The sequence below is a fragment of the Muscardinus avellanarius genome (assembly GCF_963383645.1).
Source record: "Muscardinus avellanarius genome assembly, chromosome: 15".
NCBI lineage: Eukaryota > Metazoa > Chordata > Mammalia > Rodentia > Gliridae > Muscardinus > Muscardinus avellanarius.
The window spans coordinates 30,078,504-30,366,861 of record NC_137801.1 but is presented as its reverse complement, the minus strand read 5'-3'; the positions used below and the strand labels follow the sequence as shown (position 1 = coordinate 30,366,861).

The following is a 288,358-nucleotide window of genomic DNA, read 5'->3' as shown; positions in this document are numbered from 1 at the left end:
CTAAACACATGGGTGATTTGTAATTGTTTTCTCTCATAAATCATTCCATGTGTCTAAGTCAGATTTGGCTAGTCTATGTTGTTAAAACAAACACCCCTAGATCCCCGTGGTTTAAAGTGACAGGTTTGTTTTTCACTTACGTGTGGGTTAGCAGGAGACCTCTGCTTATCATAGTCACATTGGAACAAAGTCCAGCAGAACAGCTGCCGTCTCGGATGTCACCGTTCACTGTGCCAGCATAGCCCTGAAGACCGCTCTGAAGAGAGTCACACTGGCAATTAAATAAATCCTGAAAGTGACGCATGTCATTTCTGAACTCATTGGTCGGATCTAGTCCCAAGGCCCCATCCAGCCATAAGAGCTCCAGGGAAGGAAAGAGGACTAGTTACGTCAAATGTTACCAAGGAGTACATCATTACAAACATCCTTGGACATAAATCTGTTTTGCTGAAATTTTCCTTAAAAATTTTCGTGGAAGCTGGGCGTGGTGGCGCACGATTGTAATCCCAATGCTTGGGAGGCTGCGACAGGAGGATCGCACAGATTCGAAGCCAGCCTCAGCTACTGTGTGTGTGTGTGTGTGTTGCTGAGGCTCTCAGCAACTTAGTGAGACCCTATTTCCAAATAAAGTATAAAATAGGTCTGGGAGTATGGCTTGGAGGTAGTAAAGCCCCTGAGTTCCACCCCTAGTACCTAAAAAAATTTTTTATGGAAGATCCAGGTGTGGTGGCGCACACCTGTAATCTCAGTACTTGGGAGGCTGACACAAAAGAACCAGAGGTTCATGGCCAGCCTTAGCAGGTTAGGGAGACCCTCAGAAAACTAAAGAGACCCTATTTCAAAATAAAAAAAAATAGGGCTGGGGGTGTATCTCAGAGGAAGAATGCCCCTGGGTTTATTTCCTGGGATTTAATTCCTAAATTCCAAAAACATTTTTAGGAAATTTGTTCTAATAAATAGTATAGATATCTTAATGCTACTGATGCATACAATGAAATTTTATATTTTAACTTTCAGACCCTACCCTCCTGTATGTACAAATTGTGGCCCCCTTAACTTTGGAGTTCCCAGCCTCCAGAAATGTAAGAAATAAATCCCTGTTATTTGTAAATTGTCTAGTAGTAAAAAATGGACTGAGACATTCAAGAAGATGAACCTCTTTTTAGAAATAGCTGATCTCAGTCAGGGGTGGTGGCCCACGCTTGTAATCACAGTACTTGGTTGGCTGAGACAGGAGGATCACAGGTTTGAGGCCAGCCTCAGTGACTTAATGAGACCCTGTTTCAAAATAAAAAATAAATGGATAGGGAAGGGGGTAGGTTGCCCCTAGGTTTAATCCCTTAGTGACACACAAACGCATGCGTGCGTGAGCACACACGTGCGTGCACGCACACACACACACACACACACACACACACACACACACCCCTGATCTCTAGTAGCAATGTTTTAGGAGTGGGAGGAGTACAATATATTCTGGAACAAAAAGCTGAAGGAGGGATTTCTTGCTACCTCCCCACAGATCACTTTGTTTTAGAAGCTGGTGGACATCCATGCATCAGTGGATGTACTGAGCGAGGGGTCACGGTTCTCCAGGGAAGCAGCAGGGGCTTGGCAGAGGCAAGCCTCAGTAGCAGACCAGGAAATGGTCCAGAGCATGCACGGTGCCACACACCCGTGGGCCCAGAGCATGCACGGTGCTCACTCCTGGCTCTGGTGCACAGCCGTGACATTTGTGTCCTGCGGATGTGCTATTGATGTTCAGTGAAAGCTAAAGACCTTGGAAGGAGAAGCTCAGTGGACTTGATTGTAAGCACATGTGAGACATTCCCCTGACTGGAGATGAGGGCAGCCATGGTATAGACTTAAGGCCTGCATAAGCCAATAGGGAAATACACCAAAACATGGGGTATTACTATTATGATGACTATTATTATTAGTGTGTGTGTGGGGGGGGGTACTGGAGATTTAACTCAGAAGTATTCTACCTCTGAGCTATATCCCCTGCTTTATTTTATTTTATTTTGAAACAGGGTCTCATTAATTTTCTGAGGCTGGCCTCAAGCCTGTAATCCTTCTGTCATAGTCTCCAAAGAAATCAGATTACAGGTGTATGCCACTATGCCTGGCGAACATGAGTTATATTAATATAATTTGACTCAGGGATGGGGAACCTAGGAAGAATCAGAGTTGACAGGGAATGCAGACACCCTCTAGGCCCATTTCTCTCCCAAGGCAGGAATCCTTTCTCTAGCATCACTGGAAGACCCTCTCAATACAAGTACAGTCATAAAGGGAAATTAGCGGTCTTTAAAAGTCAATTACACTGATGGATAGGTCTGTTTCTTTAGAAATTTTCATTTCTATTAAGAACTATTCAAATCTCAGCTATGCTAAGTAATACTATAGATTATTATTTTAGTAATGTAAGTGGGATCTGCAAGAGAGAAAATTTGACTTTAAACCTATTTGTTTTTAAAAACACACGAGAGTTGGAGGTGCAGCTCAGAGGTAGAATGCCCCTGGGTTCAATTCCCGGTACCACAAAAAGAAAAAGAAAATGGTGAATGTCACATGCATTATAAAATCTGGCAAAATGACACATTTTAACATAACCTCTTAAAATGATTAACATTTAATGCTTTTCTACAGTACTTTCTCCCTCTTTTTTTCCCTGTCCCCTTTCCTTGATAGTGAATATTGTTTTTCATAGATAATAGAAACTCTCGTGGAGGGATCCAGGGAGGAGTCTAGGAGAAGGGAGAGGAGTGGGAAAATCAATGAGGGAAGACCTTCCTCCGACATTATGTAAGTGCGTGAGAACCAATGTCAATATGAACGTCCTGTATGGGGTAGGGGGGTGAGGGAGCTGGGGAAAGCCCACCAAGTGCTGTGTGCATGGATGCCACTATTACTAGGAACTACATTATTATGTGAGACTATAGTGTACCAATAAAAGTATATAAAACAAAAGAATACAGTCTTTCCTCCAATGCAGTTTAAAAAATATTTTTCTTTTTTAACATTTTTTATTTTTATGTGGATCATATTGAAAATGGCATACATTCACATTGTGCTTTGTGCCCTCTCCCCCCACTTCCCTTTCCCCCTTCCCAACAATGAGTGTCCAGGTTGACCATGCTACATTCACACTTATACACATATTCGAATGTAGCTTCTCCAGTTAATCAACCTCAGCCTTCTTCCTCTCCTACCTTTCCATTCTAGCTTTGCTGAGGTTTCCCCTCCATTATCTGGAGTTCCTCTGGTATCCCTAATATTCTCTAGTTTGGGCATATTAGAGAAAACATTTGTCCCTTCTCTTTCTGTGCTTGGCTGATCTCACTTAACATAATGTTCTCCAGGTCTTTCCGTCTTCTTGAGAATGACATGATTTTGTTCTTTATTGTTGAGTAGAATTCCATTGTGTGTATTTCCCATACTTTTGCAATCCATTCATCTGTATATGTTACTGTAGTTCTCTGATTTCAACCCCTTTGGAAAGGTATCCAGGAGTGGTATAGCTGAATCATATGGTGGATCCATTCCCAGTTTTCTAAGGAATCTCCACACTGATCTCCATAGCAGCTGAACTAGTTTGCACTCCCCCCAAGTTTTTTTCATTGATGGTTCTTTAGAAAAATTTCAGATTGATGACTTGTAGACAATCTCATCTGGTAAATGTGTAAGACTGTGGGGAGCCATTAAGGCTTTCCCCTAGATTAATGTTTCTGATTCAGCTGACTGTCCTTTGCCCAGAGTCAACAAGGTTTGGGGTTATGGAAAGTTCAAAAAGGTCTGAGAGAAGATCAGGTGGTGATGACATGAGGGTATTGATTGATCTACCTATAATATGTGTGCTTTGGATTTGGTCTTTATTGTATTCCAGTGGTGATAGCACGAGAATGTTGATTGACCTGTAGCTGTGTATAAATACCTCTGGAAAAACAAACCCGGCGTCGGTGCAATAAAGATGAGATTGACCCAGAAGTAGGCGTTGGCCAAGAGTGTCGGCGCAATAGAGAATACTGACCCAGGCATAGTCATCGACCAGTAGGTAATATTGACCCAAGAACAGGGATCGGCCAGTAGAGATAGTAGGCTGGTGGCTCCCCCACGTTAGAATTAAAAATTCTTCATCCTCACTCCTCTCTTCAGAACCTGTACTCTTGCCGGCTGGCTCTGGCATAAGACTGTTACCAAATTTGGAAAAACTCTTTAGTTTCTCATATGAGTGCTGAGATTGTAGGGCAGTGCAAATGCTTTGCTCAGTGATCATTATTCTGTGAACTGATGGCACTACTTAACTGCATTGTTGCACTCCTTATAATACATGGCATTGTCTCTCCCCGGGTCTCAATGAAAGGTCTTATGCCAGTGAGGGTCCCTTTAGCTTAAGCTTCCTCAGTTTCTGGGGAAATCCACCTCTATATCGGATCCTGTATGTATCAAATCCAAGTCTCCAGTCCAGACCCAGCGAGATCCAGCTACTTGCCAGAGACTACTCAAAAAACCTTTTTCTGCCTGTCTGAATCACTGGGTATTGCTTTCCTTAACTGTGAGGACAAAGTCTTACGAACCTGACACTGGATGCTGTAAAGGCCATCACTGTTATCTGAATATATTGTTCTAGTAAGGACTTGGATGCAGCCTCAACATCTGCAATGTTGGTATCTCCTGGCCCCCACCGCCCAAGTTGATGCAAAGCCAGGCAGCAGCAGGTCTGGTTGCAGGCCCTCCACTTCCCCAGTGTGCCTATCTGGACAGAGTTGCCTAAGGAGGCTTGATCCAGCCTGGTCACCAGGCAGGACCGGCAGGGGAAGGCAGGGTGCCTTAGGTGGACAGGCGCCTTAAGACAAGGCTTGCGGGAGAATCTCAGGAAGGGTCTTTGTGAACAACAATGCAAATATTGGAGCAACTGGGTAAAACAACAACAACAACAATACATGGTTGACGTTATGAGTAAGACTTGTAGAAAAAGTCATTTGGGAGCAAGCAAGGAGAATAAAAGAATATAAAAACAGATTCCAAAGTAAAAAAGCAAAATAATTGTAGGAAAAAAATAATTGTAGGCAAGGAAAGAAACAACATGAGTAAGAAAATTTGAAGGTCAGTGAATAAACTAAGGTACATATGTAGAGAGTTTGGGGAAAATATTTGAAGGATAATTGGACCAAATGAGTGAATGCATAGATTTTAAAATCATACAACAACATCCTTACCCACTATTTATTTTAAGGCAGGTATTTTCAAATGGTCAGAACAACTAATATAAAATGCAATTACCAAGCAAGAAAAAGAATATTCTGTGATTCAAAGAAGCCAGATGCTAATTAAAATTTCCAAGGGTATACGCGAAAATACCACTTTTTATGAAAGCAATAACAAGTAAATTTAATTTTCTCAAAAAATTTGATGTCTGTATAACCACCATAATTTACTAATAAAATAAGTACAGGCTGGAAATTTGGTAATCTTTCTTTGCTCTTCTGACATTTTCGAAAGATATAATAAAATGCCATATTTCCTTAATAGCAGATCTTCGATTAGAGAATTTAATTTCAAAGAAATAAATATTGTTTATTTTATTAGACACTGGAGATGAGTCTCTGCTTCCAGGGTCATTTAACATTTATTATTAAGCACATATAAAAATCAATGCCTGCTTTGTGGAGTATTAAAAGCACAGTCTAGCTTATGTCACTTTGCCTATGGGAGACCATTTAAATATCACCTTTAGATATAGAACAAACTTAGAAACAAATTGATCTTTAAAACAATTCACAGAGGCAAACAAATTCTACTTTATAAATCATTCATAGGCAGCACACAGAGCATGACAATAGAAGCTTAGGACAGTTTCTCCTAAGTTCCAATCTAAGAGACTAGCCATCTGCTTTGGTTTCTCACAAATTTTGCTAGAAGAATTGGACAGATGTTTTCTGTTCTCTGTACATACCACTTCTCAGGTGCTAATGACAGAGGAAATGACCTCTGCTGCTTCTTAAAATTTCGCCGTTTTGTCAGGTGTGGTGACCCACGCTTGTAATCCCAGAGCTTGGGAGGCTGAGACAGGAGGATTGCGTAGGGTTGAAGCCAGCCTCAGCTACATAGTGAGGCTCTCAGCAACTTAGTGAGACTCTGTTTCCAAATAAAATATAAAACAGGTTGGGGTTAGAGCCCAAAGGTAGAAGGCCCTTGGGTTCCATCCCCAGTACCACAAAAAAAAAAGAAAAAGAAAAAAAAATTGGCTGTTTTTATTTCATTTAGTGGAAGATTTTTAAACAAAGGAGTGACGTTGCACTGGAAGTGAGAGATTCCAGAATCTTCTGAACCAGTGTTTGTTTCTTCCTACCAACATTTGCCACGAATGTCCACCACAGCCATCTCTACTGAGAGTGCTGAGAAGCTGAGGTTTGTGAGGAAGACATCTTGAGTAAGAAGAGGAGCGTCAATGAATGATTTTTAAACTTTTGTGTGTGGTACTGTGGGCTGAACCCAGGGGTGTCCTCTGAGCTACACCTCCAGTCCTATTTCATTTTTCATTTTGAAATAGGGTCTCCCTAAGTTGCTGAGGTATTCTTTAAGTTCCTGAGGCTGGCTTTGAACCTGTGATTCTCCTAACTTGTCTTCCAAGTACTGGGATTATAGGCATGTGCCACCATACCTGGCAACAATTTTGACAGATAAAAGTGATGATAAAGAAGCTGGGTGTGGTGGTGCACATCTGAAATCCCAGTACTTGAGAGGATGAGACAGGAGGATCCCAGGTTTGAGGACGGCCTCAGCAGGTAGTGAGACTCTCATCAACCAAGCGAGATCCAGTTTAAAAATAAAAATAAAATAGGGCTGGGAGTGTAGCTAAGAGGTAGAATACCTCTGGGTTCAATCACCAGTAAAACACACACACACACACACACACACACACACACACACACACACACGACATATTAGCATTAAATCAAATGTCTAGCAAAGGATATGAAGCCTGATTTGTCAAATATCATAGCACTAAACTTAGAGGTGAAGATGAGAGACGTATGAGCAGATCCAAATCAAAGCATCTCACAGCAGAAGGCAGCATGTCACCTCCACCTTCTGAACTGTACTTTCTCTGAAACTGCCTTTATTCCACAGAACTGGTGGCTTTAGTCCCCTGTGATTTCCAGAGTTCAGACCCTCTATCCCTCACTCTTTAATGATGGGACCAGAGAGCTGGTGGACTTTCCCCTCAATCTTTGACCTACTTAAGCAATTCTATCGCACCCCATTGAGGCTGGAATTTGTGAGGACTTGTACTTAGATGGTCTGTATATACTCTGACCCACTGCTAGCTATTCCCACCAGATATTTATCTTTACTGGTGGCTTAAGTGCGGATTGGTCACACCACAGTGGGGCTAAATGATCTCTGTGAAGGTTGGGCTTGACTGTATTGTGACAGCAAACTCTGTAAGCATTGGTCTTGGCATGAATTGGTATCGATAGGACATCATCTTAGTTTTTGAAAGAAACTAAGAGAGAGCATTGTGCATTGGCCGGGCAGAGGCTAGAAACCATCTAGTAGAGAAGATAACAGAGGGGGCTGGCACGGTACCTGTCCAAGGTGGCTAGAGGTAATTGTTGTTGAGTATCAGGAAACAGGCTGGAAGGATCCGAATTACTAGACTACATTAAGGAAAAGGTTCAGCTTTATTTTTAGGTATTTACACGTCTAGTCCAATGTACAAACCAACTTCCATCTCTGACTCCTGCTCCCTCCATGCCCCAGCTGAGAGCCGACCTGGGAGCCAGTGGCAGGGCGGATATTTGGTTCTCCTTCTTGTCCCCTCCTGCCTCATTCTCTATTCCTCCTCCGTTGAGCTGGTCTCTTCAGTCCTGGTAACTTTTTTGGTGAGACACTTTCATAGATGACTCAAGTCTAGCTGCCCCTTGGGGCGTCTCCTTGGGGGACTCATACAGCCTTATGCACCAAATGGTGGGAAGTGGAGTCGCTCCCTCCACGGGCCTCCCTCTGGGCGTGTTCACCATGGAAGCTCCAAGTCCTGCCTTTGGGATCCTCTGGGCACAGCTAGGCCCAGTTCCTAACTTCTCACAGCTCCCCAACACCAGAGAACGTGGTGCCCCACTCAGGGCTCACGGGGACACCAGAGTGCAGGGCCCTCATCTGAGTACCATCCAGCTGGAGAAAAAGACACTGCTGTCCCTCTGGCTGACTCTGCCTGCTCTCTGGTTCTTGGGAAGCCCTCTCATTGCTGGTTGTATGAGGAGTGCAGTGACCCTCGCCTGCCTTCTTCATAATTTTAGTCTTCTCTCCTGCAGGTCGATCATAGGGTAGAGGAAAGATCTGGTTCTGCTTCTTCTTTGGGGGGTGCTGGAGTTTGAATTCAGAGCCTCATGGATACTAGGCAAGTGCTCTACCACTGAGCTACCACCCCAGCCATCACTCTACTGCTCCCCGCCCCGCCCCAAGGCTGCCAAAAGTCAAAAGAAGGGTAGAATTATCTCTGTTCTGAGCTCAAGTGAGTCGCTGTGGAGGCTTCTAGAAACCCTTGGGGTAACTGTGGAAGGCATAGCATTGCTATTACTCTGCTAGGGCCGCCACAACAGAAATACCACCTACTGGGTGGTTTAAACAATGGAAATGTATTTCCTCGCAGGTCTAATACCTTAGTGACTGGCCTCTGGGGAGGCCTCTCTCCCTGGCCATCTTACTGTGTCCTCCATCACACTGTGTGGGAGCCGCCCTGGTGTTGCTTTGGGTATCTAAACTCCAATCAGATTGGATCAAGGCCTACCTGAATAGCCTCATTGGAATTTAATTATCTTCTTAAGGACTTTATCCCCAGATGCAACAACATTCTGAAGTCCTGGGCTTAGAGTTCCCATATGGGAATTTTTTTAAGGATTCAGTTCCTTCAACAAAGACGAGAAGCTCAGTACTTGGGAGGCTGAGGCAGGAGGATCACAGGTTCATTGACAGCCTCAGTTACGTAGTGAGACCCTGTCTCAAAATAAAGAATAAAAAAAATAGGGCTGGGGATGTAGCTCGGAGGTAGAATGTCCCTTGGTTCAACCCCCAGTTCTGCAAAACATAAACAAAAACACCCCCCAAAACAGGAAGATGAGGAGAAGGCCCAATCTTGCCAGTGTCTAGTCACCCTCTGATGTGAGCTCAAGGAAAGCACAATCCAGATGGTGGGGTGATGAGTAAGCTAGTGAGATCCATCCAGGCCATTTGAAGGGGTGATTCAGGGCACACAATAATCCAATTTTCCAAAGAGCAGATCAATCCCTTAGAGGTACAATGTCATTCTCTACAACTGGCAATAAAACCAACATTTTTATCTTTAAACAAAGCAACAAGGAATTCACAAATTGCCCAGACTTAACTCTGTATATTGGATAAAAAAAAAAATTAGCCACTTCTGGGTCTATCCTACTCAAATCAAGCAGAAAATTGAACAATTACTTGCGTGTATGTGTGTCTATTTGCTTAAATTATGTAAACAATTACCTTTGTAAGCCACTTTGTTTTGCTGTTGTAGATTCAACCCTTGTCTGATTTAAGTGGCATATTTATTTAGGAACAAAACATTTTGGTGGGGATATTTTGGTGCAAAAATACTGCAAATATGTTGCTACCAAGACATTTTGGACACAATAAAAAAGAAGCACTATTGACTTATAGCTATTGTTTTTTTGGTACTGAGCTACACCCCAGCTTTGTTTTATTTTATTTTGTGTTTTGAAATAGGGTTTCACTAAATTGCCATGGGCCTTTCTAAGTTGCTGAGGCTGTCCTCGAATCTGTAATCCTTCTGTTTTAGTCTCCCATGTATTGGGATTATAGGTGTGAGCCACCATGACCAGAAAATTTATAGCTTTTCTTTTTATTTTTTCTGATACTGGGGATGGGAACCCAGGGGCATTCTACCTTCGGGTTATACTCCCAGCCCTATTTTTTATCCTTTATTTGGAAACAGGGTCTCACTGAGTTGCAAAGTGCCTCACTTAGTAGCTGAGGCTGGCCGCAAACCGCAATCCTCCTGTCTCAGCCTCCTAAATGCTGGGATTACAAGTGTGCACTACCATACCCGACTAATATGACTTCCTTGTTCTGATACTCTTGTGATTATAAAATATTGGGGGGCATTCTTACAATAAATTTGTGGTAATAAACATACCAGAAAATAGAACAAATGCATAACATGATGATGCAAGGTACAATCATTCACAGAATCCATTTATGTCATTAAAAAAAAAATCATCCCAGTCTCCTGGGTTCTCTCAAAAACCTGTTGGGCCAGACATGGTGGGGCACACCTGTAATTCCAGCGTTTGAAAGTCTGAGACAGGAGGAGCACAGGGTCCAGGCCAGCCTCAGCAACTTAGCAAGACTCTTAACAACTTAGCAAGACCGTGTTTCAAAATAAAAACTAAAAAGGGCTGGGAGAGTAGTTTGGAGGTAGAATTCCCCAGTATCAAAACTCAAACAGAAGAGAGGTCAGAAAACTCCTTTTGTTTTGTTTTTTTGGAGGCTTGACACATTTAATTTTTTCTGTATAGATTTATTTATTTATTTATTTTTATTTTATTTTATTAAGATGTGGAACATATTGAAAATGGTATACATTTAGACTGTGCTTGGTCCCTTCTCTTCCCAACCCGGGTCCCCTTTCCCCCTTCCCAATAATGAGCGTCCAGATTAATCATGCTACATGAATACTTTTATACATATTCAGATGTACTCCTCTCCTTCCATTCTAGCTTTGCTTGGTATCTCTTTTGATCTCACCTAGTCTTTAAATGTGCCCTGTTACTCTACTACAATGTCACCTATGAATAGTTCATTATTGTGCTCAACAATTTTTTACCCCCTCCCACCATCATTGTCCACCCCCTGCCCAGTGTGGGCTAGAGAGATTTCCCCACCTCTACTGAATTTCTTCTCAGAATTAGTGCCTCTGATGCCTCTCTGAAAACTCAAGTCCTCTAAAGATAAGAGTCTATTAATTTTGGATTATTTTCCAATGAAGTTAATTTATCTAATTACAGTATGAAATACAGATTTAATCAAGAGGTAAAATAGAGATACAGTAATTAGCAAATTTTAATATTAGATAAATAATTACTTTTTTGAGGGAGTACTAGAGATTGAACCCAGAGGGAATTTACCCCTGAGATACTCCCTCAGCCCATTTTTAAATTTATTTATTTATTTATTTATTTATTTATTTATTTATTTATTTATCTAGAAACAGGGTCTCCTTGAATTGTTGAGGTTGGCTTTGCACCTTTGATCCTCCTGTCTCAGTCTCCCAAGTACTGGGATTACAGGTGTGCACCACCACACATGGCTAATTAACTACTGTTAATGCTTGTTTGCATTTATTTTTCAGAGTCCAGCATGATTCCTCAGAACACCAGACATGTGCTTGAGAGTGGCTTCCCTGCCCAGTGCTCTGGGTGTTGGTCAGGCTGCAGCTGGGGGCGTTCCCCTGGCTCCTTCTCTTGGTGGCCAAGTGCTGCTTCTGCTCAGAGTGGTTCTGTCTGATAAAGATTGCAATTTAATTATCAAATTGTAGGCACAGCTGTTCACTACAACTCACATAATTGGAATGAAGTATTCTTTATTAATGAAAGCTAAACTGTGCTTGGTCCTTTTGTTTGTAATTGACACAAAATTATACATATTTATGAGGTACAGTGTGATAATTTGATATATTTATACAACATGGAATGATCAAATCAGGGTAATTAGCATTTCCATCTCCTTAAACATTATCATTTCTTTAGGTGTGGTCTCTGATTACTCAAAAGTTTCTTGATTTCTTTTTTTAGCGGAGAAAAAAATGGAAGGAAATTATTCTTTCCTTTTTGACAAGCAAGGAAACTTTCCTTAAAATTCTTGTGTCAACATACAGATTTCTAAATTCTTTTTAATTTCTTTAGCTTTTTTCCTTCTAGTTTTCTCGAGAAATTTTCATTTTTATGCCTTCTTGTTATCTGTCACTTTATAATGCCCTCAGCACTTGCTAAATATGATACTTTGACAACCAGCTATTTTCTAGTCTTATACTCAGTAATTTATTTGCTTCTTTTATACTTCTGATCTTTTCTGATTAATTATACTTTTGGGTGGATTATATGATAAATAACTTGATTTTCCATTTTTTGATTATTTAAATTTCTACTGTAAATCAGGCATGGCATGCCTGTAATCTCAGTGCTTGGGAGGCTGAGACAGGAGGATTGAAGGTTCAAGGCCAGTCACAGCAACTTAGACCCTTAAATACTTAGCAAGACCCTGTTTCAAATAAAAAATAAAATAAAAAGTGCTGGGGGGTATAGCTCAGAGATAGAACACTCCTGGGTTCAAGCCATTGAACAAATTCTACTGTCCATTGAACAAATTCCACAAAATTCTACTGTGATGTGATTTATGCAAATTTTAAATACAGCACCAAACCAGAGAAGTGTCATTTTCATCTTAAATGATTCATATGAACATAAAAATCAAGTGTTATGAAGCTCTCTTTAAGTCATTTTGTATATTTTTTCCTAGATTTGAATTAAGTGTTAACTATTTTTTAAGAACAACTTTTCTTAATTTATCAAGTGAGCAAACATGTTTGTACATGTTGATTTTCATTTGGCCTGTGGGGGCTAGTAGGAAACAATAGGTCCAAAATAATTAGGTTTGAATGAATAAATTAGCAGAATTAGACTACGTGAGATGAAGAAGCAGGAGACTCTTTTTGTCATTGGAAGCACTGGGTGTGGATGGACTGATCTGAGCAGGCAAGGCTGCAAAGATGCTTCTGCTTTTTCTAATCTATGCAGTGCAGGAGGCTAGAATTTGGCTCATGGTGAGGAGAGTTGTTGGAAGGTGAGCTAAAGTTGCTGTCACAAAATATTAAGTGAAGTGGTTTAGGGAAAAGGAACTTGTTGCTGGAGGAAGCAGAATGAGGAGAACGGAGGGGGGAAGGAGTTATCAAGTACCAAAACAGCGAAAGGAAAGGGTTTGCAGAAGGGAATGGGTGCTAGCACGACAGGACTGATGTCCTGTTGGATGGTCTGTGGAGCAGCGTGAGCACCCAGGTCCCACCAGGGAAAAGAGGTGTGTGGAAGACACTGAAAATACTACTACTTTATGTTTACCTGAATAAAAAACACAAACATTCCATCATTTATTTTATTTTTTTATTTTTAAGGTTTTTTATTTTTATTTTTATTGGTGCATTATAATCATACATCACATTGGAATACAAGACTTGAGAGGATATACAAGCACACATCTTCCACTTAGACCTCATCCAGCCCCCATCCCATTCCCTCCCCCTCCCTCGATCCCATGCTTGATTGGTGATTATCTTTGATACATTTGTTTACATACCTCCTGAATTTTAAAGAGGTTCCATCCTCCCCCATCCCATCCCCTCTGGTTGGTCACCTTAATTGCTTTTCTATAGGGCCCTTTCTACAACTCAACCTCCTCCTGTTACCCCTTTCCTCCTAGTTTTTGCTAATTAGGGGAAGCATCTGCTTTTTATTTTCTGTGATATTTCTCTGTGCATACTGCATTGCAAGTTCTGATCCCACTCTTGACAGCCCCAGTAGTAGCCTGGCCACCCAGAGGACTCTGATTCTGACCTCGCTGGCTCCAGCATTGGCCTTGCCTCATTGGAGGGCCTGATCCTAGCCTCGCTGGCCCCCGCACTGGACTAACCCCTTGGGTGGCTCCTATTCCGGCCCCGGAGGCCCCAGCACTGGCCTTGCCTCACAGCAGGCTCTGGTCCCGGCCTCACTGGCCTCGACACTGGCCTAACCCCTCAGCAGGCTCCCATCCCGGCCTTGGAGGCTCCAGCACTGGCCATGCCTCACAGCAGGCTCCAATCCTGGCCTCTCTGGTCCCTGCACCGGCCTAACCCCTTGGCAGACTCCGATCCAGGCCTTGGAGGTCTCAGTAGTGGCCTTGCCTCACGGCAGGCTCCGATCTCAGCCTCGCTGGCCCTGGTACCAGCCTAACCCCTTGGCAGGCTCTGATCCTGGCCTCGGAGGACTCAGTAGTGGCCAACATTCCATCATTTAAACTTTTTATTTATTTATTTTGTGGTGGTACAGGGGATGACACCCAGGGACCTTCTATCTCTGGACTATATCCCCACCCCTATTTTATTTGGGAACAGGGTCTTGCTAAGAGGCTGAGAGTCCTGCTAAATTGCTGAGACTGGTTTTGAACCTGTGAGCCTCCTGTCTCAGTCTCTCAAGTATTGGGGTTACAGGAGTGTACCACCATGCCCAGATAAACTGTTTTCTACTGTTATTTTTCATGATTACAATAACTACTTAAAATTTACAAAAGCAGTAATTATCATCTTATTCCATACTATAGATTTTTTTCTCTCTAATTTCATTGCTCTATTCCCACGAAATGGCAGAACCACAGACAAATATAGTTTCTCGCAGAAATATTCCCAGGTAGCACTTTAATAGACTATGTTGAATACCTAAGGTTACTTAGGGGTATGCAAACATAAATCGACTAGGCAAAATGATTCAAACCTTGTATTTGAAGTGGAGTATTCCAAATGTCTAGGATGATACCAAGGAATTTGCAGTTAATTAAAAATAAAAAGTAGCCGGGTGTGGTGGCACACGCTTGTTATCCCCACACTTGGGAGGCGGAGACAGGAGGATCACGCAGGTTCGAAGCCAGCCGTGCTGGCTTAAGAGACCCTGTTTCCAAATAAATATATTTTAAAAAAAGGGTCTGAGAGTGTAGTCCAGAGGTAGGAGGGCTTCCAGAAACCACAGTACCACACAAAAAAAAAAAAAAAAGGAAAAAGTATCCTGTGTAGCCAGCATGGTGGCACACACTTGTAATCCTAGCATTTGAGAGGCTGAGACTGGAGGATCGCGTTTTTTGTGGATAGCCTCAGCTACTTAGTGAGGCCTTCTGCAACTCAGTGAGACACTGTTTCAAAATAAAGAAAAAAAAAATAGGGCAAGGGGTGTAGCTCTTGCTTGGAGTTAGAATGCCTCGGAGTTTCATCCCCAGTACTGAAAAAAAAAGAAAGAAAAGAAAAGAAAGAAAGAATTCTGTGTGAAAATTTTGACTAAAATAAAATTCTGATACCACTGCAGTTAACCTACTAGAGCAACATTAGAAATTTTTAAAAATATTTTATTTTTGGTGCATTATATTTATACATCATATTGGGGTAAAGAACTTGTGTGTACATACATGTACACATCACTAATTTAACCCCCACCCAAGTCCCCCACCCGGAAGGGCCTGGAGGTCCAGGCCTCATGGCCCCAACCCTGGGCATGGCACCCTTAGGCAACCCCCCCTCCCGGAAGGGCCTGGAAGTCCAGGCCACATGGATCCCACCCTGGGGGGGGGGGCAGGCGCAGGTGGGGCACCCTTAGGCAACCTTTCCTCACCCAGAAAGGCCTGGAGGTCCAGGCAGCATGGACCCGACCCTGGGGGGGTGGCGGGTGTGGGCGGAGCACCCTTAGGTGACCCCTTTCACCCGGAAGGGCCTGGAGGTCCAGGCCTCATGGCCCCAACCCTGGGGGGGTGGGCAGGCCCGGGCGGGGTACCCTTAGGTGACCCCCCCCTCACCGAAGGCCACATGGCCCGACCCTGGGCTGGGGTGGGTGCGGGTGGGGCACCCTTAGGCAACCCCTCCCCACCCAGAAGGGCCTGGAGGTCATGGCCTTGACCCTGGGTGGGTGGGCGGGCATGGGCGGGGCACCCTTAGGCGAACCCCCCCCCCACACCCGGAAGGACTCAGAGGGCCAGGCCACAAGGCTCTGACCCTGGGAGGGTGGGCAGGAGCAGGCGAGGCACCCTTAGGTGACCCCCCTCCCACCCGGAAAGAATAAAAAATTTTCATTGCTATGGAGTGCCTGATCCCACATCCTCCCCAAACCACACATGCTCTCTTCTCTTATCAAAAAAAAAAAAAAAAAAAAAAAAGGGAGAAGAAAAAAGGAAAATATTCGAGAGGGGTTAAGATGGCCGCGGCAGCAGCTAGAATATTGGAGATGCAGACAAAACATATCCATCTGAACTGGGACTTTTGGAAAAATTCCCCGCGAAGGAGAACTGCTGCTTCTCTACATCGTTAAGAATCCTGGACATCACCTGTAAGGAGAGAGTCTAGGGGAGACCTAGGAGGAAGGCGGTGGTGGCAGCAGTGGCCGAGATGGCGGTGGAGACTTGTATTTGGGAGAGGCAGACATCTGATCCAACCCACCCTGATCCTCTGAAGAAATTACCCCAAAGGTCGAATGCTACTGTCACGCATGCTTAGGAACACCGGACATTATGCGGTATGGGAAAAGAGCTTGGGAAAGATTTGAAATGGTGGAGGCAATCACATTGGCAGTGGCAAGTATTCAGGAGAGGCAGAGATCTGACGTAATACACCTGGAACTTTTGAAGAAATTACCTCAGAGGCAGAGTACTACCACCACGCACCCTTGGGAACGTGGGACAACCTGCTGGGTGAAGAGGGTGCTCAGATTGGAGCCTGCCGAGGGGTGAGGCTGGTGCCGGGGCCAGCGAGGCCAGGATTGGAGCCTGCTGTGAGGCAAGGCCACTACTGAGACCTCCAAGGCCTGGATCGGAGCCTGCCAAGGGGTTAGGCTGGTGCAGGGACCAGCAAGGCCGGGATTGGAGCCTGCCGTGAGGCAAGGCCAGTGCTGGAGCCTCTGAGGCCGGGATGGGAGCCTACTGAGGGATTAGGCTGGTGCCAGGGCCAGAGAGGCCGGGATCGGAGCCTGCTGTGAGGCAAGGCTGGTGCTGGGACCTCCGAGACAGGGATCAGAGCCTGCCGAGGGTTTAGGCTGGTGCCATGGCCAGTGAGGCCAGGATTGAAGCCTGCCGTGAGACAAGGCCAGTGCTGGCCCTCTGAGGCCAGGATTGGAGCCTACCGAGGGGTGAGGCCAGTGCCAGGACCAGCAAAGCTGGGATCGGAGCCCGCCGTGAGGCAAGGCCAGCGCTGGGGCCTCTGAGGCTGGAATCGGAGCCTGCTGAGGGGTTAGGATAGTGCCAGCAAGAACGGGATCGGAGCCAGCCGTGAGGCAAGGCCAGTGCTGGGGCCTCCGAGGTTGGGATTGGAGCCAGCTGATGTGTTAGGCCAGTACTGGAGCCAGCGAGGCTGGGATCGGAGCCTGCCACGAGGCAAGGCTGGTGCTGAGGCCTCTGAGGCTGGGATGGGAGCATGCCGAGGAGTTAGGCCAGTGCTGAGGCCATCGAGGCCAGGATCGGAGCCTGCTGTGAGGCAAGGCCGGTGCTGGGGCCTCTGAGGCCTGGAAAAGAGCCTGCTGAGGGGTTAGGCCGGTGCCGGGACCGGTGAGGCCGGGTTTGGAGCCTGCCTTGAGGTATGGATGGTGCTGGGGCCTCCGAGGCTGGGATTGGAGCCTGCTGAGGGGTGAGATCAGTGCCGGGACCAATGAGGCTGGGACCGGAGTCTGCGGTGAGGCAAGGCCACTACCAAGGCCTCCAAGGCACGGATCGCCACCATCCAAGGGGTTAGGCCAGTGCCAGGGCCAGTGAGGCTGGGATCAGAAACTGCCGTGAGGCAAGACCAGTGCTGGGACCTACGAGGCCGGGATCGGACTCTGCTGAGGGGTAAGGCTGGTGCCAGGGCCAGCGAGGCCGGGATCGGAAACTGGTTTGAGGCAAAGACGGAGCTGGGACTTGCGAGACCAGGATAGGAGCCTGCTGAGGAGTAACGCCAGTGCCATTCCAATTATTCTTAGGTTAACTCTCTTAAAATGGGCCCATATTTCTTCAGTGTCAGATTCCTGCTGTCGGACGTTTTTTTCTAAATTAGAGACTGTGTGTTCATTTTTGGAGTGATAATCTTCAAGGAGCGAGATTCTATTCTCTGTGGTCTAATCGATTTTTTATACTTTGAATTGAGGCCTTTACTTCAATGATTGCATCCTTTATTTCTTTTAGACTCTCTCTGAATTCTTTTAGAAGGTCCTCTATTATTTCTACAGTTATTTTCCTGATTTCATCTTCTAGAGATCTCTGAATTTCTGTGTTATCAGGTGCTGATGTTGTGGGGTTGTGGGCATTCATTGCTCCATTGTTATCCCTCTTTCCCATGATTTTGGAAGTTTGTGCCTTCTCTGGGTTCTTCCCTGGGTCACTATGACTTCACTTAAGGTGCTCTGGATCTTGAGTCCGTGGTATCTCAGTCACCAGTACTCCTTTACTGGGTTGTATCGCAAAGTCTCAGACCCAGGGAGTCAATAGAGGCTGCTTGAGACCATGGGAGGTGCCTGGCTGGGTGTTCTCCCATGGGGAACTGCGACTATGGTGTGATATCTCTGCCACCACCACTTCCCCACTGGGTTGGACTTCAAAAATCTTCGACCTAGGGAGACTATCAAAGCTGCAGAAGTCCCTGGGTGTGCAGTACTGGGATTTCTCCTTTAGGGGCCGCAGTTTGACTTACGGTTGTTGAGTGCACTAATGTGTAGCTGTTGCAGACTCGGTGAACTTGCTGCTGTCGCCGCTGGCAATATGGCGCCATTGCCACACCCTTGGCCATGAGGCTGGTGTATTTCTTCTTTGGTTTTGAGCTCTGCTTTGAGTCGTTGCAGGGTGTGCTGAGCCCAGACCCTGGGAGCTTTAGATGCTCCTTAAGCCGAAAAAAACTGCTGAATTACACCTGGCTGTTCCGCAGCTGCTCACCTCAGCTCGCTGTCCACCCCTCCTCTCTGGAGCCTGGTAGGTTGTTGAGTGCACTGATCTGGAGCTGTCTGGTGAACTCGCTGCTGCCGCTGTCAGTATGATGCTGTTGCTGCGTCCTCGGCTGTGAGGCCAGCGTATCTCCTCTCTGGTTTTGAGCTCCGTTCTGAGTCCCCCTCCTCTCTGGAGCCTGGTGCTGCGAGGGAAGATGGCGCCGGCATGGCTCCGCGCTGTGGCTCCGGCCGCAGCACTGTGGGCTGGTTTCTTTCTGGTGTCTGGTTGTTCTTCCAGCCCTCTTTTTCTCTGTCCCTTGTATTTACATTTTTTTTTATTTCTCTGCTGATGGTGTTTTCTAGCTATGAAAGGCGCCGATTTTGTGGTACTAGAGATTGATTGTTAGCGGTACTCATAAACGCCTCTTTTCTCTGTTGCCATATTCCTGGAAGTCTAACATTAGAAATTCGACAGTGCTACATTAGGATTCTATGGGTATTTTTTAATTTCCACTCATATATACACACACCATCTAGGTAAACGGAGATATGAGGCAAAGGAAAAGAAAATAATTTTGCCTTAGCTATGTACATATTTGGAGAGTCTGAGACAACTTGATAGTTTTCTTAGGACTTTTTGCATATTTTCAAAAATATAGAGAAAAATCATCCTTTGGTACTTTTAGATCATCACTTAAGTAATGTTTAGGTAGGTGAGTATCAGTTGAACTGGAATGTTTTCTCATCAATCCCAAAGCTATTAATTGTTGACAACTAGTTTCAGCTCTTGGCAAGGTAGAACTCAACATCTGCCCCCTTTATGGCTCCAAAGGACATAGGGTAACAATAATGCTTTTAAATAATTATTAACACTTTCTTAGGTTCAATCATAGAAGTTTTTTTTTCTTCTTTTCTTTTCCTTGGTCCTGAGGATTGCATTTGTGACATTCTTTCTACAAGTTACACACCCAGCCCTTTTTATTTCTTATTTTGAAACAGCATCTTGATAAGTTACTGAGGGCCTCACTCAGTTGAGGAGGTTGGCCTCCAACTTATGGTCCTGACTCAGCTTCCCAAGTACTGAGATTAAAGGTGTTCAATATGGGCTAAATCACTGAAACAGATCATAACACTCATTAAAATAGCAAATTATAAAACTTTGCTGTTAACATGTATTTTTGAAAATGAGTTTCTACACTGTCATGAGGTGGACAAAGTAGTACTGGGAAAAACCTTCATTATGATGTTCAGATTTGTTATTCAAAATAAGAATACATTACTTATGTTTCTCCCGTAAATGAAGCATGTGGTTGTTCCAGTTGAGATACTGCTCCTATCAACTCCTCAGCAGTTAATGCTTCTTCAGATTCACATTTTCTTACAAGAATACTTCTCCCAGTTTTCTTTTATTGTGATAAAATACATGTAACATAAAATTACCATTAACCATTTTAAGTAGTAGAGTTTAGTGGCATAGAGTAAATTCATATTGTGCAGCCATCACGCCTTTTTCACCTTGAGAAAACAGAAACACTGTAGTCATGAAACAATAACTTCCTACACCCCAATAATATTTTTACGAGGTATAAATGATTTTCCTTTATCACCTTAACTACATTGTAAACCCCCCTGTAGGGAGTGCCCATGTATCGGTTTTATAACATACGGGTAGGGTACTTACTGTCAGGCATTTTTCTAAGTGCTATGAAAATATTAACTCACATAATTATTCATCTTTGTTCCGCGAGATTTACCACGTGCACGTGGGAGCCAAAAAAATATGCGTGGAATGAACCTCTTCAACCTTTCCCCAGAACGCTGGCTGTTCTATGGGTTGTAAAGTTCGCCTGGGGAAATGACCTGCCACCAGGTCACGGGTTTAAAGAAGGCCTTCATTTTAGCCACATGGAGGCCAGGGAACTAGTAAGGGACGCTAAGAGGGAAGCTTCTCTCAAATGACAGCGAGTGCAGGAAGTGACTCAACACAGTTAAAGTCTTCCTCTCTTGGGAAACTAGCGGTCAACTCCAGAAGACTCAGGAAAAGGGAAGACCAGAGCAGGCCGACCCCGACTGGTCCCGGGAGTGCGCGTGCTCTAGAGGGCGTGGCCAGAGAGCGGGGCGTGACCAACCACAGCAGTGCCCGCAGGGGCGTGACCGGCGGCGGGCGGGGCGCAAAGCGAGGGCGTGGCCTACGGCTGGGCGTGGCCTGTCGAGGGCGTGGCCGGCGGCCGGGGCGGGGCGCGCGGCTGCACCGGGCGGCGATGGCGGCGGACGGGGACTGGCAGGATTTCTATGAGTTCCAGGAGCCGGCCCGGAGCCTCCTGCACCAAGAGAACTGTAACCCGAACCCCGAGGCGGACGCCGGCGGCGGCGACGGCTTCCCGGCGCTGGCCTGCAGCCTGCAGGAGAAGCTGAGCCTGTGCTTCCGCCCCGCGGGTCCCGGCGCCGAGCCCCCGCGCGCGGCCGTGCGGCCCATCACCGAGCGCAGCCTGCTGCAGGGCGACGAGTGAGTGCGGCCCCGGCCCGAGCCTCCCTGCCCTGCCCTGCCCTGCCCTGCTGGCCCGGCCCGCGGGACTCCCGCCCCGCCCCGCCCCGCGCCCCTTCCGCCTCCGCGGACGCCCGGCCCGCCCCGCTGCCGCCCCCGGGGGTGCGACTTAAACCCCCGCTCCACCCCCGCCACGCCGCCGAGACCGCCACCCCTCCGGGTCCTCGGAACTGGAAACCGAGCCCTGGTTTGGTTTTAGGGGGGCCTCCTTCCCCTAGCGTGTGGTGGTTGGAGACCGTGCCTCCTGGGGCACCTGTGACCCATTCATTCATTCAACGCGTGTTTTTTTTTTTTTTTTTTTAAGCAGCGGGACTCTGCTTCGCCCTGGGAACATCAAAATGACTGGACATTGTCCCTCTCTAGGGCACTGCGTAGGATGGGACGTAGATGTGTAAACGTGTGTGTGTGTGTGTGTGTGTGTGTGTGTGTGTGTGATGTGCTCGACTAGATATTTGTATCGAACATGAGAGATTTATAAAGGTGTGTTTGGGAAAGTCTTCATAGAGAAAGCTACCTGCAAATCGAATCCTGAACCACGAGTGAGAGTTCGCCTGGCAGGTGAAGAAAAGTCTAGCGGGTTAGGTCAGGGGTGCAGCATGTTAACAGGTACCAAGGACGAGGCAGCATGTACGCCGCAGGAGCCTACTGGACCCAGCTGAGAGCCCAGGTGGAGTGCAGGCTGCCACAGAGGCAAAAGGGGAGTAGTTATTAATGGCAAGGATCTCTTAGTGGGGCAGGGAGACTCGTGCCTAAAAGAGCAATACTTAGAGGATCACCGAAGTTGGAAATTCAGGGATTTATGAGCGCTGGGGAAGGAAGGGGTAAAGTTCCTGAGAGTGATTCAGCCACTCTGAGCCCCAATATTTGTTTGTTTGTTTATTTATTTATTTATTTATTTATTTATTTATTTTTGGTGGTACTAGGGATGGAACCCTTCTACCTCCGGGCTACACTCCCAGACCTATTTTATATTTTTTATTTGGAAACAGGGTCTCTTAAGCCAGCGAGGCTAGCCTCGAACCTGGGTGATCTTCCTGTAATCCCCAAGTGCAGGGGGTTACAAGCATGAGCCACCACACCCGGCTATTATTTATTTTTTTGGTGGTACTGGGGGTGGAATTCAGGGGCTTTTTTCTACCTCCGGGCTATACTTCCAGACCTAATTTATACTTTATTTGGAAACAGGGTCTCACTAAGTTGCTGGGAGCCTCACTAAGTAGCTGAGGCTGGCTTCGAATCTGTGCAATCCTCCCGTCTCAGCCTTCCAAGCTCGGGGATTACAAGCATGTTCCACCACACCCGGCCAAGTTATAATTTATTTGGTTAGATAAAGGTTGTAATAATGTATCAGCATGTTACCTCAAAAGATGGTAAAAGGAATGGCAAGAGGGAGGGAGCTTGAGTTTATTGCATTTGAGGAAGAGAGGCACCCTGGAGAGGTGGAAAGATGAATGAAGAATACCTGGGGCCTGGGTAGGCTGAGTTTCCATAGCATTAATGGGATGGTGAGTCTAGAGGTCAGGGTGTGTCATTCCTATGAGAGAGAGAAGGATCCATAGGCAGAGAAAGGAGGCTCGCAGCCCGGTGATCTCCTCCTCTCTGTGAATGTAGAGATTTGTGATTTAGATCAAGGATGTAGCATGTGGAAAGGCACTAACAGGAAGTGTTTATGCTGTAGGAAACTATTGCCGCCCGCCCCCAGCCCAGGGGGAGTGCAGGCTGTCACAGAGGCAAAAGGAAGGGCTCTGGTTATCAATGGTAAGGATCACATAGCGGGCCAGCATAAAGGAGCAATAATTTCAGAATCGCAGCTCATAAAGAGGGGTGGATAATGAGGAGCTCTGTAAAATGGCTGAGCAGTTGTTTGGAGATGCTATCTTTTTACTGGTTCTTTTCTACAATGTCCTGCTGAGGTGTAGAGGAGGGAAACTTTATGATTGGCTACATATACACAGATAAGCATGCAGGCAGTAATTGAAGATGACATTTTTGTAAGTCATTTCCCAAAGAGAAGATAGTTGCATATATATGAAGATTTATAGACTCAGAATTACTAAGACTTAGGATATATTCTGAATTTTTTTTTTTTCGTGGTACTGGGGTTCCTGGAAACCCTTCTACCTCCGGGCTACACTCCCAGACCTATTTTTAAAATATTTTTATTTGGAAAAAGGTTCTCCTAAGCTAGCAAGGCTGGCTTCGAACCTGCGCGATCCTCCTGTCTCTGCCTCCCAAGCATGGGGATTACAAGTGTGCGCCACCACGCCCAGCTCATTCTGAATTTTAAAAGTTATATTTGTAAGAATAACTTAAAACAGGTGAGTGGTTTGTACCTAGATAACCAAAGGTTTCTGTTTTTGCTTTGCCTTGATTTTCTGGAATGTAGTTTAACTTAGCTTTTGCTTAAGACCTGTGTTGTAAAAATCTAAGATATTTTGTTATTCTTGATAGTGGTTTTTAGTAGGCGCTAAGTTGATGGAAACCCTTGTCTCTCGATTTGGGGACTTAGGCTGGTCACTACTGTCATTGCCCCTCTTTGTTACATAAATTTGCTCCCTGTTGCTTGGTGAGGCCAGTGCAGCTCCTTTCAGTAGTTGGAGTTGAGAATCCTTTTGCTCAGATGTGGCCTTGCCCCAGTGCCTTTTATTTAATTTCTCTGAGACCCAGTTGTAGTTTTCTTATTACAGATTTTACTAACCTCCTACATTTCACTTTGCAAGGGTATTACACAGGATTCAGTGTCAGCAGGGTGTGTGTGTGTGTGTGTGTGTGTGTGTGTGTGTGTGTAGTTGGGGATAGAGCCCAGAGTGTGTAGTTGGGGATGGAGCCCAGAGGCATTCTACTTCTGAGCTACACCCCCTTTATTTTGAAATGGGGTGTTACTAGGTTGCAGAGGGCCTCACCAAGTTGCTGAAGTTGGCCATGAACCTGCAATCCTCCTGTCTCAGCCTCCCAAGTACTAGGATTACAAGCATGCGCCACCACACCCAGTCAGCAGAACTCTGACCTCCTGAGAAGGGAGACGTCCTACCAGTTGCTATGACTGGTTGTAAGACTTCCTGATAAGGACAAAGGCAGTTTATGTGCCATGGCTAGAGAATTCTAGAAATTTGTCACTGAAGTTGGCCTGTGTCTTTCCCATCTGCAATTGTTCTGACCCTGGTGGAGTTTGAAAGACTTCCCTGTCCTTCGCTTTCTTGGAAGAGCAAGCTCACCCACAGTCACTTCTTCAAGTATTGAAGTCCATACTTTGGAGTATCCTCACCTATAGGAATGTACTATTCTAACCCCTGACCAGAGTTAGGTATGTAGTCACTTATTTGAAGTTTTTCTTACTCAGGAAAGTAGAAGCCAGAAACCCAGCAAGCAGCCATCCAAAGGCATTGTGCCTAATTCTAGCTCTGACACTAGAGCAGATTGAATTCTAAGAGAGAAGAGAATAAGAAGGGATCGTGCATATGAGAGGTTTGCTGAGTAAACCACCTAGTTTTCTAGAGCTCTTTGGGTACACATTTTCATAGAGGCTAGCTTGCAAGAAGTCAAATAACAATAAATGTTGGCGGCAATGTGGGGAAATATAAACTCTTCCATACTATTGATAGGATGCAAACTAGTTGAGCCACAATGGAGATCAGTGTGGAGATTCCTTAGAAAACTGGGAATGGGCCGGGCGTGATGGCGCGCACTTGTAATCGCAGCATTAAGGAGGCTGAGACCTGGAGGATCGCGTTTCGCGGTCAGCCTCAGCTACTTAGTGAGGCCCTCTGCAACTCAGTGAGACCCGGTTTCAAAATAAAGAATAAAAAATAGGGCAGGGGGTGTATCTTGGAGGTCAAATGCCCCTGGGTTCCATCCCTAGACCTGCAAAAAAAAAAAAAAAAAAAAAAAAGAAAACTGGGAATGGATCTCCCTTATGATCTGGCTGTACCACTCCTGCGTATCTTTCCAAAGAGGTTGAAACCACAGAACTGCAGTAACATATGCATACCTATGTTCATAGCAGCACAGTTCACAATAGTCAAATTATGGAACCAACCTAGGTGTCCATCAACAGATGAATGGATTACAAAGTTACAGGAAATACATACAATGGAATTTTACTCAGTAATAAAAAAATTATGTCATTTGTTGAAAAATAGAAGGACCTGTAGAACATTATGTTGATTAGCTAGTCACATAAAGTGAAGGGTCATGTGTTTCCTCTAATATGCATAAGCCAGGGAGTTAATTGGAATATGAGAGAGACTCCAGATAATGGAGGAGAAAACTCAGTGGAGCCAGGGAGGAGGCCTAAGGGAAAGAGAGGAGGAAGACTGAGGTTGACTGATGGGACTACTACCATCAACTATGTGTACATATGTGAATATACCAACGTTAATCTCAGTACTCTCTCTGTACTGGGAAGGGTGGAAAATGGGGAGGCAGATAAAGGGCCCCCACCAAGTGCCGTGTGCAGGTATGTCATTGTCAATATGAGTTACATTATGACAGGAGGCTATAATGCACCAGTAAAGCACATTAAAAATAAAAATAAAAAACCAAACATAATTGTATAATACACATTCTTCTTACGGTCTGTGCGACCATGGACACTCTAAGTAACCTTCTTGTGCTTTGGTCTCCTTATCTGTAAAAGGGAGTTGATGATGGTTTCCACTTCCAGGGCTATTTTTAGGGATTGAATGAGTGACTCTTTGTGAACTGCCTCTAACTGTGCCTGGCACATATTATGAGGGAAGTGTTACCAGCCACCAACTTTGGGAGCATTTGCTATACCGCTTCACGTTCTTCAGGATTTCTTGTTGGCCTGGTCAGATCATTTTCACTTAGTCTTGTTTAGGAGATTCTACTTTGTCGGTGCTCTTCTGAGAAACAGCGTTCTGCCTAGCTTTGATATTTGTCCTTTCACCGTCATACTGGATGTTTGTGTCACGAAGTATATATAGACTGTTAACTTCCATTTCCTCTGGTTTTCTTCTTTTTAAGGATTTGGAATGCCTTGACAGATAATTACGGGAACGTCATGCCTGTTGACTGGAAGTCGTCTCATACTCGGACCTTGCACTTGCTCACTCTGAACCTCTCAGAAAAAGGGGTAAGTGAGGAGCTGAGCGGTCGTTTCTGCATAACTCATGCTGGTAGCGGAACTCAAGCAGCGGCCATTGTTTCTGTTCAGCACAGATTCATTGAGTTACTACTGAGCTAGACGCCCGGCCTGTTGCCTCTCATTTCCAAGCGTATGGCAATTGGCCCTCTTGCTGTGGCTCCTTGCTAGCGCAGTCCTCCAGTTCTTCCTTAGTGTACACTCACTTTTGTACATTTAGCTAAATTTTTAATTTTATCTTATTTGTGGTATGGAGATTGGACCCAGAGGCATTCGACCTCTCAACAATACCCCTGTTCTATTTTATTTTTTATTTTGAAATAGGGTCTCACTAAGTTGTGGAGAGCCTTTCACGAAATAGCTGAGGCTGGCCAAGAACCTGTGATGCTCCTGTCTCAGCCTCCCAAGTACTGGAATTATAGGCATGCACCATCATGCCTGGCTGTTAAATTTCCATCAGGATGGAAAATGGCAAATGCTGATGATCGCTATTTCTTTCTGCTTATATGACATAATTTCTGTGTGTCCAGAACCACACAGTGAGAATTTTAGCCTTTGATATGCTATGGAATATCCACATGGAATTAACTTTTTGATGAATTTTGTGACTTGCTGGGCATGATATATCAGAAGATTGTGAGTGTACTCTGGTAAGTATTGGAGATCCAGTAAAAGACAGTTTAGTTGTTGGCTTTTTTTTTTGTGTGTGTATGTGTGTAAGTGTAGTACTAGGGATGGAACCAGGAGCATTCTACCTCTGAGCTACTCTCCAGCCTTCTTTTATTTTTACTTGGAAACAGAGTCTACTGAGTTTTGAAGGGCCTCACTAAGTAGCTGAGGCTGGCGGCAAATCTGCAATCCTCTGGTCTCAGCCTCCCAGGTACTGGGATTAGGGTTGTGGGCCACCACGCCCGGCTTAGTTGTTGGCTTTTTAATGTGCTCTTGGGTGACTTAGCCAGCTCGGTATTGTCAGATGAATATTTCTCCCTAAGTATGAGCACAAGTGTTGGCATGGCTGGGGCAGCAGAGGAGGGGAGAGGATTACTTCAAGTGGAACATCACAGTGTTAAATATGTTTAAAGTTGATGAGGAACATAACCAAATTATGTGCATTTCAGGGCCAGGCTAAGTCCCTTATCAGATACCAATGTAAGTCCGTGTCAGATCTCTGTGTGCGCTGTGTCTCAATAAGTGTAGTTGTATGATTATTTGGGGGCATAGCACAGAAGACCTGTCAGTATTTTAAAATTACTGCTAATGTCTTCTGAAAACGATTTTCTTAAATATGTGACTCAGGAAAACCTGCTGCTTTCATTTACTAGTGAATTATAGAATTCTGACCTTTATTTCCCATTATCCTGTAGATACGTAGCCTATTTATTCCAATTACTAACCCTGTTGAGTTTTGCAGATTGACCTGGAACATGTTTAGTGAGAAAGAACAAAGACCAAAATGCATTATGCTTAGTCTTCTGTCTCTTTAGACCCCTCCCTCTGAAGCTTCTTATGGCTGTTTTAGCCTTTGCTGACCTTGTGGAATTTCACCATTTCACAGCTGGAAAGGAATTGAAAGGACTCTTAATCCAGCCTCTAACTTGGGGACATGTCCGTCTACGGCATCTCTGATGGACGGTCGCTGAGGCACGGCCTTGGTCCTCCTCAGGGTGGGAATTGACGCCTGGGGGCTGTGAATTTTTAAAGGACTTGTTACCTGTCCCGGAGCCCCACTGTCTCCTGGGTGCTGGTCACCTCTTCACTTTGTCCCCGTCTTTGTAAAATCATTACTGCATTCTCTTATTAACCTTGTATTTCTTAGCCTGTTGTTAGAGATTGTATCTTCTTGGCAGGCATCCTTTTGTTTGTCTTTTTAGTAGCTACCACTGTACCCGGCACATGGTGAGAATTAAGGCACATGTTTGTTGAGCGAATGAGTGAACAAATAACCTTGTCAAGTGAGATTGTAAAGTAGAGATCATAATGGAAGGTTTTTTTAAAAAAATATTTCCTCCATTACTTAAAATACTGCTGAATACACAGTTGCCCACCCACGAGTATTTTTTTGTTTGACATGTTAGAAAAACAGCACGGAAGAGTTCCTTTCATAGTTTCAAGGGGAAGCACATATAAGGCACTCTACTCCAGCTTTGTTGGACGCAGTGTAGATCTTGTATTGTTCTTAGATTGTATCTTGGGAAGTCCCTCCCTCCTGCTGCCCTTTGTATATTTGTTTTCCAATGCCCGAGTAATGTTGTAGACAAGGTAGTGATTAGTAAAGACGTGATATTTAGTGTTAGTACTGATTGTAAAAGCTTTACCCGGAATAACTTAGCAGATTCAAGTAAGCAAGCGATCTTTTATCACTTGTCAATCAATCATCATCTGTTTATTGTGACAACTCTTCTGGTGACAAATAGAACTGAAATTAGAACTCTGTTCCTCAGGAAGGGTTAGAATATGCATTGAGTTTCTGAAGAACAAATGGGTAACAAGGGTTATGTAAGGAGCAACCGAGTGTCACTCCATGTGATGGTATATAATTCAAAAAACTTTTTTAAACTGGGAAAGTTATATATCATTGTTAAGGTGGGGGCTCCATTTCTGTGACTGGGCAGTATAAAAAAATTTTCCTTTCAGAAGCATTCCTTAGGGTATTGTAGTTGTAAAATAGAATCTACAGGAATTTTTTTCTTGATAATGAGAGAAGGATTTTTTCTGTTTCTTAAACTAAGATGGGAAAAACACTCAAGAAAAACACGGTCTGCTAGATTTCATTGTTTTATTTTCTCTTATCAAAGGGTAAGACATATATTTCTAAATTTGATTTTTTTTCCCCCTAGAGTAAAGCAACTGGGATATTCCAAATTCCTACAGGAGCACATTTTTTCCACTTGACATATCTGCAGTTTCATACGGGGAAACAGTACCACTACTTGTGTGTCTTACTCTGGCATAGGAAGGAGTGATGGGAATGTTTGGCACAAAGAAGTCACATTTATGCCTAGTGGGAGAGTAAATATGATCCCCGTGACAGCCAAGGTTGGTTTCAAAGCCTGAAGCAGATCGCAGCAGATGCTGTCTCTGTGGGGGGTGGCCTTGGCTTCCTCCATGGAAAGATGATCTGGGATCATTGTTTCTACTGTCATGGAAATTTATTCTTAAGGTTTACTAGTATTACTTCTGAATCTTGAATGTACCAGTATTGGGAACGGCCTAGGAAGATTTGAGAAGGCTCTGATTATTAATATATTTCAACAATTGGGTGAAGGGCAAATCTGTGCAAGGACATGGTTTCTGCCTAAAAGCAGGCAACTATTCCAATATAAATTAACCTAGCTAAAAGCAATTAACCAGTCAATAGGAGAGGAAAACTAGGCCTTTCTCTAAAGATAGATCTTAGTTGAGGAGAACTAGGCCTTTATCTAAAGACAGATCTATGTGATTGGATAAGCTAGCTAAGATGGTAGGAGGGGTCGACCTTCATGAAAGGAGACAACGTGCCACACCTTGCTGGGGGAGGTACCTTACAGGGACGTTCACTACCTCAGGATTGTGTGAACAAGATGGAGGTCATGGGTATAAAAAGTCCAGTCCACGTGTGATCCCTTTGGTGTATTCATTTCGAGTCACCCCCCCCCCCATGCCATTTTGGCATGGGGCTGTATTTCTATTTTCTGTATTTCTGTCTTTCTAATAAACTTCTTTAAATCTTCAGCAACTGTCCAAGCTATGCATATTTATTTTTAGCTTAGGACAAGAACCCGCGGTAATTTTCTGTTTTTGGTCATTTTGGGTTTTGTTATGGGTTGGGGGAAAGTGTGTCCAGGACCCTAGCGGGGTCCCCAGGGAACAGTTTCCCCACAGCCATACTCCCTCAATCTGTAACATTGAATATGCTTGTATGATCAGTGCTTCTACTTCATTTTGCCAAGGAACGCCCATCTCCTGGTCATCTTCCTCCTTCCATGCTCATTTCTTCTAGGAGAGAAGCATTTTTAAAAAACGTGTCTTTATATCTCTAAGAAGAGAAATAAGGAGCCAGGTGTGGTGGCGCACAGTTGTAATCCCAGCATTCGGGAGGCTGAGACAGGAGGATCAAGGTGTGCGGCCAGCCTCAGCTACTTAGCGAGGCCCTTTGCAACTCAGTGAGACCCTGTTTCAAAATAAAGAATAAAAAATAAATAGAGCTGGGGGTGTAGCTTGGAGGTAGAATGCCCCTGGGTTTCTTTCCCAGTACTGGAAAAAAAAAATAAGAGGAAGATAATGACCTTCCTTAGGAGTAATTTTAAATTTAATACTTTATGAACCAAAAGGGGAAAAAATAAAACTATGGTGCTCAAGCTAGACACAGAAGAGTGATGGGCTGCCGGGCGTGGTGGCGCACACTTATAATCCTTGCGCTTGGGAGGCTGAGACAGGAGGATCGCACAGGTTAAAATCCAGCTGCAGCTACTGAGTGAGGCTCTCAGCAACTTAGTGAGACCCTGTTTCCAAATAAATATTAAATTGGTCTGGGAGTATAGCCCGGAGGTAGAAAAGCCCCAGGGTTCCACCTCCAGTACCACAAAAAAAAAAAAAAAAAAAAAAAAGAGAAAGAAGAATGATGGGCCAGATGAGTTGAGGCAGGAGGACCAGTGGTGATAATTGTGAGGCCCCCTCCACCCTCCACATCCACCCACGCCTGCAGTCCTGTTGTGGACCTTTTCAATTTCACTTCTCTAACCTTGAACTCATCTGTTCATGAAGAGCCCCTTGATCTTTCTCTTTTCTCAATAAAATTAAGCTATTAAAGGAATAACTGTGACCAGTTAAGAAGTAAACTAGAACTGTAGGACTTAGATGAAGCGTAACCTCTGTCCCACTCCCTTCAGCCTTGATTTCTAGTCACCAGAGACAGCCATTTCAACTGCTTCAGCAGCTGCTGCAAGTAAGTGACCTGCCCGTTTTACTTGATTTTATTTTTCAGTTTTAGAGGTCGTCCATGGACCTACCCAGAGGATGAAGAGCTAGCTTTCTTGGTCCTCCAGCTCCTCATTTCAGTCTTTTCAGTGTAATCCTAGAAAATCCTCTGGCTGCTGCTTATTAGTTTGATCTTTGAGGATGTAGCTTAGTAGGAGCTCGGCAGGTGCAAGGCCCTGGGTTTCATCCCCAGTGCTGCATAAACCAAAACCAAAACCCCGAAGAACGACAAACAGGAAAGCTGATTCCCACCATTTGTATTGACTATTTCAGTGTTCACAGTTGATCCATTTTGACCTATGATGATTAAACTACTGCTCATACAATTTTTTTTCCTTAGGGTAATAATAATTGCCTTTTGGTGGCTTATTTAGTTTATAATTAGCTCACCAATTCAGCCTCAAAAGAGCCATAAAACTCAATTTACTAAGTGGAATACACAAGGTAATCTATCAATTTCTCTGTTCTCTCTCTCTTCTCTCTCTCTCTCTCTCTCCCTCCCTCCCTCCCTCCCTCCCTCTCCTCTCCTCTCCTCTCCTCTCCTCTCCTCTTCTCTTCTCTTCTCTTCTCTTCTCTTCTCTTCTCTCTCTCTCTCTCTCTCTCCCTTTCTATTCTCTCTCTCTCTCTCTCTCTCTCTCTCTCTCTCTCTCTCTCTCTTTCGGTGTGTGTGTGTGTGTGTGTTTTGAACCCAGGGGCATTCTATATCCCCAGCCTATTTTATTTTTTGTTTTGAAACAGGATCTAAGTTTGGAGGGCCTCCCTAAGTTGCTGAGGCTGGCCAAGAATCTGCCATCTTCCTGTCTCAGCCTCCCAAGGACTAGGATTACAGGTGGGCACCACCACACCCAGCTCTTAGGCTTTTCCTGACACATTGGTTGTGTAGTAACTCTTCTAATCCAGTTAATCTCTAGTTGAACTCCATAGCTGCCATTCGCCATTCAGCCATTCAGTGATTTTCTACATCCTCTGTCATTACAAGAATTCCTTTTACCTTTTCCTTGTATTAGAGCCTAAGTCTTTTTCCTTTTTCCTTTTTCCTGCTGGTATCTTTGTGAGAAAGAATGCATGAGACGTAAATTGTTTGAGACTTAGATATGTGCAAATGTCTTTCTTTATTCTTAGCTCCCACCTAATTGTTAGGTTAGCTGGACATTAGATTCTAGGGTGGAATTTATTGGAACATTACAGTGATTTTTTTTTTCTAGCATCTATCATCTATTGCTGGTATTGAGAATTCAATTTTGATTCCTGATCCCTCTAGTGTAATGTTGTTTCAGATTTTGGAACACTTTGAATTTTAGAGCTTCTTGGATTTACTCAAGTAAATTACAAGTTTACTCAACTTGTAATATAGTAATATAATATGATATATTATTTTAATTATATACTATGTAATAGAATGACATGGTTTTTTTTTTTTAATACTTAGGCCTTGTTGCCCATTTGTTCTTTGGGAACTCAGGGTGTGCTAATTCTCCGTGAGGAATTCTAATTTCAGTTCTGTTTATTGTGAGTATAGACATGTCATGATAGAGACATGATAGAAAGATCATCACTTGTCCCCTGCAGTCTGCTTAGTTTTTCCAGGAAAGGCCTTAGAGTTAGCGCTAGCACTTAACGCTAAGGGGCTGTTTATATCAGTGTGGGTGGGGTTTTCTAGGCATGATATAATACCTTGGGGATGGCAATAGCCAGTGGCACTTAGCAGCCTCAGGCATGCAAAGCTAAGGAGAGCCTGCACAGATTGAGAGGGAGAAGTTTCCAGAGCTTGCACAGATTAGCTGTGGAGAAGAGGTCTGCCTGAAAGAGCTGTGGCCTTTGGTACAGAGCCAGTGGTGACAAATGGCAGTCTGGCAGTGGGGAGGACAGCAGAACAAGTACCCAACCCTCGGCTTCTCACCTCGCAGTCTTCAAGTGTCTTCTGGTGCTTGGAACCCAGCTGGGAGCCAGAAGTCAAGGGCATCCTTTGAAGTGGCCCATGTGGTCACTCTCCTGGGGCACAGAGCATGGTAGAAAACCTTGGTGGGGATTCTCCAGCATCGTTCGGTTTAAAGGTGTCTTTTGAACCTTATTTTGGAAGAAGAGGTCTTCAGCCAGGAGGGCTGAGTACAGCCCTCATGAACAGACAGATCCTGTCTGCCAGGAAGTTGGTTGTCTTTTCCTCTGAATATCAGAAGTTATTTTGCAAGTAACTTATTTATATTTTCTGTAGAATTTTAACACCTACCAGTCTTGCTGTTAGATTAACTAAATAACACTCTGCCATACATTCCCATTTTTCTTTCTTCTGTTTGCTATAATTCCTTACAATTTGCTAATAAATACTGTGTTTTTTTTTTCTTTCGGTATAACTGTCAGCTTTTGTGAGTGTTCTTACAGCTGTTTCTTCTGGGGAAAAAGCAAAATGTGGGTCTGTATCAGACCATAGGGATATTTGCAGCCCCTTAGCCGTTTTATCTTGTTGTACACAGCTCTCATCTGACTGGGATGAATGTGTACAGCACGGCACAGATGGCCTGGTCTAGAGTGACCCAGCGTCATTCCCGTCCAGGGAGAGCTCTTGGCACATGCGTTCTTTCCTCTGCTGCCTGTTTTACCTGGAGATGTTGACTTTGTTGCGGTCAGAATGTCTTCCCTTTAACTGTGGATATTTTTGCTTTTAGATAAGTGACAGTTTGCTTTTTGACACATCAGATGATGAGGAGCTGAGAGAACAGTTGGATATGCACTCGATCATCGTCTCTTGCGTCAACGAGGAGCCCCTCTTCACTGCAGACCAGGTATTCAGGAGATACCTATCTACATAGGAAGATGGATTCTGGAGCTGAAGCCCACTTCCTACTGTGCCAGTAAATGCTGGCTCTCAGGATTTACTTATTTGTCTTACATTGTGTGTTTAAAAGTTAACTGCTCTGCTGAGAAAAAAAAAAAAAAGCAAGAATGTGTTATCTGGGGAAGGTGAGATTTGTTAATTGGAAAGGTTTCCAATCTAGGCATCATTAAGTGGTACAAGTTGCTAAGGGAGGTTTATTGTAAACCAAAAAAAAATATATATATATATATATATTGTATATTGTGAATTTCCAACTTTCTTTTGAGTCACCCAGATGTGGGCAAACAAAAATATATTTGTGTAGAAATTATTTAGCTTTAAAAAAAATTCTGTAGGAATCCCTAATGTGATTAGAAGTACCTATTATGTACCCCAGAAAGAAGTGAGCATTATTCCTGTGGAATGCTCTAATAATGTCAGCCCTGTGTTCATTTGAAGCCAGCTGAATCAGCTTTCTCATTTTCCGAATACTCCTCCCACCTCTGTTGCATTGTCCAAATGTGATGCCAGAACTTCCTCCTGAAGTACAGTGCTCCACGGCTTCTCGGACTGTGAATTCTACCACATTCCATTTTAGGCTGGAAAGACGAGGTCCAGAGATAGACTACGGCAAGGTTGGGAGGAGTACATTTAAAATGTGTCACTTTGATGCTTCTTAGTCCTGTCTGTGGTTGGATTGTTCTAGGTTAGGAAAGCGTGTGGTGCGTACAAGGCAGGGCAGTGATATTTTAGAGGGCTGTTTTGATGTAGAACGTGATCTTCCAGGGGAAGATGTGGCCCTGAGCATTCACTGTCCCTTAGATATTCACCTGGATATTCTGAGCTATCCTTGTTTTTAAGACTTAGAGAAACAGATCCTGTTGCCTTTTGGAATGTGACGTTGTACTATTTACAGTGTCTGCTTTGGGAAGTTTTCTTACCAATTAACATAATCTCACCGCTTTCAGATTTACTTTTGTTTGTCCTCCTAGAAGTGCAGCCAGTGTAGCTTGCTGATTCGTAAAGCCTGTTAAATGCGCTCCTGATAAGGCCTTCCATTAATTGTATTTTCCTTAAGAGTTTTTTCTTAATCCTTAAATCCTTTCTTTGAAGTATCGAATAACTTTCCTCTAAAGTTTTGTTAAGTTCTATTTCCTTCTCAGCTTTTACAATCTAGAACAGACTAAAGTACGGTTGTAAGGCTTGAGCTGCACTCTGTAAGACAGTAGATCATTGTTTGAAAGGCAGATATATTTCTGAAGCTTACCTGCCCCTTGCACCTTTATTCCTTTCCATGACTCTCCGTTTTAAGTAATTCTTAAAAGTAAATATCCCTTTATCTTTTGCTGAGTTAATATATGAAATTCTTTTTCTACAGTTAAAATTTAGCTGCCAGAGAGATAATTTCTTGCTTTCTGTATGCATTTTTAGACCATTGTATAAGTTATATATCAATTTTTAAACTATTAAATAACTTTAGATCCAGAGCTTGCATGCAGTCTAAGGCAGATTTTCTTTGATTTGCCTTCTTTTAACTACAACTTTATGATCCGGTCTGGCATATCTGGAGTCAATGATGTAAGTGTAGCACCATTTCTCAGACTTCACAAGACCTGGTAGGGTCCACTGAAACCAGGCAGACACATTAAATCATATTCTATTTAATTTTTTTTGCTTAGTGCATAGTAAATTCTTTTTGAGCTATGTTCACTCTAAAAGTCAAAACTATATATTTAGAACATCCACTCCTGCACATTGTTGGTTAGTGAGAATTTAATAACATTTCTACTCTTGTAGTCTTAGGCGAGTACTGTGTTACAGATTGGTCACGTTCCCCTTATATATTTGATTAACAGACACATGTCTATTTTGGAAGGTTATTGAAGAAATCGAAGAAATGATGCAAGAATCGCCGGACCCAGAAGACGATGAAACCCCTACACAGTCGGATCGGCTTTCAATGCTCTCCCAGGAAATCCAAACGCTTAAGAGGTCTAGCACAAGCAGTTATGAAGAGAGTAAGGTTTTCCTCACAGCGGTGGTCTCTGTGCTTTGTGTCCATGTCAAATGTTCAGTGTAATCATCTCCAGGAAGCTTTGATTCCAGGCTGAGTTGCCATCCTTTCTAAGTCCTCTGATAACACAGTTCTTGGGACATATTGTTACTATTGCTTGGGCACCTTATTGTATGCTGGTGCTTATGTAACAAAGTACTATAGACTCTGTGGCTTAAACACCTGAAATTTATTTTCTTACACTCTGAAGGCCAGATATCCAAGAGGAAGTTGTCCACAGGGTTGGTCTCTTCAAGGTCTCTACACTTGGCTTGTAGATGCATGGGTTTTTTTTCCTTTGTCTTCCCATGGTCTTCCCTCTATAGCTGTGGGTGTCCAAATTTCTTCTTATGAAACCCATTATATTGGATTAGAGGCCAGCCTAATATCTCACTTTAATTCAGTTTCTTTTGTAAACATCCTTTCTCTATATTAAACATTCCGAGGTACTGACTTAAACATGAATTTTGAGGGAGTCATAGTTTAGCCTAAAACAAATTCAGTAAGTCTGACTTTACAGATAGTTGTCTTTGGTATAGCTGTGAATAATTTTGAGAATCAAAATTGTGTTTGTACTGGATCTCTTTGATATACATGAGCATAATTAACTATAAAAACAGTATAATTAATTTTCACGAAAAGTTCCCAAATAACTATAACCAGCCTATGACTGTTCTGAGAGCAGAGTGTGTGTCTAGTCATTGCCACGTGACTGGTCCCCTCCTTGAGTAGACAATGAGTAGTTATTTGCCTAACTCATATAGTCACCTAGTTTTATATTTGTGGCATGACCAGAGGTCTGAAAGTTGGTTGCCTAAATCATTTGGGGCTGTGCATCTTCCTTTCAACATGGAAGTTCTAGGGTGAGAGTGGGACAGCCCAGTGGTAGAGCTCTTGCCTACCATGTTCAAGACCTTGGGTTCAGTTCCCAGCACTGCAAACAACAACAATAGCAACAATAACAACAACAAGTCAACATATGGAAGGTATGACAGGCTGAATTCTTTCTGGTGGTCTGATTTGACCATGCTACTGTCTTATGTGGGCTTAGTATTGTTGGGAGTCCTGATTTCAGAATATAACCCTGGTACCTAATAAGATGCAAAAAAAAAAAACAAAAACAAAAAAACAACACCCTCCTTTTGTTTGCCAGGGCTGTCATAACAAAGTACCACAGACTAGGCAGTTTAAATGGAAATGGAAATTTATGTTCTTACATTGCTGGACGTCAGGAATCCAAGATCCAGGTGTTGGCAGATTTGGTCTCTGGCAAGGCCTTCTCCTAGGCTGCGGGTGGCTCTTTTTCCCTGTGTCTTCTTCACAAGATCTTCCTTCTCTGTGTCTTCTGTCCTGATCTCATTTTGCAGGGACAGTAGTCACCTTGGACTAGGGCCCACCCTGATGACCTTGTTTAACTTAATTACCTCTGTAATGGCAGTTGTCTCCAAGCTTTAGTCTCCTTGTGAGGTATGGGAGTTCAGGGCTCACACAAGGGAAAATGTTGAGGAGAACTGAGGCGGAGTTTCAGGGAATGGTGTTCCCTTTCTTCTTCCCAGCCTTCAACAAAATTCACAAGATTGGGGCATATGTGATTAAATATGCATTTAGGATTTTTTTTTTTTTTTTTTGTACTGGAGAGTAAAGCCAGAGGCATTCTACCTTTGTCTTATACCTTCAGCCCTTTTTATTTTTTATTTTGAAATAGGGTCTCATTAAGTTGCTGAGGCTGGCCACGAACCTGGGATCCACCTGTCTCAGCTCCCAAATACTGGGGTTCAGGCGTGTACCACTGTGCCTGGTTTTTATTTAGTTTAATTCTTTCAAATTGACCCCTTCTCTCTTCAGCAGTATCCCAGAACCCGGCTGTCAGCCTGCATTTCTTGCCAGCAGGTGGTTTCTGTACTCTCCCTCTGCTTTTCTGTTTGTTCTTTTCTTTTTACAAGCTCTTTGTACAATCTCAACCCAAGTACTATTTATGGGGTAGTTGGTTTATACAAGAAAAAAATCTTGTTAAGGTAGGTGTGGTGGCACAAGCTTGTAATCCCAGTACTTGGGAGGCTGAAACAGGAGGATCAATCACAGGTTTATAGCCAGCTTCAACAACTTTGTGAGGCCCTCTGCAACTTACTGAGACCCTGTTTCAAAAATAAATAAATAAATAAATAAATAAATAAATAAATAAATAAATAAATAAATAAGGCTGGGGTGTAGCTCAGAGGTAGAAAGCTCCTGGGTTCAGTTCCCAATATCACACAAAAAAATCTTGTTATCCTTTTCATCATAGCCAGCTGAGAAGCGACTTTGCCCGCTTACTTCCACCCAGACCTGCCCTCTGGAACTTTTAGGATTCTAAGCAGATCACTGGGCAGGCCTGTGGCACACAAGTGTAATCCTAGTACTTGGGAGGCTGAGACAGGAGCATCACAGTTTTGCAGCCAGCCTCAGCAACTTAGTGAGGCTCTCAGTAGCTTAGCAAGATTCTGTTTCAAAATAAAAATTCAAAAGGTCTGGGTGTGTAGGTCAGAGGAAGGATGCCCCTGGGTTCAGCATGGACACTTTAATTGCTTAGAATCTGACTTTGGCTCTGTGGCATGAGACAGCGTGTTGCGCTGCCTCAGAACACCTTTGTCAGTTCCTGCTGTGCTTTGTCTTTGGTCACAGGAGTAAAAAGGCTCCCAGTGTCTGAATTAAACGAACTCCTGGAAGAAATCGAGTCTGCCATCAAGGAGTACTCTGAGGAGCTGGTGCAGCAGTTGGCCCTGCGAGACGAACTGGAGTTTGAAAAGGAAGTGAAAAATAGCTTCATTTCTGTTCTTATCGAAGTGCAGAACAAGCAGAAAGAGCACAAAGAAACCGCCAAAAAGAAAAAGAAAGTAAAAAACAGCAGCTCTCGGAATGGGAAGAACGAGCGGAGTCATATGCCGGGCACAGTAAGTGATGTTCCGCAGGAGGCGGACACTGGACACGGGTTGGCCAACACGCCTGGCCGGCGCAGGAGAGGTGGGCCGTACCTCTGCGAGTGTTGGGCCTCTAAGCATAGCACAGCGGGGCTCCTCCAGAATGTGCTGTGCTCAGTTTCTTCAGAAAGGTGTTTTCTGGTGATGGTCACAGTGACTGTCTGGATAATTAATTTAGAGAAGTAGTGGACGGAAGAGGGGGGAAAAGAGACTATTTTAAAGAAAAGGAGCTTTAGCAAGTGACCTTTTATTTTTTAATACATCATAATGTTAATGGTGGTTATTTCTGTTTAGCTGGTGGGCTTATACATGCTTTTTTTTTTTTTTTTTGGTGGTACTGGGGTTCCTGGAAGCCCTCCTTCCTCCGGGCTACACTCCCAGACCTATTTTATATTTTTGAAACAGGGTCTCTTACTCCAGCACGGCTGGCTTCGAACCTGCGCGATCCTCCTGTCTCCACCTCCCAAGCGCGGGGATTACAAGCGTGCGCCACCACGCCCGGCTTCATGCTTTTAATTGCTTGTTTTTGCTTAATTTTTATGAATAATGTAATAAGAAATTAAAAGGCGGTCCATTTAAAGGTAGCAGAGCTGTGCTGAGCCTGCAGCACAGATTCATTTGTTAACAGGTTCCTCCTGATTTATCAGGACGGTCGCTGTGTGAGAATGTTAGTGGCAGTTGTGTGACATCAGCCATTTGGCCAAGAATTTGGCCAGCAGGTACTGACTGGTGAAAGCAAGTCAGGATATTTGAAACAATGACTTTTTATAGGGTGTTTTGTCCCTGTTCTGTCACCTTTAAGTGGTCCTATTAATGCCACGTGGTTAAACTTCATCATCTGAGATGCATTCCCTTATTGATCTTTTTTTTTTTTTTTTTGCGGTACTGGAGATGTAACCCAGGTACATTCCACCTCCAAGCTACACTTCCAGCCCTAATTTTTATTCTTTATTTTGAAACCGGGTCTCACTGACTTGCAAAAGGCCTCACTAAGTAGCTGCGGTGGTCCATGAACAGCGATCCTCCCGTCTCAGCCTCCCAAATGCTGGGATTACAAGTGTGTGCCACCACACCGGCTCCTTATTGATCTTATAACTTTCTTTCTTTCTTTCTTTCTCTCTCTCTCCTTCCTTCCTTCCTTCCTTCCTTCCTTCCTTCCTTCCTTCCTTCTTCCTTTCTCTCTTTCTCTCTCTTTCTTTCTTTCTTGTACTGGAGATGAAACTCAGGGGTTTCTACCTCTGAGCTACACTCTCAGACCTATTTTATCCTTTTATTTTGAAATGATCTCATTAGTTACAGGCGGCCTCATTAAGTAGCTGAGGCTGGCTGCGAACCTTCGATCCTCCTGTCTCAGCTTCCAAGTACTGGGATTACAAGCGTGTGTCACCATGCCGGGCATTGGTGCTTTCATTTTTCTGTGGCCAGCTGAGGCCTTGTATATGTCCACCTTGGTCTGGTGTGTATAAAAAATGTTGCTTTTGTTTTAGAGCATGGTGGTTGGGCAAACGGCTTCATTTTTCCAGGCGTGGTGGTGCTCACTTGTAATCCCAGTACTTGGGAGGTTGTGATAGGGGATTACTCAGCTTCAAAGCCAGCCTCAGCTACTTAGTGAGGCTCTCAGCAAATTAGTGAGACCTTGTTTCCAAATAAAATATAAAATAGGTCTGGGAGTATAGCCCGGAGGTAGAAGGCCCCTGGGTTCCATCCTCAGTACCACACACACAAAAAAAGCATTTCATATATATTTTTTAAAGGGAATGCATTTTAAAATTTGTCATGTGGATAACATAATACATATCACAAACTGGTTATTATGGCTTAAAATGATGAACATTTTTTCTTTAAGTTTTTTTTTTTTTTTTTTTTTTGCGGTACTAGAGCTGGAACCCAGGGGCATTCTACCTCTGAGCTATACCCCAGCCCTATTTTTTATTCTTTATTTTGAAACAGGGTCTCACAGAGTTGCAAGGGGCCTCACTAAGTACTTGAGGCTGTCCGTGAACCACGATCTTCTGGTTTCAGCCTCCCAAATGCTGGGATTACAAGTGTGTGCCACCATGCCTGCCTTTCTTTAAGTTTTGAATTATTTTTTCTAAAGAATACTTAACCAGAGAAATAGATCTCACTGATCAGATGCTGATGGAATCCTAGGAAGAGAATATAGTTTTGGGTTGGTGGGCCACCAGGGAACAGCTAATACAAATAGAATGAATTTTACCCTGTAGCCCATTCATGACACTTATTAATCTACAAATAAATTCATGTTTTCTTAATGTACTATTCATTTGTACTTAAAAAAAAAGACAAGAGCTTATAAGTTGAATTTGAAAAAGTACTCAGATAAATTTATTTTTGAGAAATGGCAACAGTAATTGAAAAGGTATTTATTCATTTCTTGTGACTACTCTGAAAATAGTAAAAACCACCTTATATTTGCTTGAATGTACAATTCTGGAAAGCTTGATTTAAAATACTAAGGATAATATTTTACATTTGCATCTCATGTTTTTAAAATGACACTCTTTATTGCCCTATTAGACTAGTGGGATTAAATAAAACGCTTAGTGAAGAAGTCATAGCATGGTTGGTAATTTCTGCCTATCTGCTTTTAGGGATTACATGTAAATCCTCCATTTATTGGTGTTAACATTTGGCTGAGAGAAATAAATTTATCCCTAGAGGGGTTTAAAGGCTTCTTTTTGTAATTCCCATATAAAGAGGGTTAGAGTGGATCCATTGTGTAATTTTACATGGTGTTTACATTGAGAAATGGATTTGGCAAGGCAGTGGCTAGGTTATATTTGAACCTTTGTAAGTCTTTAGAAATAGATTTATAGCACAGTAATTTTTTTTTCACAATATTTGAACTTGCAAGGTTGCTTCTTGAGTCCTGATCTACTATGTGTGTCAGAAACTTTCATCAGAGCAGTAAAGGCATGGCTTGGCTTTTGGTATTTGTCTCCTGAACCTTTTTTTTTTATCCCCAAATGCCAGAGAAAGACCATTCCATTTGTGACACAAACAGCTTGAAACCTGTGATTTTGGATATAGTGGTGGGTGTCTCAAAAGAACTCTGAAGTGAAATGGCCAGTTTGAGAAGCACATTCCAGGAGGTCTGGCCTTCCCAAACATTTTATATATAACATACAGTTTTGATGGGACCTGATCTTTATGAATTAGCTATTACCAGTGATAATAATTAAAAATTATTTATAAAAGTCATGTGTATGTTTTCGTAGTAATATCAGTCACTATTTTCCTGGTGTGGAGATATTTTGAGATAGCAAAACATGAACTTTTTCTTTTTTAATTTTTTTTTTATTGGTGCATTGTAGTCATAAATGGGATAAAAGATGGTGGAGACATACATGCAGACCTCACCCAATTAGCCCTTACCCAAATCCCCACCCCATTCTCTCCCCATCCCTCCTTCCCATACTTGGCTTAGGAATTGACTTTGATATGTTTAAGTACATCATGTGCTTTAGAGAGTTCTTTCCCGTCCCATCCCCTCAGTTAGGTCGCCTTATTTGCTCCTCTATAGAATCTTCTTCTTCATCTAGAGTTCCTCCTATGACCCATTTTTTCCCTAGCTTTCACATATTAGGGAAAGCATCCAATTTCTTATTTTTTGTGCCTGACTAGTCTCGCGTAACAATGTCCTTCAGTTCCATCCATTTCTCTGTAAATGATGTAATTGTGTTTTTCTTTATGGCTGAGTAAAATTCCATTGCGTACATATCCCCTAGTTTTGTAATCCATTCATCTGTTGGTGGACATCTTGGCTGGTTCCATAGTTGGCAATGGTGAATTGTGCAGCTATTAACATAGATATGCATGCATTAGTTTGGTAGTTTGGTTTTCTTTCTTTGGGGTAGATACCCAGAAGTGGTATTGCTGGATCAAATGCTAAGTTTGTTCTTATTCTTCTGAGGATCCTCCATACTGTTTCCCAAAGTGGTTGCACTAATTTGCAATCCCATCAACAATGTTTTAGAGTTCCCACTTCTCCACATCCTCACCAGCATTTGTTGTTGTTTGTGTTTTGAATGATTGCCATTCTAGTTGAAGTTAGGTGAAATCTCAGGGTAGTTTTGATTTGCATCTGAACTTTTTCTTTTAAGCATGGACTAGCTTGCTTCCATTTTTCTTTAATCATGTTTCATTGCAATAATATATCAATCTGTAGTCAGTATAAAATTTTATTCATAATTGTTAGTATGTTCTCTTTGGTTCAGATATACTCTTATGAAATACATGGGTGGGAAGGAAGCAGAGATAAATCTTTTTAAAAAAATTTTTTTGGAGCATTGTAGTCATATATCTTAATGGGCAGAGATAAAATCTTTAGGTATTAATTTTAGAGACATATTTTCTACTTTTTTTTGTTTTGGTGGTACTGGGGATTGAACCCAGGGATATTGTGCCTCTGAGCTACAATCTCAGTCTTATTTTGTTTTCTATTTTGAAACTGGGTCTCACTAAGTTGCAGAGGGCCTTGCTAAGTTGCTGAGGCTGGTCGTGAACCTCGATCCTCTTCTCAGCCTCCCAAGTACCAGGATTACAAGTATACCATGCCTGGCTACATGTTTTCTTTGTAAACATTTGCTGCAATGAAGAAAAAAAAAAAACAAGAGGTTTAGGGATGCTATTTAGAGTATTAGAAAATTTCATCAGAACATAAACATTAAATATTAAAAATATATTGAGTATCTTATAAAAGTACAATGTTATCTTGATTTGAGTTTTAATTTTTTTTTTTTTTCGGGTCTGGGGATGGAACCCAGAGGCATTTGACCTTCGAGGTACACCCCCTGCCCAATTTTTTATTCTTTATTTTGAAACAGGGTCTCACTGAGTTGTGGAGGGCCTCACTAAGTAGCTGAGGCTGTCCGCAAACCATGGTCCTCTGGTCTCAGCCTCCCATGTGCCACCACGCCTGGCTTAGTTTTAATTTTTAAAATAATGATAATGTTATATATTGGGTAAGATAGATTGGTATTGATCATTCAGGAGATGTTTGTGGAGTGCCTTCCTTATGCCAGGCACTATTTAAGGAACAGGGGTGAATAAAACAGATAAGATTAGTGCCTTCCTGGAGTTTAGATTCTGCGAGAGAGAGGGCCAGTAACTGTGGAAAAAAATGAATAGATCATGCAACGTCAGCTAGTAAAAAATGCCACAAAGAAAACCAAAGGCAGGTAAGGTGGCCGGAAGCGATGCTGCTAGCGGCTGGTTAGGTAGGTGGTCCCTGTCCATCTCCTGCTTGGCAAGGGATGCTTTCGGGTCCCTTTCCAACTCTCAGTTTGGAGAGGAGGTTGGAGGAGTAATCTCTTTGGGACGTGTGATGCAGGAGAGCAGAAGATTTGATGTCTCCTCTGTTTTGCAGCATTTGGAGCGGCACAGGTGGAATGCAGGCATGGGGATGGTTGAGAGCACTGTCTGTTTATCAGTTTGGTCACCTAGCTGCATGTCTTTGAACTGGCTGTGCTTTTGTTAGTCTTGATGTTTTTTTATATTGTGCTCCTCCTCTCCTGTGTTGTTGGAGTGGACCTCCTTACCTGCTTCCTTGGAACTTTCCTCGGTGACTCTTCCTGCAGATGCAGAATTGACTACTTTGTCCTTTTAGGGTTAGTATTTTTTCTTAGCCATTTCTGTTAGTATTGTCATGCTATATTGCATTTTTTTTCATCCCTGTATCTATTATGGATCTTTGGGGACAGGAAATTTAACTTTGCTTTCTTGGTTTCTTTAGGTCCAAAGTGTAGTACCAGTAAATTTCTGCTGAATAAATGAGGAAATGAAAGATAAGTTGGCAAATCTCTATTTCTACTATGGACCTTTCTGCCAGGTGCCAAACTCACAGAGACTGAATAGGATATTGTTTTAGAACTTTGGGTTAAGTGTTTGTATCCTAGTCTGCCAAAGGACACACACACCTTGGGTTTCTGAGAGATTCAGTGAACTAATGTATGTAAGGCTACCATACACCCTAAGTAAAAGTTATGCTGTATGTCCAACTGCCTATGAGACATACATTTCCCCTTGGATATCTTGTAGGAACCTGAATGTATATTGTCAAATCAAAGTTACCATTTTCCTAAAATTGAACTTAGAAAAAAATTTTGAATTTTAAAACTAGTTTGAAATTGAAACTAGTTCATCGAAGCCAGTAGTTTTTTTTCTTTTTTTCTTTTTGGTGGTGCTGGGTTTCCTGGAAACCCTTCTACCTCCGGGCTACACTCCCAGATCTACTTTTTTTTTTCTTTCTATTTTTATTTGGAAACAGGGTCTCTTAAGCCAGCGGGGCTGGCTTTGAACCAGCGCGATCATCGTATCCTCCTGTCTCCACCTCCCAAGCACGGGGATTACAAGTGTGCGCCACTACGCCCGGCACAAAAACAGTAGTTTTTAGGTAAAAGAATATGCAGTTTTACATGACCAGTTTTTCAAATTGTTCTGCAGAAATGTAACCCGGTGACAGTGCAAGAGTGAGCATTTCCCACACTGTCCACCAACAATGGGCATTATTAGCCTTTTCATCTACACTGATCTGATAGGCGAGCAGTGGCTTCATCTGTTGACCATCTGCTCTGTGTCATATTTGAGATGTGTTCCGTGTTTACTGGTGAGGGTGCTCATACTTCTGATACTCCAATTATAACTGAGTTGTCGGCTTCGGCTCAACCTCTCCTCCCACGTGGCAGCGGCTCCTTCTCCTTCGCATCATCTCTTCAGCATCTCACTTCATTTCTAGTACATGGAGGTTGAAGCCCAGAAGGTTTGGATTTGTGGCATTTGAAGTATTGTATTAGAATTTTCTTTCTTTTTTTTTTTTTCCTATGTTTATGTTAGTAGCAGTTCCCTTGAGTACAAGGTGATATATACCAGGTTACGTTTTGGTTTAGTAGTTGCCATTCGTCTGGGCTTATCTGCAGTCGAAGACGTATTGCTTACCTGCTTAGCATCAGACAACGGATGTACTATTTGAGAATCCAGAAGCGTCTTTAAATTACAGGACCTGCATAAGGTGGTTTATTCTAAGGCTGTGGTTGAGAAGATAGGAATAAGGAACATCTTTTCTGTTTGCTGTAATCACATTGGATTTTCACCCAAATCCTACTTTCCTATATTCACTACCATCAGAAATACATAGCTGCTTCAGTCTAACCTGAAAAAATTTATCCTGAAAAATATGAGGATGCTAGCAATTGGTGACTAACAGGTACTAGAGAAAACAAGAAACCCTGTTGTAAAAAGAGTTACAATACCTTCATTTTTTGTTTTTGGGGGCTGGAGAGATGGCCGCTGAAAGGAGGGGGAGCTGGGGCTTCCATGATGGATTTGCTGCTGTGTGTGTTTTCCCTTACAGATGCTTAGCTCTGCCTTTGTGACTCACCTAGCTCCTATGATGACTAATGGCCAATCTGTTTCCTTTTTACATGTAAAATTGCCCCCAGAAATAGTTTTTCATTTAATCTTGACCAAAGCTGACTTTAAGGTAAGAGAAATTTATTTTTATTTAGACAGCCAGTATTAGTTCATCCTGAAGTTATTCTCATTTATCTTAGATCTAAGCCTAGAAGGAACTGTTCTGACACATTTGAATCTAGAGCTTCTGTTTAAAAAAACAGGAACCTGGCTTTTTCCTTTTTTGAAAATGTTAAATATTTTAGTGGCACATATGCTAAGATGATTTAAAACAGGAATTGGCAAGACAAATTACTGCCCACGGGCCAAATCCACCCTTGCCTGTTTATTATTATTATTAATTATTATTAATAATAATTTTGTGCACTGATAATTGAACCCATGGGTGTGCTACCTCTGAGCTGTACTTCTGGCCATATTTAATTTTTTAATTTTGAAACAGGGTCTCACTAAGTTGCTGAGGGCCCAACTTGCCAGGCTGGCCTGGAGCCTCCCAAGTACTGGGATGAAGGTCTATGCCAACATGCCCAGCTCATCTGTGTTTTTTTTTTTTTTGTGTGTGTGTGTGTGTGTGTGGGTCTGGGGATGGAACCCAGGGGCATCTGACCTCTGAGCTACACCTCTTGCCCTATTTTTTTATTCTTTATTTTGAAACAGAGTCTCACTGAGTTGCAAAGGGCCTCACTAAGTAGCTGAGGATGTCTGCGAACCATGATCCTCTGGTCTCAGCCTCCCAAATACTGGTATTACAAGCATGCATCACCATGCCTGACTTTTATCTGTTTTATTAAATAATTTTTTGGGGGAACACAGCCACATCCATTCATCTACATATCATCTATGGCTGCTTTGATCAGAAAAGGACAGAGTCAAATAGTTGCAAAAGAAACTATATGTCCTACAAAGCCTAATTACTGTCTGGCCCTTTACAGAAAAATGTTTGCTATCTCTCAAAGTAGATATAGTGAATTTAAAAATCAGAGGAAAAAGGATATATAAACTCCATTGAATCATTATATTGTGTCTAAAACTTACTATACAGTGTCACCTTGTTGTATCATAAGGGTTTGTTGAGTTGTTCCTTTTCTGAAGACCCCAGAAGCAGCATTGTGGTTGAGCCCTCTGATGGCAACCTGGTGGCTGATCGTCTCCAGACCACCTGCTGCAGGCTCCCTGCCTAACAACAGGCTTTCGTGGGGTGTGTGTCTTTAGTCCTGGTAGCTGAGTGAAGAGAGCTGGCAGGTGGACCAGTTGTCTCTGGATTGAGGAGGAATAAAATTGTTGGCAGTCCCTTGGGTACACCATATTTATGCATAGTGATAAAAGGTGATTTCAAAGAACATAGAGCAGTAGAAAAATATTCAATTTTCTTATTTTTCCTCTTTCCTTTTTTATTTTTTTCAGTGCTAGGGATTGAACTCAGAGGCATTACACTGAGCCTTTTTATTTTTATTTTCAAACAAGGTCTCACTAAGTTGCTGAGGGTTAAGTTGCTGAAGCTGGCCTTGAACCTGTGATCCTCCCATCTTGTTCTTCCAAGTACTGGGATTGCATGGTGTGTGCTACCATGCCTGGCTAATTTTTCCACCTTTTCTAAGCAGTAGTGCTTGAGAAGATAAATTTTGCAATATACATACACTTGAATGTATAAATATTAACATGTTTCAAGAACAATTTAATGATTGATTATATTCCTCTGCATTTTTCTTTATTGAACAGTATTTCCTGAAAATAAATAAGTATTAGGGCTATGGAAGGTAATTGTAGGGTAGAGTAAAATTTGGGTGTTTACTGGTTATTATTTTCATTAGTCAAAAATATGAATTATGAATTATTTTAGATATGGAACAAATTCATTTTGTGAAAAATAGTATTGCTTAGAAAAATGTACCACCACAATTTTTGATAAAATATTATTGTCTACTATTTGTTTTCAGCAGTGTGTGTTAGGATGGTAATAGTGATCTTTCATGACCCAGTAGGTAATGTTGTAAAAATCAGGAGTCTAATCTTGACCTTTTTATATCTTTAAGAGATCATTGTTAATATTACACAAAAGAAAAGCCATTATTCTAGGACATCGAGTTCTTATCATATACTTGATTTAGAGTAGTCATAGAATTAGAAAAGAATTTATAGAATTGTCAAGACTGTATTACTCTAGTTTGAAACTCTTTGGCTTTGGCAATAATTTGATTTCCATAGAAATTTCAAAAAGATCTTCAAATAAAAAGTAGTAAGTTGTTTGGTATGATTCCACTTAATTCCTAACTTTGAAAATCTTTGTGTCACATCTTTTCGCTTTAAGAGTGAACTTATAAACCTGGAGTTTAATCTGCCTTGGAATAATTTATGTTTTCTACTTTACTTAGATCTGATTTTCTGGGAAAATTTACTTTTATAAATGTCACATAATTCACATCATAATTATTTGACTAAAGAAGTTTCAAAATAGAATACCGCTTTTATATCTTAAGTAATATATTTTATCATAACTATTTGAATATTTTTACTTTGTAACTTTTTTACACTTGACTGTTGCTTTTGTTTCTGTATTTTTCTCATGTTTTGTCTTTTGATTATTTTGAGAATTTCAATTCATTAAAAATTAAAACAATTGCTTAGTAAATTAATAATTGTGAGTCCTGGCATTCAAACATTTGAATGTGATATGACTTGTAAGGAACAATAATTATGTTTTTATTTCATGTTCTTTTGAAGTCCTTGAGTGTAAGGAATGTTGATGGAGAAAGAGGAGACGAGAATAAGTCAGAATAGATGACACGCATCCCTCGATTGCTTTTCCTCACCTTTTTTTTGGACACTGAGCTTTGATACTGAGATTCTTGAGAGCTTCCCTGGCTGGGGAGAGGTCTGTGTCAGTGGGTTCACATGAGGCTGAGAGCAGGAGGTGGTGGAGGCCTTGTCTGCATTTCCTGGCCTCTTTCTTAGTTTGGCTGATCCCTGTCTTGGATCTCGAAGTCTGTGAAATTAGTTGAATTGGTGAATGTGTTATGCATAGAATGAACTGAGAAGTTTAGAATTCTAGAAAAGAATGAACAAGCTACCGCACTGTGTCCAATTCTTGTTACTTTTTAGTGTGCAGAGTTGGTTTTTTTTTTTTTTTTTAGATCTTCTTATTGTTCAGAAAGACCTTGAGTTACTTAAAACTGTTACTTAGTTTTTGTTTAAGCGGTTTGCCTGATTTCCGTATTCAGTTATAGATAGTAGGGCCTATAATCAGGAATTTAGTATTTCTGAAGTGGCAATTTTATTTATATTTAGGAAACTCGACATATTGTTTTTGCTGTTATAGAGAAAAGTAGGAAGGTGTGATAAATTTTCTCTGGGGGAGATGTCTAAAACATTTTTATAGCCCCTTTATAGAAGAATATAGCAAAGATTTTTGGTTTGTGTTTTGGTACTGGGGAGTGAACCCAGGGGCATTCTACCTCTGAGCTACATCCCTAGTCCTATTTTTTATTTTGAAATAAGATCTCACTAAGTTGCAGAGGCTGCTGTGAACCTGCAGTCCTCCTGTCTCAGTCTTTCAAGTCCTGAGATTACAAGTGTGTACCACCACACCCAGCGTGCATATATTTTTTTGAATATTGATACTTGCTGAACACTTTGCTGAGTGCTTCCCGTGGACTGGTTAATTTCATCCTCACAATAACCCTAGACAGTAGATACTATTACTGCCATTTCATTGAAGTAGATGGAAGCCGAGCGCAGGCCATGCCTCATGAGCAGTGCACACAGAGGCGTGCAGTCAGACGGAGCTCCGTGCAAGGAACTGGGCTGGGGGTTCCTCTGCTGAGCCCCACAGGCCAGTTGTGGATGGGCTTGGAGATCTTGGCCCATTTCTTTGTCTTTCAGGTTTTTATGGTTTTTTAATCTTCTGTATCTTGTTTACACTTTGTTCCTCCTGGCTTTGTCTGAGAAAAGTTTCCAGAGATTCCAAGGAAATGCTCAGGAGGCGGTTATGCATATTTTCAGTATAAATACCGTTCCCGGGGGCACGCTTAGTGACCTTTCCCTGCCCTCGCCACCTTACTGTGGCATTTTGTTGGTCTTGAGGACAACAATGAAGTCAATGCTTTCATGCTTAATCATTTTCCTACTTGTAGATGGGTGCGTATCAGAAATTCCTGCCCGGGAAGGACATTTTACCCTGCTATTAACTTCTTCCTAAAGATGTCCTGGGAAATAGATGGCTCGGGTACAGAGTAACTAGAGTGAGAATTTCAATATAATTTCGCTTGGAGTTTGGTCATTTGGATTCTTTACGTAATATATGAGAATCGTAGATTAAGTGGAGGAAGGATGACATATTTTGATTATTATTAATGCTTTATTTAATTGAACTGTTGCTAATCTTCAATGTCCTTCATTTATCTCAGCATTCATAATCCTGACGCCTGTCGGTGCTTTGGCATCTCTCTGGTGCTGTTACCTTGAGACATGTCCAACAAAGAAATGCTTCCTCCTCTCCCTCCTCCCTCCCTTCCCCACCCCCGATCTCTCTCCTTCTACTTGTAAAATTTAGGCACAGGGAAAAATCTTCCCTCTGGTCCAGTTAAGCAGCATAAGCACCTAATAATACTGCATCTGCTCTAAAGGTTGTAAATGTAGTGTTTCTAAATGAGGTGACGTTTACTAAAAAGTAAATTTAATCTGCCTCTGAGGTTTTATCTTTTTAAAGTTCATTTTGCCTTCCAGAGGGTGCATTATTTTTTGGAATTTATGGGGCAGCCGTGAAGGGAATCTGCCATGTGCTCCACGGAGTGCCCTTCCCTTCCTCTCCTGTTCGCCTGTCCTGTTTTTCCATCCCTTTATCTTTCTCCTCCATTTGTCTTCTCCTTGCTACTCCTTCCCACCCTAGGGGCTTTAGTTCTTGGTCACTCCACTGTTTTACAAACCATGCCAGTGATATTATTTTATCTTACTTTATTAATCTTGCGTTGATGTCTTAGACGCGATTCTGTGTGGAACTTTTACAACTCCACTGTTTGTTCTGAGGTCCGTTCACGTCACCATTGTCTGCTCACTCTTAGGTCTAATTTTATTTACATTGATTTCCAGTTATGATCCAGGCATGGGTGTTAATGATGCAGAGTACTTTTCCCATCTCCAGGGGCGTAATGCCTATGGAGTCAGGAGTGGGATGGCAGACCACCCGATGTACTTTATTTATTTTGTGTGTGGTACTGGGGATTGAACCCAGGGTCATTCTACCTCCCAACTACACCCCTAGCCCTATTTTAATTTTTTGCTTTGAAACAGGGTCTCACCAAGTTTCAGAGGGCTTCACTAAATTGCTGAGGCTGGCCACAAACCTACACTTCTTCCTTCTCAGCCTCTTAACTCCTGGGATTATAGGCAAGCACCACCATGCCTGGCTCCAAGGCTCCAAGTACCTTAGTGCAGTGATTCTTATCCAGGCCAGTTTTGCTCCACAAGGGACATTAGTCAATGTCTGAAAACATCAGGCGTCGTCACATTGTGTGGAGTAGGGAGGTGGGGGCAGTACCATAGACATCCTGGTGGGTCCCTCCCTTATAGAATCTCTGATGTTCTCCTGTAATTTTTCAGTGGAACAAGAGGCAGGAGAACCTTGGTGCCCACCACAGTATCATCCTGGTTCATTGGCAGGCCGCCGGGGCCGGGGGTGCAAAGATGGAGCCCACCAAGCAGGCTGGGCCTCCGCCTCCCTCCCTGGCATCAGCCATTAGCTTGATCATTCTCCAAGTCGCCCTGGCTCCCCCTGGTTGCGTCCCCACTTACTTCTACTCGGCCTAGAATTCTGGGTGCATGAAAATCGTCTCCCACAAGCAGTCAGGTTGCTGGCAGTTGAAATGTTCCGCAATGTCACACTTGCACATTTGATGAAGAAAACCTAAATCATATATGTAGCTTATGAATTAAAAATTTGCATCAGCTTTCCTTTTTTTTTAGCGACAGGAATTAGGCTTTTGAATGGGAAAGCAGAGCTACCATTTTTGGAATGTGCTATCCAAATATAAAAGTGTACCTTAGGTTTTTGGTATGTGAATTCTAAAATTTTCACCTTGCTGGAGATTTTTTGAATTTATATCTAGCTTTAACATGCCCATAGGTAATGGAACCAGCTAATATAATCTGAAAATAAGTATTTTTCTCTTTGTTGCTTTTCAAAGGAAATATATTTGATAGAATTTTTAAAAAATGTCTTGACTTAGCTGGGTGTGGTGGCGCATGCCTGTAATTCTAATACTTGGGACGCTGAGATAGGAGGATCGCAGGTTTGAGTCATCCTCAGCAACTTAGTGAGGTTCTCAGCAACTCAGACCCTATCTCAAAAAAAAAAAAAAATAGGGTAGGGTATAGCTCAGGGGTAGAATGCCTGTGGGTTCAATTCTTTGGACCACAATAAGAAGAAATGCTGACTTGTTTATTTGAAAGATTTTTCCGTTATTTTTATGGCAGAGACTCCAGAGCCTAGGATATTATTTCTTTGGATAATCTATTTTAAAAAAAAAGTGTGAATAAATTATATGATAACATGTGAAAAACCTACAAAAATAGTTATCTATAGTTTGTTTGTTTGTTTGTTTATTTATGGTACTGGGGGTGGAACCCAGGGGCTTTCTACTCTGAGCTATACTCCCAGACCTATTTTATACTTTATTTGGAAGCAGGGTCTCACTAAGTTGCTAAGAGCTTCACTAATTAGCTGAGGCTGGCTTCAGACCTGCACGATCCTCCTGTCTCTGCCTCCCAAGAGTGGAGATTACAAGTGTGCACCACCACGCCCGGCTTATATATAGGGTTTTAAAAAAATAAAACTAGCCGGGCGTGGTGGTGCATGCTTGTAATCCCCATACTTGGGAGGCTGAGACAGGAGGATCACGCAGGTTTGTAGCCAGCCTCAGCTGGCTTAAGAGACCCCGTTTCCAAATAAAAAACATAAAATAGGTCTGGGAGTGTAGCCCGGAGGTAGAAGGCCCCTGGGTTCCATCCCCAGTCCCACAAAACAAACAAACAAACAAACAAAAAACTAGCCTCTTCCATCAAAGGTAATAGTTAGTTATGCTCTCAGCAAAATGAAGAGTGGCCAGAATATCTTGAGTATATATTTGATTCGTGCTAAAACAAAACTGGTATACAGATCTGGCTCTGGGAGAGGCTGGGTGGGGAAGAAGGAAGATGCCGAGAGGCAAGGTGTGCAGCATGTTATCTTGATCAGTATATACTGTACTAGAAATTATAACTGATAAGACTTTAAAATGTAAATTCATTAAAAATACAGACTCATCCATTCTTATGTCAATAGCATATTTTTAATGAAAAATGACTGTATTTTTTGAAGTCCAGTGAGAAGAATGTCCTGGACATGCATTTCTGTCAATCTAATGTCTGGCTGAATTGAAGACAACTGGTTCCCTTAGATCTGCTTTTGCTTTTAGTCTGTTATTCGGATTAGTTATCTTTAAGTCACGAGAGAGGGAGAATAGAAGTGACAGCTTACACTGTAGTAGTAATAAGCAAATAACCTGGAGCTCATGGGCCCTGAGTGGAGTCAGGGACTCTCAGGTCCCTGGACCACGCTTGGAGAACCACCGCCCTGCACTACACTTTGAGGGTAGAGACCACTCACCACCTTGGTTTCCGTGGGGCCTGGTAAGATATTCTGTGTGTTGACTCAGCCTGTTTCCTGGTTCAACTCTTCCCTCTAAATTTCCAGGGAAAGGCACCGTCCAGTGAGTCAGGCTGAGACTTCCTTTTCAAGAAGCCTTTCCCCTAAATTAGTCATGCCGCAGCAATCCCTCTCGTGCCTCTGCCTACCTTGTAGACGGGTTGGGTTACAATTTGAGATAAGTATTGCAGGGAAAAAAAATAGTCCCTTTTCAGCACAATGAATTCCAGGAAGTCTTGGAGGTTGCTGGGAGAAAGACTAGAATCCTCTCCTAGTAAAGGAGTGGAAGGTCTCTGAAGTTTCAGGGGTTCAGGGGGAGGGCTCTGCCTGCAAATGGGAGCTGCTGTGCTCCCCAGGGACCAGGTGCCGTTCTCCAGTTCACGTTTTTTCTGTGCAGGGGGTGGCAGGTGCCTGGAGTGTGAGTGGGCAGCAGTAATCAGCTCTCCAAAGTAACAGCATTTCCATTTACCAAATGTTGGGTTAACGTGCTCCAAACTGATGCCAGAGATATGCAAACTTAGGCTGAAAGTATGCAGACGGCTAGTATTAAGTTTTCAGACTTTTGATAAAATGTAGGTCAACGATAGCAAAAGGGATCTGAAAAATATATGATAAATCTTGTATAAAGCAAGCGTGTGTACAACTGACAACCTTTGCATGGGAGCAGATTTATCAGCTACATCAGGAAAAATCTTCATAATATAGTAGCGTAAAAACAGCTGCTTCTGCTTTTTTTTTTTTTTTTTTTTGACTTGCAAAGGAATGGAAGCAAAGAGGCTTTTAAACACAGCCTGATTTTGTCTGAATGAGCAGTGGCGTTTTCTAACTGCTGGCCTCTTGGGCACATCGGCTGTCATGGTGCGTTCTTACTAATAGACTGTGCACTTCTTTCTCTGTCCTTCTCTTCCCGGCTTTCTGCTGCCGCCTTTAGCGCTTCAGCATGGAAGGGATCTCAAATGTCATTCAGAATGGCCTCCGCCACACCTTTGGGAATTCAGGTGGAGAGAAACAGGTGCTCCGTTATACTTATTTTCCTCGTTCTCTGCCTTTTCATTGTCTGTATAAGTGAAGCTTGTGAAAGTTGGCAGTGTTACTAATTTACTAAGACCACTGCTTAAAAGAGAAGTGGAAGTCCATTATGTGTACAGTCTTGATAATGAGCAAATTTCCTCTGAGGAAAAGCACTTCCCCAATTGGACTATAGACTACATGCATTTTTAAGATGTGTTTCAGAGTTCCATTTCTCACTCCTACGTCTAAAGGAATAGATATTAACCTAGTGACATCATGCATTGCATGTGTAGAAAATCATCTGCTTTTGAAAATAACTAAACTGGAATATGCTACTCTAGTTTTAAAAATCTAGGAAACAAGATCTTATTTTGTGGGAGTTGATATCTTTTGAGTCGAGTTTTAGATGAAAAATAAATAGAGGGCATATTTTACCTCCTTTCAATGAAATTCATGTGTTTTTAAAGTGTATTATATAGTCAGCCCATTCTTGTCTGCCAAGTGACACATGCCACATCATTTATACAAAATTATACATAGTAAACGATAGTCTAATGTGTAGCAATTTGCTTTTCATTTACATTTTCATATAATGATTTAAAGGACTGTCACAAACATGGGGAACACATTTACATTAATAAGTGTGCCTAAAATGACTTTTCACCATTTGGCATTTTTGCTTCAAAAAAGAAAACTTTTTAAGGTTAAGCTTTTAAGTGGAAATTAAGGTGTGCAGAGTGTAGCTTGTAGGCAGTTTATCAAAAGAATCAATGCCTAGGTTGTTTTTTTTTTAAACCAAAGGCTCTTATGTGTTCCTCAAAAAGGGAAATGATCGATATTGAAGAGGTCAGTTTCATGCTGGCATTGCGGTTCATAAAGGGTGTCCATTGAAAGGATGGTCACATTTTTTTTTCTCTCTATTTTGGTGTCCTCACCTCTCCCAACCCATGATTTGGAAAAATACTTTCTACACTGGCCCGATCCATGGGAGCAGGGCAGGCCCTGACAGTGTCGCCACCTGCATGCCCAGACCTGGGTTCCCGGGCTTCCCTGACACATGCTAGGAGTGGAGCCCGCCAGGCATGCTTCCGGCTTTTGGGGTGTTCTTTACAAACACAGGTATTTGGTTATACAGCCGGGCCTCACCTTGGAGAAGTCTGTCCCAGGAGATGGCGAGCACTAAGTCTCTTAGTGCTTAGATTCACTTTAGCTAAGTTCTGGACTCCAGGGTCCAGTTATTGTTAAGCAACTTTATCTTTTTCAGTCGTGGGTGGGATAAGGTAGATCCCTCACTGACCATGAGCAATAGAGCTGAGATTTAGAACACGGGCTGACTCATGAGTGAGGCCGGACAGACTGCAGGTGCCTTGCTATGTGACCCTGTGTTTTTCGGGTGGTCAGCACAGGAGGATAACGGTCATTTTTGGCTTATGCTCTCATGGGGTCTAGTTTTAGGGCATACTTTGATGCTTATAAACCTTTATAGGTAGTAAAATGGGTAGTTTGTCTCAATTTCAGAGTTTAACTTTTATCATTCATTTCCCTTTCACTTTTCTCACCATCTTTAATACCTAAAACATTTACAACTACTTACACAGTAACTTAAAACACTAATAATATACTTCTGAAATTATTTGGGTGTGTCTTTGTTGGCTTCTGGAAGAAGCTGGTTGTGATTTCCCCCCCCCCAAATTGACATGTAATTCATGTTGACCATTTTGCTCAACCAGAATCAGAATGGTCTGAAACATTATTTGGCTGTCCAAATTATTACTTTTTTGGTGCAGAGCTGTTAAAACTATGTTTTTAGTTTAATTAGTATTTTTCAAGTCTGTTGAAAATGTGCATGAGTATGTTAGCTAAGACTTCACTTTAAAAATAAACAGATCATCCTCAGACTAGTCTTGTGAAATTTTCAATAGCTGACATGCAGAAAACTCTTTGTGTTGACATAAGGCTTGTAAGAAATAGAGGTGGGGGAAAAATGAGCTCTAGATGAAAGAGTATCATACTGTTATTATAAGGTACACTATTCCTGTGTTTCTCATTCCAAAGTAGATGTTTCATGTTATAAAACAGACTTCTTGTAACTATATCAATTTTTTGTGCTAATTCAGATTTAAATGACACTTTTTTTAAACTTTGCAGTATTTGACAACAGTTATTCCCTATGAGAAAAAAAATGGACCACCATCTGTCGAAGATCTTCAAATATTAACAAAAAGTAAGCAAAGAAAAAATTAAAATGTTACCTGACTTACTTTTGCTGATTCTTAAACCCTTATTTTTAGTTGCTTGATTTTATTTTATTTTTTTCAAAGTAAGATAACAAATGATGGCTGTCATAGTTTATTCTTAGGAAAATGAAACCAGAAATGGCTATAATGTCAAACACAGTTCTGACTCTTGTGTCGATTTGTACTTGTTCTGTTTTTCTTCTTGAAATATTTATGAGCAAAATTTTGGGGAGAAAATGTAACTTGAATCTCCATCACCACTTCTTGAAAGAACATAACCATTTATCAATGAATAAAATGCTTTGTGGATCTTATGTAACTATGACCGTCAGTGACTGAATAGGAAGGATTTATGGTAAACACTCTCATTTCTTATGAATGTAGAACCCAAGGTAGTAGTTCTAGGCAGAACATAAATTGATAGTGATGTTTTAAGAGTATGCATTCACTCAGCAAATATTCGGTAAAGGCCTGTTCTGCGCCAGGCCATTTTCGTAGCACTTGTGATATACTTCTGTGAGGAGAGCAGACAAAGATACCCCGCCTTCAAGGAGCGTGCAGTTTCAAATAATTTGTTAGATTTAAATCTACATTATATTGAGTATATGTTAGGGTAGCCATAAATGAGCCTGGAATTCTGATTTCATCCAATTATTCTCAGGATATCCTTGGAGTCACTTACCCCCACTTGGGCACATTTTAAAGCCAGGATAAAATATTTGTTCATTTACCTCATAACAAATAAATTATGTGTGATTTAGGGTAATTGGCCCTATTTTCCTTGCCTTTAAAGTGAATGAAGGGATTGAATTTGCTAATCAATTAGGCTCTAATTGTAAGTATTTATGATAATTGCCAGTTAGGAAGGAGCCAAAGGAAAGAGCAGGACATGGATGGATATTAATGATGATATTTATTTTGGACATTGAGAGCACAGAAGAAGGGGGAGTGGAAGAAGGGGAGGAACAAGTCTTACTCAGTACCGCCTGCTTGCTAACCTACAGCTTTTTAGTTTTATTGCTGAACAGTACTTTAAAAAAGTGTATATCTAGATATGGATACAACGAATGATGCTGAATAGTCTCAGATAATCAAGATATGACCTGGGTGGCCAGCCCTTTAATTTTCAAGAAAAAAGTTTGCAAATTTATGAGTGTCCAAGACCTCATGGGGGATGGTCAATCACAAGGGCTGGGTCTCTTACTTCTCGGGCAATTCTACTTTGAATGCTGCTTGCTTTTGAAATGTGATTTTATATAGGAGTTAAAAATACTAAAACATGATTAGAAATGAAAATACTGAAATAGCCCTCTAAAGAAAGGAACATAAACATCGCTGAGAAGCCAGGAATTACTGAGAGGCCTCAGCTTCTCAGATCAAGGTCAAACCAGAGCCACTGAGGTTCTGTCCTCACAGAGCTGCCCCTGGGTTGACTCTTAGACACTATCTTCATGGGGTGACAGAGTTTGCAGTCTTAGGATTTTGTGGGTAAGGGAATGAATGTCCAGCCTGAGATAGTTATGATGTCAGAATTGTTATAAAGACGATAGTTGGAAGGGTGACCTTCACTTTAAAAGTGAAAAAAAAAAAAAAGGGTATCTCATGAAAAACCTTGGAGAGGACTAGTACCTCTGTCAGTCAAAGGGAGAGTCCCTCCAGGCATGGTGATGCACAACTATAATCCCAGTATTTGGGAGGCTGACCCTGGAGGATCTCAGATTCCTTCTTTGAGACCAGGCTTAGCAGATTATCAAGACTTTCAGCAACATAGTGAGACCCTGTTTTCAAAAAAAAAAAAAAAAAAAAAAAAGAAAAGAAAAGAAAAGAAAAAAGGGCTGGGGTGTAGCTTGGGGGTAAAATGCTTATGGGTTCAGCCTATAGTACCAAAGTCATTAAATGAATCAATGAAGGAAGGAAGGAAGGAAGGAAGGAAGGAAGGAAGGAGAGTCCTGTGGAGACAGTCACAGTGTTTATGAATATGTAGCTCTCTTGGAAAGAGCTGCCGGCAGGTGCAGTAATAGCAGTACTGAGAATTATCTAAGTGTGAGTCCTTCTTGTTCATCACGGCTCACACCAGGTACAATTTAAGTCCTTCGTGGCTGCATGAGTAACTTAGTCTTCCTACAAGCCTTGGATGGATCTGGTTACTCTTCTTGTTGGACGGATGAGGAACCTGGTATGCAGAGCAGTTAAGTAACTCACTCAGTCACCTAATTAAGGGAGTAGTAGAGCCAGGTTTTCACCCCAGGAAGGCTGACTTGACAATTATGCTATGTTGTCTTGCCATAAAACTCGGGACAAATAGTGGGGTGTTTTCATCAGACTCAGTGGAGGAAGCCTGAGTTGGCAATCACTGTTAAAGTACAATATTTGTGGGTTATATCTACCCAAATGCCCTAAGTTAGAAAACACAAAAAGCGAAACATTGTATACCGAGTGGCTCTTTGTGTCTGTTTGAACTTTACTGAGAAGATAAAAATTATTGGTCTGGGGACGTAGCTCAGTGGGACAGCATTTGCCTGGCTTGCTGAGGTTGTGGGTTTCGATCCCTAGTGCTCATTTAAAAGTCTCTAAGGAGTCCGACAGTGTGCTCCTTGGAGAGTAGAGCTCGATGTCCGTTTATTCGGGAGTTTCTCTTGTTCACGAGATTGGCAGCTCTGAGGCCCTCCCACCTCACAGAGCTCATCAAAGTGCATGTCACTGTAGCTCAGTCTCCAGTCTGTCTTAGGAAGAAACAGAGGCCTCCTATAAACAGCCTGGTTCCTCTTTGGTGCCTCTGGTGTTTGGGAATTTTAAGTCAGGGTAATAACTCTCAGGACTTAGCTAAAATTCTTGAGCTTTTATTTCCTTCTCCAGAAAATAATCTTTAATTTACAGTTCCAGTCATGTAATTAATAAATATTAGGGCTCCAGTATTTGAAATTAAGTATTAGTTTTGACCTAGTTTTTAAATCGTTGCCTTTCCCCCGTATTTTGCAGTTCTTCGTGCCATGAAAGAGGACAGTGAAAAAGTCCCAGGCTTGTTAACTGACTATATCCTGAAAGGTGAGTTTTATAATGGTGTCTGGTGCTGGGGTTGGCAGCTTTTTAGTCAGTGATGCATCTTCTTGCTAATAGATACCTTCCAAATGCACAATTTTATTAACCTTATTGTAGAGAGTGAAGACAGCTATGGGATTGGCATGTGCTTCTAACATTATGGTTGTACAGAACTTGTCTTTCATGCGAGGTCCTGGGCTGGAAATTGTTTCTGCGGCTGAATTGTAAACATTAGCGGAGGCAGTGGAGGGACATAGGAAGACCCGGCTGTAATTATGTGGTTATCAAGTGTGGACAAGCTGACTCTGGGAGGCTTAAAAAGGAAGGACAGATCATCAGTGAGGACAGACGAAGGAGGAGCCAGTTAACAGTGCCAAGGGGACCCCCAGGGATTGGTGTGAGGGGCAGGAAGGGGAAGGGGAAAATAAAAATAATGACTTCATAAACAGACGACAGTGAAAAATGAGCCATAAATCTCAGAAGCAAGATCAAGACGCAGAGGGGGATACTGATGAGGCAGAAGAAGATGGAGAAGTCAAAGGTACACTGGAGGGGAAAGAGCAAGAATGCAGATGATGAAAAGGGGACCGAAGAGCTTAGTTAGTTATGGGCAAAACTAATATTTCTCAATGAATTGTTTTTAAAAAGCTGCAGTTATTCATGGAACAGACTTTGAAAGGATCACAAAATGCATCTTGTGGTGTTCGATCAGACTTGGAGAGGAATCCTCTTCTCTGCTGGGTTCTTTATCACCCATCTCTTTCTGAGATGTTTGATATCTTAGATGGGCCTTTGCTTCAACCATAGTTTCATAAAAAAGGGAGGGGGCTTAAAGTGAATAATGCCTGAGTAACACTTGTGAGAGATTCAACATGGACGTAAACCCAGGACTCAGCCATTAGTGGGTTAAGGTAAAAAGACTAAGCTGACAGTTTTTAAATATGCCATTTTTCTGATGGATGGCTTTCTCTTCTGTTAAATTCTGATTTTATTTTATACCTGACTTGTTTGCTTTTGTGTATGCTAGCATTTGTGTGAAAGCTGGATTGTTCTGAGGTTTGTCCTAGACGTGAAACAGGAATGAGATGAACATCAAGAATGTCTCTTAATTATAGCGGGTGTCTGGCGTACTGCCACCAGGGCCGGCCAGGGGGTGCTTTGCAAGCATTCTGTCTTGTATCTTAGCCTTTGCCCATATGGATGGATGTCATGATCCAGAAAGCTGAATGCTCTGGGGGTGGGGGGGATGATTTGGTCCTTCCCTCTGAACACCTGGGCTGACCGTGGGCCTTCTTGCTTGCCTCAGGAGGTGGCACACTCCTGGCTCTGTTCTTCCTGCTTCGGCCGCCGGCTCCTGTCTGTAGCTTTGTCTGTGCAGACCATACCCACTTCTGATGAGCGGTCAGCCTGCATGTGTTGTGCTTAGGTCTTGTCTTTGTTGTGAGGACTGGGTGGAAAAGAAGCCAGGACTCAGACCCCAGCAGTGACCCTGTAGTCCAGAAACTGAAGAGGGGCGTGGCGCGAGAGGTCTTCAAGTGTGGGCCGAGGCGCCGAGTGGGCTAGTTCAGATGCTTTTCCACCTATTCTGGAAATTCATTGCCTAGCAAATGTCCCTCTTCCTTTGGGAATAATAATAGGAACTGCCTGGGAAGGAGATATTGCTCAAGGGGAGAGTGGCCCTGCCCTTGTTTGGCTTGACTTTGTCATCGTTTTTTACACAGATGAGTGTGGCTTGGCTGCTGAAACACACCATCTTAGTCTAACGCAAAAGTCTGGAGTGAAAGAAGGTGGAGAAGGACCTCTTTGGTCTGAGACAGAGGATGGGCACCATGTGGGTTAATTTAGTTGCTGCTTCTCACGCTTAATTATCCCACTGTAGCCCGCTCCTCTCCCCCACTGCCTTCAACAGTACCACGGGGCCGGTCATGGAGGTCTGGCTGCCGAGGTGCTGGTCCTAGATACCGGGGAAAATGTGTCCTGAATGTTGCATCCTCCGTTGACTTCACTAGGGAGCCTGTGTGCTGTTATAGGCATCAGGGTATTACAGGGCTGCTGAGTTATGGGCTGGCATTGCTTAGTGCTACCCTTAGAGACAGGGCCTTTGGTGTCTCATTTCTAGGAAATTCTTATTGTCTTTAGAGATCATTGCATTGTTAGGCTCTTAAAACCTTTAAAAATCTCTGCTATTATAGATCCTTGCATTTCCTCATTCAGACCTCATTACTTAATGGTGCTTTTTATATACATGTGTATATAAGATGTATGCATTTGGTGTAAATACATACAAACAGTACATCCCTATCTAAATTGTTTTTTCTTCTTCTTCCAGTCCTGTGTCCTACATAGAGCAGCGTTTACCTTTCGTGGACTATGAGCCTGACTTCCTGTAATGTCATTCTGAAAGCTGCCTACAACCTTCTTGCTGTTGGAAACCCAGCGCACTTGAACTTGGGTTTGTGACTCAGTGTTGATAGATCATGACTTCACTTATTATAGAACCAAGAGGACTATGGCACCCTGTAGAATTCTAGAGAGGGTTTTTGGCAAATGTAACAATTATGAACTGTCCTCTGAGCTTCATAAAGGAGAGTAATATCAATTGTGCATGTACAGTTACATTTTTCATTAACTGGCAGTATGCCCATCTGTGTTTTTATGGCTTTCTATATGTAAACTGCACTGAAGAACTAAGGCATTGGGAGATTTATAGCTCTTTATCAGTGACGGCAAGAACTGATTTTTTTAAAGAAGCGAATCATCAGTGTATTACCTACCAGTGTTTTGACGCAGCAGAACCAGCTTGCCATCGCTTTGGCTAATTTCATAGTGAACGTCGACCCCGCTGGAGGACTGGTTTCACAGCTTGCTATTCACCCTGCCATTTACCGCATTCAGTCTCAGGCTCACTCCAGATGTTGCAGTGTTTTGCTTCATGTCTGCGAAGAAGTGCACTTTCCAAGGAGCGTGTCCTCCAAGGTGCTCACGAAGCCACCGTGTGCCACGGCACTGTCCTTCCCACCACGGGGCTCCACTCGCGCCTGTCCTCTCCTCCAGCACTAATTCTAGAAACAGCTGCCTCTGGCTCCATCACTAATCATGAACGATCTTGCCACTTTCAATCAAGTTGATGGCATCTAATAAATGTAAAAATAATATATACCAAAGAGTTTGTGGTTTTGTTTTCTTCTTGAGGTGGTGATATTCTTTCGCTTAATTCCACACAGAGCCCTCCACTACGGTGTGTGACTGTGAGGCCCCGATTAGCCTGACCACAATGCTCAAGGCGGGAGAGGAGCTTTCCCAGATTGTGCTGCGCTGTGTGGGGTGACAGCCATGCTGCTCTCTTCCCGGGGCTCAGGCTGCCTCAACAGCTTAGGCTGGTCCCTCCCTGACCGTGGGACCTGCATCAGGGACCTGCATTTAAGTTCCCACTGAAGCATCCAGGGCATCCACATTCATTCAGCCCCCACGTAGTGAGGCACTGAGTGTGGATGCAGTAGCTCAGAGTCTGCTGCCAGCATGGCGTTGCACTTGTTATATAGGGGTTCATGGAACTTGAGATGGGTTCTTTGTTTTACTAATGTTTTTAGCTGATGGCAAGGGTGTGGAACTTGTCATTTCCTCCTGAACTGATGGAGATGCATACTTAGGCAAATTAGTAATTTAAACTAATAGCTGAATTGTAAAAAATTATGTCTGATACTAAATAAGGACAGCTGTAAAGGATGGATAATAAGTAAAGAGTCCTCTGAGATTCAGCAGTGATCTGTTCCCAGCTCATTCTAAAGCGGGTACTTCTGAAGTGTACAAAAACTTACTTTTTCCTATCGAAGTCCTTTTGTAAATAGGTTTCCCCTGGTTTGGGTAAATTCTTCTCTAAATGACTATCTTCTGTAGAGTTCCCCATCACAACCCTTTTCATGTGCATGATGAGGTCATTTTGGAATAGTTGGGCATCTTGAGTCTGAAATCCAAAGTACTTCAAAGTCTAAAACATTTGAGCACCAGCTGATACAAGTGGAGGATTCTACACCTGACCTCATGTGATGAGTCAGTCAGAAATGCAGGTGTGCTAATAGTATGTGCATATAAGGTATATTTAAACATGAGCATTTCATGTTTAGACCTGGGTCCCCTCCCTGATGATTTGCATGTACATGTAAATACTCCAGTATCTGAAGAAATTCTTTGTTTGAAGTATTTCTGGTGCCAACCATTTGAGGGATACTCGGCCTGCACTGACGATGAGCACATCTCACCCCTGGCTCATAGCGGGTCTCCTGCCTCTCGAAGGACAGTGCCCTGTGTGGTGTGCTGGGGCAGCTTTTCTGCCAAGGATTCGTTGGGAAGGGGCCACCTGTTGAGAGGGACACAGGGCTTCTTATGATCTGGAAAGCTTTAAAACAGAGGGACCTTTCGTCTTTCTGATCCCAGATAAGGAGTCTTTTTGAAAGTTACACCATGTGATTTCTTCTTTGCTGCCAAGAACCAAGTTGCAAATCATCCCCTTCCAGCCTTGCTTTTTGAAGAAAACAAAAACAAAACTGTAGAACTACGGTGCACTCCAAGTGCCATATATCTATTTTATTCTTCAGGAAATTATATTTGTTTTTCTTTTACAAGAGCACAACAGGAACCAAAGTAAGAGTAATAGATACAGCACTCAAGATAAATCATATCTTTAAAATAATAATAAAAAATTTACACCTTGTCCTATATCCTGTTAGTATTTTCATTATGGCCATGATTGAAAAAACAAAAAGCAAGCATTTACAATTTTTTTTTGATAAAGACTCTTTTATACCAGGAATGGATTAATTGTCAATAAAACTTTATACTAATCAGGCTGATGTAAATCTATTTTGGTAACATTACATCATTAACAAATTTATTTTGGAAATAGATAAAAATATTGCCCCTTGATAATAAATCTTTTTTCCTTTGATGCAAACAGCTAGAACACCCTTTTCTTTTTTCTTTTTGATATTCTAAGACAAAAAAATGGTTAATCTTCAGATTAATAAATTAGGTCATTATAATAATAAATTAATTTTTTTTAAAGTTCAGCAACCTCTGTCCAAGTATTTACAACAATACTTGAAAGTTCCTTTACAAAACAGAACACATTTTCTTTTCACATTAAGCATACTGGGTATCTGTGTCTTTCACAACAAGCATTTTTAAAGGAAAAAATCAATGCACAAATGGGTCATTAGTATAAAAGTGCTAAGAGCTGTTTGAAAAGTTAATACTATTGTATACAGTCAGTTAGATATTTGAGGCAAACTATAACAAACTTCCAGCTTATTGTGGACAATATTCCAGTAGTTGTTTCAAACAGTTGTTTGAAAAAAAAAAAAAATCCAGGAGCTGATTAGTGATGCAGATAAAAACTGCCATCAATGTCTCTGGCCAGTGAGCGGATTGAAAACCAACTGAAAGCAAATCCAAATCAGGAGGAAGATTTTAATAAAAGAATATCCTCTCCATATGGAGCAGGTGCGATGCTGGCTGCTCAAGGTGCGCGCGCGCATGCGCGCGCGCGCACACACACACACACACACACACACACACACACACACACACTCACACAAACATCCTTCCAACTGAACTACAGATAGAGTGAGACTCTTACTCAAAAAAATCCAAAAGTGATCAAAAGCATTGTATGGAATGCCTGTTTATCTGCCTTTGTTCTGGTTAAAATCTCATAAAAATACATTCAACAGGAAAACATAAATTGTATGTGTATAAATATATATGCATATATATATTATATACACATGCACACAAATACTTTTGTTTTTTTGAAGCATAAGATAGTTACATAAATATTCCTATAATCGCTAGTTTAAAGAGGCATAATTTTTCTGAGCTTCAACAAAGGTGCTTGAATAATATACAATTAAAATGAAGTAGTTTTTCTATTTTGTAGAATCAGTATATAATAAGGAAAAAAAAAATCCCCAGTCTTTTTTTTTTTTTTTAAAAGCTTCTTAAGATAGAGCTTCAACAAAAACTATGAACAACCAACAACATAACAGAACAAAGCAACAACAAAAAATGTAGAATAGCCCCTGGAAACGCCTGGTGTCCTTCACCCTCTCCCTCCTTCCTGCCACGCTGTTGCAAGAAAAGCTCCAGTGCTCACATCAGGAAGCGACTGAGATCTTGTTCATCTGCTGTCTCTGCTAGGAACTGGCTGATTGGCTTGGAAGAAAACGAAAGCAGCAAAAAGTGTAACTGTATATATCCTTAATAACCCGCTTTAGAGAAATGCCTCCATCACATTTCCCTGGCTTCCTCACCGCCTACTGCAGTTGTGACTGTATAGAAAAGAAACTCGTGGCTTTAGACCTGGGATGGCTATCGAAAGTTCTGACGTGCTCATTTGGCAGTTCTAAGGTGGTTACGGCAGCTGGATCGCAAGGCCTTGTTTCCTGCTCATTCAGGCCTGAGCTTCGCAGCAACCAGTGCAATCTTCAGAGCGACAGGGGAAAAAAATCCTCTGGGCCCCTGAACTGCTTTGATTTTTATTGGATTTCTCCCCGAGGCAAGCTGACCAATTTTTCTTCCCAATACCACCCTCCCCCCCCCATTTCCCCAACCAAACTCACTGCCCCCGCCCCCAGTTATCTCTACAGCTATATTACAAGCAGATATACCCCTTAGCAACTTTAAAAACTTTGGTTCTAAGAAAACACTTGGTCAGTTATCTTGAGGAAAGGTGGGAATGCTTGTTCTGCACATTGCTGTAGACAGAGCCCATCCCGGTAAGTTCTTAGCGCTGTACATCAAGTCACAATCCAATACAATCCACTAAGCAAGTGCACAAATTCTAGTTTTACTTTTAAGAGCAGAATGAGTCGTTTTCTGTTTTAAAACCTCATCCACATTGCCTGTCTTCACACTGTTTGGTAGAAATTGTCTGCCTGTAGGTGGTTCTGTTTTTGCATGCTGTAGAAGCCACTGAATCTTGCATCTGGTTCAGCAATTCTTAGCATTCTCTGGGAACTGTCCACCTGGACTCGGGTGCCCTTCTTGCAGTCCACAGATACCAGCTGATTATTCAAGGAAGAAGGCTATTTAGCAAGAGGAGGAGAAGAAAAAAACCCACAAAGAATTAGCTGCTTTCAATACTCAAATGAACAGAAATTTAGGATCTAATTCAGGTGAGACAATAACTTCACAATTTGTTGATGGTCAGATTCACGTGTGGCATTACATCTTACTCTAGTTGGCAAAGTGGCATGAGAACTATTTTCAAATTCTTGTGCATAAATGGTTAGAACATAAACAGAGGTTACCAGGTACGCAGATTTTAAAACAAAATGACTTCTACATCATGGAGGTTATATGACAGCCTTATAGCTTGGTCTCACTCCCATGAGTATCTTCTCATCTCATGAGCTTTGAGTGGGTCTCTTTTGGAGAATGGGTCACTTTGGAGAATGGCAATTCTGTCCTGCTCGGCAGTCTTTCCCAATCCAGCATTTGCCCAGGATAGAGGCTGCACCCCGTTCATGTTTGTTAAAATGACAATCATAGGATAACCATCTGACAAAGTTTTATAGGGGAAGGTTAGCTAGATGGTAAACTAGATTAAATATTCAGGTTGTTTCTAATTCTAAAGGCTGTGTGATTGAAAAAAAAAACTAAATGCAAGAGATAGAATAATTAGTTGGTAGGAATTATGATTCCTCAACCTTAATAAGGTCCTTTCTTTCCTTGTAAAACAGGCAGATTCAGAGCCCCATTGTATTTGTATGGAAGCAAACACCTATTTTTTTTCTCCCCTGGTAAAGGTCTCCTCTCAGCCTCGTTTGGAGTTATCTCACAGATCCTGCATCTTGTGCTGCCTCTCCTGTCTGTGCTTGCCTTTGACACACTGACCTGTCCTCTGAGCTTCTGTACATCCTCATCATCTCTCTGTTCTCTTCTTGCCCTCTCCTGAGTATTACCTCCCTTTCTTGGTGATTTATTTTCTCTCCCAATTCTAGGTTGACAGATGACTGAGAAATACCAGGTGATTAAGTTTTGATTTCTAATATAAACAGAAGTGACAATCCAGATGCTTGTTCATTTGAAAATTTTAGTTTAACTCCAGGAAGATGGGTCCATGAGTGCACAGTATCCACCAGCCAGTGGACGACTCACAGTTCACCCAGTGATCAACCCAGCCCCAGGCAAGTACTGCATTTGACTGCTATAGCCCAAGCTGAGCATTTACGGCGTTGAATAGCAAAGTAAAAATCTCACTGGGTAATGTAAAAGATATTACGCAGTTTTAAGAAAACACAAGAGTGCAAGCTTTCCTAGTTCAATCACTCAAGAGACTCTCCTAAGGATGCTACCTTGGTTGGTGTTCGATACCAGCAAAGCAGCGGGATCCACTGTTTCTTCTGATTGAGGAATAGGAATGCAATTAAAATGGACAGGCATATTATTATGGGAACCACAAACGAGACAATGGAGTCCAGTGAAGAATCTTCGCTTGGAGGTGGCCTATTATTATCTCTGTGATCTACCTGGAGGTGACCCATATCTAGGAGGAAAAAAAATACAAGCATTTATTATTTAAATAGGAATTTTTAAGGATTTTAATTACATTGCATATAGAGATCAGCAATTGGTTTTGTTGCTTTCTGGTACTTAGAGGCTAAAAACATGATTAAAGTCTAATGTTGATCCAAAGAGCTCCTTTTAAAGGGTAAAGTGCTTAGAGATGGATTAAAATCAAGATGAAGGAGAAAGAGGAAGAAAAAAAAAACAAAAACCACCACACAGGACAAGAATGTTAATATTTGGGCAAGATGGTATTGGCTGTAGCTACTCAGGAAACTACTAAAATTCTGGGTATTTAAAATGTGAGAAAATTAAGACTGTTTTTATAATATTTTTGACTATAGTTAACATATATGGTCTAAGATTTTGAAGCAGAAACAGCTCCCTACTTCACTGGCAAATAGCATACCAAAGAAAGTATCCTCTTCCAATTATTGGTGTGATAGCTAAGATAATTAAATCAAAACCTAAACCAGAATCAGGAGCTTGGTCTTTTGGTTGGTATTGTAGTTTGCTGAGTTGCAAGCAAAAATGCCTTACTTTTCAAATTTGTGGAAAAACTCACTAGATCTATATTTTTCTGCCTTAACTATATTGCACAGGGGAAATTTAATTTTGCTTTTACAGTCAAGATCTTTCTGTTCTTTTAAAATATTATTCTTATAATGAATGCTGTAGACAGATACCTTCTTAGAGAGCACTCCCTGAAACTTCCTTATTTTCCTTTTGTTTCAAATAAATCATTCTAGTCAAGTTCTCTAAATCAAAGACCAGTTTGGTAAAAGATATAGGATAAATGCAGTAAAGGCAGTAAAGAAGAATTACTCTTAAACTGTTTGTGAAACTCAGCTCACAAAATAACATAGCTGTTTGATATTAAGACTGTCTATGGTTTCAAACCAAGATTTTTACTGATGTGCTTCTGTGTGTGCTCTGCGGGTAGGAGAGGGAGGGTGTGGGAAGAAAACATTCCTCCTCATTTTAGCCAATGGGAATGACAATACTTGTATAGGAAGGGGAAAAAAGAACATATATTTATCAGCATCAAGAAACTGCCAAAGAAAGCTGGCCTGGTGGTGCATGCCTGTAAGCCCAGTACTTGGGAGGCTCGCAGAGTTGAGGCCAGCCTCAGCAGCTCAGTGAGAGCCCGTTTCAAAACGAAAATAAGTACAATGGCTGGAGGATGTAGCTTGGAGGTAGAATGCCCCGGGTTCTACTCCAGCACCCGAATCCCCAAACAAACAAACAAAATAATAGGAAAAGAAAAAGAAAACAAAATGCCCAAACAAAAGTGACATTTTATTGATGATTCAAATTTTAAATACAAAATGAATAAAGGGATGACTTTTACTTTCCTATATTCCAAGTAAGACAGGGAGTGCTTTTAGAATTATGTGACATATGAGGTGAACAGAAAGTAAATGAAGGAACCACTTGGGGAGAGGAAAACGCAGCTGCACCGAGTCTGTTTACAAGATTCAGTCCTTCACTGCTGTTCTGACGCAAGTCATAAAAGTTGGCTTTGCCCTTTCCAGTAGCCCAAGCAAAGACCAGAAACAAGTATCATCGAGATTCACAATGTCTTTCAGATTGAAAACACATCAGTGGCCTAGGAGAAGCATCGATTTTCTTGCCATTCTCATGTAAGGACATTTCTCTTCAGGACCTTAGCAGGGATGCTATGTAACTCAGGGGTCCTCAGTATACTACAGTAAGCGATGCCCCCATACGACTAAAGCTCACGCCGAGGACTATGCTGGGCACGCAGCTGGCAAGGTATTTACTGGCTGAGTGAATGTAAGCACAATGCTAAAGAACATTCAGTCAGAGCAAATAATAGACAAAGAGCCAAAACTCTGGGTCTAGGAATCGGGCTCTTTGGTCATCTGGCCCGATCCAAGAACAACATTTAGAATATCTAAAGTAACAGACCATTAATCTCTTAAGCAATGAAAAGTGCTTATCCAAAAGAAATATTGTAAAAATTCTATAGCAAAGATTTTGAAAATATGCTTGCAGTCAACAGGAGGCAGTATTGAATCAGGGCTTGTAGCAGTTTGAACTAGTCTCCTTCCAAGAGAAGGCAGTGTTGACAGGGACTCAGCCATGCTTTACCTCTTAGTTACTGAGAAACAAACTAACCTCTTTATCAAACAAACTGAAAGGACAGAAGGAGGGGGGAAAGGCATGGAATAAACCAGCTGACTGTAAAAATCAACAGAGTGAAAAACACCCGGAAAGAGAAGGTAAACCTACCGCACAATGCTTATACATAGGGACCGTGAATAAATTATTACTATTCAGCTTACAAAGTTCATTCACACACAGACGTTTGAGAGAGGGTATAACAATTTCCAATCAAGCTCTTAGGACCAGGAACATATTTCTTCTCATTATTACCACCTTTCTAAGCATGTAGGGTCAGGAAGGAAACATCTATCCAGCTACTTGACTTATTTTTATCAGTATTTGGTGCTTAATATGTTTTAGCCAAGCAGGTCTTTTCTGGGAAGATATTCAAACCAACTTGGGCAAGCTACCTTAAAATACTCATGAGAAGCCAGGCGTGGTGGTGTTCGCTTGTAATCCCTGCACTTGGGAGGCTGAGACAGGAGGATCGCGCAGGTTCGAAGCCAGCCTCAGCTTGCTTAAGAGATCCTGTTTCCAAATAAAATATGCCGGGCGTGGTGGCGCACGCTTGTAATCCCCGCGCTTGGGAGGCAAAGACAGGAGGATTGCGCTGGTTCGGAGCCAGCCTTGCTGCCTTAAGAGACCCTGTTTCCAAATAAAAAAATATAAAAAAATAGGTCTGGGAGTGTAGCCCAGAGGTAGAAGGGCTTCCAGGAACCCCAGTACCACCAAAAAAAAAAAAAAAAAAAAAAATATATATATATATATATATATATATATATATATATATGTATGTATGTGTCTGGGAATGTAGCTAGAGGTAGAAGGCCCCTGGATTCCCTCCCCAGTGCCACCAAAAAAAAAAAAAAAAAAAAAAAATACTCATGAGAAAATTGTAAAATTAGGAAAGAACAAAGGAGGCCAGGAGAAGGGTAGGGGCTCTCAAATGAGCCTGCTGCTTACCTCGAGGGAGGTGGATGATGTCATTTTCACTAGGTGTGGGCCACATGGGAACCTCTAGGTCAATCTCTCCATGATAATTTTTCTTCTCAATGGGAATATTGGTTGGTTCTGGAACATACATTTCTAAAAGAAAGAAGCATTTTATTTTTATTTATTTTTGTGTGTGTGTATGTGAGAGAGGATGGAGAAGCTGCCTTGCCATGGGCTCGGTCCAAATGGAGCATTGAATTCAATAATGTATTTCCTGGGACATGAAATATCCAGTTTCTGTATTTGCATTGTTAATACTTGAGAGTCATCACCTTTGCAGTGGTGGGAAATATTACTCATGATATTTAAAAGAACAAAGAGTTTTCTACCCCACCGGGTGTTTTCTTGGCGAATGGTGTTGGCTCTATAGTTCTGTGTAAACTAATGAAGACTGACTACAACGGAACTTTGCATCAGTTAAATACTGTACTTTAACCCATGAATGTTGAATGATAAAATGTCAGCACAATTAAAAGAAATTAAAGTATCTCCCACTCTTCATGCATTTCTTGGCCATTTCCCTTCCTCCCCGCCCTGCGGGGGAATGGATGTGGGCAGACCTCACGAGGCAAGGCCTGAGCCAAGTCTCAGATGTTACCAGTGGAACCATTTAGACTGGAAACTGATCATCAGTAACCATCTTGACAGTTATCTAGTTTGATCATCTAGGCACTTTGATCAACAAAATACTACAACATGAAGTGACACTAAGAAGATATGCTTTATCCCAAATATCAAGGGACCAAAGAGAGGATTCAGAGCTTCTCTTGGCAACTACAAATATACTTTTATATCTATACTTCAGCTGGCTGACAACTAGCCCAACATTTTAAAGAACACAGTAATTCTTAAGAACCTCTGCTTTCAAAAAGAATTAATTATTATCACGCAATTCCCTGGCCAGATCCTGCCACATTACTAATTGATTTTTATAAAGAGGTGACTCAATATTTATAATCCTAAATGCTCACTGTATCTTAAAGACCAAAATAAAATATGGAGAATATAAGTTAAAACAGGCTTAATAATCCTCTTTGTTTAAAGTCATTGTTTTCTATCTCAAAGTTACCCAGGCTTTCAAGAAGAGCCTTAAGATGAAAAAAAAAAAAAAGTTTTTTTTTTTTTTTTTTTTTTTTTTTTTTAGGACTAGAGATTGAACCTAGGAGTATTCTACCTCTGAGATACATCTTCAGTCCTGTTTTATTTTGAAACAGAGTCTTATCCCAAGACCAAGCTGTGGAAAGCTTCACTAAGATGCTGAGGCTGGCTGGAAACCTGCAATACTCCTGTTTCAGCCTCCAAAGCACTAGGATTACAGGTGAGCACCACCAAGCTCAGCCTTAAGATAATATTGATGGAGAGAGAATGGGACAGAAAAGAGTATTGCTAAGCTTCCCGCTGTGAGCCAACTAAGCGCTCAGGCAGGGACACTAACTGCGAGGGGCCTAGGGCTGTCCTCAAGCTGGCTGAGCTGGGATTCCAAAGCCCAGGTTCTCCTGCTCCCTCCAAGAATAAACTCATTTTGGCCTCAGTCTCCAAATCCTCTGCTTTCTTACTTATAAGGCCTTTGGGAAGTAGTATAGTTTCCAAAGGTTCAGTGGATCCTTGCAGACTCCAGAATTAAAAACCGAATTTACTGTAAACATTATCACTTGCAGGAAAAGGGAACTCGATACAAACAAGTGGTTCTCAAAATGTTGTTGTATCAGATCAGAATCATCCCAACAGCATACAGACTGTGCTGACTCTCAGATTCTGATTTGATAGGTCTGGATTAGGTGATTCCAGATGTGTGTTTGTAGGGGATGTTTATCCCACCCAATAAGGAAGCCTGATACAGGTAGTATGGATTTCCTGGATAAATTTGGGAAGAAAAACATTCCTGTGACATCTTTCAGTGCGCAGCACCTGTCAGTCCCTTCCTTGCCTGGTCCAGCTCAGCATGGCTCCGTCCGGTTACTACAGGAGCAACATGTCCAGTGGATGGCAAAGCCAAGACTCATTCCAACAAACCTGTGATGTCAACAGCTAAGTAGCGAAGCCTCCAGAGGCCCCAGCACGGGGACCAGGTGAGGCCCACCTCAGGTGTCTTCCTGGGTGAGTGCATGGAGAACGGCCCTGTTGTTCTTGGGCCTGGTGTGTACCTGCCTAGGAGATTTCAGGTGAGACCCCGCTAACCGCAAATCCTGGATTCTCTTCCCACAGATGCAGACAAAGGCTCTACTTGGCAACCGGAGGTTAAGTTGAAAGGATCCGCCTAGGGAGAGCAGATATCCTACAGCGTGTAATTATACCACCCTTTGTCCATAAGTGCATCCCACATAGCAGGCCCTGGTCCAAGTTCTAGGGAGACGCAGCGAGCGAGCGCAATCCTGGCCTCAGGCGTCTCTTGCATGATCACTGCCGGCAGTTGCTTCTCACCAGGGAACACACACGGCTGTCCTTTCTTTCAGCTCGCACCACCAAACTCAGTCCAGCTCTGATTAAAATCCACCCACAACTCCTTTCTCACGAAATTATAGCTCCAACTCAGGGCCCTCAAGTCCGAGGGCAGAGGGTCATTTCCCTTTAAATTGAACTTAAAAGGGGAGCTGCTTCTGAGCAGTTTTTCTGCCAAAAGAATAAATCCATCAGCCCAAGGCTGCCTGGAGAAACAAAAAGGAGTGGAAGTGCTATTTGTTCCCATGCCTGGACCGGGGCCTCCCACGGCCAAAGACTGCATTCAACCCAAGACTAGACTAACCCCTGGCATTCACCAGAAGAGCCCTTTCTAGCTGCTCATACTGCTGATGGACACAAATCTACCTCTAGACAGGCTAAAGAGGTCGTGGGTACAACGTCACAATTAAGAATTACACCGGCTGGGCGTGGTGGTGCACACTTGCAATTCCCGCGCTTGGGAGGCGAAGACAGGAGGATCGCGCAGGTTCAAAGCTAGCCTCGCTGGCTTAAGAGACCCTGTTTCCAAATAAAAATATGAAATAGGCCTGGGAGTGTAGCCCGGGGTTAGAAGGGTTTCCAGGAACCCTAGTACCACCAAAAAAAAAAAAAAAAAAAAAAAAAAAGAAAAAAAAAGAAAAAGAATTACACCATGGCCAGGTATGGTGGCACACACCTGTAATCAAAGTACTTGGGAGGCTGAGACAGGAGGATCACAGAGTTGCGCATAACCTTAGCAACTAGCAAGACCCTTAGCAACCAGAAAGACCCTTACCAACTTCTGTTTATAAAAAAAATAAGTAAAAAGGGCTGGAGGTGTAGGCTTGGAGGTAGAATGCTCCTGGGTTCAATCCCCAGGACCCCAAAGAATTACCAAGGACAAAGCAAGGTTGTGGAGAAGCCGGGCAGCACCTCCACATCCATCTCAGCCATCTTCACAGCTGGGAGGTGGCCCGTGCTATCCCGATGAGAAGCACAAGCCTGAAGCTTTGGTGAAGAGCCTCGAATAAGGTGACACTGAGTAATCGACAGAACGGGACTGGAATCTGACCTCCTCTCATCAAATCCATGGGGGTAAAGGCTTGACTGATGGCAGAATTTACTTAGAGATAAGATGGAGAAGTGGTTCATCAGTAATACACCAGAAAGGAGAGTTAATCATCAGAAATTAAATTTCAGTCCAAGGGTAAATCCTGAGAATGCCCTGGAAAGCTTGCTAGTGGTAAACAAGGATGTTAGCAATATCTGTGCTCACTATTAAATTCATAAAGGAGAAGAATGTCTCTTTACTTCTTTTCCTACGCCACCCTGTGAACTTGGGTCCTTATCATCCTGCTCTGGGACACCTGCAGTGCACTTCACAGCTGCCGTGGACGCTGGTCTCTGTGTGCTTTAGTTTCTCGGCATACCACTTAGTCAGTGTCTCCCGAACACACTCTGTCATGCATATCGCACAGCTGCTCAAAAAGGAGCCTCCCCACTCCTTCAAAGGACAAAGTTTAAACTCTCCATTTGGTAATCAAGGCCCTAAAAATCTTGGCCAGTTTTATCTTTTCCGTCCTAACACCTGCTGCCTAGAATTCAATGCTGCAGGGACATTGGCCTCGACCTCTCACATCTTGGAACCTTTGGTCAGTTTACTCTCTTCACTCCAATGAAGAGCGCTCAGAGGTTTTTCTCTACAAATGCCTTTAAGGCTACTTTCCAGTAAAATCTCACTTAGGAACTTGGCACTCCCGGTATGTATCATAGCTGTCTTAACTCCTGTCTCCAGTTTACCCACACATTCTCTTTGAAATACCGAAGGTTCTCTTGTCAAAATGATTAGGCTAAACCTGAGCTTTCGCTCTGACTTTTGGACCATGGGCGGGTGAAGAGGGGCCAGAGAAAAAAGCAGAAAGAGAAAGCCAACGGAGCTGGCGACCAGGAAGACACGTGGAGAAAGGGTTTCAGATAGGAAGGAGCTAAGAGTTGGATCAGGTGCCAGCTATTAGTCAAGTAAGGTGAGAAATGGGAATTGTGCATTTAATATTGTCCTTTTTAGGGGATAAACACATTTTCAAGTAGGGCTAGTCCATACAACACCTAAGCAAAGGCCAACATGTGCACAGCTCAATTAAACACTATGAGTTTACGTGACTGCCTACTTTACAATTGCAGAGCAGAGACGTGCTTCTCCGTTGGCACCTGTCCCAGCTTTCTGTACTGAATGGAGGAGTCTCTAACATAATACTGCGAGAGAAGGGGAGCTCGAGGTGAAAGTGGGAAGGTTCCTGGCCAGCTCGAGACCTCAATGAGATCTTACAGTGAGCCCTCCATTTGGTCTGTGTGGTCCATGCTGGCTGGGAGTGAGATTGGGAACATTGCCCAGAGTTTGTCCTGGTGGGCTCAGGTCCTTCATTCTGGGATTAGGGGCAGGGGACAAAGGGGCTATTTTGGCAGGAGACAGAGACATAGAAACGAGGAGAAGCCTGGGGGCAGATCTGGGCAGCTGTGGGGATATAGGTTTGAAACTAAGAGACTGAATGACGTGGCTGACATGAACAGTGAGATGCGGAGAAGACGCAGGCACGGCTGCAGAGCAGCTAGCCCAGGTGGCTTGGTGGCTGCGTTCCACGTGGGGAGAGGAAGAGTTCAGCTGAGGGCTGGGAGGAGGCTGTGTGAGGGCACGGACAATGGCGGGAAGCGATGAACTGCAAAAAGGAGGAACCAGAACTGCGCTGTTGAGATGCAGGGCTTTTGATTTGGTTCTGATGCACATTTCCGTCACAAAGGCTCCTAAGCATATTTCCCCCTGGCTGATCTTGGACCTTTTTCTCTAGCTGGACAAAATCTGCACTAAAAGTGTCTTCCTTTAACAGGGCAGGCATCATGAAAGGCTAAATGCAAAGCAAGAACCATGGCAAAGCTGGGTGCAGTGGAGCACGCCTGTAATCCTGGTATTTGGGAGGCTGAGATAGGAGGATCGCAGGTTCGAGGACAGCTGCACCAACTTGGCAAGACTCTGTTTTTTAAAAAATAATAAAAGGGGCTTGGGCATATCTTGGAGGCAGAGAGTCCCTGGGTTTAATCCCCAGTGCCAACAACAAAAACCCACAGCAATTCAGGCACAGGAACAGTATCAGCCCTCACGTGGATGGTCAGAGCTTTCCAGGTTACGCTGGGGTCTTTTTTTTTCTCCTAGTATTAGGGATGGAATCTAGGGGAATTCTTACCTCTGAGCTACACCTCCAGCCCTATTTTTTATTCTTTATTTTGAAACAGGGTCTCACTGAGTTGCAAAGGGCCTCACTAAGTAGCTGAGGCTATCCGCGAACCATGATTCTCCTTGCCTTAGCCTCCCAAATGCTGGCATTACAAGCGTGCTCCACCATGCTGGCTTACCCTGGGGTCTTTTTTGGAAGGATCGAAGCTGGGCTGATGCACTACTTGGGCCATGGGAGTGGAGGGTGGGTGAGCAGGTTGTGGACCTGCCCAAGTTTCCTCTGACATCAACATTACAGCGAGACAGCAGAAAGATGGCAACTTAGATACCTGGACACATTGGGCAGCAGCTTCCTTCCACGTTGATGGGCTCGACACAGGGCAGAGGGGGGCAGCTGACGGTCGAGCAGAGGGTCTGGCCCTGCAGGCAGTAACAGTGTGTGCAGCTGTCGATGTCCCACCGCTCCTCGTCCGCATACGCCTTCCCACTGAAGTGACACACCACCTTCTTTGGGATTGTGTCTTCTAGTGGAAAGAACAGCACATGGTGGAGTTGCTTGATGTGACAACACACGGGATCTCATTATACCCAGGATATCAAAGGGAACAGCACTGCATAATCACACGGTGTGGGAGCATTTCCAGAATCTGGTGAGCCAATTGCTTCCCAGTCCCTGGAGACCACTCCCCTAGGCCCTTCAGACCCTCATCTTGTGGTCTGCACTTGGTCAAGGGCCACACAGGCCAACATGGGGTGGTCACAGTAGCAAGCATCAGGGAATGATACCCACTGGCAGAGGTGCCATTAGACTGTCATTTAGAAAGAGGCAAAGTCCATTTGAGTGCATCTACAGAGACAGATTCAAGAAATCCTTACTTCCTGTTAGTCTTTCTAAAGGATAGTGACAATGTCATATGAACCAGAAGATTTCCCCTACAACCCTGCAGGGGAATCAGTACTGAGATAAATATTTCCTTCATTTTTCAGGGATGCTGCGTAAGTTTTTCTCTCCACAACATGGGTATTTCTGATTCAGACACAACCTTACTTCGTTTCATTCAATTTTTTTTCCCTAGTAAATTATGATTCTGAGAACAGAATATTTTTAAAGTTATTTTTAGGTATAGTTTAGGAATTGACAGGTTTTTCCCATCCTCACTTGCCATCCTGGTTCCTGCCCTTCAGAGTTTTCTTTTCTTATTATTAGCTGATTGGTGATCACATTTCACAACCAGTTCTTCTCTTCTGGAGCTTGAGGTCAGTGACTTTGAATGAGCCCAAGTGACCGGCAGCTCAGTAGCCCAGGTAGAGAGGGGCGAGTGGCCTGAGAAACTAGAGGCAGCATTCCCACCATGGGCAGGCCAGGAACTGGATTACTCCTACCAACCTGGAAAAACGTTATGCTTGGACGCTGAAGGCAGTTCAACCCACCGCTGGTCACTGGGTGGTCACTAGCAAATAAAAAAAACTACAGGAATATGGAAGGGAAATTCCCCAGCAGTGCGGTGGCCCCCAGGGCTCAGTGTTTTTACTGGAGAGCATCTGAGGTACTCTGGCAAAATCAGTGTTCACTGAACAGACACACAGGACAGAACCCAGAACGCCCAAGTACAGGAAGAATCTTACAGCAAAGTGTTAAAATGTATGATCTTTCTGTTTCTCAACATTTTTTCAACTTTTTTCCTTGTTACTGCCGCCTAGGATTCCACAAGGGACACTGAATAATTATAGGAAGTTCTGGTTGTAATGAGAATTCCACTTTTCAACATCTAAGAAGGGACCTCACTGTATTTGTAAACATTCCATGGAACACGTTTCGGTGCACTGACTGTTAGGTTTAAAAACTCTCTTGGAGACTTTCAAATCAAACTCATGACACGAGATTCTGCTAACAGGAAATCCTTAAAAGAGGTGACTTCATTAAGATCTCTAAAACTTGCATGTCTACTTGGCTGAGAGAGGTAGCCAGTGATCCTAATTCAAGTACTACTCTGACTGCCAGCCAGCATTTCATTAAACACACTAGTTTTGGCCATCACAGCTAGAGTTTATTATGCAGAAAATTCATTATGAAAGACACATTCCATTATAGAGCAGTATTACTGATTATATTTTACATAAACCCTTAACAGTTCACAGCATGAACCAACAACAATGAATACAATCTGAGTGACTACCCTACTGTGCGAGGGTACTGGAGTTAAGTGAAAGCCGGGCTCCTCACCCCCTCGTGTCCACTCTCCCTGCATTGCTCCTTCAAAGCATTTTTGCCAGTTCTCTTCTTGGAGAGGAAGAGGAAGACAATGAGTTAGAAGCAAAGAAATGCTGGGCACTTTGTACAAAGGTGTTTGACTCCAGGTCAAGCCCTGGTCTGTATTTTCTTACGATCTTGACAAAGATACTCAAAAGGACATTTAATCAATCAATGCTACTAGTATTTATGAGGTCAAAATTGTCTTTTAAAATTAGATCAAGATGCTGAGGAAAAAGTATGTGTTGAACATTAGAAAGGCATTTGCACATCTAGCCAGATTTTACCACCGATGCCGTGGAAGGCGCACCCTGACCCCGGGGGCTGCTTGACGGTGGTGGAGACCGCCCTCGGCCTCCTCACCAAAGCCTAATGTGAATTGAATACAGGGCTGAACAACATGGAAGACAAAACTGCTACCTCTGCTGGGAGGTGGAAGGCTAAACTGAGGATCTATGCTCGAGTTTCCCCTTGAGGAATGAAGACGAGAACAGGAAGCTGCTGGAGGGAGGGCATTCCAAGCAGAAGGTGGTGTGCCGAACAGCTTGGCACATTGGAGAGATAGGAGAGTCGGGGTGCACGGGGAGGGGGTGGTGGCTGGAGATGAGGTTGGAAATGAACTGTAAAGTGTCATGAAAACCGTAAACTGAGGTCCTATTCTATGGTGGGGAGGGGGGTCTTAGCAACTTTTTCAGAAGTGAACTCAGAAATGTGAGAGAATAGATGTTGTAATGCAGTAAGGCAGGTGGGGATCAGGTCCGAGGGGATGCGATATGAGCCTCGATCAAGGCAGAGGTGGTGAAGATGGAAAGGCGGGGTCAGATCTGAGAGCTATTTTTGAGAAGTAACTTTTGGGATATAGACAGGGAGGAGGAGAGGAGGGAGGGATGAAAGATGACTCTTTCAAGAGAGATTAGCTGGAGGTAATTCCAACATAGGAGTCATTTTCCTGCTTTAAGAAGTAAACAGTTGGTGATCTTGTCAGGGTCTGGCCAGTCCTTATCAAACCGTTCCAGACACTCTATGCCAACCAGGGATACAGTAGTTAACCTAGCAACTCTTAGCCTCTCCGCGTGAACATGGCAATGAAGTTGTCACTGGGACAGAACATGTTTGAGGCTCACCAAGGTAAAGGAGGACAAATTTCAGCCAGTGACTGGAAGTGACAGAAAAATACCAATGGCAATCGGTAACAGGAAAAACTGGTACGCATCCTTCGTGTGTCTTTAAAATATTTATACTATTGATACAATAATTCTATTTCTAGTAGTCTAGCCCAAGGAAATAATCATATAAGGCCTAAAGGCCGTTGTTTATGGCAGTGTTCAATACAATATATTTGTAATAGTAAGGAGTTAGGGGAAAAATTCTGTGCCCAACAATAAGGGGATATTTAAATGATTTCTTACATAGTAGTATGAAACAATGCTCTACTGCTATCAAAAGGCATCCTGGATTGTCTAAACATAACCGTGCAGAAAGGATAATTACATAATATCTAGAAAGAAAAAGATATTAAGTGATCTTTAGACTCAAGGGTGAATATTTTTCCTTAAAAAGTTATTCTTGATAACAAAATATATAGAATGGGAATTTCATACACATATCCATATCCCCCTACACATATACATATAAGAATATGGGAGGGAAAAGGGAAACACTCAGACTGAACTTGGTTCTAGAAACCTGTTCATGTAATGTGGTGCTTTCTGAAAGCTATTGACCTGCTTAGAATTCCAACATACTTAAAAAAAAAAAAAATAACCACAAATCAATACCAAAGACCAAGTGCCGAGCCACAGCATAATATGGCATGTATGTAAATGTAATAACTGTATGAGATCACTGCCTAAAGTATTTATACATGATTTAAGAGAAAGAGCAACCATTCTGAGTACCTTTGAGGCCATGAGATGAACCAAAAACTTCAGACCACCAATCAGGTGAAATTAAAGTTTCTCCATATTGCCAGAATAATTCCTAAGTTCCATGTGGACTCAGCACTCAAAGCAGCAAACTGTTGACACAAATGCTGTGGAACCCATTACTCTGGGAGCCGCACAGAGTCTCCTGGTGCACGATGCTCAGAGGCAGATAGGACCCGTAGGCAGCAGGGAGCTGGTGGCACAGCCTCAGTGAGGCTGTTTCCCTATGGGGCGTGGGTGACTGTCATGGGCCTAGCTTCCAGGCGTCTCTACCAGTTTATCTCTGTTCCATTCAAGCGCTACTCATCACTGACAACCTCAGAAGCTTTCAGCTTCGGGTCAGTTTCAAGTAAGTTAATTTAGATTTGAGATCAGGAAGTTACCTTACTGGGTTTAGAAAACTGGGGTGCCAGGTGGGCAGAGCATAGAGATCGATGCCAGACCACTGTTAGTGGGCAGCACTAGCAGGACCTTCACCCTGGCTCTAAGTTCCAGGGGCTCTCTAGAAAAGCCTTTTGACCATCTAAAACCTTTAGGACCCAGCAAAAGCTAATCTGGTGCCAATGCCTGGCTCTGGGTGAGCCGTGATGTTTTACATCAAGGCTGGCAAAGACCTCAAAGGCACTAGTCATTAAACCACGATGAGTCCCACTTCAAAGACAACAACAGAGAAAATCTCTCTGCTACTTCACGTAGGGGGTGGCTTTCTATAGTTTCTCTGCACTTAATCAGTTTGAATCACAATAACAGTACTTTTCAAAAGAGCAGTTTTTGTTTCTTCAAATATGGTTTAAAACCAAGCCACATGCATTGGTTACTACTCTACTGCATTTTTATTGTGAAGTAATGGCCGACTCTTGTTTAGGAAAAGCCCTAGTTAATCGTCACCAGGACAGCTGCCATCTGGCTGGGAGGAGATCAGAGTGTAGTTACTAAGGCTTCATAGAAATATTTTTGCTTTTGACTAAATTTTCCTTGAAAGTCCAATGTCCTGAACAGAAACCTGAAAGTACAGAACAAATTTCAGCAGATGGCTAGTAGGTGTAGGTGTCCCCATTCTTTACAAACACATGCCCTGAATAATGCCTCCTGCCATGAAGTGCTTGGGTAAATCTGAGCAAGCTCTGCTGGAAGGTTTTAGGAAACTTTCAAAACAGGGAAACATGGCAGCCAGTCTACATAATATGAAGTCCTAAATAATAAGTTAATAAAGTCACTGTAATCTTTTAAGGGAGCAGCATAGTTTAAATGAGAATACATATAAATGAATTTTAGGCACTCAGCTAGAAGAGGAATGTAGTAGAAAGAGGCTGGGAACATTCTAGTAAAAATAATGGTTTATACTTGACTATCAAATGCTGTGTAATTCTGACTCCTGCATTTATTGCTTCAACTGGTTTGCTTACGCTAACCGTGACATTTTATTCTTCCATACCTAGTAATGCTTATAACTTTTACTTTCTGAATGCCTGCTGTAGAGAAGTGCTAAGTATTTCTCTTAAATCAACTCCATTTGCTTTCCACTGCTCAAGAGATGGGGTATTGTCTTCAGTCCACAGAAAACGGAGGCACACAGCAGTTAAGTGCCCAAGAAGTGTGGCTAGGTAGTGTCAGGAGAGGACAGGAACCAGAGCGGGCCTGGTTCCACCTTCTGCCTGCCGCACAGCGGGACAGACTGAGGGAGGACCACTTTCTGGGCAGGGAGCAGTGCCACACAAACAAAAGCTGGTACAGCTGACTGACACCGAGAGGGGGTACTATGTTTTTCAGCTAACTGCACATATGTCTGGAGATGGAAAAGGGGTTATGAGGACTAATGGTCCTCCTTGCAAGTCTCCACTGAATATGTCTCCTTCCCTCACTTTCTCTCTCAAAGGAAGAGAATTAGAAGATTCCAAGGCAAACATATGACACAAATACAACAATGCTTGCTTATATATTTATTTACTGGTGCTGGGGATTGGAACCAGAGGTATTATAGCTCCAAGTTATACCCCAGCCTGATTTTATTTGGAAAGAGGGTCTCACTAGGTTGCGGAGGGTTGCCAAGTTGCCAAGGCTAGCTTTGAACCTGCAATCCTCCTGCCTCAGCCTTCCAAGTTTTGGGATTACAAGCGTGCACCATCACTCCTGGCTTAAAGCTTATTTTTAAAGCAAGCACATGAGGAGCTAAGTATCCAAATGAATGTGATCTCCTTCTAACAGTCTTTGCAGCAGGATACAAATGCATTCCAGTGACATTGCCCTTGCTTCATACAGCTCTGGGATCTCCATTTTGCAATAGCTTCTGGGGCCAATTTTTGAAATATGCAAGGAAGACAGTCAGGATTTCACGGTTACACCTTGGTTTAGATCAGCCTTGGTGTTTGGTTTCCTTAGCTCTGGCCTCTATCTTTTAGCTTCAGAGTCATCTTGAAATGACAAAGTCCCAGCTAAAGGATGCGTATATGCTTCTGCAACCATAATCATACTGCGTGGCAGAAGTCCAAAGCCCTATGCCACAGCGGCTCCATTGGTGGGACAGTTTAGCTTATGAAATCCTCAGATACACGTCCTCTCTGTCTTGGATTCAAATATGAACAACATTATCTTGTGTCTCTATGGCTGTGATAAAAATGCACAATGCTTTGTGTGGTGGAAATGAAGAATTCATGTTTTTTATTTCCCGTTTCCATCCGACTCCCTCCCCCTCCCCCTCCTGCCTTCCCTGCATGACACTGTGATCGACACTGATAAATCTGTGTGTGTGCATCATGTCCACTGAAGTGTTCCCATCTTCCAGTCTTCTTCTCCACTTCCACCTCCCTCAGGTCCCCTCCCTCACTCCACTAGGGTTTCTCCTCCTTTGTCTGGAGTCTCTCCTGTGTCCCAATTTCTCCCTAGCTTCTACATAAGGGAAAATGTCCGACCTTTGACTTTTTGTGACTAATCTCACTTAGCATAATATTCTCCATCCATTTCCCTGAAAAAGACATAATTTTGTTTTTTTTATGGCTGAGTATAATTCCGTTGTGAGTATATCCCATATTTTTTAAATCTATGCATCTGTTGATGGGCACACCTCAGCTGGTCCCATAGTTTGGCAACTATGAATTGTGCTGCTGTAAGCACAGACATGCACACATTACCATGGCAGTCCAGTTTCAACTCTTCAGGGTAGAAACCCAGGAGTAGTATAAATGGGTCACATGCATTGGTTACCACTCTAGGTAACCACTAGGTTCATTTCCATTCTTCTGAGATTTTCCACACTGTTTTCCAAGTGGCTGCATTAATCTGCAATCCCACCAACAATGTAGCAGTAGTTCCTACATCCTTGCCAGCATTTATTGTTCCCCCTACATTTCTCTAGGATTGATTGATGAGAAAGGGGAGGAAGAAGTAATGAGGCCTTGAAATGCTCATCCCTCCCAGCCTGACTTCTGTTTAAACTTTGCAGTCTCATGTCTCTTCAAGATAAGAAACAAAGCCTTAACAGGCTGGGAAGGTTGGGCTTTGTTTTTACTCCTGAGCTATTTTAATTATACCATGAAGCTAATTAACGACTGGAGAAATTTAGGAGTGTTGTCTTCTTCCTCTATTAAGATCCAATTCAGAATCTCAGGAGTCTCTGATACGGATGCTCAGCCATCACTGACTGACTAGGATGCGGGCTACACAGCAGCCCCTGAGAAGAAACAATCTCCAGATGGATGCCCTCTTTCCTCCTTGGAAGAATGGAGGCCTCACAATCAACTTCAACCTGTGCTATAGTTGGGGTTTCAATTTTTGCCTGGAGACAGTTTTCTGGGATGGATACTTGAGGTTCTAATTCTGTTCCGGTGGTCACCGTGTGGGAGTAACTTCCTGGGAGGAAGTAAGGCAGTTTTAGAAATTGCATCAGTGCTTTCAAATCTCCTGTGTACTATTCAGAGTCTGGAAAAGTAATTTACTCTGGGATCACACTGGTTGAGAGGCTAAATGTAGCTCTTGCTCTCAGAACAAGTCCTCTCGCAAGTCAGTCCAACACAGAACTGTAGTAGGGAGTTGTTTCCTTCCACACAGGAGAGCAGTGTCTGAGCCCTAGCGACGCAGCAGTGAATAGAGCACCCGAGACCCCTGCCCTGGAGGAGAGGCTTCTCAACCCAGAGGGTCTCCTCAGCTTTATGAGAGTCCACATCTAAATGCATGTGGCAAAGGCTTTGAAGATGTGCAAACAGCAGGCCCTGCTCGGAACATTCCATTTCAGTGGACATTGTTAGTTGGAGGGATTTAAAAAAGACTAGTGAAATCATCTAGGCAGGTGTAAAAAGGCATTATGCACACTGTGGGTAATATGAGATTCAGAGAGGGGAGTGGAGAGGGAAGCCAAACATCACCAATGGCACAGCTGATCTGAGTAAGCACTTCTGAGTGTACACTCTAACGATGCACCACAATATTCTTTCTTAAACCCAAAGGGGAATAAAGTGGCACTTATCATCTTATGTTTTACTCTCTCTTAACCGGTAAGACACCTAAGTCCCTGGCCCGTGACGCCATTTTCATTTCTGCATCGCCAGCTGGGTGCAGGCTGGGCACATGCTCCAAGCTAGGAGAACACACGAAATGTGAGCAGCCCGTTTGAAAAACTAGCTTCACCTTTTGTTTGGCTTCAACATAAAGATGAGCCTTAAATAGAAACTGCAGTGAAGCAGAAATCTGAGCAAACATCATACAGGCCACTAGAAGTGTGCAGAGAACCACAGGCCCAGACAGCAGTTTGAACACGCTGGTGCAGGGGACAGCAGGGATGGCGGGAGCGTGAAGATGGATATCAACTGAACTCTTGCACAGATTCGGGGCTCTGGACAATTTCAACGAAGCAGAGAGCTAATAAATGGTAATTCTCTCAGCAAACAATGAAGCTTTTTGGCTCAACATGAAAAAAATGGATTCATTAAAAACTTGGTTTTTTTATAACTTTTAATTTCTAATAAAGAAAATACTTGATTTTTATCTTTATATAAGGAAATTGAGACAAATATTATCACATAGGTTGACTCCTACCTCTATACAATGTCTTTTTCTTTCTTTTTGTGGTACTGAGGATTGAACCTAGAAGCATTCTATCTCTGCACCACACCCATTGCCCTTGAAACAAGGTCTTGCTAGGTCACTGAGAGGCTTGCTACACTGCTGGGGCTGGTACCGAACCTGCGGCCCTCCTGTTTCAGTCTCCCAAGTAAAGGGATTACAGGTGTGCACCACCGAGCCTGGCTGTATAATGTCTTCATTGCTGTGAAAGACAATCTAGCTTTAGAAGTCTTTTCTTTTGCTTTACTCTTTTCCTTCTACTTTTTGGGATGGGAAACCTAAACCTTCTTAGAAAGACCAAAAGAGCCTTTCATGTTGCTTTAACACACTGACTGTTCAAGGTCTCAAGTGAATAGAAGAATTATACACTTGAGTTCCATGAAGAGAAATCTTACCAAACTAGTGAACACATTTACTTCTGGTTGATTCCTACTGCAAAGAGAACACAAGTTCTAAGTAGTGGAGCTTAATCCTTGTGTTAAGCATTTGTTATGTGCAGAATAAGCACTTCACGGAGTGAAATTCAAAGAAACATTTCAAGTTTAAACACTGTCTCCTGTGACAGCAAGGCCTACAATCCAAGGCACGTCCATAGGTACGTGGAGATTACACACAGAAATCCTTCTGAAAAATAAAAGCAGCCTGAAAGGCAGGAACAGTGAAAGATCAAGATTTCTCAAACAAGAGGGAAAAATATAAATTTTTCTAGGATGTAAGCTATTTGTGGAAAAGTCAAAGAATAGAATCTCTGTGTGTGTGCATATGCATGCACGCACATTTGTGCTCATCACAGGGTTCTAAGAATTGGATTGGGGTGTTCTACCTCTTGAGCTACACCCCCAGCCATATCTTATTATTTTATTTTGAAACAGGATCTTGCTAAGTTATGGCATACTGGCCTCAAACCTACAAAACTCCTGTCTAAGCCTCCCAAGTACTGGGATGATGAGTATGTGTCACCACGCCCAGCAGGACAGCATCATTTTAGGAAAACCTTCAGGTGAAAGCCCCTAGATTCCAAGACTGGCCCATCCTTGCCCCTGTGGATATTTCATCCTGGCAGGCTACACCTGGTTAGCAATACTCTACCAGCAGCTTCCACAGGGTCCTCATCAGATGGGCCCTTCTGTGAAAGGCAATTACTTACCCACCCCTGACCATTAGAGGGTAGAAAATCAGATCAGGCCTCCTAGACAGAAATAAGAAGGGCACATGCTGGTAGACCTACATGGCTTCCTTTCTGTGTAGCAGAATCTTTAACACAAGGACTTGGAGCAGGAGCCCAGACACAGAGGATGCGGCTCAGAGGCTCCTGAAGTTAACTGGACAGCCTCAACTTTGATCTACACTGAAGGTGGCTTGAAGTGGGCACTGCAGGGATTAGAAAAAGCTGCTTATGGGAGATCTAGGGTGCAGGGTTAGATCTAAACAAGCCGGCATCAGACACGTCTATTTTTGTTGTGATAACATTAGGCTAATTCCCACTAAACACTACACAGAATGCATTCAGTTTCCCTTGCCATCCTGTTAGACTGAATCTTGTGCCCTTCATTTAACTCTTGTTAGCACTGACTGTAACAACCCAGGCAAAAGGGCAGGAGCCGCCCTCGGTGGTGGAGGAAGAAACGGGAGGTGCACAAGAGTTCCCCTGGAAGCGCTCGCCCTTAGGAGAAACCCCCGACTCCATTCCCACCGTGTTCTGCACACCAGGGGCTCAGGGACTCTTCAAGTGGGACTAGCTCCTCAAAGTAAACAAGAATAAGAGTGCCGCCCTCTCACCTGTGCCCTCTCACCTGTGAACACATGGAGGCATGACAGTGGGGTGCGGATTGCAGGTAAGGTACCGCCACCACACGGCTGCACCAGAGAGCACCTGTGTCACAAGAAGGGAACTGCAGAAGCCACAGACCTTACAGATGAGAGGGGCAGGAGGAAGTATACTACCAAAGGACTATCTCATATATTTTGGTCCTTGGAAAGCTCACCACTGAGATGTCGTATCCAGGCTTTCCGTCTGAGAAGCAGGGAGTACAGTTAGGAGGTACCAGACCCCACTGGAGGCACGCAACTCCTCTCTGCAGCCACCTCCTTACAGAAGCAGCAACTGTGCGGGGCCAAGATACCTTCACGTTCTGTTTACCATTCATAAAGTCCTCGCCCATACGTACATGATGTCCATTCCACAGCACTTCTGTGAGGCACTGGACAATATTATTCTTTTCATATTCATGAGACAACTAACCAGCATTATATCATAATCACCATGGAATACAGCTATCATGTGACAAAGTACGATCATTTTTTTATTTTGACTCTGAGGTAAGTTCTTTCCAATTGCAAAAAATTTTAATTTCAAGGAAATACTTTGGAGAAAGAGCTGTTAAAAATATTCCAATGAAGATCCCCAATATACAAAAAAATTATGGTTTGAAAATGGGTAACATAAAATCCCGTGAGTTGTATAAAGATGCTAAATTAAGTATTTACTATATTTGATTACTGGGATGACTTAAATACACAATAATCAAAATATGTTCCCAAAAGATTGTGTACACATACATGCAATCTAAGAGACTGTTTTGATAATAGCCTTTAACAAACAGAAATTTGAGCAAAAGGAATGCTGTGATTTGATTTAAACACAAACCTCTCCCCTGTTAGGGAGAAATTATATTTAATCATGTTCTTGTTAAAGGTCACTATAGAGAAGATCACTATACAGTTATAATATCACATCGAGAATACAGTTCCAACGTGAGCCAGGCTGGCAAGACTCCACGGGAATGCTCCACTTCAAATATTAATATATAATTTATAAAAATAGCTAAACTCTAATCAGATAGACATGAATCCACAAAAAATAATTTTTATGTACAATTTTTATAGAGCTTATGTTCAGATCATAAGATATGATAAAGACATTCCCAAAGTGACTTAAGTAATGTGATCAGAATCTCAACTTTGTTCATATTAAAGTTATAGACCATATGTTTCTATATGTAGAGTAAACACAAACCATATTATCTGAAAACAACTAACCTTTGACAAAGTTTTCTTAAGTGAGAAAGATACACCAACACTCAGAGATTTCCATCAAGTATGGCTCAAATATCTGACCTCAAGTCTCTTCCACAACAACTCAGTTACGAGTCAGCCTTTGCCAGTCATAATTCTCAAGATGAGCCTGCGTGCTGAGTGGCACTTCTGACGTAGCCAGCCTAGAGCTACTTACTCTAGACCAGCTTGACCAGGGTTTACCTGAGAATCGTGCTTTCCAGAGTTGACAGGTAAGCTCCAGAAACAAAAGGGGCCTGAAGATCCCATATTAGACCAAGAACGTTCTTTATGATCAAAATAGTGCTCTACGTAACTTCTGACCAGGAGTGACTGAGCCTGGGACATAGTGAGGTTCCAGGGGAACGCTCCCGCCCCCCCTGGGCAGAGCTGCTGCGGGCTGGGTGTGCATCTCCACAGGCACTCTGGTTTACTTGTTTGCCGCCCTCCAGAGAGTCATGGAATAAGGCTCTCATTCAGGCACTGAAATCATTTTTGCTCTGGAAAGGTTCAAGAGAGGCAGGTAGCATGAGGTCAGTGCTAGGCCAGGGGTTGCTTTAAACCAGCCCGGCTTGCATGGGGCAGCATGCAGTGAGGGAGGGCGCTGCTCCTTAGGAGGAATCTCGTGACACATTAGACTTCCCACTGGACCTTTCATCTCCATCTGATTCATACTCGAGTCGTCTTTTATGCCATCTTTACAGGCAAAAGACCTATGAAAATAAAACCTCAATTTGTGTATATTTGTGTGGGAAGCCAGCAGAGAAAAAGAAAAAAAAAATTAGAAAATCAGAGGATGCTCCATTAAAACGATTGGGTAATTACTACTTAGTTTCTTTCTAGCTGAAGGATGAATTCCCTAATGATGGGTATTATAAGTAATTAGACAAAGCTGTTCACTTTTCAAAATTAATCATCAATCCTATTAATTATGTCTGTATTACACATCCTATTAAATTAGCACACATAATATGAGGCCTTCACACATCAAAGGAAAAGCATTATCATTGCACATTAGTGACTTGATAATTTAGCTGAAAAGAACACAAATACTTGTAATTAGAAGACTACTTTTAGTAGGATCACCACTTTTCATTCCTCTTATGCTAAGGAAAAACGATACTTCACAAGGTGAAAGTAAGCAAATTTTCTAAGTTTTGACCACTCAGAAAAATAGGTCAGCTTCACAGTAGCTTTAAGGTTGTAGAGATCTGTAGCTCACTGACGAGGGAGAATATTCTGGCTAGAGCAGCACCATGGTGGGGCTGGGATGGTCTGTGAGGTGCACGTGGCCCTGAGACGAGGCAATTTGGATTGAAACTGAGGAAGCTGACACAAGAAACAAGGCGGCCCTGGCCTGGGCGCCCCTGAAACGGCAACAAGGCGCTTTGAGACATGCCAAGCGGTGGCTCCCCTTCCCCCCGCTAGGTGACCTTTGCATGGCGATGGAGGCTCATCCAGGAGAGGCAGCGAGCGCCTCCGAGGGGCCAGGCTGCCCGCGAGTCAGAGAAACAACAGGCACGAAACAAACCTACAGCCAGGAAACCCCTGAAGCACAGTCACGGACTGAACTGTCAGCGTGTGGACACGGAAGGGCGACATGAGAAAGAGGGAAGTCTAACAAGGCTATTGCAAAATAAACACAGGCAGATAAAAGGGCTTAATGACTATTTCAATAATACAAGACGTAAGAAGCATTAGGATGAATAGGTTAAGTTCAGCGCACAGTTACTACTTATCCAATGTTAAACCTTCCTAACATTATTTCCCGAAGATAATGCACAGGTTTAAAGAATACAATTACACATGAATCAATTGGGGGGGGGGTTGCCAAGGGAGATGGAAAGGGAAAAAAAATTCCACTATAAAATTACAAGTTTCTATAAACCACAGTTTACTGAAAGTGTTTGCAATCCAATTTAAAAACAAAACCACAAGTTTGGGCCAAATTTGGTCTTTCCTTCTTACACTAAAGGAGAGAGAGAGAGAAAAGAGAGAGGAGAGAGAGAGAGAAAAGAGAGAGAGAAAGAAGAGAGAGAGACAGAAGAAAGAAGAAAGAAGAAAGAAGAGCTCATGAGAGCGAGCACATATTTTTTTTTCTGCAGAACTGAAACTGAACCCAGGAGTATTCTACCTCTGAGCTATACCCCCCAGATCTATATTTTTATTCCTTATTCTGAAACACGGTCTCACTAAATTGCAGAGGCCTCACTAAGTAGCCGAGGCTGGCCTTGAATCTGCGATCCTCCTGTTTCAGCCTCCTGAGTACTGGGATTATAGTGCCACCATGCCTGGCAAAAGTGTATATTTTAAATAACCCAGGAATTGAAAGCATGAATGGAAAATAAATGACATTAAAGATGGACATAGAATACAATAATTTTCAGGTTCCTTTACACAAGTTTTGAATTACTGGTTTTGTGAGAAAGAGAATTTACTATTATCAAATGAAAACAAATTTAGTTGAATCACTCACTAATTACAAATTCCCCAATCAAGCAGCAAAACATAAGAAAATTTCACCTAAACAAACAAAAATCTCTGCATTTTGGACACAGGAGAGCTCTTTCCCTGGAGGTCTCCTTTGAAAATAACGAGATTCTCAGGCTTTCTGGCCCTGGCTTCCCAGGTGACTGTGGGTGACTTACAGAACCTCTCTGTTAGTACTGAACTTCTGATGTTGAAATAATTTGGGCTGTACTCTTCTCCCCCAAGCTATAGCTTTCATTTAAATCTCACCAAAAGAAGTACCATTTCTTGTGTGAATTTTGATCAGCTCTCAGAAAAAGTAAATAGCACTCAATTGGATGCATGCTTTGATATATCCTTGGCTCCATTTAGGAACTACAAAGCTTGTGGGCAGTACAGAGGGGCCCACACCCCAGACACAAAGCGCTAGCACACGTCCCAGTTGACCACGGACACTCCTGGCCTGTGGCTCATAGCCTCCACTTCACTCTCAAAAGCACCATAGTGCGAAAATAAATGATATAAATAGATGGTCACTCTGAAGAAGAGAATCTATCTTCCAAAACATAATTTTAATACACTCTGGTCATTACATGGAGAAAAAGCTAGCTCTGTAAGATTCCTGAGGAGAGGCAATACGTTTTTAACTGCCACAAAGCTTGGTGGCCTGAAGCGCTTTCTCTCCATGTATCACTCTAAATATCTGCAATGACTTGTGTCTAGAAAACATGCGAAATCTCCAACAACAAATGTAGGATACCTGCAATGAATACAATTGGCATAATATTTCATTTGCTACTTTGATTACGGGCTTGCTATCAAATTGGGATGTGTCTTATCTTTCATTTGACTTTATGAGCTGCGCTGGATGCAAAAGCAATAATAGAGAGTGATCCTGCCTTGGGAGCAGGATCTGTCCTTGATTAGAGGTGCCAGCTGTCTCAGCCTCGCCTTCTGGTCTCTGGAACAGCATCTGGCTTATGTCCACAGGACTAGTTTGGTATGAATGTTAGGGGCTAATAAATGTATGTCCTCGGCTCATAAGATGCGTCACGACAGGCCACGAGAAGGAGAGGAAGTTGTCAGTTACTCAGGACTAGCTTGGTGTGCCTAGGCTGTCCACAGAGACAGCCATGTGGCCTGAGAAGAATCAACCAAGTGCCGTACAAATGGAAAAACTGGGAGGTAAAATTAGTATTTCACATTTAGTATCTCTAGACAGAGGCAAGTTTTATACACTAAATATTCTCTAAAATAAGAATGGCAGAGAATAGACCATTGAAGATAATCAGGTAGAGAGAGTTCTGATATTGAAAATCCTAAACCAGCAACGGATCCCAATACAACACGACGGTGCATAGTACCATCTCAATCTGGGAGTGCATTTCTTCATTTTCAATGTGTTTTGGGAGCACATCTTCCACACCTTTTCCCTACTTGATGTTCTACATTGGGCCTGTGTGGCATGTCAACCAGAAAAAAAAAATTCAAAAATATTAACTGATCTAAGCAAATGGCAGTCAATGGTAGAGATGAAAGACTTTTTCTGGGTCTTACCTAGGCAGTAGGGACAACATTGGCCTTTTCTCAAAACAGGTCTTTCACAGGATACAGAAGGGCACGTCTCAGAGTAACAGCTAATTACGCTATTCATGCATACACAGCTGGTACAAACGTCAGGCTTCCAGGACTCGGCTGCCAGGAATATATCCCCTTCATCATTTTTGCAGTAACTAGGCACGCTCTCATTATGGGATGAGGAAGGCTGGAGAGGTTCATCTGGAAAAATGAACATACATGTCAGCAAAGAAGATGCTGTGGGCCACCAACCATGCAACGCAGTGAGCATCACTCAGATGTAGCAAAGCACACCTAGTCACTATGGCTGTGTGCCCCTTAATAATGCTCAGTCACAAATCCCAAAGTCGGATTCAGGCAGGGTCTTGCATTTTAAAATAACAAAGATGAGAACAGACTTGTTACCCACATTTGGTTAGCTGCTTAGACCAGAAGCACTCTGCCCTCTCTTAAGCTTAACAAAGTCTTAATTTACTAGGGGTGGACCCAGGCCTTGGAGCATAATGGGTAGAGGTCGACCAGGACAAAACTTTCAACTTCTTCAATGGGTGAATGTGTTGCTACCGCCATCCTTCTGTGCATTTTCTATGTAGAAAGCACGCAAAATCTCTTAACAATAAAGGCACACCATCTGCAATTAATACAATTGATGTTATTTTTTCATTTGCTACTCTGTTAGTTCACTATCCACTTCCAATCACCCTTACCACTCAAGGGTCTTACACAGAAGAGCTGGGGATATATGCAAGTGGTAGAATGCTGGCCTAGCATGCATGAGGCTCTGGGTTCAATGCCCCGTATCACATTAAAAAAATAACAAAAATCTAGTGAAATACATGACAGTAGTACCTAGCAAACCTCTAACAGAAATGTGTTTTCTCAGTGGATACACAGTTGAAAGTTATATGTTTCTCTCTGAATCACATGAACTCTGTTATTTTCGGCCATGAAACTGAAATAACTGAGACAGACATGTAGTTACTGCATGATGCGGAAACTCTAAATGTCACGTTTCCCTTCCATCTGCTTCCCACGCACCCTATGGCTAACAGTGCCATCTGATGAGAAGCGCCTCTCTGAGGACCAGGGACGAGGCTGGCACTGAACTGGCCCAGCCCCTCCCCTTCCAACGGTACCCATCACCAGCTCTGAAGGCAGAGGCACACTGGGAGCATGGCAACTGGTTCTGCTGCCCTGGTGCACTCTGGGTCCTTTTCTTTGGGTGTGGGTCCGGAGATCCCACACACATATAGGCAGATAAACACAGTGAGGTGGGATTATTTTCTCAGTGACCTTTTTGAGGTCATCTCTGCCTAGGGATAATGTTTTCTTTAAGAGACTGGCCATTGCTAACTTTTGCCTTGGCTGGAAATAAAGACAGCTCACCCTGAACTCACTCTGGATCCCACAAATCACAAGCCTTTCATGGGTTACATTAGCTTAGCTCTTTCAAGTAGTACCCAACACAAAGTTTGCCACAGCAGTGACAAAGCAGAAATGAATACCCTGCGACTGAGAGGCCTCTTACCAAGGCTCAGAAAGAACCCCAAAGAACAGAAGCATGCACTGGCAGAGATGGGGCCGAGAGAGGGGAGGAGCATGAAGCTCTCTTCCACTAGGCAGAGTGCTCCTAACCAAACCCTGATCGTTGATGCCACCTGCAAACATGCCCGTTATTTGTCAACTTATTTATCTAGTACTGGGGATTGAGCCCGGGTGCATTCTGCTTCTGAGGTACATCCCATCCCATCCCGATTTTATTTTTTTAAAATTTTCAAACAGGGCCTTACTAAGTAGCTGAGGTTGGCTGTGAACCTGCAATCCTCCTGTCTGACCCTCCCAAGTACTGGGATTGCAAGAGTACGCCACCACGCCAGGCTCCTCCTCATTATTCTCCTTCCTTGGAACACTTTCTCCGTCTCCAGAGACCCGTTCTTTTTACTTTCCCTTCCAAACATTTACTCCTGAATTTTAATCTGACCAGTGGTTTTCATTACTGGCGGTCATTTATTCTTTCTCTCTCTTTTCTACCTCACTATCTCTTCCGTATTATGCTTTTTTTTTCCAACCCTAGAAAATAATGAATGAAAAAAACTTAGAGGAAAGAAGTCAATGCCATTCTATTCTCTCATTTTTACTTTGGGGAAGCGGAGTGTCTGCTGGATGCGCAGTCTTTCTTCACAAACCCATTTCTGTTTAAGACCTTGCTTAAGAGAGGGCACCTCCAAGTTGGAAACCTGAAGGTACATAGCTTTCCTTGTGTGCACATACATCGTTCTCGGCTATTCTAAAATGCAAGTGTCCTCAGGCTTTGAATGACGTTTCTAGGTGTATAATATACCACTTTATCAATGCTGTTCTTGAAGTTTACTGTGATGTAAAAAAAATGTCTTGAGGTTTAAGGCCCTTTGCATTTTTATTGTTGCAATACGGCTGAGTGGAAAACTCAGAAAGATTATAGCATGGGTGGCATATTTTAAAATATAAATTATTCTAGATATGCTCTTACTTCCAGAGATAAGAGTAATCTTTAGAATGACATATAAAACAGAATGCTGTAAGGTTTAAGATGAGAGATATCATTAAGTATATCTCAAATTATATGAAAAGAGAAAAATTATCACCCATGACTAATGTTACAAATGAGAAGTCAAAGGCAGGCAGGTGAGGGGGTGCTTGCCCAGGTCCGCAGCGAGGACTGCAGGAATGCCCTGCCCTGCTGGGCTGGAGCCCGCAGGCTCTGCACCTGCCCTCTAGTTTGAAGCACCCTGGACTGGGAGACTGGAGGTGGCATTCTCTGGAGGCCCGTCTCTGCAGGGCTCTCCTCTTCACAGGTAGAGCCTGGAGTCTGGAGTCCCTTCAGTGGGTTTGTGCTAGTGATCCTCCCCTGACCCTCCAACATCAATCCTGTGTTCATGCAGATCCATTTGGAATGGCGCCAGGCCACTTCTTACTGAGGTCAAAGCTTCCTGAGCTGCACACACTGCTGAATCCCTCTTATAGGGCACTCCTCCTCCTTATCATTATTTACTTAATGTGTGGTACACTGGGTTATTTGGCTCTTCTTTAGGGCGATTGCTCCATAAGACCAGCGTTCTTTCTGTTTTTATTAAATCTTGTAATCTCACAGCTCAATTCAAGCACTCAATAAATAACTGGAAAATGAATACATGAATGGCTATCAGCTCATCGTCACGAGTAGCTCTCCTGACAGGGTGTGAAGAGTCATGGCTCTATTAACAGAAAAACATGAGCAGGATTCGGATCTGGGGAAAATAGTGATGAGAGAAATGTAGGAACAGGTCACACGTGTCCTGAAGACAACACATATGCACCATTTCTTATGCTAGAAAAGATGTCGCCCCAACTAGGCTTGTCCTATTTATGTGGCTGCTAATCACACCAAAAGTTTTGTGCTAAGATGACACTATCTTGTCTGCAACTCACAGTGACAACAGTAAATAATGTGACTCTCCCAACACACCAGGAGTGTGTTGAATATGGTGACGGGGAGACAGGAGGATCGAGGTTCGTGGACAACCTCAGCTACTTAGTGAGGCCCTTTGTAACTCAGTGAGACCCTATTGCAAAAATAAAGAATACAAAACATGGCTGGGGTGTAGCAAGGAGATAGAATGCTCCTGGGTTCCATCCCCAGTATCGAAAAAAAAAAAAAAATGACGACAGAACAACAAACGCTGAGCTGCCAAGGAGACGGTCTAACAGAAAGAAAGTAAAATATGAAGGATTGTGTTTTCCTGAAAAAAAAAATTTAAGGATATTATGTTCAGAAGGTAAGTGGCTACTGATATAACTGGAAAGGATGAGAAAATTAAGCAACACCAAAATAAAAGCAGTTTTGTCATTTTGGTAATTTTATATATAAAGTTAAATATCTCTTGAAAAAGCCATATATATATATATATATAGTCTAGTGTTAATTAGAAGTACTATTTTAGCTATAAATAGTAACTTGTATTTAAAATCCTGAAAAACTTTCATTATAACATATTTCTTTCATGACCGTAAATTACCTATCTATAGTCCGAGAAATAAAAAGAAAATAATAATATTCCTTACACATATGCAATGTCAGTCCCGTAATACTCTTGGGTGTTAACTTATTAACCACTGCAAGTTCTAGAGGGTGGCATTACACAGATTTAAAAGTATCTTCACCATCTTTTTAAGTTTTCAAAGAATTGTGTTTCTATTATTTATTATTACTCTTCATACTAGATACAAAACTTTTCACATTAGCAAAATCACGTGGAATAATTTGGTGTAGAGGGGACTATCAAGTTTTAGTCCTTGAGTCTGAGATACAGGGTTAAGAAAAAAAAAAGGCAGATGAAACAATCTCCTTTCAAAGTCACCTCAGGTGCAAGGTTTACTGACTGCATAAACATGTGGCTGACAGAAGGGAACGGATTCAGGAAGCAGGCTGCCAGATGTTCCTGCCTGCGTCCCAGGTTGGGCATGCTCCTAGGTGGGGCTCACCTTGACCTGCGGGCCCTGCAGATTGACAAACCCGAACCCGTCCTTGCATGCCAGCGCGGGCTGGGGCACCGCGTCAGTTACCTGTGCACTGTGGGCAGCAGGAGTCCTGGGTGCGAGAGGGGTTCTGGCAGAGCAGCGGTGGGCACACCTCCGTCTCACACAGCACCCGGCCGCTGTGGCAGGTGCACTGCGTACAGGAGTCGATGTTCCAGGTCTCTCCTTCCACGAAGTACTCCCCTCCGGGTGCGTGGCAGACGGAAGGAGTGCTGAGCTCTGGCTTCTGCACCACAAAATCGTCTGGAGGGTGACATGGAATCAAAACACAAGACGTTACTCAGCTGCACCCTTCTCAGCTCTTGAAGAACCTGGTGCTGTTGGCTTTAAGGGAGAGAAAAGAGGACGCGTCTGAAGATCTCATTCTATTCTTATCAAGAAAATGGTGAAGAGAAGAAACATATCCCATGCATACAAAGAGAAGACAACGGCAGGAGAGGCAATTTTAGGAAGTGAGGTTCAAGTGGCTTGAGTCTGCCGATATTCATGAGTGAGTTCAATACGAATTAAACTACAGGGAGAGGACTCCGCTCAGGCATCTCTAAGAACATGCAGTTGTGCAAAACAGTTCTCTCATTACTGAATGCCTGCTAGGGTCCAATTATTTCCACACTAAGCACTTTACATTTATTCATCGACTTTATTCCTTACATCGACCCTGTGAAGTGGGCCCTTTTATCCCGTTTTACACAAGAGGAAACTGTGAGCTCAGAGTATTAAAGAATACCAGGAGACTGAAGCCCAAGCCTGTCTTTAGTTGTTTGGATAGTGAATGTGCCAATAGTTAAACAAAACTTCCAAATGATGGATGCCCTCTCCATTTCATTATCTCTGGGACCCATAGCACTTTTCTTCTTGGAAATACGTCCTGCTGTCTGTCAGTGGGCCGCGCCTCATTTCAGCGGCTGCCAGCGCACTGAGCAGGAATGCTCCCGCGGAAGGGACGGTCCGAAAATCCTCACCTGAGACTAAACATTTGCTTGGCGATATCATCATCTGGAGAGGTAAATGCCTACAGGCTGATGAACCATGATTTCTTTCCCTGGAGGAGAGGTGTTTTGAGTCCCTTGGTGAGATGATAATGATAGAGAGGGAATTTAATGTTGGAATGTCTGGAGGGGTATTGGGAGTAGCCCTGAAGTTGTGCAGGGGAAATGAGAAGTATGAAGACATTAGCCATATTCCCATACTCATGTAGTCCAAAGACAACAAGCACTTCAAGGAGGTGTTGACAGTACTGAATCTTGCTGAGGAAGAGTTCGGAGATAGCTCGGGTAGCTCACGCCTGGAGCTCAGTGGACGTCGGGCCCTGTCTGCTGAGGGCTGAAATCTCCTATGAGAGCAGTGTGCGGGGCCATTACTTTAAAAGCAGTGGCCAGCTGGGTGTGGTGGTGCATGCTTGGGAGGCAGAGACAGGAGGATCGCACAGGTTCGAAGCCAGCCATGCTGGCTTAAGAGACCCTGTTTCCAAATAAAATATAAAATAGGTCTGGGAGTGTAGCCTGGAGGTAGAAGGGTTCCATCCCCAGTACCACCAAAAAAAAAAAAAAAAAAAAAAAAAAGCAGTGGCCATCGTGTGAGTCAGGGATACTGCCAAGACAGAGTGGTGTGTGGGTCAGCCGGCTTCCAGTTCAAGGAGGTAACTCTTAGTACAGCTTTGTCTCACGTGAGTGCTGACCAAATGGACACAGCGTAGAACACTGATGCTAGTCAATGTTTACATCCATAAGCAACTATACCAAACTTTCCAGTATTTAAACTGCAGAGATGAAAGTATTGAGAAGGAAACACTGAGCATGAAACAAGAGGATGAAAGTATTATTTCCTGAGGTTTGTAGGAAAAAACTTTTCAAAAGAGCATCAGTACACTAATGTTGGAAAAGGGCTAAGACACTCAAGAAGGGCTCAGGGAATCCTGACATCTGCCACCGTTTTAAATGCTGATATGTAGGAGGGTGGCCAGGATACAGACAGGTGTGTCTGTGGGTGTCTTAACACTCTAATTCTGTTGCAATATTATGTGCCTCAAGGCAAAACAAAAGAGGGGCTAGGGAGATGGAGAGAAAAGAAAAAGGTAGTGGATAAGAAAAAAGAAAAAAAATAGGGTGACTATACAATTGCAAGGGTTCAGGAGCAGCTCACTCAATCCAGAAAAAAAAAACAGGTGCCCCTGAATGGAACAATGGGAAAATACTCTCTAAAGAGTCAAGGAGGACAAATGGCTCCAGCATCTCACATCAGAAGAATCCATAGGTGGCAATCCATTAAAGATTTGGGAAAAGACATAATCGTATGCACCCATATTTAGGAGTGTATTTTATGCCTATCTATTCAGTCACACAGCTGTAATAATATTATATCAATAACAATGTGTCTGTATAAGAACTTTCCATATCTCTTAATGCAGGAAAAGACTTTCCTGGTTCCACTAACTTTTGGTTTTGAGTCCATCATCTGTTCTTAGCCCAATCATGTTTTTGTATTCCTGGAAGACTGATTCCTAGACTTGCGAACTGAGCACAAGTTTAACAGCCCGATGCAGGCCCACAGTCTCTATGCTCACACCTGTCATTAAAGCACAGGTCTTATGGAATGAATGATTTTTTCCTTCCCCAAAGAGCTGATACAGAATTCTATCTCCTTAAACCGCTAATTTACCTTCTAATTCAGTGGGCAAAGTGGTCTTTCACATTTAAGTAGCAACATATGTAAAAAAGGAAGAGTTTGGTGCAGCACACATTTAACTAAACTCTGGGGGGAAAAAACTTACTCTGCATTTTAACATGGTCCTCAATAAAGGCATGGAGCTGCCGGTCACAGTTTGATAGTAGTTACTGAGGTGTACAGAATGTACAGAATCTCAGAGCTGAAAGGGGCTTTGTGTGTTCCTTTTCCCTGTTCAGTGCCACTGAAGGCAGTGCAGGTGCAGCCTGGCCAGAATCGGTCCCCTTTGCTCTCAATGTTAGCCCTGCCTTGCTGCAAAAGGACCAAGCCTCGGGCTCCTGTCTATATCTTTTGTAGAGACAGACTCATCCACAGGGAGATGCAGGATCATTAGGGAAGAGAGGCAAAGTAATCATGACTCCAAAATATTCAAGTAATTTAAACTTCAAAAGAAATTTGATATGCGATTCAGGAGACTTCACTACCCACTGAATTTCCTGCCAACTGCTTTACTTCAGGAAAGAGAGTTAATCTTTCTGTGCCTGTTTTTTTTTTAATGAAAGAAAGCCTAAGTTATTCTCCTTTAACTCAACATGGACTAGTGGGGGAGAAATAACAGATACAGAACTGTGTTGAGCTCTTTAGATAGGAGGCATTAGATAATGTATGACAGTAATAATTACTGGTATTGACAACCACAATTCAGACCCCCATAAATTACAAATATGTTCTGTTCTTCTATTAACTTACCTTGATAACCATTACTATGACTTTAAATGTTTTGGAGGTGTGGTCACTCGATTTCTCCATGTGGCAAAAGTGTCACGTATCCATGAACTTAAAAAAAGAGCAATAGCAATAGACCTTCAATAGTTCCCTCCCTCTCAGCTATGACCTGGTAAGTGAGAAGTTCTTATGAAGTTAAATAGCACCAATCTCCTCAAATCAACTAAGCCAGTCAGTCCTAATACACTATCAGTAAAATCGAGAGCTGGGTTTAAGTACATAAGCCCCAATCCTTTATGAACACATAGTTCAAAGATCAGTACAGCTGAGTAAACCATTCAAGAACAAGAACAGTTTCTAGAGCTTTGGCATTTTCTGTGATCTTTGGCTGATCATTTTAGTACCCAGCCAATTCTGTGGTGGTTAAGAGAAGCCATGGAGAGCAGCAAAGCGTCCTAGGGGTCCATCCTGCATTTCCCTCAGACCTCAGGTATGTCTGAGGCCACGCAGGCAGAGGTCATCTGCAGGTGGAGCACACGAGAGGGCAGCCAGCTGTTACCTGCGCATGACGGGCAGCACTGTCCAGGATGAATGGTGGGGTTGCCACAGGCAGGCACTGGGCAGGTGATCAGGGCGCACATTTCCCGTCCATTGTGGCAGTAGCACTCCCGGCATCCATCATGCCAGCTTTCCTCATTTTTATGATGATGGCCATCCATGGACAGACATGTGCCTGACAGGACAGGTGGTCCAGCTGAAGCAGGGACCTCTGGACAGACAGAAGGCAGTCTGGTAAAGAAGCAGCTACAGGCAAGGCCTATGTTTTCTCTAATATGCTTGAGCTAGGGAGTATTTGGGATACCAGAGGGAGTCCAGGTAATGGAGGAGATTCTCAGTGAAGCCAGGGAGGAAGGGCAGGGGAGGAAGAAGACTGAATATATGTGAATATAACATTGAATATATGTGAATATCACATCGTGAATATAACATTGTTAACCTGGACACTCTTTTTGAGAAGGAGGGAAATGGAGAGGCATGGGGGACACCGACACCAAGTACTGTGTGAGTGTGTGCCATTGTCAACATGGTCTACATTATGATGTGAGACTCTAATGCACCAATAAAATAGAAAAAAAAAAGCCAGCTATAGCACAGGAGAAACAGCCTGTAGGGTTCTTGCACGGAAGGGACCTGGCCACCAACAATTATGTCTACTAAGGATGGTCAGTGGCAAGGGAAATGCTCAGGAAAAGAATTTAAGTGATCAAGTCTGTAATTCTGAAAAAAGAAAAAAACACATACATTTCCCTCTTATTGTTGACTTTTATTCCTTTTGTACTACTGTCATATTTTATGCATCAAGCATTGATTTTATGATGGATATTACATATATGTGTAATATATGGAGAATCATTACTCTAGAAGCTTCATCCAATGGAGAAATCCTGGGTCCTTATGTAATGGATAGATTTTTATTTTGTAGAATGACTGAAGCAATGGGCTGGATTTTGTTTATGTTGACTGCTTCAAAACACCATTAAGGCGGTAACTGTCCAACTTTGAACAAAAGGCTGAACAAACTTTAGGGATCTTTTATTGCTTAGTCTGCGTGCCATGCTGACAAGAAACTGGAATGACCAGCGAGGCAGGAGCTGAGACAAGGGCACGGGTGGCAAGCCAGGCACATGCCTGGGGGCTTTAGGAGTGCCCCTGGAGCAGAAAACCCCCGGCAGTGGAAGGCCCAGGATTTGGGCTTAAATGCAGCTCTGGGCTGGCACGTGCCACTTAGCCCATGTCTAAGTTCTCACGGAACATCATTACAAGGAGATGCCGAAGCAGACTCCCAGTGATGCCACCCTCAAGGCCACAGAAATGAGGCTCCTTGTTGTATCAAGCCCATTTCTGAGGAGAGAGGGTTGTTATAGAGGCCAAGATAAACTTTAACTCAGGAAAAGTTCTTGAGACATGTCAAAGTGAAGAACTAAGCAGTGACTGGCTTGGTCGGTGTTCTTATCTACCATATGCTTGCTTTAAATTTGGTCCTGAGCCCTTTGCTCCACCAAGATGAGAGCTGTTCTGAGGTGGGGAGCGTGGGAGTCCCACAGAGTGTGCCGTGCCAGCGAGGGCAGCAGCCACGTAGCCACTTCATCTGCAGGCCGCCCTTCTGCTCTCTGCGCCCGCCCCAGCTGCTCTGCGGGGAAGGACCATGTGTTCACACTTACCTCTGCACTTGCAGATAAGACAGCCATGACTGTCTTGCTGGAAGCCCAAGGGGCAGATTTTACTGCATGGAAGCTCTGGACATTTCCTACAGCGACAGATGTCACAGCCGTGCTTATTCTTCCTGGGTAATTAAAATTTTGCCAGAGGTCAAAAAAATCACAAAGTCTCAAATGATACCCAGCCACTCAGACTAAGGGTCAATAAAGCAATCCTGACATTTTAGCAGAATGACTTGACTTTTGCCCTCTCTAGCTCCTGGGGTGATGAGTAATTAGCTCCCTGTGGCCATGACCACCACTCATCTGGGACCAAAGTCTAGAAAGATGTGTGGCCAAAATCCCAATGACAGGGCTGTTGGTATAATTAGGAGAAGAGGTACCATGATGCTAAAAGATGACGTGCGACTCTGTGACTAGAAGGTGAAGGATACATCATGGGTCAATGTTGAAGAACAGCATCAGGGTCAAAAGTCCGACTGTCAGGGTTGCAGGCTTCCTCACACACCTACACTCCCTGAGAAATTCCAGATAGTAGTAAAAAAGGTTTTTTTTTTTGTGTGTGATACTGGGAATGAAACCCAAGGGCATTCTGTCTCCAAGCTGTACCCCCAGTCCTATCTTTTATTATTTATTTTGAAACAGGATCTCACTACACTGCAGAGGGCCTAAGTAGCTGAGGCTGTCCTAGAACCTGTGATCCTCCTGTCTCAGCCTCCCAAACGCTGGGATTTCAAGCAATGCGCCACCATACCCGGCATAGTAAAAATTTTAATGAGGTATTTACTGAAACTTATAGAAGATAAAAGGAGAACTTAAGAACTCACAGACCTGGATACATGAATGTTGATAAAGAATAAAAGCCTTAAATAGTCCTAGAGTAAAGGTCTAGTAACAACTTCATTAGTTCTAGTTAGAAAAGAAAATTGGTTTTTAAATTTTCCATCCACAAGTTATAAACTAATCCTATAGGGTAAAGGACAAAGGCTGGATGGGCCTTTCTTTCCTTGGCAATCTAGAGTGCTCAATTTCAGTGTTATCAGAAAGTCAATATCAAATAAACAAATATATGCTTATAAAAACAGGAGGGTCACAGGTTCACAGCTAGCCTCAGCTACTTAGTGAGGCCCTTTGCAATTTAGAGGAAGAATTACTCTATTTTCCTTTATGTTGCATCCCAAGTAACACTTAAGTGGCCAACTGTGGTAGTCAACCAAAATAGAGTTCCTGCTCTTCTAATCTTGGGCAAATGAGGGGGCTCTGCTAAAGCAGCCTGTGAGAAATCTCTCACAAGTTACCACTGTCCAACTGACAACTAAACGGTATTGCACAAAATGAAATAAGTACTGAGCACTAGTTTCTACTCGTGTGTCTCGACGTGAGGATAAATTAAATGAATCATTCATACTTGTGTCATATATAGTGTGACTCTCAACATCCACCAAAGCTTTGACTGATTCGCTGTTCAGTGTCCACATACCTATGGGCCCCTCTGTCCCTCCTGTGTGCATCTGCACATAGCAGTGGCTCACTGGCACCAATGGCTGTCTTCATCCCAACACTCCCATACAATGTACCTTATGGGAGTGTCTGGTCAAGAGTTCTCTTTCAAAGCCTGTCTTTAAAGTATGTGTCCAGGCTGGTATAATATTCATTTGTCCATGACAGTCAACTGGGTCCTTCTTGAATATGCTTGCTGTTAGGAGTACCCAAAGTCAAATATATAATCTTCCAAGAAATGTCTACGTGAAGGCTAGATTTGAATGTGGCCTTGACTCTAAATGGTCATATCACTGTATCAAATGCCTGTAGCTACTACTGTGACAATGATACTTTATATTATCAGTTGAGCAATGAAATAACTATACTTTTACTAGTTCATATTTATATTTGAGGGATAAAAATCATGATAATTTTTTGCTTAGAGAATCTTTAAGGATAATGTTCTTAACTCAATACCCAATTAAAATCAGAATTAAGCTCTACCACCCAACCTAGAATTTTCAAAAGGAAGAATAAAAAAGATGACTGAAGAAATTGGTCAAAAGATGATGGACCTAAGTCCTTTCTAATTTGATCCAACTCTATCAAATTGGAAAGGGAGAAAGACTGAAACAGAAGAAAGCAACGGTAAGAATAAAACAAGATTCTGAAGGGTGTTTTTTTTTTTTTTTAAGGGATCAACTAGATGTATGTCACCTCCAAGGAAACTCATAATATCTGCTACATAAAGAAAAAACATGAAATTTTGACTAACTCTAAAGTTAGACATCTCAACCTAACAGGTAGGACGCTCAGTATTGTCAAGGAGTGACCGTCAACTGATCTAAAAGTATGGGTTAAATAAATTACACCAAAGAGTCTCCATTACAGCTGTGAAAAGTTGTAGCACTAACAGCACTGGGGTGCCCTGATAATTCAATCCCTACTCCCTAGGGTAAAGTGCAAAGGACCTTTCTACAAGGAGGTCTACAGAACAGGCCCGTCTCCATAAAGGAGGAGGAAGAGTGTTTGATTCTCATCTTTGGAGGTGCAAACCTTTCCCTGCTTTCTGAATTACTAACAAAATCAGGGTAGGTAATTTTGAACTCAGAACATCATTGACTCCTTCACACACACACACACACACACACACACACACACACACACACACAAGTGAACAAAATGGACATGACCATTTCAACAAGTTACACGTCCTAATAGTCTTTGTGAATTAAGAAGTACGTACAGGTATCCAAGTGGACAATATTTGTCGCAGATTATAGGTCTGCACTTCTTGGGCCGTGGGCGGCACTGACAGATCTCACAGTTGTGGGCATCAGTTAGGAAACCGAAGGGACAGTCCAAGGTGCAGCCTCGTTTCAGGCCTGAGCACAGCTCCTCCCCTGTGAAGACACACGGATGCACGTTTTTTCCAAAGGTGAACAGAATACACCGCCGCTTCAAAACCTTCCCAGAGCCTTTTATCTACTGCAGATTCAAGTTTTGCAGCTCTGGGAGAGCATTAGTCATAGTCTAAAAGTATAAACTGTGTTATTTCATGGCTATCACAACATGATTCTCTCTTTTGGTAGCAATACACACAGCATAGTCCAACTTTGAAATAGACTTCTGAAGCCTAACAAATCTGGCAGGCTTTGAGTGAAGAGAAGGCTGGTATTGAGTGCGTATTTCATGAAATATTTTTATTAGTCACTTCAAATCGTTGATAGCCATTTATGTTAAAATGTAGAAATTAATTTCACTATATCTTTATTTCTATTGCAAATCACCATAGATGATGAATGTACTTAAATGTTCATATTATACTTACTTTTATGAGTATCTGATGGTATCATATAAGACTACTAATTGTATGTATCATAATAGATTCCTTACCTTTCCTTTTAAAAAAATACATGACAAAAAGGCAAAATATTCAGTCTTCCATTTAGATGTCTTTTTTCCTCTGTGCTGACAAATATCTAGGTATTTAGATACACTTAGCTGATTGACTAAAAATGTTTGAGTTAAAGAAATATTCATATTAATAGCTATGCTGTTGTCGTGAGTGCGTGCACAAACGTGTGTGAGCGCACACACATGTGTGAGCATGCACACGTGGAAACACTAGCACCAGGGGTAAAATCCAGCGGTACTCACTGTACCATTGAGCTACATCCCCAGACCTTTCCACTTTTCATTTTGAGACAGTGTCTTGCTAAGTTGCACAGGCTGGCCTTGAACTTGTAAACTTCTGCCTTAGTCACCTGTATCATTGGGATTAAGATGTATGCCACCGAGCCTGGAAAATACTCATATTAATGTACAAGTAGACACTTTTGAAATGTTTAAACCATCCCCTATTAGCGAAATATGGAGTGATGCTTTAACTGTCCTAGAATATAGTAATTATATTATTTTAGAAGGAACTAATAAAGAAGCAACGGTGACTATTAAAATAAACAATTAACCGGGCGGGGTGGCGCACGCTTGTAATCCCCACGCTTGGGAGGCAGAGACAGGAGGATCTCGCAGGTTCGAAGCCAGGCGCGTGTGCTGGCTTAAGAGACCCTGTTTCCAAATAAAAATACAAAATAGGTGTCTGGGAGTGTAGCCCGGAGGTAGAAGGGCTTCCAGGAACCCCAGTACCACAAAAAAAACAAAAAAACAAAAAAACAACAAAAAAAGAAACAACTAAAGGCTTTGCCTTAGTTATCCAGAGCATAAAAGAAAAATATAGGGAATAAAATTATTACGGTAAGAAAAGCATGCTACATAATGTAAATAAAGCAAGTTGAAATCTGTTTGGATTAAGTGCAGATTTTGAAAGAGCATAAAATTTCAAGAAGAAAGTTGATAAGGTTGATGTGAAGAAGTGTGGTAATGTCTGAGCACCTTTCTGCACGGACAGGTAAGGGATGCAGAGATTATTACTGCTGGAATGCTAAACAAATTTTTATTTCATTTGGACATCTTTTAAACACAAATACCATAATAATGCAAAACTCACTAGGAAAACCAGAACACATCTGTTTCCACCACTGACAAGTCTTATAATCTAAATGCTTACCTACAACTAATAGGTGAAACGGGTCTGTGTTTTACATAAATATTGTAAGGCAGCATCTTTTGTGAATCTTCGCTGGCAATACTTGCATATTTAGTTTGCTAAATTTAGTGATTTATGGTATAATTTTGTACTTTGTCATTATCATAAACCTTTCATTACACATGTTTAATATGGCCTCATGGGTCTGTATCACACTGTGAAGCAACTGAATACTAATCAGTAGCCTTAAAAGAGAAATTCTAAATGGCTCATTTAAAAATTTGTAATTATGTGACTTTGAAGGAAGGCCATTATTTTTCATCTCCCATTATTAAGGAAAAGAGTGGAGAAGACTGTCATAGTCACATTTCTTTCTCCTGCACAGAGATCTAAGCTGTGAACTCATCTTTTCTATTATGAGAATTTTTAAGCCATGACACCAAGTGGATTATCCTGGGAAATAGATGAATTAAAAACATTCCTAGAACTTTGCAGAGTCAGCATCCTTGGAGAGTAAATTCCTTGAAACTTTGGAGTCTGAGCACATTTGTGCCTTTGTTTTTTTGGTCCTAATAAAAAGAAAACTTTTCTGTAGGCTTTGATCTAGCGTGCTCTTCCCTCACCCTTAAAAGAAGCTATCATTTGATCACACTGAATCTCAATATGATGAACTGTTACAATGCACCATTAAAATGTATTTTTAAAAAATATATCCTATCACCATCAAATTTAAACCGTGTAATAAAACTAACTTTGTCTTCTGCATACTCTGTGTCACGATTTGGAGGTGTCCCACAGGGCTCCTATGTTAAAGGTCTGTTTCTTCCCAGCCTGTGGCACTTACTGGGAAGTGGTGGAATCACTGACAGGTTCAGCTTAGGAGAAGGAAGTTAGGTCACTGGTGGCACGCCTCTGATGAGGCACACTGGGACCCCAGACCCTTCCTCTCTTCCGCTGTGAAGCTGCCATGGGTAGGTATCTCCTCCCACTGTGTGCCCACATCATGATGTACTGTTTTGCCACAGGCCCAAAAAACAGGGCTAAGCACCTGTTGACTGAAGCCATTAGCCAAACAAAACTGTCTTCCATATAAGTCAATCATCTCAGATGTTTTTTCACAGCGACAGAAAACTCTATAGAACACTATCTCTTCTTTGTAATGGAAGAGGAATTCCAAAGAAGACGGCGATGTCCAAACAAAAATATAGCACCTTCCTAAGAAAGCAGACTGTCCACACTATCACACTAGCACCTCCCTGACTAGGGACTGCTCACCTGCAGGCTCTGGTCTGGACTATCTCAATTCTGCTCCCCAACAAAAGGGGTCCTAGGGCAGGGCTCTCTTTTCTGTATGTCGATAGTCTAGGGATTATACGGTGTTCAGCATGGAGTGAATGTTCAACTAGCTGTTGAGTGACTGTGTCAATCAGTGTGGCTGCTGCTTGCTTCTCTGCTTTTATCAGGACCGCCACAGTAACAGAGAAATAATAGCACGAGAAAACTTACTCCACGGTACTGAACATTTTTCAAAATACTAGCATTTGACAAATATCTCAAAATCACACCTTCTAGGTCAGAAACAGAGAAATTAAAGATGGGCAGGGAGTCCTAGAATCATGTACATTAATATGAGTTTTTCTTAAATATATCAGGTAAAACATTTAAATAAAGAGATGAACAGGCAGTTTAGAGAAATCATTCTTAGAAGGGTGGAGATTATATGTTTGAAAGCTTTGACACTTCACTCAAGGCAGCCATGGGAAAATGACGTGGCTTTATGTTCGTATTTTTTTTTCCAGCTTTATATTCTACTGTGATCTAAAAATGCTTTCTAACCCATGGGGAGAAATTACCATTGAAGATAAAGGGACAAAGAATGGCAGAGGAAACAGGCTATACATTATGGCTGGTCAAGAGCAGCTGCACGGCAAACTATCTGTTCTGGAAAAAGGGGGATGTCTGCTCCCCAGGCCAAACTGTGACACCTGTAAGGAGCATCCTCCATCCTTATTGCAAGTGAATATAATGGGACTTCCCTGTGCAACACAGGTGGATGGTGCCCCCTAGAGTTGTACTGTATATATCTTTGCTATGAACTTCAAATTCCTGGCTATTGGCAATTTGGACACACCTGTTTGTTATCAGTTAGTGATGGCCAGGAAGTTCTGAGCCTACCACATAAAGAAATGCAGCACTGCTGGGTGTGGTGGTGCATGCTTGTAATCCTAGTATTTGGGAGCCTGAGACAGGAGGACTGCAGGTTCGAGGACAGCCTCGGCAATTCAGTGAGGCTCTCAGCAACCTAGTGAGAGCCTGTTTCCAAATAAAAGATAAAACCAGTCTGGGGTTGTAGCTCAGAGGTAAAATGCCTCTGGGTTCAATTCCTAGTACCACATAAGAAATAAAGCAGCACTGCACATAGTGGCCCCAATGTTGGCCCTCATGGTAGGTGTAAGTTCAGAAGTATAAAGAAATAAAAACAAGAAGCCTGCCTCCCTATATTTGATGCTGCAGTCTTCTTGGGATGCTTAAATAACACACACACACACACACACACACACACACACACACACAACCACATATATATGTGTATGTTTTATGAAAAAATGTTTTATGCAGTCTTTTCCCACTTCGTTACCATTAATTTTACATGTACACAATAGTTTCTAGATAAAAGCATTATTAATTCTTTTTTTCTTTTTGCAGTACTGGGGATTGAACCCAGGGGCATTCTGAGTTACACCTCTAGCTCTATTTTTTTTTCTTTATTTTGAAACAGCATCTCACTAAGTTGCAAAAGCCCCACCAAGTATCAGAGGCTGGCTACAAACCTATAATCCTCCCATCTCAGCCTCCCAAGTACTGGGCTTACAAGTGTGTGCCACCATGCCTGCTTATTCTTAAAAATCAAAGATAAGTTAAAACTGGAGGTGAAGTTACCAATAATCCGGTCAAAGAACTTTTTTTGATTTAAAGATGTAGAGCCAGGCATGGTGGTACACGCTTCTAATCCCAGCAATTGGGAGGCTGAGACAGGAGGATCACGGTTCTTGGACAGACTCAACTACTTAGTGAGGCCTTCCACAACTCAGTGAGACCCTGTTTCAGAATAAAGAATTTAAAAAAAGATGTGGACAATAAGTTGCCAAAAAGATGGTGCCACTTGATTCATGGTTGTCATTTAATACAGATTTTATTATGGCTGTCTGATAGCAACAAACATGTTTAAAAAGTAATACTGTTAACAGTTTGTACCAAAAAAGTGTTAAGAGTATTAGTAGCTTAGTTACATGGTTTTAGTTTTAATTTTTGTTGCTATCATACTTTAAGCATTTTTCTGCTGTATTATTTCTTTATATTCTTTTTTTTTGGTGGTACTGGGGGTGGAACCCAGGGGCTTTTCTACCTCCAGGCTATACTCCCAGACCTATTTTATACTATATTTGGAAACAGGGTCTCACCGAGTTGCTGAGGCTGGCTTCGAACCCGTGCAATCCTGTGCCACCACACCTAGCTATTTCTTTTTATTCTAAACATGTCTTTGAGAAACTGAGTGAGAGAAAATTTAGTCTCCATACTCCCTTGATGTTTGTTTAGAAGTGTTACAAGAATGCTGTTTTTTACAAATTAAAATAGCAAAGCTACAATATATTCAAACCCCAAACAATCCTTTGTCTTAATACTTTTCATATACTTTTGAAGGACATGTTTCTATAAGGATTTTTAAAAATTTTAATCCTAATGGAACTATCTAAGAAATACTGGATTCTGTTGTAATATATTACAACACATTAGCATATTACTACTATTAGCAGCACGTTACCCAAGTTAGTGGAGAGTATAGGCTTCTCTTTGCTGTATTTCTATAGCACGTAGTATGCAGTAGGCCTTCAACTAATGGTTTGTGAGTGGAGGAATGAGTAAGTAAACAATAAATCAAGAGGAAAGGAGAAATATTTATTTGATTTTGGCCTTATTTTAAGAAATCTCAATGCCAATGGGAACTCGATGTAGTCCATAAGAGTTAGGACTGCTGTGTGGAAAAGGTTTTGAGGAGATGCAGAAAAACGATGTAAGGGTGAATTCTGGAGAAGATCCCTATCAAGCAGCATAATAGGAAAAAGATCACACCATGCCCTACTTGATTACAAGGGAGTTTCTTTTTCCCTTGAAATCAAGAAGAAAGAAAACTTTGAAGTTAAAATAAAAGTTGCTGGTGTGAGTGTTCTGAGAGTACGGGAAGAATTGGAGGCAGGCTGGAGTGGGAACTGGCACAGGGTAAGCTGGGGGCTTTCCACGCGGGCTCGCTGGAGCTGACTCAGAAAAGGATGTTATAAAACAGCTAGTGCGCAGAATAAACCACCGCCACACATCAGGCAGTGAGCTGGCTTTGCATTTGTTCATTGACTAGCCATCACAGTAAGCCATTGGTTAGACCCTGTTCATTGACTAGCCATCACAGTAAGCCATTGGTTAGACCCTGTTCTCCGTCCAGTACCCAGGAGGACGCAGGCATTGTAGAAGCAAAGTGGCTTGCTGTGGATCCCGCGGATGCCAGCCCATCTGACGCCAGAGCCCGTGAGGAGAGCTGTGTGCAATCCCAAGAGTCTGACAACCCAGGACCCGGCAGTTTGGTTCAGTCTTACCGAACTCCCAAAGACATGGCTTCCGAAGCCGTCAAATAATCAGGATGGCTAACAGGAGTGGGAGGGGGAGAGCAAAATGCATATGCTTAGATTTCTGCATGCTACAGATCAACTGACAAGTGCAAGCTGGTGTTTATGTTTTCAGGTCCACGGTGGCAGGCAGTGAGATGGCAAGACTAGCTCAGGTGAGAACCTCAGTGTGATGACATGGATACAGGAGCAGGATGCTGAGAGCCCAGGTAAGAAGGATGCTCAAAAGCATCCTTCAAGTTGAAGTCTCCCTGCTCCTTCACTCAGCCAACATCTGCTGAGCACTGCATGCTGAGCACCGAGTATGGCCATGGGAGAGGCCTGGATATCCCTGCTCTGGTGTGAGCAGAAGCCTGAGTTCTCCTGGAGGACCGAGCTTCCTCTTAGGAGGATTTACTTTGCATGTTAATGCACTGGGCTTAAAATGGTGATATTCCAGTACTGTTTGCCTTTCTTAAAGCGGGTCTTACATTTTAATTCATCTTTGTGGCCTTGACACACAATATTGTACCTATAACACGGTAGGTGCTTAAAGAAGGGAAGATGAAAAAAGAGATCTACAAATAGGTAAAATCTATAAACAATGAATGGCTAATAAAGGTTTATATGTACACAAAACATCAATGGCACAAAATGGAATGTTCTCATGTATATATTATTTCCCTAAATATAAACAAAATGGAGGTCCCTCCCCACAGGTAGTACCCAGATATTCCGTAATGTTGGGATATGAAATTAACTCAAAGACATGGCAGAGGAAGTCTTCTGAATGGTCTCAATTTGCAAAAGGCCTGTGATACCTTTTGCCTTTCTCCGATGACAACCGAGGGAAATTCCTTCTTTGGCCTTAGTGATGAAAGTTCCTCATGAAGTTAGAGGAGTCTTCCCAAAGAATGACCAGGTGGGCAAAATTTCACAATAGCAGAACCCAGGTGAAGGAGTTGGGAGAGGTGACTCAGGAGGATGAAATCTGTATGTTTAGATATGTACAAAGATCAGAAAGAATCTAGGAAAGATCCTGTGATTCAAAAGAATATGTAGCTCTAGAGGCATTACAAGGACTGAAATATCAACAACTCGTGAATCAATTAGAGATTATCTTGGTGTTAAAAAGATAAGACTGGCCATTTGTATAAACAAGTGTGGCTGCTGAGGCAATTTTCCAGCGAACTTAGCTTTCCAAAGGGAGGTAAAAAAGGCAGATGGGTGCTTAACGGAGACTGGCCCTTCCATAAACAGAAGCAAGGGCACAAAGGCAGGACAGCCCTCAATGGGTGGAGGCTTGTAGGAAACATAAAGATGGCTCAACCACAGTTTATAAATTCTCTTAGTACTAACTCTACTGTCACATAACTGAGAGCACAGAATAATTCAACGCCTATTTTGTATTTTCTTCTTCATTAGAAGTGTTCTTACAAAAAAGTGATGAACCATTAAGAGGAATGTGAAGCCCAAGATAGCTATTGACTCAGAAAGTGAGTATCTATTAGTCCAAGCCTTTGAGCCCAGGATAATTATATCCAGAGGCCCACAGAGAATCTGCTTATTATAGAACCATTGTCTATGTTGGTAGAGATGAGAGAGAATAGAAAGAGATTTCAGGAAAGAGGCCAAATGTCAACTCAAAAGGGACAGAAGGTTCTAAAAGCTACACAAAACTCGACACTCACAAGTGGAAATTCTTGGGCAAGAACTGTGACACTCATGATTTGTGACGACGAGAAAGAAAACACTGCCCACCGGGAGCTGCACCGGGTCAGGAGGAACGAGCTTCAGGTTATTTTGAAAACAAAGTTTCCAGCAAAGGAAATATAATGCATTCTGATTTTAGACAAGACACCAGGGCACGTGTGTTGAGACTTCCTTTGGAGATGGAGCTGAGGTATTACTAGCTGAAGAGCACCACTTGTGGAGAGAAGCGCATGTTCAATGTCACACCATAGGGCTCTGTCCTTGATTCTGCACAATTTAATCTACTTAAATTTGATTTAGGGGAGGACATAGAAGTTCTGCTTATTTACTATAAGCTGGGAGGCATAAGGAATAAGATCACATTATCAAGATTAAAAAAATATCCCAACTGGTTGGAAAACGGTTTAAAGCTATTACCATAATTTCTTGCTCAATTCGCCCTACCTTTATATGATCAGATGAAATTCAAAAGTTCAAATACAGAACAGATGTGCTATGAAAAACACCTAGTGACACTAGCTGCCTATTTTATACATGGAGTATTAGCCAACAGTGTGCACCTTAAAGAGCGAATGTTAACTTAGGCCACACAACAGTACCACTGGACTCATCAGACTGAATTCTGCAGAATTTTGTTTCTGAGCCACATTTTACCAAGGAAAAAGATAACGTGGAAAAGGCCAAATAAATTCAAGAAACCATGTCACTTGAAGAGTAGTGAAGGAGACTGAAGATGTTTATTCTGGTAGAAGAGTTAGGAGGATGCAAAACAGTTTTAGACATTTAGGGCATGTGTATTTATATCTATACACACGTATGTGTGTGTGGAGTCTACATGGAACTGGAGTCAACAACGTGAAGCATATTCCAAGGATTAGGGCCACCCTATGTGGAGTGGGACACCCTAACTGTGAGTGGCTTCATGTTACTGAATAACTCCAGCAAGGGTGCTGTGGAGAGAGCCAACTGGATGGCTGGAAAACCACGACAAAGCCACTCAGGGCATCGAGGACTATAAATACAATGAAACAAAGATGAAAACCAGAACAAAGGAGCGGCTCCTTGCCCCCAAAGGACTGTGTATTTGTTGTGTTAAATACAACATCCCCTCCCCCACCATTTTTCAGGTTGCCAAGGCGATGTCTGAACAGGAATAGAAAAGAGATTCAATCACATATCACATAATAGGCTTTGACAAAATCATATTAGACCTCAGAAAAAAATAGTCGTCTGTCTACTCACTGTGTTTGCACTGACAAGTTCGACAACCATTGCGATCCAGTTTGAAACCGTAAATGCAGTCCTTCTCCGTCAGAGTGCAGTTTGATAACTCTCCACATGCAGGAGGATCAATTGTGATATAGGTTGGTTCTAATAATAAAGAACAAAAATCAATGGAACATATGATTATCCCTTAGATGTTATTTAATCTCTGAAATCCCATACTATAGGCAGCTACAAAAATTGAATCAATAATTTTCATCAACTCCTGGATTTTTACACTCTCTTAAAGATCATCAACCCCTGAATCAAATACTTTTATTCAGGTTGTTGAAAAATGTGAATGTTCCACTTCTTTTTTTGTTTTGTTTTTGGTGCTGGGGATAGAACACGGGGCTCTCACAGATTTTAGGCCCTAATGCTGAGCGTATTCCCACAATGCCACTTTATTTTGAGCAATTTGTACTTGGGTACTCTCACAGAATTTCTCTCTGATAGATACTACTAAAGAAAGCTTTGTAGAGAGGTTAAAATTAACTCCATCTTAACTGTTACCTGTTCTTCTACTTCTTCCTGCTGGTTTCTCAGTTTATTTTTTATAATTATCAAGACCCAGTTGCCGACTGTCAATGATCTCACTTTACATGCTGTAAAACTTCTGAAACTGATTAGCATTTTTCTTCAAATCAACAAAGCAAATATATTTTTGAGAATGGTTTTAAACACCTGGATTTCTTTTATTTTTATGTGATACTCCCTTGCTTAAGAGACATGATATGATGGTTTTCAGGGTCTAAGAGTTTATCCTCAGGGCCAGAGGCCCGTGGGACGGGTGGTGCAGTGAGATATAGGCATTCGGTAAGATGGAGCAGCCGCTGGGAAGAGAGGCACAGAAGAATTCAAGGCTAGAGGCGATGCTTGCCCACTCTGCCAAGTTTAGAATGAAGAACTGCTCTAGAGAATAACAGTACCCACATGCACTGGCCAACAGCATATTACGTGTTTATACAATGCCTTCCAGCTTTACTACACTGCCATAAGGCAAGGGCTAGCATTACCACTGGTAATAGATCAGGAAATCGAGGGCACTATCTTATACATGTCAGTGCAATAGTCAGCGGTGGAACCCAGATTCAGACCCAGGCAATCTGGCTCCAGAGCCCCACTCTTGGCGTCTATGTGATAAAGACTGTTCAGGGGCACCTGTCCTGTGGTCACTGATACAGGACAGTTATGGGAAGACTGTTGCCAAAGGAAACAGAAACGCTGAGATATTTAAATAGCATCTTCTCAACCAAACGAAACTATGAACTTCTTTAAAGCAAACTGTTTCTTACATATTTTGTGAAGGAGCCAAGTACTGAATGTCTCTACCTACATTTTCTTTTCTATTTTTTCCCCCTATGGTACTAAAGATTGAACCCGGGAACATTCTACCTCTGAGCTATGTCCCCAGCCCTGTTTTTTAATTCTTTATCTTGAAACAGGGTCTCACTAAGTTGCAGAAGGCCTCACTAAGTAGCTGAGGCTGACTGCAAAACTGCGATCCTCCTGCCCAGCCTCCCAGTTACTGGGATTACAAGCACCACACCCAGCTCCTACCTACATTTTCACAGATGGAAAATGTGAAAATATGAGGTGCAGAAAGGGTAGCTGGCTTAACTGAGTTTACATAACCACCCAGAAGCAGGCTGGGAATAGAACAGGGCAGAGGTTCCTGACCTCTGGTCCAACACTCTATCCACTAGTCCACGCTGTCTTCTCAAGTTTCATCTCCTGTTGCCATGGAAGACAGACCAAAATAAGTGTTTTAGCTGTCACTGCTAAGATCAAGAGGTCTGCATTTTTATCTACATACTAAAAGGGGACAGTGATTCAACTCTTCACAGGTAGGAGGGATGGCTTATTAAAGGGATACTCTGATCAGTGTTCTCTCAGTAAAAATATGCATGACATGGGCATTCCATTCTACTTTTATTACCACATATAATTCATAAAAAAAAAAAATCTTCCTGGGCTGGGTGTGGTAGTGCATGCTTGCAATCTCAGTACGTGGGAGGCTGAGGCAGGAGAATCGAAGATTTACTGTCAGCTCAACTTAGTGAGACCCTGTTTCAAATTAAAAGATAAATTGGGCTAGGGAAGTAGCTCAGAAGTAGGATGCCCTTGGATTCAATTCCCAGTACAGCATACACACAAAGCTTACTGAACTTTTAATTTATTCCTCTATTTCTACATACTTTAATCGGTGCATTGTCGTCTCACATCATGATGCAAATCATGGCGTAGCGACACAAACACCCAGTCCCTGGTGGGCTTCCCTGGCTCCCTCCCTTTCCCTCTCCCCTATGGAGGGTCTTGAGATTGACACAGGTGTTCTCACGCATGTATATGTCAGTGTAAGTCCTTACTGAACTTTTTATATACACTTCCCATTGCCATAAAATTTCTAAATTCTTTCTGAAAATATTCTTTCTGAAAGATAACTGAAAACAAAGAGTAAAGTTTATGTAAGTTTTAAGACACAACGACTAAGAAATGGTATTGCTTCTTTCCTACATTCTCTTAAAATTTATTGCAAACATCTTCAGTTTTCAAACCTACTGTTTTTAATCACTATTCTTTATTGGCCAACCAAAGTAATGGTTCTAGTCCAGCCCCCAGCTATAAGACTGACAAAATTTTTGCCAAGCTCATTCTAAGTACAAATCTAAGACCCACAGAGAGAAGACTTCTAGCAGTTTCAAGTAAATGGCACCATAGGTTATTGTAGCGAAGGAGTTCTGTTTTAGAGTGTAAAAGCTTACGGGTAAAGAAATATCCTTAGCATATTTACAGAGATCAATGTGTAAGATTTATCAGTGTGTACTCTTTATCGATGTGTAAAATTTGAAGTTCATGATAAATTTTTGCCTACAGAAAATATATTATGGAAAAATATATATAAAGGAAGATTAAACTGATACCAGAAAAAAACAGAACAAACCATAGAGCGGCATGGAATTTTACTTTCACCGACTTGTAGGAATTCATTAAGAGACTAAACTGTCCAACTCTACCAAGATGTCTTCCATCTCTAAATGATAGTTTTCCTCTATAGTGATAAACATGCTACTTTGGGGTACATGTTATGATTAACAAGCAGGATCAGAATTATGATCTGTAGCTAGAAACTGAAAAAAAAAAAGACAAAAACAAATGGAATGGGTTGCTCGAAGACCAGAGCCACTGACTTGAGCAGTCCATGCTCATCCAATTGGCTTCTTCAGCTGGGTATGCAGCCTCAGATGTGCATTTAACATCTCTCTAGGACAGGAAATATGTCTGATATGCTTCCCTAGAACTTTCAGCACATTCACTTTTGTTCAGTTGAACAAATAAAAATAATATGTACAAGACAGGTATGGAAGTACACCTATAAGCCCAGTACTTGGGAGTCTGAGAAAGGAGGATAGTAGGTGTGAGGCCAGCCTCAGCAACTTATTGAGGTCCTCAGCAACTTAGAAAGACCCTGTTTCAAAATGAAAAATAAAATAGGGCTGGAACTATAGCTCAGAGGTAGAACACCCCTGGACTCAATGCGCGTGTGCGCACACATACACAGAGAACAGACAACAAGCAAAAAAGCAGCCAGGTGTGGTAGTACATGCCTGTAGTCCCAGTACTTGGGAGGCAGAGACAAGAGGATCACAGGTTCAAAGACAGATTCAACAACTTAGCAAGGCCCTGTTTAAAAAGGTCTAAAACAGAACTAGAAGTGTAGCTCAGAAGTAGAATGTCCCTCGGTTCAATCTCCAGAACCACAAACAAACAAACAAACAAACAAACATCAACTGCACAGAAGGGCTATTGGATATTCTGGTCTAAAGTACACACTAAAATATTTTAGGTAAAACACGCTTCTAGCCGGGCGTGGTGGCGCACGCTTGTAATCCCCGCGCTTGGAAGGCTGAGACAGGAGGATTGCACGGGTTCGAAGCCAGCCTCAGCTACTTAGTGAGGCTCTCAGCAACTTAGTGAGACCCTGTTTCCAAATAAAATATAAAATAGGTCTGGGAGTATAGCCCAGAGGTAGAAAGCCTCTGGGTTCCACCCCCAGTACCACCAAAAAAAAAAAAAACACCAAAAAACAAAAAACAAAACAAAAACCATGCTTCTGGATGGATGTGATCACATGCAAAAGGCAAAACATTATTTTGTGCTTTGAAAATTAACATTTTCCTATTCACTTATGACCTATATTAGATGGTAGAAGTTGGCAAGTATATACTCCACAAATTCTGATACCCTCACCATTTCATATTAAAACAGAAAAACTCAATACGTTTTATTTATCAAAATTGTCTGTTCTGGAACCATTATATTTCACCTTGATTATTCATTGTGATATAGTAATTAAAGACAGAAATGTAATCTTAAAGGTATTTTAAGTTTTGGTATCTCATTTTATTATATTTAACAAATTAAGTATATTTTTCCTACTCAGATACAAACTAATTTTGGGTGCTGAGAATTAAACCCAGGGGCATTCTACCTCTGAGATATACCTCCAGCTGTGTTTTAAATTTTATTTTGCAACAAGGTCTCATTAAGTTACTGAGGATCATGCTAAATTACTGATACTGGCCTTAAACCTATGATCCTCCTGTCTCATCCTCCCAAATACTGGGATTCCAGGTGTGTGTCATCATGCCCAGCTGGAGCAAATTTTGAAAGTCGTTTTAGTGCTGGTAACATATGTGTCTTGGGTCCTTCCCTGCTGTTATTCTCTGTCCCTGGGATAACTGCTGATTCATAATGAATGTATCTGCAGGCAACAAGCTATTTCATAATATTTTATCTGAATTCATACTTCATGTTCTATTGTTTTCCATCAATGTCCCAACATCTTAGTATTCAGTTTCTTACCACATGTGGCTGTATCTATAGTAGTTTGATTTTTGTGAGAACCGTATCAAAACAGAAACATCAAAGTATAAATGATCTATAAAATGTCCTGATTTCATCGAAACTGGATTGAATTTTTTTTTTTTTTTTTTTTTTGCTGTACTTGGAATTGAACCCAGGAGCATTCTAGCTCTAAGCTACACTTCCAGCTTTATTTTTTATTCTTTATTTTGAAGCACAGTCTCACTACATTACAGAGGGCCTCACTAAGTAGCTGAGGCTGGTTGAGAACTTGCAATCCTCCTGTCTCAGCCTTCCAAATTCTGGGATTAAAAGCCTATGGCACCCTACCCCATAGATTTACTTTCAATCTAATATAATAATATGCAACTCCAGAACCAGTATTACCACAATCAGAGCAGTTTGAGAAAAAAAGTGCTGTGTGAAAAAAAAAAAAACTGAGATTCAATCCTTCATTCTGAGCAATGAACATCAAAGTTTGGGATATATTTGACACCAAATCATTTTACATCAACATTGCATTTAGAGTCCTGAAAGAATAATGACCAAGAGCTGGTTACATTTTTAAAAGTTTTTAATTCAAGGAAGTTCTCTGTAGGAAAAGATGCAATTTTAAAGAATCTAGAATCATAATATGATTGTGCACTGAAGTGTTGGTGAAATGTATGATATGCGCGCTCTGCTGGCCTCAAGGTTACAGTGCCCTGAAATCTGTTATCAGAATTGTTATTATTCCACACTTTTCTCCAGCCTATGCAACAGTGTTTTGCATATGGAAAATATCTGATGGCTCTTGGCCGGAAGACTAAAAGGTTCTTATTTAAATCCTACCCTTCTGTGTTCCTCTTATTTGGGGTATGGCACTGAAATTATGTGCCAGAGAGCACACGCCTTTTCAGAAGGACAGTGGTGATACCTCTATCCTTGGCAAGATTGGTGGATGGAGTTTGGTGAGCAGAGGTCCTGCTAAGACAGAGGCATCACTGGTACATGACACCTGTTGCTTTGAGCAAAGACAATTATCCCTCTTAAATTAGTCGGGTGGAGATATATTACTAGACCTCTTCCAGAGCAGAAGATAGGCTTGGGATCTCCTCATCTGGGGGAAAGAGGAGAGGTCTGAACGAGGTGGGGTTCTGGTGAGGGGAAATTCAATGAGGCAGTGCTTACAGGACCACCCTGACATTCCATCTCATCTTGTATTGTATCAGCTGAGGAATTAGAGAAATACCTTAATGTCCTCCAAAGGAAGAAGGCTTGAAACAGCAGGATTTCATTGTCTTTGGCTACAACTATTTCTAAAGGGAACCCTGGAACAGCTTCTTTGTGAAGAAGGATTCTAGTAAGAGTTTCTGAGCCTAGAAGCAATAAAGAACAAAAATGGGTGTTTGTTATGTCTACATCCAGTTTGCTGTTTCGTACTGTGCATCTGAGTGGGAACCACTATTCTTCAACCTGCTGTTTTCTCCAATGATGTTTCAAGAACCTCCAAGCACCATGCATGGTTCAGAAGAGCTATTTCTACAAGAATCCTTGGGACTATGTTAGGAGTACAGATAATCAGTCCCAATTTTTATCACAAGTCCTGAAGAACAAAATTCTGGAAGAAAACATGTAATCACATAAACACATGGTAGTTTGTTATTTTACATCAATTTTAAATTTGGCGCTGCTTTTTTCATATCCTAGGAATCCCAGCAAACTCCTCAGGAAAAATGTTTTCAGGAGCCGGGAGTGGTGGCGCACACTTATAATCCCCGTGCTTGGGAGGTGGAGACAGGAGGATCGCATAGGTTCGAAGCCAGCCTTGCTGGCTTAAGACACCCTGTTTCCAAATAAAATATAAAAAACAGGTCTGGGAGCATAGCCCGGAGGTAGAAGGGTTCCATTCCCAGTACCACCAAAAAAAAAAAAAAAAAAAAAAGTATATTTTTTTTCAGGAAAATGTTGGTAGTTTTTAAGAACTAGAGAGCCTCAGACAATAAGTTTCTCAGACACTACGTTTCTAAAATGTCAGTATTTTTGATGGATGTTCAAGTATCTCCTAGAAGCAATTTTCATCTACTCGGATGGGAAATTAAGGCATGCAATCATAATGAATTTAGTAAAAAATATAAAGTTAAAATGAAAATTATGAGTTTAACTCTGAGTCCACAGAAACAGCTCATAAAGTAACACATACTTGATGACTTCAGTTTTATGTGTTAAGCAATCTAAGCACTCTTTTGATTTTTGTTATTTTATGGAGAATTCTCAAAAAAAGCAAGAGAAGAAGTTATAATTCATATTCAACCTTTTAAGATGCTGATTTAGTTTTATAACAGTCTTCTCATCAGATTATGTCATCTAATGACTTTGGAAGAACAAGAGAGCAAAAAAGAATGGATCCTCAGCTATATCAAAATCTGTAATAAATATGTTAATTTTCCTGTTAACACTTGATACGACCATTGGCATTTATATCTCAGGTATATAGTGCTTAAACGAAAATGTCAATAGATGCTTTTAACTTGTCTAATCTGTACTACTTTACTGAACTTCTGGTTTTGAATAAAATCTATACACGGTTCTTCTCATTACCTTGATTACTAGGAGGTGGCTACCTCTCACCAATGATACTGATTATCTCCACTGAGGATGAGTGAAGGACTCTTCCTGATTAGCAACCCTGGGAAGGCTGTAGCCAATTAGCAGCTCCTGAGTATGGGCGGCTGATTCTGGAAATCCACGACTGTGGCTGACTTACAGAGCCAGCCCCATAGGTTGGCTGTAGCACTGCTGCGTCAGGGGTAACTAACTGGCTCCAGGTTCCAGAGTCTCCAAGAGTGCTGATTCCTGGTGTTGCGCTCTGGGTGAGTGGCAGGGCTGGAGGGTAGGAACTGCCTGGTGCACCCCTGCCTCCTATGCATCCTTGGTTACACACGTACAAAGAAAAGGGAATGGGATGGGAAGTGGATGAGGGCTAATTGGATGATGTGTGCCTGTATATCCTCTCAAGTCTTGTAGTCCAGTGTGATGTATGATTACAATGCACCAATAAAGATAAATAAAAAAAAAAAAACAAAGAAGAGCCTTTCTGGAAAAACTTAACACATTTCTAGAACAAGTACTTTCTAAGGGAAAATACATTTTTACATGATTTTTATAAGTGAAAAAAATTCGAGGCGGAGCAAGAAGATAAATGAAGCTAATTTTTAGCTGTCTCTCATTTCTCTTATTCTCCTTTTGGGCTTTAATAATGCTTTGCATATTTTACATAGCTCTCCTCTATAAACTCACAAGTCTACTTATTTGATTGTAAGAGGAAAAATAATGAGCAATTATGTTCCCTTTCCAGGCTTAATTCAGGCACTTTAAGTTTTGTTTTTCTTCTGGCTGGACTTGGTTAAGTCATGTGAATATCCAATGAGTGGGAAAATTCCAAAGCTACACTCACTTTATATGGCAATTCAATGGCTAAATATATCAGGCTTCCTACAGCCCTACCAGTTAATAGTGTGCTCCCCCCCCCCCACCCAAGGACCATAAACTAGAGATAAGGCTGGCCAGGACAGAACCGAAAGAGATAGCTTATCTGTTTCACTGTATCTTCATATGTCATTCTGTTACCACAGCTGTTTTTCAAATGTGACCCATAACTAACCAGAACACATTCAAATAAATCACCACACTGTGAACATAATTGCAGCCTGGGAAGAGAAGCACAATGAAGATCAAATATTCCCAATGAAACTAGAGGGAAGACACACACACACACACAAAAAAAAAAATTGAAGATACAAAATTCCCTAATCTGGAAGTGGGATTTTCATGGAGTATGACCGTGTACTTAAGAAAGCCTCATTAAGTCAGGGAAAAAAAATCTACAGTTAGAGTTTTCAAATTCTTTCGACCACTACACATTTAGTTATCCTTTTTCCCTTTGTATATATTTCTCATGACAACACTTACATCCTTGCAATTTCTACAGTACTTATCTCAGAGAGCCTTCTGTGTTTTATTTTAAAATGGATGGTGTGAAAATGTTCCCAAGATTTGTATTATTTTGTGGCAAGATAGAGAAATAACCACATATTTACTTTAGACCTATTTATTAACTTTGTATGCTTTTTCCAAGGAATCTTGGCTGCTGAACATATTTTTCTTCCTTTACCAATCTCACATTTAATAGGAAAAGACAGTAGTATGATTATGAGATTATTATTAAATGACCACAAAAGACAAACTGAAAAAAGTTGTTACACAGAGTGAGATATCTTTTTCCAGGAATTCAGTTTGAGACAGCTCACAAAACTATCAGTGGTAAGTATAGTCCAGACCTTTTTATATTTGTCTTTTATTCTTATATTCTTTTTAATTGTTCATTTCCAAAGGAAACACATCTTGATATCCTTTAACTGAAAACATTCCAAGTTCATGTATGTATCTGTGTATATGCACATCTTAATCCCTATATTCAATCCAGGCAGGGGGTCAACATGGTCAGAGTCCTGGTAATCTCAACTCATAGCTCTGCGAAGTAACTGGGAATAAGGGAGGAAGGGTCCCTGTGTTAGGGATAATGCCTCACTCGTTTTTTATAATTTCAGCACTGAGCAGTTACTTGGCCTACAGAAGTGCTTAACGAATGAACAAGGAGGAAAAAGACATCTGAAGACCTAACGCCAGGGCACGTTATTTGACAGAGAATGCCCCCCACTCAATATTATTCCCTTAAGGCTGAATCTCTGAATGTCTCACTTTCCAGGATGGACATTAAGTCCCTCACAGCACTTCATCATTGTGGCCGTCCCTTTCTCACAGCAGGGTTCAATAAATGAGGTCCCCTGAAGCAGCAGGCGAGAGGGGAGGGCCTTGAACTTGGCACACTTGTAACGGTGGAACCTGAATGACATCTCCCAAGCCCAAGAAGTTCCAAATGAGATCATCGGCAGTAACACTCAGGTGTCCTCAATGGGCTAAAATATGATCCTCTCTTTGCCTGAAGAATGCACACAAGTACAAAACGCACTGTAGAAGGTCTCATCAAAATTCTTGGCATAAAGTCTGACATCTCAAATTTCAATTCTCTGGAGAGTTCACTTCTGAGACTATCCCATTCCTTGGTGGTCCCAAATTTTAAAAAATGCCCTTAAAATAGTTTAGAAAGAGCTGGGCACTCATCCAACTCAGGAACTCATCTTGTACTGGATGAAGGATGGGACCTTGTGCTGACTGCTCAGAAAATTTACTGCATGGTTAAGTGAAGACTGGAAGGTATCAGAGGGAGCAAATGGAGGAAGAGTCAGGACCAGAATGTGCAAGTGTTGGCGATGGTGTCCTGGAGCCTGGCAGTGCCTGGGCGAGCAGCTCACTGGTTTTACTCAGCGGGGACTGGAGTGGTAGTGTTCAGGCCCAGGGCCTGGAGTGTGGCTGGATGTGAATATGGGAGGGGTAGAGGAGGGAGAACAGGTCAGAGCTCTATGGCTGAGTGACCCTCCTAGGAGGGAATGGGAGGTAGTAATGGACAAGTGGAATCAGGCTGTAATCAGTTTTCCCAAAGGTCATGTAGCAAGGCCGAAACTGTACAGAAAAGACTCAAGAAAGGAACTGGGGGCCAGAGGCTAGGCCATCGATGGCAGAACAGCAGTAACTGGGTCTCAATAGTGATCATGGAGCCAGGTACAGGCATGGTCTCTGAATCTGAGCCTCGGTGATCAAGGACTTTTGTGGTCATCATTTTAGCCTTTCATTCTCTTTCTTCTCTTGGTGGGGGTCTAAAGAGATGTGATGCTAAGGTCACAGGATTGGAGACAGAAGGCTTGAGTCCTTGGTCTCTCATTATCTGACATGTGATGATGGGCTTCTCCAAATAGGAACACTCCTTGTTACTACCCCACAATGTTCGTGTTAAGGCTCAAGACCATAAAGGGGTGACAAACTCTTAATAGCTTCATGAATATTTCTTGGTGCTGTAACAGCTATGGTAGTCCTGACTGTTCAGAGCTAGAACCGGTCTTGGATAATAGCTAAGTAATGAAGTGTGCATCCTCTCCCAGGCCTCAACTGTTCAGTGGACACACGGTATGACAATCGGTTCGGCATTCTGAACCCTGTCCTTTGTGACTTCAGCAATCTCCACTGAAAACGGAAAAGCGTCTGGGAGGCGGGTGGGTCTGGGTGTCTTTCATATGGTCTGGTAAGCTTTGGAGCACGTTAGTGACCAGCCACTGGCGCCTTTCACCTCTGCTGAGTAGCCGTCTGTGATCACTGTTTCACATTTCAACTAGTCTCCAAGAGAAGAGGAATCTCTTAGTCATCAGCTTATCCACTGTGAGTTAAAACAATGGCTCTGTGTGCCTGGCTGCCCCTGTTCTTCCTCTCTCATGATGGGGCCCTCGCTAGATCTTTAGAGACAAGGGCAAGTTCATGGCAGTAGCATCTGTACTATTTTGGTATCTTTGCTAGCAGTTCTGCCATCTTCAAGTTAAAAGATACAAAAGATCCAGGTTTAAAACTGTCATTAAACAGCAAATCTTAGCTTCAGCAGGCCAGTGGTCTCAAACTTATGCCCACATTAAGAGAGAAATCAATCAGTACTTTCATAACAGTGATAATGGAGGGTGTTTCATTAAGAAATAGGGTTCTATTTGTTCCATGATTTGGGGGCTGCCCCCTCCTATTAAATTTGTTTGGCATAGAATCTCTATGGAATCTTTTTTAAAACTTGGTTCCCCAGAAAGGATAACAGATTCAAGGTTTTGAAAAGATCTGAGCTGGCTGATCTCTCTCAATATCCAAGGCCCGAGGCCATCCCAAACCAACAGCTTATTATCTCTGAACATATTTTAGCTTTGCTAACAAATGGAGACTCCCTGAACTGTTTTAAAAGTAAACTGATATGCAAGGCAAAAGCTGTCCAATTAAGGTGAAAAAGAACATGATCTCCGCCTTCCCACTGATAGCCACTCCAAGGGTGGCTCCATCACTGCACAGCCCGGGAGCAGGCACACGCAGGCACTGAACACACAGCTCACCTGATCTCGCAACAGAGCAGGGGCAGGGTCCAACTATATCATGAATGAATACTTTTTTTTTTAAAGGGCCCAGGTACACTCTAAGTAGGAAAGAGTAAACGGCAGCCAGGGATGAGGTCAGCATACAGCGCACATTGTGAGGTCTGGCACTGGTTTGGGAGGTGGCTTACAGACTCAACTAAGTCTGCTCTGGTGGCCAATGTTAAAAAAAAAAAAAAAAAAAAAAAACAAGCCCAAAATGCTACCCGGCTCTCCGGATCTGCAAGGACCAAACACCTGTGGGCTTTACAATTTCTTCGGCAATTCTCAGTGGCATTTCACTATGGTGCAAAACAGAAGCTGGAGTGACCTGAATCTTAGTTCTGACTGAGAGCTTGCATTCAATATTGTAGGTTCAAAGGGCCTGGATGCCTGAATTGGCCTCTGTTTCAAACAAACCTGATAAATCCATCGAATCTCGCAGATACACAAGTAAAATCCACTTGAAGGATAAGCAGATATCCAACAGATATACGTGGTAAATAAAATTTTGAATTGCTAATAATCCACCTGAACTAAAAAATGTATAAAAGAGAAGCCACTATGTCCCTTGGGTTTCCTGACAAATTTCAAAACACATGCTAAATGTTCAGTATTGCTCATTCCCTATCAAATTCAGATCAAACTGATGGTGTGATTCCTGGACCAGGATCAGGCACTGCTGACCTCCGGGAGCACATGAGCCTCCGTCATAGTCAGGATGTTGCTCCCACCATGGCAACCCATGATGGGGGCATCCACAGGCAGGCAAGGGGTGCTCTTAAGGAGGTTATTTCTTTTCCTTTAGCTGACCCTATTATTTTACATTAATATTGCCAATGACATTTTACACACTTGTGTGATATTTTATTTCCCATGACTAGATAGAGACAGCATGGATAGCAGTTTTAATAGGGCCTTTTAACAGTGATTCACTGGAACGGTTTGCTACCGCCAATGCTAATGCTTATGTACTAACAATGTAAAATCATTTTGTCCTTAAAAGATACATTTAACACTATGCCATAAAACTGCTTAAAAGGTTTACAATTAGAAGTGAAATTATGTAGTAGGTGAACTGTTATTTTTTTAAATTAATATACCAGGAGTTATACTTAAAAATGAGTGTTACTGATAAAAATCTTCACACTTTTGAAGGCAATATGCTTGTACCAAAATGCTGGTAAAATCGGGGCCTCCCATGAGGCAAGGCCGCTGCTTGAGCCAGCGAGGTCTGGATCAGTCCACCGGGTAGCCAGGCCACTACTGGGGCCGTCAAGAGTGGGATCGGTATTTGCAACGCAGCGTGCACAGAGAAATATCGCAGAAAATTAAAACCAGAGGCTTCCCCTAATCAGCAATAACTAGGAGGAAACAGGCAACAGGAAGTGGTCGAGCTATAGAAAGGGCCCGTTAGTGAATCAATTAAGGTGATCAATCAGAGGGTATGGAATAGGGGAGGATGGAGCCTCTTTAAAACGCAGGGGGTTCATAAACATATGTATCAAAGTTAATCATCAAACAAGCATGGGATCGAGGGAGGGGGAGGGAATGGGATGGGGGCTGGATGAGGGCTAATTGGATGATGTGTGCTTGTATATCCTCTCAAGTCTTGTATTCCAATGTGATGTATGATTACAATGCACCAATAAAAATAAATTAAAAAACAAAACAAAAAACAAAACAAAACAAAATGCTGGTCATATTAAAATTCTACTTGAAACTTGTCTTTAGAGTTGCTTCCAGAGCAAATTACTATGTCACAGGAGACGAAGTACCTTTATTTTCCTGTGTTTTGGGTTTCTCTGAACAGTTTTACCCAGCTAGATCACTTGCGGTTTTCACCAGACTTAGACATGAATGCCTTTATGTCCTAGAGTCTAATAAGCCTTCAAAGTCAGGGGTTTATAGAGCTGAGGATATTCCAAAGGATGTGCTGCGAGCGCCAACATCAGTTTCAAAAAAAAAGAAACCAAAACTAACTGGAATGACTGCTCTCCTTGAGTAAGTACCAGTTTTCCCCCTTTAACTATTTTGAAAGGAAAAGCACTTTACTAAAAAATGTAAGTCTTGCTATGTTTAAAAATAATCTCATTATATAGTTAAGCCCTACAGTATTATTGGTGGAAATAAACAAACATGTTTTCATAGGAAAAGTGCCATAAGGGCTTTAAATACAGACATGCTGACACCAATCCATTCCTTAGAATTGAAGCAAACAGGGGAAGGAGATGAAGACTCTAAAAAAAGATGGTCAAATAGAGCCATAATTAGGTAAAGCAGAAAATTTCTTCAAATTTGAACACTGTGATTTTTCTTTGTTTTGGTAAAATTATGCATTTTATTCATTCATTCCATTAGCTGAGACTTGCCCTAATGTATACAGTAATGTACAAAAAAATCATAAAAATTACATAATAAAAAAGTACAAACTGGAATACTTAATAAATATGACTAAAAGTACTTAAAGTTCCAATGGGATTGACTCTGGGTTGGAAACACTGACCCAGCAAACCATATAAGCTGTTAATGTACTTTTTTTTTAACATAATACAAGACAATCATATTTTGCCTTTTGAAAGAATTTTAAGGGAACAAAATATTAAGAGCTATTCTCCTGCTATAAAGTAACTGCTAAAGTGGGTTCTAGGTAATTATATTACTAGATTTTTAATCTTAGTTAAACCCCCAAAGCTACATAAAGCAGGAGACTTCTCTTGTCACAAAATTTTATACCATGTTAAATTCTTTCATAACAAAATGACACATGTAAATAAAAACAACTGAGAGCACCAGACAATGTACTCTAACAATCAACTAGATACAGAATCATCATTCTGCCATTAATAATTATCAGACTTTCATTCAAGTAATACCTGGTACTACCCCCCTTAAAGAAAAATCTTCCTAGAGCCATCCCTTAGGTATTTCTCTTTAAAGACCAACCATTTTTAGAAAAATAACAATTTCCAAAACAACAAATCTGTTTCATCAAAATGAAATGGGCTGCCAGGTGTGGGTTGCATGCTAGAATCCAGCATTTGGGAGGCTGAGAGAGGAGGATCTGGGTTTGCAGACAGCCTCAGCTAATCAGTGAGGCCCTTTGTAACCCAGTGAAACCCTGTTTCAAAATAAAGAATAAAAAATAGGGCTGGGGGTGTAGCTCGGAGGTAGAATGCTCCTGGGTTCCATCCCTGGTACTGCAAAAAAAAAAAAAAAAAAAAAAAAAAGGAATGGGCCAATCATCTGGTAATGGGCCAATCATCTGGTAACATAAATGCATTGATATCCATTCAAAATAATTATCTAAGAATTCTGAAATTCAATTAAAATGTTAAATCCAACTGGGTTGGGTGGCGAGCATGCCTGTAATGCCAAGACTTGGGCGACTGAGACAGGAAGATCCCAGGTTCAAGGGCAGCCTCAACAACCTCTCACGACTTTCAGCAAACCCTCTGTTTCAAAGCAAAAAACAAAAAGGTCTGCAGTTATATCTCAGATGTAGAATGCCCCTGGGTTCAGTCCCCAGTACTGGGGGTGAGAAGAGGGGGAAGTTAAATCCTACTGGGTTGGCAAAGGCCAAAAGGAAACCAACTCTGCTACTTATCAATGGCTGGGTCCTAAGGAAGATGGAATCTTTCTTTGAAAGTCTGCAAGCCTTTTCTGAAGGGCATGTCTCTTAATAACCTTCATTAACTTCTGTTTGGTTGCCTAAGAGTTGTCTCTTATCCAAAAAAGTTTAACACAGTCTCAAAAGAGATTGTGTTTATTTAAGCGTGTTGGAAAAACATTCCTATCATTTCAAGAATGACTAAATATTTTTCATTCACATAGTTAGCATTCCAGACCATGTTTTCCTGCCTCTGTTGATTAGATGAAAATTAGCAGGCCCAGTCCCATCTATTAGATGCACTTATTATCTTAGTAGGAAAATCATGAGACTCCAAGTAAAGTGCTCTTTCAGGTATGGGCTGTAGACAGCATGGGAAATAAGGAAGAATCTAGCCCTGCTACTTCCAACAGGGAAAAATTCACCAGCCAGCACCACTGAATACTACAAATGCAGAGACAGAAGACTTTCTAATGGTGTGTTTTAGAATCAGCTTTCAACAACTCTCATTACGGCATTAAGCAATTTGATCACCTTAGTAAGTTATTAAGTTAAGAAAAATCTTCACTCTTATTTATAAAACGCTGGTCAACCTGGCAATTTCACCAGAATATCAAGTAGAAAGTGTAAGACATTACTGACACAGGCAGAAACATACAGACCTGAAGAACTGGCTGCAGCAACAGGACTTCTATTTAAAATCAAGATCAAGCTGGGTGTGTTGGCGCACGCTGGTAATCCCAGTACTTGGGAGTCTGAGACAGGAGGACCACAGGTTCAAAGCCAGCCTTAGCAACTTAGTGAGGCGCTTGGATCTTGTTTCTAAATAAAATAGGTCTGGGGGGTAGCCTGGAGGTAAAAGGCCCCTAGGTTCCATCCCCAGTAACACAAACACACACACACACACACACACACACACACACACACACAAAATAAAATAAATTTAGATCCAGCACTTCTTCTGTATGAAGCTACTTCCACAGCATTTGTTTACCCACTTGTTTAGCTATTCATGTAAACGATGGATCTAATGACTAAAGAAAGCCACTCGTACAGAATGCATGTAACCATAAAATCATGAAAGAAGTACTTTAAAGTCAAATTGGAATGCTTTTTACATCCATTTCATCCACATTCTAATGTTGTTTACATATCTAAAGATACTTTAAATGATCAGAGCCGGGGGGGGGGGTGCACGCTTATAATCCTAGCATTTGGGAGGCGGAAACAGGAGGATCTTGGGTTGTGGACAGCCTCAACTACTTAGTGAGGTGCTTTGCAACTCAGTGAGACTCTGTTTCAAAATAAAGAATAAAGAGGGCTGGGAATGTATCTTGAAGTTAGAATGCCCCTAGGTTCCATCTCCAGTATTGTAAAAACAAAACAAAACAAAAATAACAACAACAACAACAACAACAACAAAAAGCGAACAGAGAAAAAAATAAAAACACCACCAAGTTCTAGCCTTCTAGCCAAGAATGGTGGTCTATGCTTACAGACTGGGGCAGGAGGATCACAGGTTCAAGGCCAGCCTCAGCAATTTAGTGAGAGATCCTAGGCAATTTAGTGATACCCTGTTTCCAAATAAAAGAAATAAAAAGGGCTAGGAGTATAGCTAGAAGATAGATGCTCCTGGGTTCAAATCCCAGTTACCCTTCCTTTTGCCCCCAAAACACTATAAACTTCATCACTGAAAATGTCTGATGCTTACACAGGTTAACACATGGTCATTTGCTCTCCAATTGGCACCCAACATGACCTTATTTGGACAAGCAGAAAACAGACTGTGCTATATTTTAATTTCCATTTATGGAACTAGTTTCCAGGACATTTAGAGTTAAAGGATGAAACAGCATGCCTGACAATCTTTAGGATATTACGAGCATTTTATTATTCTTGGCTTGCTAATAATAGCACAGTATACAGCACTAAAGCACTACCACCCATTAACTGAGTTTTGATCCCTGTTATGTACCAGAATGTTAATAACACGTGACGCCCGCTGCATCCTTGACTGCACTGCCTCTGGGGTCAGCCAAACTATGCTTGACTCCTGGCCACAGAAGCAGTAGCTTAATCACTTGAGATACTGCTCAGTGAGGAAGCATTATGGGCAGGGCTGGAAACATTTTTTCCTTGTTTCAAGGAATTCCCACCCAGATATGTGCCTGGTACGGACTCTTCTGGCAGCCCAATAAAAATATCACTTGAAGGGCAGTTTGACTCAAATTCTATCATCAACATTTGTGAGAAAGAATATAGTGCTCCTAATACTGCTAGGATTGGTGACGAGGAAGACGGCACACCTGACAGCTCACAGACCTCTAGCCTTTTAGAGAAATGCAGCAGGCAATTTCTTGGGTGAGCTGATGTTTAAGTGGCTTACTAAATCCGCACAGGTTAAGACATGTCTACTTCCGGGAAAATGGCGACGGAGAAAAGCGGGGCTTACGAGCCCCGCTAACAACCAATCTCTATTACTACAAAATCAGCAGAAAACACCATCAGCAGAGAAACAAAAAATTTAATTACAAGGGACAGAGAAAAAGAGGGCTGGAAAAACGAGACACCAGAAAGAAACCAGATCTCAGTGCTGCGGCTAGAGCCACGGCACAGAGCGGCAGGCGCCATCTTTCCTTGCAGCACCAGGCCCCAAAGAGGAGGGGGACTCAGAATGGAGCTCAGAACCACAGAGGAGATGCCGGCCTCACGCCTGAGGATGTGGCAGCAGCGCCTTACTGCCGGAGGCAGCGGCGAGTTCACCGGATGGCTCCAGACGAATGCACTCAACAGCCCACCAGGCTCCAGAAAGGAGCGGCCGACAGCGAGCCAAGGTGAGCTGCTGCGGATCAGCCGGGCGGGATTTGGCAGATTTTTCGGCACAGGAAACATCTAAAGCTCTCAGTGGCTGGGCTCAGCACACCCTGCAGGGACTCAGAGCGAAGCGCAAAACCAGAGAAGAAATATGCCAGCCTCACGGCCGAGAGCGTAGCAGCGGCGGCATAATACCACCGGCTCCAACAGCAGCGAATTCACCAAGTCCACTACAGCTCCATCGGTGCACTCAACAACAGTGAGTCAAATTGCGACCCCTAGAGAAGAAATCCCAGTACAGCACTCCCAGGGAGTTGACCCAGTGGGGGAGTGGCGGTGGCAGAGATATCACACCATAGGAGAATGTCCAAACTGGCACCGCCCCCCCCCCCATGGTCTAAAGCAACCTCAATTGACTCCCTGGGTCTGAGACTGCGATACAACCTAGTAAAGGAGTAGTGGGGTCTGAGATACCACAGACTCGAGATCCAGAGCACCTTAAGTGAAGTCTTAGTGACGCAAGGGAAGAACCCAGAGAAGGCACAAACTTACGAAAACATGGGAAAGAGGAATAACAATGGAGCAATGAATGCCCACAATCCCACAACATCAGAACCTGATAAAACAGAAATTCAGAGATTTATAGAAGATCAAATCAGGAAAATAACTGTAGAAATAATAGAGGTGTTTCGAAAAGAATTCAGAGAGAGCCAAAAAGAGATAAAGGATGGAATTAATGAAGTAAAGGCCTCAATTCAAAGTACAAACAACCTATTAGACCACACGGAGAATAGAATCTCGCTCTTAGAAGATGATCAATCCAAAAATGAACGCATAGTTTCTAAATTAGAAAAAAAAATCCGACAGCAGGAATCTGACATTGAAGAAATATGGGCCCATTTTAAGAGAGCTAACCTAAGAATAATTGGAATAGAGGAGGGAAAAGAAAGTGAAACCAAAGGGATCAACAATCTCTTCAAGGAAGTAATAGCAGAAAATTTTCCAAACATGGAGCAAGAGGTCAATACACAGGTCCAGGAAACTTATAGATCCCCCTTTAGACAGGATCGGAGAAGAGGATCCCCATGCCACATAATTGTCAAAATGACCAATGTGGAAGCCAAGCAGAGAATCTTAAAGGCAACAAAAACAAAGGGCCAAGTGACTTTCAGAAGCAAACCAATTAGAATCACTCCAGACTTCCCAAACCAAGTCATGAGAGCCAGAAGGGCTTGGAGTAACATATTCCAAACTCTGAAAGAAAACAACTTCCAGCCAAAAATTTCTTACCCAGCACAACTTTCTATCATATTAGATGGGGAAATAAGAAGCTTCCATGACAAACAGAAACGGAAGGAATTTATGTCTTCAAAACCAGCGCTAGAAAAAATACTCAAAGAGATTAACTAAAAAGAAGAATTAGGTAACACACACCAGAACCAGAGAAACAAGATTTTTCATCCAACAGACAACTAAGATTGGTTTTCTTTGGAGATTCCTTATTTATATTAGTCTTTTACCTATTTCTAAATTGTTTTGTTTGCTTTTATTGTTGCTAATTTTTAGGATTTCTAGTTGGAATATTAATATACCTTCAGATATAGCATTTGGAAATACTTTATGCCATTTTATCAGTAACTTTTAACTGTTTACATTATCTTTGGATATACAATATTTTTTTAATTTTTAGGGAGTTTGTTTACCCTTCTGTTGCCTGTGCCATTGAAATCATATCCAAGAAATCACTGCCAATTTCAATGTTGTGAGGTTTAATGACCAAGATTTTTTTCTAAAATTTTATAGTCTTAAGATTTATATCTAGGTCTTTTATCTATTTTGAGTTAATATTTGTATATGGTGTTAGGTAAGGGTCCAATTTTATTCTTTTTCATGTAAATATTTTCAACAATATTTAGTTAAAAGATTATTATTTCCTCCACCAAATGTTTGTGGAAACCTTGTCAAAAATAACTTGACAATATATGGAAGAATTTATCTCTAGGCTTTTATTTAACTCCAATGGTTTATATATCTTCCTTTATAACAGTACTACACTGCTTCAATTATTGTAGCTTTATATGGCTTAAAATCAGAAAATATATATCTTCTAGCTTTGTTCTTTTTCGAGATCATTTTGGGTATCTAGAGTCCATATTCCACATTAGGATAGATTTTTTTCTGAAAAATAAGTAAATAAATGTATGATAGTTTCACCTAAAATGAAAAAGAAAAAAAATATTCTCTGGTAAGAAAGAAAGCAAAAAGAAATATTGAATTGTTATCTTTAAGTCATCAAAAGCTTGGTATCAGACAAATGAAACTGTTCTGTGAGATTATCATTGTTAATTTTGGATAAATTTCTATAATACTAGATGTCAACCACTAAGCCAAGCATGGGATGGAGGGATGGGAAGGGAACGGGGTGGGGATCGGGTAGGGGCTAATTGGGGGATGTGTGCATGTATGTCTACGAAAGTTTTTTTTTATCCCATTATGATATTTAAATAGAGTGCACCAATAAAAAAATAAATTAAAAAAAGACATGTCTAATACGCAATCTTCAGCACTGTCCTAGGTAGGACCAGAATTCCCCAAGTAAGGAATCCAAGAAAGCCAGGTAAGTGGGGAGGGGTGATTTTCTGGCTCAACTGTAGTATATCCTAAATCCAGAAAATTAGGAAAATAATACATGCACAGTGAATCTTATTCCTTTACTTCAAGAGTTGATTAAATCCAGGTGAAGAGACTTGCTAGGTCTGCCTTAAACTAGTCCCATATTTGATCATAATTCTGCAAATAACACTGTTTAAGTTACTATGGATAAAGTCTTAAAAATAGTGATGCAGAGAATAACATGATGAGCCCGCATATGCCCATCTCCCAGCTTTGAAAATATACTAACGACTCTGGCTTCCTGTCTGAGACAGGAAAAATATATTTTGCTTTGGTTTTAGAGAAACAAAAACAGTAGGGAGAAAACAATCCATCCATCCAACTACAAGCATGGAATTTATTTACTGGCAACTTGAGTATAATTCTGAGTGCCACCTTTTAAAATATTACCTAAGTTGTTCTTAGTTTTTGAAAAGTGATACTCTGGTGTTGTCTCCAAAGTCCCATCAGAAATCATCAACTCCTCCCTGCAGGAAGCTCTGCACACAACCTGGCCAAAGAACACCCTGGTCACAGGAGTTGCCTGGGTGGGGTCCAGCCACCCAAGATGAGACAGCACATCAGAGCTGACAGTAAGACTACTAAGTCTCAAGAAATGGTTACTTCTTGCATCACAGCTAAGTTGGCCCCACACTTGTTCACAGTTCTTGTACTTTTCTTACTGAGTAATTGCATGTCATATACAACTCATAGCCAAATCTACAAAACTCTAAGACTCTGAAAGGCAATATCATCCTGTCCCTAGCATCTGACATTAAGAATCAGCCTAAGCAACACTAATATTTGATAGTACTGGAGAAAAATTGCAAATTATTTTAAATACCTAACTGTAACATTAGAAATGTGTAAGTAGCTGGAATAATCTTGCAGTTGCATCTACACATGTACAAGGTGTTATTAAATATGACAGCAAGGATTAGCCTCAGAGTCTGGGGAAAGGCCACTGAAACTCTGTGATTCTGGACTTTGGGGGCTGAACTGGGGAAGGAGGAACCGCAGAGCGTGTCCCGCCTCAGAGGGGAGCAGCCACCAGGAAGTTGATCAGCCCAAGCTGCCTACAGACACACGGGACCGCTCTATGCCAAGCACATAGGACACTATGGTTTCTGTTCTGACCATGTGTTTTCAAATACATGGGCCTTACATTTCTTTCTTCCAATGATCAGGGGTCTAAATGACTATCAATTTTTTAGGCTCTGGACCCTCTAAGATCCAGGTCTCAGCTAAGAAGGGGATTTGGAGGAAGGGGCTTGTTGAGACTCCATACTCTATTCTTTCTCCCCTTCCGTCACTCATTGTTTACAACGGAAAAGTTTTTGAGCATCTACTCCCATGTTGATGCCATTTTAAGAATTCAAAAACATATGGTAAAGTCCTGGCTCACAGGAATGTTGCCTCTTTCTGGGTATAGTATGTATTGTCTCAGAGGCAGTGGACATGCAGGACCCAGAGCCTGGGCTCTGGGGATACAACTGTGCTGCTGCTTCTGGGCTCTATAATCCAAAGCAAGTCAAAAGACCTTGGCCTGTGTTCTGCAAGGATAAACTGGGATGATGGTACTCATAATCAAGGGATGCTGTGGGGATCAAATGAGCTGATGCTATTAAAACATTCAGGCCCTCCACACGTCACCCCTATAAGAAATGTTAGCTCCTGTCATTAAGGGTTACAAACAAGATGATAAAATGGATGCGGATGGATACCTAATTCCTCTGTCCCTTCCCTTTTTTTATTTTAGTTTTTAAAAAGACCTCGTCTTCTATGTGTACTCTTAAATTGCAAACTTCAGGTGCCATTTTCCACCCGAGCTCTTTAGAAGAGTCTGAAAAAAAAAAAAACCCAATTAAACTGATGGACAGAGGGTACATAGAAAAAGGCCTGCAAAGCAAAATATGGGAATGAGCCAGAGACTCACAAATGGGAATGGCTTATCTGTATACCTAAGAAGGGTGTTGACAGTAACTTGCTAAGCCTTCATCACAAGAGTACTTAAGTGCCAACTTATAAAAGCACTTAGGTACTTGTGAATCAAGTTAGCTGTCAAGTAACAACCGTGTCTTGAAGGGCTCCCAGGTTTACATCCCTAGTTTTCTGGGAATAACCAGGCAGATTAAATTGTCACTTGGAAGTTATGTATTTTCAGTAGCCAGGGCAGCCACAACAAGGCTCCTCCTCTCCCTGAAGGTCCTAATATGCCATACTTGGTGTCACAGCAACCTAAAACCACGATGCCTGTGTGGGGTCCTCTCCCCAGTTATATACCATGACTATGTACCTTGAGACATGGCTTTCAGGGTAAGAGCCAGCAAATGTAAAGCAACTGAATGCACAGGAATTTACTGGGTATCTAAACTGCATAAATACCAGCTCTTCTGTTTTTCTCTAATGATTTTGGCTGATTGCTTATTTGCTACACATTAACACCTTGGTCTTTTTCTCATTCATGTAATCCTTTGTTATTTTGAAATAATTTCAAATTATATTTAAGTATGCTACTCACTGACCCTGAGAAAAATATTTTCAAATGGCTCTCTGGCCTTCTCAGCCTCTCTAAAATAAGACCCATTCGCGTTGCATTATTTTGTAAGTTTATTATTATAATAAATTACCTTCCAGTAGCATCTTAAATTGCACATTGTTTCTTTTTATTTTGATTCCATAACTGAGGAATCATTCTACCCCTGTTACATCTTAAAATGAGTTACTAGAGCACAAATATAATCTTATATGAAACTCCCTACTCAGCCACAGTAAAAACAAAAACAAGTCACACAAGATAAATTCGTTCTCTGAGAACTAGAAAGTGGAATTTTCTGAAAGGCTGGATGAAGAGAGATGAGTGACAGAGGATAAGAGAGACAGAGAAGAAAGGGGACCAGCAGACTCTTACAGGAACAGGACGAAAGTACTGAGCCCTGTGGAGGCAAAGAGGGCTGCCAGGACGTGAGGGCGACCTTCCCAGGTCTACAATGGGGCAGGGTAAGTGGGTGTTCTAGTGGGTGTTCGCTTCCAGAACACCTGGAGGCATTTGCAAGTGGCCCCTTCCCACTAGTCCCTCCCTCCCTCCTGCCGGCCAGAAGCCAGAGATGGACGGAGGTTAATAAGGGCACTGGAAGCAGTGGTCCGAGGAAGCTGGGGTGGCGTGAGGGGCCAAGGAATGGAATAAAACACAGGGGAATCGGACAAGTTCTGGCTTATCCCATCACAGCGACTCAGGGGACATTATCTAAATCTCCCCAAACCTTAGTTTCTTCAGCCTCAGCCCAGTGTATGTTATTGTGGAGGCTAAACAAAATCGAGGGCAAGTGTCAGGCACTTTATCCCACGGTACCTCAATATGGACGTTCCTTTTTTCCCTAGTTTAATGATAAAACTCAGCCCAAACATGTTCTTTGAAGTTAAAGCTTTTATCTTTGCTTTTTCTGTACTATAGGAGGTACTTCGTTAATGCTTTGGGAATTAATGGCTCACCCAAGCTGCGGCTCTTTTCTCAAACAAGGAAGGATCAGACTGAAGCTCTATGTAGATGTTACCGAGCCCAAACACTAAGAGACCAAGCTAACACTCTCTATTCAAACGTCTCCATGAGGGAACAATAAATCAGTTTCCTTTTTAACATATATAAGTTCTATGCACTGACTTCTCTACTCACCCTGGTGAATACACTAATGAATGCAAAAGATGCATGCAAAAGGATCTGCCTTCTTTCTTTTACTTTTGTAGGAGATACCTATTTTTTTTCCTTAATAAGCTTTTTAGAGCTTATTTTGAACTTATGAGGCATGTCACGTGAGGTTAAAAAGCTGTTTATTGAAGGACATACTTCTGCTTTTAATTTTTCTTCTAATATCACTTATACATTGATACTTAAATATTTCAAGTTGACAACAGATTGTCTTCAATTTTTAGGGATAGATATTCTCACCTTTATCTGTGTCTAGAAACCCTTTCCCATAGAGCTGACTATACAACCATTAAGTGTATTTCTATGCACTCCTTTTTCCAGCACAGAAACACTGCCTTTAGGGGATGGGAGGAGTGTTTGTACGAGGGGGTGGGTGGCTTCCGCAAAATCGGTCATCTGGAAGCCATAAAGTCTTGGAGTGTGGCAGCTGCACTCGGAGTAGAGTAATGGTGAGGGAATTGGTGATGTCAATAGAACTAGATTCCTCCAGCTTAAATTTTTATATGACTTTTAAAGTCAATAAGAAGTCTAACCCCTTAGGGATTAACGAAGCTAGTCAGCAAATTCTGAAGTCTGAATTAACTAAAATTTAGGTGGACACAAAAGACTTCTTGATATTTGAAACACAGTCTACGTAGTCAACTTGTATGCCTTCTTCTAGCTGTCAGGGCGCTTGGGCTTATGGAAGCATCACAAGTTGAGCCTGCTATGTATGAGTCACAGGCCTATTTCTAATTTATTTCTTTGTGTTGACTTTTGGATGATAATCAAGCTTCTAGTGAACTGGATGAAAATGTCTACATCCTTATACTCTGATGTATTCATGTAAGCTTATGTGCCATGGTAGAGAAGACCACACTATTCCTTTCACTTTGTAACATTTTCCCTGAATGATGAGTCTGAGCTCTGTAATAAATTTATCAGCAACTGGTATCGGCATGAAGTAACATCATGCCTGAGGAAATAAAGGCGAACAAGAATGTACTGGTCGGAGCTTCTCCAACAGAAGAGATATGCCAGAGACTCTTTAGGATGACAGGCTTACCTTCGCACACGGGGCAGCACTCCCCAGGCACTTTGACCGGGTGCATGCAGCTCTGCCCGCAGGCCGTGGCCACGCAGTGAGGCTCTCCACTGATGCACTGGCAGAAGGTGCAGTCGTCTTCCCGCCACCGGTCTCCATGGGCACGGATCTGGCCATTGGCATAGCAGCCGGCGGGATTGTTAAAAGGATACACTGGATCTAAATTAAAACATGGATTCAGAGTAAGACTGAGCACATTATAAATTCTAACTCTGCCTGCACCTAGAGACATTCCCCCCACCCCAGGTTTTGTCAACAGTTTTGTTCCAAATGTGATCAACAGAAGCCTGGGTTGCATGAGGGATCCCTAGGGTCACATGCGAAAGAACCTTCATACTGAATGTCTGTCTCCATCCTGACACTGTAGTCAGGGAGGAGGATCTGTGGCCGGCAGACCAGTATGCAGTGCTGCCGCTCCATAAAGTCAGAAAGGCCACGAACAGAGCTAATTGCCATGTGAGATGGTAATTAGAAAACAGTGCCTTTGGAGTTGTTCATTCAAATGTTATATCATATCTCGATTTCACCACCTGTAAACTGGAAAGAATATTGCCCCATGAAACTCAGAGTGACGCTGTTACTTCTGGGCCTAACTGTACTAATTCTTGTGGCACCTGCAGGTCCATGGAGACAAGAGAAGAGAGCAGGGCCTTGCTGCAGACTCATGCGTGACAAGGCTGGGTTAGACATCTCTAGGGACACTGTGAGTGTCCTGGAGGGAGAAAATTACTTAGACAATTTTTATCCTCATAAACTGGGCAGCTAAGCAGCAGCCAAGGCTGGGGAACAAAATTATCCAAGGCTACTGTCTAAAAAAAAAATCTTCTGGAGTGATCAACAAGAACATAAATACTGCATGCAAAATCCTCAAGTATCCCTATAGTGGCAGCAGCTAAATAAACTACTCCATTTTGTTCCTCCACAGAAATACATAAAAACTGGTTTCCACAAAGACGTAGTGCTGTGAAGGGAAAAGGGTTCAGATAGCGTAGAGCTTGATCCTTATTTTAAGGAGTTAAGAGGGCACTACAGGAACGTTAGAAGGTCAAAATTTAAAATAATGCAGTCACAGATTTAGAAAGGCAGCCTGCCAGATGGAAGTGGCCAAGAGACCTGAGCTAGATAAGACTTTCTAAATTCCTTTATAAAAACATTTCTACTTTGAGCCTGGATCTGAATCCCAGGAAGTGAGACATGACTGGACCCAAGCCCAGCAACTCACTATGATTATTACATGGGGTTCCTTCCTATCTATGGTTTTGTTTTGCAGTTCGAGGTATTGAACCCAGGGGCATCCTACCTCCAAGCTTCATTCCACCTCTAAGCTTCATTCCCAGCCCTATTTTTTATTCTTTATTTTGAAACTGGGTCTCAGTAAGTCGCGAAGGGCCTCATTAAATAGCTGAGGCTAACCGCGAACCTGTCATCCTTCTGTCCCAGCCTCCCAAGTACTGGGATTACAAGTGTGTGCCACCATGGCTGGCTATCATCTATGCTTTTTAAACCAGCAGCTGCTGCATGGCTTCGGATTCTATTACAAACTAGGGGAAAACAAATCAACTGGGAAGGAATGCTTGATGTGATTTTTCTTTGAAATTCCCAACAATGACACCTACAAAGCCAACAAATTTTCTCCTGTGTTGGAGAAAATAACTTCTCACAAGGGAAAGAAAGGACTCAGATCTTAGGAAAATAGAAAGAAAAAAAAAAAAACATAGAACCTAAAATAACACTGTACCCTCCCCTCCAACTACGTGTGCAAATATCAGGCACAGAATAAACATGTGTGACTTTGGACTGAAGACCCATGACCCATTCAAGACAAAACAGTTCAAACAACCTCTTATTGGGGAAATAGTACTGTGCAGTCAGAAGAGCAGCATGGGCCCAGTCCAACTCAGGAGCAGAGTTTTTGGAGTCTCTGTAAACTCAAGACAAGTGATCAGTTTTCTAAACTCTGGTTTCCTAATGCTTAAAATGAGTGTAATCAATGACATTTAGAGGTGCCACTCTGAAATGTTTATTATTTATGGCTGCTGAAGATAGGCCCTGCTGGAGGACCATGGGAATGTTACTTCATGGAGAGAGAAGGGGGAATGCAAATAAAACAGGTCCCTGAGAGTCGAGCCTGATGCCTAGGTTCCTGCCTGACACTGCCTGGCTTCCAGCTTCTGTCACTGCCACACTGTCCTGCAACCCTATTCTAACCACCAGATAATTTCAAAGTTGGAGCAGCAGCTGGATGGATCCTGATCCCACCTGGAGAGGGTACCTACTGCTAGGTAAGGAGGCAGAGCTAGTGGCTTCTCTCTAAGTTGACTGGCTGGAGGGCCACCCTATTCTAGCAGAGCAATCCGAGAAGAGAAGGCGGTGAATTCCAGTGTCAGGGTGAAGATAAAGTTTTATCCTAGGACTTGCTAAGCCACTGCTAGAACTGCAGAGGAGGAAGAGAAAGCAACTCTGGGCAGGCTCATGTGGACTTGTGAAAACAGGTGACCTGTTATCTACACCCAAGGGGAAGAGTCCTTCAGAGAACTATTTCCACACTCCACCTGGCATTATCAACATTCTAAGAGATGGAGCATGATGTTATTAAAAAGGAACTTCAAGCCGGGCATGGTGGCGCACGCTTGTAATCCCCGCGCTTGGGAGGTGGAGACAGGAGGATCACACAAGTCTGAAATTCGAAGCCAGCCTCAGCAACTTAGTGAGGCTCTCGGGGGGGAAAACATAGTGAGATCCTGTTTCCAAATAAAGTAGAAAAAAATAGGTCTGGGAATATAGCCCGGAGGTAGAAAGCCCCTGGGTTCCACCCCCAGTACCACCAAAAAAAAAAAAAAAATAAAAAGGAACTTCAATATTCCTCTGCTTTTGGATGAGACTGAATCAGTTGACTGTGATATTAAGTCTCTGAACCATGTACACTCATATCAACCTTCATCGAGCACCTTCTTACCTTCACACACGGGGCAGCACTCCCCCTCAGGCACATAGTATCTCTCACAGTTCAGCTCCCCGCACTGGGCAGTGAAGCAGATGGAAACGCCCCCTTGGCATCGACAGAATCGACAGCTGTCCATTCGAAACATGTCCCCATCGTAATACTCCACATTGTTGAACATGCAGGCTGGCTTTGTTTCTGAAAGGAATTAAAAAAAAAGAACAAGGCTTATTTGACTTATTATTATTATTATTTTTTTTGTGGTGGAGTGTGGTGTTGGGAACTGAACCCAAGGCCTTGCACATGCTAAGCCAGTGCTGTACCACTGACCTATACCACAGCCCAAACAAGGAAAATTTAAGTTATTTTTAAGGGGTATCCTTTCATGCCTTTCAAAGCACCTTTAGAAAATTCTAGTAAATATCCACCAAATTATATATTCTTAAACCAGATCTCCGTCACAAAGCAATAAAGGAAAGTAAAACAAACAAAAAGGCTGTTATCCTGTTTACATTAAGAAACTGAAATTCTCCTTAGCAAAATCCTGCTGACTTCCTTACACCCCCAATACAGGTAAACTTTGTGACCATGGAACTCATATATCTAGTACATGCTTTAAAGAGATATGGTTTTGTTAAATCATTCTATACCTCAAATTAATGATACTGCTTCCACCTTAGGTTTTGTTTCGCCTCCAGGTAGTAAGGTCTTTTCAGAGGTGGAAATGGTCTATTCCTCCTGTGTTCTCAAATTCTTCTTCTCACTATCTTGATTAATTTTAGTAGTATCTGCACTTTAACTTGTATCACCTTATTTACCCTCATAAAGGTCTAATGTGTATATAACTCTGAGTTTAGAAGTGAGGACATACTAAGAAATTTGCTTAACAATGTACCAGTATTGGGAATGGCCAAGGAAGATTTGAGAAAGCTCTGATTATTAGTATTTCAAAAGTTGGGTGAGGGGCAAATCTGTGAGAGGACTTGGTTTCTGCCTAAAAGCAGGCAACTATTCCAATGTAAATTAACCTAGCTAAAAGCAATTAACAAGTCAATAGGAGAGGAGAACTAGGACTTTCTCTAAAGACAGATCTATAGGATTGGATAAACCAGCTAAGATGGTAGGAGGGGTCGACCTTCATGAAAGGAGACACTTTGCCACACCTTGCTAGGGGAGGTACCTTACAGGGACATTCACTACGTCAGAATTACGCAAACAAGATGGAGGTCATGGGTATAAAAAGTCCTGTGCTGTATCTGGGGAGTGGTGAGTTGGCCCGGGCCACCCTCCCTGCTCATGCCATTTTGGCATGGGGCTGTAACTATTTTCTGTATTTCTATCTTTTTAATAAACTTCTTTAAATCTTCAGCAACTGTCCAAGCTATGCATATTTATTCTTAGCTTAGGACAAGAACCCGTGGCTTTTCTGTTTTTGGTCGTTTTGGGTTTTGTTATGGGTTGGGGGAAAGTGTGTCTGGGACCCTCGGAGAGGTTCCTGGGGAAAAGTTTCCCCACAACCATATTCTCCCAAACTGCAGCAAACATCATACATTTAGTAAATGACAGAAGATTGTGGTCTTTCCACTGTTTTAAGATTATGCTCTGCTAAGCACTAACAGTCCCATATTTAGAACTCTAATCATGATACCAATAATTTTTAAAAAACTTTTTGCTCTGAAATAGTCTTCAAAATTCATCCCTTGTCTCTAATTTTGGTTGTTTTAAAATAACTCCAAACAGAGCCGGGTGTGGTGGCGCACGCTTGTAATCCCCACACTTGGGAGGCTGAGACAGGAGGATCACGCAATTTCGAAGCCAGCCTCAGCTGGCTTAAGAAACCCTGTTTCCAAATAAAATATAAAATAGGTCTGGAAGTGTAGCCCAGAGGTAGAAGGCCCCAGGGTTCCATCCCTAGGACCACTAAAAATAACAAAAAACAAAACAAAACCTCCAAACAAAGATAATATGAGAAAGCAAAACTATAGATCATTATCTCTTATCAATATAGACACAAAAAATTAGCATACAACATCCAGCAAAATATAAAAAGGGTTATATACCTTATATATAGTATATTCTTTATGGCAAGAATCTAGCTGGCTTAACATACAAAAATCAATTCGTTTGACATGTCCATGGAATAAAGGACCAAAACTATACCATCATCTCAATGGATGCAGAGCAAGCATTTGAAAGAATCTAATATTCTTTCATTATAAAATATACTTTAAAAAGCCAGGCACAGTTGTGCATGCCTATAATTCTAGTACTTGACAGCCTCAGCAATACAGTAAGACTCTCAGCAACCTAGCAAGACCCTGTTTCCAAACAAAAGATTTTTTAGTAAGGAGGGGTACAATAGGGAAGCTGAATGCTTCTGGGTTCAATTCCTAGTACCACAAAACACACACACACACACACACACACATCTACAAAACCCACAGCCAACATCATATTTAATAATGCTGAAAAACTCTATGCTTTGCTCCCTAAGATGAGGAGCAAGACAATGACATCTGTTCTCTGCACTTCATGTCAATATTGTAATAGAAGTTATAGTCAGTGCAATTAGGGAAGGAGAAGAAGTAAAAAGACAGCAAGAATGAAAAGTAAGAAGTAAAACTATCTCTAGTTTCAGATGACATGATGTACATACAAAATTCTAAAGAACCCACTAAAACACTATCAGAGCATATTAACCAGTTTGACAAGGTTGTAGGGAACAACTGCAACTCAAAAAAGTTGCATTTTAATTTAATTTTACTTACTTAATGGTGGTACTGGGGTTCCTGAAAACCCTTCTAACTCTGGGCTACACTCCCAGACCTATTTTTATACTTTTTTAAAATTTAAAAACAGGGTCTCTTAAGCCAGTGCTGCTGGCTTCGAATTTGCGACACCCCTGTCTCAGCCTCCAAAGCACAGGGATTACAAGCGTACGCCACCATGCCCGGCAAAGTTGTATTTTTATACACTGTAAATCAACTATTTCATGAAAAATAAATTTTAAAATATAATTTTCAATAGCATAATTAGGAATAAAGTATTTAGGATGAAATTATTAAATAAATGTAAAATGTACATTCCAAAAAAAACCAAACACTGTTTAAAGAAATTACTTATTTAAAAGAAACAGAAAGACACAGATTAGAAGATAACATGGTTAAGATTAAAATATGTTTCAAATTGATCTAATATTCAGTGCAATCCATTCTGGACTCTGGGTTCTTTTGTAGAAATTAACAAGATGAACTTAAAACTCAGATGAAGCCGGGCGTGGTGGCAGACTCTTGTAATCCCCACGCTTGGGAGGAGGAGACAGGAGGATTGCGCAGGTTCGAAGCCAGCTGTGCTGGCCTAAGAGACCCTGTTTCCAAATAAGAAAAGTATAAAAATAGGTCTGGGAGTGTAGCCCGGAGGTAGAAGGGTTTCCAGGAACCGCAGTACCACAAAAAAAAAAAAAAAAAAAAAGAAAAAAAAAGATGAAATTGCAAGGAACTAAGAATTGCCAAAACATCCTTGAAAAAAAGTGGACTCGCATTTCCTGATTTCAAAGCATAGGAGAATACTATGGTAATCAAAACAATGTGATTAGATATATCAAGATAGATATAGTCTCATATGTCTATAAAACAGATGTAATAGTTCAGTGGAATTGAGAGTTCAGAAATAAACAGTCCAACACATAGGCATGGGTCAAAACTTCCTCAATAAGACCCCAAAGGCCAGCTGGGTATGGTGGTGCATATTTGTAATCCCAGTAGTTGAGCGAATGAGACAGGAGAATTACAGGTTTGGAGCTAGCCTCAGCTACTTAATTGAGGACCTCCAAAACTTAGTGAGATCCTGTTTCCAAATAAAAAATAAAGAGAATCAAACATAAAAACCATATGATCATTTCAATAGATGCTGAAAAAGCATTTGGCAAAATCCAAGATCCATTTATACTAAAAGCATTGCAGAGAATTGGAATAGAATGAACATACCTCAACATCATAAAGGCAATCTACAATAGGCCCACAGCCAACATCATATTAAATAGTGAAAAACTTTGAGAATTTCCCTTATTAAGAGGAACAAGGATGTCCATTATCACCACTTCTCTTCAATATAGTACTTGAGACTCTAGCCAGAGCAATAAGGCAAGAAAAGGAAATCAAAGGAGTACAAATAGGAAAGGAAGAACTCAATTTTCACTATTTGCAGATGATATGATACTCTGCTTAGAAGACCCAACAAACTCAACCATCAGGCTTATAGCACTGATGAACAAATTCAGCAAAGTGTCTGGATACAAAATCAGTCTTATAAAATTGGAAGTTTCTCTGTATGCCAACTATAAATCCACTAAAAAAGAAATCCAGAAAACACTTCCACATAGGATATCCCACAAATAAAATAAAATACTTAGGCTAACCAAGGAGGTAAAGATCTCTACAAAGCAAATTATAAAACATTGTTAAAATAAATCGAAGACCTTAGAAGATGGACAGATCTTACATGTTTATGGATAGGCAGAATAAATATCATCAAAATGGCCATACTTCCAAAAGTAATCTACAGATTCAACACAATACCCATTAAATTACCAAGGTCATTTTTCACAGACATAGAAAAATCAGTCCTTAAATTCAAATGGAACAACAAAAATCCCAGAATAACCAAAGTAGTTCTCAGCAACAAAACCATGCAAGAAGAATCACAATATCTGACTTTAAAGTGTACTACAAAGCCACAGTAATAAACAGCATGATACTGGCACAAAAACAGATACATAGACCAATGGAGCAGAATAGAAGACATAGAAACAGCCAAATGATTTTTGACAAAAAAGCCAAAAACATACACTGGAAAAAAGATAGTCTGTTCAACAAATGGTGTTGATAAAATTGGTTAACCATATGCATAAAAATGGAAATAAACCTCACTTTTTCATTCTGCACAAAAATCAATTCAAGATGGATCAAAGACTTGGAAATTAGACTAGAGACCTTGAGGCTCCTTGAAGAGGGCACAGGTCTAACACTGTAACACATAGACACAGGTAAAAACTTTCTCAACAAGAACCCAAAGGCAAAAGAAACTAAAAGATGAATCAATACATGGGACTGCATTAAACTGAAGAGCTTCTGTACAGCAAAGGAAACTAACAAAAAACTCAACTGAGAGCCAACAGAATGGGAGAAGATTTTTGCCAACTATTCCTCTTATAGAGGACTAAATATAGAATATATAGAGAACTCAAGAAACTCAACACTAAGAAAACAAATAACCCAATCAAAAAGTGGGCAAGTGAACTAGACACTTCATGAAAGAAATTCAAATGGCCAATAAATGCATGAAAAAATTCTCATTGTTAGCAATCAGAAAGATGCAAATCAAAACTACCCTGAGATTCTACCTAGCTCAATATAGAATGGCAATCATTCAAAACACAAACAACTGCTAGGCGTGGTGGCACATGATTGTAATCCCAGCATTTGGGAGGCTGAGACCAGAGGATTGCGGTTCGCGGACACCCTCAGCTACCTAGTCAGGCCTCTGCAACTCAGTGAGACCCGGTTTCAAAATAAAGAACAAAAAATGGGGCAGGGGTATAGCTGGGAGGTCGAATGTCCCTGGGTTCCACTCCCAGATCCACAAAAAACAAAAAACAAAACACAAACAACAACAAATGCTGGCAAGAATGTGGAGAAGTGGGAACTCTAATACATTGTTACTGGGACTGCAAATTAGTGCAACCACTTTGGAAAACAGTATGGAGGATCCTCAGAAGAATGGGAATGAATTTACCATATGATCATATGATCTCCATCAATAATACTTCTGAATATCTACACAAAAGAATGGAAACCAAACTACCAAACTAATGCATGTGTATCTATGTTCATAGCTGCACAATTCACGACAGCCAAACTATGGAACCAGCCGAGATGTCCATCAATAGATGAATGGATTACAAAACTGTGGGATATGTACACAATGGAATTTTACTCAGCCATAAAAAAAAAAAAAATTGCGGTATTTTCAGGGAAATAGATGGATCTTGTGGACATTATGCTAAGTGAGATTAGTCAGTTGCAAAAAGTAAGGAATTGGATGCGTTCCCTAATATGTGAAAGCTAGGGTGAAAGGGGTCATAGGAGGAACTCCAGGTGAAAAGGCGGATCCTATAGAGGAGCAAATAAGGCAACCTAACTCTAGGGATGGGAGGTGGGAAGAGGGAAGCGCTTTAAAGCACATCATGTACTTATTCATATCAAAGTCAACCACTAAACCAAGCATGAAAGGGGGGATGGGCGGGGTGAGGTGGGGACTGGGTGGAGGCTGGCTGGGTGATGTGCGCATTTATGTCTACACAAGTTTTTTACCCCATTATGATGTATAAATACAATGCACTAATAAAAAATATAAAAATACCCAAGGCATAAGGAATTAAAATGAGAATCAAGCCGGGCATGGTGGCGCAAGCTTGTAATGCCAGCATCTGGGAGGCTGAGACAGGAGGATGTAGCTCAAGGACAGCCTCAGCTACTTAGTGAGGACCTTTGCAATTCAGTGAGACCCTGTTTCAAAATAAAGAATTAAAAATAGGGAATTGCATGTATCTCAGAGGTCGAATGCCCCTGGGTTCCATTCCTAGTACCACCAAGAAAAAAAAAAAAAAAAAAAAAAGAGGATCAATACATTAAACTGAAGAGCTTCTGAAGGAACCTATCACAATCCTCAACAGTGAGCCAACAGGATGGGAGAAAATTTTTAACAGGTGCTCCTCCAATAGAGGACAGTATCTAAAATATACAGAGAATCCAAACTTACCGCCTTACTGCCAGAAAAACAACCCAATCAAAAAGTGGGCAAGTGAACTAAACAGACACTTCACAAAAGAAAAAATACAAACGTCAAATAAACGTATGAAAAAATGCCCTACATCATTAGCAATTAGAGAAATGGAAGTGAAAACTACCCTGATATTTCATCTGACCCCAATTAGAATGGCAATCACCAAAAACAAGAACAACAACAAACGCTGGCAAGGGTGTGGAAAAGTAGGAATTCTAATACATTGTTGGTGGGACTTTGGAAAACAGTATGGACGATCCTTAAAAGAATGGGAATGAACCTACCATATGATCCAGCTATACTACATACACTTCTGGGAATCTACCAAAAAAAAAAAAAAAGAAACCAAACTACCAGACTAATGTATGCATATCTATGTTGTTCACAGCTGCACAATTCACAATTGCCAAACTATGGAGCCAGCCAAGATGTCCATCAGTAGATGAATGGATTACAAAACTATGGGATATGTACTCAATGGAATTTTACTCGGCCATAAAGAACAAAATTATATCATATACATGGAAATGGAACTAGAGAACATTATGCTGAGATTAGTCAGTCACAAAAAGTGAAAAGTCAAATGTTCTCCCTAATATCGGGAAGCTAGGGAGAAATAGGGACATAGGAGGAACTTCAGAAAAAGGAGGAGAAACCTTAGATGAGTGAAGGTTACCTAACTGGGGGAGACGGGGGTGGAAGAGGGAGACACCTCAATGGACATGATGCACATATGCAAACTTATCAGTCACTGCGCTGAACATGGGAAGGAGAGGAGGAGGAGGGAATAGGCGGAACTGGGGGAAGGCGCAATGAGTGCCGTGCCCATGGATGTCTCTATCACCCTGAACATCAAGATGTGAGTACAATGCACCAATGAAAAAACTTAAAAGGAAATTACTGCATTTATTTATTTTTGACAAGAGTACCGAGCAATTTGATGGGGGAAAGAATAATATTTACAAAACGGTTGCTAAAGCAACTGTATATCCACTTGCAAAAAAGTGAAGATAAATGTCTTATGCCTCACATATACAAAAATTAACTCAAAATGAATCATAAGCTCTCATCTAGATGTAGCAGCTACAAATATAGAGCTCACAGAAGAAGATATAGGAGTAAGTCTCTGTGATCTTGGATTAGTCAATGGCTCCTGAGATACGGCACCAAAAGCATAAGCAACTAATAAGACAGATAATGTGACTTAACTTCAATTAGAAGGCAGATAATTTGACTTAAAACTATTTTGTACTTCAAAAGGGTACCATTAAAAAGTAAAAGAACAATCCAGAAATTTTGAAAAAGTATTTTTAAATTTTTATTTTTAGTTCTCTATGTGTTTGTGGTGTGTGTGTGTGTGTGTGTGCAGTGCTAGGGGTTGAACTCAGGGCCTTGCACATGCTAGGCAAGCGCTCTATTATGGAGCTACATCCCCCGCCCATGAAAGCATTTTTAAGTCACATCTGATAAAAAAAAAAAAAAAAAAACTTGCATCTAGAACTCTTATAAACCCAACAATAAAAAAAAATTAGAAAATGAAAATTAGAAAATGGACATTTGATCAGATGTTTCTTCAAATAAGTAATAAAAATGGCCAACAAACACATGAGAAGATGCTCAGTATCATTAATTATTAGGGGAAAGCAAATCAAAGTCACAACTTCACACCAACTCAGATGAATATACTAAAAAAGATAGTATTGATGAGGATATAGAGAAAATGGAATTCTCACATACTGCTTTATCCATGAGAACTAAAATTATATAATCATATAAACTTGGAAATAAATGTTCAAAGAACTATTATTCCAAAAGCCAAAGAACTAGGACAGCCTAAATGTCCATTTGCTGATGCATGGATAAATAAAAGTGATAAATTCATAACATGGATTATTTGGGAATAGATATAATAAAATTCTGATATATTTCAATGAATAAAACTTGAAAACATGAAACCAAATGAAAGAAGTCAGTCACAAAAGACTCTTACATTGTTTTATTTACATGAAATGCTCCTAATAGGCACATCTATAAATAGAAAACAGATTAGTAGTAGCCTAGGGCTAGGGGGTTTGGAAAAAATGGGGAGTTAATGCTAATGGGTTCAGGAATATTTAGAGGGTAATAAAAATGTTCTAAAATTAATTTTGGTGATAAGTACACAGTCTGTGAATATACTAAAAACCACTGAACTGTAAAATCGAAACTGTTGACCTACAGGTATGTGCCTCATTAAAAGCTATTTTATAAAGTAGTCAAAAGCTGAAGAAAGTTCCCTTCAATGGGTATACCCTACTCAAACAAGCAGAGAAAGCTATGTGATAATATTTATACTTTCCATGGGCTCCCCGGTCTGTCCCAGTCATTTCCTAGTATGTCCTGCTGCATGTAGGAAAAACCTTCAGAAACTTCTACTGCATTCTTATTGGAGTAGATACTTGCATAGTTCTTAAGAACAATCATTTTCTGATTTGTTTTTATGATGACCTTGTTGGGAAGTATTAATATTCACTTGTTTCAAGGAAGAAAATGAAGTTTAAAGAGTAGGTCACTTACTTGAAGTCCCATGAGGAATATGAGACACGTGTGTGTGTGTGTGTGTGTGTGTGTGTGTGTGTGTGTGTGTGAGAGAGAGAGAGAGAGAGAGCGCGCGCACAAGTGAGCAAACAGGCCAGCATATGTGTGCTGAACACATGCAGTAATGTGTATGCTCTGACCTCTTTCCTTAGAACTGGCTCAGTGTAATATTCCTTTTTCTCAGAAAAGTAGAGTTACATTAAAGAGAATAATCTTATTATAGGTCAGAATTTTTCTGCATACTTTTAGCCAACATCATCATCTAAGCTGGGATTGGATGGACCCATGCAGCTAGACCACAAATCCCAAAAAGTATAGAAAAAGAAGTATTTTTATAAATTAAACTTGCATGTTGTGGAGGCAAAATATTGTACTGTAACAAAACGTTGAACATCCATTTAAGCTGGGAAAAATTTATAAACCCATCAATATTAATTACTTTGAGTTAATCAACCACATCTACCATCCGGGGGAAGTTACAACTCTTGGTGTAAGAGTTGAAAGAAGCAAGGAGGGAAGATTCTTGTTATGGGTCAAGCTGCTGCAGGCAGACCTGTTTTTATGATGGGGTGATGGGGTGTGGAGAAGCTGACCTGGGAGGAAATGGCGCTGGCAATATGACCAGGCCAGTCAGGTTTCACTCCCTGAAGCACATGGGAAAGGGAGTGGGACTGATGAAGATAAGGAGTCCCCAAAACTGTAGCCTGGGAAACACAATCATTCCTCTAGGGAGATAGAAGAGAGAAGAGAGAAGAAGAGAGAAAGAGAGGGAGGAAGAGAGAAAAGCAGAAGCAGAAGGAAGAAGGGAGAGAAAGAAAGCAGGAAGAAGGAGCAGTGTAATACAATGGGATCTCTGATGTGGAGAGAAATTTATTAAGGCTCTTTAAAAAAGGAGAGCTTGATCCTTGAGGACCGATGGTGAATTATTCTTTACCTGTTGACGATTGAGCTAAGTCTCAAAACAGTGTGGAGATTGCCACCACTACTACAAAAGAATGATTTAAGTGCATACAGAGTAGAAAAGTATTACAAAGAATAATTTAGTATGTAATTTGCAATTCTCAATGCAAAGATGCACAAAAGTCTTTTTAGTGATTTCTAGACATGTATTTGCCAATTTCTAAGTTCTGAGATCTCCTTTTCCCTCTTTAATATATTCCAGAACTTCTGAAAGAGCCTCGTAACATAGACTACTGGTAAACCTGAATGCCTGCCAAACTATACTGATTGGCAGATGGTAAAAGGTATATCATTTGAGCAAAGAAAAGACTAACATGTAGAACACTTCACATCCAGTGTGAAAACAGAAAAATCCCAATGAGACAGACTTCTGTTCTTTTCCTCTTTGACCTCTCAATAGGCAAGAGCTCACACCTTGTCATTGGTCTCATTTCTCCAGGGTTGAGCTGTATGGGAAGCAGACAGGCAGGGCCATGGCCAGAGAGACAACCCTATGACAGATGGGAACCTTCTGAAATTTTCCTAGACGTCAACAGCAAACTGATACAACCACAAAGACAGGGTACAAGGGCTTCCAAGCACCTGAAGAAAAACAAAATACTTTTCTACCAGGTGTGTGTATGTAAGAGCCAGAGTATGCCAAACACACACTACTGCAGGATGAAGCAAAGGGAACAATACTTATAAAGGATAGCAAAAGACTGATCTCTTAAGCATTTACTTAATAAGGCCTTGGGAACAGCAGGAGTGCTCAGTACTTACCGAGTAGAGTATTTCTTTCAAAGCATCTCCTTCTATTTCTGTACCAGGGGACATTATGTGTCTGCAAACCTTACATAATTTCTATACAGACATAGAGGGTTCTGAACAAATGTCTTTTGTATCAGTTTTCTTATTAACAGGCTGTATGTAGGTCTGAGTTTTCTAGGCCAAAATTTTACATGAGGAGAAGGCTGATTTGGGATAGGGCTCTCTTGTGATTGATTGCACATGTTAATGTCTGGGAGAAAATCCTGTCAGGGGTCATATAAGAACATTTCCAATTTTTATGACCCTGTAATAGATGTCTGAATAAAACAGGAACTTACTATTGGGTGGGCAGCATGACTTACTACAGACCCCTAGTTCTTAGTGCTCATTTCCAATCTGCATTTGTACACTTCTGTAAGACTCAGAGTGCAGCAGGGGCAGACACACATTTCCAATAGCCCCCAAACAGGCTGAATACGAGCTAAGCTACATTGTGTTTGGCTTTCTTTCATCTGAACTTATTTCATACCCACCTGCAATTGCTTTTGGTTAGTCCTGCAGTATACAAATGACCCTTCTGTCCCTGATCCTGCCCCATCCCTCCCCACTCTCAGCAACTCTGGAAGGGCTCTTTCCCCTTTTATACAGATGGTGGATTTTGCAAGCTGTGAAGGGGAACTGGCCTCAGCATATCTCTGGTCCTGCTTACTCTAGTCAGCACTGGGTATTGTAAGGCTAAAAGTAATTTTGGCCATTTCAATTGGTTTCTATACAACAACATAATGTCACAGACTAATTCACTTACTTACTTGGGGAACATTTTTTAACTAAGTCATGCTGGAAGAGTCTGTTATTGACAATGTCACACACATCAAGATATTCTATTTTATCTAGATGCTTGTGATATACGCAGAACTGATCATGTCTAAGCAAATGAATAATTGCTTCCACAGTTTATGTCTGGTATTTCAACCCCAAATGCCTCCAGGAATGAGTGAGGTGGGCCATGTACAGGACAACAGGGGGTTCTGTGAAGAAACTCTGTGTGTGTGTGTGTGTGTGTGTGTGTGTGTGTGTGTTTTATTTTTTGTGTGTGTGTGTGGTACTGGGGGTGGAACCCAGAGGTTTTCTAACCTCCGAGCTATACTCCCAGCCCTATTTTATATTTTATTTGGAAACAGGGTCTCACTAAGTCACTGAGAGCCTCACTAAGTAGCTGAGGCTGGCTTCGAACCTACGCGATCCTTCTGTCTCAGCCTCCCAAGTGTGGGGATTACAAGTGTGCACCAGCACGTGTGGCATCAGTGTGTGTTTTATTTTGAAACAAGGTCTTGCTAAGTTACCACACACTGACCTTAAACCTGAGATCTTCCTGTCTCAGCCTCCCAAGAACTGGGTTGATAGGTGTGCCCCTGGCACTGGCTAGACCTGAGTCTCAAGGACAGGGCTGTCCATCATTGCTCTGGAGGTCATACTCCAAAGAAATGTCAATGTCTACATTTACATAAAAAGAATTCCATCATACCACCTGTTCTCTTGGATTCTAAACATGTGACCCTACTTCCCAAGTCCTACTCAGCCCTCATCAGAGGCTCCTATTACACACTTTCACAATCCATCCCTTCACTGAAACACAAGCAAACCAAGCTGCAAAGAGAAGTGATACACAGGATATCCTCGCCATCTATATCCAGGTTAGTGTTTTCAAAACTCAGGAGATCTCGAGTTCTATGGGAGTATTTTAAATCTTATTTCTTGCATTTAATGCTTCTGTTAAAAAGACACTGTGAACACATGGATCACCTGGCTCAGGAACCAGTGCTGTTGTGTGATCTCTGCTTCTGCACATGGGGCTGCTGATGTCAACGTTCCGTCCACTCCCTCCTGCACTGGGTGCTTGAACTTATCCTCCATGTGAGAAGTTCCTAAGTAGAAACAGCATTCGAGGACTGCAGGGTCTAGTGGTACCGACCCTGCCTCTTGGAAGTGCTTTCACTGAGCAGCAGTGTAATATTCTGCGTTTATGTTTTATCGAGATACCTGTGTCTGCTTTTGTGGTGCCAAACCAACTGCACACACAATCTACTTCACTACTCAGAATTACCTTTTTAAATTTCCATGTGAGAAATCTCTATTAGAGAGAGTGTCACCCTATTCAGCCAGCCTGAGAACTGTGTATCTGACCCTATCTCCTTTTTTACTATGATAAAAAAGCTGGGATCCAGATTTGATGTTTAACTCTGACAACTACATACACACTTATAACCTGCATAACTGTGGGCCTTCTGCCTAATTTTCACTTTTACTTTTCACATTTCAACTCTTATGTACAACCCTTTGGCTATGCTTATTTCCAATTAATATTTTACCACTGTGTTATAGAATCTGTTCTGAATGTAGTTTCCTCAAATCTTCACGAATAGCCAAATGTTTAGTATATACAATAGACCTCTCCTTTTCTAAGTGATGTCAACTGATCTTTGACATGTAACATCTTATGGTAACCTTATGACATTACCAGGACACTGGTGATAAATACATAGACACAGGGACTCACACTCCACATTAATATGTATATATGTATGAACATACATGTCAAAATAAGACAGACTTTAAGACAGACTCCTTAAAATATTCTGTAGGATTATGAATATTCATAATCCTACATATAATCATAGAATTATAGTTTCTAGTTTCTTCTACAACTGAATGACTAATATAGTAAGAGATACTATCCAGCAGAACAAGAAATGAAGATTACTCAACAAGTTTATGGTGGCAAGAAAGAAGCAGCCATCAAAATGTAAGTAACTGTTGTTGTCTCAATGGCAGATGGTGACACCTACTCCAGAAACTAGGGTTCTAGAAGAAATGGCTATAAATAAGGGCAGACCCTGAAGACAGATTCCAAGGTTATTGAGGCAGAGATGCAGCTAGTATCTGTTCCAGATGCACCAGATTAGTGAGAGATGTAGAGTCAATGTTCTGGTAAGACACGCATCACACCTGGCTTTCTAGACTCAACAAGTAAGCAGAGAAAGGCATTCTTCCTCAGACAGAGGAAACAAGAGAAAGTTTATTACTGTGGGTGATATTTTCAGGACAGGTGCCTTGACTAAGATTAAAGTACAGGGTAGTAAAAGATGGAGTATTCCCAAAGAGAAAATCTGCTACCTAACAATCACCTCTGGAGGGAACTAACAAGGTAGGAATCAGATCACTCAGTCACTCACTCAAAGAAATGTGGGAACCTGTGTGAAGTACATGATATGCAAGGGTGGAGGTGACAGACTCCCGCCCCCGGTGGTGTCTACACTCCAGAGAGAGAGAGAGAGAGAGAGAGAGAGAGAGTCAGGAGAGCACGTCTGAGATGGGGGGAGCCCAGGCTAAGGAGTGATGATTTCTCTCTCAAGCGGTGCAATAATTATGGAAGTATTTAAGTATTCATAGAAAATGGTGTACATATTCAAAGAATGTCACCTACAATACAGTTATCACATTGCAGCTGGGGCCAGAAAGACAAGGTCTGCTTGCCCACTGGCAGGTGCTTAACAGACAAAACCATGGGCTGGATGAGAAGGGGAGGGGGAGAAGCCCTGAGAAGAAACTTATGCACAGGGAACCTTTTCTATTCCCCTCTCTGCACACTTGAATTTGTAAGGTCTGCGTGTCAGGATGTTCAGTCTTACTGTCTCCATCCACCCCAGAAGTGTCTCTAGATGAGAACAGAAGGTGGGAACACAAAATAAAACAGACCATTTGCACTGGAGGCACAATCGCAAGTGCTTCACAGCTAATACTGCAGTTAATTGACCACAATTCTCTTCATTTTACACATGTGGAACTGAGGCCCAAGGAACCAATAAATTTCCTTGGTCACACAGCTAGTAAGTGGGGAAACCAGTTTTTAAACTGAGATCATCTGGTTCTAGTCTGTTCTATCTTAACCACAAAGCCATACTGCAAGTATTTCTTCAAAGCAAATCAAAACAACACATGTGGCCACTGAACTCAAAGTCCCAGGATGTAATCCAACGAGACTCAACTTGAACAAGACCTTTTCTTGTACCGAGGAGGGGAACTGTTAGGAGGGAAGGAGGTCTTCCGAAGGCTCAATTCTTCTAAGCAGTAGAGAACATGGACATTTCTATAATGTGTAATTTTGTTGTATTTTCTCAATCTACCTCCATTTTCCTATGTGCACAGATATTGATTAAAAACTACTCTGTGCAATTCAGCTCTTTTATTTTCCCTGGTGGAAAAGTATGTTTTAGATTATTCTTGTCTAGCATCTAAATTCAATAAACATCAGGTCATCAAACAGCAAACCTTCTCATGAAGGACTAAAGGGAGGAATCTTATGAGTGAAGAATCCTTCTGAGCCATGAGGGTCAAGCCAAAAGCAGGCAAGGCCAGTGACCGGACATTGGTCAAAGATGTTCTAAGTAGAAAAACTCTGAACTAGATAAAAAAATGTCTTTTCTATTTCAAATCAGGGTGGCTGCCAGGTGGAGATTACCTCCTGACAACAATGGTTACTGAGTGACTTAGGAGAGATATGGTTAACATCCTTGATTCTTTTGCTGAAACCCCCAAACTTCTGATAATTCTGAAACCCGGCAGCATATGAAAGCTACGTGCAATCTGTTATTGCATTTCCAAAATTCTCTTTTGGATGGGACCATGATTCCCGTCCTAACTTTCTTCACTGCACTGTGGGATATTAAGCAAACCTCCTTTCTGAGTGGCTTTCAGCAACTCCCTGAGTAAACTGCCTGCTTCGTAAAAGACAGGAGCAGCTGTGTTGAACCCTCCCTCCTCCTCCGGCTGCTGCTGCACAGATGTACACTCTCTGAGAACAAGAGAAACCCCACGTACCATTAACACATTCAAAGACATCACAGCACTTTCCGGGTGTCCCATCTCCACGAGAGACTATGCGGGGAGTGGATCCCACCTCACACACGGGGAAACCACATAAGCCAGAGAGACACTCGCATCTGAAACCAAAGAAAAGGGAAGGAAAACCCCATGAATAAACAACAACACAGAAGTCGGGAGACCACAAGGTGTCAGTGGCGAAGTACCTGGTCTAGATGATGGCCTCATTTGTCGTGTGTCATTGGGAAATGCGAGGGGGGAGAGCTTCTAATGCCATCTGCTTCTCCTTGCAAGTAACTACGGCTCATCTCCTTTACACATACTCCAATTTTTAACTTTAACCATTTGGGCAGATATATTTCTAAAGTGCGTTACCTCATTTCTTATTTGACCAGGCTGGCATTGAGTGTAATGGGCATTTTCAGATGACTTGGGCCATCCTTGTATGCACACACTGTGTTGGTCTGTGACTCAGTGATGTGCGAGGGAGAAGGCAGAATGGGCGCCTGTGTTAGAGCCCCCCACCCCGCCCCGTTGCTGTCGATGGGTAGGTGTTTTCCAGAGCTTTTTTTCTTGATTATTTTTTCAACAATTAAGTTATTAGCTTTTCATTCTTCACTTGTCAGTATTATTGTCTCTAAGAGTTACCTTATTTTGAGCAACATTTAATTTATAAATGCACAGAACAAAAGAGGGAGATTGCAAACGAAGGGGCTCTTTATAGAGGGTGTAAGCTACGGTAAATGAACTCTGACAGCTCCCTTGGAAGAGGAAAATCTTAATTTTTTTTTATCTTCTAGGTAGGCAAATGTGCATTTATTTCTGAATGCATGAAAAAGGTGTTGAATGAATTGCAAGATGGTTGTACTGGCTCTCTCCCTTTACTTCAACTCTGCTGTGAAATCTGCCTAAACATAGAAAGCTAAAGAATATGGGCAGGTAAAATAAGAGGGCACTGTCTTATGGGCTATAATGAAATGGAAGGCAGAAGAAGACATCCTCAGGGCAGGTTGCTGTCAGCTGGCAAATGTGACACAAGGAAAGAGCAAGACTTCTGACCAGGGACTCCCTGGGCAAAGGGTCAGAATGTGGAGAGGATGAGGAAAGAAAGCTCCGGTTGATGAGCCTAAGAGGAAGGCGTCCTGAAGAGAGACATCCTGGCCAGAAATGTGCTGGTACCCTTGTACGGGAGAGGGGGGCAAGATCAGGGGAGGTAATGGTCCCAGAAGGGAAGAACGAAGCTCATTCATTAATTATATTATTTTTCCTTCTTATTTAAGTGGTTGATTCATTCTCCTATTGTCCTTTGGATATTTAATAAATTAAAACCTGCTTGTGGTCTTCAAGTACGCCAATAATCAGGCCCAGAGATTTAATGACATTTAAACTGTGGAAGCAGAAAGGAAAGGAAGTTTACATCAAAGAACAAAACCATTGCAGAGTTATGAAATATCCCCCATTCCTATCCATTTCACGTGAGGTAATTGGATTTCTGGGGAGAAGAGGATGTTAGCTAAGGTTTGGCTGCAATGGTAGTGGGGCCTAAGGTTTAAAAATAAGTGTCTGCCTGTTTGACGTGAGCAGAACTGGGAGCTTTCTATTCATAGTCCACATCCCTGCAGGACAATCACCTTCTAGGGCCCATGAACTACGAGCCAGGATTTTAATGTCAGCTACAGTTCTCCCATACTTTTTCATGCTAATGCTCCTAGCCACTACGATTTTAGCTGCATCATCTTATCATTGCGGTATTGCAGTACACTGTTTATCACTGCACTTATCATTCTGTACCACTTAAACTCTCTAGAGTTTACAGGTGAATGGGGCCAGAGCACTGAGAGGCCACCGCCCCGTGGTGCTTAGTATCTAGATGGGGTTGCAACAAAATCATCCTACAGGAATTGCTGGCTCGACTCACCTTTTCTTACATATCTTCTTGGATTCACATTCTGGCCTGCTCCTATGTTCCAGGGAATCATTCTAACACCAAAAAAAGCACCTGTTCAGATACTAAGGGGCAGTGTTGAAGACCTTGGTGATCCTTCCTGAATATGTATGTGTACTTCCATCCCAGCCTCTTTGCAGGGCTCTTAGAAATTGTACCACACCGACAACCATGAATAAGTCAGTCCTGCATTTGACCCAACATTTAAATATCTCCATTATTTTCCTTCAGACTCATACCAGACCCTTACAGAAGATTTAAAACTGCACATAGACCCCTGGAGAAACCAGACCCAGTAAGACGCCGGGTTCTGGGCGGGGGTCGCGGGCTGGGCACGCCAGATGGGGCCCGGGTCGCGGGACTCTGGGCCCCTGCCGAACAACTGCGCATAGCACGCCAGACCCCGGGAGAAACCAGACCCAGTAAGACGCTGGGTTCTGGGCAGGGGTCGCGGGCTGGGCACGCCAGATGGGGCCCGGGTCGCGGGACTCTGGGCCCCAGGCAGAACTGCGAGTAGCACGCCAGATCCCTGGAGAAACCAGGCCCAGTAAGACGCTGGGTTCTGGGCAGTGGTCGCACACGGCGCACAAAAGCCGGGGCCTGGGTCGCGGGACCCTGGGCCCCGGGCCGAACTGCGCGTAGCACGCCAGACCCCTGGAGAAACCAGGCCCAGTAAGACGCTGGGTTCTGGGCGGGGGTCGCGGGCGGGGCACGCCTAATGGGGCCCGGGTCGCGGGACTCTGGGCCCCTGCCGAACAACTGCGCATAGCACGCCAGACCCCTGGAGAAACCAGACCCAGTAAGACGCTGGGTTCTGGGCAGGGGTCGCGGGCTGGGCACGCCAGATGGGGCCCGGGTCGCGGGACTCTGGGCCCCAGGCAGAACTGCGAGTAGCACGCCAGATCCCTGGAGAAACCAGGCCCAGTAAGACGCTGGGTTCTGGGCAGGGGTCGCACACGGCGCACAAAAGCCGGGGCCTGGGTCGCGGGACCCTGGGCCCCGGGCCGAACTGCGCGTAGCACGCCAGACCCCTGGAGAAACCAGGCCCAGTAAGACGCTGGGTTCTGGGCGGGGGTCGCGGGCGGGGCACGCCTAATGGGGCCCGGGTCGCGGGACTCTGGGCCCCTGCCGAACAACTGCGCATAGCACGCCAGACCCCTGGAGAAACCAGACCCAGTAAGACGCTGGGTTCTGGGCGGGGGTCGCGGGCTGGGCACGCCAGATGGGGCCCGGGTCCCTGGACTCTGGGCCCCAGGCTGAACTGCGAGTAGCACGCCAGACCCCTGGAGAAACAAGGCCCAGTAAGACGCTGGGTTCTGGGCGGGGGTCGAGCACAGGGCACGCCAGCTGGGGCCCGGATCGCGGGACTCTGGGTCCCTGCCGAACTACGAGTAGCACGCCAGACCCCTGGAGAAACCGGGCCCAGAACAGAAAAAGATAAAGAAAAATATCGGAGAGGTGGTAAGAAAGCCGTTATGGATGCCAGGACACTGGAGATGCAGACAAAACTTATCTAAATGCACTGGAACTTATGGAAAAATTCGCCGTGAAAGAGGACTGCTATTTCTCTATATTGTTAAGAATCTCAGACATCACATATAAGGAGAGAGTTTAGCGGAGACCAAGGAGAAATGCGGTGTTGAAAGAGTTCTTCGCGATGGTGGTAGAGACTTGTATTCAGGAGAAGCAGAAACCGGATCTTACCAACTTTATTTTTTTTGGAGAAATTACACCAAATGTCGAATGCTACCATCACGCATGCTTAGGAACACTGGACAACATTCAGAGTGGAAAAAGAGCCTGGGAAGGATTTGAAACGGTGGAGGCAGTGGCAATGCCAGTGGCCAATATTCGGGGGAGGCAGAGATCTGATACATTACAACTGGAACCTTTGAAATACTAACCACAGAGACAGTGATCGGAACCTGCTGAGGGGTTAGGCGGGCGCCGGGGCCAGTGGCCGACATCGGAGCTTGCTGTGAGGCAGGGCCACTACTGAGGCCTCCGTGGCCGGGATTGGAACCTGCAGAGGGGTTAGACCGATGCTGGGGCCAGCGAGGCCGGCATTGGAGCCTGCCATGATGCAAGGCTTGTGCTAGGGCCTCCGAGGTCGGGTCCGGAACTTGCTGAGGGGTTAGGCTGGTGCTGGGGTCAGCGAGGCCGGCATCGGAGCCTGCCGTGAGGCAAGGCCAGTGTTGGGGCCCCCGAGGATGGGACCGGAGCCTGCTGAGGGGCTAGGCCAGTGCTGGGGCCAGCGAGGCTGGCATCAGAGCCTGCCATGAGGCAAGGCCGGTACTTGGGCCTCTGAGGCCATGATAAGAGCCTGCCGAGGGGTTAGGCCGGTGCTGGGGCCTCCGAGGCCAGGATAAGAGCCTTCTGAGGGGTTAGGCCGGTGCTGGGGCCAGCGAGGCCGGCATCGGAGCCTGCCTTGAGGCAAGGCCGGTACTGGGGCCTCCGAGGCCAGGACAAGAGCCTGCCGAGGGGTTAGGCCGGTGCTGGGGCCAGCGAGGCCGGCATCGGAGCCTGCCTTGAGGCATGACCAGTGCTGGGGCCTCCGAGGCCGGGATAGGAGCCTGCCGAGGGGTTAGGCCGCTGCTGGGGCCAGCGAGGCCGGCATCGGAGCCTGCCTTGAGGCAAGGCCGGTACTGGGGCCTCTGAGGCCGGGATCGGAGCCTGCCGAGGGGTTAGGCCGCTGCTGGGGCCAGTGAGGCCGGCATCGGAGCCTGCCGTGAGGCAAGGCCGGTACTGGGGCCTCCGAGGCCAGGATAAGAGCCTGCTGAGGGGTTAGGCCGGTGCTGGGGCCAGCAAGGCCGGCATCGGAGCCTGCCTTGAGGCAAGGCCGGTACTGGGGCCTCGAGGCCAGGATAAGAGCCTGCCGAGGGGTTAGGCCGGTGCTGGGGCCAGCGAGGCCGGCATCGGAGCCTGCCGTGAGGCAAGGCCGGTACTGGGGCCTCCGAGGCCAGGATAAGAGCCTGCCAAGGGGCTAGGCCGGTGCTGGGGCCAGTGAGGCCGGCATCGGAGCCTGCCTTGAGGCATGAACAGTGCTGGGGCCTCCGAGGCTGGGATCGGAGCCTGCCGAGGGGTTAGGCCGCTGCTGGGGCCAGCGAGGCCGGCATCGGAGCCTGCCGTGAGGCAAGGCCGGTACTGGGGCCTCCGAGGCCAGGATAAGAGCCTGCCGAGGGGTTAGGCCGCTGCTGGGGCCTGCGAGGCCGGCATCGGAGCCTGCCGTGAGGCAAGGCCGGTACTGGGGCCTCCGAGGCCAGGACAAGAGCCTGCCGAGGGGTTAGGCCGGTGCTGGGGCCAGCGAGGCCGGCATCGGAGCCTGCCGTGAGGCAAGGCCGGTACTGGGGCCTCCGAGGCCAGGATAAGAGTTTGCCGAGGGGTTAGGCCGGTGCTGGGGCCAACGAGGCCGGCAGCGGAGCCTGCCGTGAGGCATGACCAGTGCTGGGGCCTCCGAGGCCGGGATCGGAGCATGCCGAGGGGTTAGGCCGCTGCTGGGGCCAGCGAGGCCGGCATCGGAGCCTGCCGTGAGGCAAGGCCAGTACTGGGGCCTCCGAGGCCAGGATAAGAGCCTGCCAAGGGGTTAGGCCGGTGCTGGGGCCAGCGAGGCCGGCATCGGAGCCTGCCTTGAGGCATGACCAGTGCTGGGGCCTCCGAGGCCGGGATCGGAGCCTGCCGAGGGGTTAGGCCGCTGCTGGGGCCAGTGAGGCCGGCATCGGAGCCTGCCGTGAGGCAAGGCCGGTACTGGGGCCTCCGAGGCCAGGACAAGAGCCTGCCGAGGGGTTAGGCCGGTGCTGGGGCCAGTGAGGCCGGCATCGGAGCCTGCCTTGAGGCAAGGCCAGTACTGGGGCCTCTGAGGCCGGGATCGGAGCCTGCCGAGGGGTTAGGCCGCTGCTGGGGCCAGCGAGGCCGGCATCGGAGCCTGCCGTGAGGCAAGGCCGGCACTGGGGCCTCCGAGGCCAGGATAAGAGCCTGCCGAGGGGTTAGGCCGCTGCTGGGGCCAGCGAGGCCGGCATCGGAGCCTGCCGTGAGGCAAGGCCGGTACTGGGGCCTCCGAGGCCAGGATAAGAGCTTGCCGAGGGGTTAGGCCGGTGCTGGGGCCAACGAGGCCGGCAGTGGAGCCTGCTGTGAGGCATGACCAGTGCTGGGGCCTCCGAGGCCGGGATCGGAGCATGCCGAGGGGTTAGGCCGGTGCTGGGGCCAGCGAGGCCGGCATCGGAGCCTGCCGTGAGGCAAGCCCGGTACTGGGGCCTCCGAGGCCAGGATAAGAGCCTGCCAAGGGGCTAGGCCGGTGCTGGGGCCAGCGAGGCCGGCAGCGGAGCCTGCCTTGAGGCATGACCAGTGCGAGGCCGGGATCGGAGCCTGCCGAGGGGTTAGGCCGCTGCTGGGGCCAGCGAAGCCGGCATCGGAGCCTGCCGTGAGGCAAGGCCGGTACTGGGGCCTCCGAGGCCAGGACAAGAGCCTGCCGAGGGGTTAGGCCGGTGCTGGGGCCAGCGAGGCCGGCATCGGAGCCTGCCTTGAGGCAAGGCCGGTACTGGGGCCTCTGAGGCCGGGATCGGAGCCTGCCGAGGGGTTAGGCCGCTGCTGGGGCCAGCGAGGCCGGCATCGGAGCCTGCCGTGAGGCAAGGCCGGTACTGGGGCCTCCGAGGCCAGGATAAGAGCTTGCCGAGAGGTTAGGCCGGTGCTGGGGCCAACGAGGCCGGCAGCGGAGCCTGCCGTGAGGCATGACCAGTCCTGGGGTCTCCGAGGCCGGGATCGGAGCATGCCGAGGGGTTAGGCCGGTGCTGGGGCCAGCGAGGCCGGCATCGGAGCCTGCCGTTTGGCAAGGCCGGTACTGGGGCCTCCGAGGCCAGGATAAGAGCCTGCCAAGGGGCTAGGCCGGTGCTGGGGCCAGCGAGGCCGGCATCGGAGCCTGCCTTGAGGCATGACCAGTGCTGGGGCCTCCGAGGCCGGGATCGGAGCCTGCCGAGGGGTTAGGCCGCTGCTGGGGCCAGCGAGGCCGGCATCGGAGCCTGCCGTGAGGCAAGGCCGGTACTGGGGCCTCCGAGGCCAGGTTGAGAGCCTGCCGAGGGGTTAGGCCGGTGCTGGGGCCAGCGAGGCCGGCATCGGAGCCTGCCATGAGGCAAGGCCGGTACTGGGGCCTCTGAGGCCAGGATAAGAGCCTGTCAAGGGGTTAGGCCGGTGCTGGGGCCAGTGAGGCCGGCATCGGAGCCTGCCGTGAGGCATTACCAGTGTTGGGGCCTCCGAGGCTGGGATTGGAATCCTGCCAAGGGGTTAGACCGGTGCAGGGGCCAATGGCCAGCATCGGAGCCTGGCGTGAGGCAAGTTTACTCCTGCGGCCTCCAAGGTCGGGACCAAAGCCAGCTTAGGGGTTTGACCGGTTCAGGGGCCAGTGAGACCAGAACTGGGTCCTCCCATGAGGCAAGGCCGCTGCGTGAGCCAGCGAGGTCTGGATCAGTCCACTGAGTAGCCAGGCCACTACTGGGACCATCAAGAGTGGGATTGGTACTTGCAACGCAGCATGCACAGAGAAATATCACAGAAAATATAAATCAGACGCTTCTCTTAATCAGCAATAACTAGGAGGAAAAGGGCAACAGGAAGAGGTTGAGCTATAGAAAGGGCCCTATAGTGAAGCAACTAATGTGATCAATCAGAGGGTATGTAATACTGGAGGACGGAGCCTCTTTAAAATGCAGGAGGTACATAAACAAATGTATCAAAGTAAATCACCAAAGAAGTGTGGGATGGAGGGAGGGGGAGGGAATGGGACGGGGGCTGGAGGAGGGCTAATTGGATGATGTGTGCTTGTATATCCTCTCAAGTCTTGTACTCCAATGTGATTGATATATGACTACAATGCACCAATTTAAAAAATAAATTAATTAAAAAAAAAAAAAAAAAAAAAAAAAAAAAAAAAAAAAAATAAAACTGCACATAACTGCCTATTAACCTACTTAGCAAAGAAAATCCTTCTTAGCCTTTTTTTTTTTTTTTTAACCTCTAAGCCCAGAATGACTACAGAGGAAAGAATCAGCTTATCAGCTTCTTACTGACATGCTCTGGGCTTCTGTTCCCCTCCTTAGATTACTCTACCTTTTGCTATCTTTGGACTTCTTGTGGCTTCCTCTGAACCTGAAATTAGCACTTCAGTACTTTTAATGGAGAAGGAACTTGTAAAGGCTACACAAAGGGTAAAGATCCAGGCTCCAGTCAGCGATCCATTGGGCCGCTGTTGGGCTGAAATCTTAGGAAACTGCTATTTTTACAGGTGGGAAATGGTCAAATATCAATTCTGTATAGTTCAACACAATACAATTCACATGAATTATCTGCTGACAGATATGCCTACATTTAATGTCAGAGAGCAAATGTGGGTGTGAGGGACATCACGATCCATATCTGCCTAGGAAATTTACTTTATAAGTTATCTTGGTCCAACCATAATGGTCCTTAAGATTAGTCCACATTCCCTGGAGGCAGGCACTCATCCCTTTCAGATGGGCCAGGGCAGCACAGTGCTTCAACAGAGCTGAAATTAGGTGGGGTTCCTGCACTCCACCCCTTGTCACCAGAAGAAACTAGGTTCTGAGTTCTGCAGAGGAAATGCCGAATTACAGAACCACGGGAGCGTGTAAACTGCACCTTGTCCTCACCACCTTCTTTTTCTTCATTTTTATTTATTTCCCCCTTACTCTTTACTCTTTACCCCAGCTGGATAAGGAGCAAGCCAGGGAAAGGAGAAAACAGATGGGGTGGGGGCAGAAGAATTGGAGGATCATGAGGCAGATGCTTCTTTGGGCTGAGGTTGTTATCCCCTCCCACCTCTCCTTCCCACTCTAATCTGTCTCCCCTCATTCAACCTCTGCCGCGTCCACGGTCAACAATCTTCAGTGTCCATTACTGTCTCAGCGTAGCACACGCACCCTCAAGTCCTGTACCTTCCTTCCGATTCTCTCTCCATATTTCCCTTATGCACAGTCACTCTTCCCCAGGCAGGCCCTAGGTTTGCTGTGTTCACAATGCTCACCTACTGGCTCCTGATTCCTGTTCAGCCCTCCTGCTAAGCGATCTTTCTAGGTAACGGCTCCTTCTCTCTACCCCCAAACACCACACTTGCCTATAGCCTTTCTCACACTGTTTCAAGTGACTGGAGTTTTCATCTGGCTACAAGTTCTTTCTGCACTTATCATGTGTAGTCGTTTTATAAATATTTCTTAGATGGAAAAAGGACTGGAGAGGTAGAAAAGAGGATGATAGTGACTAAGGGAGCAACGTGAAGAAGCAAAAGGAAGCGAGAAGTAGACTGCTGAGAATGAGCTAAAGACCCCTCCAGGCAGAGCTGTGTGCACAGTGCCTTGTGCAGAGTGCTAAAGGCTTTAAAAACACAACAGCTTTACTGAGCTATAATTCACGCCCCATATCACCCACCCTTTTAAAGTGTACCACCCAGTGCTTTTATATTCTCAGGGTTGTGCAACCATCACTGGTACCTATTTTTCAGAACATTTCCATCACCTCAGAAAGAAACCTGAACAGGAGTAGTGGTGCACACCTGTAATCCCTGTACTTGGGAGGCTGAGACGAGAGGATCTCTGGTTCAAGACCAGCCTCAGCAACTTAGACTCTCAGAAACTTAGCGAGACCCTGTTTCCAAGTAAAAAAATAAAACAAGGCTGGACATTGAATATCCCTGTGGTCAATCCCCAGTAACACACACACACACACACACACACACACACACACACACACACACACACACACCCTGTACCCAACTAACAGTCATACCCCACTTCTCCCACACTTTCAGCAACCACTAATTTATGTTCTGTCTCTGTGGACTTGCCTATTAATTAATACAAACAGAATCAAACATATGAAGACTAAAAATTTTTGAACTTCAGACAAGAAGCAACCTGTATTTGCAATTTTCCAGGGGGTGTGGGGGAGCCTCTAATGCTATCCTGTATTAAGATAATGATCAATAAAAGCACCACATTAATACATTTTTGCATAATGTAATCACAGCTGCAGCCAGATGGGACCTAGTTATTTTATTGTTTTCCTCAGGCAGGTAATGGATTCAGCTTAGTGGGCATCTAAGCAGCTGAGTATAACAATGAACGATACTCACAAGTCATGTAGACCCCTAGAGGGCACTCACCTCCTTAGGAGGCCTTCGCCTGCTGGCCTGCTAGGCAAGACAAGAGTGTGCTCTTACTCTTCCCCTTCAGGGCCTTTGCTTCCTGCACTCAGGCACTCAGGCAGGCCAGAGGTCCAGAGCCCTCGTTCCTGAGCTTGCAGGATGCTCATAAGCCTGGCCTCTACGCAGCTTTTAGTTTCCTCACTCCACTGGAGCCCCTGCCAGTCACTAGGTCCACATCAGGCCACAGCTCAGATGTCACTCAGCCCCAACTGCAGCCTCTTCTTTCCCCTGAAGAATTCCCTGCTGACCTGAACACCAACCCACCCTACGAGGCTTTCTCTGGTGGAAAACGATCCCTTCTCTGACCTTCGGCAACACACAGGGACACTTTATCCTTGGAGTGTATCTTTCCACCACACTGCACCAAAATCATACTGATTCTCCTGCAAATATCTCTTAGAGCTGGGGCATGGCTTAGTTATCTTATAAACAAACAAAACCATGGACGAAAACATCCAAACAAAAATTTGGAAGGAACATTCTTTTTTTTTTTTTTTGGGTGGTACTGGGGATGGAACCCAGGGGCCTTCCACCTCTGGGCTACACTCCCAGACCTATTTTACATTTTTATTTGGAAACAGGGTCTCTTAAGCCAGTGAGGCTGGCTTTGATCCTGCGCGATCCTCCTGTCTCCACCTCCCAAGCGCAGGGATTACAAGTGTGCGCCACCATGCTCGGTGCCTCTTAGATTCTTAAGTCAGGGATTAAAGTATGCACTTTTAAAAATACTTTTAATTTGTATACATGCAAGCCTGAGAACTTGTAGGTGCAATGGTTTTCCAAATCAGTATTTGGAAGAAAAGACTACAGAATTTGTTTAGAATGCAGGTTCCAGGGTACCACACTTGATAATTGCTTTTCTGCTAATATGGTGAGGAACTGCAGAATCGACCCCAAATCAGAAGCTCTCTAGGGGAATCTGGGATCCACTTTTTGAAAACCTCAGGCCCAATGTGTAGGGTCGGGTCACCATAGTTTAAGTTGCACTTGCTACTGCAAACAAAAACAAGTATAACTTAACATTTCAGCAAGAGTAGGACTTACTCACACATATGTACACACTCTCAATCACTTACAAGGACTCCTTCCTACCTAAATACCACTGCTGCCAAGTGAGAGACACTGAGTAAAGGAACAACTTATTTATCCAATATGCTGCACATCCGCCAGAAAAATGTGCAGCTTGTTTTTCTCAGCCGTAAAGGGAAATGGCTGGATTATAATAACCTTTCTTCTAAGTGTAAAACCCCGACTGCTTTGTTGCATTCCTATCCCAGTCTCTGCTGCTGCGATCACCTGGCTCAACATGAGGCCTTTCCCAGAGGCTTTCCTGGGAATCTTAGGTTTCTCCTGGGTTGTAATAATTACTTATTTATAACTTTTTTTAGAACAACATGCTAGAGGCTCCTGTCCCTGTATCAGGAGGCACGCCTGAGGCTCTCCAAAACTAAGTTGAAGAATTAATATTACTGGAATGACCAGATGCTAGACGGGGCAGGGGGAGAGTTCTGAAGGAGCTGCAGGGAGCGGTGCCCTCTGCTATCGCCACAATCTTTCTGCAGAGAACAGGAATGCCCTGGAGTATGCCCTGGGGCGGGAGCCACAGCACTGGGGGCAAGTGTTATCACAACATTCCCTAGGATGGGCTCCCTCTTCAGAGGATGCAGCTGGAAGCAGAGACCTATCAGCCACCTCATCTCCCCCAAGCAGACACTTATCTCTGCCCATGTCCTGGAAGGAGATAGTCAGTGAGGCTCTGTGCAAAAGACTTCTTCCCATCTTGGCTTTACTCCACATCTGAATGTGGTGCCTGAGCCCTTCCGAAGGGGGAGACAGCACTGCTGGCATATCAAAAATGACTATTTACAGGTGGGAGGCGGCCTCCCCTTGAGTCAGGAAACAAGAATAAATGAAGCACTGAAGCGGCAAAGCACTTGTAAGACTAGTATTCCACACAGTGCATTAATGAAACAGCTTGTCAGGAATGGGAATTATGACACATAAAACATGTCTCTTCTATAAAAAGTAGCTTCAACTTTAATTAAATTTGATGCATTATCTTTCTACTGATTAAATTTCTTACCTCTTTCCAGAGATGTGTAAGTTCAAGGAAATAAAAAGAAGACTACAAATAAACCATCCAAAATGAAAGAGGCTTTCCATCAGAGGATATGTAACTCTCCTTATGAAAAAGGATGTGTCTCCCCCCACCCCATGGAAATTCCTCAGGTCTTACCAGAGGAGACCTGCTGCTTCTCTCTAGATCACTGGCCTTCTTCACCTTTCTCCCTTTGCCCAAGATAATCCCTGCAGGATCTTGGTTTCCATCACCCAAGTGAGTGCTGAGACACACTGGTTCAGTTAGCACGGGTGCAGAGGCTCACACACTTCCCTGTCTTCCACAGCACGCTCCCACTTGCACCACCAGAAACTGACGTTCTTTCCCACTTTTCCCTCAGAGAGTGACATCACTCATCTTTCTGTGTTGTTGATATGCTTTTTTTTCTTTCTGGGAGTAGAGATTGAAAATACACTCCCACACAGGGAAGGTATAAGCTGAGAACAATTAGGTACCACAGTCCTTTGCATTTCTTAATATTAGTAAGTAATAATGAAGTCTACTGTTAAGCCCCTATCAAGCAATCACTACACCCTTTTTCTTCCTATCTTTCTCAAGGGACACACAATTCTGCCTCCCTCCTTAAGGCCGACAGGTTGATTGGGAAGCTTGAGGCACTAAGTTGAAAGAAAAGTGGCATAAATTGCAGGAAAATACAAGTTTTAAGTCTACGTGGTTCCTATAAAGATTATAAAATTATCTTCTAGAAGGCTACAGTAAGTAGATGTGGTGGGGAAAAAGCAATGGCATGCTCCACAAATTACCACTTTATGTGCCAGGCTAAGAAAAAGAGTTGGGGTTCTGAATGGACCCAGTCCTGGGAGCAGAAACAGCTGAAAACAGTCTCAGGGTCCCTGCTAAAAACCTCAGTGCTGGGATCTGGCAGGCATCCTGACCCATTCAGTCCAGTCCAACAGTCCAGTGTTGGGTATGGAGAGCTGACATATCCCCAAAGAGAAGGCACTCTGTCTCCACGGCCTCACGTCTGGGGGGAAGACGCTGAAGTTGGCTTTCGTGGCTGGCTGGATCTGAGGGAGAGGTTCACAGAAGACCAGCCAGGACAAGTAGAAACAAGGGACATTGGCACACCACACTCTGCAGGGGAGGAGGCCTGTGCTTGGAGCGAGAATAAATTTTAATACAGCAACACAAATTACTCCCATTTCAGAGTTTGGAATTGTCAACTGCATTTTAAGGGGTGCTTTGGAACATGTAATCAGCTTATGAGGATGAAATTACTTTTCACTATTTACTCAGAGTATATGTGCAGCAGACACTAGGCTTGGGGGTACTGGGGAGACACAGGGTCCTGCTGCAGTTTAGGAAAGGTGTTGGACATATAACCACAAATGAGAACACATGGGGTGTACACTATTTTGCCCCTTTCTAGGAGCACATGAAGAACACGATATCTGCACTAACCTTCTATTTGAAACCCTGAGCAGGGTACCAACTGCCTAGGCTGCGGACCCACCTTTGGGCCTCCAGAGCCATTGGGATTGTAAGCAAGCATCAGCCATTTGGATCTGTGTGCACAGTCAGTTCCCAGCCTCTCATCCTTATCAGCAGTGCAAAGTACAGGATATACTGTCTGGTCCTTGGGGGAATGCACAACCCCAGAGAATTGCTCTGCTGCCTGGGACTCATCCTCCCAGGCCAGTCTCCCTTCCAACTGAGCCCCTGCTCTCCCCAACCTTTCCTCTACAGACAGACCTATCACCACAACATGCACCACTCACTTGTGGGAATCTGCTTCTAACGCTCGCCTGGCTACCCCCTAAACTGCAGCCACCTCTATAAGAATGCAGAGTCCCTCACACTTATTCACCTGTGATAGAAAGGAGCTGACAGTCTCCGAGTTGACTGTTGGCTATTCCACACTGTGGTGCTCTACTCTCACAACCCTCCCCCCCCCTATTTTCTGTGGCTTTAATTCTCACTCAGCTGCTCAGGGGAAGAGGCTTGGAGAATGCTTCTTGACATCAAATGGTTTCAGGTTTGGCTTCTGGCCACTTAAGAGTTATGTGACCTTGGGTCCCCGGGCAAGTCAGGTAATGCCACTAAGCCTCAACTGAACTGCATGTACATGGGGATGGCTAAAGTACCCATGTGTCATTAAGACTGCTACACAGATGAAGTTAACTGCTCCCTGAGAAACACCTAGGACAGGCTATGCCTGGAGCACAGAAATGCTCAACACCTGCCAGCTACTGCATGTGACTATAAATCGGAGGCTTCAGGGTGATGTGGACAGAGCATTTTCAACATCCTGGCCTCACTAGATCCAGTGGCCCTTACTACTCCCTCCTCTCATCCACTTCAGTGACTTGCTTCTCTGAAGTCACACATCCTACTTGCTGATCACAATGGGCCAACTTCCAGCTCTCATGTTCGGGTTCCCACCACACTGACTCTCTAGCTTCACTGAGACACCTCCGCCAGCTTCTTCTCTTTCTTCCCCAGTGGAGACTCATCCTAATGGTACCTCTCTAAGGAAACAGCCCTACACCTTACCCCACCTTACCCCACCATCTCCGTAAAACTTTTACACTTCCTATCTCTTTTTCCTCCTTCTATATCTGATCCCTTGAATATAACTCCAAGGCATTAAACCAGAGACAGCAAACCTGAACATCTAAAGCAATCAGTCAGGAATCCTCAAAAAGGTAGAGACAAGTAATCCCCAACCAGGGACTGCAGACCATTCAAGACGGGTCATAACCTCTCAGAGGGTCATTACTGACCCCATGCAGAAACATGAATTCAATGATGCTATCTTCCATATAGTTCATGAGAAGCCAAATTTTTGTGAAGTATGCCAATTTTTAAATGTGGGCAATCAGTTCAAAGAGGCGAAAAAAAGTTACCCTAAGAAAATACCCATGTTTCACCGAGACTGGGATCGGAGCCAGCCGAGGGGTGTGGGGGCCAGCGGTGTGGGGGCCAGTGAGGCCAGAATCAGGGCCTACCATGAGGCAAGGCCGCTGCTTGAGCCAGCGAGGTCTGGATCAGTCCACCGGGTAGCCAGGCCACTACTGGGGCCGTCAAGAGTGATATCGGTACTTGAAACGCGGCATGCACAAGAGAAACATCGCAGAAAATAAAAACCAGATGCTTCCCCTAATCAGCAATAACTAGGAGGAAAGGGGCAACAGGAAGAGATCGAGTTATAGAAAGGGCCCTATAGTGAAGCAATTAAGGTGACCAATCAGAGGGTATGGAATAGGGGAGGATGAAGCCTCTTTAAAACGCAGGAGGTACATAAACAAATGTATCAAAGTTAATCACCAAACAAGCATGGGATCGAGGGAGGGGGAGGGAATGGGATGGGGGCTGGATGAGGGCTAATTGGATGATGTGTACTTGTATATCCTCTCAAGTCTTGTATTCCAATGTGATGTATGATTACAATGCATCAATAAAAATAAATTTAAAAAATGAAGGTGTTGAAACTTAAAAAAAAAAAAAAGAAAAGATCCATGTTTTTGGACCAAAGGCTGCCAACCACAAATCATAACTCAACCCCTGTGCTGAGGGCTGCTGGGGAGGAGCAAACTTGTGGCAGTCGCCATCCCTTGTCTTGAACACTGCAATCCCTGTGTACCTAACAGACCTCCGTTCATCCACAATAAACACTTCTCCCATGATGCTTTCTCTCACTAGAATCACAAAGATAAGTGCTTGACGCTTGGGGCAGGGTGGCATTTATGTGGGCAGACCGTGAAGTGCCCAAGTGTGAGGGCCTGGGGACAGAGGGAAAAATTCCAGGGAGATAAAGAACCTCAAAAACTTTACGTCAGCACGAAAGAATATAGTGTGTTTAGTTTGAGAAAATGTTTTTGTCCATCAAAATAATTTCATATGCTGAGATGAGGACTAAGGGTATTTCTGAGGGACCAGCAGTTGTGAATGGGCCAAGGCTGTGTCTAAAGGGCTCTGTATACCATTCTAAGAGGCGTCTTTCCTGGGTAGGAAAGTAATAAGACATCTCAAACAAGTGATGTAGTCCTGCAATGGGGTGGGAGTTATCTTGGGGAAAACCCAGAATTCCATTTTTCTTGAATCATAAAGATATGTGGGGATTAGTCTAATGTTTGAAGCTGTAAAACACATTAAAAGTAAAAAAAAAAAAATAGTGACTACAATTGCCTAGATTGCCCTTTCCACTTTCTCCATCTGGTGAACTCTGACTCATTCCCAAAGACTCAGCTCAAAAGTCAAATCTGACAATTTCCCAAATAGGAATTAATATCTCCTTACCCTGTGAATTTTCCCTTACTTTCTTTCCTTCTGCTTCCAAACAGCACAGCACTTGAGACTACAGTGACTTGTCCATACTGCCTTCCTTTAGACTGCATGCTCCCTGACATCATGAACATTTTATTCCTGCCAGGTAACCCAATGCCGTGCGTGTGGCCTACACTTGAAACGTTTGTTCTCAGAACAAACCAAGAACACTATGGGGTTTTGAAACTGGGACTTGATATAGACAGTCTATATAGTTTAAGTAAGTTCATGATTTGCCTGTGCTAAACACAGAGAGAAACACATAAAGTGGGTCACTGCCCTCAAGCACAGTCTATAGTAGTAGCCCAACTCCAACTATGGCTTCACTCTCCATGGTTTCAATTACCCATGGTCAAATAAAAAAATCCAGAAATAAACAATCATTAAGTTTTAACAAGCCCTGTAATAGTAGTATGATTACACTATTCATGATTTCTATCAATATGTTACTATACCTAATTTAAAGGCTAAAATTTATTATAGGTATGTATGCATAGAAAAATATACTATATAGAATTTGGCACCATATAGACTAAATTCAGGAATCCACTCACTAGGGAATCCTAAGGTTTTGAAACCAAAGAAAAAGAGGTGACAACTGTAATGTTTCAGGAAGTATCTTAAGACTCCTCTTGACTGAAATATGGAAATCAAAGTGCCTGATCATATTATCATAGGAGCCATGATATGCAATTCCGTTCCTCTTTAAACACAAGCAAAGTCTGTAAAAGATACTTTGCAACACACTTATCTATTTGGTACATTCACAAAATACAGAAAAAGACCAAGATAAACCAGCTGTCTCTACATCCAGGGTTCCTATTAAGCAAATGTCGACCAGAAAAAGATTAGCCCAAACCTCTGCAGAGTGAGTCAACCACAATGATGAGTCCTGTCACTTACATCCACTGTAAAGGTATAAATGAAAAGTAACATATATGCAATGAAATACTAGGTTGCTTTTGTAATTTCAAAAAAAGGTAGGATTTTTTTTCTTTTTAGGTTTGCTTATTGGCTCAGTAAATAATTTCACAAAGCATCTTTTGCAGAATTGTCTGGATTGGGGGTTTATATTGGTGGTTCTGCTTCTGCATTATGATGATGATATAGCAGATGACACAAGTGGGGAAGGCCTTCAAGTTCAATGTCATTTATGCTGTGATTTCTGTTTTCAAACCTCACTGAAGGTTTTACAGAACTCAGTGAAGCTGCCCTCTTTCAGTCTGAGTCAGAGGGCAACGCACAGTGTCTGCTAATGTCTGAGATCACTCGGGCTAAACTGCAAACCCGAGTGACTCCCTTCCTTGTTTTCAAAACAAAACAAATATAAGAGGAGATACTGGGTCAAACTAATGGGCTAACACAAAAGACATAAAACCCTTCCCAGAACAAGAACTAGAAGGCTCACACATCTGAAGTGCATTATTGACAAATCAAACACTCTACTGGCGAGATAGTTCATCTCTAATGGGCAAGGACTTTACTTCTAGGAAAGCATATTTTTCTTCAATCTGGGGATAGATCCAATAACAACATGGGATTCCTACAATTATTTTGTTTTAAAAACGCCCGAGTTTAATATAGAATGGCTGTTTTAGTCATGAGTTGACTTACTCTTTTGGGCCAAAAATTACTGTGACAGAGGGCAACAAATAGATGTTCTTTTCTTAGTTGAGAAAGAAGAGTTTCAAATATACTTCCAATTTTTTTTCTGCATGTGTTTAAAAACAAAGAGAATGCTACCATGATAGATGTCAAGTGTTAGGAATGTTTTAAATCTGTGCTATGCTAATGCATATTTTACATATTGTATAATTTATTTGTTTAGCCCTAAAAAGCAGCTGGAAAAATTTTCAGTGTTGAAGAGAAAATAAAAATGAACCCAATTAGAGAAATTTGTCTACTAACAGACCAATCCTACCAACAATAAAAACTAAAAAAACTATTATAGAGTGGCATCATCTTTGAGGCAGGATCTTAGAACAGATGGACATGATAATTAATTATAACACTCCTAATTTGATAAAGTCCTTTTGAAACTGCATATTCAGGGACAAATTCCACTGAGTAGCTTAAGTAGGCATAATACAAACTAATTATCTAACACAATGTTAAAGCATATGGATCTATAATAAATGTTATTTGATGATCTAGAGAACTTAACACTAAGCTGAGTATGGTGGCTCATGCCTATAATCCCAGTACTTGGAAGGCTGAGGCAGGAGGATTGCAGATTCAGGGCCAGTGCATGAAACAAGGGGGACCTTGTTTCAAAGTGAAAAATATAATAGAGCTGGGAATGTAGCTAAGAGGTAGAATGCCCCTGGGTTCCATCTGCAGTAGCGTTTTACACACACACACACACACACACACACACACACACACACACACACCAGTGTCTCAGAAGAAAAACATAAATGATCCCTGAGCTCTGAGCATGAACCTATTTTAAGACGCCCCCCAGGAAACGTCTGCCTTTGATATATTTGTCTGGTTGGGTTGCCCTGAGTTGATAGTACCTAACACACTACTCCCAACCTCTAACACCGTTCTAAAGGCTTTGAACAACAAAACTATAGGCTGGACTCTGGCAATGAGTTGACTGAGCAACCCTGAACAACTCGTCCACCCAGTGTGGGTACGTGAGCAAACACATTGCTAAATTATTCTGATACTGTTACTCAGAACCCATTACTCAGAAGTGGGTAGATGTTTCTGAGCAGGAGAATAAGAACATCCACTGAGTTCTAAGTAGGACGGGAACTACAGGATTTGAGCTTGAATTGCAGGCAAATGCGAAGGAATAAGAAAAATTATTATCTGTTATAATGTGTAGGTGCATTTTGCAGTTTGGATATAAAGCTGGCAAGTTACTGGACAGTTTTTCTCAGAGTCAGTTTTCATTACTTGGTAAAAAGCAAGTCTATTAAACTAAGTTTTTTTTCCCCTGAAGGCAGATGATTCTCTGTTTGTGCTTCTTTTAAACTGCCTCCCAAAGACCTGGATCCTTTGTGCAAATGGAATTAGTGATATTTGGGCATTAAGAACTTTCAAAACTGGGCCATATTTTGTTCATTAACATAACCCACACCAAGCCCAAAGTTCTGTTTCCATGTAGTCCGTACTGAGTACTTAACTATTTATTTTAACAGATTTGAGCATTTTGAAGGCTGCACTGTGTTTTCACTCACTGTAGCAACGTGCTTAGATTAATTCTGATTTAGCTCAAGTGCTTCTGAAGGGAAGGGATAACCTGCCAAAGATTCCATTCAGCTAGCCTCATCCAGAATGAGTCGATTTCAGGCTGTGAATTCTGGAATTCCAGAAAGCTCCTTTTTGAAATATCTACATCTATTCACAAGAACTGGTGTGCTAGCAATCTGCCAAGATTTTATTATTATAATCCAACACAGTACCAATAAGATGAATTTTCTAGAGAGTACAAAGAAGCCAGGATTGAGGGCTGGGAACTGAGCTCACTAGATTTTTTAACTGAAGCAGCTGAGAGTGAGTATGTGACATTACAAGAAAAATGAAGACATTTCATGGCCTTCCTTCTGGTCATGGGCTATATACGGGACATCATGGGCTATATACGGGACATCTCTTTCAGACATGCTAGGATTATCATTCTTCCTTTCATCTTACTTCCCTTCCTGGAATTACAGTGTTTGGACCTGTTATATGACAAGATAAGATTGAGAAATTATCTTCTAAGGTCAAAGTCTTAGAGGAGAGAACTAAAACTAAGGCTCACATAAGATCTTTTTTTAAGAGATAAAGAAAAATCACAGCATTAGGAAAGAGAATCTAAAACTCTTAAATCTAATGTTTTGTGTGTATGTGTGATTAAGTGTGAAATACAGAAAACGGCAATGAGAATATGGAGGAGCTGAATTCAGAGTGACAGGGAGGACAGAGAGTCAGACGGAACTTCAGAAGAAATAACACAGCAATGATGGGAAGCAGACAGGGTGAATACAGGTCTGGGAGCCAGCAAGCGACCATGCGCAGCCTCACACAGGTTGATGGAGCTCCAGAGGTGAGCAGGAGGATACACCACCCTCCCCGCAACGCGCACACGGGCAGGAGGGCAGAGATAGCCACATCGTATTAGAAAAGAGTTTAATAGACTAAATCTTTATCTTGTGGATTCAGCCTTTGGCCTGACAGTCCTGCTTCTGCTATGGAGGGACTATTTATAGATGTAAAAAACAAACAAAAACAAACAAAACCCACCTAACTAGCAATAGTTAAATAGCCATAGCCATCAAGCAAACATCTTTTTTACTGGATTAGCATAACCAGTTTCACAATTCCATCTGGTACAGACTGCTATGGCTTAGCTCATTCCCTTAATAATTTATGTATTTCATTTTCTAAGTATTGTTTAAATGAAAGTGAAAAAATACCTATACTTCTTATATGACTTCCTTGGACTTTCACCCTTTCCTATCACTATGCAAACCAAATATGGTCCCCATACCTTTCCGAGTCCTGGAATTTCTAAAAAATCCCTTCTCCTTCTTTCCCAGGAGGCTCCTCACACCAACAGCTTGGGCTCTCCCCTCTCTAAAGAGTCTGGGCAAGCCAAAGACTCTAGAGGTAGAAGATCATCTGATCCCTCTTCCCCTCCTTCTCTCAGGTAAGAGAGTGGATGATGTGAGAGTCTTGCCCAGATTCATGCAGAAGCAGGCCTGGATTCTAGCACTGTCAACAGCTAGTTCGTGTGAGGCAGAGGAGTATCCTTCAGCTATGGGGTGGTTTATGCACAGGTACATATTTGTCTACAGACAATGATGACAAAGTTCAGAACCTGGAATGTCAGGCCTCCTAGTTGGTGGGACTAGGAAGTGGTTGCTGAGGCCGGAGCTCAGGGCCACGGGGACAGGCAGCCTGCTGGTTGATGCTCACAAGGCCTGGCTCTGACTCTGTTCACACGCAGCCCCCTTTCAGCTCTACACGCTTCATCCATGAAATGGGACAGCAGTACAGCCTGTCTCCCGGCTTTAGCACTTTAATTCAGGATCATCAGCTTGTTCACTGGAACTGTCCTGAAAAATCTCATGTGCTTAATGAATCCTATTCAAGTTTTTCAGAGTTAATATAAACATTTTAATTACCTCAAAGCTGGTGGTCCGGGGGAGAGTAGAAAAAAGAATTTTAAGTCTTGATTGAAAAAAAAAAAGATAACATTTTTGGTGTAGAGTCTCAGAAAGTAAGAAATATGAATGTTCTGGAAAAGAATCAAGCCCTTTGGTCAAAGCAGGAGCAGAAGCCAGAAGGAAGCTTGGGAATCTGGCTTTCTGCAGCATACACAACCCAGAAGAAACCCTATTTTAAGTTTTTGAACATCATAAACAGTGACTTAATTTATTTCTACCTCAAAATAACCGGCTTGGATTTTTCTCAATTAAGAAATGCATATTTACAGACAGAAATCATATCTGAATATTTTGGAGCAAAAAGATTGGGACAAATCTCAAAAACTTAGAATGGATAACTATCAGTAACATATTAAGTTCATTCATTTTTTAAATAAAAATATAAAAAGTAACTTAATGAATCAGCAGGACAGGGGTTTTAGAAAACATTCCTCTGACCTATAGTAAAAGTGGGCGGTGTTGCTGAACAAATGTTTTAACTAGTTAATGTCCCTCCTGCAAGTATGTAGCTGAAAGCCTAAAGAGCAATGGCAGAGGGAGAGTTGAAACTCAGTAACATTAGGTACAAACACTGAAGATGGTGAGGAGTGAGAAGGGTAGAGGGAAGAACTGGAGGATCTGGCAGCAATCTTGAGAAACCCAGGGGTGGCATGGAGAGCATGGATTCACACAGGTACAGCCCAGGGGGGGACCCCGGCCCTGCAACCACATCTAGTGAATCCTTTTCTTTTAGACAAGATGGGCCATGCATGAGGAGAATTTCTGGGCAACATCTTTTTCAAAGTATTGTTTTTGTTTTTAAAATTACTTGGTTTTGCCAGGCAGCTATGGCACCCCCAAGCTTGCATTCACTGTTCCATGAGAGAAAAATCCAGTTTAGCCAGGTTGTTACAACATTCCTTAAGGAGAGGAGGTTAAAAACCAAAGTTGGCTATGGCGGGGCGTGGTGGTGCATGTTTGTAGTTCCCACGCTTGGGAGGCTGAGACAGGAGGATCGCACAGGTTCGAAGCCAGCCTCAGCTACTTAGTGAGGCTCTCAGCAACTTAGTGAGACCCTGTTTCCAAGTAAAATATAAAATAGGTCTGGGAGTGTAGCCTGGAGGTAGAAGGCCCCTGGGTTCTACTCCCAGTACTACACAAAAACAAACAAACAAAAAATTGAAGTTGGTTAAATGATCCTTAAAACTGAGGTGGTCTTCAGAGCTCATAAGTAATGTCTGCTCCACGGTGAAGTGCCTAAGTGCCAAGTGAGGATGGACAAAAGATGGGCCGAAGGGACAGGCTGCCTGAATTACACATGAGGACCCAGAACCCCTGGGCCAAAGGACATTAGTCCTAGCGAAAGGGTCACGTGTCTGTAGAATTCCACTAACATTTTGTAACCAGAAAATAAAAAAGAAAATCACTTTGATTAAGTGTATATTCTATTTCATAGTATTAAATATAAATTATTTGCAGCTTCTCCCATCAAGAGGTGGTACCCACTTTCCCACCTTTTGTATAAGGGTTCACCCCTTGGCTTGCTTTGACCAAAGGATTGTGGAGGAAGCACTGTGTGTCTTCCATGCCTTGGTCTCCACAGGTTTTGCTACTGTCTTGTTTCTGCCATGATGTAAAGCTGTACAGGACAGAGACCATCTGGGAAGAAAGCTCTTTCCAATCATCCCAGCTGATTTACCAGACAACTGAGTGACACCTAATCCCAGCCGACCAGCAACCTAACCACAGAAGAAATGCCCAGGCAATATGTAGAATCATGAGAAATAATGATCCTCTGTTGTTTTTAGCTACTGCTTTTGGGGGTGGCTTGTTGCACAGCAATGAATAACTAAAATATGAATGTTTTATTAATTTGTACCATCCTGGCCAGTAAGACATAAATTCATATTTGCATCCTGGTTTTAAAGACAACAATCAAATATTGTTATAAAAATACCATAGTGGAGCTGAATGTGATGGTTCATACCTGTAATCCTAGTACTTGGAGGCTGAGGCAGGAGGATTGCAGCTTTAAGGCTTGCCTCAGCAATAGAAATGAGACTCTCAGCAACCTAGTGAGATTCTGTTTCAAAAGAAAAAATAAAAAAAGCTGGGGGTGTAGCTCAGAAGTAGAAGGCCCCTGGGTTCTATCCCCGTTCCCACACACACGCACAAAAATACTGCAGTGGGAAGAGCAGAGGGTTCTCAAGGAACCTGGGGTAAAGACAGAGCCGCTCCAACCCCTGCACCAAGGAGCATTTGTGATTCTGTGCAAGTAACTTATTTTCTTAACCTATTTCCATGTCCATATATCTGTCATGGAGTTAAGAGTGATGATGATAAGGATGATAATCCCAACATCTGGGAGGTTGAGACAGGAGGATCGCACAGGTTCGAAGCCAGCCTCAGCTACTTAGTGAGGCTCTCAGCAACTTAGTGAGACCCTGTTTCCAAGTAAAATATAAAATAGGTCTGGGAGTGTAGCCTGGAGGTAGAAGGCCCCTGGGTTCTACTCCCAGTACCACACAAAAACAAACAAACAAAAAATTGAAGTTGCAACTCAGTGTGCCGCTGTTTCAAAATAAAAAATAGGGCTGGGGGTATAGCTTGGAGGTAGAATGCCCCTAGGTTCAATCCCCAGTACCACACACACACAAAAAAAGATGACAAAAGTGAAACTGTTTGTAAACAGGTATACTGCTCATTTAAGCTCTGACTGTGAAAGTTACTGACATGTTGCTTAAAGTTGACTTTCCTTCCCTACAAACACAGAGCTTTACCAAAGTATACGACTTAGAAGTTTCTTCTGCTGTAAATTCCCTTCTGCATGGCAGCCTTTGCACATGCACAAGTATCATGCACACACCCACAGACACCATGTGCCCGGCGTCACGAGCCCCAGGACAGCCCCAACTTTCCTTTTCATTGCTGTGCGCTGGTGCTCGGGCTCAGGAGAGGGCACAGAGACAGTCATTCTCACCCCTTTCCACCCTCTCCTGAGAACCACGACAAGCTGTCTGTTCCTGACATCATGTCCTGGTGCCAACAGGAAAGGTGAAAAGACATGACAGGAGGCCTGGAACCTAAACCAGATTGAATTAATAATGGTCACAATTCTATCACATGGAAGAATGATGTCCAAACAGGATCAAGTTCAAAAGAATAGACACAAAGGAGCCAGAGGTAAAGGAGGAGCCAGTAGGAAAAAGCAGAGCTGTTGCAAAGGCAGAAGGAAGGATCTCATTGTAGAAAGGCCAGAGGCAGGACAGAAACCAGGACTGGTGAGGGGCAAAAGGGGGTCAAGATATCCGTGCATGAGAAGAACATCTACAGAGTGGGCTCACAGCTAGGAAGAGCTCAATTCATGCTGGCTAAATGGAGGCTGATGAACAAATGGAAAGACACAACTCAAGAGAAAGCTCTGAGCAGAGGCTCACAGAAACAGGCAGCCAGGGGCCGAATGTGTGAGACAGCCTTGCTGGGAACTGTGATTCCAGGGAGGCGGGAGGCAGGGATGAAGAAGAGAGGAACCTATTCTCTATGATGGGAAGTGGTACCCACAAATTTCTTTTCTAGTCTATGAAAATATAATTAATCCACACAAAAAAGGGGATTTTACTTTCACCAAAAGTAAATTTCTATGGCAAAAGTTTCAGAGTTTACCTTATTTATTTTTTTCTGGGTGGTACTGGAAATGGAACCCTTCTACCCCCGGGCTACACTTCAGACCTGTTTTATATTTTTACTTGGAAGCAGGGTCTTTGAAGCCAGCAAGGCTGGCTTCGAACCTGTGTGATCCTCCTGTCTCCGCCTCCCAAGCTCGGGGATTACAAGCGTGCGCCACCACGCCTGGCTCAGAGTTTACCTTATTTTAACTAAATGTAAGGCACTTTCCTTCCTGAATTCTCCAGTAATCAGCTTTGCTTTCAAAGGGTTCTAAGTTCTTTGCAATATTCTACAGATATGCAGGTAAATATTACATAATAATAATAAGATTTTATATATATTCTATAATGTTCTTCTTTATATCTAAAAGCCATGTTCTTAAAGAAAATATTTGCTATGGCTTATCCAAGAGAATAAAGTTATGCAACTTTTTTTTCTTTTAAAATACTACTACTAGCTGAGCCTTGTGCACATACCTATAATCCCAGTACTTGGGAGGCTAAGACAAGAGGATCACAGGTTTGAGGACTGCCTCAGCAATTTAGTAAGACTCTCAACAACCTAGATACACCCTGCTTCAAAATAAAAGATAAAAAAGGAGTGGAGAGTGTAGCTTGGAGGCAGAATGCTCCTGGGTTCTAACCCCAGTAACACATTATCAAAATAAAAAAACACTACCACTATTACTACGTATTAAACTTTTTCTACTATATTGAACTAGGCTGAAGAGGGTTAGTCACAGCATAAGCATATTATGCATTTATAAAGTGATTGAATATGTCTACATAGAGGAAAAGAAGACATAATTGCTGACATCTAGAAATATTCTTTAGTTGGTGAGACAAGATTTTATGCGTGTAACAAATAATAATGCAAGAAAGTACATAACTCAAGTATAGGAAAAAGGTTATGTTGGGGACTCTGGAGGGTATTGGACAGGTGTTGAGTGAAGCACAAAAACTTCATGGATAAAGCAGAATTTAACTGCAGTCCTGGAAGATGAGCAGTAATAGTAAAGGAGAAATGGGAAGACAAAGGCAGCTCAGGCTGTGTAAGGTGAGAGCCAGGCTTGGCGGGGAGAGTTTTTGCAGGACTGGGGACTACTGGACCTTAAGAAAGGGGAAATGCAAGTTAACAAGAATATATAATATTTTCTTCTCTTCTTTGACATTTAAATCATCATGACGAAGAGTCTGTTGATTCATCAATAAATGTAGGCTGACATATTACATCTAGGTACTAGAGGCTACAAATACTCCTTGAAAATCACACAGAACAAACAGGAGGCACCAAAAACCCTCCAGTGATTTCAACATATAATAAACATGATATGCTTAAGAGATACACAGGGAATATAAGGGAGTGTAGAGGGTCTGCAGACTGGAAACCCTTCAAAGAGCAGGAAAGAGCGGGTGGCGCCCAGATGAAGGAGCAGGAGGCCCCTGCAGATGTAAAGGCCGACGGGAGGGATCTGCAGAGGGCGCAAGTGGAACGGGCTGGAGGAGCGCACGGGTCACTGACATCCAACACACAGGAAACCAGAGAGCTGTAGGAGCTCACCCCCTCTCTGCAAATGATTTACAGGGGGATCTTAAATGACTTCCTCCGTATTTTCAATTTTGTCATTAGAGATACATTTAACTTGGACCATTCTTCAGCTGAATGCCCACATCAAAATTATGTCAATACAAAAGTGACCAGTCTAGACTCACAGAAGCTTAGGGATGAAAGGAAGGCTTCTAGTTCAATCTCTTCCCACATAACATTTCTCTAAGCATTCCTGGCAGGTGGCCACCCAGAGGGAAAGAAACCTATCCAGCGGCAGGTTTCTTGAAGTAGCTCAATTAATTCCTGTGCATCACTAGCTGTGGAAAAGGTTGCTCCTTACCCAAGATTCAACATGCCTCTCTGTAGGGTCTACCCACTTTGACTCCCTTTCAATCTCTTGTGCACAGACAGTGCTGTGTTACATTTATGATGAGAGTTGTCCCTTTACCCCACTCAAGGGTTTCTTGGTTAGAAACTGGCTTAGCTTTGAGTAGTTAGGTTTTTCAATACAGTACCACCACCTTCCTTTTCCTGAGGACATGAAAGGGCCTCTGTATTCATAATGTTCCAGTCTCCCCCGTCAGTGATCAGCAATACTTTATGTGGGGATGGTGCCACAACCCTTTCCGAGCACTTTCACATAGACTATCACGTTCTAAACGTCAGGAGAAGGCTGCTGCTCCACTTTAGTACATGAGCTTCACAAAAGTCTTGCATCTATTTTATGATATAGTATGAAGGACATGTCAGAGAGAATCCTAGGTTTCTGACAAGACAGAGGCTGGGACCCCAAAGATCTGGTGTAACTGAAAAAGGGAAAGAAGAAGTGTAATTATCAAAACAAATTCTGGGTATCTACTCCAATTTACAGACTAAGATCTGTTACTTGATGTAATAAGAACATATGTTCTCAGCTTATCAAACCATTGCTATAACCACTCCTAGTCTTGCAACAAAGCTAGGTGCCCAGTGCCTAGCACTGGGACTGGGACTGGGAGGGAGAGGTTTGAACCAGAGTTAAAGAAGGTAGTGTTTAACTCTTGGTTTATGTGTAGAACAAAAGCTGGAAGAAATGAGATGACCTCATCACAAGGATGACTTAATGGCCTGCAGAACATGGAGGTTAGGTCATAGCAGAGAATAAGGACGGGTGCCACAAGTAAAGAAAAGCAGACCATAAATTCTATTTCTAGGTGCAGTCTCTTTCAAAGCAAAGCAGTAAGGGCTAGCTCCATGGGGTGCTTCATGGACCATCAAGGACGAGACCCAGGGACCCTCATGTTCTGAAGAAGCCTAGTTCTGTAGGGCTAAGTGGACGTCCTGCTACTAGAATTAAAATGATAGTGGCTTTTCCCTCATGAAACCAAAGAGATGTGCTTGATGACCCAAAAAACATTATAGAAACTCATCCAGCTCTTGCCTCAGTAAAAAAATGAGGTCTGGGTAGATGTGTGATTCTGAGTATCAGAGGTCCCTGGGAACAGCCCTATAAAGCAGGCAACCTTTCATCTCACTGAGTGTACTGTTTAAACACCTACAAGACTCACTGCAGAGAATCGAGGGACATGCCTACTACTGACAGATACTTCATGGCCTGTCTCCCTTGCTACCTACAGAAGGGCAAATCTGCCTGTCTAGTTCCCAGCCCTCAAAAGTGCACAAGCATCCTTTCAGGAAGAATTTATGAGGATTAATTACTTAACCTAATGACACCTGGCTTTGATCTTAAGACAGACATATGTCAAGGCCAAGGCATAGTAACAGTTCAGTGATTGGAGGGAGACAGCAAAGTATTAGGTTTCCCAAGGGAAAACAAACTCCATGCTTGCAAATGTACCTTACATGATGCTAGCATACAAGACAGAGAAGAAAACCTGATGAACTGAGAGCAAACCAACCTTGCTGGCAGAGTACAGCAGCCGTCCGCTGTGAGCCGCACTTGCGTTTCGTAGCTGTCCAGGGGGCACACAGCCTGCGGAACAGAGGGGCACTCCACAGTACTGCAGTCCACGCTGAAAACTGAAAGGGGCAAACAGAGAGGCACCATTTACTGTGACATTTACTTGCATGCTGAGACCTCAAATGAAGTCGCGGCTCCTGGCCAATTTCCAAAACTTTCCTGCTTCCTTGAAACCCAGTTCTAGTGTTGGCATCTTCCTATAAGTTGATGCTACAGAAATGTAATAATTCCAAAGTTTTAAGAATGTGTAACAAGTGGGGACAAGACATCTAAGAGTTAAGATGAAGAGAGAGAAAGTTAGATCAGTGGGGGCTGCATGGATGGTTGATGGTCAGCCAGAAGCATTTCTGATAGAACAGTTCAGAAGATGGATGAGAGATCGTTTTGCTTGAAGTGCTTACCTATCAGAAAAAAATAAAACAAAAAAACCCAAAACAAAACAAAACAAAACAAAAAAAACCCTAACCAGTCATTACAAACTTGCAAAGGGAAAATCACTACAACCCAGACGTGTTAGAAATGCTATTACAAGAGCAAGAATGTTAGAAATAATATAAAGCAAGAACCAGCTGAGACATGGCAACAAATCCTATGTTGGCAGAGGTGAGTCAGCTGTCAGGGAGGAGGGCAGCACATGCCGTGGGGTCAAAGGTGAAGGGTGGCGGGGAAATGCCAAGGCAGGGGATTGGGGCTGGGTATTTCCTTCTGGCATTCTTTACCTTACTATTTTATGTATGATGATTTCTTTCAAATATAATATTTTAAAGTGACAGATACAGCTGCAAAAGAAGGTTCTGACCTTCTTGGGGGGAGCGAGGCAGAAAGCCAGACTGTGTTAAATCTTAACCCCTCATCTCCCCATCAAGCATACAGAAGGGAAAAAGAAGAAAAGAGAGAAGACACGCTCCCTCCCGAAGGCGTTCCTGTACCACTGAACTACTCCTCAGGTTCTCTGAGGAGAAAGCCAGAAGGCAGGCTGCCATCAGCCCAAAGTGGTGGATTCACAACATGCGGGGGGAAACACCCATCTTGGTTGGAAGGAGAGGCTGGGCAGAGGCCAAGGATCTGCTAGCCTCTGATGTAAGGGGCGAGGCTGCGGGACAGAGCGCCTGCATACCTGGTTTGCACTCATAGAGGTCACAGCACTCTCCTGGCTTCCCTGAGGCTTTTGACACTAGTATGTTCAGGAATCCCGGCTGGCAGACTTTGCGCAGACAGCCCGCAGGGTTGCACACACAGCGGCTGGGTAAGGGGCAGCACTCCCCGGGAGGAGCATAGCCCTCGATCAGAATGGAATCTTCAGGACAACGTGGAGAGAACTGGACTTCACAGCGGGCCTTGGAGCAATCTGGCTTCTCTTCTAAATGGGAGAGAAAGAATTTAGCTCATGCCCAGGGTAGTTGGGGCACGTTGGTCAGAAGCACAGACGGTCCTGAGGAGCTGTTTACTAACCAAAGAGGAGGACAGAGAAAGAAATCTGGTGAAAATCCTCATACTTGTTTAGCCAACCATGAAAATCTCTCCCAAGATCTGCCTATGACATCAAAATAGGAGCAATTAGCTCCCTTCCCCTCTACTTTCTCCTCACTCATGTTGAATAATCAATCAATGTCTAGTGCAAGGTCCAAATTAAAGAGAGGTGAAGGGAAGACGTACCCATGGCGTAGAGAATCCAAACTAAACTTGATCCATGGACTAACCAACGTATCGTTGAACTCAGAAGAGTTGTCAGGACTATTCTTTGAAGACAGTGTGGGTTTAAATACCCATAGAGAGGCACACAAAGAAATCATGGCTACTTCAGGGAACGGAGATGTTGTGCATGATAATCATCTGGGAAGAACTCTACCTTGTAGCTCTGAGTTTCAATGAGGAACTTATTAAGATTATGTAATTCCATGAGGTGGCAGTTTAACAAGACAGATAATCAGCCAAATTCCCATGTAACTCCCCTAGAGGGCAGATGGAGCGTCTCTACCTCTAGCAGAGATTTATCCACTGTACCTCATTCTCCCTTCTCCAGTTTTATCTGCTGACCTAATATAGCACCTCAATTTTAGAGATGTAAAAAATTACCCAACAATTTTAGGACTGTTGAGCAAAGCCCTGGTTTCTTGAGCCTCGGGTCATAGCTCAGTTTCTTAAAGTTTTTTAAGAAACATTTTCAACATAAGGCTGAAAAGACTGAAATGAACCAAACATATATCATTGGCATCCCATGACATTTGCAGGAGAGTTGAAAGATGCTGGGTGAAACTTATGCTGCATAGTATGGGGCACACTTCCGAAGTGCTAATCTCCTTTCCTAAAGGAAAACCCAGAGACAATCACAGAGTAAGGTCAGACCTAACAGCTTACCTACTTTTATCTCTTCATTCTGTAGCTCAAAGGACCTGAGGCAAAAGGCTCAAGTGACCTTCCTAAGCTCAGTGATAAAAGTAAAGCAAGAATCCAGACCACTCTCTTCCAGCTCACCATATCACAAAAGTCAATCTCCTTCCAAGCCAAGCCTGCCTCATCCCTCCACCATTTTATAACCCGATTGTGATATCTTTCATTCCACTGGCCATCTTCCTGGACTAACTCCTTCTTGTGTAGTTTTAACAGTAAAGGAGAACATTCATACTCACAGTTCTGGGAAATTTATTCAAAAATATTTACTGAGCACTAGCTGTTCCAGCAGCTTAGGATACATCAATAAAGAGGGGAAAAAAAATAAGATCTCTGGCTTCATACAGTTCACAAGGCAGTGGAGGGTGACAGGAAAAGAACAATAAATATAAAGAATTGTAGAGAAGTAAAAAATGAAAGGTTCTGGGAGGGCAGAACAGAGAAGAGGAACTGGAGGCCTTAGGAGGAGGGGCAGGTATAACTGGGTCCCAATGGGCATCCCTCATCGAGGGAAAGCGGGGTGAGCCACAGAGAGTAGGAAAGAACATCCCAGCAGAGAAACAGCTGGCCCATGTTCGTGTCTCAGGCAGAGGGAGGAGGCCAGAGTGCCCAAAGCAGGCTAGATAGGCAATCAGGGAACTGGTCATCCAGGGCCCCTTAGGCTATTTTAATAACTGAAGGTTTTACTATGAGATAAATTAGGGCTTTGATTATGTAAGGAGAAAGGGGGAAAGTTCAGAAAGTTGGGTTCCCTCAGAATAGCAGGACTTGGGCATCTTGATCAACAGTAGAGCTGTCTGGGGAGAGTATGTACTGGAAGTTGGAGGTCTCAAATATGGAAGAAGTCACACACGTGTACTATTTGCCACAGCTGGGTAGGGAGTGTGTCAGAGGCAGAGATGAGATGAGGTGGTTAGACTGAGCAGTCACGTGGCTTGCTTTGTGCCATGCAACTCATGACTGCTCTCAATTTTCCTGTAGGACAGAATGCTACTTCACCATACTTATAACTCTACTCAGGTGTGACAATCAACTGCAGAACCCTCTTTGTCTTCTGGCCACCGTCAACATGCCAAAACCAGTAAGCATTTTAGAGCAAAGTAAAGCAGCCTCTGTCCTGAGAATCGAATTCATTAACAGACATGCCCTGTGCTAACACCATAATAATCCCATGAAGTGAGTTATCTGCTCCATCCTGTAGATTATGAAACTGAGGTTCAGAGGTGTCAAGTTAATTGCCCAAGATGATACCGAGAGTAAAGGGTGATGTGCTGATTTGAACCGTGGTCCACGTGGTTCCATTTATGGTCCTCTGGACAACACACCTGTTTCAGAATCACAGGTGGTTGGTGGCCAACCTCAGCCTCACCCTCCTTTCCCCTCAGTTGATTTCTCCGAGCTCAGCTTCCTTGTCAGAACTGTAGTTTCTGTTTAAGCTACACAGCTTGTCTGGTTCCTTGGCTCCCTCTTACCCAGCCTTATCTCATTGCATGACTCCTGGGGCAGACACTCTACATGCACCTGAGCTAAACAGACTTCACTCTGGGCTTAGAGGATCCATCTCGCCTCCTCTCATATTATATCCTCAAGGAAGCCTTGAGAAACAAATGCGACTCAGTACAGAGGAATTCACTCTCAGATTCCCATTACTGTGGGGAAGAATAAATCAAAGCACCGAGGAGGAGAAGGTGAATGTTGACTCTAGGGATTGATTAAGTTGGAGTTTGCAGAGCAGAGTCAGCAGACTGCTTATCTGGCAAACACAAACACATTGTTTTATAATTAAGAAAAGCTTGGTGACTTTAATTGCAAATAGCACTTAATTCCTACTCTCGGTAATTTGCTGTAATTAACTTACTCTGCATCACATTTTACCACATTCTTATTCTACAAATATTTGATATGTATAATCAGACTTCTCAGACATATGCTTCAATTAAGCATGCTTCCATTAAAACCCAACCTATTAGTTCCTGCTAGTTATTCCGCTCTTCATGGCCTCTTCAACGCTCCTGACATGGTGGTCTCTTCAAGTGTGTCTTTCGGTTTGAGCCTCCAGAGATTTATTTACTTAAGAACTACTTTGGCAATACAGGTGGAACAGGGGAGTTTGAGGGGAAGAATGATACAAATGAAGGCTGTATCTTATTAAATGCTTTTCCAACTTTCCTCAAGAGGATCACACCGGTTTTCTCTTTAATTCATTAATATAATCGATTGGTAGATGTGAAATCATCCTTGTGTTCTTAGAACAAACCTTGTATCTAAGACCCTGCAGGCTTTACTTTCTAACATTTTAATATTTTTAAACTTATAAACCTGGGTAATATTAGTTACTAGTGTCCTCTGTTTCTCTCGCTGATTTTATTCAGTCTTAGTTTCAGAGTTAAACAAACTCTTTCAGTGAGCTGCTTAGCATTTTGACACTTTTTTTTTTGCTATTAAACACTTTTATAAGAAGACTATCCTTTCATGTTTTCATACAACCACCTCTGACACCATCTGAACATGGTATATTTCTGGAAGGAGGAAAAGGAAGATCTTTTCTTTGGTTATTAGATAATTCAGATGTCTTTTCTTAGAATTATCTTTACTTATAAGTTTATTAAAAAGTCTACAATTCACTTAGAATTTCAAATTCATTTCAGATCTCACTGACTAAGCTTTCTTTTTCCTTTCTTTTTCTTTTCTTTCTTTCTTTTTTTTTTTTTTTTGGTGATACTGGGGATGGAACCCAGGGGCCTTCTACTTCCGGGCTACACTCCCAGACCTATTTTTTATATTTTATTTGGAAACAGGGTATCTTAAGCCAGCGAGGCTGGCTTTGAACCTGCATGATCCTCCCTGTCTCCACCTCCCAAGTGCCGGGATTACAAGCGTGTGCCACCATGTCCAGCTGACTAAGCTTTCTTATGCTTTGTGTTTCATTGATTTGCTTAGGTTTTTTTAAGGTCTTGTCTTTCAGATTATTTTGTGAGTTTTCCTGTAGCCTTTTAACAATGATGTGTAGGGTTTTTTGTTTGTTTTGGTTTTGGTACTGGGGTGGAATCCAGGGGCATTCTACCTCCAAGCTACATGCCCAGCTCTATTTTTTTTTTTTTTTTTTTGAAACAGGGTCTCACTGAGTTGCAAAGGGCCTCACTAAGTAGCTGAGGCTGTCTGCAAACCATGATCCTCCTGTCTCAGCATCCCAAATGCTGGGATTTCAAGCATGCACCACCATGCCTGAACTTAGTTCACTTCTATTTCTCTTAAAAATACAAATACTTTAAATTATGATTTTAATACTTTAGTCAAATACTGCTTTGATTACATAAACTCTAATTATTGATATGCATTGCTTTTGATGTGACTTATTTCTAAATAAGCTAGAATTCAACTATGAAGTCTTTTTAGAAAAGTGCTATCAAATTTCAGCACAGGGGGAATCCTAGGACCTTTCCCCTGATATTTATTTATAGTTTTACTGACTTGCTGCCAGTGAATGTATGCTGCACATTTTTCTAGTTTTGTTAATTAAGCTTTTCATTTTTTTTTGGCACACACAATTTTATGTTTTATAGCCTAGTGGCCAATTTTTAAATACATGGGTATCTGAAGAGAAAAACATATCCTCTATGTATTGTATACAAACTTATATTTTATAAATAAAGCTTCTTAATTATGATACTCAGATGACATGTCCCTTATAATTTTTATCTAATTTGTGAGAGGGACCTGTGCTAATCTTCTATGAGCCAGGAAAGTCTCATATTTTTAACACTTTCCACTTGAGTTTTCCAAGGCTGTGTTATTAACTTCACGACTGGCAGGCATGAGCTCTAAGTCTATTATACTGACTTGGCAAATTATAAAATTATGCTTTCACAAAATTCAGATCCCTAAAATCTGTAACCTTCTAATTTTGCAATTGTTCACATTATTTCCCCCTTCTCCCAACCCTCCAGCCATCTCTCAATGGATCACCCAGGACCTCTGCTCATCCAGCATCATCACCAGCATGTCACTTAAACTCAGCACGGTTGCCATGGCATCAGAATTGTTTTTCTGGCATCTTTTTTCTCAACCCGGTTCTAATACATAAATTCTCCCGGAGATTTTTATTTATTCACTATGTCTCTACTCCTCTTTCTTCTTGGGAGAGAACTAGCTACACCATTACTTTCCCATCAATTACAAGGCTCTTCTGAAATTTTGTCTGTTTAAAACAAAGTCTCTCCAGACTCTCCCTCTGGTGTCTAACAAATCTCCATATATAATACTTAAGTTAATTAACAAGCCTTTTTGTCTGGTTGCCCTGGCAACCTTGCAACTAGCATCTTAAAAAAAAGTCCTAGATATAGAAAGACTAAAGTCACAATGGCTTGCAACAGAAGTAAATTTAAAGAAATAAGCTGATTTACCATATTAATAATATTTCCTTAAAAGTGTACCCTTTAAAATACTGATGAGAGTCACTCAGCATAAAGCCATTTTACAATAAAGGAAAGTTTCAATCAGTCCTAGTCACTTGAGCCTGAATGATTGGATTGTGGTTATTTCTAGACCTTCTTCAGGTTCATATGTCAACAGAGAAAGTAAAACCATGACCTAACAACCGACAAAGCATTTTGAGGGTGTTCTGCTTAAACATAGGTTTAAATAAAAAGCAAAGGAAAAACTACTTGTTGGGAAGAAGAAAAATGAGAAGATAGCTATATTGCCAGATTTTTGCTGTCACTATTTAAATTTTGTAGAGTCCCACACATCTGACATCAAAACCTTCTATTTCAAAATCTCTTGAAGTGGTCACTTACAATAACGACAGACCACAAAGCCAATGGCCGGGTATTTTGCCCTTCTCCAAAGTCTATCCTCACTCCTTCTCTTCTCTTGCATGCACATGCGTGCACATACATACGAGTCACACGCAGCCACTTTATGACCATCCTTGGGAGTCCCAACTACTTCAGAGAAAATTCAAGGAATCCCAAATCTGGATTAGATTTGCTATCACAGAGTTTAGGAGGGAGAGCACAGACCCACGGGGGAAGAGCCTAGGAGGCCAAATTTACCCACACCTCACTGTGGTGCATGTGGACCTTGAAGCTGAAGGCTTGGGGTCGCCATGGCCCTCAGCCCAGGTATCTCGGGGCCCCTGGCCACTTGGTATGATAGAAAGACAAATCCCTTGGTACCAGCTAAAGGGCACTCTATCAAGTCCTCTCAACCTGCTTCTCACGTGTTCATCTGACAAAATTAACTGAATGATTTCCTTGTGCTAGAGGTGCAGGGCTTAGAGAGGGGATGAAACAAAGTCCTAGCCTTTTTGCATTTACAATTGTGGGGGGGGACAACAAAGATGGAGCATAATGCCAGGTGGTGATGGAGGCCCCCGGGCTCCTGGTGCTGTGAGTGCACTGCCCTAGCCAGGGGACCTTCCCTCGGGGCGGGGCACCTGCACAAGTGGATGAAAGGAGAAGCAGGCAACTGAGAGAGAGAAGGTTCCAGACACAGGGAAGAGCAGGAAAAAAGGCTTTATGGCAAGAGAGAGCCTCCTCTCCAGGTAGAAATACATACTTCACAATTACTAAGAAGGAATCTAAACTAGGATAATTAACAGGTGGAAAATAGCAATAAAAACTCACAAGGAAAATATTTTGATGGATGTTTCTTATTAAGGATTCAGTTCTCACAGGCAGGCTGGAGAAATGAAAGAAATCTCTCCTAATTGGGTGCCTCCTGTGAGTGCGGCCCGCCTGTGTGCATTCTCACGCACTTCTGCACTCCTGGGTGAAGCAGAGATTACATCTTCATCTCTACTTGACTTGACAGCCGGGGAGGCGGCCTCAGAGATACTAGGACGCTTGGCCAAGGTCGTCAAGGGAGTGGCAGTGCTGCCAAAGTCCATGATTTTCCCACTTGTCCATAAGGCCAGAAAGCAAAATGAGTTTCCACTTTCCTAGTCAGCTTGCCTGGAATGTGTATGTTTAGTCGATGGCTACATTTTTGCGCAAATATAGAAGACAAAATTAATTTGCAGAGATAAAGAGGTTCCGGGTTTTTGGTGAGTCCTTGGCACATTTACTGATGGCTATTCCATTTGCTTCTTGGTCTCAGGGACACTACAAGCTACAAAAGGAGGGATTTTCTTGGTTTTGGCATTATTTTGCTCTCAAAACTTCTATTACAAATGCAATGCATATGTCATGTCTACATTTTTAAATTTAGAGACTGACTCCTTTAAAGTTACACTGTGAATTCTTTTCATTCACATTCCACGATTTTATCATAACCTTTTTTGGCAAGCTTCGCCGTAAAGACTTGTTCTGCACAATCATAACCCCAAGGGGGAAAAATTAGGCTTGTTGATACAGTCCCAAAAATATTTCAGATTTCAGCTCCTTTAGAAACACCCACTGTACTTTCCCAGCATTTTCTTTTACTTCGAATTTAGTACTTAGTGGCAATAGAACCTGTGTGGAGCCTCTTCTTGGGAGTTTGTTAAAAATGCCATTTAATTGCTTTCAATTACCAAATAAAGTTTGTGGGCATCACAGAGGAATATAACTTAGTCAAAGAGAAAGAGAAAAAAAATATAAATAATCTGTATGACTGCAGTATGTGACACTTTAATTCAATACTAACTGTGCATTAAAATCACTTTCAAAGCTTTTAAAAAATGCCACTGTCTGATTACTACCTCAAACAAAGCAGAATGCAGGGGCAGAAGCCTGGACATTAGTGTTCATTTCAATAGCTCCCTGGGTGATTCCATTGTACCATTCAGGCTGAGAAACACTGCACTGTTCCTTCAAGCAAACAGAGAATATACAAGGAAGTTCACTGCAGATTAAATGGAGCTTCGCCAATGGCATGTGCAAACATGCCGGCAAACGGGGGTGACCAAGTGCCAAAGGAGCATGACCCCTCCGGGTCCGTGCCTGTCAGCAAGGGCACCAACTGTATACTCAGCCCCACAGTATATGTAGGCTCTCCTGAACAACATGACTTTTATACCTAGGGCTTTACTGAATTCGGTTGAGGCTGTAGATTAGAGCTTTGCTACTCTAAGTATGCCCCTCAGCCAAGAGTCTTGGCATCACCTCAAACCTTGCTGGAAATTCATAAAATTGGACTCTTGATAGGCCGAGTGAAACAGAATCTGCATTCACAAGATGCATGGTAAAGTTTGAGGCAAGCTGCTCTAGGGTTGTGGTTCTCAAAAAGGGATCCTTGGACTGGCAGCATCAGCATTTCCTAGGAAATTGCTAGAAATGCAAATTCTAAGGCCCTACATCAGACCTAGAGTCATAAACTCTGAAAGTGAGGCCCAGGAACCTGTGTTTGGAAAACCCTCCCAGGGTAATATGCATACGATTCTTGAAAACCTTCCTGCTAAAATGATGATTCTCAGCCTGGGAAACTTAAAAATCCCAATGCTCAGAAAACATCCCAGGCTAAGCAATTCAGAATTATTGGGACTGTGCCTCCCCCTTATCAGTCATTTTGAAGTCTCTCAGGTGACTGAGTACAGTCAAAGTAGTAACTTAGTCCCTGTCCCCACCCATCCTCCACCTCCAGAGAATTCAAAGCTGCTTTAATTCTTAAGAAATCTGATTCAATCAGCCTTAACTGGAATCTTCCCCTAAAAGGTCGGAGTTAACTTGGGTAAAGAGAAAAAACCTGAGATTTGCCTCTAATTATAGATGGTGAGGTGGGGGAAATAGGGAGTAGCTAGGTTCCAGATGTGGCTTCTATACATCTCACTGACTTTTAAAGCATGATTTACAAATGCTTACTAGAATTTTGATTCCAAAGACATTTTATTTCATAATTTGTTAACTCACACAAGAAAAATAAATTCAATTTACTCTATGAGAAAATTTCCAAACAATTAAAATTAAACCATATATACACCATACATACATACGTATGCCATATATGTAATATACATATATACACATACATACACCATAACAAATTTCAAAAAATAAAAGTTTATAAAAAATCAAAAAACTGGCAATAAAATAAGGCTTAGAGATGGTTGTAAAAGAACTGAGACGGGTTTCAAAATAACTAATGTTACCTAGTAAACTCTCTGAATAGCTTGTCCCTTTTGCCATTGACACTAGCCCATGAAAAAAAGAATCACAATTATTAGGGAATAGAAAAAAGTCCCAATAAGGAAAGCTAAAATGAACTAAATTTGTAGAGTCAGCCCAGCAGCATCTTAGGAAGATGCTTCCTAATAGCTTGAAAATGTCACAGCAGCATAAACATTAGAAATGAAGAACTCCCCAGGGTGGTGTTTAACGGAAGGCCACATCTATTGTGGAACACAAAACCTTGCTTCTGCCGAGGGAGCCTGTGACTATGGGTGGGTTGCCTTCCAAAGCTTCAATTTTTCCTTCACTGAAGAATGAATGCTGTACCCTACTTCTTCCTTTGTGTAATGATGATGCTGATTTGAAAAAGTACAAAATAGGCCAGATTTTAAATATCGGAGAATGAAAGGTCTGTTGTTCCTCATCTGTAATATGAGGAGCCACCACATTTGGGTACCTTCAATGAACTTACTCCAGCCAGGTTCAATAGCACTCCCTACTCAATCAGGTTCCCAGGATGCTGGGCCCCCATTCATTCAAGGAAGACCAAAAAGAAAAAGAGCTTTCTGAATCAAAGCAATAGTCAACCACCTTCCTTGAAAACTCTAGAATTTGCCCACTCTCTAGAGTTTAGTAGTTCAGAAGATAGTGTCACATTTTGTGACTTTTAAAAGAAACAAGAAATAGTAAACCAAGTAATACTGTCAATAAATCCTTGAGTTCCAGAAGTGCTAGATGGATCTCAATAGTCTTTAGAAGGACTCTGAAGAATATTATGTGCTGCTATGGAATCCTCAGAGGTTCCTGAGAGTGGCTATATTTATGCAATTAAAATGACATGTCAAGAATAAGGAGAGGGCGCAGAACAGCATGACCAAAGGGCAGGTGGGGAACGCAGCAGAATGTACGATCGCTACTCTGTCCCTGCTGACGACAGGAGCGGAAAGAAACACAGGCAACTTAACTGTTCAACTGGTAGTTCTCGGGGGGGGGGGGCTGCACATGCTGAAAACAACCATGTGGCTAAAATTATAAATAGATGTTCGGAAAAAATATATTTTGGCCATGTGTCTTTCTCTGCCCCTGCCTCCTTTTCTCTTTTTGTTTGTTTGAAAACAGTCTGCTTGTGAGCCACTTATTTGGCATTTAGCAGAGGTTATTTCTTAGAGAGTTGTAACCTTTATATAGGCATCAATACAGTCATGGGTTTACTGAAAAGGTGGATGGAACCAGGAAAAACTATGTTCAAATTATGGCTCTTCTACAACTATCTACGTGAGCTTAGGCAAGTTTCTTAACCTTTCTGGGATGGAGTTTCCTAAGGGTTGTTTGAGGAATCAAGCAAGATTTTACATGCCAGGCATATCTAAGTGCTCAACTAATAGCAGCTCTTGACATCACCTTCACTTTCACCATCATGAATTGCCAGAAAGGGCCCAGGCCTTGAGTCAGGCCCACCTCGGGGTCTGTGTGCACGTATGTGTGCCTGTGTGTGTGCATGTAAATGCATCACTGAAAATCCACTGGGATCCTTACTTAATCACCGAATTTCACGAAGCCTCAGTATACTCTAGAACCTGAAACGTATTTTATAAGACTGCTTTGGAGAGTGAAAGAATCTATATTCTTTTATATCATATAAGTACATACGTAACACAGAAATTTTAAAAAAATTTAAATGTATGTGTATGTGCACACATATAGTACTCTTAGTCCCTCATTTCTCCTTCCACCTCCTCCTCTTTTGTTGTTTTAAACCTAATGACTAACAGGATGCTCCAGAACACAGGTGTGTTCATTAACATTTGCTATCATTGATAAAGGTAAGTAATGCAGACCCACACACGGGTGCGTATCCCCCCACACACACACACACAGTGTACCATACCCAGCACTGTCATCTTAGCAAACCAAAAGTTTACTCACATGTTGGTTCTCTGCCAGCTTTCACTACTTTATTAATTCCTTAAACATACAGGCACCTGTAATCTCAGTAGTTGGGCTGAGAGGAGAATCACAGGTCTGAGGCCATCTCAGAAACTTAGCACGACCCTCAGCAACTTAGTGAGACCCTGTTTCAAAATAAAAGACAGGAGAGGGCTAGGGTTCTAGCAAAGAGGTAGAAGAGTTCTGGATTCAATCCCCAGTACCAATAAAAAGAAACCAAAGCAGCAGAAGAGCAGGAGAGAGAGGAGCAAGAAAGGGAGGGAAAGAAAGCTTTTAAAGAGAACGTTCTGTACTGCGCCTGGGGAGAAGAAACCTTAAACAGGTAGAATTCCCTGGAAAGTCATCAGCAGCTTTTCCTTCATTCTAGATGTGCTGATGGGCTCTGCTTATAAAGCTGTCAAGCTTACAAGATGCCATATAAGGGTAAGGAGTACCTACCTCTAAAAACAAAGAAAGGCAGGTCTCCCTATATTTATACCTATTCTACTAGCTAGGGCTCTTCCTGGTGAGAAAGAGTTTCTGGGACCCCTGCACCCAAAATGATCAGGGACCCTTGAGAACAGCCTCATTCCCCACAACTTTCTCTGAACCTGTATAGACCGATCTCTCTGCTCCAGCATAGACTTCCTCATCAGGCTTGCGCTGGGGCAAGCCCCTGAAAGGGCCCCAAGTTTCTATGCCTTCTTTGTGTCCTTTGTGTACCCACTGCGTAAACCCTGGTCCACCGCGACCGCCAAGAGGGCACCCGGAGACTACAAATATGCAAACTGCAGCTGAGCAAAGGGACATGTTTACTTTCCACCCTGAACTACAACTTGACCTGCAGCAAAAACAAAAATACTGCAATGTGTATTTTTTTCCCAGAAATGATAATTATAGTACTCCAAACATTTTTCAAACTTCAACTACCAAAATAGAAAAGGCATTTCAAAAAATAATTTATTAAATAGGCACTTATATTCTTGGTAGCCCTTACATGGAATTATACATTTTTTTTCTTTGTAGCCATTAAAGGGCTTGGCTCCTGGCTCCAAGCTATCCTCCAGGGTGAGGTGGGGCTCTGCTCTAGGCGTCCCAAGTGAGAGGGAGGCAGAAAGAATCCACCTATTCACTGCTGTCCCATGAGTTTATAGTGCCCTTTCCCACTTCAAAAACACCAGTGATTTAAGAACCGCAGTTTTAAGCCGGGCGTGGTGGCGCACGCTTGTAATCCCAGCATTTGGGAGGCTGAGACCAGAGGATCACGGTTCGCGGACAGCCTCAGCTACTTAGTGAGGCCCTCTGCAACTCAGTGAGACCCGGTTTCAAAATAAAAGAATAAAAAAAAAATAGGGCAGGGGGTGTAGCTTGGAGGTTGAATGCCCCTGGGCTCCCTACCCAGACCCGAAAAAAAAAAAAACAAAAAAAACTGCAGTTTCTACCTGGGGGTATACAAAGGACCTTCTGCACGTTCAGCTTATGTGATGTGCCTAAACTGAAGGCAAGGCCACCTATGTCCCTGGTTCCCAACACAGAATCTACACTTCTCTTGGGAGCATCACAAGAATCCCAGCATGCTTCCTCACCCATTCCTCACCTGGTCCTTTACCTCTACTCAAAGTTTTTCTATTCCCAGAACTCTAATCAGGACATCCTCATTTTACTACCTCTGCCAGGCTTTCCAACACTGAGGACCACCGGTTCTCAAACCTGAGCATGACGAACTACTGTTTTGTGAAGCACTGATTGCTGAATTATCCCCAGAGTCGCTGATGTCGCTGGTCTTAAGACTAGAGCTACGCATTTCTAACAAATTCACAGGTGCCTGATACTACTGTCCAGACACCATGCTTTGAAAACAGCTGTGGTAGACTGTATTGGCTTGAAAACATCAGTTTCTTGTAAGCTCCACCACCCTGTCTCCCCTTCCTAGGAAAAAGTCTGCTTTCCTCTATCTCGTCGGCCTGCCTGTCTTTTCTGTAGCTGCAAAGTGGAGCTGACTCTAGGTCATAAACAAACAGCAGCACACTTAACTGACTGATCAACAGAGGCGGCACCCAACCTCATCCTCTTCTACACTGAACACTGTGCAGAGCGCCTGACATCTCCACTTCCACCCTGGGAGAAAATTCAGAGAGGAGCACAGTGGAGAGAGAGGGTCAACTGTGGAGGCTTCCCGGGACAAGAAAAGGTCACCGCTGCTAACATGGTGAGCACTGTGGTCAGGGTTGGTGCTGCTCTCGTGTTCCAGGATCCTCCTCCATTTTCAAACATGTCACAGGACATGATCCGCCAAAACAGATTTTAAGAGGACAAAATAATGTACAATGGACCATCTCTCAGAAATTCCTATTTCAATAATTGTGAGTCTGTGTTAATCTGAAGTAACAGTACTGTGAAATTTAACCTAACATATGATTATGGGGACCAGGCTTCACCAAGTTGCCAGGGACCTAAGTAAATTTCTTTTATTTTTTTGCTCTTCAACTTTTAGTATGTGGCCCTGGTCCAGGTAGTATTCCAACTAGTGGGAAAAGTAGAAGGGGAAAGCATAATTCGAGACATGATATGAAAAGTTACATTATTATTTCTGCCAGGACTAAGTCACATGGCCATATGCCCGTATGGTCTGAGTGGCCATATCTCCTAGGTAAAATTTCTATCTATGCAAGAAGAGGAGAATGGACACATGAATACGGGGATAACTAGAAACCTTAGCCATACCTTTCCTATGGAAAGAAGCTGTGTGAATAACAGAAGAATTCTGCCCTTTGAAGAGTGAAAGTAAATAAAGCATTCTGAAGACTCACTTGAGAAATACTCTATAAGCAATGTGTGTGTTTCTTACTGGAGCTCTGCATCTTTCTGTTAAAAGTACCCCCAAGATTTTTATCCTGTCAGCAATTGAACAGATATTTAATAACCAACTATGCCATGTAAGAGACATTGTAATGAGGTGTTTTAGTAAAAACAATGACATATAGAGAACTGAGTCAACAGTAAGCTTTAGTTTTCCATAAATATAAACTTTAAACAGAAAGCTGAGGCTTCTTTTGAAATGTTCTTTAACTCAGAATTTTCAACAAATCATTATACTCCTTCCTATAATTAGGATATAAAAAAGATGAGACAGAGACTTGAAGATTTAATTAAAAGATTAAGTCCAGCGTGGTGGTGCACGCTTGTAATCCCAGCATTTGGGAGGACAAGACCAAAGGATCCGGGTTCGCAGACAGCCTCAGATACTTAGTGAGGTCCTCTGCAAATCAGTGAGACCCTGTTTCAAAATAAAGAATAAAAAATAGGTCTGGTGGTGTAGCTCGGAGGTAGAATGGCCCTGAGTTCCATCCCTTGTACCGCAAAAAAAGATAATATGAAAATTAATATGCTTGTACTTACATAAAAATTCTGTCTATAAGACATACTTGTCAAGGGAGAAGTTAAAGTATGTGATGTCAGAAACTCTTAGCTATGCATGAAGAAAACTGTGGCTTAGACAAGCCCGATGACTTGATCCATGTTCACACATCTAATGGCCAGAACCAGGCTTCGGGGGCCCCATACTGGTTCTACCAAGACACACAGTTATCACCCCCAACCTTCTCCTTCTTTGATCTGTTAGCATCTTTTCCTGACAGTATTCAAATGTCTTTAATAAACTGCTCAGTAACTAGCTTTAAAAAAATGATTTGATTACAAAGCTCCTTTATCATGAAATTAGCTAAATACACAAACTGAACCAAAACAAAGATAACCCTGTATGTAAATGAGTGGCTAAGGAAGGTCAGAAGAGCAACTTCTGGGCAGGAATGGCTGTGGTGCTGTCCACCAGCCAGGTGCTGATAGACTTCCCACCCACACCTGTGAGATGTGCAGGATACATATGCTAAGAATGGGAGGGATGGCAGGCTTGGTTGAGATGGGTCACAAAGGCAATCTGTCTGCACACACCCACCGGGGGCCTCAGGACCAGAGCTCCAGAGGAAACAGCTCCCATGAGGAACCTCCTGTGGCCTTATACCACAGGGACTTCTCTGTAACTATCTAATCCCCAGGAAGACGTCTGGCAATTTCCTCAGCCCCTCAGAACAAGAAGCCCAAGCAGATTAACATGGCAACTAAAAGAAGAGGAGCCGGGACAACTGGGCAGGGCCCCTCATCATTGAAGATGGTGGAATGCCTCATTAGGAAGTTGGATATCTGTGTTCAGGCCCTGGCTTGGTGTGGATCCCACCTCCTGTCTGCAAAGCCCCACGGTGTTCACAGTTCACCAGTGCCACTCCTTCCTGTCCTGCTCCTGGGCTTGTGGAGGGCCTGAAGTCTGTGCACAGGTCTTCTGCTGCTGGCTGGAAGACTGTAGGATGTAAGCATATGCTTCTACTGCCTGGTCTTGTGAGGGCGGCGCAGATCGCATGCCCGGCAACTGAGGAAGACAGAGCCAGCCTCTCTATTTCTCCCTCATTTTCTTCTCTTCCTTTTCCTATTATTTTCCTGTCTTCAAATCACAACTATTCTCACCCTCAGGACAACCACTCTTTATACAATTCAGGGTTGATGTGAAGATTATCCTCTGTCCTTGTTATTATTAAAAATAGAAAAAAATACCTTGGAAAGGAAAAGCCCTACACATACAAACATGGTGCTTCACAGGAGGGCAGATATGAGCTTGTGTGTGTGTGTTTCCATAGGGTTTCTTCAGTGATGGTGGGAGCTCAGTCAACTGGCAATATGTGAATTTCTACTCTATCTTTTACCAATGAATGAAAAAAAATACCCTTTCTCCCTGACTTTCTGCCCAGTGTCAGAGTGCTAGGATCTAGGCTGACTGTTGCTCCAATTCCTGGTTCTGTTTCAGTTTTTCACTGTTAATATACTTCAAAATGCTTCCTCCTAGGAGGCTAAAAACCCCCAATCACCCAATGCAATGTTTTATACAAGTGCTACTGACACATTCTAAGAATTTTATCTGATCCTAATGCCTTAAACGAGAGACCTGAGACCTCTTCACTGACCTTCAAGACTTACAGTTGTATCAAAAAGGCTGTCAGTCTGTGTCAATATTGAGCCTCCTAGAAAAAAGTCATGGCCATTCAGCAGCCTCAGATTTCTACAAGAGAGAAGTCCTGAGGTCTTTGCAAATGCTCTAAGTGGCGCAGCACGTGACAGATTGCAACTGCTGCAGAAAACGCTATTTTACTCTGGCCAGCGTGCTAAAATATTTCCAGAGATTGCTCCTCTTGGTTTCATACATGCATTTCAGTGACTCAGTATACTGCCAAGTCCAAGCATAGCTGGTTTTTAATTTGTCCCAGATTTCTATTTTTTTTTTTTTTTTTTGGTAAAGAACTGCCACTCTCTAGGACCTTGTTATTCTTCTTTGCTCCCATCACCGGCCCTAGAAGCTGGCTTTCTTTCATAAGAAAGAAAACTTTTGAGTAGTGCATGGTTTCCTGGTGTATGATAATGAGCTAAAAACACCTGGGCATTTGGCTTTGTCGCCACGTGAGTGATCTGCTTCTGCACAGGCGCTTCAAGGCACACCTGACTCACATGACAAATTACTAACGGGCCACGGATCTTCCGGGTCACCGCTGCGGGAATCAACGAATTCGGGAATGTTATTAGGAACAGCGAGGGTCTGTTCTGTTGGGTTTCTGTGTAATAAATCATGTATAATTCATGGTTGTTTACATACATCCTAGCGTAATGTAACAACTAACTCCCCCAGTCACATAAGAATGAAGTCAGAGGCTTCACCTCCTCTGAGAGAATACTGAAGGTAACTGATTGTCAAGAGGAGTCTAAAGTAAAGCAGTGAATCCAATACCTACCTTTCTCAATATTCCTGGTGAAACAGTTTTAACAAGAAAATTCTGTCCGGCAATTGCTCTTCTGATACTCTCTCTACACGAATTCATCAGTGGTGGCATTGCTCTCTATACGTTTAATCCCTAGATGGTATTATTTGAGACTGGGAACCACATCATCTTTATGTTGCTCAGAGAGAGGCAGTGGTGTTCATTCTTTCATTTTCAAATGCTTCCAACCAGCTACCTGGACCACAATGAGTGTGAGCCCCAGGTCCCCCCCCCAGCCCACACTCCTCGCTGACTCTAGGAGGGATGAGGAGGAGCCTGGAGCCTGGATCCAGGCCTGGCCCTACCATTAACCGCACCTGTGCTCATACACTTCTGTCCATCTCTGTGGGCTTCACTTAGCAATGACAATGTTGGCATATGAATCCTAAGGTGCTCTGTACTCCATGAATCAGAGAATGATATAGGTTACATTAAGTAGAAACACAGTAATCGAAGTAATAAGCCAAGGAAGGTGTTATTTAGTGGCACCCGAGTGGCAGAGACACAAAGAACTGTGACTACAGAGGAAGGAGAGAAGAGACCGGTGCTTATGGCAGTTGCCTCCTAAGCACAAGGGAGGAAGGCACACCATTTTTTATCAGGGCTTTGAGATATGAACAGGAATACAGGAGTAGTGAGAATGTTGGGTGCAGAAAGTATTTCGAGTGGGGGGTTTGGCCGAAATAAAGTTTTGTAGCAGCTGGTCATACTCCTTGTCTCCTGGGCCAATGACACAGGAGAGCACAGCACTACACCCGCATCTACTGCTGCCTCCACCCCCACCTTGCGTGCTCTTCGCAGCCAGCTGGCCACTGTCAACCAACCCAACATCCACCAAGTCCTCAGGACACGCCAGGCACTGTGCTAGGGACCCAGAGACAAAGCTGAACACACAGGGCCCCTGCTCTCCAAGAGCTTTCTGGTCATCTTCAAGCAAAAGCCATCTACCCTGTGAAATATCCATCTCTGTCTACCCAACAAGTCCATTTCCTTCCTCCAGCCTATTTTTACAGATTTTGTTTTATAAAATGTATACACTGAGTCATTAATTGTTTATACTTATTTCATGGCAATCCATGACCAAAGTCATTTCCATGAGACCTGGACCCGAGTCTTACACATCTTTGTTTCTCTACTACCTAACATAAGACCTAAATATAGTGGGCAGCTAATCAGCTATCACATGCTTTACCATTCTCAATCTCTTTCTCCTCTTTCCCTAGTTTGTGTGATTCTGAGCAACCTGACCTACCTTTTGTTTCCTCATGTGTAAAAGAGAATAATAGAAGCCTCTACTTCATTAGCTTGTTGAAGTTTCTTAAATACCTGACATCCAAATAAATATCAATTGTTAGCTATGATTTTCATTTGATGCTTTTTAAAATATTTACAAAAAATTGGGAGGGTCTATGTCACGGAATTCAATGAACAGTGTAAATTCTAAGAATTAAATGATACAAGGGCAAAGGATTCAAGTAATTTCGTACAGTAATCACAAAGCACCAATCCAGAGTGTGCAAAAATGTACCAAGTTCAAAAAGCCTTCTGAGCTTGGTTATACAAGAATCACAACGGGCCTAGACTCTTTAACAACTACGTGCTTGTTTCTATTATCTTACTTTAGAAATGTCTGCTTAAAATGAATTGCACATTACTCTAACACTGTACTTCACCATATTGATTTTGTTAACAAAAGAACATTGTAAAATTGACACAGGGCTTCAGCAGCAGAAGAGAGGGTGTGTCTCAAGGTATAATTAACTTTACTGACTCCGTAAAAGTCTCCAGGTTGGGCACGGTAATTACTTTAAATAGTTAAAAGCATGTTCTACCAAAGCCCACCTGGTCACGTGTTTCAGGAGACCTGGGCCCCAGTGTGGCACTGGTCACCTCAGGTACAATGAAATGCCCAGAAACAGTTCTGGAAACAAACTGCCTAAATTCACTTGTGATTTTTAAAGCACATAAGAGCTGAAATAAATTCTAAAGTACCTAAGAGTTTCTGATTTAGATAATTAGGAGATCCTACAAAGTTGTAAAATAACTCTAGAATAGAATCCTTTCTTCCCCAGCACTCTCCGCAGCGTTTTCATTACATCTACTTCTTACATGGTTAAAGGCTCAATGGGAAGACTTAAGTAAAACAGGTGTGCAGTGGATAATGCATTGCTGTGTTTCCATACCCAGCCTTTGGCCTGACTTATTTAAGGAAACTGTGGCAGCCTGATGAAAAGATTAGAAGACTAGAAGAGAACAAACTTTAGCCCTGGATCCCACTCTAACTTGGCAGCAGCAGATCCTGCTAAGAACGGCCACTTCCAAAGCATCTCATGAAGCACTCAGGGAGCCACAGCAAAAGTATCAGGAGGGAAACAGGAATTTGGTTAAATATGGCGAGTTCCCTTCATGAAATTAACATGCCATACATTTAATTTTTTTTAATCCCATGGATGACATTACTGACCAACAAGAACCTTAGTATCGTAATACTCAGGAACAGAGCTTAACGCAATGGTAAATTACAACTTAAATTGATGGCAAATCTGAGAGGGGATAAATGGTGAGCTAACCTAGGAATGCTGGCAGTTACTGAGAGCAAAGTTTTACAGACTCAACAGCTATCAGAACCCAACAAGCCTGTATATTTGAATTTTAAGTGGCACTTAAAACTATTCAATTATGCAGAGGGGAAAAGATTTGCTTTGCCACTCTATTAACAGGGACCTCTACTCACTGGCCAGTCGATGGTATATGGTAACACAATAACTAGTACTCAAAGACAGAGCTAATAAAAGTATCCTGAAGTTCTTTTAGAACTGAAAAAAAATTAGCTGTATTTAATCTACAAAGACAGAATGACAAATGATAGAGGGAAAGTTTCTAAGAAGCAAAAAGAAAAAAAGAAAAAACAGGATTTATGCATTCAAATCATACTATTCTTCAAAGTCACCTTCTGAAGTTATACAGTTATTCTAACTCTGCCATTTCTCAACACTTTTCTTTAATGTTCCCTTTGACATTTTCTTTAAAAGTAGTTCATGAGATGTACAATAAAATCATTCTTAGTGCCTAATAGTTCAAACTTATGTTTTAGCAAAAAAATAGAATTCCCCAAAGTGCCTACCTATGTTATTAATCAGATATGACTCCATATGCCTTTCGGCTAGTCTCCAAATAAAAGTCCAACTTCCAAAGACATTCAAAAGAAAAGTGTAACAAACATGGTAGGCAATTAAGGGGGTGAAGAAAGGAAGGAAAGGAGAGAGGGAGGGAGGGACGAGTGCGGAGACATTCATCCTTCACACAAGGGCAGCCTCAGATGTTACAGAAGAACATCTTCTGGATTTTAAAATTTGTTTTGAATTTCCTTCAAATATTCCCACCTGCTACAGTTTGGATACTCAATGTTCCCCCAAAGACCTTTGTGTTAAAGGCTGGGTCCCAGAAGGGCACCACTGGGAGGAGGCAGAGCCTCTGAGGCCTTGTGGGAGGTTTCGAGATCATTGCAGGCATGCCCCTGGAGGACATGCTCCTTTCTTTGCTTCCTGGACATGGGGCGAGCAGTTTTGCTCCGCTCTGCACTCCACCACGATGTGCAGCTGCCTTGCCACGGGTCCAAAGTATCTTGGCTGGGAACCTCCAGACTAGTGAGTCAAAATAAGCCTCATGTCTTTATAAAATGAATGCAAAAATGACTGCATCGGGTATTTTATTATAGTGACGGAAAGCTGGCTAACACACTTCCAAAGAATATCAATTGGAGGCATGTTTTCTTTTTGCTAGTTGGCAATTCTCTTTCTCTGAATATGCTAAGGCAACATATCTATAATTTAATTGAAATGTTAATACTTTCTGACAATTCTGTGAGAGTAGGAAAAGGCAGCTTAGAGTGAAAATTAAGTACTAGACACATAACTAGTCATCTTGTTAAGATCACAAAAATGACCCAAAAAGGTGAAGGTGGTTTTTGAAAAAATCCCATCAAGAAATATGTTGTTTGCTTAATGAAGGTTAATTTCAATAGTTTTTAACAAAAGTATTGATCACAAATCTTCAACAAAGTCCCATTGCTCCTCCTAGTATCACTTTACTGTTCAATTTCTCCAAAAATAAGATAAATTTAGTTAAGAAAAACCACGATTGCTCGAAAGTTACACATTTAAACTTATATAGAAACTTCTTTGGAAAATATTTTGTCCATGGTGATCATTATAGCTTTCAGGACTGGACAGTTGAGACAATAAAGTAACAAAACTGGTTAAGAACCTGAGATTCTGAACAAGATCTCCCAGTTCCAATCCTGGCTCCACCTCTACCTGGGGAAAGCAACCATCGGAAAATCTGACTGAGAAAATGTGGGACGGAAAAAGAAGGCAGCAAGCTGAAAGAAAGAGTAAATATATGCAAGTGAGGGGCTCCAACAAACAGGACAGGCAACAGTAAGAGGAAAGAAGAATCAGAAACACAGGCAGAGAACTGAATGGGGCGAGTCACGGGGCTAAAATGCCACCAATTTGGTGTAAGTTAAATTATTTGTGAACCATCCTTCTTTCTTAATCTCACCACTGAATATAACCACATCCAAAGTATTTTAGCCAGGTTGCACTTAGAAATCATTTCCAAAGCCCCTCTTTATCTACCCATACATTTTTCATTTTAATAACTGGCGCCAGAAAAAGAAAAATGAAACTTTATGCCCAAACTCTACTATAAACTTCAGAAAAGAAAAAAGTAAGAGAGCTAGGCATGAAATATTTTTTCTTAAAATCGGTGCATTCAATCTAATTCAACATGGTAAATAAGGTATGTATACCAAGAACTTGGTACATTATCAAGAACATGGAATAGGACAGCCTGGGCACAGCCTTAACAAGATGCCAATATCGAAACTATCTTCTCTGGGGTCCTCAGTGAATCTATTTCAAGCAATAGTAAAATGTGTTCCTATTAATAATGCAAATAGGAAACTATAATATTAACAGAAATACTTCAAGAAGCTGTAGTTTTTTCCGAAGAGTTCATCCTGACATCAATTCCAACTGTGTATGAGATGTAAAGTCAAAAGGACAAAGTTACTAATGAAACTGAATAAAGGAGAGAAAGCAAATGCCTCTTCACAGTACAGTCTCGTGCTGCAGGGAATCAACAAGTTCCCTCTCAACAAAACCACTCTGCTGTCCTAATAGGAAAGAGCCCTTCTCATGACTGGGACTTTAGTTTTGGACCTTAGGATATCTCCCTCTTGAACACAAAGCCTATATACCAGCCAGGTTCTTTTCTTTACTGAATTTTTCTTTAAACATGTTGTTTAATTAGTAACATCCACTTACACTTATCATAGAGATAAGTGTACACTTATCAGGGATACGTTACACTTATCACAGAGCAGGCCACCACTTTGGAAGGTCTGTCCTCCCCCCGCACGAGTCTCCTCCACCCACCACCACCACTGCATCTGGAAAGCCTTTTTGTCTGGAAGATTCAGGCTAATAATTACAGTAGAAGAGGGGAAGGAAAGGGGTGAGCAGTTGGGGAAAAGAAGGAAGGAAATGAAAGGGATGAGCCCAAATTTTAAGCAGCTTTAAGAGAGCGGGGACCGAGTGGCCAGGACCAACATCTCATTTTAATTCATAAGGCAAGGACGGTACCTAAGTTAAACTATTCACCCAGGACCACCAATCCATGAAGCCCTCAGGACTGAGACCCAGTAAGAACAAAACATGGCACAACAAATATGATTTCCTTTGCCAACAGCTGTTAGATTTGTAGATAAGATTTCCCACTGATTGGAGGCAGCTTTACCTCAGCTCTGTGGCTGAGAGTCCTCGGCTTAGTGGCTTTATCCACTTTGCACTGCACTGTACAAGGGGCCTGGACACAGCAGAACAAGGGCGGAGACACCATTGGCTGAGAGAGCGGGGCCTGAAAGAAAGTCTGCGCTACCTGGGGCCTCCCGCCTCGGCTTTGTGTCCTGTCTTTCCTCCTCTCTGCTGGCTCCTTCCCCTTGGTCTATGCATGCGCCCAAACTATCAACAGTTCAGAAAGCAAAAAATCCACTCCATCCCTGAGATCTCACTTGGTCTGCAGATAACAATTCTTATCTGATCCTGTGCTACAACTTTCTCAGAAACATGGCCAGTACTTTCTTAGGGGCCTCAGACTACCACTTTGGAAGGTCTGCCTTCCCCCTGCACGAGTCCCCTCCGCCCACCACCACCACTGCATCCAGAAGCTTTCTTCTTCATCCTTCAAGGTTCAAGTAAAATGCTACCTTCTCTGGGAAGGAAAATCATCCTTGATTTTCCCAGTCAGAATATGACTCCTTTCTCAGTGAGCATTTGGCCTGATTCTTGTGCCTCTGAATTATGAAAGGGATCATTTCATTCAACTTTCTATTCTAGTTTCTTTTATGCTTGTCTTCCCAAGAAAGCTGGGAGCATCTTGAATTAGGATCTTACCTTACTTCCTGTTGTATGCTTACATTTTTACTGCATCAAAACTTTTGGAGCCAGGCGTGGTGGCCCACACTTATAATCCCAGTACTTGGGAGGCTGAGACAGGAAGATCGTGGTTTGAGGACAGCCTCAGCTACTGAGTAAGGCCCTCTGCAACTTAGTGAGACCCTGTTTCAGAATAAAACGTAAAATAGGGCTGGGGGTGTAGCTCAGAGGTAGAATGCCTCTGGGTTCAATCCCTAGTACCACACACACATACACACACACGCACACACACACACACACAAAAAAAAAAACAACTTTTGATTAGAGTTTACCTGGCACCAATTTATTTTGGATCTTTGTATTACTTATTTAAGATATCATAGATGCAGTAGAGAGAGTTCTTGAGCTTTCAGGGCCCTATACAAGGATCCCAAACTCCAAATTACACAGATAATAGGTCTCCGAAATAAAGAGACCGAGTCTAGGATAAGAAGGAAAAGACAAAGGTAACAAATGTAAATAGATATGACCTGCTATGATAATATTTTATCATTTTAAGGTTACCGACACTGTCATAAACTCCACTAGCTTTTATAAACTGGTAAATATCTTAGGTTGGTGAAAAATTGAGGTGGGTTATTATTGCTGGAAACAGGCCAACACCTGAGGCAATTTCAGTGTAAAGGGGGAAAAGGCAGTGATAGACAGGGAGGAGAGCAAACCAAATCACAAATGTGGGAGAAGAGACATCAGGAAAAAGAAAAGAGGGGTGAAGAGAAGGATGTCAAGAAAAATTGCAGTGATGATTAACCTCTATAGACATAAGAGCTAAGTGGTCTGGATAAAAGTCAAGATAAAAAAGAAGTACAGCAGGCAGACTCTGTGGAGTGACCGGCTTCTGAGCAGCCTGTGGGTGCGGGGGCAAGGGGACTCTGACCAGAGGGCATCATGCCTGTTATCTGCAAGGTCTTAGCTGATCTGGGCACACTCTCCACCTCTTCGTTCCCTTCCACCACCTCGGGACACGCCGGGCCTGGAAGGCGCAGCAGAGCCCTGGCAGTGGTTTAGCTGCGCAGCTGGTCCTGCTCCGGAGCCAGGACAGGCTGGGCTCAGGCAAGAGGCTTTTCGACAACAGAACAGATTCTCCCATTAATCAGGAATGCTCATGGGAGGAGGAATCTGCGCCAGTCAGCTACTGGTCTGGATATGGCTAATAATTTCTCTCTTAGGTTTCTGGAGGATCTGTGCCAGGGTTCTTTCCCACTGCATACAGCAAACATGATTTTCCCTTTGTATCTAAAAAAAAACTGGCAGCAGTAATACTGAAAAGAAATGTGACTGGGGCCAAAAGGGTGAGCTTAAATAAAATGAGGCATAACTAAAACTAAATACAGGTCAGAAAATACTAAACCCATTATGTCCCTTCCTTTCTAAGGACAAATATAATATTACAGCAGGAGCTAGAGTCCTGTTTTCTACCAACTAGAAATCTCCAATAATTACATACTTTTCTCCCTATCAGGTCTATGGTAATTAATGCTCATGATCATGACCCTAAGTATTTTTAAATTCTGAATGTGTTTCAATACTGCAGGATACACCCTGACAATGATTCTGTCTCTAGCACCGTTTTTATTGATTGTTCTTAAGGAAACAAAACTTTTTATTCTTAACTCTATTTCTCTCACAAGGATAAAGTCCAATTTTTGTTTTAGTTTTATCATGAGTTGTATTTTATAATTTAGTTTTATTCCATTGTTTATTCACTTGCCATCAATGATCCTCTAGGTGCCAGGCACTGTCTCTTTCAAGGGATGCAAGAGTCGAGAGTCAAGTGGGTGTAAGTGCTCAGACACAGAGGGCAGAACAAAGTCCCACACCACATTCAAGCATGTGTCCTTGGCTAAAGGATGGAAGGACCAGAATGGAGACTGCCCACGTGCACTGGACTGTGCATAAGACACAACACACATCAACTTGTGTCTCCTTCAGTAGACCTGGGTTCCCTTGGGATTCTAGTAGAGAATAATCATGCCTACAATTTGTTGACAAAAATCTCACAGAAAGAACCTGTGAATAATTTTAAAGAGAAGCCAAGAAAACTGGGCAATGAGTTTTGCTGAGAACCCTGGGGAAGGAACAGAAGCATTCTCCAAAGGTCAGGAGAGAAACAACCTAGAGAGAACAGGGATTAGAAAAACCAGCAGAAAACAAAGCCTCGGAATGAGAACCAAGAGTCTTCAAGTTGAAATCTTAGAATTTCGCTCCTGGCTTCCAGAAGGTGAAATTACTGCTTTGCTTTCCAAACATCAACACCCTATGAAGAAAAAGACTCAGAATCACCTCTCCCTTGGCACGCTTAGACGCACTCCAGAGGGTCACGATGCCACTCAGCTGTTGCCCGGTGTTCCTCCTCTCAGGCCTGGGCCATCCTGGACTCGCACCCCTCATCTGGCCTCCAATACTGGAGGCTTTCTAACTGTATTTCCAAGTGACAGTCCCTTCTCTCCACCTCCTCCACCAGCACCCTCATCTAGCCAGCCACACAGCATCCATTCTCCTGGTTTTTCTTCAGTCTCCACTAACCCCTGATTCTGCTCTGGCCTCCTGCTGATAACACCCATTTTCCACAGAGCAGCTGGAGCTGATCTTCTTAAAAAGTGAATCCTATCATCTCCACCTGGAGCTTAAAGTCCTTTCATGGATTCCTAGCACACTGGGCATAAAATCCAATTTTTTTTTTTTAACCTTATAGTCTGTAGGACTGAGCCCTTCCCTAGTTCTCTACCTTCCTTTCCTACCAATCCCCACCCCAACTCAATACACCGGAGGCACAGCAAACCTTTTAGTCTCCCAGCGCAGGAGGACTTTTAGTCTGCCCACACTAGGATGCTAAGCAGGTGGCTCACTCTGCCTAGAATGCTCTTCAGGATCTTTGCACGGTTAACTCTTTCCTACCTGTCAGTCCAACTTAAGCATTTTTTCAGAGACAGGCACTCTCAAACCGTACTATCACACCTGGAAATCAACAGCAATTTTATAATTTTATTTATGCCCCATAAGATTGAAAGCTTGGGAGGACCAGAACTTTGTCTGGTTCAGTCCAAATCTATTCCAATGTCTGGAGCACAGAGGTGCTCAGTAAACACTTGTTGGACAAATGAATGAACAAATTAGGGGAAAGTATATTAGGGAGCATTTGCTAAGGGCAGGTGATCACCCTTCTCAACCTAAATATACAGAATAAACAAACTGCAGGCAGAACGAGCCTTTGAAAGTCAGCCTTAGCAAACTACTTTCATGATTACTTTGGAAAACTGCTTTTAAGTCTTTAAGTATTTCCTGATGATAATATTGCCTCCTAACTTCTTTTTCATGTCAGAACTATACACATGACCTACGAGCATTGGTAAAAAGACAGCATGATTCCAAGACATGAGGTTCTTCAGCAGAGAGAGAAAGGCACGTGCGATCAGACTCAATCTGGTTCCCCCACAAAGCGCACCTCAAAAATACTGCGTATTATTTAAAGTCTAGATAGAGAGAGAGAGAAATGTTTTCAGTTTCCTACTTGGGTGTGAATATTAATGAAAAATCAGATGTCACTGTTTCATGCTTTAAAGTGTGACCTTTACTAGGGAGACCTGACAACTGTGGCTGAAATACGAACAGAGCGGAAATAAATCACTCCTGTCAAAATATATACACTTCATAAGTACTTTAATTAAACTAAGTTATTTTCTTATCTACAGAACAAACTTTGAAGAAACGTCTTCAAAAAGGTGAATATCCAGATGAAGATCCACGAGCTTCATACAAATGAAGTTGCTGGAACACAGAAACAAACTCAAGGTTCAAAATAAACCATACACTGCATTAAGTTTTGTTAGTTTTTTTTTTTCTTTTCTTTTCTTTTCTTTCTTTCTTTCTTTCTTTTTTTTTTTTTTTTTTTTTTTTTTTTTTTTTTTTGGTGGTACTGGGGATGGAGCCCAGAGGTCTTCTACCTCCGGGCTACTCTCCCAGACCTATTTTATATTTTATTTGGAAACAGGGTCTCTTAAACCACCTAAGGCTGGCTTCACATCTGCGCGATCCTCCTGTCTCAGCCTCCCAAGCGCGGGGATTACAAGCGTGCACCACCACGCCCGGCTTGCGTTACGTTTTGAGCATATGTAAATCTATTTATGTGCTCACCGGTAGGAATCTAATTTTATGCAAAATTTGTGTTGGTGTGGGATTCTTCATGTTTACTTTTTGGTTCTAGGCTCCCTCTGAAACAACAAGCCATTCAATCAGGCCCTGACACAGAGCACAGAGCAGAAACATACTGCTTTTGGCCTCACTACTGTCCCTTCCCACTTGTGTAAAAAGCCCATGTTGACTGTACTGTGAAAAAAAAAAAAAATTCAAGGAAAGAAAAGCCCTACTGTTGTAATGGTGCCAAAAAAGTATAAAGAAACAAATCCAGATGCTAGAATTTGAGGCATTTCCTCTGCTATGGAATTATGTCCTTTGACTGAAGGTCAAGAGAACATTAAAGGACTTAAGTATTTTAAAGCCATAAGTGGATATTTTTGTGGCTCTCTCAGTTTTACGCATGCCGGTGTCCCACATCTAACTGACATTTAACACAGAATTTATTCAGCAGCAGTCAAGGAAAATTCCTGGGATCACTTTCAAACATGATTTATTTAAATTCTGAGTGCTTTATATTAATGCAGATTGGCTCTATTTCCTGATAGCCTGAATCCCTCCAAAATACCAGTGAATGAATAAAATTATTCTTAAGCCCATCTCATATTTACTACCTCCTAACTCCTTAGCATGTCTATGTGTCATAACTCTAACTTTTTTGTCTCCCTGATGGACATTCATTTATTTCTGATGCCACAGAATAGTCAATATTGTGAAATAAAATAATTTCTCTTCATAGGAGGCACTTTACATAAGACTTACAAAGATGCAAGATGTGTATTCTCCTAACAGAAAACAGGACCTTGGCCCATAGGAAACGAACAAAATCAATCATCACATTAAGCAGATGGTTATCCAATGGACCACACCATTTGATGATAATATTCAAATCAAAATTTTCAAAACATATTTGAAACAAAAGGAATTTTTGAGAGAGAAGACAAAAATCCCAATGAAGGAGTTGATCAAAATTTTCAAAACATATTTGAAACAAAAGGAATTTTTGAGAGAGAAGACAAAAATCTCAATGAAGGAGTTGATATTATTGAGGAGTGGACGATACAAATGCATACACGCATGAAATGAGTATGTGATTTTGTTGAAAATTTCTCTGAACAGTGCTACAACACATAAGTGATGGCAAAGACTTCAATAAAGAGAACAGTAAAATCAAGCAAAAATTTCTCACTGCAGAGCTTTGGATGGCCAAAGGCAGTAGTTTCTTAAAAAAAAAAAAAGATTCATCTAGGGCGTCAGAATGGCTTTAACTCAGAAAACATAGGGCCCTCTGGCCCTCTGTTACCTTTACCTTTCTCCCTTCCATATATAGAAAAAACTGAAGCAAACAGTTCATAAGTTAATAGCCACTCCTGTCTTGTTTACCAGAATTCTGGGTTATTTATTGGAATGTTTTAAATAATTCTGTTAGGAGTCATCATGGTTACTAATGGACATAGCATCTAATCATGACCCCATAGCAGCTCTTGTCTACCCAGAGGAGACAAGCTTTCTGACTTGTTGCTTTAGAAATGTCAACAAAAGGAAGACGGTGTTGAACTTTATCTCTTCTATTTCCTTTGCTACTCAATAGGGTCAGTTCACTGGTGTGTGGGAAGCAGATAGACTACACAATTTAATAGCAAACTTGGGTGTGGTTGTTATAGTGATAAGGGAAATGAAAGTGGAAGGAGTCTGAATAATATTTATTTGAAAAGTCATGGCTTATTCTCCATGAGCTGTTTACAAAGTACAAAACATACTGGTTCCTATAAAGAACCCATGGGGTGTGTGCACGGCCAGTGGTTAGGGTTGATGACTAACTTCCATATCAAAGCAGAGCAATTTTTTTCAGGAAGCTCTTAACTAGAAAAGGTAACACCATTATTAGCTCTGTCCCATGTAATGGCATACAGGTAAATGTAGGCATAAGCATACAGGGTTAATGTTCAAAGTTATCATACGGTTGCACTTATTTCCATGTGTTACCTATTATGTCATCATGTACATCTATGCTTAAATACATCTAACTATAGTCAGTCATAGATGCACATGGGACATATGATATGTACACAATTTCTTTTGGCACAGGAAGTACATGTGGCATGCATGATTTTTTTAAACACATACTTCCTGTGCACATGAACACTCATTATTATAAAGCTCTATGGGATGCACTCTAAAAAGATTTGTTTAGTCCTTAACATATTGAAAGGTCCCCCAGGGACTACATTATAAGAGGCTTGCAGTTAACAGAGGATATGAAGCCAGACCAAGAGGCACGAAAAAACACATAGATAACATTTTTGGGAATCCCATGCCGCACTGAGGTGTAACACCACCACAACATAATTTCATTTGAAGAATTCCTGATGAAACAGAAATAAGTTGGCTCTCAATCAGAAAGCATTCATAAGGTTCCACTGTGATTAGTAATCAGGATGCCAAAGGGCACTGAGAGAACATATAAATGGAGTAATATTATATTCACTTTTTACTACCACGGAGATAAACATCACTTTCAATGTTATATTGCAAGGTATTTAGGCAGTTTAAAAACGGGTTAGTTATCCCTATCTGGGTCAGACATAGCAGAATATGATATTTTGTTTCAGAACTTAGAAAAGTGAGCAAGCAGGGTCCCCTGGGGTCACATCAGGACCACGGGACCATGGTGAGACAGGCCCCCAGCCCCTTCTTAAGGGTTTCAAGGACACTCACAGCTGCCACTTTATGTGCCCCTTTGCCATGGACACCAACTGCATCAAAACGCTCAAACAGCCTTCTTTCATGTCTGCTGTTGCAAAAACACCTCTCTTTTATTTATAAAATTCAGTGAGGCCGACTGGATTTTTTTTTCTTTTGCCAAAGCAGTGGAACAGTAAACAACAGTCTTTAATATAAATATATAAACAAAATGAGAATGTGTTTCAGACACCTTTAGGACGTCTTTCTGCTAAGGATCAACCAGTGTTCTTACTGATCTTTCCAATTTTCAGGACTTTCAACAACAAAATATGTGAATGCATTTTGAAGAGAAAAAAATCTTTATTTCATTTTCTAAACTGGATGAAAGGGGAAAAAAACCTGACAAGTATATTACATTATATTAGTTTATTTTACTGACAGATTTCTCTTATGTATATAAAGGCTATGTTTTATCTGCAGACAAATATATGGGTATATTAAGAAAAAAGTATCAATTTTTTTAACATATTGAATTCCTGTATTGTACTTTTGTTATTGGAACAGGAAAAGAAAGGCTACTGATAAGGAGAAAGCACACTACTTGCTTTTCGGGAAATTAAAAAAAATTCCAGTGACAGAGAATAGAATAAAAAGTTTTCCTCCACTTGGAAAACTAGGAAGTTGTCAGCCAGAAACAAAGAATATATCCTCAACTTGGAGGAACATTCCAATCCCTTAAAACCTCACACAAACATTAATTCATCTTGTGTTAATTCCTTCCCTTTTCCAACTTTACAGGCACCACTTATTGCTGTCACTTCCTCCTGATGCAAAAAACACTTAGCAAGAGACCACAAATCAAAAGCAGGAAGGCACCCTGAAAAAGAGAATGTCCCGAGCTTCAGATGTGTCAACAACCGATGTGCGCGCCAGTGCTCTTAACTTAGAGTCTACGCAATTAAAATAATGGTCTCATAAGTTTCAAAATAAATTATTCAAATGCCTCAGATTGCTTGGAGAAGGTCAATATGCTAGAGAATGAGTCAAATTTTATTGCTAGGATATTTTCAAATGGTAAAAAAAAAAGTCCAAATATTGAATTTTGATGTCCTTAAATACCTTTCCTGAGGTTAGTCATTTCACACAAAAGATACAGAAAATGGTTCCAGAAGTAAATATATCAGTGAATCATAAATTTAAAATTCAGCTTTCACTTTACTTGGAGCTTAGGGGTATCTCCCAGAGAGTCTACCATGGTACAGCGCCACTCGGCTCGCATATGGTGGCTCCGTCCCATGCACCACCTGCCTGTCTGCCATCTTGTCGCCTCTCAGACTTCAGAGGGCGAGTTCCTTGCCATATTCATTTCCAGTGCCCTTGTGCAGTAAGCCAGACCAGATCTGTCCTTTCCAAGTGAGCAGGACACAGTTGGGAAGAGGCAGGACTGGCCACAGGGATCCTTGCTCCATCCTAAAGTGCTCCTGAAGTCAATTCCTTTAGTAGATATCTCATAATGAAAAAGGACTAAAATGTGAATGTCGGCTGAGGAGCATTCTAGAATGCAATCAGTAAGGATGGACAGTTTAAACACCTTCCCAAACTGTAGGAAAGAGTTATAAAAACAAAGATGAGGCTATACTTTTGAGGTAGAAAGGACCTAAAAGAATAAGAATGGAAGGACCACAGAGGAAAAAGACCAATTTAGCAATCTTCACAATTTTCATGCAAGGCGATCTCTTTCTCTTTCATCAACAAGAAGTAGAAGAAACTCTTGCTTGGCCTAGAAGCATGTGTTTGTGCAAGTGTACGAATTTAGCCCCACCTCCTTTCATTAATAAGGATTTTTGCTTTTTTCTTTCTTTAAAAAAATGAAGTATCTCTGTATTCGAAAGGGTTATATTTCTCACAGGATCTCTTAATAAAGACATTAGTATAATGCATATTATTGTCAAGATTAGGAAATGGAAAGAAAAACATAGCATCTGTGAGGTAATTCTTACCTGCAGTGATAAAACAGTAATAGTGAGAACATTTGAAATGATTGCTTTTCGACTGAATGCAGATTCCAGCTGAAGTGATGTTTTCCCAAATTCTATCTTCAACTTCCTTTACACAGACTTTACCCCCCCCCCCATTAAAAGAACAAATATAAATTCTTTGGCTTGGATGAGCTATCCACAATCCCAGATAATGGTTTGGGAATACCAATGACACTAAGGAGGTTCAGATGGCCCGAGACACCAACATGGGAACATCTCTGGATGCTAGTGCTAGTGGTACACTCCCTCTGGATGGTGGAGACGAAAGAGGAGAACCTCACAGACAAGGAGGGGACGGCTCTGACTCCTCTCAGGGGAAGAAAGCCCTGACCTGGGGATTCGTCTCCAATCACAGCTCCTTTTGCCAACAGCTCAGAAGGGAGGAGATCCCATATCCTTTGCTCATGTCAGGAAAAACCTTTGTAGGGGCCAGGGCTGAGCCGGACACAGCTGGGCCAGGCAGCAACTCAGCAGCTCTGTGTGACAGAGAACATGATGAGCCCCGGGAATAACAGAGAGGTCCCGCGGCCAAGTCAGAAACCACACTTGCGGGACTGCTCAAGGCTACCCAAAAGTATAAACCCCAACCTGCAAAAGGGAGTCACCAGACCAATGTCTTATAGGTAAGCAGCTCTGATAGGTAGAAACAGAAAGTTTTTAAGCATGGTTCCAAAAGACCACCATTTCTCAGGCTGAAGGTATCGGGTTGTTTTTGTCCTTTGTTAAAAGAAAAATAATGTCAACATTTGACAACAAATGTCAAAATATAAGTATACAGCAAAAACTGCTCACTAACAAAATTTGATACTTCAACTAACCTGGGAATAAGTATGTTAAGAAGATATACAGATATTTGGACCAGGCACATCTTGGGATGGAACAGATGACTTGAAAGTGTAGTTAGAAGTTAAAGCCAAAAATCTCAAAGATTAAAGCCAAGAGAGAGGAGGAAAAAAAAATCAAGAACATTATTATACTATTTACCCACAGAGTGTACAGAGAGCCTGGTTTACATGCCCACTTTGAACATGTTTTGTTAGACCCTTCCTTTTCTATAACGTCAATGTGGCTGAATAAAATGCTCTTCCATACCCACCTAGCCATACTTCTCTTGGCAATAGGATATAAAATCTTTAATAAAAACTTTTTTTTCCTTGATGGCACAAAAAAAATCCCAACTACCAGAAGGTCACTGTATGACTTCCCACAGCTAAAATGCAGGTATAATTATTCAACCAACTGCTCCTCTCCAACTGGTCTTGGGCCAAGTTCCTTGAGTTTCCTGTTTTTATTTCCCAGATATTTGAAACTGGTTTCCGTCTTTTGGTAGCCCTTTTTATTTCCCTTTTACCAGTTATCAAGACATCAAAACAACAATGATTTAAAACATGTTTTTAAGAAAAGTTATCCGAAGAATTTGTACCTGTAACATAAAATTTTAAAATTTAATCAACAACCTAAAAGTCTACTACTTATAAAAATAACTTTGTATTTTCTTTCCATATGACATTGCTGAAAGTTAAAATAAAATATAGATGCACAAACATATTTGTCTTTGTGTGTGTATACATATGTACACATAAAGATAAGCATATAGTTTCCCATAAAAGGAAAGGTGTATTATATTATTATTTTGTGGTCTTTTACAAGAAGAATGGGGCAATAATACAGCTTTAAAGTTGTGTAATAGGCTTACTGCCTTAATTTTAAAAGTATCTATAAATGGCATTTGAGTTGCTAAGGGAAAATAAGCCAGGACCTTGTTGGTAATGATGTTCCTGACCCACTTGAAAGGTAAGGTTAAGTGTGTTTTTTCATGTGACTAAGGGAAAGGTTAGTGTTTTCAAACTTGATAAGCAATGGACTTCTCTAAAATGAAAAATTTAAACAACTTATATGAGCTAAAACAGTATTTTTAAGCTTAATTCAATAATGCTTTGAGATGTAACCAGCCTAATAAAAATAGAATGTATGCTGAATAATTGAAGGTGGGTGTTAGGGATTGAACCCGGGTGCATTCTACCTCTGAGCTCACCCCCAAGCCCTTTTTATTTTTATTTTGAAACAGGGTCTTGTTAAGTTGCTAAGGGTCACACTAAGTTGCTGAGGCTGGCTTCCAACCTGTGACCATACTGTCTTAGCCTCCCAAGTACTGGGATTACAGGCAGATACCTATCACTACATAATACTATACTGAGTAATTTTAACAAAGTCCCTCAGTAATTTAATAATGAGGAATCTGTACACATGAAAGTCCTGAAGCAGAAAAGGCACAGTACCTGCAATGCAGACTGCTTGACTTCAGGGTTAAGAAGAGTGAGAGATTGCATGGCTATTATTTTTTTTTTAGAAGGGGGTAATTAAGTACATGTATTCTATTATCAATGAGTACATTAACAGTGGTTTGGAAAGGCCAAGAACCTCTCCTGATCTTCATAAACCTCATAAAATGTATAGTACCCAAACCCCAACTCCATCATCTCTTCAATAGAGTAATTCATAGCTGTAAAAACAGCCTTATAAGTTTAATTCTGCCACATCATAATCTTAGAGTATATAACAATTATATTTTGGGGAAATATATGATTTAATTCTCAATATTTATGATCCTGTGAATTAATGGGTACAATAGATCATTTTTACTATAGACAATACTGTACTAGCAAAATTTGGGAGTACTTGATATCATAAAGGAGATCACTATAATCACACAAAAAAATCCCCAGGCAGAGGTTTTAGATATATTTCTACAACTTAGAAAAGATCAAATGGGTAACATATAAAGAATCAACTCTACTAAAAACAAATGATTTTCCCAGCATCCATGTTTCAGGATTTTTTTTTTGTCCTTTACCATGTGGTCAACATACAAGTCGATATGCTTTCACCGTGTTTTAACTTCTTTTAATATTTACTCGGGGGAAAAAGTTTTAATCGCATAAGGAAACCATTACTATGCATTAATATCTGAAGTAAAACAATTTATAGAATATGCTTTGTTTTAAGAACAATGTAAGAAGTAGAAATTCGAATTGATTAAAGAAATGGTGTTCTCTCACAGCAGGCCAACAAATCTGCTCCTCTGTGCAGGGAAATGGATTCATATAAACACTCTGACTTGGCACACAGAGAAAGGGAGGTGAAAACCCAGCAGGAGCGCTTTCTCCTGGGCCTACCTCGTTCAGTTCTTGTGAGTCAAAATCTCTAGGAGAGACCCTCCATGCTTGACCCACGCCTCCTATGGCCCGGAGCCCAATAGGAACGGCCGGAGCAGAGCTGCAGAGCCTGCCTTCCTGTACTTAAGCTATGAGAAGGCAGCAGGCTCCTTGCTATGGCTGGAGGCATTTCCACCCAGCAGTTTCATGGCAAGTGTGTTAGGAGGGAATTCTGTCCCATTACTTCAAAGGTGGATGAAGTCAATGAAGTTAATAATATGCTCAGCTCCATTCAATCACATTTTCTTGGGAGCGTTTTCTGTGAGCACTCCACTCCACCCCCGCCCCCCCCCACACACATTAAAAAATATATTTTAAGAAAAAATTCTAGGGGTAAAAAAAAGCATACTGTATATTTCTTTTTAAAAATGAGTTAAATTCTTATTTACTGACAAAATTAGAGATGACATCAACAGTTCAAATACTTGACAAGGCTACACTGAACACACTGTGCCAGAGCCCAAAGATAACCACCACTTTTACCTCACTTGTGTGAAAAAACGTGAGATGAAGAAATGCAAAATACTAAAAATGGAATAAGAAATTCATGACAGTAACAGTTGCTTAGGTAGAACTGACATAGTAAAATTAAAAGTACAGGATAATTACAAGCTAATGTGCTGAGGTTTTTAAAATCTGAAAGAAAAGTCTATAAAACAGAAGTCCTTTGTCTCTACAATCTCAACACTATTTAGTTGCAGAGAATATAACCATCCAACATAAAATCAAACTTTCTTCTAAGCAGCAGAAAAAAAAAACACAGACATGAAACTCCATATAAATGAAGTCTTTTCTCATTCTAATCCTTACTTTTGGGGCTAAGAATATACATTTTATGCAGTGTAAATTTCCATAAGTAAATGTTTCAATATTACTTATGACATTTATAACCTTTTTGAAAAAAATCAAAAGTAAGCTCCTATAGGGCACCTAAAATGTGACATAATGTATATAGTTGTACCCACAAGGACACTGGGCAAATGGCACTTCAATTAAAGGCAAACCAAGTCAAACTGGCAAATCAGGGCTGCAGCAGCCTGTGCTCAAACCCTTTTTTGAATGAATAAGTGAGAAAATGCATGAAAGAAGAAGAAGAAGAAGAAAAAAAAAAACAAAGCAGCTCTAACAGGAAAGCAGCAGACCCCAAAGGTACTTGTGGAGAATTCTGAGTCTTTTGTCAACTGTGTGGCAGAGTGTTCAATACTTTCCACACTAGTCTCGCTGTACTGATCCTTTTATTTCATTTTTGGTGTGTTAACACTGCCAGTTACTACCCCCCTGCCCCATTATGGACACTACTGTCATATTAATATTCTTTTTTTTTTTTTTTTGCGGGTTTGGGGATGGAACCCAGGGGCATTCTACCTCCGAGCTTCCGAGCTATACCCCCGCCCTATTTTTTTATTCTTTATTTTGAAACCGGGTCTCACTGCGTTGCAGAGGGCCTCACTAAGTAGCTGAGGCTGTTCGCGAGCTGCGATCCTCCGGTCTCAGCCTCCCAAATGCTGGGATAACAAGTGTGCGCCACCACACCCAGCTATATTAATATTCTTAGAAATGCTCCTACTCCCCACATGGACACCACACTCTCCCTGGCCTCAAGGATGACTCATAACTCCTTATCTCTGGTTCAGATCTCTCTAAGTTTCTGACTCATAACTCATCTTCCCCTCAATTCTCCATAGATACGTTGAACATAACAAAACTCAGAATGTACCTCGGCCAATCTCCCATAAAGTGACTCTCCTTGTGTTCCACATTTACCCAAATGACATCACATAAATCCTTACCATCAGCACCCAGACATTCATTCTGACCAATACTCTCCAAGCATTTGACAATCACCCCACCCCAAACACTCTGGGAGTCTTCCCCTTCCTCATCCCTTAAAGTAAGTCAGCCACAAAAGCTCACTGACTTGAAAAGCTCACTCACCTTAGTTTCCTCCTATATGTACCCTCTGCTCATCCTCTTTTCCACCCTAATGCACTCACATTCTCCCTTTCCTTCTGTTGAACCAACCAATCAACAAATTTCTCAGAATTGGACTCAATTTCTCTTCTGCCCCAGAACCTTCCTTGACTTATCTATCTTACCAATAAAAAGTAGTTATTATTTGTCCACTTGATATAAGATGATACATAGTATTACATGAATTGATTGTCCATCTTTTCTCAATACAGCCAGAAATTATATAGTATTTAACATTTACCATTTTATCTCAAAGTGGTTTTTTTTTGGTGGTGGTGGTACTGGGGATGGAACCCTTCTATCTCCGGGCTACACTCCTAGACCTATTTTATATTTTATTTGGAAACAGGGTCTCTTAAGCCAGCGAGAAGCCAGCAAGGCTGGCTTTGAACCTGTGGGATTCTCCTATCTCTGCCTCCCAAGCGTGGGGATTACAAGTGTGCGCCACCATGCCCGACTCTCAAAGTGTTTTGAACAAAAACAAAGGAAGGATTTTTCTAATGCCCTGATGTCTTCCTTTTGCAAAACGTCCACTATGCAGCTCTAAATAGGAACAAGTTCTACACAGTCTACATCATTCCAGACACCCTAATGACATGTGGTACAGCAATGGCCAGTAAGTATGTTTAAGAATACGTTTTTTGGATCCCACATGCCTTTTTCAGTTAGTGTCTGCTTGGTGATAACCTTTGAATTAGGCTATTTCTCACCATGGAAAGGTCCGACTTTCCTCAGGGATACATCTTTGTAGCCCTGAATACACTACTCATGGAACAACTTATATATGAATACTAGCTATCTAGTGAATTACACACACACACACACACACACACACAACTTAAATGACAAACTGCTTTATGTAGATGTCAAATTTAATTTTCCCAAAACAAAACTCTTCAGGTCTAAGTCTGTTCTTCCCCCTATGAAATGATTAAACGGAGCTACATTTGCTTATACCTGAGTATTGCTTGATTCTCCTTTCTTCTTCATCCATACCAACAAGTCCTACCACTTATAAATGACATCCCAAATCCATTTATTTCTCTCCATCTCCAGTTCTCAGGTTCCAGTCACCATTACCTCATACTATAATAGAATCCCTGCCTGTGGGCTCTTCCCATTCCTACACCTCGCCCTCCCTCCCCCACCATTCTTCTCTGCCACATCCATCCATTAGACACCAAGCATCACATCCCTGCTCACTATCCCACCTTGCGCTCATCGCAAGGTCCATACGCCTTGCCTGATCAATGAGCCCCCCCCACAGCCTAGCTGCACTGCATTCTTACTTCTCTTTTCCTTCAACACACTGGATGCGTTCTCATCTTGGAGCGTCTGAGGTGCTGTTCTTTCCGCAAGCACGCATGCAATTCTGCATTTAGGTTCCAGTTCAAGCCTGCTTCCTTCAGAGACCGCTTCTCTGATATCCCTACCTACAGCAATTTCCCCAGGGATTCTGCATCACAGCATCCTGATGACTGCTTTTCACAGCTTTGATCGTTCCATATATTTTCTTGTTCATATATTATTGTCACCCCACCCCTCAGAACTGAATCTCCACGAACGCTGTCTCCTCCATAAGCTGAGCGGTGCTGTCAGGGGGAAGGGAGCATATTTATTCATTCTTGGAATCTTCAGCGTGGGTGAGAGCAGTCCATACTGGACCAGCTGTGTGGCTGGCCTCTAATCTCCACCAATCTCATTCTTCACTCCTCCCAAGGTAACTATATCATCCACAGCATCCTCGGCCCTAGTTACCACCAATGACAATCTTGACATCAAGCCTCCATTCTCCAAATTCCTATCCACTTCTTTAGCTATCCCCTTCCATTAATTCACCCCACCAGAACCTCCCTCCACTGACCACATCACTTATTCACTGTTTTTGTTTCCTGCCCAGTGCAGACCACATGATCAATCACTGTAAGTACTCCCTTGCCTAACCCTCAACCCACATGGGCCTCCTTCCCTCCCTCCTTCCTTCTACCAGACTTGTCAGGAAAAAAAAGCAACCCTCCCTGCACCTGCACCAGGGCCAGAGAAAGACACACACCCGTGCTGGCTGGCATCTCTTCAAATCTGTAACTACTACCCTCAGAAGGCTGTCGGCACCCGTAGTGACCCTTCTACACTCCCCTAAGTTAAGTTGCTCATCTTCTCTTATGAGATGTCTACTCTACATCTTCTTCTCCTGCTTCAATCTTCCTCACCCTTTCTACCACCTCAAAATCAGATGATGACCTTTTTTTATACTTCTCTGGGAAACAGGGCAATTCCACTCTTCTCTCCTCAACGACTTTGCCCCTGCAATCACTACCTTTCTTATATTACTGGCTCTTCCCTAGTCAGAGATCATTCTCACCATCACTCAAAACATGCTGTAATAGCTCCCATATTTTTTTTAAGCCCTTCTTGACCCTATAACTCTCTTTAAGCAATCACCCCATTTTCCAGGCCCATTTTATCATAAAGCATTCAAGAGTCTCCTTACTTCTATTATTCGCACTGTCATTCTAGTTCAGGTTAGAAATCCTAGGATTTTCTTTTGCGGTCTCATCCCTGCCAGTTTTCACATGATCAGACCTTCCCTCAAAAGGCTGTGCACATGTCCCTGGTTGTGGTTTCCTCTGCTACTACTTTCATGGCACCACGTAAATAACCAAAGCGGCTCTCCTGCATCCTCCTGGCTGCAGCATCTCCCTTCGCTAATCCATTCTGCACTGTCCCCACCCCCACTTTGCTGAACACTGATTTCAATGCACTCTGCTTCTCTCTTCTCATAAACCTGCAATGATTTCTGATAGCTAATGTTACCAGGCTTCAGCTCCTTGCACGATGTTTAAGACATTTTGTAATCCGGTTTCATCTGGCCTCCCATCTTTATTTTCTATTAATTATCAAGATAAAACCTTGCTTCTTTAGACCAGTTCTGCAAGTTTCTTGTACATAAGCCATGAAAATTTTCACTTCCACATTTTACTATTTTGTCTGTATGTTCTCTGAAATCCATATCATCCAATCTCTTCAGAATACCTTATAATATACAATTCGTTGAAACATATTCTCTTGATCCTGAACTCCCATGATATTTCACCTATCAAGTTTCTAGGGCTATCAGTGACTTTGTTATTTGCAAATATGATGTCATTGCTATTTCTTTTACATACAATATAACATTTTAATATAAGCAAGGCTTTTTCCTTCAAAATTGTTTCTCAGAAAAGAAAAATCCCGTAATCCTGACATCCTATAAAACCTCACACGTTGCAGCGTTCCTTGTTTGGAATAACAAAGTATGTAAACTTAAATGACCTCAGTTTTACTTTTGGACTATACAGAGGCCATTTGACAAAATAAGTTAAAAACTTTAAAAAGTAAATCTACTAGCTGTGCGTGGTGGCACATGCCTGTAACCCTAGAACTTGGGAGACTGAAACAGGAGGATCACAGCTTCAAGGACAGCCTCAGCAACCTAGAAACACCCTGTTTCAAAACAAAAAATATAAAAGAGCTAAGGATGTAGCTCAGAGGTAGAACGCCCCTGGGCTCAATCCCCAGTACCACAATAAATAAATAAATAATAGTAAAGTAGTTTAATTCTTATGCGAATGATATCAAGATTGGAAATGCTAGATCTCATAAAGAGCCTTTTTAGAAGTACTTTAAAAAGCAATAAAGTCCATCCCTACGTTGCAACGATCATACATACCTAATTACAAATGCAACCATCCAAATGCAACCGTCCAATTTTATGTGAAGAGATATTAGGCTTGAGGACAAAACTTTCTGTGATAGCATCATGCTTAGATCTGCTACAACTCAAACAATTTAGATGGCTGTGAAGAGGATCCGCTCAGGAGCACAGAGCTACATGATGAAAGGCTGCCCAATTAAATGACAGCTACAGCCACCATGAGGCGCTGGAAACAGCTGAATGAAACAGCTTTGTAAAAGGTAAGGGTAGCAAAGCTAATAAATCTAAATTGCTGTACTACTTCATATAATGTGATCTTAAATATATTACACTAAAGTAACTACTCAAGTAGACATATGACCATGTCATTTACATCCCTGAACGCTTATATTCTGAGGTTGGCAGAATACTACTTTTTTGGTGGATGGGAACAGAGATGAACAAAGGGCAACCAGAGGATAAATATGCATCAGATAACTATTTCTTAGAATCATGATGCAAGAGGAAGACTGCGTGGCATAGTAATCTTAGGCCTGCAACTCATCTGCTATGTAGAAGCTCAGTTTATCAGCATTCAAATCCAAAGAATGGATTAACATCATCTAAGACTCTGAAGTAATTTCTATTTTTTCCATTATATTCTTTTAATAATTTAGCAGCATTGGAAAATACAAAGAGTAATGTCATTTTATAGGTGATTGTAAATTTTTTATTCTTTATTACCATTTAATATAACTTCGAAACAACACATTTCAGAAACTTTAGCCCCGTTCTATTGCCCTATGTGCTTGACTTTCCTTAGACCACACAAATCCATGGCATTCTAAACTATATTACCAATCTTTCCATCTTAGAATAATACCATTTTAGAGATAAAGGCAGGTTTAAGAATGTCTCACCTGCACTCTTTCTCTCTTCTCCTTCTACCTTGTCCTCCAAGAGGAAACTGGGGCTCAGAGGGAGCTCAATGCTGACCAGGGGCAGGGCTTCCCCATTGCTAATTTTAGTTGTAAGCCACAGCACCAAACTCTACTTAGGATTACTGTGGCTATGGACCATATTTTCAAGTTTTAAATCTGTCTAGATTGCATGTGTGAATATATGTTATGGTCCATGTTAGTATACTCTTGTTACTTTCATGTAATTCTTTTCCAGAAGTGAAGTGCCTCCAGATCCATACGCACGGATGAGTTCTGCGCCTAGCAAAATCAACTATGCCTTCAATCCTCAACATATAACTTTCTCTTCTCTTCTAATGAATTCCTCCTTTATGCCAGATGAGCTCCCTTTCTAGTTAGCAGACTCTCCTCTCAGAGCATCATCCTATGGTCAATCAAGCACAAAGGACCTGGTGACAACAGATGCTGATCTCAAGCACACCACTCATGAAATCATCCATTATGCAAGGGTGACCTACTCCAGCTGGCACAGCTACCTGCTCACAGGACCACAGCATCACCATTCCCCACTTTCAGGAAACACACACCTAACACACCAGCACTCAGTATACTTCAGGCATCTCCTTGGAGATTCTAAAAGCTACCAAGCTCTGCAAGCTCATGTCTGTCTTTTTGAACTCAAATACTATCACTGCTCAATTACACAACGCTAAGGCTTGCAAGTGAGTTGTTAACAAAAGTTAATACTTACCTTCAATCCTCTTTAAAGCGGAAAGGCACATATCCTTTCTTGGAAACTCAAAGGGATTGTTGCAGGTTCGAATGGTGTCACATTCACATTTCCCATTGATTATATTGCAGCCAGAGATAAGGTTTTCATTGCACGGTTCAAAGCCAAGCAGCTGGTCATCATCCCAGTTCTCATCTGTAAAACAATTACGCAGATAATATTTGCTTGCTGCTTCACTCAAAGGTCTGTTTGAAAGCAAAAATACACAGGCTGTCGAGATCAATGTCCAATTTGACACCTCAATTTGTCAATGCCAATTTCGATTTGCTAAAATTGTACAAGTGAGTGAAACCCGATCTCCTCCTAGTAACTAGGACTAAAATACAGCCATGTATGTAAATATTAAACAGCTACACATAGAAATGTTTGTGATCAAAACCCATTCCCTTCTATGCTACGGAAACAATTGAGATTCCTGTAAAATTTCTCAATTTTAAAAAGTTTCCTATGTTTTCCACATTCTATAAAATTACAAAAGTCCCATTTGTCAATTATAAAATTATCTAATAAGCTACTTATTAGACACCAATTTTAAATTTAAAAGTTCTTCAGCTCAAGTCAGATAAAGAACATAAAAAATTAGACACTACAAGTCCAGAATATGATTCAGTGGAGGATATCCACTCTGATACACTTAGGGACAGATTACTAGTGTCCAACACTGCCCACAAGCAAAGCCAGGAGTGACCTCAACGAGAAGGGCTACAGCCTACTGAGAGGCTAAGACCATCACATTCTGAAGCTGAAACCAATATATGCGCTGACTATGGAATGGAGTAGATGCTAATAAATAGATTTTAAAATAATATTTCCTGGGGACTTAGCTCAGAAAAGCACAACAAACATGACAAAACCACAGGTAGGCTCGATTCTTAGTAATATTCCTGCTAGCTTCTACAGGAAGCCGGACGACTTCTCTGTGGACTTCTGGGACATTACAGGGGTTTCCCCCTCCCCTCTTAACATTATCTTTATAGGATACTTTATCACACCTGAACTGGGGACTGACGGCTGAATAGTAAACATGCTTCTGATAACCATATCTGGAGAGAATTTTAAGAAGTGCTTGAGTTTAAGAAACCTTAAGCCTACTGTACACACTACAGCAGGAATAAATGCCATCCTAAGGATGTGTTTTAGGGCTGGGGATACAGCTCAGGAGTAGAGCACTTGCTCAGCATGTGATGTCCAAGGCCCTGAGTTCAAATTCCCAGCACCACCAAAAGAAAAATTTTCACAGAAGATGGTGTAAACAAACAGTTATGATCTTTACAGGGCTAATGTTTACTTCCGCTGTCATCACTCAGTGAGACAAAACCCCCACTAAAGCAATTCTATTGCCAAGGAATCTTTTAGAAGAGCAGAGCATTATTTACAATATACTGAGCTGAGTATCAGGGTTACTCTTTGAGAAGATAGAAGAGAAAAATCTCCTGTGTTCTAATTTAAGATGAGGCTCACATGATCAAAGCCTTAGCTCTCAGTTAAATGATTATCCTTTGGTTGCAAAGTTTAAACAGATACACAAGTGATCTATAACGTGTTTTCCTACTTAGTCTATATCTGGTCCTCGGAAATAATACTCAACACACACACACACACACACACACACACACAAGAAGGCACATCCCTTATCTTAAAGACAACAGAGAAATGACCAAAGTATGCTGAAAGGAAAAGCAGAAAACATAGTAAACAATTCAACATAGAAAAGGAGCCGTCTTCAGTTTTAAGGGTATCACGGAATGGTGCAGTCTGTGTGTTTAATTGACATGCTATTAGTATCACCATCATGATACAGTTAAGTAAAATTTCCCATGAAGAATTTTTTGTGGAAATTATATATGCAAATCAAAACCAGTTCAACCCTAGGAATTTCAAAATTTGTAAAAAAAAATGCAAGTAATATTTGAATCACTGGAAGACCATATTTCTTATTCCTTCCCTTCATATTCCTGAGAGAAAACCCCTATTACTGTTCTTGTAAGTACATGCAGTACAGTACCACCAAATTGAGTTGGTTCTCCTGCAGAAATTTTCCTACAATAAACACCTTTCCCTCCACTCTAACTGAAGATCCCCCTGAAGACATCACCCTCCTGAGCTACCATGTTCTCTAACCTGTCTCCCTTCCACTGTTTTCTCATCCCACCTTATTGCCTACACTATCACCAGAATCATCATCTTCAAAAAACAAGGCTGCTCAGTGTTTTTCTTTCACCAAGAAGAGAAATCCAAACTTCTGTTGAATGTAAGGTTCTTCGTGATATGGCTTGTACCTATTTCTACAGACTCCTCTCTCACCGGGCCCTCCCACATCCTAATGCTCTAAGCACACTGAGCTTCTCACTATAAATCCTTTAAAAACTGCCCCCATGCTTTGCTCGTGAGGTATCATCTGTCCAGAACACCTTCCTTCCCTTCTTCTCATAACTCCTATTCATCCTTCAAGACCTAGTCAAATGTTAGCTTTTAGAGAAGTCTTCTCCAACTGTCCCAAAAGAATGAGCTGCTCTATCTTTCAGCCTCCTGCAAACATCTGAACAGACTTCTTGCTCCCTCGCTCCCTAAAGACAGATCTTTTACCTCACTTTGAATGCCATTAGCTTCAAATCTTATTGCAGTATGTGTGCATGTGTGTGTATGGTATGGTCAATGCAATAGCTTGTTTTTTAAGTGATTATTAAAATGTGTTTATACATAAAACATCACAAAGAAAAGTGAATTTCAAGATACTATAAAAAAAACTTAAACAATGCAAATGCTACCTTAAAAGCTTGTAATTAAAGCACTCTGTGAGATGCATGTCTTAAAGAAATGCTTGGACACACTGGTGCATTTCTCTGTCGGTATCATCTGCCATTAGTCTCTTTTCCAGTTCACCTCTAGGACTGCAGCCTCGTGTCACCTGGCTGGCATCAACAGTCCTTCCAAGAAGCCCATCTCAGAGCCAAACTGTCTTTACTGCTTTTCCTTGCTTCCCTCCAGAAAGACCATCTCCCTGGAATAGTCTGTGGAATCGGAACTAAACGACAACTCCCTGGAGGATCTCCCTGGCCCCAAACCGTTCGCTTCTTTCTCAGCAGCAACTTCCTGGCAGCAACACAGGCTGCACCTGAAGATGCCCAGGTGAGGCTGACTCGGATACATCACAGCCACATCGGTCGGGAAGCATCTCTGACTCAAGACAATACGTTTTAAATGCTTTTCTTTGTTGAACCTTTCAGTTCTCTTCCCTCCTAATTAACACTTGGTTTTTCTTCCTGGTAAGTAGTTTTCTTAGCAGTGACCATTTTAAAGAATCAAATACAATATGCTTCTGAGATAAACGCTTTCATTGTTTTCTTACAGAATATTATACTTTAAAACATTTTAACAGAAAATCAACAAGGATTGAAAGCCAAAATATAATGAAATTTGATTAACAATCAAATCTAAGCCCAATTTAGGTTGAGCATCCCTTATGGAAAATGCTTGGGATTAGAAGTGTTTCAAATTTAGAAACCTTTTGGATTTTGGAATACTTGAATAGGCTTTGTGTTATGTTAGTATTCAGAAAATTCCAGATTGGGAACATCTTGGATGAGGGACGCTCACCTTGTAGTGCTAGACAGTACTTAGCAAGTTTTCTGTTTTCAAATTTCTATACCGGAAAGGATCGAAGTTCTGATTATCTGACATACTTCCTGAGTTCTCCTTACTGTTCAAGGAAAGAGGTAAAAACAGAGGTACTGCCCTTGAATTTATTGCAAGGGGTGTGTATGTGTGTGTGTCAACACATAACAAGATGTAATCTCTTAGACTGAAAAATCAAGACAACTGAGGTACCTCTGCTAATGTATGTTAAAGTTTGTAGCTTTTGCAAGATAACAAATCAGGGTATTGTTATTTGCTCTAAATATAAAAATGAGAAAAGTCTAATCATTTCATTTATGAATTCATACATGTTCTAATATGTCCAACTGTGTGTACTACAGTGAAGTCAGGCATACCGAACTGCTAACCCAACGTCTTCATCAGACGTTCAAAGGCTAATAAGGAAACACAAGGTCTTGGTCAGAAGGACCACGGCACCTCAGCATGCAGCATCATTACTTTCCGCCTCCTTCCCATTCCATCCCACAAAACGCTGCTAATATAATCAAGGCTGCCATTTAATATGATTAATAACTTACTGCTGTCAATCACAGGCATCCTCAAGGGCAACTAATTTTTACTTGATTATTTATTATTGACCACAGACAGAGTGGTGAACACAAGGACTCTCGAGCGCCGTTTGGTGCCAGAGCCTCTATTCAGACTAAGACACAAACTGCTTAACTCACCACTGTTTTTACACCACAGGTACCAAGTTGACACAGAAAAATAAAAAAGCTATTGAAGTTTTAATATTGCGATAGAAATAGTTTGATCTCTGCACCACCTGAAAAGATTTTGGGTTTTCGTAGGGTTCTGCCACCATACTCTGAGAAGGGCTGTTCTAAAGAGCATGACCAAACATGTCCTGCTAGTATACTCCAGCAGCAGCAGCGCAGGGCCCAGGTCTGAGAAACAGCAAAGGACACAAGGCACCTTTCCTCTTAACAATTACCACTGAACCATAAAAATGCCCGCTCCTTAACACGACTAAGCTAATACACGATGGTAAATGGAAAAATGGCAATAGTACATAAAACAAAAGTTTTATTCGTTCATACATGGGCTTAACCAGAATATTAATGCTATGGAAAAAATCAGAAGCAGGGTTTCTCATAGTTAAAAAAAAAAATCACAGCAATAAATGAAGACATGAGGCTGATAATCTAATTCAAATGCCTTTAGTATGAAAAAATGACCACTTTAGTGGCTGGAATTTTCACGACATTAAACTACCTGGGTAGGTTGCAAGAAGAAATGAAAAAAGTAGAAACATTTATTTTAAAAAAAAACATTTATTTAAAAAAATAAAAAGAGGATGACAACTCCTAAATCTTGTTGAATTCTTATGAAACCAATCCTTAATAAAAGTGTCTTCAAGGCCCCAGGAAGCAGAACGAGGTCTGAGGTGTGTACGGCTGCAGAGGATGGGCGCCTGGGGATCCAGGTGTGCAAGGCGGCAGTGGCTTACCTGTGTCAGTATTTTTATCTGGGTTCTTATATTTATCCTCCATGTGCATAGTTTCATTGGTTTTGAGTTATTCCTCACTGTTTTTCTCAACAGCTCTCTTATTTTTAGCAAAATCAACGCATTTGTAGAACATGAGTATTTTTCTTGTTTAAGAGCAAATATTTGGCGGCAAAGCAAAAACACTACACTTTTAACAGCTACATTCAGTCTTGCCCTGGACTTAAGTCTTTCTGTTCCACAAAGTACTTTTCAGTATTCTTGGTGATGCATAAAATTCCTTCCTTCTACAACTGACATAAATTTTTTTAATGCAAAGGCTAGGAATAAAGAAGTGTCCATCCTGCGAGTAGAAAAGGGGGCTACTGAGAAGGCTCCAGCCGTGGACACACTAGCCTGGCTGGTCCTGGATCCGTCTGCTCAAGTCTGAATTACCACTCACAGGGAAGAAAACGTTTCCACTACGGTTGCACTTGCTGGACAGGGGAAGGCACGGTCATTTGAAATTTCTGCCTTCGTCCAGGTGAAAGGCATTTGTACACCCACACCCTTACGTTTTCCACCTTGTGCCCGCTTAGGTTAACAGAGTTTACTCCAAACCAAGAGATAGCCGTACTCCATTATGAAGCAATCCACTTACCAGAAATATGCTAGAGCAGATAATAAAAAGCAAGAAACAAATTCATGGTCCACACTCAGACGCTCACAGTAATGGAATTCTGTTGGCAGAAGAGAGGCTTCTGGGAATATATATCAAATTAATTCTTCAGCTGTTCACATATCCCTGTGGCTATGGTAAGATGCAAATAACTAATACTGGTATCTCTTTCCATGCCAGCCTAGAAACTCCAGCGTAATGTAAAATTGCTGCTCTTAACTCCCCCAGCTCCCAGCTGGCTGTTATCAGGCATTCAGTTGTGCTCCAGGAGGAAGCTAATGCAGTGAGCTTTCGCCTGCTCTCTTGGCTTCGGGCTTAAGGCCGATGTTCTGAAAGCTGGTGCTTCCCCTTCCTTCTCTTTCTTGTGCTCTAATCAGCACCAAACAGAAAGGGCAAATTTATGGTTATCAGTAGAAGTGACTTATGTTACAAAATTTGTTTACAAGCATTTCCACCAAGGGACACCATGTTAGGTAGATGAAACCCACATACCAAAGTGGACAAAGCCAGAGTCTCAAAAAAAAAAAAAAATAGAAATCTAAAATATGCACAGAAATATTTGTTGGACTTAGATGTACGCAAATTCTAAACATGCAACAAACATCAAGAACATCCATTTTTATTATGTCCCAGTGAGGAATTCATTGACAAACAAGCAGTACCCCGATCCAGGTTACAACAAAACACTAATGATAAGCACATGCTCCATCCTTCCTCTGCATCAGACACTTAACAATAAAACTAACAGGAGGACCAGGCAGGAACTACAGAATGCAAATTCACTCATTCCTTGTTCCTTTCAATTGCGTATTACTCACTCAGGTACTGGCCTCTATTATGCATTAAAAGTCAAGGCCTCCAGAGGCTAGGAAAGAGGAATCTACAATACAACGTTTCACCACTCTAACCCAAATCATAAATGTTCCTAGGACTCCAGAAACAGAAAAAGGTTAATGGTAGGATAATTTCCCAACAGCAGGAAGCTAGTGGGGACTGTGGGAGGGGGGGGAGTTTAAAAGATAAGCTTGTCTCTGGAAGCAAGGATTTCATGAAACCAGAAAAGGAGTGGAGAGACAGAGGCTACAGAACATACTATTCTGCTTAAATTAGGATCTTAAACTGTGTGTGGACAGACAACCCAGCGGCGGGATGTGTGACAGAGAGGGTCGCAGCCAGGAGATCACAACCTTGAGTCTGACACTGCTTTATAGGCTGCCCCTGAAAAGGCATCAGCTCTCTAAAGCTACAATGCTTTCATCCTAAAAGGAGTTGGAATGGATAATTCATGAGGCCCCTCAAGTTTGATTCTGGCATCTTTGCTGAAATTGAGCAATGCTAACAATTTGTTAGGGACAGCACCAGAGAATCATGTATCTGTGATGGTCATACTTTAAATTTAAAATAGTTTCCTATTATCAGACCAGTTTGAGATTTTGAAAACAGTCACTATGCACAAATAAGGAAAGTCAAGGGTGTTTTTAACATAACTTTCACTTATAATGACCTTTCAAGCACCTTCATTCTTAGAAGATTCACAAGCTGAGGTCTCAAAATATCTCCAGATTTAATAAAATATATTTGGCCATGAATTGGCAACCACTGAAATACTGTAACTATACACTTATCTTGACTGCTGTATATATTTGTAAACTTCTATAATAAAATGTTTTTAATGAGATACGTTTATAGGAAAATTCACCAAATAAGTTAAAAATGAAGAACAAGAAAAGCACCATATGTCAACACTGATGGGACCCAATTGAGGCCATGTTTAAGGGGGAATTTCACAGTACACAAGAAAAGTAAGGAAAAGAATTTACTAGGCATCAGCTAAAGAAACAAGGATAGAAATAATAGAGAATAAGTGCAACAGAGGTGATTAAAATTAAAAAATGGTTCTTTAAGAAGATTAAGTAGTTTCATAAATAGCTTGTGATTAACAGCCCCACAGAGCATGCTAACTCACCCAAGTTATTTTGATATATAAATACGCTTTTTCAAATACTTTATCAGGAAGTTACTCAAAGTTAGTCATTAAGTGGCTACATTTCTCAATTTTTCAAAGGTAACCAAGGGAGGTATTTGAACACTCATTTAAGCTTTGTTGTTTTTTTTGTTTGTTTGTTTTGTTTTTCCCTGGCTAAAATTATTCTGGCTACATTTTGTGGCTTAGAACTTAGATCACTTACATTTCCTTAGCTTTGACTGTGGATTCCATGTTTGGTTTTTTGTTTTTGGTACTAGGAATTGACCCCAGGGGATTCTACCTCTGAGCTACATCCCTAGCCCTTTTATTTTAAAACAGGATCTTGCTAATTTGCTAAGGCTGGCCCTGAACCTGTTACCTTCCTGTTTCAGCCTCCCCAGTACTGGGATTACAGGCATGTACCACCGTACCTGGCCAGGATCCCAAAACTTTTAAAGGAAAACCTCAGGTCTTCTCTTCTTTGGCCCATGTCCATCCAATGCTAGCCTGGCCTCCTACGCAGACATATGCCACTGTTGACCAATGCAGCCAGCTATCTCTGAGTTTGAATGTCCATTAACACATGTAACTCAGGGTTTACCCAGCCTCGAAGAATATCAGTTATCAAATGGACTACTGCTTAAAATTTAACAGATCTTGGCTGAGGGAAAAATTACTTGGAAAAGCCATCTAGTTGTCTTCTATCATGTCTTCATGATGCTCTACAAGTCACCCTTAGCTGCCCCTTATACACCTGAGTCCCTCAATCTGATCCTCCTACTGAGGTGCTTCAGTGTAAACAACATCCAGGGAGGCACACTGAGAACAGACTCCCCGAAATCCTCAACAAAGTTGCAAAGTAATGGTCTACAAAATAAAGACCAACATCTGGTCACTCGAGACCTTGGCCGGGAACACAAAGCCTATGTAGACCTGTCCCCAGCCCGTGTCTTCCACACCATGTGTCCCCCTCCTCCGGCCAGGCTTAATGACCCGTGCCTTAGATGGCCGGCGTTGTTGCATGACTCCACAGCTTTGCACAGGCTGCTCTGCCTAAAAGCTGCTGCTTTTCATCTTCTTTGGAAACTCTTGTCGTTAATGTTGAGTGGACTGAATTATGTATTATTTCCACTGTAGGATTTCTATTACATATCTATTCGATTTCCCCACACACACACTTATCAGAATATAATGAAACTGCTTATCTAATTTTCTATACTAGAAATGGGATTCTTTGACTGTATGGCTATCATTTTACTGTTCATCACTGAGCTATCATAGGGCTCGGTAAATAGTAGATTAGCCAAATAAACCTCAGTGGAAGGAACGAACAGAGACAGGGAGAAACACAAGAGGACTTGAGTTTAAACAAAGCAAGATAATAAGTCTTTTTTGTTTGTTTGTTTGGTGGTACCTTTCTACCTCCGGTCTATACTCCCAGACCCATTTTTATATTTTTATTTGAAAACAGGGTCTCTTAAACCAGCGAGGCTGGTTTCGGACCTGTGCGATCCTCCTGTCTCCACCTCCCAAGCACAGGGATTACAAGCATGCACCACCACACCCGGCTGCAATGTAAGTCTTTAAAGACCAAATGTTTTCTGGAAAGTGTAAGGGGAATAATGTTGATTACTTAAAAATAACTGAGAAGCATCTTCAGATCTAACTTTTCCTACTTGTAAACTATTAATAGGAACCCTCAGCACTGTATTAACCAGCACTTCCACATATCAGTATTTATGACATGCTGAAGGAGTGAATGAATACAATATGCTTCAACCATGTTAAACAAATAACGACCTAAGTAAGAAACTCTTATCTCCCTTTCTGCCACTTCTCTGCATCGTGTGCCACTCCTGTGTATCACAACATTAGATAACATGATACGAGTTAATGCTTCTTGCCAGAAAGGAACTTGAGGACATGAATAATGCACAGCACCATTTTATAAATATTAATGCATGTTCTAACCTAGAAATCTGTTAGTCAAATAACCAAGAGCAAAACAGACTAGGTACTGGAATTGCACTCATCCTAAAGTTTGACCCAGTACAATGAACAAAAAAATGTGACTAGAACTTCAAACAAGAGCCACAAAATGAATGTGGTACTCTAAAAAGAAGCACTTTTGAAGGGCACAACTTTCTCGTCATAGTAGCTCAACAGTTAGCAAAGATTAATGATGCATATTTCACCCTTGAGACAAATCTGATGAGCGCAAACACTTACTGAGCACCTATTATGTACCAGAGAGTGGAGTAAGTGCTTCCCAGTGGGATAACTAGTTTAGCTAAGGAGAGAAGGTGAGCAGAGTAGGGCTGAATTCCAAAAAGGATCGTCAGGCAGGCAATGAGAGGAATTCAAGAAACAGAAAAGTGATATGGTCAGAGCTGGGCAAAATTCCAAGTTCAAGTGAATCCAGAAGACCTGGGCATCAGGACAAAGAGGGCGGTGTCTTTCACTCTGGTGAGTCCATCTCTGGGGAGTACGGCTCTGAGGCCCACTGCTGGTGGCCCTTAACCACAGGACAGGCAGGCAGACCTCACAGCCAAGACAAATGGAGCTGCAGGTGCACCTTGGGAACCGTCAAAAGAACAGAACACCCAACGGCATAAACATGACCTCAACTCTTCTATCCTCCAGGAAACAAGGGTTTCTTTGTTAAGGCAAACAATAGCTTCATATAGAGAAAGACTCCTGAGGAGCAAATAATGATTTTTAAAAGGTGTAATGGTTTGTAAGTAGCATGAAGGAATCTTTTCAGGACAGTAACTTAGTGAAATCAGTTAGCAATTGTTTTGTAAAGAATGTTTTTACAAATCAACCTGGGCACTGTGGTGAACTTTACCTTAATAATTTATCTAAATTCTAAAGAATAAACCAAGTGGAAGATAATCAGTGAAAGAGTGATATTCCAACAACTGCATTCTTAACTGATCCTTACCACCGGCTCTAGTACCACTTCTACAAAGAAATATCTTTCCTAAAATCCCAACCCTTTGGAGCTGAGAGTAGAGCAACATGTGCAAGGCTCTGGGTCCAATCCTGGCACTGCAGAACAACAAAACTAAACCTTTGATTTAGAGAGAGAGAGAAAGAGAGAGAGAGAGAGAGAGAGAGAGAGAGAGAGAGAGAGAAGTAATTTTATCTCTGATCTCATTTATGCCAATATACTGCTGAAATCTGAAATCTCATGCTATGGGAGGGAGGGAGACAGGATTAAGTTTATCTTTGTTTGACCTCACGTATGCCTATACACTCTAAGAATCTTATGCTATCTGGTCCTGAAGAGTCACAATTTGCCAGTAACACTATTTTGAGCACAGCATACAATTTCCTACTGTTATCCATTTTCATCCTAAGCAAAAGTTTGATCCATATTCCCAAATCTTTATTCTTAAAACACTGTTAAGCTGCACTTGGCTATCACCTGTTTATGTGGTCAATAATGCTCAATGAGAACCAGAGAGACAAGTAGGGATGGTTAAGAAACCTTAGCAATGCAGGACCTACCTGTCTGAGGCACTAAAACGCACTAAGTCCCTGAAATTCTCAAGAAAGCAGTAAATGTAGACTAAAGGACAATGAAAAGCAGGACTCTTGCCTTAGGCTATGTCAAGAAGTACATATTAATATCTCGGAAAGACTATGATTTACATAGCAGTGATTTATTCCCTGAAATACATATGAAGTAGACCATACAAATAAATATAGCAAATGTTTGAAAGACATATTTTCACATTTCTTACAAAACTGGAGTTTCCATTACGTAGTTCCCTAACCTCTAAACCCAACACTCACCCAACTCCAAGTCACTGGGTACTAAGTGCAGGGGTCTCAATGACGGTAGCAAATTCTTAGGTCTAAAAAAAAATCTGCGCTGGCTCCCTTCTGCCTATGGGTCAATCCAGCCTCTCACAGTGGTAACCGGGCCTGTGCCCAGCCCCAGCTGACCTCCAGTTACTTCCCACTGTTCAGCCAGTGCAGACTCAGGGCCTCCACATTTTGTCCCTTCCACTTGGAATACCTCCCTCAGGTGTGTGCACAGCTCATGTCCACCATTCCTTCAGATTTAGGACCAGCCTTAGCTTCGTGGAGAGCCTTTCCACAACCATTTTATTGACAACAAACCATCCATCACCGCAGCAGTCGCCTTCCGCTGCCCATTTTCCTCCCTAACACAGATCTCTGGGCATGCTGTATGCTTTGCTTACTAACGTGATTTATTTTTCTCTCTCTCTCTCTACCAAAAAGCTCCAGGTTGGTAGGGATTTTTGCCTGTGTTTTTCACTCCTGTATTTTCTGCAGCTAGAAGAGGACTCAGCACGCAGTAGGTCCTCCAGAAATATTTACCAAATCAATCAGCTCCCCGTATAACGGTGCATTTTCGTTTCCATATGCCTTTGCCGATTCCATTTCCTCTGTTTAGGGATGGTTTTTCTCCTCTTGCCCACCTAGAAAGCTGCTGCTGTCCCATCCAGTTCAAATGTCTTTTCTACTCGATTTTCTCTCACTTCCAGCATACCCGCCACAGTCCTTCACTTATTCCAAGACAGGCCTAGCAGCTGTTTGTTTAGGGCTGGATTCTGAGTTTCTTGGGGCCAAAGATCCCCACTCCATGCTGAGCTGGAATACATGCCACAGGGAGGGCCCCAGTACCCACCTCTGAATGAAGCAGGGATCGGTGAGGAGTAGATGATTACTGTAGGAGTAACATTATCTATTAAGAATACATTTTTTTTTTTTTTTGGTGGTACTGGGGTTCCTGGAAGCCTTTCTACCTCGGGCTACACTCCCAGACCTATTTTATATTTTTTTATTTGGAAACAGGGTCTCCTAAGCCAGCACGCATGGCTGGCTTCGAACCTGCACGATCCTCCTGTCTCCGCCTCCCAAGCACGGGGATTACAGGCGTGTGCCACCATGCCTGACCTTATTAAGAATACATTAAAAGAGGAGAAACACCTGCAAAATCCTTCTGTATATATTTAAGGCTCAGGTTTTAACTTCTTTACTCCTTACACATTCATGTTTAATATCTTCTCAGAATGTTTGAGATGCAAAATAAAGTTGAAGCTGGGTGTGGTGGTGCACATTTGTAATCCCAATACTTGGGAGACTTGAGACATGATTGCAGGTTCAAAGACAGTCTCAGCAAATAATGAGAGTCTCATTAACCTGGTAAGACCCTGTTTCAAAAAATAAAATAGGGCTGGGAGTAGAGTTCAGAGGTAGAATACCCCTGGGTTCAATCCCCAGTGTCACGAAATAAGCAAACAAACTTGATAATACTTTAGGCCTTCCTTGTGGGACTAGAAAAGAGGTAGCTTTCGGGTATTTTAAAACATGCATCATCAAATAAAGAAATTTATACATTTCTACATTTCAGATTAAAGGCAGTGGGGGGCATACTTGGTTTGTAGGCCCAATTAATAAACCTAATAACCAAGACATTTCTACTTAGCATCAGGACCACTACTCCCCAGGGCTTCATCTAAGGTCTTGGGAGAACAGAGAATAGTTCCTGGGATTGTACCCTGACTTCAGATACAATGTGGCATGACCACATAGCACTAAGTACCATTTGAAGACAACCCTGAGCTTTGGAATAATTCATTTTCTCAGCACAGAGACTCTAGCTGCAGAGGAAGCCTGGCCCCTGTAGGCATGGCAGCAGTTAAGATGTCTGTCCTCTTACACAAGTATTTCAGAAACACCTAGCCTATAGCTTCTATTCCTTTCCCAAATGCATAGGATTTAAAGTACATCTAACAAAAAGCTGGATTGCCATCCTGGCAAACCTTGCACACAATCTGGCAGCAGTATGACCTCCTCATGGTTCCAGAAGAGTTTGCATGGGGCAGGTCCAAGCTCTCACTGTGCACCTTCTACAAGGGGCTTCCACTGGGAAGAGGTGAAGGACACAGGTTCCCTGTCCTGGAGGGGAAGGAGCAGGTTTGGTGGAACTATCATCACCCAAGGCTTGTCCTAAACTGACCCAGTGTGGTCCAGGGGGTCCCTCCATGACAAGTAAGAAACAGAGAGGGACAGGTAAGAACCAACTGGCCTTCCAAGGACAGCATCCATTCTCTTCACCAAACCAATACTCTGTCTGTCAAGACCGAGCCTGATAAAGATCCTGGAGTCTCTGAATAGGGCCTGCTGTGCTCTAAAATGAAAACGGGGTGAAGCTTCTTTAGAATGGTCTTTTTCTACCTTCCATTTGGCTTCTAAAATGCGAAATGTGTCTATTTTGCACAGTCCCTGGACATTTCCTCCCTCCCTTCATCACCTACTCCAAATTCCTCTGCATCCTCCTTTGCACCTCCCTCCGCCCTCCAATCCCTTTCTCCCATCGTCCCCACTGCTGGGCAGCTCAACTGCCTGCACCCAGCACTGCCCACTGTGCCCAGCCATGCGTGGCCTGAGGAAACCTCCTGTTCTGCCATGGGGGAGCCTAAGGGCCTACTTGAGGGGTCACCCTGCCCAGCACTTCCGTTCCCTCCATCCCACCCTAAGGCCATAGGGCATACCTTCCCTTTCCCCAGTTTTTCCTGTTTCCCGGGCCAGGTCCATCCAGGACACTCAACTGCCAGGGGTCAGAGTGCCACATTCCAGTGGCTTCACACCACCAGGGGAGGGCTCCGATTCCTGCAGGGGGCAGGGGCGGGGCAGGCTGCCTGGAGAACAGTTCAGCAGAGGCTGACCTGGCCCACTGTGCTCTGCATTCTGGGACAAAGTCAAGGGGGCAGAGTTCCTTCCAGAGTGGGCAAGAGGAAGCTCTCCAGCCTGCTTGGGTGTGGAAGGAAGACGAGACCATCATGGCAGAGGTGGGGGAAATTCTTAAAATAATAAGAGAATGTGATCGATGTCAAAGGGTCTCTGTTCCTTCATCTGCAAAACAAGCAGGTTCACCTGGAGATACCTTTCTGAGGAACCTTCCAACTCCCTAATTCTCTGGTTCCTGGTGTAGGAGCAGTCCTATGACCTCAGTCATTTTCAAAGGCTGGCGTGTTTTTATTAACCAACAGAATGTCGCTTCGACTCATAAGCTATTCAAACTTCTTTAACGTCCCAAAGCAAAAGTCTCCTTTTGAAATATTGGATTGCTTTGCCCTCGCTTTCAGTGTCCCCAGGATTTTCCTGGTCCTTCTTTTATCTCTGTGTCCTTTGGGATTTAACTCCAAAATGTTTGGGCTCAAATCCACAGGAACTGGTCTCTAGAAGAGATGCCAGCTCCTGGCATGCAGGGCCCATAGCTTAGGAAATTAGGCTCCTCTGCGAGACATATCAAAGTAACCCTCTGGGGCTAATGCCTGCAGCATAAAGGGAACCAACAACCTTAACCCCACCTGGACTCACAGGACGCCTGGGAACACAGTCCAGGGCTGAATCCCTCAGTTCCACTCCACTGGACCCCAAGAGGGGGAAGGGGGAGAGGAATGAAGAGTTCAGAACAGCTGCAGATGAACAGGTGAATAAGCAAACTTCAGCGTGGTCCCAGAGCCACTCCCCCCCAGAGGCAAGTCCTCTGGCAGAGGATGACCGGGCACAGACTGTGGAATGATGGAATGGGACTTTGGGCAGGAAGGAGGGGAAAATGGTGCTGGTGGCATTGGGGAGACCACTTAGGGCTCTCACTCCTGTGTTCAAGTCATATCAAGCATCTGTTCACCAGGGTTTGCCTCTACGAAGGTAGGACATGGAGAAAACATCCCTGAGTGGTTGAAACCCATCAATTACACTTGAAATAAATGCCTATCTTTCCCCGCTTTTCAAAATCAATCATTGCTTTTAGTAAATCTCTATGAGCAAAGTTTGAGAGCAAAAACTAAGCTTGTGGGTAAAATAATGACTATAACCCTACCAAAAGATATCCTGAAATAGATTTATCTCATTCTAAGCAAATTGCTTTTATTATGTTTTTTAAATGTAGAATCCCTGACCAATTATCACCTCCTTCCTCTTAAGCAAGTATTCAACACGGAACACTTCTTTTGAGACTAAGACCCAAGTAACAGTGAGAGAATACACTGTGTGGAGTCATTAGATATCAACTAAAGTTTGAACCTTTCCCCTCCCCCATTTAGACCACCCTTCAAATGAAAATGGGTCAGTGTTCTGATCAGAAAAATCTACATATTCCTGCCAGGAGCTGTTCTCCAGGCAGGCAGACTGCACTCTTGCAGGGGCTGAAATACAAGTGCCTAATTTTTGCCCATGAGCAGAGTGTGGAAATACACCAGAAGCAATTAGATGGTACTTTCTGAATCTAACGCTTAACAAAAAATGTTTAACAAATACCCAGCGTGCATAAACCACAGTGTTTGATGCTGATGTACAAAGACACAATGACAACTAACCACTTGCTGTATGCTCAACACATACAAGAATGCATACCTGTGCTCTAATTATATGAATGAATTAACTCATTTCTTGTAACAACCCAAATGAGAAGATACTATTATTATTCCCATTTTGCGGATGGAACCCATGAACACAGGTTGAGTAGCCTGGCCAGGGTTATGCACCAGGCCAGGCCCCAGGCAAGTCGCTAGGACAGACTGTGACCTGACTTCATTGCTGAATGCCTACTGTCATCAATAAAACATGATTTTTCCCTAAGGAATTTGACATCTAGATTTTTCCTGAGGAAATCATTTTCTTTGGCCAGGTTTTCTTAAGACTGTATTAAGATTGCATCCCCAACACTTCCAGGCAAATGGAGACAAAGTGTGCGAGCTGTACGGGTGGGTGAAATGCCCCGAGGACATTCCCTTGGGACGAATCCACGCTTGGCCTAAGACAACAGGGCCAGCACTGGGAGAGAGACCAGTGCCCCTTTAAAGGCAGATGAGCGCCCGATGAAGAGGTGAGCTATGGTTGGCTGCTGACTGGTCAGTATCCCCAGACTCTTAACAGCAGAAAGCACCGGTGTGCGAGGTCGACAAAGGACAATTGTCACATGTGGACTTTCCTGAACCACACGAGTAGGAAAGAATTCAGACCCTGTGCGGGCAAAGCCAGTGACCGGTCCACGGAGAGACACGGCAGGGCTCCAGAAGTACCGCTCTGGCTGGTGCTGTCCATCCTGGAGATAGTGAGCACAGGCACACAGAGCCAAGAACTCCCTGGCCCTTCAAATGCCACCTGCCTGTAGTATTTACATAACTGCCTCTTCCCAAGAAGCTTGGTGTTCGTTATTTAAAAGAAAATTGACTCTGACTCAGCAGGTCAGGAAGCTGAGTATTTGAGGGCAAACACAGAAATGGAAGAGAATGGCTAAGGAGACACCGCGATGTCCACTGGAGGAAACCCAAACTGGAACAGCCCCTTAGAAGTGCCAACTCCAGGAGGTAAAATCGTGAAGCAGCCATAAACAAATCTGTCCATTAAAAAAAACCAACCAGTGTTTACCCCTGGCCAGAACCTCCAACCTCCTTCAAACTATATTTATGCCTTCTCCAACAGTCTCATAGCCCAATGGCCAGAAATAAACTCCGGCTCTAAAAAAAAACCAAACTCCTCCTCCCGCTCATCCAAGCCCGCCAAGCTCCAGGACTCTGAGTAAGGAATGGCAGCCCAGACACTGTATTAACACTCAACTCCTGTTTAAACATTCACCTCCACAAGCAGCTCACCCTGCTCACAGAGCTCGTGCTACCCACACCACAGAGTTGGCTCTCTTCAGGGGTTAAAAGTGGATGAGCGCATTACTGAGACACCTTTGTAAAGAAAACACTTGCAGGTTTTGTTGAAAATAAGAATCAACTGATCACCCAGGCATGGTGACACATGGTTGTAATCCCAGCATTTGGGAGGCTGAGACAGGAAGATCGTGATTCATGGACAGCTTCAGCTATTTCTTAGTGAGGCCCTTTGCAGCTCAGTGAAATCCTGTTTCAAAATAAAGAATTAAAAAAAAAAAAAAAAAACTAGGGCTGGAGATATAGCTCAGAGGTAGAATGCCCCTGGGTTCCATTCCCAGGACTGAAAAAAAAAAAAAAATCCATTGATTAAAGATTAACTATATATGATATTGGAGAAAATCTATTAGTAGATTCCTACCTTTAAGTTTTAGAACCCTTCTACCTCCGGGCTACACTCCCAGACCTACTTTATATTTTATTTGGAAACAGGGTCTCTTAAGCCAGAGAGGCTGGCTCTGAACCTGCACGATCCTCCTGTCTCTGCCTCCCAAGGATTACAAGGGTGTGCCACCACGCCCGGCCCCACCTTTAAGTGTTATAAACTGATTATAACAGCAGCTACAGACCTCACATTGGGCCATAGAGTAAGGATCCTTTTTCTCCTTTTTCACATCTTTTGCTTTAGCCCCTTTTAGCCACACCTTCTTACTCATTCTGGAAACATAATTTCAGCACACATATTTTGATAGTGGTGGTGGGTAGTGGGTGTCAAACATTTGTTCATTATTGTTGAAAATATCTACCAAACTTTGTGCTTTAATATTTTTAATTTTACATACTAATTTTAGTTATTATCTTGTAACTAAAATGCCAGAAATGTCCAAGGTGAAGCTGTTAGATGTTATTTCAGCTTTAAATTACTTTTTCAATACAAAGTGTGCTGCTTTAATAAGTTGGTTAAAAAAATAAATCTGTTAAATGTTAGTTGTGAGCCCAGCATGGTGGCGCATGCTTGTAATCCCAGCGCTTGGGAGGAGGAGACATGAGGTTCGCATGGGTTCAAAACCAGCCTCAGCTACTTAGTAAGGTTCTCAGCAACTTAGTGAGACCCTGTTTCCAAATAAAGTATAAAAATACATCTGGGAGTATATCCTGGAGGTAAAAAAAACCCTGGGTTCCACCCTCAGGACCACACCAAAACAAAACAAAACAAAACAAAAAGAATAAATGCTGTGTACGAGCATCGCTAAGCTGTATTCTGTGGCTTAAAGTCTAAACAGTACAAAACCAAATAAGAAGCAGCCAAGTAAATTCAGTGTTTTATGAACTAAATACATTGACTGGTGTATTCTACATAAATAATATTTTCAAACACTTATAATTCAGAAATAGTAAATGTTAAAGAAGTAATCAAAATGTTTTCTTCCTTTTGATAAGCCAAAAGCACTTAAGATGTGTACACAATATATATCTGCAGCCTGATGACCACATTCTGTACACTGTGTGCAAAGAGCTCTGCATAAGAATATGTATGTTTTAAATAAAGACTGCAGAAATAAGTTTGAAATATTACAACAGATGGCATATACTCTAACATGAAGCCAATATCTGAATTTAAAAAACACCTTTATTAGATAAGTCAATAGTAATACAAAGGAAAAAAGTTTGTTTTCCTTATAGTATCCTAACAAAATCAATCCTAAAAAGGATCTAAATTTGTCCGCATTTGATAGGTGTCTTGCTGGATAACGTCTAGGCTTCCAGTTTTCATCTGTAAAATGGTAGAAATGGAAAACTGTTTTAAATCCTCAAAATATTCCATATATTTTTTCTGCATATACCATCTGTAGCAAGAACATATGGTATATGCAGAGTATTAAGGTTGCAAATTCATCCTGAAGTTAATATCCAGCTTCTATCTAGGTCCTAATCATATTCATTTTTTCACACTAAATAAACATTTGCAATCCTCTAATATGCTATCAAAATAAAAATAAGAAAGGAAAGTAAATAAAAATTCAATAGAACTGAAGTGTCTCTACCTAGTGGGCTATCTGCACAAATGCTACAAATCATTAGTTAACTTTTACAGAGCTTCGATGCTCTTAAAAGTTAATGCAATCCTAGTGGTACATGTATATAACACAAAACACTCAGTCTTGGATCAAAGGATCAGATACATAAGTAGTGAGTAGCCAATCATTTAACTGGGGAGATGCTACAACTTCAGATGTCTGCGTGGAGAGCCTAAGCACTCAGTAAAATAAAATTTCATTAAGAATTTTCTGTTACATTCACCTGGAATGACTCCCCCTTCCCTTGCTTTTTATATAATCCAGAAAGGAAAAAGAAAAAGGAAATGAAACAGTCAGTACATCTGATTATTTAGCTTAAATTATAATAGAGACCATGCACCTTTGATATAATGTTAACTGGAATGAAGCAGGATGCAAGATACATGTTTTTAAAGTATATATAGAAGAAAATAAAGGAATGCATACAAAAATATCAAACTGGATTTTATATCTGAAACAGAAGCATTTTGGATAACTATTTCCTTTCTTTCTTTTCCAAACTGTCTAATAAAGTTATGCCGCCTTTATAGTTGGCCTTTTTAAAAAGATAGCAATGGACCCACTATTTGGCCCCAGCACAGAATTGAAGGAAATAAGATGTTCAAAAAAACAAACTACAAAGAAGGAAATTACACAGCACCTTGCTGAATGGCCACTAAAGGAGGCTGGGTCTCTTTTTTTTTTTTTATAAAAGCAAAGGTTCCTTTCCATAAGCAACTGAGCTCCAAGAAGCTTTCAGTATGAGAAGTTCTAAGGCAATTCTGTATTCATTCTTTTTGATGGTTGACATTTCTGGACACTTGGCCTTGGCAGGACATCTGCAACTACAAATCTGATGAATACTGCAGTAACTGCGAAAGAGAGGACAGGGGAACAAGATACCCAAGCTGTGTGGGCTTGGAGACAATCTACATGTGTTTAACGCTACACATGTAATTAACGATGGCCAGAGTTGGGCAGTGGGGCTTTCTACCTCTCGGCTATACTCCCAGACCTATTACTTTAATTGGAAACAGGGTCTCACTAAGTTGCTGAGAGCCTCACTAAGTAGTGAGTCTGGCTTCGAACCTGGGCGATCCTCCTGTCTCAGCCTCCCAAGCGCTGAGATTACAAGTGTGCATCACCACGCCCAGCTCAGATTTTTTCTATCACAGTAGAACCTAACAGCTCCAATGAAGGAAGAGGAGGACCTACTACCATCACAGAAGAATGGACAGACTGAGGCTCTCAGGGCCAAGATCCAACCCTGTGAGGAATCTTGGACATGTGTCAGTGTGTGCAGGCGCACACACGGATGCACGTACACATTATAGATCTGAACACACGCATAGTTGTCCACTGTAAGGACAAATTTTTCCACTGTAACAAAAGAGTGACAGAGAATGCCCCCCGTGTTTCCACACAAGGAGACCCAGGGACACCTTCCCACCGCCATTGGCTCTTCTCTGAGGCTCCATCGGGAGTCATTGATGACTTCAGGCGAGCCCCTCAAAAAAAACCCATCTGTTGGCTTTCTATCCCAACATGACCTTTTCTCCCCAAGTATCATCTCTGAATCTAACTGCAGGCACATAAAGCAACTGGGCTCCTCCAAATATCTATGAGAGGTTCTTTTCAGGACACAGGCAACTTAGCTATGAGCGTGGCTGAGAATGGTCCTTGCTGGTCGTACTTCACACCCACTTCTCTCCTTCCAGGAACTCGAGTTTTCAGTTACAAGGACTGTTTACCTTGGCTTACAGTCTGACGGGCACGCCCTCCTTCAAGTGTGCGTCCAGTCCCCAGCATCCATTCATTACCTTGGCTGTAGTCTGAGAAGTGCGCAGTGTCAGAAGCAACAACAGCTCGGAGTCCTTCACCTATCCCTTACGTTAGCTGCGGAATCACTGGTCTGAGAAACAGAAGCCTCTCATGTGGACAGTATGTGCCACCAAGGCAAATGATTCTTTTGCCAATTAAATCTTAAAGAAGGTAATATTTGAAGGGGAAGAAATCTGCCCCTGAGGTTCAGGAAGGAGCTGACTTTTCAACTTTTAACAATAATGAAACCCTAAGAAAGTTAAAATAAGCCAGGTGTGGTGGTGCACGCTTGTAATCCCTGCACTTGGGAGGCGGAGACAGGAGGATCACGCAGGTTCGAAGTCAGCCTCGATGGCTTAAGAGGCCCTGTTTCCAAATAAAAAATATTAAAAAAATTGGTGTCTGGGAGTGTGGCCCGGAGGTAGAAGGGTTTCCAGGAACCCCAGTAACACCACCACCAAAAAAAAAAGAAAATACTATTTTTAAAGAACTGGAGAGCTGGGCACAAAGGCACATAACTGTAACCCCAGTACTCGGGAGGCTGTGATAGGATCACAGATTCGAGGCTCCTGCATGGTAACTTAGCAAGACCCTGTTTCAAAAATAAAATAAAATAAAATAAAAAATAAAAAAAAGGGCTGTGATGTAGTTCAGAGGTAAAAACATCCCTGGCTTCAATTCCCTGTACTACCAGAAAAAGTTATAATTCATCATTGGACCTTCAAAAGAGCAGATCAGAAATGTCATGCTTAGAAATCTTCACTTTTTATTGCCAACTCATAAGCATTAAGCACCAGAGCACTGCAGCTGTTTACTTGGCCAGCCATCCCACCTTCCCCTCCTTCCCTTTCTCAAACCTTTTCTAACTGATAGTGATCAATAAAAGGATGTGCAGTGGATAACTGAAAAGGCCACCAACAATGACATGACCATTACCCACTTCCGTCCAGTGTGAGATGTGCATCTGAAATGGGAAGGTAAGGCTACGCTACCGAAGAGACGCTGACATTAAACATGCCCAAGGAAACGGGGCACAGGGCACAGTCGCCTAAATGGGGAAATGGCACAGGCCTCAGAGCTGAGACCTGGGATCATTCTGCATGCTCCTGTGACTGTATCTTTCTTCTTTAGCAGCTGAAAAGCTTGGTGCAGAATGTGTGGCCCAAAGGTCTGGCTTGCCATTGTATCCGGAAGTGTCTAATGCCATACTGTCTTAATTTGTAAATCGCTTTAAGACCTTTAGAAAAACAAAGAAACCACGAGTTCATGACTCGTGGTGAAGGAGAAACAACTTTGGTGCTGCTAAATACGACAAGCTGGGGCTCTGGCAACTAGTCATCAAAAATTCCTCGGTCCCCGAAGTTAAAGGATTTGGGGTAAACCCAAAGGGGATTCTGTTTTCCTAAATTCCTTGTATTGCATTCCTGTGGACATCCTGTTCAAACCATTGTGAGGCATTTTTATTATTCGCAGCCACACACTTCCTCCCTTGCGTTGTTGCCTTAGGATTTCCTTCCTTCCGCAAGGAAGCAGCACGGTTAAACTCCTGAGGACACTGGAGATCATCTGGAGCAGTAAGGAGGTTGCATCATTCCCTGCACCTAGCACTCAGGCTGAACATTCAACATGCTGGCTGGACTACACTCCCTCCCGACTCATCAACATCCATCTTTAAGACACCATCCTGGATGTGCTGAGAATAAGCGCCAAGTCTGTTTTACTATCACCCTGTATTCACACACTCATCTGAAGTACGAGTTTAAGGTGATTCATAACCACTTGTCAGTTACTGTTTGCCAGCAGCTGTTTGCCACAACTGCTAAGTACACCAGATCCCGGACAATACAGAGAAAGTTACCACCATCCACCCACAGGAAAATTCTTAGGAGAAGGGCTGTGAATGAAAGAGGAGACCTTTATGACAGATAAGCATGAAGACCTCACAAGTAAAAACGACCTTTTGTATATCTTATAATTTTTAGGTTCTATATTAATGTTCGCCAAAATAGAAATACAGTTGAAACAAACTGATCTTATAAAAGTTAAAAAAAAAAAGTTAAGACTGAATGGGATGGATGCCGCGGACCGGCGTGAGCTTCCTTGTGCAGCGATTTTTCACCGGGATTCTTTCAACAGGTAACGCCGCTTGCTCTGGTTTCCACAACACAAACGAAGCCATGCGGATGGAAACATTTTTGTATAATATCTTGGATGACCTTGAGTCTAGATTTAGTCAACAAACGCTCATTGAGTTCTTCCTGTGTGCCAACCGCTAGAACAACACACAATCCTGGCAACCGAGTGGATCGCATGGAGGCAGAGACAGAAACGTGAACTCTAACACAGTGTGAAAAGCAAGCGCTACGAAGAGGGCAGGAGAGGGTGCTATTTATGGGCACTGGAGGATGGCACTGCTGGTCCTGGTGGCGCAGGAAGGCTTCACAAAGGAAGGTGCTCACAGTGCAGGACTGAAAGGATGAGACACGTTTTAAAGGATGTCAAGACAACTTTGGGGAATATGAAAGCCGACACCACGCTCATTTGCAAGTGGCCGGCCTGGCCTCCAAACCTGGGGTAGTGAGTGCTAGAGAGACCTCAGGAGACTCGTAGTGCCATGATTCTTGAGTCCCCGTGTTCTCCAACAGTCGATGTCCAAGACAAACTTGAAATAAGATTGGAAAACCTGAAACTGTAGGAGCAAGAGAATCAGGTCTTTAATTTAGGAATCTAATTTTTCCCTTTCCTATGGGCTTTTAGTAATAACATGCAAATTGCTAGAGCCCTATGGGAAGTTAAATGTTTATTAGAGTAAGGTCAGAAATAGAACTATGCATATGAAATACGTCCCTCTAAAGAAAAAATGGTTTACTCCTCCTCTTTTACTAATAATCATCCTTTATGCCTTCTTTCTCGTTTTAGCTCCTAATACCTCTACATTTCCATTCTCTCAAGAAATATCAGTAGAGCATTTCTGATTCAAGAACATATGCTGACATATTCACACACAATTTAAAAAATATAATACATGGACTATTTTCCATGCCAAATGCAGCTGCAATTATGTATTTCTTTTGGACATGTTCTATGTTATTAAAGCATGTAAATACTTTATCTCCCTCAAGTTTTCCAGTCCTCTTTTGGCAGTCTTTTCTTTCTCCTTTCTCTTTCCAAAGCATCTAATATAATTTCCTGAAGAGTCAATACACTTGGTTGCTGAGGGCTCACCTTTTCCCAGCATAGTCTTTGAAAATAATTTGATCTCCTGCCAACAAAAAACACCTTTGGCTTCTTTTATTTTGCTTATTTCCCTACAGATGTCTTCCTTTTTCTCAACTTAAGTTTTTGCTTTTTCTTTCTGCTATCACATCTAAAATTCCTATGTAAGGTAAAAAAAAAAAAAAAAAAAAAAAAAAAACCAACTCTGTTTAATGATAACTTGCGATAAATCATCCTAAACTGCCATAAAGATAATAAAACTTCTGTTCCAATCACCAAGAAATGAAATAAGTCAGTAATATTCCTGAGTTCTAGTGGCCTACCTACAGATATTTCAATTAACTACACAGCAGCTTCAAAGCCAAAGCACTTTAATTAGAACTCTTTTTCTCCAAATGTAATAAATAAAACAATGCACAGTCTCTCCTAAGAAGTCCATTTTGGTTTGCTTCAAGCTGGTGAGTTTTCAGTACTCTGGTAGCACAATGCGGAGTATTCTTTGTGTTATGCCCTTGGCGACTGAGAACATACACACAGGCACACACCCTGCACCCAAAGGCACAAAGTTAACTACATACTGAAAGAAGGAATTATGGTAGCGTCCTATCTCTCAAAGATACTCTGTCACTCTGCCACTCAGGAGCCCAACTGCTAAAACTAGGGAAATATTTTATTGTCCTGGGCACATCTTCTTAGGCTGGCAAGTCTACCACAACCTTGTATATATCCTTGTTTCAGGAACTTTTATCACTTTCTGAGTCATATTATCACATCCCTCAGCATCCAATGAATCTGAAGAGTCAGCCAACGTTTCCCCTCTCCCAGCAGTTCTGCAAAGTTTTTTCGCTATTAGTGCAGAAACCATTACTGGAAGGGGACCTCGCAGACGATGGGACATTGGCACCAACTTCTGCAAACAGTGGAGAGCTAGCTGCCTGCAGCCATCCTGGGAAGAATGTGTAGGCAGCAAACAGAAAGACTGCATCTTTTCCTAAGGCTTTCACTGGGTCTTGGTGGGAATTTGCTTGAGGACAAATCCGCAGCTCAGAGACATGAGCAAGGGAGTGTGTACCTGACCTCCTAGCACAAACGCTCACTGCAGGAAGGCACACCACAAAGCTGGCTGCTTCATGGTATTAGTACCCAGACCCAGGCATTCAGGTTCTCATCAAAGTTCTCAGGCTAATACCGACCAAGCAGGAAGAAAAGCAAATAAAGACCTACTTATACACTAGAGAAGAATACAAGAGAACCCATCTTGGGCAAAAGCTCAGGTTAGTAAATTAACACCACCCACTCCTCAATGGTTATTTCAAATGGTCACTACTATTTATTAGCTATCCAGAAATCTAGCCTGGAAGAGATATAAGATCCGGAACAGGATTTAACTTTTGATAATCATCTTTTCAAAAACAAAGAGAGAAAAGAAAAAGGAAAGACAGAGCAAACCACAGTATAATACGAAATGTTTACCAGGCATGAGTAAACCTGTAAGTTTATAGATTGGAATAAAACATAATATTGCAGAAAACTAAGTTCACACAGCTAGGGGGTTGATGGCTTACGTAACTGAGTTGAAAATGAGAGTCAGGGAAGAAAGCTACATAGTAATTAGCTGCAGAGTTTCCTCAAGTCACACACTCCCAAATGGGGTATTTAGCATTCAGCAAACTTATTAATAAATAAATGCCTGTCTGGAATTAACCAGCATTGAATTCTGGAGGGCTGCTCTTGGCAAAAAATGTTATACCCACAAGGCAGAGAAAGCTGACTGGTGGTAGGAGCTGGAGGCTGACCACATTCTTCAGAATAACACTATTACACCAAGTTTCAGGGCCACAGGTTCAGACCACCTCACCTCCCTCCACGCCCTGCGGCTGAACAGCACCCTAGGGAAGGGTGAAGTTTCCAGCCCCAGGGACAACTTTCCAAGCTTCAAAGCTGGCCTGTACTTGAAAGTACATTTTGTGAAGACCTGTGGCCTGACACACAGGCCAAGAGCTTCCTGGTCCTGGGCTCCTGGTCGGGGTGTAGCTGAACACTGAAGTGAAGGAGCTTGCAGCCAGCAGCAGGACCCTCCCAGGGACTCCTCAGTTCATTCTCCCAGTTTGAGAAGGCCACGGACTTGGTCAGTGATCCCCACCCTCGAGTCCGGTGTCAGGCACTGCTACTACTGCTATGTTTCTTTAAATTCAGTTGGCTTCTTAAGGAAACTCCCTGGCAAGTGAAAACAGCAGCAAAGGTAAAAGAATGCAGAGAATTTGGCTGCTGCCTGCAGTACTAGGAAGAATGGCAATTACTCAACTCTCTCCTAGTGTCAGAGGCAGAAACCAGCATGTGAATTTGGGCAAGTTTTGGCCTGTCTTTGCTCTAGCTTCTCCTTTTGCAGTGTGTCGCCTACCTACCTCATAACCAGGGTAATTAATGAAGTAAATGAGAAGATGGAGAAAGAATGAAGGCAGCAGGCAGCTCGGACACAGAAGAGGCCTAAGGTTTACCTTGTAGCCAGACATCGCCAGAGTTAATAGGGCTGTCAGGCTGCTGGCACTTAAAAGATGCCACTAACTTCCCCGTAACCATATCTTGTAGTCGCCTCTGCCTCCCAATAAACACAGCTATGGCAGAACTCTTGGGATTTTCCTCTAAGCCCTTCCATTTACAGCACCTGGCCAAGGGCCAGGTCGACAACCCCACTTTTCCTTCCCTGGCTCTGCAAATACAAGGTAATATTTGACTCCTGCCCAGAACTTCTAAGTCATAAAAACAAAGGCGGGCCCTTAAGATATCATCCCATTCAGTACCTCTGCTTTCACGTAGGTAATTCTTTAATTCCCTCCTAACAAATCAAGACAGAGTGAAACTGAGGAATCTGAGGGAGTTTAAGGCTAAGCCATTAGGGGGAAGCAGGGGCACCCGGATGCAGGAGTGAGGGCTGGGGGTGTAGTTCAGTGGTGGAGCACTTGCCTAGCGCGTTGGAAGCCCAGGTATCAGTTCCCAACATGGCAAAAAAAAAAACAGAAGTAGGAGCAATTACTTTGTTTCTTCTTTATCATGCTGGTGATATTTATCTTGCTGAGCAGCCTCAAAACCTTTCTGAAACAAGTAATGACATATAAACAAATACATCTACACTCTTGATTAAAATATGGAAATTTATTTCATCTTTCATTTTTATGTCACAGAGAGTAGTAATGTTTCCCTCAATCTGCCTGAGATATAGGAACGTAGTGTTTTTGAAAACCACCCGGTATGCCTGATTCTTTCTCAAGTCATTCAGAAATCCTTCCACTTTGATTTCCCAGATCACAATGTCTAAAAATCTCCCCCTTTCCTCCCTCAGATTATACAAGCTCATAGTGAAAGAAGGCAAATCACCCAACGAGGATAAGTAAGGGAAGGTTTTCAAGACCATCTTCTGTACAGTTATAAGCACATTGTGGAGAGACTAAGCCCATGAGGCTTACTTATAAGATTCCTCACATGCTGTCAGCTCTGCAGGGGTTCAAATAATCCTTAATAAAGTCTAGTTCGGGTTGAACATTCTCCAGGCAGCTCTGCCTGATTTTGGCAGGTCTTTTGGAGTCGTAAAAAGAGGTATCACAACTCTCCAACACAGAGATGCCTTTTGTTTTATCACAGCTGTGAACCGTTTTGCTTGTAGCCTTTGGATAAGAAGCTAAATAAGTTACCTCTCATAGACCAGGACTCTGCAGGCTCAGGTTTCATCCTGCCCTGCCAGAAATTCCTTTCTGTTTTGAATCTGAGATGTTTGTTTATGGTTTTTGTTTTGAAATGCTAAACAAGACAGGCATAGTCTCTAGTTACAGCTTATATCTTTTTTTTTTTAATCATGTCATACCCAGAGTAGTTGGTTATGAAGGACTAAGCTAAAATTTCCAAACAGTAGGCTGCTTCAAATTCTCAGAAACCAGAAATGCAAAATGACAACATCTTTAAATATAATTGACACAACTTTTTTTGGTTAAATATTCCTAAGACAATTGTCCTCAGGATATTTCAAATTAGGGTGTTAGCTTTGGATTTGACTAACATATACTTAGAAGAAACCTTGAAACTATTGTTGAAGTTCTTCTCATTTTGTTTACAGGTTACATATTTGAATATCAGCACTTTGGGTAAAAGAGGCCCAGCAATGATAGAGAAAAATCCCAATTTCTACAATGCTATAATAAGACTTGGTTGTCAAAAAGAAAAGTCAGTTATAAGCTACTAATTTCAAGGATTTTGTCTCTATCGAGTTCTTCCTCCTTGTTTCGCAGTAGCCAATAAAAAGTAACCACACTGGGAATGCGGAGCCTATACTTAACTGGATAAAAACCATACTCAATTTCAGGCATAAAGAAAGAGTCATAGTTAAGAATAAATAAGCAGTATTGTGGGATCCTATCTACACTAGGAGCCAAAGAGAAGAGACCATCAGATATTTTAATTCTAGGTGTTCTTAGCTTTCTAAGCCTCTCTCTGCAGCACAAAGACTCTCCAGAGACCCCGACAAGATAAATCCATGGTAAACCTGCACTACTTTTGCAGAGGAAAGATGGAACGTATTTCTGGGATAGAGAAAAGCAACAGGGATGCACTCACTTTCCTGAAACAACATCCCAGTGAGCTCAAGATGTCACCTTTTACAAAATTTAAATTTAAAATAGCTCTTTGGAAATAAAAACTAACCACAAAATCAAGCAAATGTTCATATTCTTAAAAAATTCTAAGAGGGTTGAGAACTATAGTTGTACTGGATCAAACAAACAAAAAAACCTTGTTCTCAGTACTGCAGAGTCCGTTTCTATAGAACAAACATCTGAGACCAGAATCCCCCTCCGAATCTTCTACCGAACAGTTGTATGGAAGAGGTGTGTGTCCACACTATCTAGCTGATGCTGGGGATTAGGCTTTGTGCACGCTAGGCAAGCACTCTACCACTGAGGTGCATCCCTAGATCAGATTCCTAAAGAGAAAAAGCCAGCAAAGATGAAAACATCAAGGATGAAAATTAGAATTAAAATTCTCTAAAAATCTATATTGTTTCCAAAACTGTACTAGCAATATATACATATAACTACATATGTGTGTGTGTGTGTGTATATATATATATATATACACATCTATGTAATCATACATAAGATATATCATCTTTAATCCTCACTACAATATATTACTTTATAGAAAGCTATTGATATTCCATTTTCACATGAGAAAATGAAGCCCAGAAATACTAAGCAAGCTTGGTCTCAGAGTTTAAAAAAAAAAAAAAAAAAAGTAACGGGCTAAGGTTTGAACATAGGTTTTTCTAGCCACAAGGCCCATTTTCTTTTTCCTAAAACATCACGCACAAGCAGAATGAGAAAAAGGTCTTGCTTGCTTCTGCACCTCCAACTAAACTTTTCCTGGTAAAGTCCCACTTAGGGCCTCTTACTTGCTTCAGACATGCCAAGAACTCTCCTATCTCAGGACTTTCTGTCTCAGACTGCAATGAATTGTCTCCGTTTTCCCTGTCTACCATTAGATTATGACCTCCGTAAAATCACAGACCCTGCCTTATTTATTCTGAAAAATAATTTTAAAAGCAAGTAACATGCCAGGTGTGGTGATGCATGCTTGTAATCCCGGTACTTGTGAGGCTGAAACAGGAGGATCAAGGTACAGGAGGATTGGGGTTCCTTACAGCCTCAGCTACTTAGTGAGGCCCTCCGCAATTCAGTGAGACCTTGTTTCAAAATAAAGAATAAAAAATAGGGCTAGGGGTATAACCCCTGGGTTCTATCCCCAGTTCTTAGGGGGGGGAAAAAGTAACATATCAGGTCTATGGCACAAAAGCGTTATACATACTAGCATTTTGTTAGAAAATGTGTGATCCTGGGACCAGCCACCCAGGCATCACCTAGAAGTTTGTCAGACATGCAGCATCACTAGCTAGCTCCACTGTAGGCTGCTGCTGTTTGTTTTGGTAAGAAGGTTTCCATCCAGGCTTTGGCCATGCTAGGCATGCATTCTACCACTGAACTACACTCCCAGCCCAAGAACTTGCATTTTTTAATAAGATCTTCAGGTGCCTGTGTACATACTAAAGTTTCGGAAGCTCAATTTTAACAAAAGAGGTATCCCCACTTCATAACAGAGACCAGACCCTTATCACAAGGTTCAGTAAGTGCTTGTGGGAGGAAAGACGGCAGGGAAACAGGCTGAGTTAGAAAGAGAATAAATAGTTAAACTAGAAAGGAATGGATTGGTTAAACCTCTAGTTTTGCCCAGTTAGCCCCATGCACATCAGCAGGTGGACTGGGGCCCTATGCATGTATAAACTGGCACCCCCACACCCCAGTCAGGCCCAAATCTACAGTGCCCACCAGTGTGAGCACTGGACTGAACAGCTCTTCCAGAATATAATGTGAAGGAGAATGTGCACTACAGATTATAGTGAATTTAGATCCCTCCTACTTCCCCAAGTAAAATATGAACCTATAGATAAAATGGTAAAATTTACAATTCCTATGACATAACACAAATAGACCCAAAATTTTAGAAACTGAGCCGGTCATGGTGGTGGCACACTTGTAATCCTAGCATTTGGGAGGCTGAGACAGGAGGATGGTGGTTTGTGGGTTGCAACTCAGTGAGACCCTGTTTCAAAATAAAGAATAAAAAAATGGGGCTGGGGATGTAGCTCAGAAGTACAATGAATGCCCCTGGGCTCCATCTCCAGTACCACAAAAAACCAATTTAGAAGCTATTTAGATAAGATATAACATTAGGAAGAGAGGTAGCAAATAGCATCAGAGGCCCTAAATGATATTTAACCTAACCATTTGTGATTCTGGAGTACTGCAGGAGGGGAGGGAACTTGAACTCAGTAACACAAGCTCCTTCACTCCTCACAATGACTCGGGGAGAGGAGGACTGGGTGGACAGGGCATGAGCCCCAGTTATACTGCTCTGCATACACTTGCAGTCTTGCTGTTAGAAAGCACTTTCCACTCACCAGCCATTCTTTCTGGTGCTTCCTATGGATTCACTGAGTACTTCCACCAACCCTATTATTTACCCCATTATGCAGGTGAGAAAGCAGACACAGAAGCAGAGTGCAGAGATAGCCCCCAAAGCATGCCCTGAACCATTACACGCTTCTATACCAACAAGTGTCTATTTCATGGGGGAGTGAAGGGGGGGAGTAGGGAATCAAAATCTGTTCATTTTGCAACTAAGAAAGAAAAATAGGGTCTTTTGGGGATTTTTCCCCCACTTGGGTCCAGAATGAATGCTTAAAATTCAGTGTTTACTTGAGGACTTTTGTGTGTGTGTGTGTGTGTGTGTGTGTGTGTGGTACTGGGATTTCTGGAAACCCTTCTACCTCCAGGCTACACTCCCAGACACCTATTTTTTTTTTTTTTTTTTTTTTAATTTGGAAACAGGGTCTCTTAAGCCAGGGAGGCTGACTTTGAACCTGAGTGATCCTCCTGTCTCCGCCTGTCAAGCACGGGGATTACAAGTGTGCGCCACCACGCCGGGCAGGACTTTCTTAAACATAGGTCTATTCAAGCACTCCTCTGCCCATCAGACTGGGGAGGTCTTGTCTAAGCAATGGCTTTCAACGATCTGCCCAGGCTAACTGGCCAAGGCAGGCAGTGTGGGCAAAGGTGAGCCAGTGATGGACACCTCCCAGTTCACTGCCCATGTCAACTGCCTACTGCAACAAACCAGAACAAAGAGAAAACCACTCTCAAAAGGAAACTTGCCACCATGAATCACAGCTAGTAAAGCACTAAGAATGCAGCCTGATTTTCAGATGCCCAGAACGGGGACACCGTGTACTGCGTAGGCTCCAGGAGAACGGTAGGATCCCCTTCCCCACCAAAACAGAGTGCCTACTCATACTTTAAAGCCCCATTCAAACGCACGTCCCCTCCTTCCCTTTGCCACCAGTGCCCGAAGCGATCACCTCTCATCCTTTGGCTCTCAGAACAAATTTATTCACACCCTTCACTTGACAATTAATCACAGACTTGCGGAATCACGTCTATTTGGCTTGAACTTATACTATGTTGTTGACTTTTTTCAGTCTTTGCTGTCTTATTGTTTTTCTTGATTAAAAGAGTAGAGAATACTTCTGAAGCCCCCAGGCTCCATAGCCACCTCAATTCCCCAGCAGACAGGCCTTATATAGAGTTGAAGAAAAAAAAATCAATGGATGAGTGATTGATTTTTATGCAAAAGCAAGTCAAATCTCTGCAAATGCAGCTTTGGGAAATTAGACCTCTAAAAGGCAGGCTTTCGATGTGCTATTCAAGCATGTTTGGCTGGACTACCATTTCTTCCTCAAATAATTAAATGAGCTTTACTGGTGCCTCTCCAAAGTTCCGATACAAAATATGCCATGGGGAACACAGTGTTACGGGACCTGCTTCCCAAACCTATTTACCTTCCACTCACTTCTCTTCAGCACCTCCCCGCCCCGTTACATTCACATGCCAAGGCTCACTGTCATCTCCCCAGCCAGCACCACTGCTGGGAGATGGTAAACACACCCACATTTTTCAGGAATTTCACAATTAATGTCTGGAATGTGTTTTGGATTATTCTTCAAAGGATGATACAGTTGTGTTAAGATGAATTCAATACTTCTCCCTTCTCCCATTCGTCTTTCTTTAGTGTGCCCCCTCGTTATCTTTCTAGGGTCATCTGTTTTATCTAAATCCCCTAACTTCAGAATGCCTGTCCCCTGCATCTCCAAGCTGTTTACCCCTCATCTAGATCATCAGACCTTAAAAAGCAACTATCAGCAAACACAGGAAAAGCCAGTGGAGTGGTATATGTGTGCATACCTGCAAACCCAGTACTTGCAATGCTGAGACAGGAGGATGGCAGATTTGAGGACAACCTCGGCAACTTAGCAAGACCCTTCTGTAAATAAGTAGACAAAAGCTAGGCATGGTAGCACAAGCTTGTAATCCCAGCATTTGGGAATCTGAAACAGAAGGATCATAGATCCTGGGCAGCCTCTGCTACTTAGTGAGGCCCTTTGCAACTCAGTGAGATCCTGTTTTAAAATAAATAATAAAAAATAGGGCTGGGGCATAGCTGAGAGGTAGAATTCCCCCGCGTTCCAACCCCCATACTGCAAAAAAAAAAAAAAAAATATATATATATATATATATATATATATATATACACACACACACATACATACATACATACATACATAGGGTTAGGAATGTAGCTCAGAGGTAGAATGCCCCAGGGTCATGCCCCCATAAGTGAATGTAATGTCCATAGAATTTAGAATTGATCAGTTTTCATCATAAATTAACCTGAATGTTCACAACTGTACTACGACATATCGTTTACAGAATTCCCTGTTAAACATGTGTTAATTGCAGCAAATATCTCTAGACTTGCTATTTTGGCCTTTCTGATTGTATGCAGTTCACCCATCTTTCGCAAAGTGTTTTATGTGACAGGACTCCTCAATAACACTGAGGATTTTGGGCAAAGGGAAAGTCACGGAGTCCTGTCATTTGTATATGTGCAGTGAACAGTTGGTCACTCCACGGTTTGTCAATATTTACTTTTGGGGAGGAACTAATTATTTCCTTGTTTACGTACATTGGTTTCTCTTCCCATCCCCTGTTAACGTAATTTTACATGCCCTCTACTACCTTTTCTCTCTAGCATCAAAGAGCTCACTGTACCTAAAGATGTTTGAGATAAAAAATGAAATCTATTATTCAAAGTCTGGAGCCCTGGGCTTAATTTTTCTAATTTCAGGAGTATTAACTATCCGCCTTTTCCCTTTGATTTAATTGGTAGAAATTAAAATTCACAGACTTTTAAAGTCCAAGTCCTGGTACAAAACAAAGAAAGAGGCCCCCATGTGGCACACACAGCCACACGTCCTGCACAGGCCTGGGCCTCGCCTCCCACCTGCACATCTTCCAGGCAGCCATCCTCTCTCCACTGCCCCCTGCAACGGGACTAACTTTCTGTTCTTTACTCCAAGTAACCGCCACGCCCACTTTGTTCATATGGCCCCATGAAAAACAGAAGGAAAAATTAAAATACCTGAGGAGAAATTAAAGGGAGACTGTTTTTAAAAATAACCGTGGTTTTGAAAGACATGGAATATTAAGTTCCAGAAAGTCTGAAGCATAGTCACTGGAGGGGAGAGGTTGATGTTTATCTACTGTAGAAATTACCCTACCACAGAGTCGTCAGAGCAAGAGTGTCTACCTGGTTTCCAAGCACTGTCCCCACAAACTGGCAGGTTCAAGCCACCATCTGCCCTTCGACTATGCAAAGGCAAAGGGGTGGCCATGCTTTTTCACCTTGCCTCACCCTGGTCAGAAGCAGAAAGGCCTGCTCCACATAGGGGAAAAAAAAAAAAATGGCCCTCATCCCCTTAGCTCCAAATAGAATTCTCACCATCCAATCAAAACATCCTCTCTAAACAATCACACTTCATTAGTTTTCCAAAGCTCTGATCCCCCAAAGAAGTCTCCCACCCAGACTTTTTCCTCAGGGGTTTAGAATCCAAACTTGTTTCTCTAGCTTCTAGGCGATTTCCCTGGAGGCAGGCTGCCTGGCCAAGAAAACAGTCCAGTTAGGACTCTGCAAAGGGCAACAGGAAGCCTGGGCAGATGAAGGGGAACAGGAAAGAGAACTGTGCCCTCCCAGGGCCAGAAAGCACTCAGACTGAGAGTGAGCAGGGGAAACTTAAAATGCACTTGGTCAAGATGAAGGATTATTATGAAAGCTGGGATTCCTTTAATGGTTACTTGAACTATGCTGAGAAGAAGTCCAAGTGTATATCTCACTTGACTCACAGGACATAACTTATCACACTATTTAGTCTTTCAGAAATATTTTTTTCTGCAGGACATTTTATAGGGAGGACAGTTCATTGATTCCACATACTTTTACTGAGAGCCCACCATGGGTCAGCATGCTTTAAAAACCCAAGGCAAGAAGGCGTGGTGGCATCTGTCTATAATCCCAGTACTTGGGATGCTGAGACAGGATTGCAGGATTGAGTCCAGCTTCAGTGTTTTAGTGAGACTCTCAGCAACCTAGTAAGACCCTGTCACAAAACAAAAAATAAAAAGGGCTGGGGTATAGGTCAAAGGTAGGTTGCCCCTGGGATCAATGCCCAATCTGTCTGATGTCTGTCTGTCTGTCTCTCTCTCTCTCACACAAACACACACACACACACACACACACACACACCCCTCAAACAAACCTAAAGCAGTGAGCCACAAGTTGAAAGGGGTCATGATTTATCTAACTCATTTTGTGAACTACAACTGAAAAACACAACTTTTCTCTGCACAAAGCCAGTATAGGAGTAACTCCCGATTACTGCAAGTTTGCAAACAAAGCGGTATAATTTGTGTTTAAATCATGGCATCAAAAGCAGGTGGATTAGTCATGATAATATTTCTATACCATGCAATATGTTTTCTCAATGTGTAGCCAACTAAGTTTTCAAAAGTTTTCATTAACAGATACAACCAGTAGGGGTCATTTTAGTGCAAAAATTGCAGCACAAGAGATTTTAACATGAATAAAACATGTCAATTCCTATTCATGTTAGTTATGATAATCACACACCTGAACTTCTGAATAAAAATGGAAACTGAGGGAAACACTGGCCATTGAGAAATTTCTTGCAAATAGAAAAATAAGACAGAGAAAAAGTACCTTCTACATAACTAGTGACATGTAAATGCCCTAATTCTTAAGAAAAAGGGTTTTCTCACTTACTCTGTGCTTTTCACAAATCGTGTAGCAGTGTGAAAATATCTGAAATTTTAGACACACAACTAAAAATACCTAAATCCAACCAATTATATCATGCCAGGCAACACTGCCCTTACCTTAGTATCATCGATTTACTATGCAACCTGACTGCTACTTCTAGAATTATTTTTTTACAACAGGGCTCTGAGCACACAATTCTGGCCTGCCACAGGAAAAGCTTTTCTAGAACACTAATTGAGATACAATCACATCAAGAAGCCCTTCCGGGCATTTTCAAGACTCACACCAAGTGCAGGGGGTGTTGCCACAGGCGAGAGCATCATTTCAGAGGAATGAAAGTTCACCAAGGACCCGCCAAAATAACTCCATACTGTGACAAGGGGTGCTGCTGACAAAACACTCGATTACTGCAAATGTTCCCTGAGCATTTCCTTCACCAGAAACATATTAAGAATAAACAAATAAGGGCTGGGATCTTTAGAGCCTCCCAGGGCACTCAGAGCACAGTAGCCTCCACTACATTTAGCCTTGTTTCTTGGGGTTTATTCTTCCCACACTTTTATGGGCAGGCTGGACCACGTTATGCACTCCAAGTGGCAAAGATGCATCTTTAAGTCTCTCAGAAATTCCCAAAGTCGAACACGTAAAATTGCATCAGAGTTAGCCTAGGCCACTTTTCCTACGGTGAGAAACAAAGCCATGTTATAAAATGGGACTTTGTACCAGGTGAGAGGCTTCTGTGTTCAGGCAAATGAGGGCTTTTAACCTGTCTCCTAAGGGTGCAGCAAAGCCCTGCCTGCCCCTCCCAGAAGAGTTCCTTTCATTCATTGTCCACCAGCTTCCAAACCAGAAAGGCCGCTCTAATTTCCCAGAACTACCCAAACCTTAAAAACTAGAGGTAAAATTAAAGGCGTGTATATTTAAAGAGCACTGACGCCTTTCAATAGATCCACGTTTGTCATTAAGGCTGCCACCTCCTTTTCAGTCCCAGCACCCCCACCACACACACAAAACAAACCCTGCCTGATTCCCTAGGTGCTGGCTGCAAGTGATAAGGGCAGAGGGCTTCTGTCTGCCTTCTAGGCTTCTCCCCTAGAAATAAGGGGGCTGCTCTGTGATCACGCACCAGGATGCCCCGAACAGCACCCACGGCCCAATGTCAGCTAGAACAGGTATCCCACTTTTAACTGGTGCTGAGTCCTGCCCATTAGCCGGTGGCGGGGGTGGGGGGGAGGAGACAAGAGGAAGGAGAGAGAGAGAGAGAGAGAGAGAGAGAGAGAGAGAGAGAGAGAGAGAGAGAGAGAGAGAGAGAGAGAGAGAGAAGGAAGTCGCTGCCCTATCTGGATCCCAAACCAGACCCAGCACCCCGAGGCAAAGGCTGGCAGACAGGGATGAAGGCTGGAAGGCACCGACAGTGATTCCCGACCTGGGAGACTCCGCTAATCTAATCTCTCTCTTCCAGCATCGGTCTAGACCAGGTGGTGCACAAGGCGCGGTGGAGAAGCCAAACCGAACGATCCCCGCTGTCAAACAAACAAAAAGAAGGCCGGGGCGGCCGGAGGGGAAACACGCGGGTGGCGGACCTCAAAGGCAGCCTCTCATAGTCTGCGGCAACTTTTTCCCTCCCAGGTGCAGCCCCTTTCCTCTTCTCTCGAGAGAGAGAAAGAGAAAAGCCTTTGACCGTTTTCAATAGGCAAATAACAGGAGTAACCACTGCATGCGATTTCGCCGGGGCTGACATATTCCCCAGCCGAAACGGATTTATGGGCGAAGAAGGACCATCGCGAGGGAAAGAATCCTAAGACCCCACCACCACCACCACCACCCCGGGAGGGTGCGCGGGAGACGCCTCTCCTCCGCCCGCAGAGGGGGCTCGGCGGACGGCGCGGCCCCGGTGCCACCCTGCGCTCTGCGGGCGCAGCGCGGCCTCCGCAGCGCCCCCGCCGCGGCCCCCCGCCCCGGCCCGGCGGCCACACGCACCGCCCGCCCCCACCCCGACACCGCGCCCTCCCGCGGGCCGCCGGCCCGGGCAGGGGCACCCTCGGCCGCGCCCTCCCCCGCGGAGCCCGCTCTCCCCGGGAAAGTCTCCGCCAAACTTTGTTGGGCGGCGCGGGCCAGGTGGGAGGGGGCCCGCGGCGGGCGGGCCGGCGGGCGGGCGGGCGGCCGTACCTTCGCAGACGCCCACTTCGTACTCGGTGATGGAGTCGCCATTGAGCGGGGGGCGGATGACACAGCGCAGCCCCCGGTCGCAGGCGCCGTGCAGCCCGTAGGCGCCGCCGCAGCTCTCGTTCCTCTGCCGGGCGCACATGTAGCAGCAGCCGCAGACGCCCTGCACGATGCTCCCGGGGCAGCTCTTGGGCTCCTCGCACTTGGACTCGTCGCAGGGCAGGCACACCAGCGCCCGGGTGCCCGAGCGCGCCAGCAGCAGCAGCAGCCCCAGCAGCGAGACCAGGAGGTGCCCGCAGCCGGCCAGCCCCCTGCCCCCCGCCACCAAGTACATCCTCCTGCGCCGCCGCCGCCGCCGCCTCGCAGCCGGGCCGGGAGCGGGGTGGGCGCCTCCCCTGCGCCGGGCGCCGCCGCCCGCAGCCCGCGGTCCTCGCCGCCCCCTGGGGGCCCCCGGGGTGCGCCTCCCCCGGCCGGGCGAGGCCCCCGCCCCCGCCGCGGCCGCGCAGACCCGCGCCCACTAGCGCCGGCGCCAGCGGTGGCTCCCCCTCCTCCTCCTCCTCCTCCTCCTCCCGGGAGGGAGGGGGAAAAAAGAAAAAAAGTTTCCTCCCGGCAGCTCCGGTTCAACCCAAACTTCTGGCGGCGGCGGCTGCGCTCGGCTCCAGCCCGGGCCGGCGCCTCCTCCTCCTCCTCCTCCTCCTCCTCGTCCTCCTCGTCCTCCGAGCCGGCCGGTCCCCGCCTCCCCGGCCGCCGAGTGGGCGCGGTGGCGCAGCGCAGGGTCCGCGGCGTCCGCTCCGCGCCCGGCAGCCTCTCTCCGCCGCGGCTCCTCGGGCGCTTGTTTATGGCTCGAGCCTCCGCCGCCCGGCGTCGCCTCCCCGGCTCCCGCCCGCCCCCCGCGCCGCGCGCCGCTCATTGGCTCCCCGCCCTCCGGGCCGCCGGCCCCCGCCCCGCCCCCGCCGCCCGCGCTCCCCCTCCTCCCGCTCCTCCTCCTCCTCCCGAGCCCGCGCCCCGCGCCCCGCCGGAACCCGCGGCCGCGGAGCTGCGCTGGGCTCCGGGAGCACCCCGCGTCCAGAGCGCCCCCTGCACCGCGCCGGGGCTGGGAGCATCGCGGGCCAGACGGCCGCACCGACGCCAGGCACTTCTGAGTTGGGGGAGTGGCGGGGACCCCCGGATCTCCGCTCGATCGCTGCAGCCTCGGCTGGGCACCCGCGGGAGCGGACCCCAAGAAAGAGAAGCAAAGGCGTGGAGCCTCCGCGAGCCGGACGGGGATCCTTCTTCCACTCGAGCTGGGCAGAGAGTTTGTGAAAGATATTATGTAATGGAGTCTGGAGGAGCTCGAGAAGTCCCCGGCGAAGCCTGGAGAATTAATGCAGGGCTTTAAAGGGGCTAGGTAAATACTCGATGGCGGGCGGGGAGGACCTTTAACTTGGATTTTTAACTGTCCACATCCTGCGTGTTTTGTCGCTCTGCCGTCTGCCGAGGTGCTACATTATGGGCGGGGTGATGAGAAAGTAACCGGGTTGAATCCTTCTTCCTGGAGTAAGACCAGCGCTGGATTCCTGCAAGTCTTGGCATGACCCTAGCCCGCAATCTCATGCATCGTTAATGTTATCTGACATTGCGGTTTTGTTTCTCAAGCTCACGGACAAAGCTGGTGGGTTTTCTTTTCTTTTTTCTTTTCTTTTTTTTTCCCCCTTCTCCTTTAAAAAAAAATGTATTGTGAATGCTAAATAAAGATGTATGGTAAAATATTCTTTGTGATAAACCAGATAAAGCAGCGACCGGAGTGATGCACAGGGCACCCTGTGGAGGCGGGTTCTCCTCCCTGGGTGTCAGGAAAGGTTCTGACAGGGACAACTCTGATCCTTGGTCAGGTGAGAACCAATGGCCTTTTCAGTAGCGAGCTGCCATTCACAGGAGGATGTGCGTCAGGGCACATAAAATTAATGAACTGAACAAAGTAACTTGGATCATGGGGGGGGGGAGTCCAATCCTGTGGCAGGTGTGAAGTGGGCATCGCTGGTGACTCTGGTCCAAGATGGTCTCACTGCAGAAGGTGGCAGTGGCCCATTGGATCTGAAAATCCTGACTAATGAAGCAAACGCTAATAGCCACGATGTGAGAAGGGAAACAAAAATACCTTTGAAATCTTCTGTTTGTGGAACAAATTGCATTTAAGATGAATATTTTGGTTTTACTGCTCTAATCCTCCACCAAAAAGCCAAAGTTACCAGTGGAATATTCCATCTCTGGCATCAGCAAACTATAAACATTTCTCCAATCATATTTCTTTGTCCTAGGCATCAGAAAACTATAAGCATTTCTCTAATCATATTTCTTTGCCCTGTGCAGAGAAAAATACTCATTTTCTCAAGTCCACAGTCTATTGTCACTGATTATTAGTGGGCTGTTGGTTATTAGTTGTTCAACATTGAAAAAGGGAAACAATCACCCCATTTCCTAGGGGAGGTTAAAGGACTGTTGGGAACGCTCTTTCCCAGGCATGTTGTGGAGACAATCCCTGCAGTGATACAGGGGGTCAGATTAGATGATCTTCAAAGGCCCTCATACTCTGTGGCCCTATAATAAAAGTGTTAAAGGTAAAAAAAAAAATCATTTAAAACATGATAGATTTTCTATTAGCGAAACCGAGGAGTGAAACACAACTCTATTAAATATAGTTGTTTTGTGTAACCCAACAGGCACCAACACTTGGCTGTGGGATTTGCCAACAAACTGTCATCATTGCACTGTGTTAAAAGGCCCCTTTCACTCTTGCAGAGGAAGTTATCTGTATTTCTCTTAAAATGCAAGTATAAAGTCATTATTAAAATGTAGCTGATAACATAGTGTAATTCAACAAGGCCCTAAAAGAGAAGCCAAGGTCAGGCATGGGAGAAGGCAGGTGTGAGAAAGCCACTAGAAATTGGAGAAGGGAAGCAGCCAGAGAAGATGGCACACACCTTTAATCCCAGTTCAAGGCCAGCCTCAACAATTTAGTGAAGCTCTCAGCAACTGAGACCTTGTTTCAAAGTGCAAACTAGGGTTGGGAGTGTAGCTCAGTGGTAGAATACCTCTGAGTTTCATCCCTGGTACCACACGAAGAGGGGAGGGTTAGTAGTCATTGCCTAAGTTTGAATTTGTTGTTGTTTTTATTTTTTTAAAGCAGTGTATCAAGGATTGGGGAAAGCTACAGATTGAGCACAGGAAGAACATGGAGGCAGGCATCCATTGTTCCTGGGACTTCCAGATTAAAAACCCTCTGGAAAGTAGATAGACACAAGACAAGAAAGGCTAGCTAGTCACAGAAATTCAAGTCAGGCTTAGGACCCAAGAGATTCTTAAAACTAAGATGAATGTTTCGGCTCAAAAGAATCAAGTTACACATGGTTCTTTGCCATTGAATTAACAGTCATAGAAGCCATCGAGAAAACAGGATTTGTTGGGGCCAGTCACTGGTGGCAAGTGAGAACCTGCAAGAGGCTGGCAGCTCAGCGGACTAGTCAGTGAGCAGGGGCTCAGTTAAACTCTTTTCTCTTGAGATCCAGCAGAAATGAGGCGGCCAGAGGCAGAGGTGATGACACTGAGGCTCAAGCGGGTCCCCTCAACTTCAGAGGCTAGACTAGGGGTCCAGAAAGGTGGGTGTCCAGTGAGAAAGTAGGCTGGAAAAAAAATCACATGGACCTCGGAAGGCATGTGCAAATGTAGGAACCCTAGTTTGCACTTTGAAACAAGGTCTCAGTTGCTGAGAGCTTCACTAAATTGTTGAGGCTGGCCTTGAACTGGGATTAAAGGTGTGTGCCATCTTCTCTGAGCCATTCGTAGGAAATGGCTCAATCCCTCTCTCTCTAAGAACCCCTGTGGAGTTTATCCCCTTATCTGTTCTACAGCATTTTGTAAATATATCTGCTTATAGCATTTATCACGGTATATTATAAATAGTTCTTTAGCTTTGAACCCAGTTACTTTGTCAGCTCATTGAAGGGGGCAGGGCTTATAAGAATGCAGGCCTGAATGAATGAGTTGAAGGTGGGAGAGAGAGAAGAATTACAGGAAAAAATGAATTTCTTGTCTGGCCCTTCTCTCTTGGTTTAGCATATACCTCTAAAATAAGCATTTAAAAAGGAATGGTTGGGGCAGGAAAACTGGAAAAATACACAGGTCTGAAAGGAAAGGGAATCAGAATATATTTCTGATGGAGGTCTGGAAGAAGAGACAGTCTGCCCCCTATTGGTCACTGGGCAGGTTGGATGGGTAGGAGATGGATACATTCAAAAATGTCTGAAATTCTCAAGTGCCCAGTTGGGGGCTTAATAGAAAGCAGGAAGGAAGGTGCTCTGGACAGAATGCTACTATCAGAGTCTTCCTCTCTTATAAAGGATCTAGTCCAGTCTCCTTCCTGGAGTCACACTCTTTGGATTGTGCATGCTAATTGTGGTTTCCTGAAATGAAAAGAAAAATATAGAAATTGCCTTTGAGTCATATATATATGTATATATATATACATATATATATGATTATATATATAATTTTAATTGAGTGAGTTGCACAAGAAAAGGAGTTTTATAGAAATGTTGCATATATATTACAAGAAATCAAGACAACTAGACTGGCTCCTTTCACTCTCTCCCCCACCCCTCTTTCTTTGGTCCCCACAGCTGGGATCACCTATACACAGACTTTCACTTAATCTAGACTTGGACCATTTCAGAGATACAAACCCTAAGTCTGAGGGCTCAGCCTGCTGATCTTGAGCTCTGGATCTAGTACATGGGCTCCATCATCACCACCTGGTACCTCACACTTAGTAAGTGGGCCCTCAGATAACTACTCTGCCAGTTTAAAGCAACTGCTCTGCGATGCTAGAAGACCAGAGAGGCCTGTGTTCAGAACACAGGTTCTCTGTAAGGTTCAGCCTAGAATTCTCCCTCCTCTCCTCTCCCAAGTTTAAGCAAGGCCTTTATGCATCCCGACTCTATTTCCTCTGTAAAGTGGAGACATGACTATTAACCTTGCTCAGTGTGGTGGCACACACTTGTAATCCCAGTACTTGGGAGGCTGAAACAGGAGGATCACAGGTTTAAGGACAGCCTCATCGGGTAGTAAAACTCTCATCAAACCAGTGAGGTCCTTTCTTAAAAAAAATAGGGGTAGGGGTGTAATTCAGAGGTATAATGTCCCTGGTCAACCCATAGTCACACACACACACACACACACACAGTATTAACCTTACCTTACGGGGCATTGCATAGGTACGATGGTGGTTCTCCTACTGCCTCCTCACATTGGATGCCTCAGTGGGACCCTTTCTATCTGATCCTTAACGTCCATTGCTATGCAACATCATGTGCCCCATCAGATATTTGTCTTTTTCTTCTTAGAAAAATTTGTCTTCCTCTTCTTAGGATCTTCAGTGGTCCTGCTTTGGCAGTCTGTCTAGTCTTAAAAATCTCTGAATCTAATTTTAATTGATGTTGGTCAACCCACAGAATGCCCCTATAAGTCCAAAGCTTTATATTATCAGGCTGTGTATATATCAGTTTGGGAACCCGATCTCGTTCCGCCTTAAGAACCAGTGCATTTAACTACGCCTGCAGTAAATTGGATAATAAACCTAATTTAAAATTGCTTAACATTCTATGACAATATCTTGTTTTCTTTGCCATTTTGCATGTAAAAGTTAAAATTGTGGTTATATATTCTCAAAATGGAAATAGAAGCCCTCGTGCTGGCATGTGCCTGTGATCCCAGTACTTCAGAGGCTGAGACAGGAGGATCACAGGGTTGAGGCCACCCTCAGCAACTTAGGGACACCTTCAGCAATTTAGCAAGACCATGTACAGAACACAAAACATAAAGGGCTGGGGTGTAGCTAGGAGGTAGAAATGCCCCTGGATCAAATTCCCAGTACCAAAAAAATAAAAATAAAGAGTATATATGGAAATTGGACCATTCCTTTTCTAATTGCTGAATAACAAATATGTATGTAGTATTTACTATGTTCTTATTCACTAGTTCCCCTAGTATATTACCTCGATTTAGTCCTCTTATAACCTGATGAAATAAGTTCTATAATTACCTGTATTGTAGAGGTAGAGAAACCTGAGACACCTAGAAGTAATATGCTCAAAATCACATTTATCTAAAAGGAAATGTTGGAATTCAAACAAGGAGGAAGGTTCCAGAATCCATGTTATACAATACTACTAATATAGGTTCTTTACAATATTGTACAGATTCACTGGGTGAGGGAGATGAGAAAGTCCAAACCCAATCCAATCAATCAATATGAGGGAAGGAAAAGAAACATTACTCCTAACCCCCCCCCCATCGATAACATTTGTTATACATCTGTGAAATCTTAGTTTTCTTTATAAAGTCTAAAATATACAATGAGATATACCTCTTAGCTCATAATTGCTTTCTAACTTGAAGTGGCATCTATATATCTTTTAGAAAAAGTAATAATAATTTGCCGGGCGTGGTGGCACATGCTTGTAATCCCCGCACTTGGGAGGCGGAGACAGGAGGATCGCGCTGGTTCGGAGCCAGCCTCAGCTACTTAGTGAGGCTCTTAGCAACTTAGTGAGACCCTGTTTCCAAATAAAATATAAAATGGGTCTGGGAGTATAGCCCAGAGGTAGAAAGCCTCTGGGTTCCATCTCCAGTACCACCAAAAAAAAAAAATAGGTCTGGGAGTGTAGCCCGTGGGAGTGTATCCTGGAGGTAGAAGGGCTTCCAGGAACCCCAGTACCACCAAAAAAAGAAAAAAAAGAATAAGAAAAAGAAAAAGTAATAATTTACTTTTTCCTGAGCCAAATGTGAGTGACCATGGCCAAGGATCATGGACGCGAGTGACCCTGAAATAAATGTTCCCCAGTCTGATCTTTAGAATCAATAACCGCATTCTTTTTACAACTGGATATTACTCCACTGAGCGGTCGTTCACATTATCTGTAACTGATGCATTATTAATATACTTTAAGAGATGGGCAGAGCTGCTCGTGCCTATAATCTCAGTACTTGGGAGGCTGAGACCGCAGGATTGCAAGTTCAAGGTCAACAGCGGCCATTTAGCAAGACCTTCAGCAACTTAGCAAGACCCTGCTTCAAAATAAAAAATAAAATGGGCCCCAGAGTTTAGCTAGGTGGTAGGATGCCCCTGAATTCAATTCTCAGTACCACGAAATAAAACATGCCTTTAGGGATTTTATTTGTTTGCTCTCCATTTTCACTGAAGTAAACAAAATTGTGCTGCATTCCAGTAAAATTGTCCAATAATTGTCCAGTTATTTTCTTTGGTAAATTCCTAAAGTGGAATTTTTTATGGGTCAGAAGTTATGCCCATCAACATACCCGACCAGACGACCCTCCAGAAACTTTTATCCACACATTCTCTCAGATACTTAGTGGAAAGTTCTCATCTTCCCAGCATGGAGGCCCTTCACATGGAAAGTGTTTTTCTGTTACTTTAAAAGCACCTTACATTTTAAGCTTTTGATTGTAACTTTTAAAAATTACTTGTACATGCAGTATTCCATTAAATTCTTTAAAATGCTCAACATCAAGAGGTTTTAACCGTTGATCATCAAAGGTTTCAACCTTACAAAATTACCAAATCATGTAACCTGGCAAATGTGGTTTTTAAGAAATAAAAAAAATGCCATGTGGTTTTTAAGAAAAATTGTTATGTACTAAAAATTTTCTCCTTAGAAGGAATGCTTTTTATAAAATTGAACTCATGAAATAAATTATCGAGACCCCCCCCCTTGAAAAATGAAACTATTTGATATGGGGTTTATAGTCTTTCTTCTGGATGGCTAGGAGAAAAAAAAAAAAAAGTACAAAAAAATGGAGGCAGGACCCAGCCATGCATTGCAATGAGGACTAAAAATTTCCACTTAACAGTGCTACCCACCTGCCTGCCGTCTCTGTGCGACTCTTTTTTTACTGCATGGCTTCAGATTTATAGGTCTAAACCAAACCCACTCTTCTCCAAATCTCTGATCATCTGGCATCTATGTTAAGAAATGCAATCAAATTTATTTCAACAATGATACGTTTGCTCAGATGTTTGTTGGGGAATTGCCTATTTAGCTCCTTGAAGAAACTAAAATAATTATCTTTTCTGACCCAACACACTATAACTTGAGCAGATTATCTTCTTTATTTACCAGACATGACTCTTTTTTAAAAATAATCTCTATCCAATTTATCTTAAAAGAAATTTTATACCTGTTGAGAGTATTGAAAAGAACCAAAATATTTTCTAGAGAAATATACCAAAAGAAGAGTTAAAAAAAAAAAAAAAGAAAAAGATTAGTGTGAAGATTCCTTAGAAAACTGGGAATGAGTCCACCTTATGATCCAGCTATACCACTCTTGGGTATCTTTCCAAAGGGATTGAAATCAGAATGTTATAGTGCTGCATAAATATCCAAGACTAGAGCAGCACAATTCAAAATAAACAAATTATGGAACCAACCTAGGTGTCTGTCAACAGATTAATGGATTTTAAAATTGCATAATAATCACTCAATGGAATTCTACTCAGCAATAAAAAACAAAATTATGTCATTTGCCGGAAAATGGATGGGTCTGGAGAACAGTATGTTAAGTGAGATTAGCTAGTCACAGCAAGTGAAGGGCCATATGGTTTCTCTTGTCTATGGAAGCTGGGGAGCAATCTGATACAAGAGGACCTTTAGAAAATGGAAGAAAAACCCCAGTGGAGCAATGGAGGAGGCCTGGGGTGAGGGAGGAGCAATAAGGGCAACACTTCCATTGACACTGTTGTACATGTGTGAAATTACCAATGCCAACCTCAGTACAGGGTGGTACAGGGTAGGGGAGGAGTGGGGAGGGAGGAGGAGCTCACCAAGTGCCGTGTGCATGCGTCCCTGTCACTCTGAACTATGTTAGGATGTGAAACTACAATGCACCAATAAAAGCGTATTTAAAAAAATGAAAAGCAAAAGATCGGCCTTGATAGTATTCGCGGGAAAAGCACACGGGTGCATGCTGATGTGGAGGCCTCCCTCCCCTGTATGGCATTTTTGGTATATAATGCTTTTTCGAATCCTGATGTTTTTGTATTCACATCCTACATATCAGGCGATTATGTTGACATTGAAATGAGAATTCATTGCCTATTTTCTGGCGGGAAATGATAAAGTTCTCACCATCACCTTTGCTCCTTCTCTTCATTCTGAACACACAGCTAGCCGGCACCAAGCAGTTTCCTTGCGGGTAATGGAGCCATGAAATGTTGATCTACAGAAGATCTGGGGGCTCTTCTGTAGGCCTGGTACCCAAACCCTCTCCACTACGCTGCGTTTTCTAGTATTCCCTTTCAGCTGGATGGCAGCAGGGCCTTCCATGGAGGACTCTGATGCACACAAACATTCCCAAATTCATTTGGCTTATCACCCTTTTCAGAAAAAATTTATTCAGTGCCCCTTCTTGGAATCTTCCTTCTTTAGGCAAATAAGTAGAAAGACATAGTGACAAACGTGCTTTCTTCTATTTATCTCTATTTTGCTCCACACCCCTGGGGATGGTGGTACCCAATTTGAGAATCTTTGCTGGATTCCAAATCTACTAGATGGATGAATCCAGAGTCCCTGAAAGACTGCAGAAGTGGGACCCCCTACTCCACATTCACATGCACTTCATTGAATCTCAGTGGGCTCTAATTTAAATAAGAAATTATTCTTTTTTTTTTTCAGTACTGGGGATGGAACCCAGGGGCATTCTACCTCTGAGCTACACCCCCAGCCCTATTTTTATTCTTTATTTTGAAACAGGGTCTCACTGAGTTGCAAAGGTTCTCACCAAGTAAGTGAGCCTGACCACGAACCCGGATCCTCCTGTCTCAGTCTCCCAAATGCTGGGATTACAAGCTTGCACCACCACACCAGGTTGAGAAATTATTCTTTACTGTGATAAGTTACTGAGATTTGGGGCTTGTTAGAGTAGTTAGGCTATCCTAACTATTTTAACTTAAATAGAAATAGCATTAACTATTTACTCAGGCCTTGTCTTTTGTTAAGTGTTCTTAGACAAAATTCCATTTTGACATGCGCTTATAACTAACTCACATTTGTTTAAAATTGGCTCTGTAATGAATGTATAATGATTGGGCTATTAGTCCTGCCATTTCAAGTATTTTCAATATTGCAATAGTCCAAGAAGACCAAGTAGTTTATTAGTATTGATTAGTGGAAATTAAAAGAGGTAATATCAAAACTTCCCACTTACTCAAATGAGAGAAGGGCTAACTCTATTATGCCACTGAGTTTTATTTTCTGAGCTTCCACAATCTTAGGCCATTTCTGTTCGTGTCTTTACTCTGAATAACCAAGATCCTTCCAATGTACTTGAAGAAAAAAAATGAAACACTTCAAATCCTCATTTTTCTTCTTTTTCCAAGTCTTTCAGAGCCTATTACTTTTTTTCCAAGCCTCTTTCATAATATTGCCATGTGATTTCCCCTTTGAAACCTCCCCCACTAGTATTATTTCTATTGCATCAAGACCTACAGATGTGTTATAGACCATAAGTCAGCACCTCCTATTTATCATTTGAACTTGAAGATTATTTTGATGTTGAGTTCTAAGGTCATTTAACCCATATTCTTTATCCTTAATACCTTTGACAACTTAATGTGTCTTAATCACCTTATGGATTATATTTATTATGCCTCACCTGCTTTTTCAAGCTCAAACTAAAGTTCTCACAACAAATCAAGTTCATTAACCAAAAGTTGCCAGTGTACCATGACTGTATAACTAACTATTGGCCTTTGACTGGCAATACATATGGAAGATTGAGCTCTTAAGGCATGAAACCAGGTAGGAAGAAAATGCACAAAATAGATTCCAGGAGTGTTACCGTCAGCAGCCAATTATTGCCAAAAATCATGTCATATTTCCCATTTAGAGTTTGCCAAGGAGATGAGCAGTGCCAATTGCAGGTATTTGAAGAAGAGAACTATTCAATTTTTTCCTTGACAAATAAATGACTAAATTAGGAATGTCCTCAATGATGATGAGGCAGTATGCCAGGAAATGCTCTAATGGAAGGAATGTGATCTTGGGAATAGGATTGACCTGGGATCCAATTCTGAATGTGTTCATCTTTGTGTGAGTTTGAATATGTTATTTAATCTGTCTGCGTTTCATTTTTCTCATCAGTCACTTTGGAAGTTAATACCTTACAAGGACTCTGAGCATATAATAGATTCAATGAGTCTTCTACAATGTCATTTTTACGATGGAATTTCTTTCTTTCTTTCTTTCTTTTTTTTTTTTGGTGGTACCGGGGTTCCTGGAAGCCCTTCTACCTCCGGGCTACACTCCCAGACCTATTTTTACATTTTTATTTGGAAACAGGGTCTCCTAAGCCAGCGCGCGCGGCTGGCTTCGAACCTGCGCGATCCTCCTGTCTCTGCCTCCCAAGCGCGGGGATTACAAGCGTGCGCCACCACGCCCGGTTTACGATGGAATTTTAAAAAAGCTATAATAGTATCAGAGAATCACTAAATATTTACTACTAAAAGCATGAAAAATAGTATCCAGTCTCTAGTTCTAGAGTTAAGGATTCTTCTGGCCTATGTGAGGATTGAACTCAAGAACTTCATCTAATAATCACCATGTGTCCCTAAAAGTCTGTTTCCCTTATTAATGTCACTTTTCAGCTGGATGTGGCCCTGCATGCCTGTAATCCCTATAGTTGAGAGGCTGAGACAGGACCATCATGCGTTCAAAGCTAATCTCAACAACTTAGTAAGACCCTGTTTCAAAATAAAGTAAAATAAGGCTGGAGGTGTAGCTCAGAGGTAGAGTGCCCCTGGGTTCAATTCCCAGTAAAGTACACACACACACACACACACACACACACACACACACAGTCACTTTTCCTGTCTTTCCCCTCCCTTAGAGTATATGATTTGCTATTAAAGAGGATTGGGACTTTAAAGCCAGCGAATTGAGTCTTACTTTCCTAATCACTACTCCTTTTCAAAAATAAATGTTACTTTCTTGTGCTAAAATGGCTCACTGCCTAGTATGGGCAACTTGTAAACCAACAGTTTCAATAGAGCATAATAGAAATATAGCAATTAAGTCTATTTGAGAAAATTGGAGAAAGCTTTACCAAATTATTTCATATAAAAACAATAGTTGGATTGGAAATTGAAGGAAAAATAAAAATTTACAAAGTCTATGAGGTAGGGGAGGGGTGGAAAGACTTGGTACATAACAGGTATTCAGTAAATATTGCTGAAGAAAGGAAGATGGCTTTTGCAATCGAAGAAAAATTAATTTTGAGGCAACTATCTGTTCATCGATAAATGCTAGGGAACAAAGCCCGTAAGGTTAGACTGGATGGGAAAGGCCTAAAATCTATAGCAAAAGTCGACCTGCTTTGGAGCTTTTAGAGACAAGAGACCTCATCAGATTTCTATTTTATAAAGATCCCATTGAGTCTAAGACACACTTGTAAAATATTTTAATGACTCTGAAAGGAAGAAGCACCCTACAATTGACGGTGTCTCATAGTTTAATTGACAGTCGTTTCTTTTCTTTCTCCATGGTATATGATATTAGTGTTGTTGATCACAAACGGTGGCATTTTATACTTAGTGAAACACTGAAATTATTGCAGAGGAGGAACAGAGGGACAACGAAGGGAAGCAAGGAACCCTGTTGGGAGACTCTTCAGATAGTGGAACTAGGACGTAATGAAGAGTGGTGCGAAGTTGAATGTACTGTGGCAGAGTCGGGGATTCCAAAATAGATTAGGAGTTTCTGAGTTTAAGGGGTTAAATCTAAATTTTGTTTTTCATTTTTTGTTATTTGCTTTGCTGTACAATTGGAACCTGAAAAAAAAAAAAAGCTGCTAGCTTTTCGCTAAACCCTTATTTTCTCAAATGGGTAAGTTAAGTGTAAATAGTATTATTCTATATCTCTTAGACATCAATGTTTTGTGAGAGAAGTACAAGACTTTGTGCTCCTAAAAGTGAATAAGGAAGCTGGGCATGGTGGCGCATGCTTGTAATGCCAGTACTTGGGAGGCTGAGACAGGAGGATCACAGTTTCAAAGGCCAGCCTCAGCAATTTAGTGAGCCCCTCTTTCAAGATAAAATAGGGCTGAGAGTGTAGCTCGGAGGTAGACTGACCCTGGATTCCATCTCCAGCACCATAAGCACACAAAAATGCCCAACCACATATGGTCAAGGACATGTAAATTAGAACAACAGGAAAAGACTTTTCATCTTTTAGAGTAACTTTTTTTTTTTTTTTTTGTACTGGGGATGGAACCCAGGGGCATTCTACCTCTGAGCTATACCCCCAGCCCTATTTTTTATTCTTTATTTTAAAACAGGGTCTCGTTGAGTTATAAAAGGCCTCACTAAGTAGCTGAGGCCTGGCCATGAACCACAATCCTACTATCTCAGTCTTCCAAATGCTGGGATTATACAAGTGCGCCAACATGCCTGGCTAGATTGACAGTTTTTAAAAAATGATCGACAATGTCAAGAATTGGCAAAAGAAGAGGTAATAAATACGTTTATAGATTATTGGTAGTAGTACAACCTAGTCTAATTTTTTTGGAAAGCAATTTGGAAATAAATATGTAAAATATTTTCTGCACATATCCCTGCTCCAGATATCACAATTTTAAAGTTTATTCTAAGGCAATTTCTTACTCTAAGAGCTTTTTCCAAGACAAAGGGAGTAAAAACAACTACACAAATATATAGCAGCCAGGATGTGTTGTTCATAGTTCATAGTTAAATGAACATGTGTTGTTCATAGTTAAAAATATACTTAATGTCCAGTAATAGAGTGATTGAATCTATAAAATAAAACTATATTTATTAAATGACTTTTTCATATTTACTACATTTGGAAATAATATTATATAATTATATAATAATATATAATATATAATATATAATATTATATAATATATAAATAACATTATTATATATTATAATATTATATAATGTTATAATATAATAATATAATATAATATATAAATAATATTATTATATATGTTATAATATATATTATATATTATATATATTATGTACAGTGGTTCTGGGATTTGACTCAGGGGTATTCTACCTCTGAGCTATACCCCCAATCCTATTTTATTTTAATTTTGAAACAAGGTCTTGCTAGGTTGATGAGAGTCTCACTACTTTCTGAGACTGTCCTCAGACCTGTAATCCCCTTGTCTCAGCCTCCAAGTACTGGGACTATAGACATGTGCCACCGTGTCCTGCCCTATTTTATTTTTTATTTTAAAACAGGGTCTCACTAAGATGCTCAGAGACTTGGTACTTGTTGAGGCTGGGAACAAACCTGCAGTCCTCTTGTCTTGGCTTCCCAAGTACTGGGGTTACAGGAGTGCTCCTGACTATTGTTGATGTGTAGAAGGTAGCCAGATGTGGTGGCACACACCTACAATCCCACTACGTGGGAGGTTAAAAGATGAGGATAGCTGTTTTGAGTCCAGCCCCAGAAATTTAGTAAAATTCTGTTTCAAATTTTATAAAAGGGGCTGGGGTACAGCTCAGAGATAGAATGCCCCTGGATTCAGAACATTCAGTATATATGTGCCAGGTACATGATAATCTCGGTCGACTGTCATTTTATCTCATTTATATCTGCCTTTGTCTCTACATCTATCTCTTTATACAAAAACACCACATATAAATAACATTCTAGAAAAGACATTCACTGAATAATGAATATCATTATAAAGAATATTATCTTTGTATATTAAAATTTTATACTGCTTTATTCTCTTCAATGTCTTTTTATATTGTTAAATATTTTTTCAATAAGTCTTCTCTTTGAAGTTAGGGAAAATAGTAACTTTGTCTATGATGTATGTGTGTGTGTGTGTGTGTGTGTGTGTGTGTGTGTGTGAGAGAGAGAGAGAGAGAGAGAGAGAGAGAGAGAGAGAGATAGAGAGAGAGAGAGAGATAGAGAGAGAGAGAGAGAAAGAGAGAGAGACTAGTGATTGAATCCAAGGGCATTCTACCTGTGAGTTATACCCACAACCCCATTTTATTTTTGTTTTGAAACAGGGTCTTTCTAAGTAGCAGAGGGCCTCATGAAGTTGCCAAGGCTGTCTGCAAATGTGCAGTTCTCCTGTTTCAGCTTCCTACACACTGGGAGTATAGGCACGTGACACTGAACCTGGGTCTCTGTCCAGTTTTGAAAAACACTATCTAACTGGATCATTCACAATCTTTACTGGATATATAGGTTGCAATAATTTTGCACTGTTTTTAATAAATGAAATATATTCACAAATGAAATGGACTTGCCATATCTGAAGACATGCTTTTGTTCTGTGAAACAGGGATCCACCCCAAAAGAGACTTTATAAAGTTGTTTCATAATATTATGGAAGGAAGAGTCTCCAATTGTGAAGACACTTATGTGCTCAATATTTTATTTGAAGGTATAATTCTGGACTGTTAACAAAATCATCTTGCCTCTCTTTTTTTGTACCCTGCCTGTCCTGTTCATTTACATCAGATTTCATTAAAAAAAAATTGGAGCACTGAGCCCCAAAGAAATTCTCTCCGTTGGTGGATGAACAAGCAGTAATTTCTTTAGCTT

General features: G+C 42.5%; 2 protein-coding genes across 3 annotated transcripts; one reads left to right on the top strand and one right to left on the bottom strand.

The window, feature by feature from the left end:
• Positions 1–20,977: 20,977 nt before the first annotated feature.
• Positions 20,978–62,972, top strand: FEZ2 (fasciculation and elongation protein zeta 2; the record flags this gene model as incomplete). The annotated part of the gene is made up of 9 exons (XM_080711267.1): positions 20,978–21,222; positions 26,248–26,356; positions 33,985–34,101; positions 36,010–36,151; positions 38,848–39,116; positions 55,184–55,264; positions 57,412–57,487; positions 60,480–60,545; positions 62,869–62,972. The coding sequence occupies 9 exons, from the start codon at positions 20,978–20,980 to the stop codon at positions 62,883–62,885; spliced, it is 1,122 nt and encodes a 373-aa protein (XP_080567393.1). The 3' UTR covers positions 62,886–62,972.
• A 4,472-nt stretch (positions 62,973–67,444) lies between these two features.
• Positions 67,445–273,051, bottom strand: CRIM1 (cysteine rich transmembrane BMP regulator 1; the record flags this gene model as incomplete). Of its 2 annotated transcripts, XM_080711934.1 has the most annotated exons (17): positions 67,445–67,621; positions 68,894–69,084; positions 72,198–72,320; positions 78,201–78,395; positions 94,183–94,404; positions 98,785–99,000; positions 102,707–102,916; positions 104,370–104,491; positions 107,095–107,251; positions 116,508–116,636; positions 142,256–142,453; positions 145,251–145,433; positions 161,244–161,365; positions 190,060–190,180; positions 191,239–191,481; positions 234,272–234,445; positions 272,721–273,051. In XM_080711934.1, 17 exons carry the CDS (start codon positions 273,049–273,051, stop codon positions 67,445–67,447), a joined length of 3,114 nt encoding a protein of 1,037 aa, XP_080568060.1. The 2 variants fall into 2 exon arrangements, with proteins under 2 accessions (XP_080568060.1, XP_080568061.1); XM_080711935.1 differs by lacking the exon at positions 191,239–191,481.
• Between the last annotated feature and the right edge of the window lie 15,307 nt (positions 273,052–288,358).